General features: G+C 42.3%; 1 protein-coding gene across 1 annotated transcript; it reads right to left on the bottom strand.

Annotated features, from left to right (window-relative positions):
- Positions 1-10,375: 10,375 nt before the first annotated feature.
- Positions 10,376-202,256, bottom strand: kcnip2 (Kv channel interacting protein 2). Its single transcript, XM_038960845.1, has 11 exons — positions 202,184-202,256; positions 139,722-139,735; positions 112,082-112,086; positions 23,337-23,417; positions 22,106-22,226; positions 14,757-14,826; positions 14,273-14,343; positions 13,609-13,716; positions 11,215-11,319; positions 11,019-11,081; positions 10,376-10,423 (listed from the first exon to the last, which is right to left on the bottom strand). The coding sequence occupies exons 1-11, from the start codon at positions 202,254-202,256 to the stop codon at positions 10,376-10,378; spliced, it is 759 nt and encodes a 252-aa protein (XP_038816773.1).
- Between the last annotated feature and the right edge of the window lie 36,151 nt (positions 202,257-238,407).

Raw genomic sequence — 238,407 nt, 5'->3', positions numbered from 1 at the left:
ACTTTTCAAATGCACAGCGACACAATTCAGAACATGGGCCGTTCTTACAGTGTTCTCCCTGTACACCAAGTCAGAATGGTAGGATAAATAAAGGGAGTGTATAAGCAGACAATGAAAACTCTTACAATATTCGATGATTACATTTCTCTAAAACATGTTATAGGCTACATGTGCACCACCAAGTCAAAACCTAGCAAACAACAAAATAATACAAGCTCAGCCAGGCTGCCTGTTGTTACCCAGATTCAAAAGATTTGCAGCCGTCTTGATGCAGTATTGAACCTCCTCAGCAGTCTCTCGTTCCACTCCTTACGGAATTTGCTTGTAAGATCCCTCTCAAATGTCAGTTGAATCAGCTGCCCTTTCCTCCTGTGCAACATGCTCCGTGTGTGCTTACTGAATACATTTTTCAATGTTGAAAAAGAGTTCTCGCAAATTGCTGTGGATGCTCCAAATGTTAATCCCAGCTCCAATGCCATCATCAAAGTAGGCATAGCTGTTAGAGGACTGGAGTATCTATCCAAAATGCTCTGCATGATGTTAGTCCATTTTTTTTCTACGGGCGATCGGGCGATTTCAGTCTGTAGAAACTGGCGTGCGACAGTAAACCCAGTTTCCACGAAGTCCCCTGAGATTAAGTCTGGCAGTGGTTTCACCTTGTCCACATCCATAAAGGTTTCATTCTCTGGGTGCAAGGCACACAGGGCCTCAACAAGTTGGCTGTTTCATTCGTTAAATCTTTCTGACATTTCTCCTAGTCCAGCATCCAGAGCGCTGAAAAAAAGTATTTAGTATACACTCCCTCTCATTATCCTCTTCTTGCTGGCCCATTGTTGTTTCGACCACATATTCTTTCAGATTACGACTCACTACTCCTTGCCGTTTGCTTGGAGCGGGGTGTCCGAGTGCTTGTATTTCCTGGCAGGAATATTCCAGACACTCTGTTTTTGAACCAGGCGCTACAAAATGCCAGTTGCAGGCCCCTCCTCGGGTTGGTTACCTCCTATGTCACCAGGCTGCAAGACCGTTGTGCAGGTGCCTTTGCTGCTGGACTCGACAGCCTTGGCCTAGGTGATTATCGTCGGTTTAGCGGCCTTGGCCTCTGTGGCAGGCTTCTCCCCCTCCCCGCCACTTTGATCCGATGCTGCCGTTGTGCCCTGGCGAAGCAAACTTTCTAATATCCATCATGCTATCAGCTACCTACCTAACAGTTAGCGTTAGCTAAAAAAAACGTGGTAGTACATAACCCAAATGGTCAAATTGACCCCGCCCTTCTACTGTGAAGGACAACTGCTAAAATGGGTATGGCGTACGTATGATGCATGGAAGGCTTCCTCTGATTCAGAATCTATAGAGCATTTGTTTTTTTCATGCCGCCATTCTAGTAAACCATGGATTGAAATTCATGATTGGTTGTGTATAAAATCTCCAGAATTACCTATGTTTACCTTTGAAGATGTTAAATGACATCATGCTTATCCTTGTAATTCCCATCATAACTATTTTATTAACATTATTATTCTCTGGGAAAATGTAATCTTTTTTTGTTATTTTCATTGAACTGTTACAATTTTATAAATCCCTCAAACTTCTGAAACTTAAAAAGTTGGGGAAATGATTATAAGTCATGTCTCTGAATGTCTGTCAATGTCTCATTACCTTGTCAAATATTAATGACGTCCTGAATTATTATTATAATTTCTTTTTTGGGGGGGGGGGGGGGGGGGGGTCGCCTGGTGTTCTATTATATCATTGTTTTCATTGTATTCACAGGAAAGTCCCTTCCCTGGCTGTCTGACCCTGCTGGGACCCCTGTCACCATCTAATCTTGCTAAGACATGATTTTATTTTATTTATTTTTATTTAACCTTTATTTAACTAGGCAAGCCAGGTAAGAACAAATTCTTATTTACAATGACGGTGAGCATAGTGTTGCGTACTGACTGTGCACTAGAGGGCTGCATTCCCGCGGGATGACTGCGCAACCTACAGGTCCTTAATGAGATCATTGCTGCACGGTCTGTGGCACTGTCTGCTTGCAGGAGCGTGCGGTCAGACAGACGACTTTGGGATGAAAATATTGTATTTTTGTTGTCCCACAGATTATTTGGAAATGGTCCGCTTTCTGCTTTGTATATATGCATTAGCATACCTATTGTATTAAAGGCAATTTTTTTCTCCAAGTTATACACACATTCAGAATTTGCTGCTTCTACTTCAGTAGCCTACCTCTTTAAGTTGGGCGTGAGAGTTCAAGTGTGCCTATTACATGTGGTCTCTTTGAAATAGAGTAGGCTTCCTACATAGGCGGAGAATCACGTGGAAGTTCATTTAAATATGAAATTATCTTAATTATGATTAGACTGTAGTTTACTACAATGCCTGTAAATACATATTGATAATGGAAAGAAGTGGAGGGCGCTCAACCAATGTGAGTCGAAGTACAATCACAAAATGTAATCATCAATGAAAAGGAAAAGGCACAGTGCGCAGATACAGTAAATTACCCTTCGCGTACAAATACCACGTGGTGCCGCGATCACTAATGTCCATTGCTCGTATGTCTTGGCCCATGCATGTCTGTTCTTCTTATTGGTGTCCTTTAGTAGTGGTTTCTTTGCAGCAATTCAACCATGAAGGCCTGATTCACGCAGTTTCCTCTGAACAGTTGATGCTGAGATGTGTCTGCTACTTGAATTCTGTGAAGCATTTATTTGGGCTGCAATCTGAGGTGCAGTTAACTCTAATGAACGTATCCTCTGCAGCAGAGGTAACTCTGGGTCTACCTTTCCTGTGGCAGTACTCATGAGAGCCAGTTTCATCATAGCATTTTGCTTTTGTGACTGCACTTGAAGAACATGTCAAGTTCTTGACATTTTCTGGATTGCCTGACCTTCATGTCCTAATTAAAGTAATGATGGACTGTCATTTCTCTTTGCTTATTTGAGCTGTTCTTGCCATAATATGGACTTGGTCTTTTACCAAATAGGACTATCTTCTGTATACCACCCCTAACTTGTTACCACACAAATGATTGGCACAAACACATTAAGAAGGAAATAAATACCACAAAACCTTTAACATGGCAACCTGTTAATTAAAATGCATAACAGGTGACTACCTCATGAAGCTGGTTGAGAGAATCACAAGAGTGTGCATAGCTGTCATCAATGCAAAGGGTGGCTACTTTGATGAATCTAAAATCTAAAATACATTTTGATTTGTTTAACACTTTTTTGGTTGCTACATGTTTAATATGTGTTATTTCATAGGTTTGATGTCTTCACTATTATTCTACAATGTAGAAAATAGTAAAAATAAAGAAAAACCCTTGAATGAGTAGGTGTCCAAACTTTTGACTGCTACTATATATATATAGTACCAGTCAATATAAATATATATAATATATATATATATATATATATATATATATATATATATATATATATACGTGTGTATATGTGTGTATATACAGTTGAAGTCGGAAGTTTACATACACCTTAGCCAGATACATTTAAACTCAGTTTTTCACAATTCCTGACATTTAATCCGAGTAAACATTCCCTGTCTTAGGTCAGTTAGGATCACCACTTTATTTTAAGAATGTGAAATGTCAGAATAATAGTAGAGAGAATGATTTATTTCAGCTTTTGTTTCTTTCATCACATTCCCAGTGGGTCAGACGTTTACATACACTCAATTAGTATTTGGTAGCATTGCCTTTAAATTGTTTAACTTGGGTCAAACATTTTGGGTAGCCTTCCACAAGCTTATTGTGGATAAGTTGGGTGAATTTTGGCCCATTCCTCCTGACAGAGCTGGTGTAACTGAGTCAGGTTTGTAGGCCTCCTTGCTCGCACACACTTTTTCAGTTCTGCCCACAAATTGTCTTCAGGATTGAGGTCAGGGCTTTGTGATGGCCACTCCAATACCTTGACTTTGTTGTCCTTAAGCCATTTTGTCACAACTTTGGAAGTATGTTTGGGGTCATTGTCCATTTGGAAGACCCATTTGCGACCAAGCTTTAACTTCCTGACTGATGTCTTGATGTTGCTTCAATATATCCACATAAGTTTCCTGCCTCATGATGCCATCTATTTTGTGAAGTGCACCAGACCCTCAAGCACCCCCACAACATGATGCTGCCACCCCCGTGCTTCACGGTTGGGATGGTGTTCTTCGGCTTGCAAGCCTCCCCCTTTTTCCTCCAAACATAACGATTGTCATTATGGCCAAACAGTTCTATTTTTGTTTCATTAGACCAGAGGACATTTCTCCAAATAGAACTCTCTTTGTCCCCATGTGCAGTTGCAAACCGTAGTCCGGCTTTTTTATGGCGGTTTTGGAGCAGTGACTTCTTCCTTGCTGAGCGGCCTTTCAGGTTATGTCGATATAGGACTCGTTTTACTGCGGATATAGATACGTTTGTACCTGTTTCCTCCAGCATCTTCACAAGGTCCTTTGCTGTTGTTCTGGGATTGATTTTCACTTTTCTCACCAAAGTACATTCATCTCTAGGAGACAGAACGTGTCTCCTTCCTAAGCGGTATGACGGCTGTGTGGTCCCTATGTGTTTATACTTGCGTACTATTGTTTGTACAGATGAACGTGGTACCTTCAGGCATTTGGAAATTACTCCCAAGGATGAACCAGACTTGTGGAGGTCTACAATTTTTTTTCTGAGGTCTTGGCTGATTTCTTTTGATTTTCCCATGATGTCAAGCAAAGTGGCACTGAGTTTGAAGGTTGGCCTTGAAACACATCCACAGGTACACCTCCAATTGACTCCAATTATGTATATAAGTTTACATACAGGTGAAGTCGGAAGTTTACATATATACAGTTGAAGTCGGAAGTTTACATACACTTAGGTTGGAGTCATTAAAACTTGTTTAAAGAACTTGATTAAAGAAGCATTAAAACTGGCCTTCTTTAGACTAGTTGAGTATCTGGAGCATCATCATTTGTGGGTTCAATTACAGGCTCAAAATGGCCAGGAACAAAGACCTTTCTTCTGAAACTCGTCAGCCTATTCTTGTTCTGAGAAATGAAGGCTATTTCATGCGATAAATTGCCAAGTAACTGAAGATCTCGTACAACGCTGTGTACTACTCCCTTCACAGAACAGCTCCGTTCATTTTTCCCTTGATCCTGACTAGTTTCCCAGTCCCTGCCACTGAAAAACATCCCCACAGCATGATGCTGTCACCACCATGCTTCGCTGTAGGGATGGTGCCAGGGTTCCTCCAGATGTGATGCTAGGCATTCAGACCAAAGAATTCAATCTTGTTTTCATCAGACCAGAGAGTCTTGTTTCTCATGGTCTGGGAGTCCTTTAGGTACCTTTTGGCAAACTCCAAGCAGGCTGTCATGTGCCTTTTACTGAGGAGTGGCATCTGTCTGGCCACTCTACCATAAAGGCCTGATTGGTGCAATGCTGCAGGTGGTTCTTCTGGAAGGCTCTCTCATTTCCACAGAGGAACTCTGGAGCTCTAAAATAGTGACCATTGGGTTCTTGGTCACCTCCCTGACCAAGGCCCTTCTCCCCCGATTGCCCAGTTTGGCCTGGTAGCCAGCTCTAGGAAGAGTCTTGGTGGTTCCAAACTTCTTCCATTTAAGAATGATGGAGGCCACTGTGTTCTTGGGGACCTTCAATGCTGCAGAAATGTTTTGGAACCCTTCCCCAGATCTGTGCCTCAACACAATCCTGTCCCGGAGCTCTATGGACATATCCTTCGACCTCATGGCTTGGTTTTTGCTCTGACATGCACTGTCAACTGTGGGACCTTATATAGACAGGTGTGTGCCTTTCCAAATCATGTCCAATCAATTGAATTTACCACAGGTGAACTCCAATGAAGTTGTAGAAACATCTCAAGGATGATCAATGGAAACAGGATGCGCTTGAGCTCATATCAAAGGGTCTGAATACTTATGTAAATATGGTATTTCTGTTTTTTCTTTTTAATACATTTGCAATCATTTCTAAAAAACATTTTTCACTTTGTCATTATGTGGTATTGTGAAATTGTTTTATTTAATACAATTTAGAATAAGGCTGTAACTTAACAAAATGTGAATACTTTCCGAAGGCACTGTATCTGACTCAGTGGTTGGAGGCAATTTATACCTATACAATTTGCAGAGTTGTGACTGGAGGGCAATCTTTGTACACTTAAAGGGATACTTTGGGATTTTGGCAATGAAGCTCTTTCTGTTTCCCCAGAGTCCCAGAGACTCATGCATACCATCCGTACGTCTCTGCATCTAGTATGAAGGAACTTAGAGGTACTGTAGTTTCTCGAGCCAATGCTAACTAGAATTAGCACAATGTCTGGAAGTCTATGGTATCTACTAGCGTGGTAGCTGTTACCATAGACTTCCAGTCATTGTGCTAATGCTAGTTAGCAACTTCCTTCAAACTGCACGCAGAGACACAACATTTTTATCCACTTATTTATCTGACTCTGGGGAACTAGATTGCCAAAATTAAAATTATCTTTTGTATATTGTATAGTATATTGGTATGGACACTACTGTTGGTGTGTGTGTGTGTGTGTGTGTGTGTGTGTGTGTGTGTGTGTGTGTGTGTGTGTGTGTGTGTGTGTGTGTGTGTGTGTGTGTGTGTGTGTGTGTATGTGAGTGAGTGAGAGTGTTACCAGATATGTACATAGCCCTCTCTTATTTTATGTCTTAAATAAAGGCAATATTGAACCATCTGAGTATTTTCAGCCCTTCATAACCCACCACATGATTAGCTGTTTCATTCTCAATGGACAGTTTAGGAATAGGCTGTAGTCACACAGTTTGCCTGGCTTTCACTGTGAATTAAGCAAAATGATCACTAAAAACACTTCACACACAAAGATGCATAGCAATGTGATTTGTATTGTCTCTGTACAAAATATACACATCTTACATATGCAATGCAACCAGTTGAGGCTAGCTAACTAACTACACACAGTCAGTAACAACGGGTTAGTAGATATCATTGTTCTATGACACAGTACATGGAGTATAGATGGGTTTCAATGGTGCTCAGTGCATGAAATCACCTACGGCACCTGCAAGCAGACAATCAGAGCCAGACCCCCCCCCGCCTCCTCCCAAAAAAGAGATTGTGAAAACATATTCGAGTGGATTAAATGTAGATGTACAGTAATCAGGAGTTAAAAATGTTGGAGTTGGAAGAAGGTGCAGGTTATTACAGGTGTTCACCGGTTAATAATACACCAGGTAGAAGTTGGCCCAGGGATAGTTTACCAAAATTACAAAATTACATATGAGTTTTCTTACCCTGTAAGCAGTCTATGGACAAGTTGTGGCAGCAATCCATGATTTGGCTTTGTTTCCCTGGAACTGTTTTCAAATTCTAGCATTTTAGCATTTGTGGCACAAATCCAATGCAAGTCAATGGCATCTCTATTAGTATTTTTGCAATTCATGTCCAAATCATCTATAAGTGACTTAAGCCTTGTTTACACCTTGCGCTAACATGTGAGTTTTAGGATCTGATCTATATGATCCAATCACTATCTGACCAAGGTTTGTCACATCTGCACATTGTTTTAAAATATGTCTCTTATCCGTCCAATGTGTCTGCATTGTGACAATATTAGCTGCTGCCTCCCTCTATGCAAATTGTTTGACAGATATTCTTTCAAAATATTATGATTTTGTTTATTTTAAGACATTTAATGATGTCATAAGTCAATGGTGCAACCTGTCAAGGACTTTAGAGGCTGGTCAAATTATGATTTAAATGATTTGACATTCTGGGTCTGTTTACTCTTGATAGATATCCAGACACGTCTGCCTGACTACCTCTGGAGGTGTTCCGGAAAATCTGATCACAATCAGATCACAATGTGTCTTTTAATCATCTACACCTGGCAAAAAACGTGGGCACAATCAGAATGTGGGCAGGATCAGGACAAAGGTGGCATGTGAGCACCATATATAAATAGGGCTTTAGTTGAGCTACACAATCAATATGAGATACTTCAGGTTGATTTGGATTTGCTAATATAAGTACCACTGACTTGAATTGGATTTGTGCCACAAATGCTACAACGTCAGCATTTGGAAAAAATAGTGTAATGCCAGGTAAACAAAACCAAAGCATGGATTGTTGTCATACCTTGACCATAGACAGCTTACCGGGTAAGGAAATCTAAATTAAATGGTCCTAGGATCAGTTATCCTACTCAATCCTAACCTTAATGAGTATGCGGCTGTAGGACTATCTGACCCTGGACCACTTGGTTATCTACTCCCAGGAACAGGTAAAAGGGTGTAGAATATGGACGTTATTGCTTATGCCACTGTTGTAGGGCTGAAAGTGATGACGTAATTTAATGAGACACATAAGAAGTAGTTGATGGAGACAGGTAATGTTATCTTACAAAAGATCAACATTCTCTTCAGAACCACAAGGGCATTTCAAACGGCCTTTTTTAATCCCCAGTTCGAAACTTGAAGTTGGTAAAGAATTGGGAAACTGTACTATTCAGTCGACAAATCACTCTCTTACGCAGTGACACACACACAACCCAACACCCCTACACACAAAAGCATTCACATTCTATCCCTTTCCACTCTAATCTCTCTATCGCTTTCTCCACTTCCTCCCACATTTCACACATGCGCCTATTTATAGCCTGATATAACTGCGGGTGGCTTTAAATACTTCTTCAGTTTGTGTGTCTGACTCTTTGGTAGAAACAGTACTGGTGTCCTCACACCCACCGACCCACCCACCTACCCACCCGCCCACCTTCGCGCACACGCACACACAAACACTACAACACACACGCCTGACTTGGTGTACGAAGACATGAAACAAGAAGCCTAACTTGGATACCGTATCAGGCAGAATTGTCCTCGACATGTTGCTGCTCTTTCATGGTCGATCTAACCAGAAATGCTTCCAGTTTCAGTTGCATGATCAGTATAATGAAAAATAGGCATAATATGACGTATTACAGTGTTTGATAAGCCAGACATTTCCATTTCAACTCCTATTCCCATGCTTCACTGCCTCAGTCAGTCACCTGTAAATACAGTGAGGAGTCTACTGAAGCCTAGAGGGTCGAAGTAGCATGTTCATCAATAGAGCCCCACATTAGACTGTCTAGTAGTTCTTGACCACAGGGTTATTGGAAGAGGTACAACAGTCAGCATAAGTTAGTGTTAGTACAAATGAGGCCTCATATGGGGTTGAAATTTGAATGGATTCCTACCAGAGACAGGAATGACAAGTACGCACACGGACGCGCACACACACACGGAGCGAGGCACCTGTGGATGACTCTAGCAACAGCAGACAGGCAGACAGGCTTTGGAGTATTTCTGTATATACGTACAAGTTATTATTAGTGACATCATTATTGCGATATTCAAATCAGTCCCTTATTAAAGAACAACTCTGTCTCTGTCTTCTGTTCGCAAGAAGTCTCATCCTTCAGATCCTCAGTCCCTTCAGTTCCATTGTCCCTTTTCCAAGTGTCCTTTCCTCCTTTTGTCCACTAAGTGGCGGTAGATACCTTTGTTTTAATGACAGAGGCGTCAGGGGTCCAGCTGCTCTGGTAGAAGTTGCCTCGAACCACAGATCTAGGATTAGCCACCCCTGACCCTAACCTTAACCATTAGGCGGGGACATGCAAAACTGACCATTGGTCAGTGAGTATGGGGGACTTTATCCTACATTGAGTCCAGGCAGCATGCTACAGCAGCTTTCTCAGAAACAGGAGTGTTAAAATAATACAATTGTTAACGAACCAGGGGTGTTTTCAAACAGACAAAGCACTCCAAAAGTTGCATATAGACGTAACGGATAGAGCTGACACGATTGACTCCCTATGACACAGGACAGGCAATCATATTTGTTCAACACAACATATTTCTGTCTGAACGTTCTGTAACGTTGCTCACTCCTGAACCGGACCTTGATGTGGGTGTGGATCACCAGCCCCTCTCTTCTCTATGTCTCTGGGAGAGATGAAGGGCTGGATAAGAGGAGGCACCCCCTTTTGGCTTGGAGTGAGGGCAGAGAGAAATACACACACACACACACACACACACACACACACACACACACACACACACACACACACACACACACAAATACACGCGCATGCCAGTGGAGGCTGCTGAGGGGAGGACGGCTCATAATAATGGCCGCTAAGGAGCAAAAGTAATGGCATCAAACACATGGAAACCATGCGTTTGATGTATTTGATACCATTCCACTTATTCCGCTACAGCCATCACCACAAGCCATTCCTGCCCAATTAAGGTGCCACCAATCTCCTGTGGTGCACACTCACACACACACCTCCCCTGTCCTCAAGCCACTTTCCTATGTCAGAGGCTCCTAGATGACATTGTCGAACAGCTGCATGGACTGCATGATGTTCTCATCCTGAAGAGAGAAAGGGGGGGATAGAGAGTGAAAAGGAGAGAGATAGAAATGTTAAGCATATAGAGACAACAGGGATAGCAAGTTTCTAGAGGCACAATTAATCCCTTTTTGTTTCAGCTTTCTTTTTCAAGGGAGTCAGACTCCCTAAAATAGAGACGACAGTGAAGGTGAAGCTCAGAGGAGTCGGCTCAGACAGTTTCCTCTCTCTCTCTCTCTCTCTCTCTCTCTCTCTCTCTCTCTCTCTCTCTCTCTCTCTCTCTCTCTCTCTCTCTCTCTCTCTCTCTCTCTCTCTCTCTCTCTCTCTCTCTCTCTCTCTCTCTCTCTCTCTCTCTCTCTCTCTCTCTCTCTCTCTCTCTCTCTCTCTCTATCTATCTATCTATCTATCTATCTATCTATCTATCTATCTATCAGAATATATTTAAAGTGCATTTTACATGGCTCACAACCCAAAACAATGTTGGAAAATGGGTGAAAGCAGTAACGGTCCTAAAATGCCCTAATTAACCTTAGTGAGATCTGAGGACTCAGTGGTCAGTTACACAAATGGAACCTGTCTTACAAACAAGAACTTTCACACACCACACACACAACCTACCTTTTGGCATGACTCGATGAACTCATCAATAGTGACCACCCCATCATTATTACGATCCATTTTCTAGAAGGGAGAAAGGGGAGTAAAAAGGGGACAAACGTCGTTCAGTGCCCCTGGAGCAGTTTGGGGATTGAGTACCTTGCTCAAGGGCTTGCTCTAAAGTATTGGGTTTGATGAACAGAAATTGAATGTTGACCTGGAAAAAGCTCTCCACGTGTTCTCTGGGTGCCTCGTCCTGCATAAAGGGGTATGTGTACTTCCCCATCATATCATAGATAGACTTCATTATATCCATCATCTCCTACAGAGAGACAGAAAGAGAGAGAGAGAGAGAGATAGAGAGAGATGACACAGGGTATACCCAGCTAGCATTTGGTTCCTTGGAAGTTGGGGGAATGTATGTTTTTGGTTTCACTTTTGTTGTGGGAACGAAGCGATACGTTTCCTGATGGGTAAAACTGAACGTTTTCTAAACTTTCTGAGAACAGAAATGACAGTTGTTTTGCAGGGAGGTTCTGAGAACATTTTACTCCGGTTCCTTGAAAGTTTTCCTGGGAGGATTTATTAACGCTCTGAGAACGGAAATTATAGGTTATTTTGAGTTTTTTTAATAACTCACTGAATGTTTCAATAAGACTTTTAATAATGCTGTTAGCTCATTTTGAGTTAACTCTAAGCACAGATAAGACCCATGGAAATGTATTTTCTTCAGCATTAATCATGCAATACCTTTATTTTGACATGGAATCAGTGGGATTTTAATCTATTATCGTCTGATTCACTGTCCATGGAATTAGTCCACTGCACCACCAGGATGGAGCTAGCATGCCATGATTTTTTTACGCATACAAAGCTATTTATTTTAGTCTATTCAAACAGACCCCATTTCAAAGGAAACACCTGAACACACTTAATAAGATAGGAGCCTACAGAGCGTTCTGTTGATGCTGAGAATGGAATGTATATGTTTTTAAAAAACATTCTCAGAACGTTCTCTGAATGTTACTCAAGTTTTCTTGTGGTTTTTATGGAAAGTTTTCTTCATGTTCTGAGAACGTAATGTATGTTGTTAAATAACATCCTTAGAATGTTCTCTGAATGTTACGAAAGGTTTCTTGTGTTTTTATGGAACGCTTTCTTAGCGTTCTCGGGGCAATTTAAGAACATGACTTTAAACAGAACCATTAGAAAACCTGTAGGAAACGTTATGCTGAAGTACTGAAATTGCCACATCAGAATGTTGTTTCTTAATGTTATCTGTACTATTTGAGAACGTTCCCAATACCAAACCAGTTGGAGAACATTCCCAGAACATTACCAAAATGTAAATTAAATGTAATCATGTTTGAACTTTTAGGAATTGTCCTGTTAAGGTAATGAAATACCAAGAAAATAATGTGTTTTTTGTGAAGTTCCTTAAATGTGCTGAGAATGTTCCGAAATCAAAGCAACTATCCTGCACCATTCTCAGAAAGTTGTGGGAAGGTTGTATGCAAAATAACCATAGGACAACCACGCTCTCACCAAGCTCTAAAAAACACAAGGTTCTCAGAACATTATGTGGAAGCTGGGTAATGTCACAGCACAAGATCAGTCAATCACTCTCCAATCTGAGATTGAGGGTCAACTTGAGAACTGTCAACTTCAGAATAGACTTTAGATTTATAACATGGATAGACAGCTCAGAACTTAGAAGAGGAGACTCAGATTTCAGAATGGAGAGGTACAGTCTACACACCCCTTGCACAGTCTTCACATTTTACTGCCTTAAAATTTCTACGGATCTACACAACCTACACAACATTTTTTAAGTAAAAGTTAATTATAGAAATTTATGAAAATAATTAAATAGAAGAAATGGAAGATGTCTTGACACCCCAGAGTTAATACTTGGTGGAAGCACCTTTGGCAGCCATTTGAATAAGATTCTACTAACTTGGTACAACTCTTAGGGTAACATATAGACATTGTTTTTGTCAAAATTGCTCAAGCTCAATAACTTTGGTTGGGAATCATTGATGAACAGCAATATTCAAACGTTGTCTCTGATTTTCATGGAAATTTAAGTCTGGGCTGAGACTGGACCACTCAGGAACACTCAGCACCTCTTGGAAAGCTATTCGGGTGTGTCTATAAAAAAAAAGTTTTTTAATTGTCCTGCTGAAAAATACAATTCTATCCCAGGGTTAAGTTTCCAGAAGACTGAGCCGTTTTTTCCTCTAACTTTATAGCTGGGCTTTGCTCCATTCATTTTTTAATTTTGATCCTGACAAACTCCCCAGTCCCTGCCGGTGACAAGCACACCCATAATATGATGCTGCCACCACAATACTTGAAAATGCAGAGGATTTGACCTAAACCATTTAGTCCCAAAAGTGTATTTCTTCGCCGTGTTGTCTTGCAGTATTACTTAATGGCATTGTTGCAAACAGAATGGATGATTTGGAGCAGATTTTTTAAAACATAAACTTCATTCTTTTCAAGCTGTCATACAGGCCAGTAATGCTGTTGATACTCTATATTTTCAAGTATTGTATATGTGTTTGCGTGTGTGTGTGCATCTGTGTTTGTGTGCAGCCGTGTGTGTAACCTCTTTGGTGATGCAGCCGTCTTTGTTCAGGTCGTACAGGTTGAAGGCCCAGTTTAGCCGGTCGTTTATCGTTCCTCTCAGAATGATAGACAGACCAAACACAAAGTCCTGAGAAAAAAGAGTGAAAGACAAAGATATTGAGAGGGAGAGAAAGAGAGAGAAAGAGAGAGAGAGATTTAATATTTTTGTAAACATTCTTCACCACCCATCATACTCACCAGCATTCAACATTTACACACCTTTTTTTCACCACTACAACTTACCCAGCTAGCACATTTGGTTCCTTGGAAGTTGTGGGAACATACGTTTTTGGTTTCACATTGGTTGTGGGAATGAAGCCATACGCTTCCTGACCGGTAAAACGGAACATTTTTAATCGTTCTGAGAACAAAAGTGAAATGTGTTGCCCATCCCTGAGCTATAGCATCAGCAAAGAAGATGATGTGGCTCACTGCAATACACTATTTTCCCCCAGTGTGTCCATCAACAATGTTTCGACGCTTAGGCCGCACGTGTATTTGTGTGTGTGTGTGTGTATGTGTTGAGAGGAGAAGAAAGGCATTTATTCTATTTGTATACATATTCAGCTGCATATACAATATACAGACAGAGATCGTTTTCCCTCACTCCCTTAGGAAGTAGATAATAGTAAAAATAATCTTACCTCGAAACTAACCGATCCATTCTTGTTAGTGTCAAAGGCCTCAAACAAGAAATGTGCATACGCACCCGAATCTGAACGGACAGAGACGTACAGAATGGGTAATTGAAATGTGTCTGAGACAACAATATACAAAAAATTCCAAGTGGGTAAATATATTTAGAACAAAACCTGATCAAATAAGTTGTTAGCACATAAATGTAATTTCAGACAACACACTTTTATTCTGTAACAAGTAGCTAGATATATCTTCAACCTAAATATAATTTCAAACATGGCCTTGTACTGTAAGTGCCCTACCGTAAGTAGTACAGACGTAATAGTTAGAAAAATGGGACATCACATCAATACAAATATCACTGGTCTTAAATGTTGTTACTCTTGTTAAATGTTTCAGTTACTTTGGGGAGTAACAGATCTTTAAAATACTTGGTTTGGGTTTAGGGTTATAGGTCAGGGGTCAAAGGTTTAACGGTCATTGACTCACCTCCCTGGGGGAAGAATGTGGAGTAGATGGTTTTAAAGGTCTCCTCATTCACCACTCCACTCGGACACTCCTACCAACAACAGCATAGAAAGAACAGGATCAGTCAGAAGGCAAGTCTTCTGCCATCCTTATTCTTTTACTATTATACGTTCTTGAAAGAGGGAGAAGTATTTGCAGTTTTAAAGCTAATTTCGTGTAATTCTACACATTTTGTCATGACTTATGACAGGTTAATATGATATCTGAGTGAGAGTGACTAACAAAATCAATGGGGGCCCCCTGGTGGTCAAATAAAATAAAATGTTATTGGTCGCATACACATATTTAGCAGATGTTAGTGCGGGTGTAACAAAATGCTTGTGTTCCTAGTTCCAACAGTGCAATAATATCAAACAATACACAACAATACACAGACATCTAAAGGTAAAAGAATGGAATTAAGAAATATAGAAATATTACAACAAGCAATGTAGGAGTCCAGAGTATATATCTGTCTGTACATATATACATACAGACAGTGCCTTCAGAAAGTATTCAGACCCCTTGACTTTTTCCTGCTTTTGGAAATTTTTTGTTATGTTACAGTTTTATTCAATTATTATATTTTCTCATCAATCTACACACAATACCTCATAATGACAAAGTGGAAACAGGTTTAAAGAAATGCTTGCTAATTTATAAAAAACAGAAACATAAATACCATATTTACATAAGTATTCAAAGCCTTTACTATGATAAATTGAGCTCAGGTGCATTCTGTTTCTATTGTTCATCCTTGAGATGTGTAAACAACTTGATTGGAGTCCACCTGTGGTAAATTCAATTGATTGGAGATGATTTGGAAAGGCACACACCTGTTTATATAACGTCCCACAGTTGACAGTACATATCAGAACAAAAACCAAGCCATGAGGTCGAAGGAATTTTCCATAGAGCTCAGAGACAGGATTGTGTTGAGGCACAGATCTGGGGAAGGGTACCGAAAAATGTCTGCAGCATTGAAGGTCCCCAAGAACGCAATGGCCTCCATCATTCTTAAATGGAAGAACCACCAAGACTCTTCCGAGAGCTGGCTGACCGGCCAAACTGAGTAATCGGAGGGAGAAGTGTATTGGTCAGGGAGGTGACCAAGAACCCAATGGTCACTCTGACAGACCTCCAGAGTTCCTCTGTGGAGATGGGAGAACCTTCCAGAAGAACAACCATATCTGCAGCACTCCACCAATCAGGTCTTTATGGTAGAGTGGGAAAGATGAATGGAGCAAAGCACAGAGAGATCCTTGATGAAAACCTGCTCCAGAGCGCTCAGCACCTCAGACTGGGGCGATGGTTCACCTTCCAACAGGACAACAACCAACAGCACACAGCCAAGACAACGCAGGACTGGCTTCGGGACAAGTCTCTGAATGTCCTTGAGTGGCCCAGCCAGAGCCCGGACTTGAACCCGATCGAACATCTCTGGAGAGACCTGAAAATAGCTGTGCAGCGATGCTCCCCATCCAGCCTGACAGAGCTTGAGAGGATATGCATAGAAGAATGGGAGAAACTCCCAAAATACAGGTGTGCCAAGCTTGTAGCGTCATACCCAAGAAGATTCAAAGCTGTAATCGCTGCCAAAGGTGCTTCAACATATTACTGAGTAAAGGGTCTGAATATCTATGTAAATGTAATATTTCAGTGTTTGTTTTTAAATAAATTTGCAAACATTTATATAAACTTGTTTTTGCTTTGTCATTAGAGCGTATTGGGTGTAGATTGATGAGGGAAAAAACATTCAAATACATTTTAGCATAAGGCTGTAACGTAACAAAATATAGAAAAAGTAAAGGGGTCTGAATACTTTCTGAATGCACTGTATATATATTTATGTATATATATGTATAGATATATATATATATATAAAGTCGGAAGTTTACATACACCTCAGCAAAATACATTTAAACTCAGTTTTTCAAATTCCTGACATTTAAACCTAGTAAAGATACTCTGTATTAGGTCAGTTAGGATCACCACTTTATTTTAAGAATGTGAAATGTCAGAATAATAGTAGAGAGAATGATTTATTTCAGCTTCCGTTTCTTTCATCACATTACATACACTCAATTAGTATTTGGTAGCATTGCCTTTAAATTCTTTAACTTGGGTCAAACATTTCGGGTAGCCTTCCACAAGCTTCCCACAAAAGTTGTGTGAATTTTGGCCCATTCCTCCTGACAGAGCTGGTGTAACTGGATCAGGTTTGTAGGCCTCCTTGCTCGCACACGCTTTTTCAGTTCTGCACACAAATGTTCTATAGGATTGAGGTCAGGGCTTTGTGATGGCCACTCCAATACCTTGACTTTGATGTCTTTAAGCCATTTTGCCACAAATTTGGAAGTATGTTTGGGGTCATTGTCCATTTGGAAGACCCATTTGTCACCAAGCTTTAACTTCCTGACTGATGTCTTGAGATGTTGCTTCAATATATCCACATAATTTTCCTTCCTCATGAAGCCATCTATTTTGTGAAGTGCACCAGTCCCTCATGCAGCAAAGCACCCCCACAACATGATGCTGGCACCCCCGTGCTTCACGGTTGAGATGGTGTTCTTCGGCTTGCAAGCGTCCCCCTTTTTCTCCAAATATAACGATAGTCATTATGGCCAAACAGTTCTATTTTTTGTTTCATCAGACCAGAGGACATTTCTTCAAAAAGTATGATCTTTGTCCCCATGTGTAGTTGCAAACCGTAGTCTGGCTTTTTTATGGCGGTTTCGGAGCAGTGGCTTCTTCCTTGCTGAGCGGCCTTTCAGGTCATGTTGATATAGGACTTGTTTTACTGTGGATATAGATACTTTTGTACCTGTTTCCTGCAGCATCTTCACAAGGTCCTTTGCTGTTGTTCTGGGATTGATTTGCACTTTTCGTACAAAAGTACGTTCATCTCTAGGAGACAGAACGCGTCTCCTCCCTGAGCGGTATGACGGCTGCGTGGTCCCATGGTGTTTATACTTGCGTACTATTGTTTGTACAGATACATGTGGTACCTTCAGGCATTTGGAAATTGCTCCCAAGGATGAACCAGACTTGTGGAGGTCACATTTTTTTTCTGAGGTCTTGGCTGATTTATTTTGATTTTCCCATGATGTCAAGCAAAGAGGCACTGAGTTTAAAGGTAGGTACACCTCCAATTGACTTTAAAAAAATTACAATTTTATTTAACCAGGTAGGCTAGTTGAGAACAAGTTCTCATATACAACTGCAACCTGGCCAAGATAAAGCAAAGCAGTGCGACACAAACAATAACACAGAGTTACACATGGAATAAACAAACATACAGTCAATAACACAATAGAAAAAGTATATATACAGTGTGTGCAAATGAGGTAAGACAAGGGAGGTAAGGCAATTAAATATACCTTCTGGAGTGTGTGCTACGGGTGGGTGCTGCTATGGTGACCAGTGAGCTGAGGTAAGGCGGGGCTTTACCTAGCAAAGACTTATAGATGACCTGGAGCCAGTGGGTTTGTCGACGAATATGAAGCGAGGGTCAGCCAACGAGAGCGTACTGGTCGCAGTGGTGGGTAGTATATGGGGCTTTGGTGACAAAATGGATGTCACTGTGATAGACTGCATCCAATTTGCTGAGTAGAGTGTTGGAGGCTATTTTGTAAATGACATCACCAAAGTCAAGGATCGGCAGGATAGTCAGTTTTACGAGGGTAAGTTTGGCAGCATCAGTGAAGGATGCTTTGTTCTGAAATAGGAAGCCGATTCTAGATGTAATTTTGGATTGGAGATGCTTAATGTGAGTCTGGAAGGAGAGTTTACAGTCTAACCAGACGATATAGATATCGATATTAAATAAAGATGATTGTTTGAATAAATGACCGAGACAAAGTCTCTTTAAGTACTGCATTTCAATAACACCGCTCAGCAAGGAAGAAGCCACTGCTCCAAAACTGCCATAAAAATCCTGACTACGGTTTGCAACTGCACATGGGGACAAAGATCGTACTTTTTGGAGAAATGTCCTCTGGTCTGATGAAACAAAAATAGAACTGTTTGGCCATAATGACCATTGTTATGTTTGGAGGATAAAGGGGGAAGCTTGTAGCTTGTAGTAATATTATTTGTATCTCAAAGCCATTTGCAGTGCTAGTTATAGCCTAATGTTAGCTAGCAAGCTAACATTGAACCTAGTTGGTTAGCTACTTACAGGTTTATGCAGGGTAGTAATGTTATGAGTTGGGATAATGGTTCATTGTTTACCTAGCTAGCTAGCCTAGCTACATGTCTTAACAAAAAACTCTGTTATGCAGGTAACCATTTCACTGTACCGTTTACACCTTCTGTATCCTGTGCATGTGACAAATAAAGATTTTATTTGATATAGTGTGTGTTTACGAGAGACAGTAATGTGAAGAACAGCATAACCTGCACCAAAGTCAAATTAGGATATAATGTTAGATAATGTCCAAGTTGTACAATTCTCCAGTAGAATGCCCTGCTTTTATTTCATCACACTCACAACTGTAAGCCATTTTCTGTAATTAGCACGCCATTAACTTGTAATTCATTTTCCTTTAACCTGTTTGGGCTGCAGGGGCAGTATTGAGTAGCCAGATAAAAGGTGCCCATTTCAAACGGCCTCGTACTCAATTCTTGCTCGTACAATATGCATATTATTATTACCGTTGGATAGAAAACACTCTCTAGTTTCTAAAACCGTTTGAATTATATCTGTGAGTAAAACAGAACTCCTTTTGCAGCAAATTTCCTGACAGGAAGTGGAAAATCTGAAATCGATGCACTCTTCTAGGGGCTGCCTATTAAAGTCCTTGTTATTTATTAGTTTAGATGCACTTCATACGTCTTCCACTAGATGTCGACAAGCAGTGAGAGAAGAAATTGAGTGTGTAACTTGATCTGGCCTCGAATTACAGCTCTTGGCATGACGTGTCACCAGTTTCCTGTTTTCTGGAGAGCGCGAGGAGGCACCTGGATTTGCCTTCTGATAAGCTGACGTTATGGATGACTAATATCTCCGGCTTTGATTTTATTTGATACATGTGACCATATCATCGTAAAGTATGTTTTTTCAATATAGTTTAATCAGATGATTGAAATTTTTTCGGGAGTTTTGCCGTGTTCCGTTCTCTTCCGTTTGTTGACATGGAGAGATTCGTGCCACTTGGCTAGTGTGCTTGCTAAATCGAGAGGGAAAGAGGCCGTTCTAAATCCAAACAACGATTGTTCTTGACAAAGGACCCCTTGTCCAACATTCTGATGAAAGATCAGCAAAAGTAGGAAACATTTTATGATGCTATTTCATATATCTGTCGTACATGTGAACTAGTCGTCGGCGCCCAGCTTTTGGGTACTCTAGCTATACCGAAGCTGTATGTCGTAATGAAGTTATTTTTAGAATTCTAACACGCCGATTTCATTAAGAACTAATGGATCTATCATTTCCTATACAACATGTATTTTTTAGATATGTTTATGAATAGCTATTTGGTCAGAATATGTGTGTCAGAAAAAGTGTCAGAAAAATATCCGGACGTTGTGGGAAAAAGTAGCTACGTTAGCACAATGTATAACCACTGATTTCAGCTCTAAATATGCACATTTTCGAACAAAACATAAGTGTATGTATAACCTGATGTTATAGGACTGTCATCTGATGAAGTATATCAAGGTTAGTCAAAAATTATATATCCTTTGCTTGTTTGTTACGATCGCTAACTTTTGCTACTGGGAAATGGCTTGTGTTTCTGGCTATTGTGGTAAGCTAATATAACGCTATATTGTGTTTTCGCTGTAAAACACTTAATAAATCGGAAATATTGGCTGGATTCACAAGATGCCTGTCTTTCATTTGCTGTACACTATGTATTTTTCAGAAATGTTTTATGATGAGTAATTAGGTATTTGACGTTGGTGTCTAATTATTATGGCTGCTTTCGGTGCAATTTCTGATTGTAGCTGCAATGTAAACTATGATTTATACCTGAAATATGCACATTTTTCGAACAAAACATAGATTTATTGTATAACATGTTATAAGACTGTCATCTGATGAAGTTGTTTCTTGGTTAGTTTGGTTGGTTCTTGGTTAGTTAGGTTGGCTTTGTGCATGCTACCTGTGCTGTGAAAAATGTCTGTCCTTTTTTGTATTTGGTGGTGAGCTAACATAAATATACGTGCTGTTTTCGCTGTAAAACATTTTAAAAATCGGACATGTTGGCTGGATTCACAAGATGTGTACCTTTCATTTGCTGTATTGGACTTGTTAATGTGTGAAAGTTAAATATTTCTAAAAAATATATTTTGAATTTCGCGCCCTGCACTTGAAGTGGCTGTTGTCATATTGTGGGCGGCCTCGGGCTTGCAGCCAGAAGAAGTTAATAACGAATACAAATTGGCTAAAGTTAAGACGTTGTCAGGTATATGAAATGGTCATTTGAACTGGCTAGCCAGCTAACTTAACGTTAGCTAGCTAGCTAACAAGCTAGAAACAAACCAAAACATTGTTTAGAAAGTTGCTTTTAGTTGCTGGTTTGCTAGATTGACATGTGCTAATTTCATTTGGGTTAATTGGTGTTAAAATACACCAGTTATGCTATTTTGGACCACCAGTTTGCTGATGTCATGCAACCTGTAGTTTTTGTATTTATACTTTTTCATAATGACAACGAAAAGGTTGAGGTGAGACAACAATAGAATGCTCATGATGTCACTGCCACAACTGTCTACAGACATGTCGATAGACGTAGTAATCTTGAAATCTTTGGTTGTTTAGTACACTACCCTACTCACTCTATTTAGCACATGGCCTCACATGTGAATCCTTAAAGAGATGGGTGGGGCTAAGGCTTAAGAGGGTGTGATCGATGCTGAATGGGTGTAGACAAAAAAGAGCTCTCCGGTAGGTGTACCAAAACATTCAAAGGCCATTTTCTCAAAAGTGGGGTTACAAGTTTATCAACTTTCAAAGCAGAATTACTTTCCCATTGTTCCTCGACTGTAGTGTATGATATATCATTTTCCAGCTCTGACTTTCTACTTTTATCCAATGTAAAAAAAACAGAATTTCAAATTTGCTACATAAGACCGAATCGAGCCGGTCGGTCACATATACTGTAACAATAAGATAACTGATATAACCAAGTTCAGAATTGCACCTTCTGTATTCTACTAATCTAAAGCTGAACAGTAAGTTGAGATCCAGACTGAATTAAAAAATATATATATTTTACAGTGTGACTCGACTGATTGACGGAGGTGCAATTTTCCCAAACCTCAGCCCCAGGTCTCTAGCCTTCCCATATCCCCATCCCCTCTCTTCCCCGCATCCCCAAACTTACGTTCTTGAAGCCCCTGTAGAGAACTTGTAGTTCCTTCTTGTTGAACTTGGTCTGCTCCTGTAGTTTGTCCAGCCCCTCTGGTCGATGGCACACAGTGGACAACTCAAAGTCATCCTCTACGCTGTCTGTGGGACAGAGAGGACTGTTAGATATACCTATAGGTCAATGGAGGCTGGTGGGAGGAGCTATAGGAGGACAGGTTCATTGTATTGGCTGGAGTGGAATCAGTGGAACGGAGTCAAATGTGGTTTCCATATGTTTGATGTGTTTGATACCGTTCCATTAATTCCATTCCAGCCATTACAACGAGCCCTACACTTATTGCTCCTCCCATCAGCATCCACTGCTATAGGCTACTCCTACAGGTTCCTGGCTGGCACACCTTTTAATTGGTCCTAGTAATAATAATGGTAAAAACACAGCCAACTAAATCAATGTTAATTATGAACTGTTGAGAAATCATTACATTACTGTTAGCAGACATTAGCTTCACTAAAACATACGTTAGATGAGAAATTGCTATATTGTATTACAATTCTCCAAAACTGAAGTGCACAAAGAAAGACAGGTAGTCGTCAAGTCATCAATAGAAAACAAAAACATACCAACATCACACCATGAGATTCCTGAATGTCTATGGAGAAGTTCATTTAGTAACCCGATGTGCTCATTGACGATAACTTTCAGTGAAAGTAGTGGTAAACCATCGAAACATCAGTGAAACGACAAAAGCCCTCAGATCTTTAGGCAATACGATAATATGGTCCTCACACTCCATCCCTCCCTCCCCATCCATTTCTCTCTCCACTCATCCCTCTCTTTCTCTATTCCAACCTTATTACACACACAGTCAGCTGAAGACAACCAGGCCTCACTCCTCCTCTCCTCTTATCCCAAAATGCAAAGCAGGGCTGACTGTCTGTCCGCATCTCACTTCTCACCTCTACACATACATCAGTCACACACCATACCAGACAAAAATACTGTAAAATACCTCCAGAACACACAGTTCAATAATACTGAGATATATCCAGATATATTGTATATAGTGTGTGTATGTGTGAGAGAGAAAGAGAGAGAGAGAGAGAGAGAAGGTGTGTGTGTATGTGTCTGTGTCTGTGTGTAAGCAAGCACATGTGTGTGTGCCGTGAGTGTGTAGATGTATGTGTGTGTGCATTTGCGGGCCCATGTGTGTATGTGTGTGTAGGGAGAGTGAAGACTGAAGAGTCACTTGCATTGACTGACTGAGGCGGCAACGGAAGGCGTGCAGCAGGGCAGCAGCTTGAGGAATCTCTGCTTTATAGTCTTTTTACTTTTGATGGTGGGAGTGTTACCTGTAATCACCAACCATAGCAGAGGTTAGACATAGAGCACACACAGACACACAAAGGAAGAAAAACTCACAGATGCAGGTCTGCATGTGCACACAAACTGACATGCACACCCACAACCACGCACACACACACACACACACACACACACACACACACACACACACACACACACACACACACACACACACACACACACACACACACACACACACACACACACACACACACACACACACACACACACACACACACGCACACACACACACGCACGCACGCACACACACGCACGCACGCACACACAGCATAAGCAACATGCAACTCATTGAAGCATGCACAGCAGTCTCCCATAGTAAGGGCAACGGTTCGGTTTGCTGACCTGGCTTTTCTAGGACGGGCGTGCGCGTCCATTTCAGCTGATAGCTTACATCACCATACACAGACCTCTACGGGTGAGTCATTGGCAAACACAAAGAAATAATTAATACTCAGTATGAAGTCATAATAATCTTCAGTCTGAATGGACTCCAGGAAACTGAGGGAAGTCGATGGCAAACAGAGAAAGGCAAAAGGGTTCTTATGAGGTAAGAATCCACATTTATCTAACCTTTTCAAAGATTTCTAGGAATCAATGCAACACAATTTCTAGGGAATTCCTAGACTACCAGTACAATAGTTTTTGATAGCCCTGATGCCTCCTAGAGAAAAGCCATATGGTTAGTCGGTTGAGCTAAAGCCCAACTCTCTACTCCAGTCGTTTTCAAAGTCTGAGACAGTGGGCCTCCTTTCAGGGAACATCAAGACAATCATTTCCATTATATATATATATTATACATTTCGTTTTAAAATAAATAGCTGCAATGAAACTGTTAGAAAACAACTTTTATTTGATCTTTTTTGGACACAACTTAATTAACATGCACCTGACTTTAAATCAATAGAAGTCTTTTCAAAATATAACAGTTAATTCAGTCGAAAACCTTTGTTGTTGTTGTTTATTATGCAAAGTATGTCATTGCCCTTTAAAAACGCCGTTGCCCCTTTAAGAGCTCTGCGACAAACTCTGGTTGTATGCATTTCTCTAACGATGCCATGCATGCAATTTTAGGAATTGTGAAATAAATGTGGTAGCACTGGAAAGCTGGAATACCCCTATTTTTAAATGTAGCCACCAAACTGCTTTAAAAGGTGTGTTTTCCACGCGATTGTAACTAGAAACAGGTCTAATATTTATTCATTAATAGAGAACCGAATACAGTTATGCTGAATCCCAAACCAGTCCCTTCCCCTCGGCCCTACATTTGCACGTTCACGCGCACCCCCGACATATGTGCGTGTCCCAAAGCTGAGGGAGTAAAGATTATCAAGGGTGTAGGGGCTAATTAGACTCTCCAATAGCCTATTCGACCAAGCCAGCAACGCTGCAGGCTCCAGAGCAAAGTGGTATCCCAACATACACCGCAATATGTTTGGAGATTGTGCAATTTCATACTGAAGAATGGAGAGGCGGGCGTAATTCTATGAGGTGTGTTTGTTTGTGTCTGATTTCGAGGTTTGACACATAAAACACATGGAATAACTCCCCAAATAAATTTTGAACTGTTAATGAGGTTTATATCTTGTATAACGACAGGGGGGGTTAAATCTTTTCATGCTAATTGTATTATTTAAATGTGGAACATCAATTACATCATTCACAGGGTTGGGTAGGTTACTTTATAAATGTAATCCATTACAGTTACTAGTAACCCCCTGGTGAGGCGTGCATCACACTTTGAAAACATCCGTGTTAGATCAACATTCAGCTGGACCTTGACCAAACGACTCAAACCCTACCAGTCCTCACATTCTAACAGATCAGAATTCAACCACTAGAACATCCATCAGAACTCATCCACCAGAACTCCAGAACTCATCCTTTAGAACTCATCCATCAGAATTCATTCTATCAGAACTTATTAATCAGAACTCATCCGCCAGAAATCAGCCCATGTCACTCACTACTCACCCTCAACCCACTGACCACACAAACAGTACAAGTACAACCCAAGTTGGAACCAAGAATAATCACAGTGCAATTCGAGGACCCACTCAGTAAGAATCCGACCTGGTAGTGTCAGAGCAAAGTCATACTGTATCCCCGTGTGTCCTAAAGGTTAAGGCAGAGAGAAGAAGAGAGCACCTGCATCTCCGTAGTAACAGCAACTGCTCTACTTTTAGTAGAGCTCCAGAAGTCTGAGGGATGAAGGCCATGACAAAGACCAATATTGTATGACCCGTAACTATACCAATACATTAACACACCTCTGAATGAACACACGCATGCGCACACACACACACACACACAGGTTGACACAATCCCTATTATGTACTAAGGACAAGCTGTTGATCTGTTGGACCGTGTCACTCCCTTTCTTCCCCATATGCTTTCTGTCCCACCCCCGACAGGTGTGCTGCCAAAATAGGCAGTACGAGGTTAGAGATTAGAGCTATAGGTACTGACACACACCCACACACCCACACACACACCAAACATTTTTATTTTATATTTGAGATTCTTTAAATTCGCTTCCCTTGATGACAGCTTTGCACACGCTTGGCATTCTCTCAACCAGCTTCATGAGGTAGTCACCTGGAATGCATTCCAATTAACAGGTGTGCCATGTTAAAAGTGAATTTGTGGAATTTACAGTAAAAAAAGGTCTTTTACCAAATAGAACTAAGTCCATATTATGGCAAGAACAGTCCAAATAAGCAAAGAGAACCGACAGTCCATCATTACTTTAAGACACAAAGGTCAGTCAATCTGAAAAATGTCAAGAACTTTGAAAGTTTCTTCAAGAGCACTAGCAAAACCATCAAGCGCTATGATGAAACTGGCTCTCATGAGGACCGCCACAGGAAAGGAAGACACTGAGTTACCTCTGCTGCAGAGGATAAGTTCATTAGAGTTAACTGCATCTCAGATTGCAGACCAAATAAATGCTTCACAGAGTTCAAGTAACAGACACATCTCAACATCAATTGTTCAGAGGAGACTGTGTGAATCAGGCCCTCATGGTTGAATTTCTTTGATCTCTGTAAGGCAGGGTTTCCACATACAAACTCTCTCCAATAACTCTCCACTCTCCAATAACCTATTACTCCTTCACCTGCCGGGATCAAAGAAAAGACAAAGAAAGAAAATGTAGGGCGCGGGCTCTGATTACAACTGCCGAAAGTACTGAAGTCTGTTGGTTTGTCCCCCCCCCCCACACAGTACTTCTGGACTTACCCACTTTTTTAACAGGTTAATATGATACATCTGTTTTTGCTTCCTTCTCCCTGGCTGACAGATGAGGTAGTTCACAGGCCCCATTTTCTGCAGCACCTCGTAGGGACTTCACCATGTGGCCAGGAATTTACATTCCGTCGTGGGTACTAACACCATAACCCGATCCCCTGGGGCGAACTCTCGGGTTGAACGGGACGGTTGTAGACTTGACTCTGCTGTAAATGTTGCTTCAATGGGCATTACACTGTTTATGCGTTCTCTCATTTATTCTATGTGTTCTATGACAGGCATGTGGGGGCTGGGCTGTTGTTCCCAGTTCTCCTTTGTCACATCTAACAATCCACTGGGCCTGTGAGAAAACAATAGCTCAAATGGGGGAAAACCAGTGGATGCCTGGGGTACTTCTATGGCAAACATCAAAAACGGCAGCAGCTGGTCCCAGTTTTGCCGAATCCCGCTCCGTGGCCCGTCTGAGCATGGATTTCAGGGTTCTATTGAATCTCTCGACTAGGCCGTCGGTCTGGGGGTGATATACAGAAGTGCGCAGTCGTTTGATTTGAAGCAATTTACATAAATCTTTCATCACCTTAGACATGAACACCATACCTTAGTCCATCAGGATCTCTCGGGTAAACCTACCCTGGAGAACATCTGTAGCAGCTCTCTGGCAATGCTCTAGGTGCTGGCACTACGCAAGGGAATATCCTCGGGATACCTGGTGGCATAATCCACTACGACCAGTAGATGTTGAAAACCTTTTGCAGATCATGGTAATGGTTCAAATAAATCCCTAGCAATTCTATCGAAGGGTGTGTCTATCATTGCCAACGGGATTAAGGAATTTTGTAAATCAGGAAGGGGTGAGGTTCTCTGACAGTTAGGACACACCTGGCAATACCTTACCGCATACACCCCGGTCAGAAAAAGCATTGTAACACCCGTTCTTGTGTTTCTCTCCATAAATGTCCTCCCAACAAGTGGTTATGGGCCAGGTTCAGCACTGTCACATGAAACGGGGTTGGAACCAACAGCTGCTCCACTGTGATGTCATTGGACTTCGATACCTTGTATAAGAGATTGTTCCTCATGGAAAATTGGGAAAGGTGAGTAGATTAGCAGGATTTACAGGTACACCATCTATTACCTTGACAGTCTGTCTGGTGTTCTGTAGTGTGGGGTCTTCTATCTGAGCAGAACCAAACCTTCCCCTATACTGTGTTAACTTCTCTGCGCTACGGATCCCTTTTACGGGATCATTTTCCTAAAAAAACGCTGAATTGCAGGGCGCAAAATATTACAAAAAATATTTATAATCATGCAATCCCAAGTGAAATATACCAAAACACAGCTTAGCTTGTTGTTAATCCACCTATCGTGTCAGATTTTTAAAATATGCTTTACAGAGAAAGAAATCCAAGCTTTTGTGAGTGTATCAATCAATGCTAGAACAGCTAGCCCCAAATTAGGATGGTCACGAAAGTCAGAAAAGCAATAAAATTAATCGCTTACCTTTGATAATCTTCGGATGTTTGCACTCACGAGACTCCCAGTTACACAATAAATGTTCTTTTTGTTCGATAAATATTACTTTTATAACAAAAAAACGCCATTTGGGTTGCGCGTAATGTTCAGAAAACTACAGCCTCGTTCAGGTGCTGAAAGGCAGAAGAAAATTCCCAAACGTATCAGATTCAAAAATATTACTAAAAATATTTATAATCATGCAATCACAAGTGAAATATACCAAAACACAGCTTAGCTTGTTGTTAATCCACCTATCGTGTCAGATTTTGAAAATATGCTTTGCAACGAAAGCAATCTAAGCTTTTGTGAGTGTATCAATCAATGCTAGAACAGTTAGCCTTATATTAGCTTGGTTAGCTTGGTCACGAAAGTCAGAAAAGCAATAAAAATAATCGCTTACCATTGATAATCTTCAAATGTTTGCACTCACAAGACTCCCAGTTACACAACAAATGTTCTTTTTGTTCGATAAATATTACTTTTATAACAAAAAAAATGCCATTTGGGTTGCGCGTTATGTTCAGAAAACCAAAGCCTCGTTCCGTTTGACAAAAATTCCAAAAAGTATCCGTAATGGTCGTAGAAACATGTCAAATGTTTTTTATAATCAATCCTCAGGTTGTTTTTAACAAACGTAATTGATAATATTTCAACCGGACCGTAACCTATTCAATAAGAGAGAAAAAGAAAATGGGGAGCTACCCCTCTCGCGCGCAGGAAGTAATCAGAGGACACCTGACACCTGAAAAATCTCGCTAATTTTTCAAAATAAAAGCCTGAAACTATGTCTAAAGCCTGGTCACAGCCTGAGGAAGCCATTGGAAAAGGAATCTGGTTGATACCCCTTTAAATGGAAGAAAGACGGGCCAGGAAACACAGATCAAAAAAAAAAATCAGTTCCGGGTTAGATTTTCTCAGGTTTTCGCCTGCAGAATCAGTTTTGTTATACTCACAGACAATATGTTGACAGTTTTGGAAACTTTGGAGTGTTTTCTATCCTAATCTGTAAATTATATGCATATTCTACGATCTGGACCTGAGAAATAGTTTGTTTACCTTGGGAACGTTATTTAAAAAAATCTGACCCCTAGCGTCAAGAGGTTTTTAACTCAGAAGGAAAAATCTCATGGGCATAAGAATTTCCAGGCCCCTTGGCCTGCGCCTCCTGTTCCTCCTCTTCCACCATTTATGGCCCATTTATCCCCACTGGGTTTCCTGCCTCTTGGTCGTGTCCTTCCCCTTCTTCTCCCAGGAGAACTCTAGTGTCGGCTACGGGAGTCGGGCAGGTAAGTACCAATTTGTTAACTTTCCTTTCATAGGTCAGGGAGTTCTTTGGTAGCGGTTTTGTTTTCTTTTCACTGGAAAATGTAAATATCGCCTGGCATGCCCTATTATCTGGCACCGCCATCTCCTTTGTCCTGTAGTCCTTTCCACAATTCTTGAAAATATGGACAGTCGTGACCTAGTAGCATGGGATGTGGTAGGTTCTCAATCAACCCTAGGTTACCTCTGAACTGCACTCTGGTGGTGTTAATCTCTACATCTGCGGTTGGGTAAGTTGTGGTGTCCCCGTGAACACAGATGATGTCCCTGGTTGGAGAGGCAGTCCTCTGAGGCTGGGCTATTAGTGAAGTCCTGATGAGGGAGACCATGCTCCTGGAGTCTAGAGGAGCATCTACTTCTTTCCCTTGGACCCAACTGACTTGTACCCAACTGAGGTGCGGTGGGTGGCGGTGGGCTTGGACATGGGCTGAAATGACATGGCAGTGGTGTAGATTGGAAATGTCGAACACCATAGGTTCCTCCTTCTTGGGACAGTGCCATGTGATGTGTCCTATTTCGCCACAGCGGTAGCACTCCCAGGTGTCGGTATCAACCCCTCTATTCCTCACCTTTGCTTCAGGTTGGAAACCCTGGTCCTGGCACCCACGTTCCCCATCCGCTCTTTGGATTCTTCCATTCAAAACCCGGGGAATCTGCAGGTGAGATTTCTTGCTTCCTCCTTCTTTGAGGCCTCCCTTTTCCTGGGTGGTTCTGTCCAGACGACTGGGTTTGAGCAGTTCGTCAGTTGCTTGACACCTCTCAATGAGGTCCACCACTCTGTCCGCTGTGGTGGGACTGCCCTGGCTGACAACCTTCTTTAGCTTGTAAGGTAAGGCCCGGATGTAGTGGTCAATCACTATTCTTTCCACAATGTCCCCAGTACTGAGGGTTGCGGGCTCCAGCCATTTCCTTGCTAGGTGAACCAGGTCAAATATCTGTGACCTGGGTGCCTTCTCGGGTTGATACGTCCAAGTATGTAACCGCTGGGCCCTTAAAGAGACAGTGACTCCCAATTGTGCTAATATTTCCTTCTTCAGTGTGTCATAGTCATTGGCTTCTGTTGCTTCCAGATCAGACCACGCCTAATGTGCATCCCCACAAAGGAATGGAGCCAGTATTCCTGCCCATTTTATCTGTGGCCATGCCTCTCGTTCTGCCGTGCGCTCAAATGTCTTTAGGAAAGCCTCAACGTCATCATTTGGCGTCATTTTCTGCAGATATCGAGTGGCCACAATGGTCTGTTGAGCAATTTTTACCACAGTGATATCAGCAGTTAACTTTTGCATGTCCATATTCACCTGCAGTTGACACTTCATTTGTTCCTCCAATAAGAGGCGTTTGGTTTCCGCTTGCTGCCGATCGGCTTTTAGTTGCATGTTATTGGAAGTGACTAATTGCTTCAACAGATCTTCCACGGTTGTCTCTCCTTAAAACAACCCCCCAAAAAAATTTTTTTTGAGTGGCTGTGTGTGTGTGTGTATCCTCACTGCCTGCTCACATTCTCCACCAATGTGGCAGTTTTGGCGACAAGATCTTTGTAAGGCAGGGTTTACACATACAAACACACACCACCAGTCCAAGTAAAGGGTTAAACCGGTTTATTATTATCAGGTTTTGGCAGCTTTCCTGATATACCAAACTCAAAACAAACAGAGTAAACACTTCGTCACCAGTGGAAGGTCCTCCAATCTTGGTCTTTGGGGGGAAAATCATTGTTTAAAATCATCAGTCCCTTTCTTCCGGTAAACCTCCTTCTCCACTGTACGCTATGTCTCCCCAATAACCTATTACTCCTTCACCTGCCAGGGTCAAAGAAAAGACAAAGGAAGGAAATCCAGGGCGCGGTTAAGTAGAAGCCCTGATTGGTTTCACCTGTCTGCAGTTTGGCTCTGATTTCAACTGGAGACAGGTGTGGTTGTTCTGCTGCAGTCTAGAAGGTTCCCCATGAGCTGTCCATGGTCCTGCCTCTGGGGAATACTTCTCATTGCTTTCCGTGGTCCTGGCAGCCAGAAAACAAAGAAACCTCTCAGGCACTTCCCGTCCATCCACCCACCACACAACCTCCGAAACCGCTACAATACGTACAAATACATATAAAATAAATATACATAAACTCAGCAAAAAAAGTAACGTCCTCTCACTGTCAACTGCGTTTATTTTCAGCAAACTTAACCTGTTTGGCGTGCAAGCCCGACGTCGGTACACTTATGACAACAGCCAGCTCAAAGTGCAGGGCGCGAAATTCAAAAGATATATTTTTTTAATATTTAACTTTCACACATTAACAAGTCCAATACAGCATATGAAAGGTACACATCTTGTGAATCAAGCCAACATGTCCGATTTTTAAAATGTTTTACAGGGAAGACACAATATGTAAATCTATTAGCTAACCACGTTAGCAAAAGACACCACTTTTCTTACTCCATCAGTTTTTTACTCCATCAGTAGCTATCACAAATTCGACCAAATAAAGATATAAATAGCCACTAACCAAGAAACAACTTCATCAGATGACAGTCTGATAACATATTTATTGTATAGCATATGTTTTGTTAGAAAAATGTGCATATTTCAGGTATAAATCATAGTTTACATTGCAGCTACAGTCAGAAATTGCACCGAAAGCAGACAGAAAAATTACAGACACCAACGCCAAATAACTAAATACTCATCATAAAACATTTCTGAAAAATACATAGTGTACAGCAATTGAAAGACAGGCATCTTGTGATTCCAGACAATATTTCCGATTTATCAAGTGTTTTACAGCGAAAACACAATATAGCGTTATATTAGCATAGCCACAATAGCCAGAAACACTTGGGCGCCGACGACCAGTTCACATGCACGACAGATATTAGAAATAGCATCATAAAATGTTTCTTACTTTTGGTGATCTTCCGTCAGAATGTTGGACAAGGTGTCCTTTGTCCAGAACAGTCGTTGTTTGGATCTGGAACGGCAAATTTCCCTCTTCATTTAGCATGGGCACTTGCCAAGTGCTACGGATCTCTCCAACGTCAACAAAGTCAGAGAACGGAACACGGCAAAACTCCCGAAAAAATTTAAATAATCTGATTCAACTATATTGAAAAAACATACTTTACGATGATATGGTCACATGTATCAAATAAAATCTAAGACGGAGATGTTAGTCGTCCATAACGAGAGCAAAACAGAACACAAATCCATGTCCTCTTTCGCGCGCTCCAGAAACAGGAAATGGACGGTCACGTCAAACAAAGAGCTTTAATTTCACCTCAGACCAAGATAAACACGAAATTTTTTCTCTCACCGCCTCTTGACAACCAGGGGAAGGTGTATGAAGTGTATGTAGACTCTTACATATCATGCCCATGTATAGGCAGGAAGTTGAACAGAGCATCGATTTCTGACATTCCACTTCCTGGTCAGGAAGTGTGCTGCAGAATGACTTCTGTTTCACTCAGAGAAATAATTCAAACGGTTTTAGAAACTAGAGAGTGTTTTCTATCCAATAGTAATAATAATATGCATATTGTACGAGCAAGAATTGAGTACGAGGCCGTTTGAAATGGGCACGATTTAACTGGCTACTCAATACTGCCCCTTGCAGCCATAACAGGTTTTAACATGTGTAAATATTTGTATGAACATAACAAGATTCAACAACTGAGACATAAACTGAACAAGTTCCACAGACATGTGACTAACAGAAATGGAATAATGTGTCACTGAACAAAGGTGGGGTCAAAATCAAAAGTAACAGTCGGTATCTGGTGTGGCCACCACCTGCATTAAGTACTGCAGTGCATCTCCTCCTCATGGACTACATCAGATTTGCAAGTTCTTGCTGTGAGATGTTACCCCACTTTTCCACTAAGGCACCTGCAAGTTCCCAGACATTTCTGGGGGGAATGGCCCTAGCTCTCACCCTCCGATCCAACAGGTCCCAGACCTGCTCAATGGGATTGAGATCTGTGCTCTTTGCTGGCAATGGCAGAACACCGACATTCCTGTCTTGCAGGAAATCACACACAGAACGAGCAGTATGGGTATTGGCATTGTCATGCTGGAGGGTCATGTCAGGATGAGCCTGCAGGAAGGGTACCACAAAAGGGAGGAGGATGTCTTCCCTGTAACGCACAGCGTTGAGATTGCCTGCAATGACAACAAGCTCAGTCCGATGATGCTGTGACACACCGCCCCAGACCATGACGGACCCTCCACCTCCAAATTGATCCCGCTCCAGAGTACAGGCCTCGATGTAATGCTCATCCTTCGACTATAAACACAAATCCGACCATCACCCCTGGTGAGACGAAACTGTGATTCGTCAATGAAGAGCACTTTTTGCCAGTCCTGTCTGGGCCAGCGACGGTGGGTTTGCGCCCATAGGCGACGTTGTTGCCCTGAAAAAGGGACATTCCTTTTTTTGTTGAGTTTATATACTGTATAGACACACACACCTTTAAAAAATATATTTTTCTTTATTATTTTCCACTAACCCTACCACCCCTCCCCTAATTGGAGTAAACGAATGAACAACAACACTTAGGCTTCTACTTCCAGCTTATACATACTATATATATGTTTCGGACACAATCTACTTAACTATGGTTATCTTTTGTTTGTTTTTACTCCTATCCTACTCCCATCTATTTCTGAAGACCAACCAGTTTAGTTCTATTTGCCATATATTTTTAAGTGTGCTGGGATGGTTGTATCCCCCATATATATATATAAACTGTATATATATATAACATTCTATTGGTTGCAATAATTTTGTATAATCATTTAATTAAATTGAAAAACTCAAAGTTTTGAATCCGGTGTCATTTTGCGTATCAGTTCATAAACCATGTGCAATGGCATAGGTACATTGAAAATCTCTTCCCAACTATTTTGCAATCTGTATGGCACAGCGGTCAATTTTTGAGTCCTTAAGGATAGGCGTCCCGTCAACGGGACAGTTCTAAATCATGCACCGCCTTGTGTCACGATCGCAGACTTTAGAGAAACAACAAATGTCGGTACATGTAAGTGTCTTATATTGGCCGAAAGCTTAAATTCTTGTAAATATAACTGCACTGTCCAATTTACAGTAACTATTACTGCGAAAAATGCCATGCTATTGTTTGAGGACAGCTCCTAACAACAAAACACTTTTTTTCACCGCGATAGGTTTGATAAATTCACCTCTGAAGGTGAAATGTGTACTTACATTCTGAAATCTTGCTCTGATTTATCATCCAAAGGGTCCCAGAGATAACATGAAGTGTCGTTTTGTTAGATAAAATCATTTTTCATATCCTAAAAAGGTCCATATAGCATGCACGATCGATATAGTATTTCCACTCATTCAATTTGGTCAGAGAGCGAAGCCTTCATGGCACGCTGATAACAAGGGCGGTCTTCACTTGAACGACTCTAACTTTGTCAAATAAGCACCAATTGGGGTCAAACATTAGCTAAATAGCCAATGAGCTGGGCTTTACGGGAAACCCTGTATCTGTCGTAAAATGTCGCTACTAACCTTGTACGACAGCATGCCTTTTCCTTTTGGAAAAAATCTAAGAATATTCAGTTATGAGGTTATGAAAAAAATGGTTGTTTTGCAAATATTGAACTTATAATATGGCTACTACAATAGTCATTTACAACATTAATAACAATGTTTACACCTTATTTCTGATCAATTTGATGTTATTTTAATGGACAAAAATGTGCTTTTCTTTCAAAAACAAGGATATTTCTAAGCTATCCCAAACTTTTGAATGGTAGTGTACATTCCAATTACAAGGAAAAGCAATTGATGAAATTGACCTTAACATCTCAAATTAACGAATGTCCGGAAAGCAGTTGTTTTGTGTCGTTTTGGCTAGCTCTGCCTTGTGTTCCCTTGAGGGCACCTATACACAAACCATGTTTTGGAAAAACATGTCTACTATTACCCTCAAACGGCTATAATCCATGGCCAACTAACCATCTAGGAATCTGTCCATTAGTAATATAAACTATAGACAGCTCACTAGGCACAGAGAAGAATAAGAGAGGAAAAATAGATGTAGACACAAGCTAGGTCATCCAATTCGTGACATATTTTCACGCAGATTTTCTAAAATCTGCATAAAAAACACATTTTCCCACCAGAGATGTGTTTCTATCAAACTGACTCGTTGCAGATAAAAGGCTGTGCGTGATGACGTAGAGCACACAAAAATACCTTTTGCGACTAAATTCCCATGTACCGAATAACAAATACAAGTTAAATGGGGTTTCATCGCATTTTCAACTCTACTGATTTTTTTCTCATAAAAGAATGTGGGTTATATAGTGAGTGTGCCCACTCTGATATTGGCAAGTGCGCTCTAGCCAACAGCGCTATCTTCTCACTGTTGGCTAGAGCACACGTATAGCCTTTATATGAAGAGATTATAATTATTGACAAAAGAGCAAAATTATTTTTATTTGTCAAACTTCAGCCATTCATCGATTATCATGTCACCGGAATAAGACCCTCGATAGTTATTGGAAAGGAGCATCAACCTCATCACCGTGCACTTTGACCACCCTGTGAAGTTCCTCATCATTTATTTCATCTGTAGCCTAATAAACTGCATGCTTTCCCGACGAGTCATAGCGGGAGGACCACACAACATGTCATTGCGTGACTCGTTTACTTCAATATGATGGTTATTATATCAATATTTGCACATAAATGCATGTCCATCAATATTTCTCACATAATTCATTTTACCGAGACAAAAAGATCCCACCTTGTCTAGCGTATTTTGTTTAGTCGACATTTGGAAAGTGTACCCGAAAAATGTACGCACGCTCGATTAGACACCCAATGACCTGAATTACAGCCATTAAAGTCCACCATTTATCAGACAGATTAAGGATTGAGTCTTCTTGCCGTACATAGACGTTCCCTTCTTAAATAAAAAATGTTTTTCCCTCCTTCTCTTTCCCTTCTTCTGCCCCTACTCTTAGCCCTACCCCGGCCTGAATCACCACCTTCTACACCTACTCCTGCCCCAGATCCTGCTACTGCTCATGCCTGCCTCTCCTTTACCTCAACTATACAGTTACCCCTATCCCAGACTCCAACCCTTCCTTGTCCTCGGACTTGATCCTCAGCCTGATCTCAACCTACCCTAATCCCAGTCCCTACCCCATGTTCCTAACCCCTACGCCTACTTCTCTCCCACACCCTAACCCTCTCCCTAACCTCGAGCCCCTCTGTACCCAGCCCATAACCTTGCCTCTTCTCCTACCCCTATACCCATGCCTGTCCCTAACCCCCCCCCCACCCTTCCTGTCCTTTAACTATATCTGTCCCCTGTCTCATACCCAGCCCTCAGCCCCCTGTATCTTACCTCCGGAGGAGAAATCGATGAGCTCCAGGAAGTGCATCAGTTTGAGGGAGCTACAGACCACCAGGAGTATCCCCACTGTCTGCAACCCCTCCATCTCCCACACCTCACGGAAAAACATCAACTGCATCTTGACACACTGTCCCAGAGATGGAGAGATCTCTCCTTTCCCTCTATCTTTCTCTCCTTCTCTCTGTCTATCCGTGTCAATCCAAGAGAGCCCACCCTTAGCTCAGAACCCCTCCGGTCCCTCAGTCGCATTTATATCACTCTGTCCACCTGTTCTCGCTCTCTTGTTCAGTCTCCCACTATCTGCCAGTAAAAAGTCATGGTACGTCCACTAAGGTCAGAAGTGACGACGATGTCGAGACAAACTCCCTCTGTCCCCTCTCTCCTGTCTGTAGTAGGTAGTATTGACGGTATGGAGTTGACTGTCCGTAGTAGCTGCCCTGTCAAGAACAGCTCACAGGTGGTTGTTAGTCAAAGCCTTGATGCCTCAGAAGGCACAGAGAAGGTTCTCGGCAACTCAGCCGCCCTCCGATTTGACCTGTCAGCCAGCCTCGTCAACTATCACCAATCGTCCGTAAGTCCAGATAACAATTGTTAGAAGTTAGAAGAACACTCCAACGTCATCAACCAGAGTAGAGAGGTGATTATAGTCCCACTGCAGTTCTAAGGTATATCTAAGGTTTATTATTTTGCTCTCACTTCTATTCATCTACCGACTCTCTTTTCTTTCTGTCATTCTGTTTGTTACCCTTCCCTCCCTCTCTCCATCCCCTCCTGCTCAGTCCCTCCTAGTGTGTAATTGGTTAAGTAGAATGAGTTTGGATAGAGGTAAGAGAGAGCTAGGAGAGAAGGATGAAAGAAGGAGGAGAGCTGGGAGAAGGGGAAAGAGGGAGGACAGAAGAAGGAGGAGAGGGGAAGAGGGAGGAGAGAAGAGACAGGATAGCGGACTCGGGAGAGGAGAGGATGGGAAGGGAAGCAGAGAGATCACTTCAGAAATGCTGTGAGTCTGTGAGGAAAGAGGTGGAATGGGGGAGTGAGGAGAGGGACCGACATGAAGCTGGGACTGACGTGACGCTGGCAGCAGTGGGCATACTCACGGATGTGGCTCTCTTTACTATGGGCGCTTCCCTTTCACCTACACAAACACGCATACACACATGCAGGCCTGTGTGTCCCAGTGAGCTGTAGTGTGTGTCATTGAGTGAAATCTGACTCCAGGTGTATCATGTCTTTGTGCCAGTAAGATGCCAGGCCTCAGGTGTTTAGCTTGGCACCTGATAAACGGATGCAAAAACACCACAACACCCTACTAACCAAAACCGGTCACCAAACCAACAGTTAGCCAGAATGACAGACCAACCACATTGTAACTTACCCAGCCAAACTAAGCAGAGACTGACAAATTAACCACAGTTAAACTAAACGGTCAAAATACAGTAAAGTGACCAAAACTAAACCAAACAAAATCTATTGCTGTACGCTGAATCCTAAAAACAAAAAAGGATCTGACTTTACAGCAGAAAGAGAAAGACATTACGTCACAACCTTATAGATACACGATATGGGACACTATCAACAAGTGGAAATACACTCTCAATGAGAGCGATGGAACTGGGGAGGAAGAGTAAAAATGTACAAGGGATAAAATGGAAAGGGGTTTGCGGGACAGGGGTGTGTGTGTGCGTGGGTGTGTGTGTGCGCATTTGTGTGCATGTGTGAGTGTTCTCAATGCATTTTCAATAATATTAAGGGACCAGATGAAAAAGGGAGGAAATAAAGGGGGGAAACAGAGAGTTGAGAAAGGGGGTAGAAGAGTAAGGAGGACTGGTCTGCCAGCTCAGTGATTAATGCTCCACAGGCTGTGTTGGAACTAAGCTCCTCAGCAACAGCACCTAGTGACCATTAAAGACTCAGCCACACCAACGAGCAACTGAGGGCTCCAAGATTCAGTCCTTTTGCTCAATCAGATAACCTTGGCCAACACACACACAAACACACACACACACACATTCCTGGCTTTTTTCCCCTTTGCATAACAGTTGCATGAAACGGCGCTAATGTGCTGCTGATGTTTTACAGTTGTTTGTTTGTGATGTTTATCATGTCACTGTCAAGCCAAAAGCAATTTTCTACGTTGACTTTACTGATATCTATTCTCAGAGCAAACTGAGCGACCTTTTGAAACGGAATTGTCTTCATACTGCAAACTTCTATGCTCAGACCGATAAAAGATCATGTCCGATAATGAATGATTTTTCGATGTCTTGATTGCGTGCGTGTGTTTATGTGTTTGCGCGTGTGTGTGTCCTGATATGCTGGTGGAAGGATCTCCTCGATTTCACTGTAAAGAATACCTCAAATAAAATGAGCTGGCTGACTACTGTCGGTTAGTACACAGCCTTGGAGACATGCTTGAAATAGCTCCCATCCAATGTTATGCTGACACATGCACGCACTCCAAAACACACACACACACACACGCACTTCGCACACACACACACACACACACACACACACACACACACACACACACACACACACACACACACACACACACACACACACACACACACACACACACACACACACACACACACACACACACACACACACACACACACACACACAGACAGCCCTATTGGAGAGCAAACAGTGTGATGTCTTAAGCTAATCAGCCAGACTATGTATTAGTTATGATGAGGGATACTTTGCCTGCAGCCAGACAGACAGAATAATTGAAACACCTCCAGATTTAGACTTCTATCTGTGCAATTATCCCTCTCAAAGATAATAAGCTAATTAAAATGTCTAGGTGTGTGTGTGTGTGTGTGTGTGTGTGTGTGTGTGTGTGTGTGTGTGTGTGTGTGTGTGTGTGAGTGTGTGAGTGTGTGTGTGTGTGTGTGTGTGTGTGTGTGTGTGTGTGTGTGTGTGTGTGTGTGTGTGTGTGTGTGTGTGTGTGTGTACGTGTGCGTGCGCGCGTCTGTGTATAGGTGAGAGACAGAGAGGGACATTGACGGACGGTGCTCAAAATACAGTAATATGTTCCAAATGACTGTAAATTAAAGGCGAGACCAATTTCCATAGATCATTAGCTTTAGGAAGGTATTTTTTAAATAGGGATCTAGGACAAAATAGATTAATTACATTAACTAGGCCCTTTTGGCATGAACTACATGAACTGACAAATCTGATTAGAAAGTAGGAAAAATCTTCACTCTATTCATAACAGAAACATGCACCACACGCGCAGACACACGGGCACAGAGGCACTCGACTGGCAGCGTTGACACATCTGCTTTGAGGATGTTCTGTCCTTTTAGTCACGTTATCAAAGTTGTGTCAAAGTCTTCTTGCTTAGGCAAAGTTCAACGTTGACTGGTGGAATTCTTCGGATCAAATTATGTTCTTTGTGCTCAAGTCATTTTAATTGTGCATAATACATTTGCCATCACAATCAATAATGAATTCATGATTGGAATACACTAATGCTCCTCAAGAGGGCAGTGTTGTGTAAATCAAATGGATTGGTATGCAACAGTGATTTGTCAGTAACTTCCACCTCGTTTTCTCCTGCCTGCCTGCCTGTCTGTCTTTCTGATTGCATCTCTGGCTGCCTGCCTGTCTGTCTTTCTGCCTGCCTGCCTGTCTGTCTTTCTGACTGCATCTCTGGCTGCCTGTCTGTCTTTCTGACTGCATCTCTGGCTGCCTGCCTGTCTGTCTTTCTGCCTGCCTGCCTGTCTGTCTTTCTGACTGCATCTCTGGCTGCCTGCCTGCCTGTCTGTCTTTCTGACTGCATCTCTGGCTGCCTGCCTGCCTGTCTGTCTTTCTGACTGCATCTCTGGCTGCCTGCCTGTCTGCATCTCTGGCTGCCTGCCTGTCTGTCTCTTCTCTCCCTTTCTGGAACTGTCCTTCATTCAGATTAGGACTGCACAGACAAACAGTGGGAAGATAATGAAGGATCAGAGGCTATAAAAAACCATGTGCACGCACGCAGGCACACAGGCACGCTCGTACGGCACAGTGCAGCACAGTATGGCACCCGGTTTATACTGAAACCATTTTTTCATATTACGTGGGTGTTAACGGTTATGATGATGATTATCATCCACATCCTAACCATTATCTATAGCCGTGTTAAATAAAAATCAGCAGTAACTATGAATCAGTATGAAGCGGTGAAGTCAATTGAGGTCAACAGATCATGTCTGTAAAGCACTCCCCCCTTGCATCGCTCTCCTCACTTCCATGTGTGTGTGTGTGTGTGTGTGTGTGTGTGTGTGTGTGTGTGTGTGTGTGTGTGTGTGTGTGTGTGTGTGTGTGTGTGTGTGTGTGTGTGTGTGTGTTTATATATGTTTGTGTGTTTACATATACATGTGTGTGCATTTATATTTATATATAAGTATGCGTGTGCATGTGCGTGTGTGTGTGTGTGTGTGTGTGTGTGTGTGTGTCATGCTGCCGGTAACTCCTTCTAAATTGTGTTTGTATAGCTTTCCAAACTTCCTTAATGTGGTTACCATCTCTGACCAATCAGAATCACCCAGCTGGCCAGCTGTGCCTGCCCCTGAACCAAGGCCAGGAAGACCACATGGAATCCAACAATCATAAAGCAATCAGTTACTCAGATACCATCATAATCATGAATATAAATCATGTCATATTAAAATGTATCAACAAAATAGAGTTGGGTGGGAAAAATACACATCTTCTTAGAAAGAAAAAACTGTCCTCAAAACAGCTGCTGGAAATGACATATGGCAAGTGAGACCCCAAGCAATACAACATCATAAAACAATAAGCTAATTAGATAACATAAACACTGCAAATGCCAAATGCCAACTGCCAGAAACCTCCAACCCATTTCAAGTCAGAAAATTGAAGTCTTGCTCTAAATTGAATTGAGTAACACAACCTTGGTCTCAGAGAGAACACAATACAACACTTTATTTGTCAAGCCCTGACCATAGAGAGGCTTTTCTATTCTCTATATTGGTTAGGTCGGGGTGTGACTAGGGGGGTGGGTGTTCCTATCTAGGTGTTTTGTTTTCTATGTTGGCCTGGTATGGTTCCCAATCAGAGGCAGCTGTTTATCGTTGTCTCTGATTGGGGATCATATTTAGGCAGCCTTTTTCCCACTGAGTTTTTGTGGGATCTTGTTTTGTGTATAGTTGCTGGTTAGCACTACATAGCTTCACGTTAGTTTCTTTCTTATTTATTGTTTTCTTTGGCGGTTCACGTTAAATAAACGTTTTTGTTTTGTCTCAGTCAGTTTCCTTGCTGGTCCAATTCCTCTTCTAAAGTTTGCAACTTTGTTTCCAGAAGGCTGACTTCGTTGTCTTTTTCTTTCGTGCGCACGCCTTGTATGTGCATGTCTGACACGATAGACTCTACTTTATTTTTGAGCGAATCTACTTTTTTCACAACAGATTGTAGCAGTTTGCTTGTTTTGGTGAGCATTGAGGGCATTTAAGCTGTGTTTACCTGGATAGCTTTTAACTTTTCATTACTCTCGTTTGCGTCTCCAAGTTGCTCCTTGTCTTTTCCTCTGGGGGAAGCCGCCTTACCAACTGATTGGTTCACTGTTGTACATAACTGACTGCTCACTCTCTCCCAGTTGCTTGGGGATACATTGATGTATCCGTTTTAGAGGCTTAATTTAAACTTTGTTGTCTGGCTTCTACAAACGTATAACCGGTTTTGTGGGTACAAACACCCCATGTGTCCTGTTGATACATACATGCGCCTCACTCTGTTTCCCATTCTACAGACTTGGGTCAATAATGTCTAATATCTGACAGAACATTACAGTTGCATTTACATTTCTTTTTACAATCGCTAGGACCCATTTCTCAATACTTAGGTCACTTTTTCAAAAGTCTTCACACAGTTCTCCTAATCAACTTTCAGCTTGGCACAGCAGTTCATTTCACATCCAAAATGCACTAAAACTACCAAAACACTACATACATGTCTCATATCAACTCATTCTTCCATAACACTAGCAAAGGTTTTCACCCAACAAGCACACTTTGTGCAATGACCTAAAAAACACTAACAACTGGTAACATTACACAATGTTTTCTTTTGTAAAATGTCTTTACAAAACAAGAATGACACCTCTCTTCTGTTTAGAATTCACTGTAGTATATGTTACAGGAATGAATCAGACATGATGCAATATGATGCATGATGCAATATAGTGATTCCAAAATACAATAATTTGTGTATACACCATCTACTGGTACAGATACAGTAGCAATGCTAGTCAACCCTGTCTTCTGCATTTGACCACGGGTTCTCATCCACATCACATCTTATGTCATCTTGGGCAATACACCTAGGAAATAATATTTTGACATGCCTGGTCCATCCCTGGCAATCTTCTGCAGATATGTCCAGGCATCCAGCATTCATTGCGTCCAGGAGGAACATTTGATCATGTGGATGGTGGTCAAAAACCTTCCATCTCCATGAGGAAAATAATTCCTCTTTAGGGTTGAGGAGTGGAGAGTAAGGTGGGAGGAAAAGTGACACCATCCTGGGATGGACTGCAAATCACTCTGTGACGGCACGGGAGTGTGCATACCGCTCTGTGACTGCACGGGAGTGATGAAATGCCACATTGTCCCATACAATTACAAACGTCGGCCGATTTCGCCTCGCTGCAACCCTTTCCTCACCTGGTACAACCCTTCCATAGAGGTCACCCAGGAATGAAATGAGACGCTCGGTGTTGTATGGCCCAATTAGCGGTTTGTGTAACAGCAATATCCTCTGATGGATGTTGGCACCCCTCTGGCCCGGGACATCCACTGTGGCTCTTTTCCCAATCACATTCCTTCCTCGCCTTCATGTTTTGGCCAAGTTGAAACCAGCCTCAACCACAAAGATGAATATGTGGCGTGTTTGCCTGGCTTCAATCTCCATGACTCTCTAAAATAAATCCACAATGCAACATAAGAGTTAGGCTATTAAGGTAGTTTACATTATACCTAAAAACATGCCATTGTGTGCCTCTGCCCTGTTTGGTTTTGTTCAAAACCAGTTCTGTATTTTATAGTCATATTACCTGGACATATTGGTTTCTGAGTTGCTTGAGTTCCTCTCAAAGGGGACAGTGTACAACTGCTTCATCCTGACTTGATGTTGTTTCAGGACTCTAGAAATAGTTATGCTTACATTGTGAATATTTCCAAATGTAATGTTGTCTGCCAACACTCTGTCCCGAAAATCTGCGAATTTTATACCATTTTTTCTGATGACCATATCAACGATTGCAGTTTCCTGCATAGCAGTGAAAATCCTACCTCTCCCGCCTGTGGGAGGTAACCATTGGGTCCTAAGCAGAAATACAAAAACAATTACACACAAGTGGGCTTGGAGGCTTTGCTCAATTTCCTTCTGTAATGTGCAGTTCAGTCAGATGCCCTTGCAGAATGCACATCTTACCTGATGTTTTGCCAGAAATTTCTCACAATAGATGCCACTGTTGAGCGTTGCAGATTTGGCTGCACTCTCAGACCAGCCTCTCTCATTGATAGACCATGATTTACTATATCAATTATAGTAGCCCTAATCTCATCTGAGACTACAGCTCTTGATCTTCCTCTCAGTCTTCTTCCACCACGCATACGTACTCCTCTCCCTCTCCCTCTCCCTCTCCCTCTCCCTCTCCCAGCCACTCTTCTTACTCTGTCAGCCACTTCTCCATCTCTGGCTGGGTCCATGTTTACATTACAGTACAGCATTATTTATTCCTAAAATGTCCCCTTTTGTATAAATGAAATTTAAAGACTAACACCCGGGTAGGTGTTCAGCTACATTGGGAATCAGCCGTGGTTGGTCTAATTGTTTTGATAGTATTTCATTTTTTAGATTTGGAATATATTTCAATACGGTATTACTGTAGAAATGTAGCAAATTGTTGTCTTATTCAATTTTGGGTTATGTTAGGTTTTGAACTTAAGTTTAACAGTTTTGAAAAGAGTATGTAAAGCAAAATGGCCTGTAGGTACATAGAGTTTTGGTGGTGGCGGTGCCTGAGTGAGAAAATAATTCAAGGAAATTTGAACGACGTAGTCATTGAATGCATTTCGCGACAAAGCAATGAAAAAGGATCATAGTTTAGCCCACATAGACTGCTGTTGTGCTCACTGTGTGAAGAGTGACCTAAGTATTGAGAAATGGGTCCTAGCGATTGTAATAAAATAAAAAAATGAATGCCAGTAAAAGGCTCTCTCCTGCTGCACATTTGAACTGTATATGTGTGTTTCATATTTAAGGGTGTCAATACCACCTGTTCTCTACTTCACTGACAGAACCACAGTACAGGACGCCACACGCACACACACACATCTGTAGGATCGACATGGGGCTAAAGGTTGATTTGGGGCTAAAGGTTGATTTGGAAAGGAACATCACACAACTTCATGTATTATACCTCTACTCGACCTGACGAAAATCCCTGGGATCAAAATGTTGTCTATAAAGGTAGTAATTGGGAGGACATATCGTGTGCAGGCCTTTTCTTTATTTTTGTATGTATACTTTATTAGCCCAGCAAGTTTTTGTATGACCACAACTCTTTTTTATACAGTGCATTTGGAAAGTTTTCAGTGCCTTTGACTTTTTCCACATTTTGTAACGTTACAGCCTTATTCTAAAATTGATCAAATCCCATAAAATCCTCATCAATCTCAACACAATACCCCACAATCACAAAGTGAAAATAGGTTTTAACATTTTTGTCTGCAGCATTGTAGGTCCCCAAAAACACCTCCATCATTCTTAAATGGAAGACGTTTGGAACTACCAAGACTCTTCCTAAGGTGGGCCTCCCGGCAAACTGAGCAATCGAGGGAGAAGGGTTTTGGTCAGGGAGGTGACTAAGAACCCGATGGTGACTCTGACAGTGCTCTAGAGTTCCTCTGTCTAGAAGGGAAAACCTTTCAGAAGGACAACAATCTCTGCAGCACTCCACCAATCAGGCTTTCATGGTAGAGGGACCAGACGGAAGTGACGACTCCTCAATAAAAGGCACATGAAAGCCTGCTTGGAGTTGGAACTATTCGGTCTGAATGCCAAGCGTCACGTCTGGAGGAAACCTGGCACTATCCCTACGGTGAAGCATGGCATTGTAAGCATCCTGTTGCGGGGATGTTTTTCAGCGGCATCGACTGGGAGACTGGTCAGGATCGAGGGAAAGATGAACGGAACAATGTACAAAGAGATCCTTGATGAAAACCTGCTCCAGAGTGCTCAGGACCTCAGATTGGGGTGAAGGTTAAACTTCCAACAGGACAACAACAGGACGACAACGCAGGAGTGGATTCGGGATTAGTCTCTGTATTGTCCTTGAGTGGCCCAGCCAGAGCCCGGACTTGAACCTGCTCAAACATCTCTGGAGAGACCTGAAAATAACCTGACAGAGCTTGAGAGGATTTGCATAGAAGAATGGGAGAAACTCCCAAATACAGGTGTGCCAAGCTTGTAGTTTCATACCCAAGCAGACTCAAGGCTGTAATCGCTGCCAAAGGTGTTTCAACAAAGTACTGGGTAAAGGGTCTGAATACTTATGTAAATGTGATATTTCACATTTGCAAAAAAATTTAAAAACCTGTTCTTGCTTTGTCATTATGATGTCTTGTATGTAGATTAATGACGGGAAAAAAACAATTTAATAAATTTTAGAATAAGTTTGTAACGTAACAAAATATGGAAAAAGTAAAGGGGTCTGAATACTTTCCGAAAGCACTTTACCTCTACTCTCCAATATACACTACCATTCAAAAGTTTGTGGTCACTTTGAAATGTCCTTGTTTTTGAGAGAAAGCAATTTTTTGTCCATTAAAATAATATCAAATTTATCAGAAATACAGTGTAGACATTGTTAAATGTTGTAAATTACCTATTGTAGATGGAAACGGCAGATTTTTAAGGGAATATCTACATAGGTGCCCATTATCAGCAACCATCACTCCTGTGTTCCAATGCCACGTTTGTTAGCTAATCCAAGTTTATCAATTTAAAAGGCTAATTGATCATTAGAAAACCCTTATGCTATTATGTTGACACAGCTGAAAACTGTTGTCCTGATTAAAGAAGCAATAAAACAGGCCTTCTTTAGACTAGCTGTATCTGGAGCATCATCATTTGTGGGTTTGATTACAGGCTCAAAACGGCCAGAAACAAATAACTTTCTTCTGAAACTCGTCAGTCTATTCTTGTTCTGAGAAATGAAGGCTATTCCATGTGAGAAATTGCCAAGAAACTGAAGATCTCGTACAACGCTGTGTACTACTCCCTTCACAGAAGGCCAGCATCCGGGAGTCGCCTCTTCACTGTTGACGTTGAGACTGGTGTTTTGCGGGTACTATTTAATGAACCTGCCAGTCCTACAATTAGATCCGTTGCTGTTTAAATAATTCAATAGAAACACATACATGGATGTTCTGTTCTATGAGGTGTATTGTATATTTCTGTAAAAGTGATAAATGGTCTACAATAGTAGCACCGACCTCCATACCTTCCTGCTATACTACACATTTTGCCATTAGGCTGAAAGAAAATATTGCAATTTTAAAGCTAATTTCCTGCAATTCTACACATTCTGCTATCATTTGCTATCTTTTTGGGGGGTTGGGGGCTCCCTGAAGGTTGGGGGCACGTGCCCTGCGTGCCCGTTCGGTAATCCGGCCCAGATGGTAAACATCATTTTCCGTACAGTATTTGACTATAACTTGACATGCATCATTTTTTAAATTATTCGGATCCAATGGGAGGTTGTGATCATGTTGTGAAATATGTCAGTCTTACATTTTCATTTTCCTTATACAATACATATAAATCATCAGAAATAGGGGTATTGTAAAGCAGTTGGCTGCTGTAAAAACGTAGCACGGTGTAGTATACCATTTCTGCCCCATGCACCACTGTACAAGATCACCTTTTCTATGTGACTTGTCAACTGATACAGTATTGCCTGTATCTCTGCTTGAAATTCATCAGTTTACAGTGTAAAAAATGTAATATTGTTATATACAACCCAGGTATTTCAGCAGTGCATTGTACACTACACTATAATTCTAAATGGTAGCACATAGTGTGACTCTTCCCACTTTGTCCTAATGAGGCACACTGGCTGATGGAGAATGATGATGTGGTATTTAATGCCACATCCATTAATGATTTGGTTTTAACTTCCAACATATATTTATGTCATTTTGATACATTTATGAGGTAACAATATATAATTTTACAGTGTTCAGCTGTTATCAAACGATACGCACTGAGTATAGAAAACATTAAAAACACTTGCTTTTCCCATGACATAGACTGACCAGGTAAATCCAGGTGAAAGCTTTGATCCCTTATTGATGCAACTTGTTAAATCCACTTCAATCAGTGTAGACGAAGGGGAGGAGACCGGTTGAAGAAGGATTTTTAAGCCTTGAGACAATTAAGACATGGATTGTGTATGTCTGCCATTCAGAAGGTGAATGGGCAAAATAAATGATTTAAGTGCCTTTGAACAGTGCAACTTAATATTAGGAAGGTGTTCCGGATGTTTGGTATACTCAGTGTATGTTAACTAGGCACTACATCATTTTTCTTTAGTAGTTAGCAGTTTTAAGCCGTTTGATTAAGTGGTAGTTAAATGTATTGTTAACAAATAACAAGAAAATCTTATAATGTCACGTTTCTGACCTTATTTTCCTTTGTTTAGTCTTTATTTAGTTGGTCAGGACGTGAGTTGGGTGGGTATGATCTATGTTGTCTGTTTCTATGTGGGGTTTCTTGTTTGGCCTGATATGGTTCTCAGAGGCAGGTGTTAGTCATTGTCTCTGATTGGGAACCATATTTAGGTAGCCTGTTTTGTAGTGTGTTTTGTGGGTGATTGTTCCTGTTCGTGTGTTCATCTGTTCACTAGTTCGGGACTGTAGCGTCTTCGGTTCTTTCTGTCAGTTTGTTGTTTTTGTTCGTTGTTTAAGTAGCCTATTAAAATATGGATTATCATCACGCTGCATTTTGGTCCTCCTCTCTTTCACCCGAAGACAGCCGTTACATATAAAACGTAATGTGAAAAGTGGATTGTGAAAAGCAGATACTTACATTCAATATATATGCAAATTGAAAGAGTGATTTGGTGCAATGAATTTGTTGGTTGTACTCAGTCAATTGAAAACGTGTGTAGAGTTTTTAAACACGAGCAATTTTGATGATCTGTTTCGATTTTTGTGCTTAGAGTTGTAAAAATATACCACATACTAGTGAAAACTGCCCAAATGTCATTGAAAAAAACAGTAGTAGAAAATCTTCCACGCCTATGGGAACCAAGATGCTGCCAGTAGAAGACAAAGGTGCAGGTGTGCAGCCAAGGTGATCAGGTGAGGACGAATCAGGATTTCACGGGTGTGCACCTGTACCTTGCATCTTTTGAATTTTGGAAGGGGAGGGGTTCATTTGGCCTATAGACTTGGCCAAGAGAGTATCAGATGAGTGGGTGTGGCTAACAAAGAGGATCCACCTGCGTTCCACCACTTGCACTAGGCCAAACATCTCAACACTCCCTCCAGAACCAAAGCCAGTAGCTGGACTGTGGCTAGTGGTCGAGGAAGGTTTGGTTCTGGGTTTCCTAAAAGCGCTGTCATTTTATTCACTAAATTCATGACATTATAACATTACTGGAAGAAAGACCTCAGAGACAACTCTCTCCAGTCAAACCAATCCATTTAAAAAATGTCCACCCCCCCCCCCCCCCCACACACACGTGACCCTTTTCAGGAAACTAGGCGTATGTGTAACGGATGTGAAATGGCTAGCTAGTTAGCGGTGGTGCGCAACTAATAGCCTTTCAATCGGTGACGTCACTTGCTCTGAGACCTTGAAGTAGTGGTTCCCCTTGCTCTGCAAGGGCCGCGGCTTTTGTGGAGCGATGGGTAACGATGCTTCGTGGGTGACTGTTGTTGATGTGTGCAGAGGGTCCCTGGTTCGCGCGAAGGGACAGACAAAAGTTATACTGTTACATTGATGCTGTTGACCCGGATCACTGGTTGCTGCGGAAAAAGGAGGAGGTCGAAAGGGGGGTGAGTGTAACGGATGTGAAATGGCTAGCTAGTTAGCGGTGGTGCGCGCTAATAGCCTTTCAATTGGTCACGTCACTTGCTCTGAGACCCTAAAGTAGTGGTTCCCCTTGCTCTGCAAGGGCCGAGGCATTTGTGGAGCGATGGGTAACGATGCTTCGTGGGTGACTGTTGTTGATGTGTGCAGAGGGTCCCTGGTTTGCGCCCGGGACGGGGCGAGGGGACGGACTAAAGTTAAACTGTTACATATGTCGCGAGTCACTACTTCACAGGAGAGCCGTATGAATGTAAACTTTTTTTAATCAAAATGTGTTTTTTGGCAGAAACGTGTGCCTTATTAACAAACGTGTATGCAATACAATTGTTCAATTTCGAGCCTAGTAGGTTTAGCCACAGATAAAGTCAGCAACCTTCCCGCTAGCCATGATTGACTGAGATAATGAGTGGGCTGGACATGCCGAGAGATGAGTTTGGATTGGTCTGCCATATAGCTCACTTCTGTCTATTTGACCTGGTCTGTATGTCTGGATAATCCTGTCAAATGCTGCTTTTAAATAAATGTATTGTGTATTAAAACTGTATAAGTGTTGCTCTCCACTTTCTGGAGGACCGAGTTTTGAAATCAGTGGAATTTTAGCATGATAGCTAAGGAGATGGAGAAAACGCCTGTCTCCAGATTACATCTTCAAATTAAGGGCAACCATGGCATCCGACAGGCGACGCGTCCATCCATAAATGATATATGTGGGTAAGACAGTCTAGCAAGCTACATTTTCAGATATGACACATTTCTAATTTTGACAAAAAGAGCCATTTTCTTGGCTAGCTATAGCCTAATGTTAGCTAGCTAACATTGAACCAGGTTGGTTAGCCACCTGCAGATTCATGCAGGGTAGTAACATCATGAGATGTGATTATGGTTCATTGTTTACCTAGCTAGCTAGTTAACGTTAGCTGGCTGGCTCGCTAGCTAACATTACGTGTATGACCTTATTATTCGTATCTCAGAGCCATTTGCTTAGCTAGCTATAGCCTAATTTTAGCTAGCTAACATTGAACCTGGTTGGTTAACTACCTGCAGATTCATGCAGGGTAGTAACATCATGAGTTGGGATTATACTTCATTGTTTACCTAGCTAGCTAGCTACATGTCTTAACAAAAGACTCCACTATGCAAGTAACCATTCCCGGGTGCGTTCGTAAATTCAGTTTGGCCTTCTACTCCGATTTCAGAGCACTCTTGTCTGAGTGTGCCAGAGCGCAGAATAACTGATGAATTTACGAATGCTCAACACCCGTTGAATATGGCCGGTGTCAGTAAACGTCGGCAATTTTTTCAATTAAATTGTTGCCAGCAGCACAGTTAGTCGCCAACGCTCTGGATAACATGAAAGCAGCCTAACCAGCTCTGATAGGGTGAGTAAAATGGTCAGAGTGGGGTGTTCTCTCATTATGTGTCTGGAAGTAGCTAGCAAGAAGCCAATGTTAGCCAGTTAGCTCGGGTGCTTGGCTGCGGTTGTGAGGTCAGAACGTTCAGATCAACCCTACTCATTGGTCAGAGCGTCTGGTGTGTGCTCTGAACGCTTCTAGAGTGACACGTTTTGAATTTACGAATGGACAATCTGACTGCACAGTTGCAGTTACCAACACTCTGGAGAACATAACAGCCTAACCAGCTCTGCTAGGGCAAGTAATGTTCAGTGAGCTGTTCTGTCACAAACATACTTTCCCATTGTTCCTCAACTGTTCCTCAACTGTACTGTATGATATACCATTTTGTAGCTCTGCGTCTCTACTTTTATCCAATGTAAAAAATCTATTTCTTTAAATAAAACGATAAAGCAACGAGCTTCCTACCTCTTCTCTGACCTGCTGAATAATGAGTAATAATAATATCACCATGATGAACTGCCATCAGGACACTGGTCATCTATTACAGAGAGCACTCATTAGACTAAGTAAGGACACACACACACACACACACACACACACACACACACACACACACACACACACACACACACACACACACACACACACACACACACACACACACACACACACACACACACACATTGAAGTACTTATTGGAGATGCCCCTTTCCAAGGATTTTTCAAGGATCTGGTCAGATCTGCCAAAGCCTAATTGCACTATAGAGAGAGGCTGGTTATTCAATCACTCTGAGTGGGCCAATCCTGGCACAGGGATTGGAGAGGGAGAGTTCTATAGAACTTAACTTTTGTTCCACAGATGATGAACCAGCTGGCACACCTTGAACACTGGGTACTGTCCAACAGACATAGAAATAGTGTGTGTGCGTGTGCGTGTGTGTGTGTGCGTGTGCGTGCGTGTGTGCGCGTGCGTGCGTGTGTGTGTGTGCGTGTTTGTGTACGTGTGTGTATACGTTTTCTATACTTGTAAGAAGTCCTCAAAAGAATAGTAAACCAACTAAAATCCAGAGAAGTGAGGACATTTTGCCGGTCCTCACTTGCAAAAGGTCTATTTTAGGTTTAGGGTTAGGGTTAGAACTAGGGTTAGGGTTAGGGTTAAAATTAGGGTTAGGTTTAGCGGTTAAGGTTAGGGTAAAGGTTAGGTTTAGGGTTAGGGAAAATAGGATTTGGAATGTGAATCAATTGGCGGTCCCCAAAAAGTCCTCACAAGTATAATAAGACATAGTTGTGTGTTTGACAGTTCTCTATCTATGCAGCTCTTTCACTGCATCTAAAAGGATTATGTCAGATATCCATTTCGAAATTAATGATCAAATATTCTTCATAACAATTTAGCTGAGTACTAAGAGTGATTGACAGACAGCCCTAAAACGAGAAGGCAACTTCAGTGAATTTAGTATAAGTGCAAACTTCCATAGGAAGAGGTGACCCCTGGAATCACAACAGGCCAGAAACCCAGTCATTTTCTTATTGTCTGAGAGGAGGGCACCCTGGGCATCTGCGATAAGAGTGTGTGTGTGTGTGTGTGTGTGTGTGTGTGTGTGTGTGTGTGTGTGTGTGTGTGTGTGTGTGTGTGTGTGTGTGTGTGTGTGTGTGTGTGTGTGTGTGTGTGTGTGTGTGTGTGTGTGTGTGTGTGTGTTGGTGAGATTAGAATCTTTCACATCGTCACTCTGAGTGAGAGCAGATTAAAGTATTAACAGGGTGCCAGAGAAAGGTAAGGGCCATTCAAACTTCTGATTAAAAACAACACATTGGGTAACCCTCACAAGGCCTACTGTACATATCCTTGTCATAAGACTGACTCGCCTTTCACACAGTTTTAAACCGGGACTCAAACAAACCGCATTGCCCCGACATCGCATAGCAGTTGACTGGAATAGTTGGTGCAGTGCGATTTATTTGTATCCCACCCAGAATTATCCACAGCCCAACATTTATGGACGATTTACCATTTGGGAAACACAATCCTGCCCTTTCCCCCTTTAAAACACACTGAAGCTGAGTTTCCCACAGTAAGACAAGAGCCAGAGCCCTCAGCCACTCTCTTCATAGTGCTATTGATTAAAGGGTAAAAGCTCATATCAGCAGAGGAGGGGAGAGAGGGATGAGGGGAAAAGAGAATATTAGAGAGTCCCTCACACAAAGTTATAGTTACATATGGTATGGTTTGTGTGTGTGTGTGTATGTGTATGTGTATGTGTGTGTGTCTGTGTGTGTGACAGAGCCAACAGTCCCGTCAGTAAGCCAACTCCTTAGCCAAAGACAAAGAGGCCACCTCAGGACAGAAGCAATGCGGAGAACAGAGGCTCTCTCACACACACACACACACACACACACACACACACACACACACACACACACACACACACACACACACACACACACACACACACACACACCGTCCGTTACCTTCCCATCTTACAACTTCAAAGAGTCCAAACTGCTCCAGAACTTTGACGAACAGTCCCATCAGCACCAGGACAGCTATCATCTCCAGCCCATCCAAACTCAACATCCTGGGGACACGATATCATCGAACTAGGCCCAGGCCCAGCCAGACCCAGTCCTTATGCCGGAATAGACCTATATCTTGTGCCTCTTTCCCCAGACAGAGCAGTCCCTCAGAACCAAGCTGGGTCAACCAGATTCAAGGTGGGTACTTCCAATGTAACCCAACCCAACCCTCCACCCCTCTGAGAGAGAGAGAGCGAGAGAGCGAGAGTGAGAGACAATACTGGATCAGTCCTGGACTACAATCCGGGAAAGACCCCCCATGCCTCCTCCAACAGTCCCTTCTTCCTTTCCTTTCTGCTCTCTTTCCTGTCCTCCAATCCCTGTTCGAGTAAAGGAATCCAGGGAAAAGTGCTGTCTCCTAATCCTTTGGCTGTGGTTGTGTGTGTGTGTGAAGGAGAGTTAGAGTGACAGAGTGAAGGAGATGCAGGAGACAGAGGGAGAAAGAGGGAAGGAAGGGAGAGATAGAGTAGGTGGGAGGCAGGAGAGTAAGAGAAAGAGAAAGTGAGAGGGAGAGAGAGAGTGAAAGAGAGAGAGAGAGAGAGAGAGAGAGAGAGAGAGAGAGAGAGAGAGAGAGAGAGAGAGAGAGAGAGAGAGAGAGAGATGGCTCTCAAGAGAAGACAGGCTATGTGCACACTGCCCACAAAATGAGGTGGAAACTGAGCTGCACTTCCTAACCTCCTGCCCAATGTATGACCATATTAGAGAGACATATTTCCCTCAGATTACACAGATCCACAAAGAATTCGAAAACAAATCCAATTTTGATCAACTCCCATATCTACTGGGTGAAATTCCACAGTGTGCCATCACAGCAGCAAGATTTGTGACCTGTTGCCACAAGAAAAGGGCAACCAGTGAAGAACAAACACCATTGTAAATACAACCCATATTTATGCTTATTTATTTTAACTTGTGTGCTTTAACCATTTGTACATTGTTACAACACTGTATATATATAATATAACATTTGTAATGTCTTTATTGTTTTGAAACTTCTGTATGTGTAATGTTTACTGTTAATTTGTATTGTTTATTTCACTTTTGTATAATATCTACCTCACTTGCTTTGCCAATGTTAACACGTTTCCCATGCCAATAAAGCCCCTTGAATTGAATTGAATTGAAATAGAGAGAGAGAGAGAGAGAGAGAGGGGGAGGAAAGGGAGGTATGCCCAGTGAATTTACCTTCATTGATTTGCCTTATGTGGTTTCCAAGTAACTGGCTGAGAATGTTTGGGAGAACCGAACTCCAGAACAGGCGTGACAACATTTTTACATTTTTTTTTTTAGTCATTTAGCAGACGCTCTTATCCAGAGCGACTTACAGAGTGCATACATTTTATTACATTTTTACATACTGAGACAAGGATATCCCTACCGGCCAAACCCTCCCTAACCCGGACGACGCTATGCCAATTGTGCGTCGCCCCACGGACCTCCCGGTTGCGGCCGGCTGCGACAGAGCCTGGGCGCGAACCCAGAGACTCTGGTGGCGCAGCTAGCACTGCGATGCAGTGCCCTAGACCACTGCGCCACCCGGGAGGGACAACAGAACTAAATCTGTCTTGCTTGTAAAAAATAGCTGTTTAACTGTTTTTACAAATGTATAATTCATGTATTCAATTTATATGATAATTTAGGGGGAAAGAATTGCTGTATTTCGAATTCCACCCCACAGAATACAGTACCGTACCGTATCTTTGGAGAGCCAAAAACCTTTTGACCACTAGTGGGTGCATGGTGATTCTTATACTGTAAGTAATGCAAGTTAGACTAGAGCCTGTCATTTCCAACGGGAGCAAATGAATGATAGTGGGTAGAACAAGCAAGGAAGTGGGCAGATCCGAGCATGCACTAGCCATTTCATATTGGCGCGTTCTAGCATGTATTTGCATATTTCCGATACGGAACGTTTGCTCTGCGAAGTGTGTGTGTGCAATAACTCAATTCACCCTTGCAGTCCTAAACAACACCATTTTGAGAAACTTTGGCAAAGGGTTAAGTCTACCAGACACTCTGTTCGAAACAGATTGTAGTTTGGGGAACAGAAGACTGTATTGAGATCAAATGTTTCATCAATGAGAAAATGCGCAGAATGTCGACCACAATCCACCTCTCTTCATCTTCTCCCACCGCCGGCCACTGGCTTCCTCTCATCACATTATTTGGTGGTGAGTGGAAATGCCAACCGGATGCTTCAGAGTTATACATCAGGTGAAACATCTGGCTCATTGTTCTATCGGTGTTATTGTTGTTTCTGGCTTATAGTTTGAAGTGTGCCTTGTAAGAGGCTATATGTGTTGCACCCATGAGTGAAAATGCTGTACCAATTTAACTGCTCTGTGGTTATAGTGCCCCATCAACTTAATGGTACTTGCAGTGGTAATGTCTACTACACCCACATCTCATCAGGGTAATGACGGCGTTGCGGTCTGACCCTGACCAGTCATCACTCCTACTAATGGTTAAGTGTCTGTTCATTGCCCGAGTGAGGTAGCCAAGCTTAATGTGCGTGTCTATGCGTGGGTGTCAGAGGAGGCTGGTGGGAGGAGCTATAGGAGGATGGGCTCATTGTAATGGTAGGAATGGAATAATGGAATGGAATACCCATCATATTTAACAATGTTCAGAATCTCCTGGATCGCTTTTTCGGACATTGTAGCATTGCTAGTGGAAACCGATTGTATCAGTTAGCCTTGCGTTGAAAAGCATGGGAAAAGGGATGGTACCAAATGATCACCGTGGAACACAGAGCTCTTTCCCCATGCTTTGTGAATACAGAAAGCAGCCATGTCTATCTAGGAGAGAGACTACAGACATAATTAAATTAGAGTGACACTCACAAGTGAGGAGGACTGACCCTTTCATTTCTCGTTCTCTCTTCTTCTTTTCTTTCTTTCAAAACGTTATTATCCTGCAGTGTCTCCCTTCGTTCCTCTCTCCCTCTGTCATGTAGTGAAATAGTACTCTGGTTTTAAATGAACTGGGTTTTTGTCTTTCTCTACCTCCCTGTGATTGGGTCCATCTTTGCGATCCATTGTTTAGGTTAAACATCAGAGTCTAAGCCATTCGTTTTTACCAGTGTTCGTCTAATTGTTTCCTCTACCCGCTCTCTGCTCCGATCCAACTCTTTCTGTTTCTCCTAAAGATACTACCGAAGGGATTTTGTGTTGGTGTGTATGTAGCCTAATGAAATATTGCATTCATTATGTGGGTAGAGGTTTACTGAAGACACTGTAAATAAATAGGTTTCCGTGAATTTGACTGTAATATACAGGCAACTCATTCTGAAGTACAATTGTAATATACTGTGAATACGGTATCAAAGCAAGTACAGTGTAATGACGCACAATAATACATTACCGTGAAATTGACTGTATTATACTGTAGGAAATAAATAAAGGTATAGTTACTGTAATCAGAATGAATGAATTATTAGATGAATTAATGAACGGTCGCCCCAGCGTGAGTTGTTTTATGCACGTGATGTTAGAACGTTCTCTCCAATTCCAGAATGTGATTGTTATGTAACAGTACATTTAATCTGCGCTGCCCTCAACCCAAAGCACGCCGCCTGTTTTATTTGTCAATTTTAAATTATTTTCTAAACAGTTTTTTATTTTATAAAAACAGTTTGAAATGAGGTGTGTTCCACCTCATTCATTCACATAAAAGTAGTCATTTTTACTTTTGCGGACCAATTAATTTTTTTGACATTTCTGACCCGGACAAAATTCCCCAAACACTTCTCAATTGTTTGTGCAGTTCAAGTCTGCAGACATTTACTCATCTGCCGTCCTGCATACACGTGTTCATATTTTCCACCTGTCGCCTGCATCGCAATCAAAGTTGTTTTCGTTACCAATAATAACTTTGGAAATGAGTGCGTTTCTATCAAAGTGCCTTATTACGTTATAATAGTTTCTGCATGTCGTGTTATGTCGTTTCTACTGTAGCATCATTTTTTGTGTATATTCCTTATAACCGCGGACACGCGATGTAACGTTACTCATTTCATAACATGTATGGTGTTATACTCAATGCTTAGGTATCTAGCTACAGTCTTATTAGCTCTGGAAAACAATGCTAATTGCGTCACGGATGTATTAGCATGTGTTGTATGTTGAAGCTACCCTGGCCTTTTGACTCCCAAGTGGCACAGCGTCTCAGTGCTAGAGGCGTCACTACAGACACCCATCTTCAAATCCAGACTGCGTTTCTATCAAAGTAAGTGCCTAATTACGTTATAATAGTTTCTGTGTCGTGTTATACCGTTTCTACTGTAGCTCACTGTGTGTATGGAGCATAATATATTTGTGTATATTCCTTATAACCGCGGACACGCTAGGTAACGTTACTCATGTTACTCACCTTTTATGGTGTTATATTCAATCGTGCTTATGTAGCTAGTTACATTATTCTATTAGCTCTGTAAAACAATGCTAAATGCGTCAGAAGTATTGGCATGTTGTATTTTGACACTACCCTGGAAAAATATCTTATACCACTTGGTCGTTTTCTGAGTTCATTCCACAAAGCTGTTTATCATGTCGGCCCTATCCACTGCCCCCATTTTGAGGTAATAGTCAAGCACGCAGTCTGGTTTGATGTTTCTCTGTCTGGTTTGTTTCTCTCTCCCGTCAGGTGGTTCACCTTCCCTGTGGCCGACATGGTTGCTGTATGGACTGTGGAGAGGACATGGACGTCTCGTTTGTCATGGCACTTTACAGCCAGCTGTTGACATCTCTTGTTTTGTATAACGGGTCATTTAGGATGGCAGTAGCGTTGATGATGAAATGCAGTCATAGCAGCAGAACTAGAAAGCAGTCTTGGGAAAAGAGGGTGGCAAAGAAGGGAGTAGCAAACATAGGATCTCTGCTCCAGTATTCTCTTAGGGAGTTCTTCTTTACTGTCACCAGGAATGTATACATTTCACTAATTGTGGTTGTCCCCCCACTCCTGGTGTAACAGTATAACTTTACGTCCGTCCCCTCGCCCATACCCGGGCGCGAACCAGGGACCCTCTGCACACATTAACAACAGTCACCCACGAAGCATCGTTACCCATCGCTCCACAAAAGCCGCAGCCCTTGCTGAGCAAGGGGAACCACTACTTCAAGGTTTCAGAGCAAGTGACGTAACTGATTGAAACGCTATTAGCGCGTACCCGCTAACTAGCTAGCCATTTCACATCCGTTACACTGGCTCTCTCTTATCCTGTAGCTCCAAGGCATAGCGATTGGTCTCTACTATGTCTCCCACCAGCTCCTCTGTCAGAAACAACTTGAAGCACTCTGCCTCAGATGGAAATGGCAAGGGGCGTTGCACTCCAGACTGGGACTCGCCAAAGCAAACAGCAGGGCCAGGAGGGGTGAAATGGCTGGCAGCCTTCCAGCTACCACAGAACTCCTGGACTTCATCCACTGTCAGTCTGCCACCATCACCACCAGCATCTTCTAATGGAACTGGGACTTTGTCAGTGGACAAGGGGTCCTCAGATTCAGGGTTCTCAATGGCTACAAGGTTGGGGGGCAGCTCCTCACTGTCAGAATCTGATTCCTGACTTTCAGACTCAAAATCTCCAGAATTTCCACATTTGTGAGTTGTCTCCTTTTGAAAGTTATTGCTAATGCTACAGCTTAGCTCACTATCTACATACATAAACAACAACACTGAATGGTTTAGAGTGAGAGGGTACGTGGTTGACTGCCGACACGCGCCACTTGTCTCAATAAATCACTATCAGAAAATGTTTTGTGTGGCAATTATTTGTGTATTTACTGTTTTATTCACATGTTTTCAATTCTATGTGACCATTCATGCATTCCGATTCTGGCACAGATTGTAATGGGCACATATTATGTGTGTAAAATACTTTTTTGAAGGTTGTACTGATTATGATGAGCTAAGCTAATTCCAGCTGTGTAGCCATGTTTGTTGACATACAATGCATTCTGGGTTTCACGTAATCGTCTGTTTGACCAAAGATATTATAACAAAATGAGGTGAGTAAGAGTTCACTCATTTTTTGAGGACTTCCGGAAATGAAGCGTGGGATGTGAACGACAGTGATTGACACACCCCTTCAACATGCATACTATAAACAAACCAAACTCATCTTGTCTTCTCTTGTTATCTTCGGTTTTTGTGAGGAACAAATGCATGGCTGCGCGCTGAAACTAATCGTCGGATTACTTTCGATTTCAAAAGTGTTTTACCTAATTATTTCGATCAATGGTGAGCTCACCCGTGATGTGATTAATTATACATAATAATTGCTATTAGCTAATTCATATTGTAGTTTATGTCAGCCGAGAGTTAGAAAATAGTACTGCTTGTGTTGGGTCAATCTTTCCTCAGTTAGCGCTTGGACAAATGTAGCCTACATTTTTCCGGTTAGGATGATTGTGTTATGCTATATATACTTCTGTGAATATCTGAACATTGCATCCCAAAATAAACTGCTCACATTCTGGACATAACTTTGTAAGGACTGTGTTTGTGTAAATAGTTTCTGAAAAAAGTGTGGCCAGCTCAAATGCTGATTGTTGCGTCATTCGAAACTGGCCGTTCTAAACGAGCGTTCTAAATGAGTGTTCTAATCACACGGGTGTGATCGTAAGCTTCAGGGACCACTGTAGAACGATCACACCCGTGTGATGGTACGTGTGAAAGGGTTAATTGAGGGTAGGGGTTTGTATTTCACAGTATTTTACTGTAATCACAAGGAATTGGTGCAGGAAGGTTGACTGTAGGTAAAGTGTTTACACATTACAGCATATAAAATGAATATTTGTTGTTTTATATCACTTGCACTTCTAGAGGCCTTTAACAAAGGCTTCCAAACTGGCAGAGACTACATTGCAAAATACATCAAAAGGGCATGGCAAAATGCTCAACTATTTAAGGTTTAAGACTTGCTGCCCCTCCAATCTGTCTCGTATATAGTGCATGTTAACCTAATCTCCATTTCGACTTTGAATCATATTAGAATAAGCCAGGACTCCCCTACTCTTTCGATAAGTGCCATGGGATCTTCAGTGACCACAGAGAGTCAGCACCTCAGCTTAATTTTGCGAAGAATGGTACCATCTACAGGGCAGTGTCCCCGTCACAGCCCTGGGGCATTGAGGTGTACTTCAAACCAGAAGAAGATTTCCCCCTACTGGCCCTCCAACACCACTTCCAGCAGCATCTGGTCCCCCATCCAAGGATCGACCAGGCCCTGCTTAGCATGGAGTCGAGAGCCAGCAGAGGGAGGCAGGATGGAAAGGCTCAAAGTCCTGTCCCAATGAAGATATCACATATCTCTGTACTACAGAAACAACAACACTCTCAAAGCATCCTCTCTCTCCCTCTCTCTCTCTCTCTCTCTCTGTCATGTCTGTGCTGTTTGTTTACTAGAGTCTCTGCACTAGACATCTCATTACTGTTGCTGTCTCAGCAGTACACAACACCAGGGAACACCCTGGCATGGCATGTCATTATTCTCATAACCCCAATATAGCCTGTCCTTGGTTGACCCTACAGGGAGACACACAATATGACAGGGAACACAATCTGACATTCTGTAACAGCTGATATCTGTGGGGTTTGACAACAAAACAAACACCATGCTGTAACCTGTTTCTCCAACGGATGTTGACAGTAATGCATATGTCTGTATTGAACACACACGCACAAAAGGCATCAGCGGAGTGAGGAGAAGAGCAATCACGTTTTCTAAGAAAAGTGAGTAGAGGAAAACTCACTTTAATTATGATCAACAACTGTTGAATGTGTCAGGCTTTATAAAACATCCATCCACTTAGAGGTAGTTTCGGGAGCTAATGCTGACTAGCGTTATCGCAATGACTGGAAGTCTATGGTATCTACTAGCATGCTAGCAGTTACCAATTGCGCTAATGGCAGTTAGCAATTGCGCTAACGCTAGTCAGCAACTTCCTTCAAATTGCACGCAGAGACATACTAATGGTATCCACGAGATCATCTGACTCTGAGAAAGTAAGTCAATGGCTTCATTGGCAAAATCCTGAAGTATCCCTTTAAAACAGATTCCAAAGTCCAATCCGATATCAGTTGCGCTCCAAGCCTCACGCAACTGCAACATGTTGGACAAAGCAATTTCATTTCATGAATGCTTTTAGTTTTGAGTTTTTTTTGTCTCTGCTGTAACAAAGGCTTTGTTCGAAAAAACTCTGAGATTTCTTAAAATGTGTTTACTTTTGTTTACATTGTTTCAAACGGTCAAAGAAATCAACGTTATAACGTAATGTTTGGCACACAGAATATCACGCAGCGCTCGCTCCTCTTCCTCCTCCTTCCTCTTGGTGTTCTTGATGTTGTTCTTTTTTTTGTTGTTGCTGTTATTTGTATTATTATTATTAATTAGGCCTAGTAGCCGTGTATAATATATCTATCCAACATCGAGCTGTGTCCTCTTATATCTGTCATTAACATCACTTAGGCCTACCTCAATGTATCTCAATCAATCACAAATTCATACAGCATAGGAGTCATTCTTGGCTTTAAAACGATAACGCATTTTATTTTGAGAATGAAATAACAAAGCCTTGAATAATTAAACAGTAAACGATTTAATCATTTGAATAATGGCTCAAAAGCCCTGTGTTTTGAATGCATTTTTTATTCCGAAATAACTGCATCCAGTTTACGCCTGATTAGGAGAACATTTGGATCAGTTAGAAGTCTACATTCCATAGTGTACCAGGTCCAGCAGAGCACATTAGCAGGGCAGTCACACACACATACACACACATTATTCTCTGTTGAAAATACACAGAGCACAGAAGGCATGTTTGTTAAAGATTATTCTTCTCATGGATGAGGTGTCATACTGTATATAGGGAAGGATGAGAGGAGAAAAAGAAAACATGGGAAGGAAACAACAGAGAATGAGAAGAGAAATAGAGACAGATAAAGAGAAATGACCCATGCGGAGTGACTAAGGCCTGATGACATTGTGTCAGCGAGAGAACGACAGAACGAGAGGAGAGGAAAAACAATCCCTACTGTATTACCTCCAGCATCTCCTTTCTCCTGCAGTATTCTTCACCTCATTCTAGCTGTCAGCAGGTAAATTGGCCTCGTAGATGTGTATTCTAGTTGTATTATCACCTCTCCTCCCTCCTCCTCCTCCTCCCTCTCTCCTCTCCTTCTCACTCCTCTCCTTTGCTCCCCTCTACTCCTCTACTCTCCTCTCCTCTGCTCTCCTCTCCTCCTTCCCTTCTCCTCTCCTCTCCACCCCTCCTCTTTAGCTCTCAATATACCTCCTCCCTAAACGCCAACGCACGCACGCACGCGCACACAAACACACACCCACACCCACACACCCACACCCACACACCCATACACACACAGTTGCTATTTAATTCTCCATCCCAGCAAGCAAGACGAGGAGGAGAGACACATTAGTCTCAGTGCCCTCATAAAGATTACCTCAGAGAGATCATCTAACTAGTGCTAAACAACACATAGCTTTCATTTAGCCCTATCATGTACCCTCCATACAGTAATGCTGCTATCCAATACACTCACTAATCTGTAAGGGTAAGGTCCGACTGCAGAGTGGAGTGGGAGGCAGAGAGAAGAGGACACACAGACACAACTAACACACACACAAAGAAACAAGTGCACACACACACGCACACACACACACACACACACACACACACACACACACACACACACACACACACACACACACACACACACACACACACACACACACACACACACACACACACACACACACACACACACAGCTAGCCTATCAAAAGCGCAGTCCAATATAAATGAAGAAACTTTTCTGTGTGTTTAAAAATATATATATATATATCCTAGAGCGGTCTGAAGCGTTAGTAGGAAACGTGGTAGAGGGACAGGCAGGGCTGGCGCTGTTCCTGTTGTTATTTCCGAGGCGTGTGGATGACTGCTGTACGCACACACTGAGCTGTGGTGGGATATCTTAAAACGAATGAGCTCCATTACATACTCACTCCACTCCATATCCTTTCAGACATATTTCCAACCTCTTTCTCTCTTTCTGGCTCTCTCTGTGTCTCTCTCACACAAACGCAGACGCACTCACACGCACGCACTCAATGCCCTTCCTCCCTATCCATTCACTCTCAATGCCCTTCCTCCCCATCCATTCATTCTTAATGCCCTTCCTCCCTATCCATTCATTCCCAATGCCCTTCCTCCCTATCCATTCACTCTCAATGCCCTTCCTCCCTATCCATTCATTCTCAATGCCCTTCCTCCCTATCCATTAATTCTCAATGCCCTTCTTCCCTATCCATTCATTCTCAATGCCCTTCCTCCCCATCCATTCATTCTTAATGCCCTTCCTCCCTATCCATTCATTCCCAATGCCCTTCCTCCCTATCCATTCACTCTCAATGCCCTTCCTCCCTATCCATTCACTCTCAATGCCCTTCCTCCCCATCCATTCATTCTTAATGCCCTTCCTCCCTATCCATTCATTCCCAATGCCCTTCCTCCCTATCCATTCACTCTCAATGCCCTTCCTCCCTATCCATTCATTCTCAATGCCCTTCCTCCCTATCCATTCATTCTCAATGCCCTTCCTCCCTATCCATTCATTCTCAATGCCCTTCCTCCCCATCCATTCATTCTCAATGCCCTTCCTCCCCATCCATTCATTCTCAATGCCCTTCCTCCCTATCCATTCATTCTCGCGGTGACCATACATCTACCTCATACATCTACTAAGTTATTCATCGAGCAGGTTGTTTATCATTTATCACGTTAAACAGGCCTCATTTCTGCTGTAGAGACACAGACAGTCTCTATAGTCTTCATCATCTGTGCTACAGATAAGGGCTAACTAAAAATCTTTCAGCTAAAATAGGACACCTAGTGGGTGGAGAGAGTAAAAACAACACCCAAAGACAATTGTTGAATATGGAATAGGACTGTTCTTCAAAATAAGATTTAGGGCATACTCGTGCGCGCACACACACAGACACACATGGTGGAGCTAGACTCACCCGTTCCAAACAGCAGATAAGATAGAGGGAATAGAGACATGATGATTACAGCATAGAGACCTCCCATCCCCTCCTCTGGGAGGCTTGGAAACTTGAACGACTTGAGAGAACAAGTGTGTGTTTGAATGTGTGTGTGAGGAGGTATATTCCCACCTACTGCCACACCCAAGTGTCCACCCCCTTCTAAACAAGAACACACAAACACAAACACACCCATCCCTGTACCATCACCTGTGTTCATTATGTGTGACCTAATTTCAGTTATAGAAATGGTTTACCAGAACCTAGCCAGTGTTTACAGCTATACTGTAGGTGTGTTGTAGGCTATTGTCATGTACTGTATGCGTGTAAGCTATTGAGAGGTTATTTTTTGTGCTTTTGTGCCTGCTACTCATTGAACGTTTGTTATTGTGAAGTAGCAATGTTGTTTGTCGCCGTTATGCCCTGTGGCAAGGGACAACAGGTGTGGACAAACACAGACTCACTCTCTCTCTTACGCCCTACGCGTTTTTTTTTTCTCTCTCTCTCTCTCTCTCTCTCTCTCTCTCTCTCTCTCTCTCTCTCTCTCTCTCTCTCTCTCTCTCTCTCTCTCTCTCTCTCTCTCTCTCTCTCTCTCTCTCTCTCTCTCTCTCTCTCTCTCTCTCTCTCTCTCTCTCTCTCTCTCTCTCTCTCTCTCTCTCTCTCTCTCTCGCTCTCTCTCTCTCTCGCTCTCTCTCTCTCTCGCTCTCTCTCCCCTGTGTGTGTGTGTTAATGACCCTAGTAGATATGATCAAACACCCTTGCATACAGTGTGACAGGATCACGGTCTGAACATTTCCATTCCCAAATGTCCTAACCCCCCCTCCCCACTGGGAACCTGGAGTGAGACAGAATAAACAGAATGGGGAAATAATGTCCTAACCCCCCCTCCCCACTGGGAACCTGGAGTGAGACAGAATAAACAGAATGGGGAAATAATTTCCTAACCCCCCCTCCCCACTGGGAACCTGGAGTGAGACAGAACAAACAGAATGGGGAAATAATTTCCTAACCCCCCCTCCCCACTGGGAACCTGGAGTGAGACAGGATAAACAGAATGGGGAAATAATGATAAAAGAAAAGAAAGACAGAAAGACACAGACAGTGAAAGATAAATAAAAGAGCAGAGATTGAAAGAGAAAGAGCGAGATAGAGGGTGAGAGAGAGAGAGAGAGAGAGAGAGAGAGAGAGAGAGAGAGAGAGAGAACTAAATATCAGCAATGAGCTGAGAGACAAAGCAAGAAGAGCATTCTATGCCATTAAAAGGAACATTAAAATCGAAAATTCCAATTAGAATCTGGCACAGAATTTTCCAATCAGTTATAGAACCAATTGCTCTATATGGCTGCAAAGTATGGGGTCCACTGTCTAATAATGAATTTACCAAATGGGACAAACATCCAATCGAAATACTGCATGCAGAGTTTTGCTAGACTGTATTGCAAGTGCAAAGAAAAACTCCAAATAACACATGTAAAGCAGAATTGGGCCAATACTCCCTCCTTATTCGAATAGAAAAAAGAGCCATCACATTCTACAACCATCTAAAAACAAGTGACCCCCAAACATTCCATCACACAGTTCTACAATGTCAAGAGATGAAACAAGATGAATCCCCTCAGCCAGCTGGTTCTGAGGCTCAGTTCACTAACCCTAACCAACCCCATAGAGCCTCAAGATCAAATCATCACAAAGCTAAAATAAAAATATATCACCTTTTGGAAAGACACCATAAAAATCTAAGTAAACTTCAATGCTATTTGGCTCTAAACAAACAGTACATGGTGGCAGACTATCTGACCACTGTGACTGATATAAAATTGAGGAAAACACTGACTAGGTACAAACTCAGTGAGCACAGTCTGGCTAAAGAGACCGGTCGTCACAGGCAAACCTGGCTGCCCAGAAAGGACAGGTTGTGCTCACTCTGCTGCAAGGGAGAGGTAGAGACAGAGCTGCATTTCCTATTACACTGTGACAAATACTCAGACCTAAGAGAATATTTATTTCCCCAAATGATCATTCAGTACAACGAATTTGAAACTATAAAATATGAATTAAAAAATCTCATATTTATTGGGTGAAAAGCCAAAATGTGCAGTTTTGGCAGCCACATATGTGTCCTCCTGCCACAACCTGAGGGACGGCCAGTGAAAAGTGCAATGTAATGTCAATAATATTTCACATTTAGTTTTGTTTTGGCTTTCATACCATGTCATGTGTCTTCTCAGTCATGTTGAGACTGGTCTACTGCTATTGATTTAATGTATTTTTTTTCTCATTAACATTGTTGTTGCAGTTGCTGTTAACGGTAATCCCATTTCCACTTCTACTATTATTGCTATTGCTGTTGTTCCCACCCTTCTTGCTATATGTATACTTTGACGATGTAAGTAATTTAACTTGCCATGTCAATAAAGTCTATTTAATTTAATTGAGAGAGAGAGAGAAAGAAAGAACGAGAGAAAGAGACAGCGAGAGAGAGAGAGAGAGAATACTAGGGAATGCACAAAGATAGAGAGGGAAAGAGAAAAGCGAAAGATAATCTGAAAGAAAGACCGAGGGAGAGAGCAGTAAATGAAAGCAATAGTCAGGGAATAGAGCAGAGACACCTCATATATTAGTGATGTTGGTACTCTCCTCAGAGAGAGGAAGACCTAGGTCACACACACACACACACACACACACACACACACACACACACACACACACACACACACACACACACACACACACACACACACACACACACACACACCACTCAAAACTGACTTCGTGAGCTGTTCCCTACTGGCTTGCAACTCTCTCACTATCTCACTGATCCCTCTTTCTGTCTTTCTCATTGACACGTACTCATTAATGTATGTACAAAAAGGTTTATTTAATTTTTTTAAAACATGCAAACTCACATACTCCCTGGATGCATGTACCTTCATTATACAGACACTAGCGGGCAGTGTAGTCGGTCGTAGAATAATATGCAGACACACTTGGGGGGGGAGGAGGGCGTGCATGTGTGCGTGCCTACGTTCCTGAGTGCGTGCATGCGTGTGTATGTGTGCGTAGACGGCAGTGCTGCATTTATATGTGTGATTGATGACACAGCGTTTTGTCTCAAAATAATCCTGTAACATCAACAAGAGGACAAAACAACCTATCCACAAACGCCTGAATAGACAATAGGGCTCTCAGCCTTTCAGATATGATTGGATTAAACTCTTCCAAGTCAGGAAAGATGGAACAGTTCACACACACAGGCACACATACAAACACACACACACGCACGCACACACATGTTAGTATTCCATAGGCGTGTTTCAAACAGCTCCTAGAAGACATCAAGTGTAAAATCACCAGCAAATTGCTCCTCCTCCCTCCTCCCGCCCCTCCATCACCACTGAGGTACTCTGGGACTGGTTAAATGTAAATGTGTCCGTTTCTCAGTTTAGGAAGAGAACAGATCAATAAGAACCCATAAGAACAAATTAAGCATTTCAATAATTTCATTTTTGTTGTTTTTCACGCACCCACATACATTGCGTAAAAACGGCCTGTTTCCGAGTGGTTTTCTGTTTTCTGTGCAACTAGAAGCAAACACCTCTAGATCGCCTTTACTACACGAACAAAGCTCTCACTAGCCCTCCATTTGTCAAATCTGTCCATAACTCTATCCTCCTGAATCCTTCTTACAAGCAAAAACTCCAACAGGAAGTACCAGCGGCACGCTCAATACGGAAGTGGTACGATGAAGCAGATGCTAAGCTACAGGACTGTTTGGCTAGCACAGACTGGAATATGTTCCTCCGATGGCATTGAGGAGTTTAGCACATCAGTCACCGGCTTCATAAACAAGTGCATCAACGACGTCGTCCCCATAGTGACCGTACGTACATATCCCAACCAGAAGCCATGGATTACAGGCAACATCCGCACTGAGCTAAAGGCTAGAGCTGCCGCTTTCAAGGAGCGGGACACTAATCCGGACACTTACAAGAAATCCCGCTATGCCCTCCAACGAACAATCAAACAGGCAAAGCGTCAATACACCAGCTCTGATGCTCATCAGATGTGGCAGGGCTTGCAAACTATTATGGATTACAAAGGGAATCCCAGCCGCGAGCTGCCCAGTGACGTGAGCCTACCAGATGAGCTAAATGCCTTTTATGCTTGCTTTGAGACTAGCAACACTGACCCATGCATGAGAGCACTAGCTGTTCCAAAAAACTTTGTGATCACGCTCTCCGTAGCCGATGTGAGTAAATAGGTTAACATTCACAAGGCCGCAGGGCCAGACGGATTACCAGGACGTGTACTCAGAGCATGCACTGACCAGCTGGCAAGTGTCTTCACTGCCATTTTCAACCTCTCCCTGACCCAGCCTGTAATACCTACATGTTTCAAGCAAACCACCATAGTCCCTGTGCCCAAGAACCCCCAAGGTATCCTGTCTAAATGACCGTAGCCATGAAATGTTTTGAAAGGCTGGTCATGGCTCAAATCAACACCATCATCCCAGATTCCCTGGACTCACTCCAATTTGCATAGATCCACAAATGACGCAATCTCTATTACACTCCACATTGCCCTTTCCCACCTGGACAAAAGGAACACCTACATGAGAATGCTGTTCATTGACTACAGCTCAGCGTTCAACACCATAGTGCCCTCCAAGCTCATCACTAAGCTAAGGACCCTGTGACTGAACACCTCCCTCTGCAACTGAATCCTTAACTTCCTGACGGGCCGCCCCCAGGTGGTTAAGGTAGGATACAACACATTCGCCATGCTGACCCTCAACACGGGGGCCCCTTAGGAGTGTGTGCTTAGTCCCCTCCTGTACTCCCTGTTCACCCACGACTGAGTGGCTGCACACGACTCCAACACCATCATTAAATTTGCTGATGAAACAACGGTGGTAGGTCTGATCACCGACGATGATGAGAGAGCCTATAGGGAGGATGTCAGAGACCTGGCAGCGTGGTGCCAGGACAACAACCTCTCCCTCAACATCAGCAAGACAAAGCAGCTGATCGTGGACTACAGGAAATAGAGTGCTGTGCTGCCCCCATTCATATCGGCAGGGCTGTAGTGGAGTGGGTCGAGAGCTTCAATTTTCTAGGTGTCCACATCCCTAAGGACCTATCATGGTCCAAACATACCAACACAGTCATGAAGAGGGCACGACAACGCCTCTTCCACCGCTGAAAAGATTTGGCATGGGCCCTCAGGCCCTCAGATCCTCAAAAAGTTATACTGAAAGCATCTTGACTGGCTGGATCACCACTTGGTATGGCAACTGCTTGGCATCCGACCATAAGGCGCTGCAGAGGGTAGACGCTACAGAGGGTAATGCCATCCAGGACCTTTATACCAGGTGGTGTCAGAGGAAGGCCCTAAAAATTGTCAAAGTCTCCAGCCACCCAAGTCATAGACTGTTCTCTCTGCTACCACGCAGCAAGTGGTACCGGAGCACACAGTCTGGGACCAAAAGGCTCCTGAACAGCTTCGACCCCAAGCAATAAGACTGCTGAACATTTATTCACATGGCTACCCTTAATATTTGCATTGACCCTCTTTTTATTTGCATTTATCTTGCACCGGCTCTATGCCCCCTCACTGGACTCTACCCATATACTCACACATACTACACTGATTTATTTCAGTTTTGTCAATGATCTACACAAAATACTCCGCAATGTAAAAGTTAAAGAACAATTATAATATTTGTGAAAAATTCATGAAACATAAAACACAAATATCTTGATTAGATAAGTATTCCATCCACTAATATCTCGATTAGAAAGGTATTCAATACATGTTAGGATCACCTTTGATACAGAGGTGAGTCTTTCTGGGTAAGTCTCTAAGAGCTTTCCACACCTGGATTGTGCAACATTTGCCCATTATTCTTTTCAAAATTCTTCAAGCTCGGTCAAATAGGTTGTTGATCACTGCTAGACAACCATTTTCAGGTCTTGCCATATATTTTTAAGCAGATTTAAGTCAAATCACTCTGTCCATGTATGTAACTCGGCCACTCAGGAACATTCACATTCTTCTTGGTAAGCAACTCCAGTGTAGATGTGGCCTTGTGTTTTAGGTTATTGTCTTGCTGAAAGGTGAATTCATCTCACTGTCTGGTGGAAAGCAGACTGATCCACGTTTTCCTCTAGGATTTTGCCTCCATTCCATTTTTTTTTTCTCCTGGAAAACAGCCTAGACAAAACAATTACAATCATACTCATGATGTAGCTACCATTATGCTTGAAAATATGGAGAGAGGTACTCAGTAATGTGTTGTATTGGATTTGGCCCAAACATAACACTTTGTATTCAGGACAAAAAGTTAATTGCTTTGCCAATTATTTTGCAGTATTACTTAAAACCTCTTCTCAATAGGGGGTGCTGTTTGCACTTTGTAATAATTTCGTTCCCAAATTAAACTGCCTCGTACTCAATTCTTGCTCGTACAATATGCATATTATTATTACTATTGGATAGACAACACTCTCTAGTTTCTAAAACCGTTTGAATTATATCTGTGAGTAAAACAGAACTGGACTTAGAGCAATTTTCCTATGAGGATGTGAGAATGCTGAAATCTGCTTGCTGTTCTGAGATCTGTTTATAAATCTGCCTGTCTTCTATTGGTTGAGATGCACTGCATACGTCTTCCCCTGGGTGTCAGCGAATAGTGATAATTGAAATGGAGTTGCTAGGCAGAACTGAGAGGTTATAAATGGGCTGGCAACGTGGGGTTCCCCCTTTCTCCTCTTCGCCCTGACGCAGAAAGGAGCTCTGGCTGTGGTTCTAGAACGCTCCGGTTATAGGCCTTAGATATATCCGGCTCTGTTTTTATTTGATATAGGTGTTAAAGACATCATAATGTTGTTATATTAAACCGAGTTATATCAGTTTATATCGGTATATTGCGATTTTCGGATATTTATTTGTCCTGCGTTTTAGTGAGTCGGACACGTCTTTGCCACATGGCTAATGTTTACTGCTAATTCGAACGTTGAAGAGGACAATCTACAACCAAGCAACGATTCTTTTGGACTAAGGACACCTTGCCCAAGATTCTGATGGGAGTTCATCAAAAAGTAAGAACTATATATGATGTTAAATCGTTGTTCTGTTGAAAAATGTAGAACACATATTCTGCCAATAATCTAGGTGCGGTCTCGCTTTAACGCACGCTGTATGTTGTAGTAACGTTAATTTTAAAAATCTAACACAGCGATTGCATTAAGAACTAATGTATCTTTCATTTGCTGTCCAACCTGTATTTTTTAGTCAAGTTTATGATTAGTTATCGATTAGAATAGGTGCCTCTCCCAAGATTTCTCCCGACATTTTGTTTGCATTTTGGCTACTATTCATATTGTATAACCACGATTTGTGCCGCTAAATATGCACATTTTCGAACAAACTCTATATGTATTGTGTAATATGATGTTATAGGACTGTCATGTGAAGAAGTTTGAGAAGGTTAGTGAAAAAATTAATATCTTTTGCTGGTTTATACGTTATCGCTATTTTTGTCTTGAATCAATGCTGTTGTGTGGTTGGCTATTGTAGTAAGCTAATATAATGCTATATTGTGTTTTCGCTGTAAAACACTTAAAAAATCTTAAATATTGGCTGGATTCACAAGATCTTTGTCTTTCATTTGCTGTACGCTGTGTATTTTTCAGAAATGTTTTATGATGAGTATTTAGGTAATTCACGTTGCTCTCTGTAGTTATTCTAGTCGCTTTGGTGAGAGTTGTGATGGTGGCTGCAATGGTAAACTATGATTTATACCTGAAATATGCAAATTCTTCTAACAAAACATATGCTATACAATAAATATGTTATCAGACTGTCATCTGATGAAGTTGTTTCTTGGTTAGTGGCTATTTATATCTTTATTTGGTCGAATTTGTGATAGCTACCTATGCAGGGAAAAAATGGTGGAGTAAAAAAAGTTGTGTCTTTTGCTAACGTGGTTAGCTAATAGATTTACATATTGTGTCTTCCCTGTAAAACATTTTAAAAATCAGAAATGATGGCTGGATTCACAAGATGTGTATCTTTCATCTGGTGTCTTGGACTTGTGATTTAATGATATTTAGATGCTAGTATTTACTTGTGACGCTATGCTAGGCTATGCTAGTCAGCTTTTTTACTGATGGGGGTGCTCCCGGATCCGGGATTGGGAGGAAGTAGAAGTTAAAAGCCTCTTTGCAAACTGGATGCATGTTTTGGAATAGCTTCATTCTGTATAAGCTTCCTTCTTTTCACTCTGTCCATTATATTAGTATTGTGAAGTAACTACAATGTTGTTGATCAATCCTCATTTTTCTCCTATCACAGCCATTAAACTCTGTAATTGTTTTAAAGTCACCATTGGCCTCATGGTGAAATCCCTAAGTGGTTTCCTTCCTCTCCGGCAACTGAGTTAGGAAGGACGCCTGTATCCTTGTAGTAACTGGATGTATTGATACACCATCCAAAGTGTAACTTCACCATGCTTTACCCATCTACCAATAGGTACCCTTCTTTGCGAGGAATTGGAAAACCTCCCTGGACTTGAGAACCTTACAGATAATTGTATGTGTGGGGTACAGAGTTGCATGGACTCACTCTATGTTTAGTCATGATAAACACTATGCAACTTATTATGTGACTTGTTAACCTCTAACACCTACCAAACCCGGATCCGGGATCCCCCCCATCACAAAAGCTGACTAGCGTAGCCTAGCCTAAAGTTACAGGGATATCATAAAATAAAATGTTCATGAAATCACAAGTCCAAGACACCAAATGAAAGATACAGATCTTGTGAATAAAGCCATCATTTCTGATTTTTAAAATGTTTTACAGGGAAGACACAATATGTAAATCTATTAGCTAACCACGTTAGCAAAAGACAACTTTTTTTTACTCCACCATTTTCTTACTGCATCAGTAGCTATCACAAATTCGGCCAAATAAAGATATAAATAGCCACTAACCAAGAAACAACCTCATCAGATGACAGTCTGATAACATATTTATTGTATAGCATATGTTTTGTTAGAAAAATGTGCATATTTCAGGTATAAATCCTAGTTTACCATTGCAGCCACCATCACAAATCTCCCCAAAGCGACTAGAATTACTACAGAGAGCAACGTGTATTACCTATTTACTCATCATAAAACATTTCTCAAAAATACACAGCGCACAGCAATGGAAAGACACAGATCTTGTGAATTCAGACAATATTTCAGATTTTCTAAGTGTTTTACAGCGAAAACACAATAAATCGTTATATTAGCATACCACATGTGCAAACGTTACCCGAGCATTGATTCAAGGCAAAGAGAGCGATAACGTTATCATCACCAAAATATATACATTTTTTCACTAACCTTCTCAGAATTCTTCAGATGACACTCCTGTAACATCATATTACAACATACATATAGAGTTTGTTCGAAAATGTGCATATTTAGCCACAAAAATCGTGGTTATACAATGAGAAAAGTAAGCCAAGCTGGACAGAAAATGTCGGTCGCCATCTTGGAGCGTCACCTAGTCTAATCAGTAAATAATCATAAACTTGACTAAAAAATACAGGGTGGACAGCAATTGAAAGACAAATTAGTTCTTAATGCAATCGCTGAATTACATTTTTAAAATTAACCTTACTGCGCAATACTGGGTGCAATACATGGTGCTATAGCGCAACGTTACACTGAAAAAAATGGCGTCGGATACATTTTACTTTTTCAACAGAACCACGAATTATCAGCATAAATAGTACTTACTATTAGCTGAACTCCCATCAGAATCTTGGTAAAGGTGTCCGTTGGCCAAAAGAATCGTTGCTGGGTTGGAGAATGTTTCCTTCCACGTTGTAATTAGCAGTACAGAATGGAATTCGAGAGAGAGATACCCAACTTCCTACAACGCCACAAAATGAAATGCCCGAAAATCGCAGTATACTGACCTAAACTGATATAAATCGGTTTAAAATAACAAGATTATGATGTCTTTAAAGCCTATATCGAATAAAAACAGAGCCGGATATATATAGGAGCTAAAACGGGAGCTTCTAAAAAGACATGCCAAGACCCTTTGTGCGTCAGCGCGAGAATCCAAAAGGTTGGTCACCTCGGTTCCAACCAATTTATAGACTTTCTGAATTACGTAGCGACTCCATTTCAACTCTCCCTATTCGCTAACAACCAGGGGAAGGCGTATGCAGTGCATCTCAACCAATAGAGGACAGGCAAATTAATACACAGGTCTGAGAGCAGCCAGTAAAATTCTGCATTATTACATACACATAGGAAAATTGCTCTAAGTCGAGTTCTGTTTCACCCACAGACATAATTCAAACGGTTTTAGAAACTAGAGATTGTTTTCTATCCAATAGTAGTAATAATATGCATATTGTACGAGCAAGAATTGAGTAAGAGGCAGTTTAATATGGAGACCAATTTGTGCTATGTCGAAATGGCACCCCCCTAGTGGCAAGAAGTTAAGCAAATTTGTGACCCGTTTCAGGAAACTAGGTGTATGTCATTGGTCACTACTTCACAGGAGAATTGGGATCAAAATGCATTTTTTGGCAGAAATGCCTTCTCAAACATGTGAACTTTCATGTGCCTTAATAACAAACTTGTATGCCATCTGTAAATACGAATAAAACTGTTAAAGTACCAGCCTAGTTGGTTTAGCCACAGAAAAAGCGGGCAACCTTCCCGCTAGCCATTATTGGCTGAGATAATGAGTGGGCTGGACATGCTGAGAGATGCGTTGGGATTGGTCTGCCATATAGCACACTTCTGTCTCTTGAAGCTGGTCAGTATGTGTAGATAATCCTGTCTAGAGCGGCTTTAAATAAAATGTATTGTGTATTAAAACAGCATAAGTGTTGCTCTCCACTTTCTGGAGGACTGAGTTTTGAAATCACTGGAATTCGAGTATGATAGCTAAGGAGATTGAGGAAACACCTGTCCCCAGATTACATCTTCAAACTAAGGGCAACCATGGCATCCGACAGGAGACGCGTCCAACCATGAATGCTGTATAGGGGTAAGATAGTTTAGCTAGCTACATTTTCAGATATTACACATTTCTAATTTTGACAGAAAAAAACATTTGCTTGGCTAGCTATAGCCTAATGTTAGCTAGCTAACATTGAACCTGGTTGGTTAGTCCACCTGCAGATTCATGCAGGGTAGTAACGTAATGAGTTGTGATTATGTTTCATTGTTTACCTAGCTAGCTAGCTACATACTCCGCTATGGAAGTAACCATTTCGGGTGTGTTCGTAAATTCAGTCTGGCCATCTACTCCAATTTCAGAGCACTCTCGTCTGAGTGTGCCAGAGATCGCAGAATAACTGATGAATTTACGAACGCTAAACACCCGTTGAAAATGGCCGGTGTCAGCAATTGTCAGCAAAAAAGTGGAATTAAATTGTTGCCAACAGCCCAGTTGCAGTCACCGACGCTCTGGATAACAGCCTAACCAACTCTGCTAGGGTGAGTAAAATGGTCAGAGTGGGGTGTTCTCTCATTATGTGTCTGGAAGTAGCTAGCAAGCTAGCCAATGTTAGCCAGTTAGCTTGCGTGCTTGTCTGCCGTTGTGAGGTCAGAACGTTCAGATCAACCCTAATCGGCCAGAGACCGGCGGTGTGCACTCTGAACGCGAAACGCTCTGAATTTACGAACGGACAATCTGGCAACACAGTTGCAGTCACCAACGCTCTGGATAACATAACAGCCTAACCAGTTCTGCAAGGGTGAATAATGTTCCGTGAGCTGTTCTCTCTCACTTAGATGTCTGGAAGTAGCTAGCAAGTTAGCTTGGGTGCTTGACTGCTGTTGTTAGTACATTCGTACATTCGATCAACCCTTAAAGAGACGGGTAGGGCTAAAACTTAAGAGGGTGTGAACGATGCTGACCGTGTATAGACAACGAAGGGCTCTCCAATAGTAGTACCAAAACATTCAAAGGCCATTTTACAAGTTTATCAACTGTCTAAGCAGAATTACTTTCCCATTGTTTCCTCAACTGTACTGTATGATATACCACATTAAAGCTCTGAGTCTCTACTTTTATCCAATGTAAAAAACGCAATTCAAATTTTGCTAAATAAGACCGATTTGAGCCGGTTGGTCACATTTGTACTCCGGAACGTATTTAGGCTTGCCATAAAAAATGAGTTGAATACTTATTGACACAAGTTCAGCTTTTCATTTTTTTATCCCAAAAAATACAACATTATTCCACTTTGACATTATGGGGTGTTGTGTGTAGGCCAGTGGAGAAAAAAAATCTCTATTTAATCCATTTTAAATTCAGGATGTAACACAACAAAATGTGGAATAAGTCAAGGGGTGTGAAAACTTTCTGAAGGCACTGTAGTTGTGGAGGGTCACACAGGCCTTCACAATGGTCTCATCTTTCTCTGGGTCAACCCCAAGGACTCGTCCCAGGATCCTCAATCTCGCAGCAAGGACGCCAAAGCAGTTCTCTAAAATTCTTCTGCCTCTTGAGTGATGGCAATTGCAGATCTTCTTGGCATCATCAAGGCCAGAAAAAGTAACATGAAAAGTAACATGAAGGCTATTAAATATGTACAGTAACTAGTGCTTGACTTGGGCAGGAGCTCACCGGAGCTGAATACCGGCACCTCACATTTTCTACTGCTTGAGCTCCTATTCCTCTTATTGAATATTAGCTCAAAAGCATTGTGGATTTCTTGCACCTAAATATAAAACAGTACCCACACCCAAAATGACTACCAGTACCTATTTTAAGTCAAGCACTGACTGTAACACCTGTGTAGTCTATACTTTGGACTGCACTTTTATGTGAGGCATATCATTACAACATCACAAATCATTTTCACATAATTTACAATATCTTACCTGGTTATGGTCACATCATGTTGACCTTCAGAGGGAATGCCTCGTCTCCATGAAGACATATGGGTTCTGTGTTTGGGTCCCCGGCAAAGACTCTGGCCTTGGAAGTGGCAGCTGGCTTGCAATGAGTTCGGAGCCGAACTTGCTTCTTGAGAAGATTCTCTCATCTCCCTCCTGACCAAATGCGCCCACGTCGACCATGGCGAAGTGTTACTTTGCATCGCAGACTGCAATCAGGACCATTGAGAAATAGCCCTTGAGTTGTAGTACTTGCTGCCTGAGTTTGCCGGAACTCAGATCCGAATACGTTTCCGAATACGTTTCTTGACTGTCACCGAATGGTGACAGTCAACCTTTCATCAGCACTTACGGGCAAGATGTGATTTCTCTCGTGTGAGATGTGAGGGGCAAGCCGCTGAAGCAAGTTGTCAAATTTTGCAGACGACATCTGAAAGTATTGAAAATGTCTTTCCTCGTCAATGCTTCGCATAGGTCGGACGAGAGACATATTCTCCATCATGCCGTCTTGAAGTGTTCAGTGGACGAACATGCCATTTTCTTCCTTGTTTGTTTTTATTTCTCAGAAGTAGTAAGAGCTCTTCCAATTTGGAGGCAAACATGTTTGCTTCTGCTTCTGCTTCTGAAGCTAGTTAAATACTTAAAGTAGAGTTGAAAGCATAGAACAGCAGACGTGTAGCTAGTTAGATAGTATTTTTAAACAGGCATATAACACTGGATCCGGAAGTTCCGACTCCACTGACTCATTCCTCCAAAATGCAGCTGCAAACCGATATTGGACTGAACGAGAGAAGCATTGATTGTCAGACAGGCCAGACAGAGCATCAGAGAGGGACGCAAAAAGTGAATCCGGTATCGTCGGAGATGGACTAGTTTACAAATGTGTACCAATTTGTTCACCCAACTTACAAAATAACACATTGGTTTCCTTACCCTGTAAGCAGTCTAGCGACATGGTATGACAATTCATGCTTTGGTTTAGTTTTCCTGGCACTGTTTCAACAACAAAAAATCCCATTCAAGTCACGGGACCGTTATTAGCATTTTTTCGCGCATCATGGCGTGTTTATTAGGATAACTTATTGCCTATTGTATTTCACAGGCCATAGTCGAATTAATGAACTCTCTGCTGAAGAAAGGCAGCGCTTTGAGGGGGCTACTGAAAACATGATGTCTGATGTGGAGACAGACCCAGAAGACCCCAACTTGTTTATCGTGAAATCCCCACCCTGGTGCCCACTTGAGTTCGAGGACTTAATCGCATCAGTAGACCAGAGAAGAGCCAAGCGAGGGGTACACTTTTAGAAAAAAAGGTGTTATTTGAACCTTGAAGAGAAACCTTTGAAGAACCCTTTTTGGTTGAAGGTAGAAATGATGTCGGGACCTTGACAAACTTTACGTGAGTGAGTGATGACCATGAAAACACACAAGACTGATGGCTGTAACAATGGTGAGGTGTGAGTGTCAAGAGAACAACCCTTATCACTGTCTTTAGTGTCAGCACTTCTCAGCAAGTAGAGGGGATGTCATAGACAGGACACAGAAGTGCCCATTGAGTGGTTTTCACACTTTCTGTCACATCAGAAAGCGTACTTTGAGTGAGCACAGATACCAGTCTTTACAGTAACAGTTAAACGTTTGGACACCACTCTCACTAAGCGCAAACCAGATGGGATGGCGTATCGCTGCAGAATGCTGTGGTAGCCATGCTGGTTAAGTGGGCCTTGAATTCTAAATAAATCACAGACAGTGTCACCAGCAAAGCACCCCCACACAATCACACCTCCTCCTCCATGCTTCACAGTGGGAATCATACATGCGGAGATCATCTGTTCACCTACTCTGTGTCTCACAAAGACATGGCAGTTGGAACCAAAAATCTCGAATTTGGACTCATCAGACCAAAGAACAGATTTCCACCGGTTTATAAAAACTTTATTTAAGATCTAATGTCCATTGCTTGTGTTTCTTGGCTAAAGAAAGTCTCTTCTTATTATTGGTGTCCTTTAGTAGTGATTTCTTTGCAGCAATTCGACCATGAAGGCCTGATTCACACAGTCTCCTCTGAACAGTTGATGTTGAGACGTGTCTATTACTTGAACTCTGTGAAGCATTTATTTGGGATGCAATTTCTGAGGCTGATAGCTCTAATGAACTTATCCTCTGCAGCAGAGGTAACTCTGGGTCTTCTTTTCCTGTGGCAGTCCTCATGAGAGCCAGTTTCATCATAGCGCTTGATGGTTTTTGCGACTGCACTTGAAGAAACGTTGAAAGTTCTTGACATTTTCCGAATTGACTGACCTTCATGTCTTAACGTGATGATGGACTGTTGTTGCTCTTTGCTTATTTCAGCTGTTCTTGAGATAATATGGACTTGGTATTTTACTAAATAGGGCTATCTTCTGTATACCACCCCTACCTTGTCACAACACAACTGATTTGCTCAAACGCATTAAGAAGGAAAGAAATTACACAAATTCACTTTTAATGAGACACACCTGTTAATTGAAATGCATTCCAGGTGACTACCTCATGAAGCTGGTTGAGAGAATGCCAAGAGTGTGCAAAGCTGTCATCAAGGCAAAGGTTGGCTACTGCTAAGAATCTCAAATATAAAATATATTTAGATTTGTTTAACACTTTTTTGGTGTTAAACTAAATGATACTATACAGTATGTGGTATTTCATAGTTTTGATATCTTCACTATTATTCTACAATGTAGAAAATAGTAAAATAAAGAAAAACCCTTGAATGAGTAGGTGTGTCCAAACTTTTGACTTGTACTGTACATCTTCAGAGAGGTCAGGAAGTGAAGAGACCCGCCCGCCCTAATAAACCATTGGCAACCGCCCGACTCTATGTGATGAAGTAAAAATTTGAGGCCCGCACCCGACCTTAACACGCAAATACAGACAATGCATTTTGGTAGGCTATTTGTTAGTCAGCTTATCTATAATTAGATACATGCAGCTTCTCTTCTGTCATTACTTGTTGCCCTAGAAGACTAAATAAACCATTGCTCACCAGAATAATAATAATAAATTATAGAACGAATGCTTCAATCTTTTCTCTAATCTATCTGCTTCTCTTGCGGAGCAAGGACGTTTAGAGACCGGGCAGAAAATGCAACAGCAAAAAAAAAAGATTTTCTGTTTGAACGGTTTAAAGGAAATTTAAAGCTGTGAAAATGACCCAACATGTTTCTGATAAAATTTCAGTTCAGCTTGGATGCATATTTTAGTTAATTGTTTGAAATACTATCAGCTTACATGATGCTAATAAAGACGGTCCCTACACAGACTGTCCCTATTGCACATTCTCTCAAGATGCTGAAAGAAAGAAATCCTATTTCTCCACTCCTGTCCCTAAGTCAAAATTGAGGGTCAGTGTATCATTTTACTGCACGAAATGCTTAATTCTGCAGGAGTTAACAGCCTGTTATTTTACGCAATGTGAGAGGTTATAGACATACAGTCAGTGTCCTATGTCCGATTTCAGTTCCTATTCCATTTAAACCATCTGAACAGTACAGTTTCCTTGACGTGCCATATGTAAAGTCCCCGTCTTGTGAACGTCAAATTTGTATAGCGCCTCACAATCATCACACATAACATCCTGCTATCATCCTCTTTCACCACTTCACCAAATCTTTCCCAGACATTACACTACTGTTCTGGCCCTATTTTGGCGCGCATACAGTTAGGCCCCTAAAGCTTAGGCTTATCAAATCAAATGTTTTTTGTCACATACGCCGATTACAACTTTGCTTACTTACAAGCCCTTATGCACTAATTCCAGATAAAAACAATGAAAGTAAAACCTCAATGTCGCCTATAGATATGAAGTGCACAAGAATTATATATATATATTAACTAAATCCCCCATCCCCCATCATCACAGGCTACGGAGAGCCCAAGGAAAACATCAGAGCCGGCAAGACAACTGCATCACCATTATCTGGCATCAACTGCATCACCATTATCTGGCATCAACTGCATCACCATTATCTGGCATCAACTGCATCATCATCTGGCAACACCTGGCATCACCATCATCACCCATCAACTAACACAGTTTAGGAGCCTGAGATCGCTGATCTACTGAGGGAGTCCTGCTCCAGCCAATGAAAATGTCATCCTATCCTTCGTTTTGTTCTGTGTTATATGTGTAGCCTAGGTCTGCTATGTTTATGTTTTAACACGCTGTGTCATCCGTCCCTAGAAAGAGCGAGAGAGAGGGAGAGAGAGAGAGAGAGAGAGAGAAGGGGAGAGAGAGAAAGAGAGGGGTGTGCTGCCTTGTGAGAGAGACATGACTCCTGAGAAACAAGTGACAGAACCAGAGTCTGAAGATAGGGGCAGAACTCGTCATGCTCATTAGTACATGCAACAGAAGTTCTAAACAAAATTATTTGTGACTGACCACCTGGATTTGGTCTTATGTAGCAACATTTACAATTCTGTTTTTTACATTGGATAAAAGTAGAGGCTCAGAGCTACAAAATGGTATTTCATACACTGCATTAGACAAAACAATGGGAAAGCAATTCTGATTTGAATGTTGATCAACTTGAAAACGCACTTTCGAGAAAACCGTCTTTCAATGTTTTGGTACTACTATTGGAGAGCCCTTCTTTGTCTACACCCATTCAGCATTGTTCACACCCTCTTAAGCCCCACCCAAGGGTTGATCCGTGCGTTCTGTACTAACTTGCCAGCTACTTCCAGACATCTAAGTGAGAGAGAACAGCTCACTGAACATTACTCGCCCTAGCAGAGCTGGTTAGGCTGTTACAGTATGTTATCCAGTGCGTTGGTGACTGCTACTGTGCTGTCAGATTGTCCCTTCGTAAACTCTGAGCGTTTCGTGTTCAAAGCGCACACTGGACGCTCTGGCCAATAAGTAGGGTTGTTTCGAAAGCTCTGACCTCACAACGGCAGTCAAGCACCCAAGCTAATTGGCTAACATTGGCTAGCTACTTCCAGACACATAATGCGAGATCACCCCACTCTGACCATTTTACTCCCCCTAGCAGAGCTGGTTAGGCAGTTTTCATTCTATCCAGAGCGTTGGTGAATGTAACTATGCTGCTGGCAACAACTGAATTACGCTTTGTTTCTTGACGTTTACTGACACCGGACATATTCAACGGGTTTTGATTGTTCAAAATTCCATCAGTTATTCTGCACTCTGGCTAAGACGAGAGTCTTTTGTTAAGAAATGTACCTAGATAGCTAGCTAGGTAAACAATGAATCCCAATACATGACGTAACGTTAGTTAGCGAGCCAGCCAGCTAACACTAGCTAGTTAGCTAACAGTACACTAACTTGAAATTAAAATAATTTGTCAAAATTAGAGTGGAGTCTTTTGTTACGACATGTAGCTATCTAGCTAGCTAAACAATGGACCGTAATCACAACTCATAACGTTACTACCCTGGATGAATCTGCAGGTAGCTAACCAACCAGGTTCTACGGCTATAACTTGTCAAGCAAATGCGTCTGAGATACGAAGAATGAGATCATACACATAACGTTAGCTAGTGACCCAGCCAGCTAACGTTAGCTAGCTAACAGTACACTTGAAATGAAACCACTTTCTGTCTAAATTAGAAACGTGTAATATCTGAAAATGTAGCTAGCTAGACTATCTTACCCATGGCCTGAAATTGGAGTAGGTAGCCAGAGCGAATTTACCAGCTAGTACGTCTATCAACAGTTGCAGTGACATTCAATTGAAATGGATACTTGAGTGGAGTCTTTTGTTAAGACATGTAGCTAGCTAGCTAAACAATGGACCATAATCACTACTCATGACGTTACTATCCTGCATGAATCTGCAGGTAGCTAACCAACCAGGTTCTATGGCTATAACTTGTCAAGCAAATGTGTCTGAGATACGAAGAATAAGACCATACACAATTTTAGCTAGCGACCCAGCCAGCAAATGTTAGCTAGCTAACAGTACACATTTACTTGACATTAGGTTTATGCATTTTTACTAAGCGATACATAAAAATAAAAAAAGGCGCGTTTGACACGATTACCTAGACATACTGACCAGCTCCAATAGAAAGAAGCGTGCTATATGGCAGACCAATCCAAACTCATCTTTCGGCATGTCCAGCTCACTCATTATGTCAGCCAATCATGGCTAGTGGGAAGGTTGCTGACTTTTTCTATGGTTAAACCAACTAGGCTCGTAATTTAACAATTGTATTCGTATTTACAGATGGCATACAAGTTTGATATTAAGGCACATGAAAGTTCACATGTTCGAGAAGGCATTTCTGCCAAGAAACACTTTTATTAAAAAAACAAATTTACGTTCAAACAGCTCTCCTAGGAAGTGGTGACTTGCGACATACGCCTAGTTTCCTGAATCGGGTCACATTTGAGAAGTTCAGGTTGTTCCTCCCGGTTTCAGTATGTTTTCTTCCGTTTGGTGCCTAATGAACACAGCCCTGTTTATCTTAAAGCCCATCCGTGTCATATGAGCTTTGAGACTAAGTGAAAACCTCTTTACAAACAACAAGTCAGGTTGAGCTGTGTTTGTATGCCACTGACAACCCAACCTCTGAATGCAACCCCGCTCTCAGTGCTCACTAGCATTTAAACAACGTGAACGTTTCCAGACACATCTCAAATCTATTGAGTATTCAGACGGATGGATGAGAGTGGAATGAAAAAGGCTTGACTTGATGTAGAAGTAGAGAAATGATAAGGAGGTCAATTAAGTGTCTTAATTGAGAAAAATCCTTCCCTCTTCCACACACATTCTCTGTCTCTGTCTCTGTCTCTGTCTCTGTCTCTCTCTCTCTCTCTCCCTCTCTCTCAATTCAATTTGCTTTATTACATATTGCCAAAGCTTTCTTTGGAGATTTACAATATTAACATAATTAAAATAATAATAATCATTATTGTCAGTAACAACAATAATCAAGGATCAAAATAACCATACATTGAACAATAACAATAAGCATAGAGGACTTGTGCATGTTGATTGGTCTGTCAGACACGGTTCCTCATCTTATGCCGGGCAGCAATCTAGTGCTCTCGCTCTCTCCCCACAGCTCCCTCTCTCACCTCACTTTGTTTGTTTATGTCTATCTTTTTCCATTTCTCTATTCCCACCTTTCACATGTTCTTCTCTTCCCCTGTCTCTTGCCCTCTCCAACGTCTCTCCCTAACTTCAACTCCCGCTCCTGCTTTCTCTCTGCAGTACTCGGTAGGAGTCATCGTGAGAGTGTTTCAAGGTCATCTCTCTCCAAGATCTCGTCTCGCTAGCTGACTGGAGTAGACAAGCAATTCCCACAAGCTAGTCACACACTTTTACTGGTCTAGACACACGCGCATACACACAGGCGCACACACACACAAACAACGGACGCAGGCAGGCGCACACACACACGACTGTGTGTGTGTTTGAGTGTGTCTGTGTTCTGAAGATCCTGCTTCTAGAGGTCAAATTTGGGCCGCACGCACGGACAAACATGCACGCATATAGGTTAATCTTGGCTACGAACCCAAAGTTAATCCAAATTTAATGGAAGAGAGAGACAGGGAATGAGGTGAGTCTGTGTGTGTGTGTGTGTGTGAATGGAGAGATCCCTCAGGCGTTTAATAGCTATAGTTAGAATAGATTTATTCACCGCTGTGATAGCTATAGTTAGATTACATTTATCCACCTGCCATAGTAGGACGTCTCTCACACACACACACACACACACACACACACACACACACACACACACACACACACACACACACACACACACACACACACACACACACACACACACACACACACACACACACACACACACACTGAAGAACACGTCAGAGGTTTAGCTGTTACTTTAAGCTTTCTAAGCTTCTAATGACTAAAGATATGTGTGATAAGACGCTGATTAGAAAATGTATTATTTATCAAAATACTACTAGCAATGTCCATGAAATCATGAACTAGTCATTATATTGAAAAGTGTATTTTCTGACTGTGGATTACGGATGATGTGCTGGTGTGTGTTTGCGTTCGCGTTGGTGTGTGTGCATACATGCGTACTTGTGTGTTTGGACAGAAGGAAAGGAGGAGATAAAGGGAGGAAAGGAAGCGAATGTAGAAGTGAGAAGCGTTTCATAGAATGAGAAAGAGATTGAAGATTGAGAGGAGGGAAAGAGGAGATGATAAGGAGGACAGGAGTAGAAGAAGAGGAAAAACATGGCGAAGAAGAATACAGAGGTGAAGGGCGATGAACAGAATGAGTGAGTGATTGCTACGTACAGCCTCTGTCATTCTCTAGGTGTAGTACACTGTATATACAGTAGAGACACAGTCTAATAGCTCCCAGAAAAGCCTGGTGATATATGCCTGTAATGATATAGCGATAATTGGTCTCGATAAGAGATATAGGCTTGTGTTTCAACACCCAGAATGAGACTGGGGACAGAGAGGGAAAGAGGGGAGAGCGCAAGGTATATTTTTATACGCACAACCAATGTGAGGTTGAGCAGAAAGGTCAGGAGAGAGGACAGCTACTTCACACATACTGATGACGGGACAAATGTGCGAAAGAGAGATAGAAATGGAGAGCTCTGCATATTTCAGCACCACAGACCTGGATAGAGCTCTTTAGAGATAGAGCTCTCCTTGTTTCAGCACCAGGGACAGGGATAGAGCTGTTTAAGAGTAAACCCTCTGTTTCAGCACCACGGACAGGGCTAAAGCTGTTTAGGGCTAGAGGACTCCTTGGTTCAGCATCACAGACAGGGCTAGAGCTGTTTAAGGACAGATCTCTCCTTGTTTCAGCACCACAGACAGGGATAGAGAGAGTAAACGAAACATACAAACTAAAAGCACACACACACACACAGACACACAGTGTGCAGCACCTCCCATTCACACAGGGCCAACAGCTGGTGGTACTTGAGGAGGCTGGCATCTACTCTTTCTCCTAAACGCCTTGAGAGTTTCAGTCACACAACCACGTGTGTGTGTGTGTGTGTGTGTGTGTGTGTGTGTGTGTGTGTGTGTGTGTGTGTGTGTGTGTGTGTGTGTGTGTGTGTGTGTTTCCAAGCTCATAAATTCTCAAAGGGGAAGTAGAGGGGGGGGGGGGGGGGGGAAGAAGAGAGGGGAGACAGAGAGAGATGCCTCCGACAGCCATGGGAGAGACAGAAAAAGGCAGGGACAGATCATTAAGCATCTTGAAATTATCACTTTCTCTCTTACCATTTCTCTGCTCTCACGCACGCATGCATGCATGCACGCACACACACACACACAAACACAGACAATGATCAATGAGGCAAGGGTTCTATCGCTCAAAAAACAGACCACGTACACTCAATTTGAGAGTTGTAATCCCCCTATTCCCCCTGGAAACCATTGGTAGATCAACATCTGAATTTTGGAAACATTTAGAGAGAGGGAGGGATAGAGAGACAGTGTGTGCAGACTTTAGGTTCAGCCTTGGTCCTAAAGCAACACCTGATTCACCAATATAATCGTAAAGACCGTGATTAGTGTAATAAGGTAGTTCGTGAAGGGCTGGCAATAAAGCCTGAACACCCTATAGCTCACAAGGACCATGAATGAAAGAATACACTCCTCCATTCTCTTCATCTTTCTCTTTTGTCATTTCCTCTCCTCCTCATCCTGTCCTCCCTTATCCATTCATCTCCTTCTGTGCCATATTCTAAATGGAATATCATGTTTTGCAGGTCCCCAGGACATTGGGAGACGCAGTCAAACCCTACTAAAAAATACAATAAAAAGCTCAAAACAAATGCCTAGACCTGGGATTGAACTCACCAGCTATGGAGCAGGAGCTCACTGCTTACACCACTGCGCCATCCATCAGAAATGTTAGTCCAGTCTTAATTCATGGCTAAACTTAACCATGGAGTTGTTTTTCTGTTTTATCCCTATCCCAAAGCTTAATCCTTAACTTAACCAATCCGAATTAATGGCTGAACTTCATTAACCATGTCCCAAACCTTAATCCTTAACTTAACCAATCAAAATTAAACCCTGAACTGTTAACCAATCGGAAATAATGTTTGAACTGAACTCTAGAGTTGTTTTTGTTTGAACCCTAATCCAAAACCTTAACGCTTAACCCAGTAGAATGAATCCATTAACTTAACCGTAGAGTTGTTTCTGTGAGCCTAAACTGTCTAGACCTCATGTGGGAGCTGTGTGCCTAAATGGGTCTTTCTATGAATAATGGGGCCAATGTGTAAACATTTCTAAATGGTTCGAAACTAAAATAAAAAGGATGTTCGTGCAGTTCCACATGTGTACTGAGAGGAATAAAAGTGAATATATGCAAATTGGCCCATAACTCCACCTATACAACAACGTAGGCCTAGGGGTGTCTGATCTGACAGTTGCTCCAGGCATCAAGCCTAAGCATTCACGAGAGATAACCACTATGCCCCCTTCAAAAACGAAATTGGGTTTCCAGAAAAGGAAAGAAAGGAAACAGAGACAGATACAGCAAAAAACAGGGGGAAAAAATGACTCGCTTCGAGAGGAGAAGGATTTGAGTAGAAAGTCAGTGCAGACGGCCTGCCGAACAGAGTAGCCTAGCTAGCCAATATAGCTAGCTTGATAGCTTGCTAGCTACAGGTAGCTGCCTACCGTGGACTCACTCGGCTCGGGCAGAGCAGTAATTATTAACATGATGATGATGAGCCACCACTACCAGCTATGGCTAGCTAATTAGCTATTATTTAGATATTATTATAACTGTATTCCCCAATATTTGCGTGATATTTTGTTAGCTAGCTAGACCAAAATTAAAACCTAACATGTAGCCTACCTATCCATACTGTAGATGCTACTACTACTACTGCTATAGACAAAGATCCCGACGTGTGTCTACTACCTGAAGTTGAAACAGCGGACCTTGGAGGTGAGGCAGTTGTTTTGTAGTAGCAGCAGCATAACACACTTAAACACGTATTCTATTTGATATGTATACTATTAAACAGTATTAGTATAGAGCAGCAGAAGCGTATAGTTAGTACATTTAATAACACATATTGTTCAGTACGTTCTTTTAATCTGAAACATTCTGATTTCCATGTTAGGGGCCCGGTAGGTTGGTTACCGGTTTCTTTTCATGGGGCCCCAATATTGCCTAGGACTATACATCATTTGGTTCATACAGACATTGGCAAGTCAAATTCAAGGACTTTCAGGGACTGTTTCAATCACTTAATTGTAATTAAGGACATCAATGTTATACAATTGCATAATTTACATATAGGGCATAATATAGAACCCCCGTCACCCAAAAGCATGCAAAAGTTAAAAATTGTTTTAAAGTAGGCCTTTACCACTTTAAGTATGATTTATTTTGGCCTTGCCAATGCATTGATATTCAAATTATTATTACATTCTAAAATATATGAGAATAATGCGGACATTGCCTGACTAAATAGATTGTATGCATGAATGGCGATTTTCTGTAGCCTACGGTATGTGGCCTACACAGGCACACATAATAAAGCCATGAATAGCAATAATCTCATAATTTGAATCTCAACGTCGCTGTTTTTATTATGAGAAGTGACCAAAAAGCAGGTTCCTTTTTTAATGGAAGGATTTGTACGGAAAACCAAGTTGAAGCCAACATTAGATGTTTATCGTCCTCTATTAACCGCACATGGTTTTACCGCAACAGAGTAGCGCAACACCCTTCAATTGAAGAGGCGGGAAACAAACGACAGTAGCCACATCTCTCACAAAAAAAAATGATAAAAAAATGTAATCACAGAAAATTACGAGGGAGGAAGAGAACTTTTCAAGCACCAAATTGAGGAAAGGTAGGCCTATTCCAGTACTTTCATTTCTGAGCTCCCAACTCATGTCCAAGGAGGCTACTTCAAGCCCCTTGTATTGTTTCCCTCTAGAGTTGATGTCCGCGCCTCACGGAAATCCAATTAGCATAATAAAAAAAATCTTCATCAAAATCTGTCTCTTTTAAGATAAACTGATATCTGTTTTTTTACATGGGCTACATATCAATCCACCGCATCAGCCAATGGCGGCCTTCCGCATTTGCGGTGGAAGGTGGCCGGGCTACAGCTGTTTGTCAGACCATGAGACATCCCAAAAATTGGTCTTGCCACAAAAACAAAAGCAGCCTACTAACTAATATGACCGCTCTATGGAAAGATGAGACTCTCACAAACACCATGGTGTTCTTCGTTTTGCTCTGTGACCCCCAAAAGGGGGTGGAACCATCTCATTTTTTATTTTATTTTATCTTATTAGGATCTATTTTAGTCCTCATTTGGACTAATCTTCCAAGAGTCTTTAAGCATTAAAATACAATATATAATACAAATAACATTTTCACATATAACACACTGTTACAAACAAACATAATACACTGACATATTGACCAGATAAATACGCTAACAGTCTGAAAAGATAGATTGATTCCTTCATCTACCATAGTCCTGCACAACCTCCCAATTTATTATATTTAAATGGTTCTAAAGTATTGTTTGAATGTATATATTGAAAGGCTTCTGGTTTTTGTCTATTTTCTGTCTAGATAACACATAGATGGTGGACAATCTATTCCTAGTATTTACTGAATGTCTGTCTCTTACCAGCTGAATACTGTTGTGAATAGAGTTTGGCTGTTTTAAATGGTGTACACTGTGAAATAAAATAAGCATGTTTTTTTCAATTATCTTGTTGATTGATGACCAACCAAGAGCATTGAGCATGACTACAACAGAAGAACCATATCTCCCCCTTAAAACAATCCTTGCTGTCCAATCTGCAGCCTCCTAATTTAACCTGCTGATGCATTTCCCCAGAACACAGAACAGTAGTTCACCTGACTCCCAATTAATGTTTGGGCTGTTTGCTTAAGAATCTTTCCCGGTAAATAATTAGTTATCTTTCTGATCATGCATGCATTGTTTTTAATACATAGATTAGTTATTTGAGACGACCATGATAGGCAGTTGTCTAGCTGCACCCCTAGTAGTTTGGTTTCTGGCACTTCCTCAATGTGTACTTCCCCCATACTTAATTATATCCCATGCTGTGTTGGCCTTTTCCTGGTGGAACAGACCAACATAACCTTGGTTTTCTTGGTTCAAAACAAGTTTGTTCCAGGAAAACCCGCTCCCTGATATTTCCCAGATCTACTTGTAGAGCTTGATGTACCTGTGAAACCGATTGTCTTGCTGTATAAATTGAGGTATCATCTACAAATATAGTAGCTTGAGTTTCAGATAAGGCACAAGGAAGATTGTTGGTATATATTAAGTAAAGAAGTGGCCCAAGGCAGCTCCCTGTGATATTCCGCAGTTTAAAGCACGAGGGGAAGAAAACGACCCATTGATATAGGTGGACTGTTTCCTGTAAGTTATATATGACTGTACCCAATTCAATGCTGCCTCCTTAAACCCATAATGCAATAATTGTGCCTTTTTTTTTCATGATCCACTAAATCAAATGCACTAAAATCTAAAAATAGTACACCCACAAACCTGCCATTATCCATAGCATTGAGCCACTGGTCAATTATGTCAACCAATGCAGTAGTAGTGGCATGTTTTTTGTGATAAGCATGCTGATTGGCTGTAATCAGATCATTCTTTTCCATGTACTCCCATACTTGTCTACTCACAATACCTTCCAATATCTTACTGAGTGAAGGGAGTAGACTAATTGGTTGACTATTGGCAGGAGTAATGGGTTCTTTGCTGTCTTTCTGGATTGGACACAGTTTAGCATGCTTCCATACATTTGCAAATGTCCCCTTTTCCAGTGACAAATTAAATATGTATTTCAGTGAAGCTGCAATCTGGGGAGCAGCACAGCGAAGTAAAATCTTTTCCATAAAATCATAACCTGTAGATTTACCATCGAGTAATAACTTCAATAGGTTTAATAGCTCATATACTGACAACATTTGTAGACTAAAAGAGAAAGTCGTTTTTTGCTCATAATATGATCATCATTCCATTGGACAATAGCTTGTTTGGAAGAATGGGCGTTTACATTATTGCTCAGTAAATAAATGTTCTTTGTAAAGAAATCTGCAAAATGATTGGCAAAATCAGCTGGTTTTGTTATTGTTCTCCCGTCAACATCCACACTAGACGGGCATGATGAAATATATGAACCAAGTAAGCCCTTAACTGTATCCCATACCTTTTAAAAAAGCATTTTTGTAAAATCAAATTTTTTCCTTTCGATTTAATTTAACGGCATAATTACGTCGTGTTCTATAATTCTGTTAATCAATTTCTAGTTTCGATTTGGCTGCTAAGACTTTGCCATATTTTTTAAAGAAAATGCCTCACCCAGTTCAACATCAATCCATGGAGATGGACGCGCCCCAACTGTACTCTTTCTTACTGGTGCATGATGGTCCCATTACCTCAGTGAGCAAATCAATAAAACATTCTGTAGCATGATTTAAATCATCCTCTAGATAAATCAGCTCCCAGGGTACAGCAGCCAAATCATTTAGAAATAGCTCATGATTAAATGTTTTACAATTTCTCTTGACCACAATCCCTGGGGGTTTCTTTGGAACCTTGGTGTTCATGGTTATGGTCACAATATTATGGACTGTCCAGCCCACTGGCATTGATCTGGCTTTTAAGCATTACAATGGTATATTACAGAAAATCAGATCAATGCATGTGTCTGAACGATGACCCAACTTAATTGAAGATCTAGTAGTATCATTAACCATTTGTTTCAAACCACAGCTCTCGGCATATCTCATTAATTGAGTTCTATTTGAATTATCGCGATCCTTACAATTTATATTAAAATTACCCAAGATAAATACATCTCTGTTACTATCTGTGGCCTGGTCAAACCCAGTGCAAAAGTCATCCAGATAGGACACCTTAGAGCTAGGAGGTCTATACACACATTCTACCAATATGGCTGCCTGGTGAGGCAGATGTACCTGAGCCCATAGTGCCTCTATTTGACATACATTAAGGTCATCCCTCCTCTTAAAAGGTATATGATTCTAAATGTACAGTGCTACACCCCCACCATTCCTATTCCTGTCGCTTCTCAGTAGACTATATCCATGATTCCTGTCCCTTCTCAGTAGACTATATCTATGATTCCTGTCCCTTCTCAGTAGACTATATCTATGATTCCTGTCCCTTCTCAGTAGACTATATCTATGATTCCTGTCCCTTCTCAGTAGACTATATCTATGATTCCTGTCCCTTCTCAGTAGACTATATCTATGATTCCTGTCCCTTCTCAGTAGACTATATCTATGATTCCTGTCCCTTCTCAGTAGACTATATCTATGATTCCTGTCCCTTCTCAGTAGACTATATCTATGATTCCTGTCCCTTCTCAGTAGACTATATCTATGATTCCTGTCCCTTCTCAGTAGACTATATCTATGATTCCTGTCCCTTCTCAGTAGACTATATCCTTGAATGTTCATTTGTCCATCATTTACAGATGCATCCAAATGTGTCTGGGTCAAAGCAAAAATATGAATATTATTTCTGTTGACCTAGTTAAAAACCTAATGTATTTTGTTATGAAGGCTACATACATTAACCTGAGCTATATGCAGCCCTTTCCTTGTCAAGTGGAGATCAATAGAGTATGTATTCATTATAGTTGAAGTTGTCATGATACACCACAACACACAAACTCAGATTTGAACATTGGATTAAAATAGCAAGGTAGTTTCTCTAGAGTCCCGATACAGTTGCCCATTGATGTAAAGTTTATCCATCACCAACAGGGTGATGGGATTACTTTCTAAAAGTAATCCCTTACAGTTACAAGTTACCTGTCCAAAATTGAAAATCAGTAACGTAACTTTTGGATTACCCAAACTCAGTAACATTATCTGATTACATTCAGTTACTTTTAGATTACTTTCCCATTAAGAGGCATTAAAAGAAGACAACAATGTATGTTACCAATTGAACGACATCTATTGCAGGGTAAATCAATGTTAAAGTTTACATAGCTAGGCATATATGGATGTTACATGTTATGTATGGGTTGGTTATGTAGGCTTCTTCTAACCCATCACTCTCTGCTACATATAATAATACGATAACATTAAAAACCAAAGTACAGTATATCAGAATTCCAGTCATTCCAATAAATGTTATACCCCTTGATCTTCAAGAATAGGACTTGGAAATATGGAAGTATAGATTAGTCAAATTGTTTTACCTGAGCATGACCCCAAAACGAAAGGACTTATTAGCCAGCCCTACTCTGTTGTTTGTGATTTTGTTGTCATGGAGGACTGATTAGGCTCATTGACTCGAGTTGAAAAATAAATGCGGCGCTCATGGAATAGCACGCTTTGCCAAGACTGTGAAACGCTGTCATCAAGGGTGGTTACTTTGAAGAATCTAGAATATATTTTGATGTGTTTAACACTTTTTTGTTTACTAAATGATTCCTCGTGTTATTTCATAGTTTTGATGTCTTCACTATTATTCTACAATGTAGAAAATAGTGAAAATAAAGAAAACCCCTTGAATGAGTAGGTGTGTCCAAACCTTTGACTGGTACTGTATATATTATTTGTAAGTCCAAAAATAGATGTAGCAACTAAAGATTGTCCCTTTAAGTCTATCAAACGTGTGCAAGTTTGAGCATGTTTCCATTAGGCCTATGGATTTTTAAAAATCAGTATCAATTAGATTGAGCAATAAAAGCCCCACTTTTATTCCATAGGCTTGGATCCGCACTATGCAGCTGTTACAAGAGCGTATTATTCACTGGCTGTCCACTGGTTACAAAAACAATGATTGGTAGGCAGCTGAAACTTCTTGAATTCAACCATTATTGGATTCAAATACACATTTAGATTTGTGAACAGCCATCCACAACAACCAAGGCGCAAATTGCTAAATGAGAGAGCAGCAGTGTGATTCACATCAATGCGCTATGTAGATATCAATAATAAGTGATTTCCGTATTGCTGTAGACTACACCACTACTATCATCCTTACCTCCAAGCGTTTATTCCAAGCGTTTATTTAATCTTTGGATGCCGACAGCAGTCGCGCCATTGGAAGACATAGCTTGGGATGAGATGAGATCCTCAGACCCCTTGTGAGACCATATGCTGACACATGCACATTTGTGGCCTGCTGGAGGTCATTTTGCAGGGCTCTGGCAGTGCACCTCCTTGCACAAAGGCGGAGGTAGCGGTCCTGCTGCTGGGTTGTTGCCCTCCTACGGCCTCCTCCACATCTCCTGATGTACTGGCCTGTCTCCTGGTAGCACCTCCATGCTCTGGACACTACGCTGACAGACACAGCAAACCTTCTTGCCACAGCTCGCATTGATGTGCCATCCTGGATGAACTGCACTACCTGAGCCACTTGTGTGGGTTGTAGACTCCGTCTCATGCTACCACTAGAGTGAAAGCACCGCCAGCATTCAAAAGTGACCAAAACATCAGCCAGGAAGCATAGGAACTGAGAAGTGGTGTGTGGTCACCACCTGCAGAACCATTCCTTTTTTGGGGGTGTCTTACTAATTGCCTATAATTTCCACATTTTGTCTATTCCATTTGCACAACAGCATGTGAAATTTATTGTCAATCAGTGTTGCTTCCTAAGTGGACAGTTTGATTTCACAGAAGTGTGATTGACTTGGAGTTACATTGTGTTGTTTAAGTGTTCCCTTTATTTTTTTGAGCAGTGTATATTTTTTAAATAAACGATTGTGTACTCACTCGTGTCTGTTATATTGAAATATTTCCTGCAAACAACTGAGACCCCCAAAAGGGGGGTGGAACTGTCTGAAGTCAGTATCACTGATCTGCCAACTTCTGTCTGTAGCGTCCAAACAGTTTGGGCTACACACTAATACAATTTGCTCTAGGAAGCCGACAAGCCTCAGAAGACTCACCTGAAGGTAGCCCGGTACCAGTTGAAAAAATGAATGAAAGTAGTTTAGTGCCTAAAAAAGGGGGTTAAATATGTGTCCATTTTTTTTATATGAAGTTTCCTGATCTTTCTTATATCTCCCAGATAAAGGACAGACACTTCAAAACAGACTAGTCTATCCTACACAATTGCACACAGTAGACTCGGTGTCCAATCCGAGGCACAGAAACATAAAAATGTAGGCTTGGCCCTAATTTATGTGCTCTCTGACACCTGGGGTTGGAAGACAGAGAACAATGCCAAAGGACAAGTCAGCCTTTCCCCCTTCCGAGGGGCAAAAATGTTTCTACTGACTGTTGGATGTGATAGAATAGTCCCATAGTATCAGTGTTTGGTATCTATCTGAAACTTGTTCTATGAGGATCATTCTGATGCTATCTACGGTATGTGGATGTATTATCACTGTGGTAACTTGTATCTGTACAGGGTGAACTCTAGATGACTCTCAGAAAGATTATATGGTCCTCTCATTTACATTGGTCTCACCCCCCACATATGCATTTCAATGCTGTGACACCCTGTTGAGACTGGGCCTTGGCGGTCTGGTTACACTGTGAACTCGGTATCGCTTGATTGGTGGTTGGTCTTGGGTTGAAAGGTTACACCCTCAGATGTTATAAGTGGAATGAAATGCCTTTGTTCTCTCTCTTATCATGTATCCAGTCCATGGAGGAAGGTTGCATGATCAGTTCTGATTTCCTAGGCTTCTAGGCCTCTGGCCTAGTAAGAACATCTTTGTTCATGCTTTAAGTTAAGTTAACCTCAGGATCTGTATGCTTGGAACAATGTTTTGTAATGCTTGTTAATGCCTTGTAACTTCAGCTTTATGCCTTGTATTTTAATCCATTCATTGTACAATGTTAATTCAATATGTGCCTTTGATATAGACAATTCTCAGACCAATTACTGCTAGTCTACGTCAACTTATTGCCTAATGCTTGAGTGTATATTTGAATTATCTTTATGAAGTCAGATACAGATTTTATTAGGCTAACTGCTTAGTCTTATTACGAGTCATATGTGAGGATTTTATAATATCATTAATACTGTATATACACATGTCAAATATTACTGCCCACTACAAAAACATGAACTCATTACCTTGATGCGTTCTCTGTTAAATCTAACAAGACCCTGCTGGAAATAAAGCAGACAACAGATTATCAACATCAAGTTGCTAGGGTATTAGATCCAACGTGGATCCAGGCACAACTGTCTTCATCGGCGTAACGAATGAGACACCAAAATATTCTGGACATTCCTTGCGGAAACCTTTTTTTCCAGCACTTGGGCTGTTTGTCTCTTGACTGTCACTCAGAAAAATCATTTTGGATCAGATGATGACGTGTGAAAATATCACAGCATAACTAATCATCTGGACACCAAATGTGCATCCAACAAGTATTATGCATAATTATTGAAGAACCACATGAATTACAGTATCGATTTAGGTATTAATTATCGAAGTAAGGTTAGAAGCATTCGATTTTGCAATGCATACATTATTTGGGATTTGTGTGCCCATGAAAACAAAAATGTTTTCCCCCGTAACTTAAAGGAGACATGAAATGTTACTTAGTTACACTGCATTTCTGAGATCTTTACACAAAAAAAATGTCCGACAGCTAAATCCAGGATTCTTACAGGGATCAAGTTAAAGGTCTAATTGAATTGATTAATGCTTAATATATAGTATAATGACAACTTACACTGCCGTAAATGCAAGGACAGAAAAGTAATCAACTCTTGAATTTGATTGAATATAGCTATGATCCCCCTTATATGTGACTCGTTTCAGGAAACAGTCGTATGTCGCACATCAGCATTTTAACATACATTTTTTTTATCAAAATGTGTTTTTTTGGGGCAGAAATGCCATCTGGAACATGTGAACTTTCATGTGCCTTAATAACAAACTTGTATTCTATCCATAAATACGAATAGAATTGTTAAATTACGGGCTTAGTTGGTTTAGCCACGGAAAAAGCCAGGAACCTTCCCACTAGCCATGATTGGCTGAGATAATGGATGAGCTGAACATGCCCGGGAGATGAGTATGGAATGGTCTGCCATGTAGCATGCTTCTGTCTATAACGTGAGCTGTTCAGTATGTGTTGACAGTCATTACTACTGCGCCATTTATGAAAGATATAACATTAGCCATTGAGTACTACAAAGGTTTTGCTACTTTTATCAAAAACATTGATGCCTGGAATTTAGCAGGCGCTATCGACAGATCAGTTGGAAAAAGTGACGGGCTACTTTCTGCACCGCTACAGTCAGTGTGAACCAGAGTGTGTCAACAAAATGCTGGCCAAACAAGATGTATCTTTAAACAAAACGGAAGTGGTTCCAGTCTGCCGTGAAGCATTAATCAATGTATAAGGGTAAGAGTCTAGCTACATTTTCTAACTTTGTCAGAAAGTTGTTTATTTCATTATTATTAGTATTATTGTATTTTACCCCCTTTTTCCTCCCCAATTTCGATGATGTCTCATCGCTGCAACTCCCCAACGGGCTCGGAAGGTGAAGGTCGAGTCATGCATCCTTCGAAACATGACCCGCCAAACGACGCTTCTTAACACCCACCTGCTTAACCCGGAAGCCAGCCGCACCAATGTGTCAGAGGAAACACCGTTCAACTGACGACCGAGGTCAGCCTGCAGTCACCGGCCCGCCACAAGGGGTCTCTAGAGCGCGATGAGCCAAGTAAAGCCCCGCCGGCCAAACCCTCCCCTAACCCAGACGACGCTGGGCTAATTGTGCATCGCCCTATGGGACTCCCGATAACGGCCGGTTGTGACACAGCCCTGGAACGAACCCGGATATGTAGTGACGCCCCTAGCACTGCAATGCGTTGCCTTAGTCCGCTGTGCCACCCGGGAGGCCCAGGAAGTTGTTTTTATTGCGAGATAAAGCGTACAGTTAGTTTGCTAGCAAACGTTAGCTTGCTGGCTTGCTAGCTAATGTTACGTGTATGATCTGTGGAGTAATATTATTCGAATCAGAAACCAATTTGCATTGCTAGTTATAGCCTAATGTTAGCTAGCTTACATTGACCTCAGTTTGTTAGCGTTAGCAACCTGCAGATTCACACTACAGTTAAGACAATGTTTGTATTGGTAGTAGTATGAGTTGCGATTATGCCGGTTCATTATTTAGCTAGTTAGCTACCTAGCTAGCTACCTGTCTAAACAAAAAAGACTCCATCTCGGCCAGATGATTACATGACCCATCACGTTAGCCAGGTGTGTCTGGGGGTGATTACGGTCATCTATTGTATTTCATGAACATGTGTACATGTCTAGACAATAGTGACCCATCCACTTCGTTAGATGTGCTTGGGGGGTGGTTATATAATTTCCTTCACATGACCCATCAATTTAGAAAAGTGTGTCGGGTAAGCATCATCTAATAATGCTAAAATATTAATAAAATATTTTTATCTGGACACTTTCTGTTTTTGATATTGCTCCTATGCAAGTAACCACTTCACTGTACCATTTACACCTTCTGTATACTGTGCATGTGACAAATAAACGTAGATTTTATTTGACATAGCGTGCGTTTACCACATGGCCTCAGATATGAATCCTTAAAGAGATCAGTGGGGCAAAGGCTTTAAAGGGTGTGAACGATGCTGAATGGGTGTAGACAAAGAAGAGCTCTCCAGTAGATGTACCAAAACATTCGATGGCCATTTTCTAAAAGTGGAGTTACAAGTTTACACATTTTCAAATCAGAATTACTTTCCCATTGTTCCTCAGCTGGAGTTTTCCTCAACTTTTATCCAATGTAAAAAACACAATTTCAAATTTGGACACATAAGACTGAATCGAGGCGGTCGGTCACATATCTTAATGTAACGAAATGAAAAAAAATTGCCATATTATTATCAATGACTCATCAACAGCTGTAATAACTTGTCCAGTGTAGGAAATCCTCACTGGGTACCCTAGTTTATAAAAAGACCCAATACAGGACCTTGGGACATGAAGTCAGTTTACTAGTCAAAAATAGACGTTTACTATAGGACGTCAATAAATGACATGAGACTGTGATATATTGTTGTCTGTGCATGCATCATCTCAGCTCTCGTCTTTCTCCTATCCTCCCCTTTCCCTCTTTTTCTGTACTTTTCATCATGTCATCTCTTTCTCTCTTATCTTATCCTATCCTACCTTCTCCGCTCACTCCTTATTTCTCCTCTCCTCTCCTTCCCTAACCTTTGTCCTCTTCTTTCGGACATGTACACTCTGTCTCTTTTATCTGTTCTCCTTTCTTCCCCCTCTCCCTCCTCCCAGGCAGACTGCTGTTAATTGGAATTCATTTTTAGTGTGTGTGAGGTGTGTGTGAGAGTGCGTATTTTCGGTGGGTGTGTGAGAGGTGTGCGTGTGTCGATGATGGATGAAGGTGATGTTTCACAGCTTTCTCGTAAGGGAGGAGGGGAACGAGGGAGAGTGAAGGGGGGGAGGTGGGGAAGGTGGGAAGGGAGACGAAGGGATGGAGGGTGGTAGACAAGGACACAGGCTGTGAGACCTTCTACTTCTGATGGCCCAAAAGAACAGAGTGGAGAGTCAGTGTGTGTGTGAGAGACATTTGCAATGTAACCTCAAAGACAAATGGAGACATTTGTCGTAACTGTAGGCAACAGAGATTACTGAATGTGCTGGCCTTTTAATTATGTTTTGCCATCTGTTAGCTGTAAGCCAAACTGCGCAAAAGTGAAATTGAAACTAACCTTGATGTTAAATTTAGGCATTAATTCCGAGCTCTTTGTTCAGCTCTCTCAATCAGAATAAATGTAGGCATTGGATTAAATGTATGCAATAATTCTGATTGGTTAGGGTTAAACGGGAACTGCACCCACTGACTTAGCCTTGTTTTTTGGCTTGCTCCTCAAGAAATTCTGGCGGCCATGACAGACGCCATACGTGACTTGGCTTGGGGGTGTGGTTTTATGTGGGTGCTTCTTGGGTGTGCCATTGTCACCACCAAGACACGCCCAGCTGTCAGAACCTTGCCCGCAGATATTTCCCACCACTCAATCACAACAAACAAACCTCACAAAGGTTGAATTCAATAACTACAGGCAGATGTATTTTGTGTGATACCGGAGGAAGCTTTGAATAGGTCAGTAGCCTACAGAGTAATATGAGCATGCAATTGTTGAATTCATGTAGATATTCCAAACTAAGTGTTTTGATAACTTTCAATTGTAGTAACAGTGTCCAACTATTTACATAATTACCATAGAAGCAGTGTTCTTCTAATACAACAATGTGCACCTCTTAACTTTCATTGTCATTCCCAGCCGATACAGATACTATGCCTATCAACATTTTGCCTGGTGGTAATGGGGCTATCTTGGCAAACATGTCAGGGTGGTCATACCTTCCTGTGTGGTCTGTCTTCAACAGGAGTTCCCTGATCCTGGTGAATAATACACAGGGTTCCTCCCTACCCATATTGACTGATACCATTCAATTCAATAATAAAAAAACGACAATACAAGTCAAAGTTATGTCTAGTAAAATTGTAATGCAGAGTGCCAGGTCTCTCTCCATTCAGAGACAACATTATCAAGCCCGTCTGTCAGTCTGGACTTCATCGCATCTTGCAAGTCTCCATGTGCTGGCTCCATACATGTTTCTGTGAACACATACACACATAGTCACTGTTCAATTACCAATGGCAGTTAGGATATGTGATATCTGACACACAAACAGGTAGTATGATAAGGTTTGAACAGGTCAGATAATAGCTACTCAATTATAGACTCCCCATCAAACGACCGAGGCTGTCATCTGGCAAAAGCATCTACAGTTCTCTCCATCTGTAGAAATAGGCAGAGTACATCAGTTACACACGGAATGAAAGGGTGTTGCAAATACTGGACATTTCTGCTGTACTGTATTATTGCTAGTCACCTTCAGTCCTACATTGTGGATGTGTTGAGTGCCAGGTCTCTCTCCATTCAGAGATGTCAGTATCAAGCCTCTCTGCCGGGTCAGAACTACATCACATCCTCTTGCAAGTCTCCAAGTGCTGGCTCCATAGATGCATCTGTGAGCACATACACACAGTCACTGTTCTCTTACCAATGGCAGGATAAGTGATATTGGACAAACAAACATATACTATGTTGAAGTTTGAACAGGTCAAACTAAACCTACCTAATTCTGGTCTCCCCATTGACGACCGTTGGTGAGCAGGCAAGAGGTGAAGCTGGAGGTGAGGTCTTTGCCAGCGCCACATGGATGGGCATGGCAGCGTAGATCAGCGTCTGGCCCCTCATCAAACATACTGGTCGGTCACACACAAACACACACACACACACACACACACACACACACACACACACAGAGCACTGATTACATTATCAATGGTGGTTATGATTAACATGGTGGAACCAACCTGATTGCTGCATTCACCTTTCTATTTCACTCCAGACATCAAGGCGTGAAGTGAAAAAGAATGGAAAACGCAGCGATCAGGCTGATTGCACCAGGCTAAGGTATAAAAGTGAATTGGGACAGAACTAGAAACTGTTCTGACCTTTAACCAGGTCAAATGTCACCAACCTGATTCAAGTGTCCTCCCTGCTCCATTTATAGCTCACAGTGAGGGCATGCCTGCGTGATGTTGAGGGTCCCCTTGCTGGTCTTCTCTATGTTACATGTGCGGCCAGCAAACTGGAGAACGGAGGTGGAGAACGAAGGGGGAGACCCCGACCCCTTCCCTGGAGAACGGCGCTGTTCTCGACCCAACCAGCCATGGAGATACGTCACTCGCCGTGGAAGTCAAAGAAAGCGTCCTCTGGCAACGAGGGTCTGCTTGGAGATGTTGAGCCCGGACCTGACACAGACCAGAAACGTCTTTGACGCCCCGGACTCCAGAGGTTCCTGCGTATTCGTCCTCTGTTCTGTCTCCCTCTCTGGTGGCTTCTACCTCGGGTTGATCCTCGGAGCTCCCACCCTCATCAGACCGTGAGGCTGTCTGAGAGACTGGCCCATTTAACATCACCAGCTGTTATCATAGGCAGCTCTATGGTGAGAAACATCTCGGTCTCCAAGGCAAAAACCCTGTGCTACCCAGGAGCACGAGTACAGGACGTAACAAGGCTGCTTCCGACTGTTCTACCACAGATGCCGGGAGCTGACACTGTCGTAGTCTATGTGTGGTCAAACGACATCAGGAGCACACACGTAGTGTGTTGTGAATTCTGTAATGAGTGTATTGTAATGATTTTAAAATTGTATAACTGCCTTCATTTTGCTGCTGCCTCCATAATTAATACAAATACAATACAAATACATCTCTCGAACTGCAGCAGGAAATCCTCATAAACAATGTATATGCTCATCTTATGTCGTGGTATTGACTGGAAGGGCCCATGACAAGGTGATACAATAGACAGCCAAGTGGTAAATTTCATTTTGTTGTAAAGAAAGGACAAAGCTTTTTGATAATGCACTTCACAAACAAAATGACTCTACAACTTGCATCTGCTTGGCTGGGTAATTAACCTACTAGTTTATCAAACGGAGTATTTTTTAATACAAATTTCAAGCAAATTTTATGACTGTAACTCCAGAATGGATTAGATTCAGGCCGGTGATATCGTTACAGTTTGTTGCTCCTAGTTCACTGTATTAGTCAGACTCAGACATGAGTTAGTTACCAACACAGCTGCATCCATTATTTAGTTTTGCCCTAAACAATACAGAATACACTTGTATAAGCAATGAACTAGCTTGCAAATCCAACTTGTAGGCTAACTAACATTAGCTAGCCTGTAGCTAGCTAGCTAGCATGCCTGCCTCTCTAGCATTATCAAATGATAGTGTTACATAACCAGCAGCATCTCGACAATACACAAACTTGTATGAGCTACGACCTAAATAAGTTGAACTGAGGTAGTTACGCTAACATTAGCTAAAATGTTAGCTATCCTGCCTCGCGTTATCAAAGATAGCTAACTATACAACCAGCAATAATGTTATTTAACGTCATTTAACACCATAGTACCCTCCAAACTCGTCATCAAGCTCGAGACCCTGGGTCTCGACCCCGCCCTGTGCAACTGGGTCCTGGACTTCCTGACGGGCCGCCCCCAGGTGGTGAGGGTAGGTAACAACATCTCCACCCCGCTGATCCTCAACACTGGGGCCCCACAAGGGTGCGTTCTGAGCCCTCTCCTGTACTCCCTGTTCACCCACGACTGCGTGGCCATGCACGCCTCCAACTCAATCATCAAGTTTGCGGACGACACTACAGTGGTAGGCTTGATTACCAACAACGACGAGACAGCCTACAGGGAGGAGGTGAGGGCCCTCAGAGTGTGGTGTCAGGAAAATAACCTCACACTCAACGTCAACAAAACAAAGGAGATGATTGTGGACTTCAGGAAACAGCAGAGGGAGCACCCCCCTATCCACATCGACGGGACAGTAGTGGAGAAGGTGGAAAGTTTTAAGTTCCTCGGTGTACACATCACGGACAAACTGAATTGGTCCACCCACACAGACAGCGTTGTGAAGAAGGTGCAGCAGCGCCTCTTCAACCTCAGGAGGCCGAAGAAATTCGGCTTGTCACCAAAAGCACTCACAAACTTCTACAGATGCACAATCGAGAGCATCCTGTCGGGCTGTATTACCGCCTGGTACGGCAACTGCTCCGCCCACAACCGTAAGGCTCTCCAGAGGGTAGTGAGGTCTGCACAACACATCACCGGGGGCAAACTACCTGCCCTCCAGGACACCTACACCACCCGATGTCACAGGAAGGCCATAAAGATCATCAAGGACAACAACCACCCGAGCCACTGCCTGTTCACCCCGCTATCATCCAGAAGGCGAGGTCAGTACAGGTGCATCAAAGCAGGGACCGAGAGACTGAAAAACAGCTTCTATCTCAAGGCCATCAGACTGTTAAACAGCCACCACTAACATTTAGTGTCCGCTGCCAACATACTGACTCAACTCCAGCCACTTTAATAATGGGAATTGATGGAAATTATGTAAAAATGTATCACTAGCCACTTTAAACAATGCCACTTAAATATAATGTTTACATACCCTACATTACTCATCTCATATGTATATGTATATACTGTACTCTATATCATCTACTGCATCTTGTCATCTTTATGTAATACATGTATCACTAGCCACTTTAAACTATGCCACTTTATGTTATATACCCTACATTACTCATCTCATATGTATATACTGTACTCTATACCATCTACTGCATCTTGCCTATGCCGTTCTGTACCATCACTCATTCATATATCTTTATGTACATATTCTTTATCCCTTTACACTTGTGTGTATAAGGTAGTAGTTGTGGAATTGTTAGGTTAGATTACTTGTTGGTTATTACTGCATTGTCGGAACTAGAAGCACAAGCATTTCGCTACACTCGCATTAACATCTGCTAACCATGTGTATGTGACAAATAAAATTTTATTTTATTTTATTTTATTCAAGTAAGCTAGTGTTACTGGTACAGACTTGAGGACCAATGATCTCCAACCACCTATTCTGCACGATAGGGTCCTTCAGCAGGGCATGCAAACCATAGTCGGCTATGCATCCTGCTGGAAGCATGCGTTGTCGAACTAGAGCCGGCTTGATCAATCCATATTAGGGCTTACCAGTCTCAAACGGCTGTGATCCTTTGAACGTGTTTGGGTCCATGAAACAACAGAGCCCCATTCAATGAAGGGAAGCTGTGGGTGGACGGGCGATTTGCACTTGGAGTTTGGCAAAAGGTAGGCAGGAATTGTTAAAATGATTGAAATCCAAACCCAACCTCCATTTACTTGTTGTGACGCACTCAGGTTCCAAACTACATTTTAGACGAGACTGACTTTATGACCAAAATTGTCCTATTTACACTTTGTAGTCAATTTTGACACTGGAATAAATGTTTCTGACTTATATCGATTCCACATGATTCCACACCTGCAGGACACCTACAGCACCCGATGTCACAGGAAGGTCAAAAAGATCATCAGGGACTTCAACCACCCGAGCCACAGCCTGTTCACCACGTTATCATCTAGACGGTAAGGTCAGTACAGGTACATCAAAGCTGTGACTGAGAGACTGAAAAACAGCTTCTATCTTAAGGCCATCATACTGTTAAACAGCCATCACTAGCCGGCTTCCACCCGGTTACGCAACCCTGCACCTTAGAGGCTGCTGCCCAATATACATAGACTTGGAATCACTGGGCACTTTAATAATGGAACACTAGTCACTTTAATAATGTTTAAATAATGTTTACATACTGCTTTACTCATTTGATATGCATATACTGTATTCTATTCTACTATATTTTAGTCAATGCCACTCCGATATTGCTCGATATAATATGTATATATTTCTTAATTCCATTATTTTACTTTTAGATTTGTGTGTATTGTTGTGAATCATTTTTAGATACTACTGCACTGTTGGAGCTAGGAACACGAGCCTTTCGCTACACCCACAATAACATCTACTAAATATGTGTATGGGACCAATAACATTTGATTTGATTTGATTTTCAAATGGATTCGTTGATTTTTCGAGGCAGTCGCTGTTTAAGGTTTGGGTTAGGGTTAAAAGAGATAAACGAACATTTCAAAAGGAGTGCTTAGCACCGGGATTGGACCCGAGATGATTGGAGCTATGGCCCACGCTTTAAGCCGGTCCTCACCCCCATCCACAACGCCCTTGCTTGAGCCTACAAGATGGTAACAGGCACTCGCGTTGCCTCTAGAGGACGGTTGAAATTTGCCATGGAATTAATATGTCAAACCATGCCGTAACGTCACCATTTAAAAACGCCTGGACAGTACGTAATCCACTGGAGTTTGTGTTCGAAGTTCCCTGTAGCATTACTGGAGACTAGTGAGTGTTGCTCCGTCAACACAGAGATGAGGGAGAGGAGTGAAACAACAGAAACAGTGTAGTATTTGAGGTCTGGATTTAGAGCATAAAAGGAGGCAAGGCGAGACGAGGAGAGCAGATTATGGCAGTCAGGCTGCTGTGGAATACCTCAACTGTAAACGAGACAAGAGCGAGATGAGAGCTTCACACAAGTGAAGCATGCAGCAGGCAGATAGTCAGTAGGGCACAGATGAGGGAGAAGAGATGACACGCACAAAAGTTTTTCTGAAATCAGATTACATGACAAGTATTCCCAGTATCTTCATTCTTTCCAACAATAACTGAAGTGAATTACAGACTATGGCCATTTAGGCTCCAAGAATCTCTGCAAATAGTTTTCTATTTGTTACATTTGTCACTTTCAAGCAACAAAGTTCTAGGACACTGTAAAGTCCATGGAGAATAAGAGCACATCCTCCCAGCTGCCCACTGCACTGAGGCTAGGAAACACTGTCACCACTGATAAATCCACTATAATTGAGAATTTCAATAAGCATTTTTCTACGGCTGGCCATGCTTTCCACCTGGCTACCCCTACTCCGATCAAAAGCCCTCCACCCCCCACAGCAACTCGCCGAAGCCTCCCCATTTCTCCTTCACTGAAATCCAGACAGCTGATGTTCTGAAAGAGCTGCAAAATCTGGACCCCTACAAATCAGCCGGGCTAGATAATCTGGACTCTCTCTTTCTAAAATTATCTGACGAAATTGTTGCAACCCCTATTACTAGCCTGTTCAAGCTCTCTTTCGTATCGTCTGAGATTCCCAAAGATTGGAAAGCTGCTGCGGTCATCCCCCTCTTCAAAGGGGGAGACACTCTAGACAAAACTGCTACAGACCTATATCTATCCTACCCTGCCTTTTCTAAGATCTTCAAATGCCAAGTTAACAAACAGGTTACCTACCATTCCGAAACCCACCGTACCTTCTCCACTATGCAATCTGGTTTCCGAGCTGGTCATGGATGTACCTCAACCACGCTCGCGGTCCTAAACGATATCATAACCGCCATCGATAAGAGACATTACTGTGCAGTCGTATTCATCGACCTGGCCAAGGCTTTCGACTCTGTCAATCACCACATTCTTATCGGCAGACTAAACAGCCTTGGTTTCTCAAATGACTGCCTCGCCTGGTTCACCAACTACTTCTCTGATAGAGTTCAGTGTGTCAAATCGGAGGGCCTGTTGTCCGGACCTCTGGCAGTCTCTATGGGGGTGCCACAGGATTCAATTCTCGGGCCGACTCTCTTCTCTGTGTACATCAGTTATGTTCCTCTTGCTGCTGGTGATTCTCTGATCCACCTCTACGTAGACGACACCATTCGGTATACCTCTGGCCCTTCTTTGGACACTGTGCTAACTAACCTCCAGACAAGCTTCAATGCCATACAACTATCCTTCATTGGCCTCCAACTGCTCTTAAATGCAAGTAAAACTAAATGCATGCTCTTCAACCGATCGCTGCCCGCACCTGCCCGCCCGTCCAGCATCCCTACTCTGGACGGTTCTGACTTAGAATATGTGGACAACTACAAATACCTAGGTATCTGGTTAGACTGTAAACTCTCCTTCCAGACTCACATTAAGCATCTCCAATCCAAAATTAAATTTAGAATTGGCTTCTTATTTCGCAACAAAGCATCCTTCACTCATGCTGCCAAACATACCCTCGTAAAACTGATCATCTTACTGATCCTCGACTTCGGCGATGCCATTTACAAAATAGCCTCCAATACTCTACTCAACACATTGGATGCAGTCTATCACAGTGGCATCCGTTTTGTCACCAAAGCCCCATATACTACCCACCTGTAACGGGTGTCCTCCTCCTCTTCAGACGAAGAGGAGGAGTAGGGATTGGACCAAAGTGCAGCGTGATATTTGGACATAATGAAGTTTATTAAAGTACAGACGAAAACCGAAAACACTTCAACAAACTACAAAATAAGAAAACGACGTAGACAGACCTGAACATGGAACTTACATAAATACACGAAGAACTCACGAACAGGAACAGACTACATCAAACGAACGAACAAACCGAAACATTCCCGTATGGTGCAACATACACAGACACGGAAGACAATCACCCACAAACAAACATTGTGAACAGCCAACCTTTATATGGTTCTCAATCAGAGGAAACGTCAAACACCTGTCCCTGATTGAGAACCATTACAAGTGACCTAAACATAGAAACACAAAACATAGAATGCCCACCCCAACTCACGCCCTGACCAACTAAACACATACAAAAATAACAGAAAACAGGTCAGGAACGTGACACCACCACTGCGACCTGTACGCTCTCGTTGGCTGGCCCTCGCTTCATACTCGTCGCCAAACCAACTGGCTCCAGGTTATCTACAAGTCTCTGCTATGTAAAGCCCTGCCTTATCTTATGTAAAGCCCCCCAAAGCCAATTCTTCCTTTGGCCGCCTTTCCTTCCAGTTCTCTGCTGCCAATGACTGGAATGAACTGCAACAATCACTGAGGCTGGAGACTCATATCTCCCTCACTAGCTTTAAGCACCAGCTGTCAGAGCAGCTCACAGATCACTGCACCTGTACATCTGCAGAAAAGCCCATCCATCTACCTCATCCCCATACTGTATTTATTTATTTATCTTGCTCCTTTGCACCCCAGTATTTCTACTTTCACATTCATCTTCTGCACATCTACCATTCCAGTGTTTAATTGTAATTATTTCGCCACTATGGCCTATTTATTGCCTTTACCCCCCTTATCCTACCTCATTTGCACATACTGCACATATACTTTTTCTACTGTATTATTCATGTGTAACTCTGTGTTGTCGAACTGCTTTGCTTTATCTTGGACAGGTCGCAGTTGTAAATGAGAACTTGTTCTCAACTAGCCTACCTGGTTAAATAAAGGTGAAATAAAAAAAAATAAAAAAAATAACCTATTCTTGTGAGAGAGGTAGGTGTCAGTGAAAGACAGAGAGGCTACAGATTTAGAAAGGGAATCAAATTAAATTATGGGTGAGAAAATGAGTGAGAATCTTCACAAATCTACGACTGGAGGGAGAAAAAGTGTCCTTAAAATTGGATGTGATCTTTCAGTGGTGTTAAAGGTCCAATGTAGCCATTTTTATCTCAATATCAAATCATTTCTGGGTAGCAATTAAAGCCAGCACTCAGTAAGTGCAAAATAAAATAATACATTTTACATTTTGGTTTCTATCTTTACATTTTGCAGCTGATTTCCTCAGCCAGGCGACGTGATGACCTAGGGTTCAAGTGTAGCCATGATGAAATCTCCAGGCCCACATTCTACTTGAGTATTGAGTACAGAATATTTGGGATGAGATAGAACGGGCTGTGCAGCATGAATGTACCGCCGTCCAATCTGCAGAAACTGCGTGATCCCAACGCGTCAGACCAGCATCCCTGTGGAACGTTTCCGAACACCTTCTAGAATGCCCTGAAGAATTCTGGCTGTTCTGGAGGCAAAGGGGAGTCCGGCCCGGTACTAGATGTGTGTACCTAATAAACTATCCAGTGAGTGTAAGCCATTGACTTGCTACTATAACTATAGGTGTACTTAAATGATCAACTGGAAATAAAACACTAGTCCTCATTGAACAATATCCTATTTTACAATAACACTATACAACAATGATACAATTATATAAGACTTGTGGAAATATTGGAAAGTAATAAGCAAAATGGTAGTAACCACCTCTGATAAGCAATGTTGGGACTTCGGTCATATTGACTAGCCTACCAATCCAATCCTCTCGGATCTATACAAGTGGAAAGAGGGGTTTGTTTCTGGGCCGGGCCCTAGATCCGTCTCTATCCAACCCCCAAGCCACACTCTGGCCATCACAAACCTGTCACCATGGCTGGGATCCATCTCTAACCAACCCACAGTCCTCACTCTGGCCTCCATCCTCGTCTCTATCCAACCCCCAAGCCACACTCTGGCCATCACAAACCTGTCACCATGGCTGGGATCCATCTCTAACCAACCCCCAGGCTTTGTTTCCGGCCTCCTGCTGGGTCCTGATATTGCCTATTATACAGTCATATCAGAGCGTTACACACATGCACACAGCGACACAACACACAGCTGAGTGTCTCCTCTATTCTCTCTGAAGAAATAGAGAGATGCACAGGGAGTCCCACTATGAAGACATGAGGTTTGCTTTGAGCGACTTCTCCTTATGGAAGTAAACCTTTCCTCTCCTGTGGAGACTATTAACACATGCTGGGATAAAATGCTACAGTCCGTTAGTCGTTTCACACAAACAGCTCTTCAGTGCTTTTCACGTAACCCAGCGTATGGTTTATTCATGGTCTATTATATGTTGACAGTTTGTATCCATTTAATAAAGAAGAGAAACTTGACGGAGAGACAGAAGCGGGAGAGATGGGCAGAAAGAGAGCAGCGCAGAAGGCGGCGTCATCAATATTACACTATTATAATATAGGCTTATTTGTCACGAATCCCGCTTCCTGAGAATGTTAAAACAACTTCTAATAGACACATGTGTTCACTAGTAAGAACCCTGTGAGGGAAAACACACTGTTCTCTTCCTGGTTGAACCACCAGGTTCGCCTGATAAATATGAAGGGGATTTGGGAAGATGCCGTTCGTTTCTTATGCAGTGTGGGTTAGTGTTTGATCTGCAGCCCCATTCTTACGCCACGGACAAGGCTAGGATAGCCTTTGTTATTGAACTGCTGCGTGGAAGAGCTCTGGAATGGGCTTCAGCCATTTGGGAACGACAGGGAACCTGCACGGCTTCATATCAGGAGTTCACGGGAGAGATGAGAAAGCTTTTTGATCATCCAGTCCGAGGTAAGGACGCAGCTAAACGTTTGTTCTCTCTTCGCCAAGGAGCTCGCAGTGTGGCAGATTTTATGATCGAGTTCAGGACATTGGCGGTGGAGAGTGGTTGGAATGAGGAGTCACTACAAGCGGTTTTTTACAAGGGGTTGTCGGAGGAACTTAAGGACGAGCTGATATCTTATCCAGAGCCTAGTGACCTAGACAGCTTGGTCACTTTATCTATTCGGGTAGATAATAGAGTCCGAGAGAGAAGGAGGGAGAAGCAGTGGGGCCCATCCAATCAATCAGCCATTCGGTTACCATTCGGTTCAGGAAGTGAACCAGAAAGTATTGATCGTTATTCCCCACACGGTATTAGTGGAGGGGTCTTGCCACCAGATTCTGAACCAATGCAAGTGGGGCGACACGGGCTAACTAAGGAGGAGCGCCAACGTAGACGTAAGACCAACAGCTGTTTCTACTGTGGTAGCTCGGGACATTACATCTCCGCTTGTCCACAGCGCCCGTTAAACTGCCCGGCTCGCTAGTTTTGGGAGGAATTTTAGCGAGCCAGTTTCAATCTCTCAAGGATCCTGTCAGACCCCGTTTTCCTGCGACCCTTATGAATAAGGATCAGAGATTAGAGATGAACGCTCTTATCGATTCAGGTGCCGATGGCAGCTTTATTGATGCCGACTTGGTGGAACAGCTGGGGCTTTCCAAGGAGCAATTGCCGGAAGCCATTGAAGCAACCACTCTGAACGGGAGTAGTCTGGCACGGATCACTATGAGGACTGAACCGGTTAAGATGTTGGTGTCGGGGAATCATTCAGAGTTGATCTCCTTCCTCATTCTGTCCTCGCCCCATGTTCCTCTGGTTCTTGGTTACCCCTGGCTGAAGGAACACAATCCCTCGTTTGATTGGGTGACGGGTAAGGTAACTAGTTGGAGCATTGAGTGTCATGCTAACTGCCTTAGGACTGCCTGTTCTCCTGCTGTTTCCAGTCAGGTCAGTGACTCTGCTCCTCCTGATTTGTCTCTGGTTCCAGAAACATATCACGAGTTGGGTGAAGTATTCAGTAAACAGAAGGCTCTGTCCCTTCCTCCCCACCGACCTTATGACTGTGCGATTAATCTGTTTCCTGGAGCTGCCTTTCCCAAGGGACGGTTATACAGTATCTCTCGACCTGAACGTGAGGCCTTGGAGACCTACATCAAGGAGTCTCTAGCTGCAGGTCTCATTCGGCCCTCGTCATCACCTCTGGGAGCAGGATTTTTTTTTGTGAGCAAGAAGGATGGCTCTCTTCGACCGTGTATTGATTATCGGGGGTTGAATGATATTACGGTCAAGAACAAGTATCCCCTTCCCTTGATGAGCTCGGCTTTCGATTCCTTACAGGGTGCTACGGTTTTTACGAAGCTTGATTTACGTAATGCGTATCATTTGGTTCGGATCAAAGAGGGGGACGAGTGGTTGACTGGGTTCAATACTCCGATGGGACATTTTGAGTACCAAGTGATGCCGTTTGGACTGACCAACGCTCCGGCTGTGTTCCAAAGTATGGTAAATGACGTTCTGAGAGATATGATTGGAATTTTTGTGTTCGTTTACCTGGATGATATCCTCATCTTCTCGAAGGAGCTTTCTAGCCACGTTCTGCATGTCAAGCAGGTCCTGCAGCGGTTATTGGAGAACCGTCTGTTCGTGAAGGCTGAGAAGTGTGATTTTCACGCCCACACGACGTCATTTCTCGGGTACATCATATCCAGGGGAGAGATCAAGATGGACCAAGAGAAGGTTCGGGCGGTTCGGGATTGGGTCCAGCCCGGTACGAGATTGCAGCTCCAGAGATTTCTGGGGTTTGCGAACTTCTATCGGAGGTTTATCCGTGATTACAGCCGGGTGGCCGCCCCTTTAACTGCCCTGACGTCTTGCACCAGAAATTTCTGTTGGACTCCTGAGGCAGACCGAGCATTTCTGGACTTGAAGAGCCGATTCACCAACGCCCCGATTCTCTCTCAACCTGACACTTCCCGTCAGTTTGTTGTTGAAGTGGACGCGTCTGATGTGGGGGTGGGCGCCATCCTGTCCCAGCGTAGCTCCACTGACGGTAAACTCCATCCCTGCGCTTTCTACTCTTGTCGTCTTTCTCCAGCTGAAAGAAACTACGATGTGGGTAACCGGGAGCTTCTCGCTGTGAAGCTTGCCTTGGAGGAGTGGCGTCACTGGTTGGAGGGAGCGGAGCAACCGTTTGTGGTCTGGACTGACCACAAGAATCTGGCTTACGTGCAATCGGCTAAACGTCTCAACGCCCGTCAGGCCAGGTGGGCGTTGTTTTTTGGACGCTTCAATTTTTCCCTGACGTTCCGACCTGGGTCGAAGAACGGGAAGGCGGACGCCCTGTCCCGGATGTTCTCTAAGACGGAGGAGAGTGGGGCCAAGACTGAGACGATTCTTCCCCAGAATGTTGTCGTGGGAACCGTTACATGGAGGATTGAGGAGGATGTGATGGCGGCCCTTCGGACGCAGCCCGGCCCTGGTAACGGTCCACCCGGTCAGTTGTTCGTGCCTGAGTCGGTCCGTTCTGCTGTTCTTCAGTGGTCCCACGCCAGCAAGATAGCTTGTCACCCTGGCGTTGCTCGGACTATGTCGCTACTGCGCAGACGATTTTGGTGGCCTGCCATGGGAGAAGATACCCGGAGGTTTGTTGCCGCATGTCCTGTTTGTGCTCAGAACAAAAGTACCAATCGGCCCAGCTCTGGGCTTCTTCACCCCCTACCTATTCCTCGGCGACCTTGGTCGCATCTGGCCCTGGATTTTGTCACAGGATTGCCCCCTTCTGTTGGGAACACGGTCATTCTGACCATTGTGGACAGATTCAGCAAGTTTGCTCATTTTGTCCCTCTCTCCAAGCTTCCATCGGCTACGGAGACGTCTGAGATCTTGGTTAGGGAGGTTTTCAGGGTCCACGGATTGCCCAGTGACATTGTTTCTGACCGTGGTCCTCAGTTTACCTCTGCTGTCTGGAGATCTTTCTGTTTGGCCATTGGAGCTACAGTCAGTCTCACTTCTGGATTTCATCCACAATCTAATGGTCAGGCGGAGAGAGCCAACCAGAAGATGGAGTCCACGCTGCGTTGTCTTGTCTCCTCTGATCCTACCTCTTGGTCATCTCAATTACCCTGGGTCGAGTATGCCCATAATACCCTTCCGTCATCTGCCACTGGGATGTCCCCCTTCCAATGCCTGTACGGTTACCAACCTCCTTTGTTTCCTTCTCAGGAAAGGGATCTCTCGGTTCCCTCTGTCCAGACCCACATTCGTCGTTGCCACCGGACCTGGCATCGGGCCAGGAAGGCTCTCCTTAGAGTGTCTGACCGGTATCAGACGGCTGGGGCCGTATTCCTGCCCCAGCTTATACGGTCGGAGATAAGGTTTGGTTGGCTACACGGGATCTTCCTCTACGGACTGAGTCGAGAAAGTTGTCACCGAAGTTCATTGGTCCGTTTGTAGTGGAGAGAATCATTAATCCTGTTGTGGTTCGACTCAAGTTGCCTGCAACTCTTAGAGTACATCCCACCTTTCATGTCTCCTGCCTCAAGCCGGTTCACCTCAGTCCTCTGTTGCCCCCTCCTCCTCGTCCTCCTCCTCCTCGGATGATCGGAGGTGGTCCTGTCTACACGGTGCGCCGCATCATGGACTCCAGACGGCGGGGTCGAGGGTACCAGTATTTAGTGGATTGGGAAGGATATGGTCCAGAGGAGAGGAGTTGGATTCCTCGGCGTCAGATCCTGGATGACGACCTGCTTCGTGACTTCTACCGCCTCCACCCTGGCGCTCCAGGTAGTCCGCCCGGTGGCGTTCGTCGGAGGGAGGGTACTGTCACGAATCCCGCTTCCTGAGTCTGGGTTTGCCTGTGTGTCTGTCCTGGAGTGTGTTTCAGGTGTCCTGGAACGCACCCTGTCTGGTTGCCGGGCGAATTAGCTTGTTGGGAGATGGATGTTCACCCGCACCTGTGTCCCATCAGTAATCTGCACACCTGTCCTGATCATCATCTCTCCCCTTCAAAAGCTCTGACCTGACTTCCATTCCCTGCCGGATCGTTAGCCATGAACAGTATGTTGTGCCATAGTATCAGACTCCAGTTGGATAGTATTTGTTTTGTTATTTTTGTTTACGTATTGCTTGCCTTGAACTTACCTCCGTTTGTTTTGCCTTCAGTTACTCACCCGGATCATTCACCCCATTCACGCCTGGTCGACGGAGGATTCCGCTACTCCATTGGATTCACCTATTTACTCCCATCAATTCACCACCGCTGCCCGCTACGCCACCTGGATATATCTACCCATTCACATTTACTTGTAAATAAATACTCACCTTCTTCCTACGCTCCTTGTCCTGGTCTGCTTCTGGGTTCAATTTTGAAAGAACGTGACATTATTACTGCATTAAAAGTCAGATAAGGATATCTTTAACATCACTAGGGATGTAAACCCTTGTAAAAGTGCATCAAGGTGAAAAATAAATGACTGAAATAGGTCTAACATAGGTCTCTTTTTGTTTCCATTCGCATCTCTGTCGAGTCTTCATTAATTGGATCATCTATTCACAATGCACCTAAACTACGTACAGTTAGAACTGGCAGACAGAGAGAAGTGCTGTGTGCGCGCGTGTGTGTGTGTAGATAAGTATAGCACCATATGGACTGTGTAATCAGAGGTCATTAATAAGGAGTGTGTGTATTAACGTTCCCAGGAGACTGAAGAATGAACTCTCGGGTTTCCTTTAGCACCGTGTCACTCTCTGACTAATAGCTGCTACTGGTCGACTCCCTGTGTTGCTGTGTTGCTGTGTGTTGCTGTGTTGCTGTGTGTTGCTGTGTGTTGTCTACCTCTCCACCACGGTTTGTGCTTCTTCTCCTCCTCTCTTCCTCCCCTCCCTACCCTATATTCCTTCCATCACCACAGTGAGGGGCTTTGTGTAAGTGTGTGTGTGTGTGTCTGTGTCCGTGTGTGTGTCTGTAGAGCATGTGTGTGTGTGTCTGTACAGCATGTGTGTGTGTGTGTGTGTGTGTCTGCGTATGTTGTGTGTGTGTCTGCGTATGTTGTGTGTGTGTGTGTGTGTGCTCGTGCGTGCTTTGCCGTGTATGTGTACAAGACTTTGTCTCCAGTAAATGAGTTTGCTATCAGTCAGCCCTGTTCTCTATGGTCCTGATTCCGACCCGAGTTAAGCGTGCGTAAATTGAACATTATTCCCTTTTTATGAACTTTTCTCTCTATGCGTTATTCTGACCTGGAATTTAGGCATGAGAAAAGCGTGCTATTCACCTGCTATTCTTTTAGGGGGGGAGATTGAATACATTAAGGTGTGTCTACAGATATGTCATAATCTGACCTTGACTTAATTCACTAATAAATCCACCAACTTGAAAACCATTAATAAGGTGTAGCGAACCTATCGTTTCCGAACCTACCGAACTTCCAAGTGGACATTTTTTCCTTTAGAAATAGCAACATTCCCCATGCACTGTAATTTACAACTTGATAGGAGCTATTGATAAGATCCAGGTAAATGATTCATCCATTTGGAGAAGGGAAATGTAAATGTAAATTACACTTGTTTCAGATCCAGTTGACCTCGTAATTGCCGGTGACACGTGTGAAACCAGTCCCATGGCAGACATCTGAAGCATATCAACATATCAACTCTCCCACAGTGAAGTTTAAGAAATGCTATGCCATCATGCAGAATTGAAATGATATCTACAACCTTTTAACGTGAAGGGATGGGCACTCAAATGTCTTCATTGTAGGCTACTCCGACTTTCTCTGTTTCCTATTTCTATCATGTTAAATACCACTATCAGTATCGACCGTCAGTAGACCCAATAACGACACTTATTCAACTGCCAATCTACTGTCAGCTCCCTTCAGTTGGTAAAGCCTACATTATCATTCTATTTCATTACATTGTTTCGTTTAACTCCATTTGTTTCTTCTGTAAATGCCGTCATGGCCATGTGGTTTCTGAGGATCATTAGGAACAGTTGATAATATATATATTTTTAAACGTAGAGGCTACTTAAATCATTATGGAGCAGAGCGGAGACCAAGCCATAACAGTTTGAACCCGACACATGGCACAATACTTGGCTCTGTTATCACACAGTTCCATGGTTAGCACAGGCAATAGACAATTGTATAGCCTACTATTGTACACTATTCTCCTATCATAATTCTATATACTTCCTACATTACCATCAGTGGGGGCTGCTGAGGGGAGGACGGCTCATAATAATGGCTGGAATGGAGTTAATGGAATTGGAGTCGATACCATTCCACCAGTTCCGCTCCAGCCATTACCATGAGCCCGTTTTCCTCAATTAAGGTGCCACCAAACTCTTGTTCATAATAAATCAAACCACTGCATTTTTGATTCATAAATATATTTTGTGTGTAAATTCTCTCCAAACCTGTTTTTGCATAATTCATACATACTTCCCCCAACCCTAAACTTTGCCTAAATAATCTTTAAAATCAGAGTATTTTTTTATGTACCAGTTGGTGTTGAAACAGAGACGAACAAGCACATATTTAGATGGCTTTCTTTCATCGATCCCTATTTTCAGGCACAGTTCTCTCAATGTATTCTAGTCTGTCGACAACATTCTAACTAAAGGTACATCGTATTTAAGGGGATGGCTTAAGATAAATGTACTGAAAACCCCATCAAATGAAAACTCCACAAGAAAATCTGTTGAACAAATAATGGGCGAACAGCATTGAATAGCATTTCAAGTTCAAGGTGAGAACATGCATAGAGAAAAAAGTGCATAAAATGACACATGCGTTACTCAGGTCGGAATCGTTCCTCATCTGAAGCTGATGAGAGAGACAAAACACAACGCTCATACCTTTCAATCAGAGAATAGCAGATTAGCCGTCTGGCAAAACAAGAAGACAATAGCATATGTGCTCCTGTTACTTACTCTACTGGCATCGATTATAGCTATATCAGAGGTGGTTCATTGAACCGGGTAATGAGTAACCTCGCTTGAGACCTGAAATACTTGTGTCAGCTCTCTGAGCTAATGCCTAGGCTTTAGCTCAGCTGGTTAACATGGAATGATCAGTACCCAGGGAGAGAGAGAGGGAGGGAGGGAGGGAGGGAGAGAGAGAGAGAGAGAGAGAGAGAGAGAGAGAGAGAGAGAGAGAGAGAGAGAGAGAGAGAGAGAGAGAGAGAGAGAGAGAGAGAGAGAGAGAGAGAGAGAGAGAGAGAGAGAGAGAGAGAGAGAGAGAGAGAGAGAGAGAGAGAGAGAGAGAGAGAGAGAGAGAGAGAGAGAGAGAGAGAGAGAGAGAGAGAGAGAGAGAGAGAGAGAGAGAACTGTCTGAGCCAGTTTAAACAAGCCAGTTTAATTATAGCTTTACCAGACAGACTTAATTATCACAGTTAGAGTTCTCTCCCTCCCTTCATCCTTCTGTCTCTCCCTCAGAAATGGTGGAAGGCAGAAAAACTACATTTGGTTCCCTCTCCTAATCATTTCATGTGGGATCCCTATGGCTTGCTCAAACTGTGTGGCATTAAAAGTGGTTCCCTACAACGGACGTTCACAAAAGGCATTGTTCTGAACTCATTTGAAATGAACTGTGGGCCTACAGGTTTTCATCCTTCCCCTCTAATCAGGGACTGGAGGTCTAAAAATGGTTCCATCTAGTAAATAGTATATATTGTAACATTTTATAGCCTGTCTATTAGCTGGGCCCCTTGACATTAGCATGTCCTGAAATGCCATGATAACGAAATACAAACGACGATGGACTTTGATGAAATCATGGCAAAGGCCTACTATTAGCTAGCTCCTATCACAGAGGACCACATTTACCTCTCTCTCTCTCTCTCTCTCTCTCTCTCTCTATTTTCTACAATCCCCTCTCCATCTCCACACCCCTCTCTCTTTGTCACCCTCCTCTTCCTGGAACAGACACGCAGGAACCGGTTGTCATGGAAACCTTGCTCTCTGGGTAAACTTACGGAAATACACATGAACACACGCGCGCACGCACACACACACACACGCGCGCACACACACACACACACACACACACACACACACACACACACACACACACACACACACACACACACACACACACACACACACACACACACACACACACTGTATTTAATAAATACTTAATGGATCTGATGATTATAAGACCACTGACTTACTGTCTGGACACTATAGTATTTCTTTATGCATAGTGTTTCTGATAGCAGCTCTGCTGTGTGTGTGTGTGTGTGTGTGTGTGTGTGTGTGTGTGTGTGTGTGTGTGTGTGTGTGTGTGTGTGTGTGTGTGTGTGTGTGTGTGTGTGTGTGTGTACGCACTTGCTTTCTGAATATGAACATGTTCCTCTGCAGATGTCAAAGTCTAATGAGAGAAAGAACACTGAGAGAATGAAAGAAATCGAGATGAAGGAGGATGCAATAAGTACCTTGTCAAGTAGATCAATAAAATAAGCAGTAACCCACAGTAACCCACTGAACAGGTCAACTATACTGGTATCATATCATTGCTCAACAGTTCGTAGGGGACGATTGTCTTTTCATTTTGCTGAGGAAAGAGAGTGATTCGGATAGAAAAGCTAAAATATCGAGAGAGGGAGTGAAAACAAGAGGGAGAGTGATTCATGAAGAAAGAAAAAAAGTTGACTCAGTCCAGCCTTCCTTTCATTCTATACTGAACAAATATATAAACGCAACATGTAAAAATTTCTAAGATTTAACTGAGTTCAAATTCATATGAGGAAATCAGTCAATTGAAATAAACGAATTAGGCCCTTAATCTATGGATTTCACATGTCTTGGTCACAGAACCCTTAAAAAAAAAATGGGCCTCACAATGGGCAGTATTTCTGTGCATTCAAATTGCCATCAATAAAATGCAATTGTGTTCATTGACCATAGCTTATGCCTTCCCATACTGTACCATATGCCACTGCCACCATGGGGCACTTTGTCCACAAATTTGACATCAGCAAACCGCTCACCCGCATGATTCCCTTAACGTGGTCTGCGGTTGTGTGGCCGGTTGGACGTAATTCTCTAAAACAACGTTGGGAGGCGGCTTATGGTAGAGAAATTAACATTACATTCTCTGGTAACAGCTCTGGTGGACATTCCGGTAGTCAGCATGCCAATTGCATGCTCCCTCAAAACTTGAGACATCTGTGGCATTGTATTGTGTGACAAAACTGCACATTTTAGGAGTGCCCTTTCATTGACCCCAGCACAATGTGCAGCTGTGTAATTATCATGCTGTTAAATCAGCTTCTTGATATGCCACACCTGTCAGATGGGTGGATTATTTTGGAAAAGGGGAAACGCTCACTAACAGGGATGTAAACAAATGTGTATGTGCAGATGTAAAAATGTTGGGATCTTTAATTTCAGCTCATGAAACATGGGACCAACACTTTTGTGTTTAGATTTTTGTTCAGTGTACAGTACATCCACAGCTCAATTAATTTAATAATTACCATGTAATCTCCATGCACAGAGAGTATATAATGTCTCTCTCTCTCTCTCTCTCACACACACACACACACACACACACACACACACACACACACACACACACACACACACACACACTGGCCGTGACCCCATTATCCAGAGGGTGTCTCAGATGATAAAAAACAAAAACATTTCCAATTCAGACATTCGTAAATTACACACTCGTATGGAATAGGACAAATATAAGCACCCACACACATACATTTACCGTATCCACACGCACACACCTACCTACACACGCTACAAGGCGTATGTAGAAAACCAGACAGAACCAATAGAGATATAATATCAGATACCAACAGTACCACACAGCTAGAACACTTCAGCTCTTAGACATAGAACGACAAAGCTGGAACAACAGAGATAAAACCATAGACCCCCTACAACCCCCCGGCTCCTAGTCCCAAGCACCCCTGTATTGAAGAAAGAACCAGGAGCAGCCCCAGACCCAGACGTCTGCTCTCACCTTACCTGTGGAGGTGAGCCAGCTGTGGGGGTCTGGGTTAGGAGTCGGGGGGTTAAGACCAGGAGGGGGGAGGGGGGGGGGGGTTAGAGTGGAGAGACTGCCTACCTTTCTCGAGTGTCCCTGTGAGGAAGCGGTAGAAAAAGCGAAACACTTTGGTCAGCTGTCTCTTGCATCTCTTCCTGCAATGGCTCATCTTGACTCTGTAGTGGCTAATGATAGTCACAAGGTGGGGGTAAATGGCGAGTGTTGGGGGATTCGACAAGGCAGAAAAACAGTGACAAGAGAGAAAGAAGGAAGAAAGAAAAGGGTGTGTAAAGTGTAGCTGCTTGCTGCTCTTCTCTCTCTCTCTCTCTCTCTCTCTCACTCTCTCCACCTTCTCTATCTCCTTTCGTTCGTGGCTCCACCTCTAGGCCTCCTGCTGTCAATCAACAACAGTGTTCTGTCTCCTCCCCCTTACCCTGTGAGAATCCCCTCACCCGATCTGATTGGCTGGCAGAGTGGCGGAAAATTCCGGTCCAAGTGATGTCTACTATACAACTACTGTACTCTGAGTGACAGGTTTTTCTCCTCTCTTATTTTCTCCTCTTTTTATTTTCTTCTCTTCTTCCTCCAGCGACTATTTATTTTCTCCTTCTCGTCTGTCTCCTGTTATTTTTCTCTACTTACTACTTTCAAAGAAACAAACACTTCCTGGGAGTTTTGTTTTGGTGTGAACCAGCGTGAGAGTAAGTGTGCATGTTTGTGTTTGTGTGTGTGTTTGTGTGTTCCAGCGGGAGAGTAAGTAATGCGACGGGGAGATACAAAGCAAACACGGCAATTAGCATCACTCGCCGCTCCCCTCTCCTCCCTCACTCTCTTTTTTTTTCTCTCTCTCCCTCTCTCTCTCTCTCGCTGTCTTTTTCGTCTCCTCTCTTCTCTTCTCTTCTCCCACTCTATGCTCAGCTCTCGTGTGGACCAGAGAGTAGGAGAATCTGGTCAATTAATCGGGTCTTAATTTGTTCTTCTCTCCGAAGATAGAGTTGCATGAAATGTCCAAAGCCCAGTAGAGGAAAGTAGAGGAAGAGGTAGAGGAAAGACGTGAGCTCTCCCTCTATGTGTAGTACAGGAGCAGAAACCCCAGTAGGAGAGGGGGAATCAGTTGTTTTTTACAATTGTAGTAGAAATCCCAGCCGATGGAGTGAAAGAACGAGAGATACAGTCGTATCAGTCTGTCAAAGGAGAGGAGGAGAGTTCTAATCCTCTAAAGAAGAGTAGGAGAAGCAGCTCTCTCACCCTCTTACTCTCTCTGTCACACATGTCTTCTCTTCTCCTTTCTCTCTCTCTCTCTCTCGTTTGCTCCTGTCCTCTCTCAGTCCCTGACCTACCACTCAGCCAGTAGTGGGGAAAAAACCACAACACACACTTGCAGCAGTGGAGGCTGCTGAGGGGAGAACGGCTCATGATAATGCCTGGAGCGGAGCGTGTGTTTGGTGTAAAGTATTTGATACCATTCCACTAATTCCACTCCAGTCATTACCATGTGCCTGTCCTCCCCAATTAAAGTGCCACCAACCTCCAGTGACTTGCTGTCACATTCACTTCCTTGCAAGTCAATATTCAGAGTACTGCTGAGAGTGGTCCCAGCACAAGTGTGTGTCCTGAAGAACAGCTAAGCATTCTGCCAGACTAAGATTAGAACCTATACATACATACAGAACTACAGTACAACACCCCCCCGCCCCTTGCCAACACTAGCTGGAAGATGCACTCGCTCTTTCCATCATACTTTGTTCAACTATAATACAAACAAACATGCAAACACATGTACGAAAGCGCACACACACACAGCGTCAGTATGATCTGATGATAGTGTACAGTACCTAGTTAATTTTTGATGGAGGCAAATCCAGGAGAGAGAGAGAGGACTTCCCAGCATTCATCTCTCTCTCTCAGAGATTTCAGAACTAGTGACAGCGACAGAAAGTGTTGAAATAACAATATTTATTACAGAAATAGGGGCAGGCAAACGACAGGTCAAGGCAGGCAGAGGTCGATAATTCAGAGTAGTGGGGCAAAGGTACAGGACGTCAGGCAGGCTCAGGGTCAGGTCAGGCAGAGGTCGGTAATTCAGAGTAGTGGGGCAAAGGTACAGGACGTCAGGCAGGCTCAGGGTCAGGTCAGGCAGAGGTCGATAATTCAGAGTAGTGGGGCAAAGGTACAGGACGTCAGGCAGGCTCAGGGTCAGGTCAGGCAGAGGTCGGTAATCCAGAGTAGTGGGGCAAAGGTACAGGACGTCAGGCAGGCTCAGGGTCAGGTCAGGCAGAGGTCGGTAATCCAGAGTAGTGGGGCAAAGGTACAGGACGTCAGGCAGGCTCAGGGTCAGGACGGACAGAAAAAGTCAAAACCTGGAAAAACAGAAACAATCAGGAACAGAGGGAAAACCGTTGGTAGGCTTGACGAAACAAAATGAACTGGCAATAGACAAACAGAGAACACAGGTATAAGTACCCAGGGGATAATGGGGAAGATGGGCGACACCTGAAGGGGGGTGGAGACAAGCACAAGAACAGGTGAAACAGATCAGGGCGTGACAGGGAGAGTGGTTGTTCCAAGTGAAGCTGTAACTGATGGTAGACTGTTCAGCCATATTGACTTCAAAATAGCCTAAACCTTTAGATACATCAGCTTTTTAATGAATGAATTAGCACCAGTACAGACACCTAACCACAGAGACACAAACACCGATAAAGGTCTGACAGAAGGTAGGCAGGAAGGTAGGAGTGAGAACCAACATGGGATGTGTGTGAGGGCTGAGAGGTGTATGTGTGGGGGCCCGGAGGTGTTGTTCCTCTAACTGTGTGAGACATGTACAGTAGATGAGCCAAAACACAGCGATCAGCTGTTGAAATTGAATTTGATCTCTGAGAAATTAAGCATATTGATTACCCACTTTATATGTACATACTGTATCCTCGGGGGGGGGGGGGGGCTAGAAACATAATTGAGCTGCACCTTCTTTAACATCTGCTCATCTCTGTATGCGACAAATAAACGTTGATTTGATTTGGATTTACAAACCAACCCGTCTCAATGATGACGTCATCCTTCCCTTGAGTCCCATTCTTAATCTGGCCTGCAGAAGTTTTCCCTCACCACAGATCTCGGATCAGATTATGCAAATCCATAAATCCTCACCTTCGGGGAGGTGAGACCTGTGAGTGAGTGATGATATCATCGTTTCCTCAAGTTCCAGCCATGGTCTGTCTCTCTGTAGCATACAGACAGTCACAAACACACGCAGACAATCTGCCCTTCTGATGCCCTTTTGTGCTGCTTTGAACAGTTTATTCATTCCTTTCCTCATCACAGGGACCGATTGCTCGCTGATGGCAGAGAAAACACATAGAGGAGGGGGTGAGAGGGTAAGTGTCAGAGAGTAAGAAACAGAGCGACGGACATAGAAGAAAACCTAGTGGGAGAGAACTGAAATGAACGTAGAGAAAGGTGGAGGGGGCACAAAGGGGAAGCAGAAAATAGAGTGACAAAGATAGATTTGGAGAGTGAGATTTACAACCTTGTGTACGAGATACGGAGGCAGTGATCATATGTGATATGACACACACTCACGCACAACCTCTTCCTGTGGCAGGCAAACGCAACAGCTGGAATGACAGACTCAACACTCGATTCAATGTGAACATGATGGAGGGAGAGAGAGAGAGAGAATGAAAGAGGGAGCCACCAGGTGGAAGCGCTTGTGTCAAAAAGACTGCTGACTAATGTTGGACAATACTATGAGGTCACCAGTACACACACGCATATGTGCATGCACACACAAACACGCACACGAACACACACACACACACGCCCACAAATATATATGTCTTACTTCCATCCCCTCTCCCCTCCACTCTCCGCATCTACCCATGTAGAAATAAAGGGAAACACTGTGATAAACAGAAGGAAACGTTTCTCCTTGGAGAGGTAGAAAGACAGAAAGAGAGAGAGAGAGATAACAGAGATGTTGTAATGGAGTCTAAAGGAGGCCATTAGACTAAACTAATGATGCATGTCTCCTCCACAGAGAGAGAAATAGAACCAGCGTTGATTTGTAATGAATATTCATTAGCAACTGTTTGGCCCCGTTTGTAGAAGAGAAGTGTGTGTGTGTTTACGTGTGCATGTGTTTGTCCTTGCTCCTGTCAGGTCTGTGGTAGCTTCTGCTGAGTGAGTGATCTCATCTGTTGGCAGTTGAGCGCAGAACTCCTTTTAGCATACTATGGAGGAAGACAAGGTCAAACGTTCGGACGTGTTAGGGCCTTGAGTCCCTGGCAACAGCGTCGGTCCCGCCCATTAAGGGTATAGAAAAGGGAGTATCTAATTGAAATCCATTTCATTTTAGTGCTGCATCAAATGGTTTAGAATAATATTTTCATAATCATGTATTCTGTCTATGACCAAGTTGATGCCTAACATGTGATGTGCAAGTTACCAAGTCAAATGGCAAGATAAATCACTTTTACCACTTATTTCAAATCGATGAAGCCAAGGTGGTGAAATGCTCATTCAATACAGCATCTGCATGCTTACGGGTGTCCCGTGCCTCTGTAAAAACATACACGTTTGGTGGGTTTGTATCTAGTATGAGTGGGAACATGACCACAGGTGTTTTACCTTTGGTTCTTCTCCACTGCAGTTAAGGCTAGGACTGAAAATAACTTGTGCACATTAGCTGGTAAAATAGCCAGCCAGGCATGAAATTGGCTGCAAAGTAGCTAATATCGACGAGGCAAAAATAATTTGCATCACTGTCATTTATTTGAGATAAACTAAAAAGAGGAACTTTCGTGAAGTGTTGTGCGTGTCATGTACACCTAGCAATAGCTATACCTCAAGGCAGAAGCAGTGGCACTCCTCATCAGCGGAAATCAGACATATTGTTGAGAAAACAACATCATCCACTTTGTGTCAATTCAACGACCTGAGCCAGCTAGCTGTCATCGATAGCAGATCAGATTTACGGTCGGCACGGACTGCATGGCCAAAGGTGAGTGACTCAAGCTACACGACAACTTTCAAGCAACCTATAGCCAGCCATCGAGCAAGCTAGCTATTTTTGAATCACGATATTCATTTGATAGCCTATCTAAGGTTGCTAGCTAGATATAATATAGCCTGCATAATACTTTCAGCTATTTCTAGTACAGAAGAGGCATTTTTCAAGTTGAAGTTGGATGTAATAGCGCTGAAGCAAAGGATCAACTATACAGCCAGTTAAGATTAGCATGAATACGTTTTAAACCCCCCAAAAATATAGCACCTTCATTTGAATCAAAACGCATGTAAATGAATGGGTTTTTCCCAAAGCCATGTATTTAGAGAGTTGGGACTTTGAGGTTTCTGCATTATAATGCATTTATATGACACTACAAAATTATATTGCAGCCATGTTAGCACCCCATAACCATTACACGGAGAATATTTAAACAATGCAAGTATTATAAAATCATTTAGTTTGAATGTGGAACTCGGCCAGTAACCCAAAGATCCATAGTTTGAATCCCTGAACCGGCAAGGTGGAAAAATCGGCCCTTGGGCAAGGCAGTTAACCCCCAACAACAATTGCTCCCTGGGAGCTGATGACATGGACGTTGATTAAGGAAGCACTCCGCACCTCTCTGATTCAGAGGGGTTGGGTTAAACGCAGAAGACACATCCCTGTACATCACTGAAATGGAAACTGTGACCATAAGCAGCAGTGTGAACCAAAGATATTATGTGAGGCTGCACTTGTGAGCACCCACACAGAGCATCTGCGCTTGTACACGGGAGTTTGCATCCCTTTCCTGCAATGTGGTTGCTGCATGACAACTGCTGAGGAAATGAGCCTGTTTGTTTCTCTCTGCTAATGCTAATGGATATGCTAACTGCTAAATAGACTCTAGGGTAGGGGTGGGCAACTTTGATGGTGGGTGGGGGCCATGAAGAGAAACAATTTACGTGAATTTCCTTCAATTCTGCAAGTTTTGATATAGGCGTAGAGAAAATAATGCAATTTTCTAACTCATTTTAAGCAATTCTACTCATTTTGCCATGGGGCAGAGAGAAAAATGTGCAGGTATACAGCTAATTTCCTGCAATTTTACACATTTTGCAATAGGAGAGAGGCAAATGTTTGCAGTTTTATTATGATAACTAATAATCAATGGGCCCCACCCCGGTCGGTAATTCGACCATGCTTACTACAAGTTTAGATAGCTGGCCGCTAGACTAATTTACCAATCAATTTTTTTTGTTGCTGACATGGGCTAATTAAGTGACTGCTGATGCACAACCACATATCTAAATTGCACCTTGTGTATTCTATTATTCCAACTCTCAACAGTAACTTGAGACCCCGACTGAGTTCCATTTGAATTTTTTTACGTTTTAATTGGTCCGCGGGCCTACAAAAGGGGGGCACCCAGTTGCCCATCCCTGCTCTAGGGGGTCACCGAGCACATAGCCCTTAGATGCTCTCAATCGCCCAATTTATAGGCACGCCCAATTTAGGGATCTTTTCAAACAACAAGATATTGCGCTCCAAATGGATTTACTTGAATTTATGACTCATATCGCTGGTCTTTTAAGGCCTGGCACAGACAAGAAAACAGGTTGGAATCTGTCGATTATAATCCAGACTACAGCAGGATTAGGAAAGTAATCTGCGCCTCTGCATGAAACAGGAGTACAGGACAATGACAGTATGTCAGAAGTTAGCGAAAGAGGACGGAGAACAGGAGAGCGGGAGGAAGTGAGAGGAGTGGAGACGGGGGGTAGTGAAAGGAACTATTTGAGAAAAAAGATGATGCTGCCAAAAATAACATTGCACTAACACAGAGGTGGCAACCCTGGTCCCAGATAGCTACAGGGTGTGCAGGCTCCTGTTCCAGCCCTACACTAACACACTTGATGCAACTCATCACAGTCCTGATGAGCAGCTGGTTGTTGTAATCCGGTGTGTTAGTGCAGGACTGAAACAACATGTAGTTGACGTGTCGGACTCTGATCACACTAAACTAAGTCTCTGGTCACATCTAGTGGTTCAGATGTTGTATTACAGCTCGAGACACACCAACATATCCTCAGTTCAATTCTACCATTCAGTTGGTTCCATCTGAATAAAGTAAGTCAGATTTTAAGGCAGATGTTTCCCAAATGATGTGTGTGGCTCAGTTGTTAAGTGCATGGTGCAAGGAATGCCAAGGTAATGGGTTCAATTTTTGCAGGGATCACGTACACATGCAAAAAGTAAATGCACTTGCTCCTGTACTGTACATTGCTTAGCTTTTGTTACGTGTCTGCCAAGTGGGGCATTCCTGTAGATCTGATGATTGGATAGAAATAAACAATATGGTAATATCATAATATTGCCTTCTGATTGGCAGGGGAAACAGTTGCCATGTTGTACCCACCTATCCAATCCATCGACAGGAATGGCTAGGAACAAGGGTCTGCTCCGCAGGCTCTGATGACATGGATGTCAATTAAGGCAACCCACCGCACCTCTCTGATTCAGAGGGGTTGGTTTAAATGCGGAAGACACATTTAGGTTGAATGCATTCGGTTGTGCAAATGACAAGGTGTCCCCACTTTCCCTTTCCTTTTTAGGCCAGGGTTTGATCTGGAATTCAGCACTGGGGGTGTATTCATTACACTGATTCTGTTGCAAAACATTTCTTAAACGTAAGCAAACAGGGAGGGACCTACCTGAATTTATCCAATAGAAATGGCTTTTTTTTGTTGCTTTTTCTGTTTGCAACTGTTTGGACCAATTTGTACAACTCTGGTGAATTTCATGTACTGACCCATTGGTACCAACAGAGGGCAGCCTAACCAAGGTAGAGCCAGGTAGAGTTACCTCTAATACCCACTAAAAGGTAGTGTTGGACCACAAAGAAAAAGTGCATCCATAAACTCAACTCCAGTGTTGTAAAGTACCTAAGTAAAAATAATTTCAAGTACCACTTAAGTCGTTTTTTTGATATCTGTACTTTACTTTACTATTTCTATTTTTGACAACTTTTACTTTTACTCCATTACATCCCTAAAGAAAATAATGTACTTTTTACTCCTAACATTTTCCCTGACACCCAATTTTGAATGCTTAGCAGGACAGGAAAATTGTCTAATTCACACACTATTCAAGAGAACATCCCTGGTCATCCCTACTGCCTCTGATCTGGCAGACTCACCTAAACACAAATGCGTTGTTTGTAAATTAGTCTGACTGGCATTGTGTAAATTAAAAAACAAGAAAATTGTGTCGTCTGGGTTGCTTAATATAAGGAATTTGAAAAGATTTATGCTTTTTCTTGTGAAACTTAAGTATATTTTAGCGATTACATTTACTTTTGATACTTAAGTATATTTAATACCAAATACTTTGACTTTTACTCAAGTAGTATTTTAATGGGTGACTTTCACTTTTACTTGAGTCATTGTCTTTTAAGGTTTTATTTACTTTGACTCAAGTATGACAATTGGGTACTTTTTCCACCACTGCTCAACTCATTACATGGCCCGTGTTCACAAAGCATCTCAGAAAAGGTCCTAGGAATATTGTTAAAACCTGTTTTAAGACAACAAAAAAAGTTGGTTTTAGGATGATGTTAAGATACTGCTCAGACACTCTGAGCCATGAGTAAAATCAAGTCATAAAAGTTTCTCAGCTGGTAATCACAACAATTTGAGGTATCGCAAAGGAAAGATAGTGGGGTTAGATTAAATGCAGAAGACACATTATTACCCATCATTGACATTGTTGCAAATGGTGGGTAATAACCAATTGCGATGAGGCATCACCAGCGGTGAACGCTATAGCTCGCTTCAGACAACCACTGTGAATGTGACTGTACATGAAATGTTGCAATGGTAAAACGTTTGATATCATTTTAGCTTTGCAAGATCACTTTGCTTAATCTTAATACTTGCCTAGTATGTATTTTGGCATGCATAACCCTTTTTTATTTTTTATTTTTTTTTAGAATTTCTGATATTTTGAATAATGTTTTATTATATTACTGTTATATCAACACACTCGTCACTCCCGTTCAACAACTCTAAATTGCTTTTGGCAGAATAGGCAGCAAGTTACTTGCCGACAATGTTGCATAAAAAGTTTGAAAGGTCACTCATTGAGGGCCCAGCGCTGGGTTTCAACTAAGATAACATATGGAATTGTTTTAAAATAGTCATACCAAAGATAATTGTTCTATTATTTGATTTTGAATGTTAGGACCCGTGTAGGGATCAAAAATATATCCCAAAAATATATCCCCAAATTATTTGATGAAACATTGAATTTGGCCTTACTGCTATTGGCCCACAGAAAAGCATTGAATAACAACCCACTTGGCAGAAACTGGTTAAATCACGTTGTTTCCATGTCATTTTAACCCCCAAATTCAATATTATGACATTGAATCAACGTGGAAAACTGATTGGATAAAAAAAAATCATCAACGTAAGGGTATTTCATCTATTTTTCACCCAACTTTTTACAAAAATCCAAAGACATGGGGGATTTTGGGGGGGATTTCATGTTGAATTCACATTAGTTGACAACTCAGTGCCCAGCGGTAAATTCATACATGGCAAAACAGATAGTAAAAACATTTATGAAAAGGAAGAATGTTTTGAGAGATAGAGGACAGACACATGTAAGGCCAGGGTAGTGGGTTTTATTCACGGAACCACCCATATGTTAAATGTATGCATGCTTGACTGTAAGTCGCTATGGATAAAAGCGTCTGCTAAATGGAATATATTATACTCTGGACTCTGGAGCAGTGGAAACGCGCTCCCTGGAGTGATGAATCACGCTTCATCATCTGGCAGTCTGACGAACGACTCTGGGATTAGCAGATGCCAGGAGAACGCTTCCTGCCCGAATGCATAGTGTCAACTGTAAAGTTCGGTGGAGGAGGAATAATGGTCTGGGGCTGTTTTCATGGTTCGGGCTAAGCCCTTTAGTTCCAGTGAAGGGAAATCTTAATGCTACAGCATACAGCATACAATGACATTCCAGATGATTCTGTGCTTCCAACTTTGTGGTAACAGTTTGGGGAAGGCCCTTTCATGTTTCAACATGACAATGCCCCCGTGCACAAAGCAAGGTCAATACAGAAATGTTTTGTCGAGATCAGTGTGTAAGAACTTGACTGGCCTGACCTCAACCCCATCGAACACCTTTGGGATGAATTGGAACGCTGACTGCGAGCCAGGCCTAATCTCCCAACATCAGTGCCCAACCTCTCTAATGATCTTGTGCCTGAATGGAAGCAAGTTCTTGCAGCAATGTTCCAACATCTAGCGGAAAGCCTTCCCAGAAGAGTGGAGGCTGTTATAGCAGCAAAGAGGGACCAACTCCATAATAATGATGAGCAGGTGTCCACATACTCATGGTCATGTAGTGTATCTGTCGTTTAGCTGGTACTCTTTTGACTAAAGAGGATTCATGTATAGCTTTTACGGGCTCTGGGCCAGTATCCACAAAGCATCTCAGAAAAGGTCCTAGGAAAGCCTTTGACAATGATTTCACGAGGCCTATTTCACATGATATGCTTAAATACTTAGAACCACTAGACTAACAAATAAACCTGTTTTTCTTTAGATTATAACCTTTTGACGCAAAAATAAAATTTATTAATAATGGCCCTTACAGCGTGAGTTCCTTTTGCATGCGGTACCAGAATTCTATGCTGCTCTTCTAGAATTTGATTGTTGCATTTTGCCGCTATTCTCTGCACCCCTCACTGCATCAAGACCACATTTTTTTTCTTCATATTAGGCTTTATAAAGCTGTATTTTTTAACCACTCAATCTCTTATCCTTTCTGTCACACCCTGATCTGTTTCACCTGTCTTTGTGCTTGTCTCCACCCCCCTCCAGGTGTCGCCCATCTTCCCCATTATCCCCAGTGTATTTATACCTGTGTTCTCTGTCTGTCTGTTGTCAGTTCGTTTTGTTCGTCAAGTCTACCAGTGGTTTCCCCTTGCGCCTGTCTTTTTCTAGTTCCTGTGTTCTAGTTTTCCCGTTTTTTATCATTCTGCCTGCCCTGAGCCTGCCTGCTGTTCTGTAACTTGTCACACCACCCTGAATTATTGACCTCTACCTGCCCTGACCTCGAGACTGCCTGGCGTTCTGTACCTTATGGACTCTGATCTGGACTACTGACCTCTGCCTGCTCTTGACCTGTCGTTTTGCCTGCCCCCTGTTCTAGTAATACACTTTTGTTACATCGACACTGTCTGCATCTGGGTCTTCTCCTGAAACGTGAAACTTTCTGCCTATAGTAGTAGCAGCGAGTATCTATAGTATTATTGATAATGATATAAATATTATCACCATTGGACATGTACAGTGCCTTGCAAAAGTATTCACCCCCCATGGCTTTTTTCCTATTTTGTTGCATTACAACCTGTAATTTAAATGGATTTTTAAATGGATTTAATGTAATGGACATACACAAAATAGTCCAAATTGGTGAAGTGAAATGAAATAAATAACTTGTTTCATAAAATTCTAAAAAATCAAAAATGTAAAAGTGGTGCGTGCATACGTATTCAACCCCTTTGCTCTGAAGCCCCAAAATAAGATCTGGTGCAACCAATTACCTTCAGAAGTCACATAATTAATTAAATAAAGTCCACCTGTGGGCTATCTAAGTGTCACATGATCTGTCACATGATCTCAGTATTTATACACCTGTTCTGAAAGGCCCCAGAGTCTGCAACACCACCAAGCAAGGGGCACCACCAAGCAAGCGGCACCATGAAGACCAAGGAGCTCTCCAAAGAAGTCAGGGACAAAGTTGTGGAGAAGTACAGATCAGAGTTGGGTTATAAAAAAATATCCGGAACTTTGAACATCCCACGGAGCACTATTAAATCCATTATAAAAAAATTTAAAGAATATGGCACCACAACAAACCTGCCAAGAGAGGGCCGCTCATGAAAACTCATGGACCAGGCAAGGAGGGCATTAATCAGAGAGGCAACAAAGAGATCAAAGATTACCCTGAAGGAGCTGCAAAGCGGAGATTGGAGTATCTGTCCATAGGACCACTTCAAGCCGTACACTCCGCAGAGCTGGGCTTTACGGAAGAGAGGCCAGAAAAAAGCCATTGCTTAGAGAAAAAAATAAGTAAACATGTTTGGTCTTCGCCAAAAGGCATGTGGGAGACTCCCCAAACATATGGAAGAAGGTACTCTGGTCAGATGAGACAAAAATTGAGCTTTTTGGCCATCAAGGAAAACGCTATGTCTGGCACAAACCCAACACCTCTCATCACCCCGAGAATACCATCCCCACAGTGAAGCATGGTGGTGAAAGCATCATGCTGTGGGGATGTTTTTTCATCGGCAGGGACTGGGAAACTGGTCAGAATTGAAGGAATGATGGATGGGGTGAAATACAGGGAAATTCTTGAGGGAAACCTGTTTCAGTCTTCCAGAGATTTGAAACTGGGATGGAGGTTCACCTTTCAGCAGGAGAATGACCCTAATCATACTGCTAAAGCAACACTTGAGTGGTTTAAGGGGAAACATTTAAATGTCTTGGAAAAGCCCAGACCTCAATCCAATTGAGAATCTGTGGTATGACTTAAAGATTGCTGTACACAAGCGGAACCCATCCAACTTGAAGGAGCTGGAGCAATTCTGCCTTGAAGAATAGGACAAAATCCCAGTGGCTAGATGTGCCAAGCTTATAGAGACATATCCCAAGAGACTTGCAGCTGTAATTTCTGCAAAAGGTGGCTCTACAAAGTATTGACTTTGGGGGTGAATGGTTATGCACGCTCAAGTTTTCAGTTTCTTTTGTCAAATTTCTTGTTTGTTTCACAATAAAAAATATTTTGCATCTTCAAAGTGGTAGGCATGTTGTGTAAATCAAATGATACGAACCCCCCAAAATATCTATTAATTCCAGGTTGTAAGGCATCAAAATAGGAAAACTGCCAAGGGGGTGAATACTTTCGCATGGCACTGTAGCCTACAGATGCCTGCCTTGTCGTCAAGCGAGGAAGATGTTTTGCAATCATCAAAGGCGGTGAGTATTATGGCTTGGATAGGTTTTATCCTGGTCGGGACAGAGGAGAGTGAGAACAGGGTGGATCAATTCACGTAAGAAACAAAGTGAGGTAGTTTGTGCGGGTGATCAGATTGAATGGTGCGTGTGTGTAATAAGCTATTTTGTGTGCAGAGACCATGGCATGAGTGAAGCGAGGTTGTGGACATAAGGGTAATCGTAAACTACGGAGCTAGACAGGATTACCATGGTTTATGCTTGGCGTCATCTAAGGGCTGAATGTTACGTGGGTGGACCAGTTTTTGATCTCCTTTCAAAACGTGGTTACATTTGTATAAACTTCAAGTATTACTGACTACAAACCCCCCTAAAATAGTTTCACCCAAATCTGTCAACCCAGTTTAGCTTTCACACTATGGCTAGGCAAGACATTAAGCTTGTATTTGAAGTGATAATCTGTGAGGTTAACATTTTATTTGTTTTGCGATTTGTCAAAAACTGTAAATGACTTGTCAAGTTATGTGCTCCGGTTCTTGCATACACTGTATCAAGCACATTGAAGATTTGTAATAATCTGAAAAGTGGCCAAACTAAATTGATCTTATTATCATCTTTGACTTTGTTTTTGTGCGTCTTATAGTGAATGGCATTCTGGGATTAGGGTGTTTTGTCAAACATCAACAAATATGGCTGCCATAATAAATCATTTTCCCTCTGTGAGTTTAGCTGACACGAATCTCTTTTCTAAACAATATTACATTTCTCCCTTGTGATCACCAAAGACGTGGTACATTGTAAACAAGTCTAGCTGTTAGGTCGCTAATTTATGTTTTATTTTTTTGTCAGCGATTTATGGAATGAGTTTGGCTGTGGAACTGTTCCTTGGGATGCTTGGATGATGAAGTTCACATTTATCTTCTACAATAAAAGGTGAAATTGAGGTACAAAACATTGTTTAGATGTTTTTCAGACAACAATGCTGTTTAGATGCATTTGTTGCATCATACAGTACATTCTATTTGCGATGGTACACTGCAGGGACCACTCAATAATTATTTTTTAAAACAATTTTTAATTCACCTTTATTTAACCAGGTAGGCCAGTTGAGAACAAGTTCTCATTTACAACTGCGACCTGGCCAAGATAAAGCAAAAGAAGTGCGACACAAACAACACAGAGTTACACGTGGGATAAACAAAAGTACAGTCAATAACACAATAGAAAAATGTATATACAATGTGTGCAAATGGAGTAAGGAGGTAAGGCAATAAATAGGCCATAGTAGTAATTAAAATTTAGCAAATTAACACTGGAGTGTGTAACGGCTGTCGTCGGTGGAAGAAGGTGAGGACCAAGGTGCAGCGTGATAAGTGTTCATGATATTTAATAATAATCCACAACTGAACACTGAATAACAAAACAAACAAAGAAACAACCGAAACAGTTCTGTCTGATGCAGACACACAAAGACTGAAAATAACCACCCACAAAACCCAACAGAAAACAGGCTACCTAAATATGGTTCCCAATCAGGGACAACGATTGACAGCTGCCTCTGATTGAGAACCATATCAGGCCAAACACAGAAATAGAAAATAATAGAAAAACTAACATAGACAACCCACCCAACTCACGCCCTGACCATACTAAAACAAAAGACAAAACAAAGGAACTAAGGTCAGAACGTGACAGAGTGATAGATGTGCAGATGATGATCACAAAAATGTGATCGTACACGTCAAAGGGTTAACTACCTACATTATGTTATTTCAATTTATCCATTTGGAGCACAGTATCAAGTTCTTTAAAAATATTCCTAAATATATTTGCCTATAAATTGGGTTGATTTTACTCATTGCCTGAGCAGTGTCTTATAATCATCCTAAAAACCTACTCTGAGCTGAGAGTTATTTTTTTTCTGAAAACAGTGTTTAAAAGGATTCCTAGGGCCTTTCTGAGATGCTTTTTGGATACGGGCCCTGGTGTCCTTTTCACAAAACAAGAGTAAAAACATACTTTTTTGTTTGCCCTTTTGTTCTTTGTTAAATTCCCTTCGGACTATGAAGTGAGATGCAAGTGTCACAGTGGAGGCTCCTCAGAGGAGGACCATCCTCAGTGAACTTCATAAAAAGAAAAACCGGTGAAACAGAAAACAACTATTATAAATATATTCACGTCACCAAATAATTCAAACACACCGTTTTGCAATGAAGACCTATAGTAGACTCAACAGCGCTCTAGCAGTAGGGTAGCAGTAAGGACGTCCTCCAACTTATCAGAGCTCTTGCAGCATGAACTGACATGTTGTCCACACAATAAAAGGATCAGAGAATGAATCTAGTACTGACGGCATAAACTGCAGATAGCTAGCACTGCAGTGCATACAATGTGGTGAGTGGTTGACTCTTAAGAGTGAGAAAGACAATAGTTAAACAGTTTTAAACATTCATTTATTCAAAAATGAAGCAGAAGCGAGAGAGAAAGACAACTATGTTTAGTTTGTATTTTATTTCTCACTTACTTAGCTAGCGAATGCAGCTAGCTACTCAAACACCTGGCTCAAACAGAGAGGGATGCTATGTTAGCTGGCTATGGCTATCCAACACTGGAACTCTTCCAAGTTTTATTAATTTATTGCCACAGGGCCCACCGGTGTAACTGCGAAACTGCTTGCTGACTGTACACTGTACTGCATAATTGTAGTGGGTTTACTAACATGTTAATTCTAGTAGCTATGTTGATTATGACGCAGCTAATATGGTGACAACGATGTAGGCTGTGTGTAACGGTTACCAGTTATGATATGAAGGTTTGGCTTTGAAAGTTTTTTTTCCCGCCTGGTCACAGACAGCTGATGTGTTGTACACTGAAGTCCACAAGTGAAGGAAAAAGGTAAGAGGAGTAGAGTGTGTAGATGCCAGAAGGAATTATACAATGATCAAATGGATCATGCTGTTTGTATGTGGCTGCTATGATAGTGAACTGTGTTTGTGTGTATTCATTCCGCCGATTCTGTTGAAAAACGTTTCTTAAACGGAAGCAAACAGAGTGAAATGGGGCTAAACATACCTGAATTTGTCCAATAGAAACTCTCATTTGCAACTGTTGAACTAATGATTAAACACTAGATCAGCTACACTGAACAAAAATATAGACGCAACATCTCATGTGCTGAAATAAAATATCCCAGAAATTGTCCATATGCACAAAAAGCTTGTTTCTCTCAAATTTTGTGCACATATTTTTTTACATTGATGTTAGTGAGCATTTCTCATTTGCCAAGATAATCCATCCACCTGACAGGTATGGCATATCAAGAAGCTGATTCAACAGCATGATCATTACCCAGGTGCACCTCGTGCTGGGGACAATAAAAGGCCACTCTAAAATGTGCAGTTTTGTCACACAACACAATGCCACAGATGTCTCAAGTTGTGAGGGAGCATGCAATTGGACCTGCTCACTGCAGGAATGTCCACCAGAGCTGTTGCCAGATAATTGAATGTTAATTTCTGTACCTTAAGCCGCCTCCAACGTCATTGATGAGAATTTGGCAGGTCGTGCAACTGGCCTCACAACCGCAGACCACGTGTATGGCGTTATGTGGGAGAGCAGTTTGCTGATTTCAAAGTTGTGAACTGAGTGCTCCATGGTGGCAGTGGTTTTATGGTATGGGCAGGCATAAGTTACGGAAAATGAACACAGTTGCATTTTATCGATGGCAATTTGAATGCAGAGATACTGTGATGAGATCCTGAGGCCCATTGTTGTGCCATTCATCATCCGCCATCACCTCATGTTTCAGCATGATAATGCACAGCTTCCTGTCGCAAGGATCTGTACACAAATCCTGGAAGCTGAACATTTCCCAGTTCTTCCATGGCCTGCATACTCACCAGACATGTCACCCATTGAGCATATTTGGGATGCTCTGGGGCCAATGTGTATGACAGCATCTTCTAGTTCCCAGCAATATCCAGGAACTTCCCACAGCCACTGAAGAAGTGTGGGACAACATTCTAAAGGACACAATAAACTCTATGCGAAGGAGATGTGTCGTGCTGCATGAGGCAAATGGTGGTTATGCCAGATATTGGTTTCCCTACCTTTTTTTAAGGTATCTGTGACCAACAGATGCATATCTGTATGTGAAATCCATAGATTATGGCCTTATGAATTTACTTAAATTGACTGGTTTCCTTATATGAACTGTAACTCAGTAAAATCTTGTTGCGTCTATATTTTTGTTCAGTATAGATGCAGGCAAGAGTGTGCAAGGCGGTATTGAATGTGTCAATGTCTGTCACCTTGATTACTCAGATTTCTCTCGAACTGTGCACCTACAGTCGTGGCCAAAAGTTTTGAAAATGACACAAATATACATTTTCACAAAGTCTGCTGCCTCAGTTTGTATGATGGCAATTTGCATATTCTCCAGAATGTTATGAAGAGTGATCAGATCAATTGCAATTAATTGCAAAGTCCTTCATTCCACTTCCTTCATTCCACTGCATTCCAGCCCTGCCACAAAAGGACCAGCTGACATCATGTCAGTGATTCTCTCGTTAACACAGGTGTGAGTGTTGACGAGGACAAGGCTGGAGATCACTCTATCATGCTGATTGAGTTCGAATAATAGACTGGAAGCTTCAAAAGGAGGGTGGTGCTTGGAATCATTGTTCTTCCTCTGTCAAACATGGTTACCTGCAAGGAAACACGTGCCGTCATCATTGCTTTGCACAAAAAGGGCTTCACAGGCAAAGATATTGCTGCCAGTAAGATTGCACCTAAATCAACCATTTATCGGTTCAATTGTTCAATTGTTGTGAAGAAGGCTTCAGGGCGCCCAAGAAAGTCCAGCAAGCGCCAGGACCGTCTCCTAAAGTTGATTCAGCTGCGGGATCGGGGCACCACCACCAGGATTGGCAGCAGGCCGGCGTGAGTGCATCTGCACGCACAGTGAGGCGAAGACTTTTGGAGGATGGCCTGTGGTCAAGAAGGGCAGCAAAGATGCCACTTCTATCCAGGAAAAACATCATGGACACACTGATATTCTGCAAAAGGTACAGGGATTGGACTGCTGAGGACTGGGGTAAAGTCATTTTCTCTGATGAATCCCCTTTCCGATTGTTTGGGGCATCCGGAAAAAAAGCTTGTCCGGAGAAGACAAGGTGAGCGCTACCATCAGTCCTGTGTCATGCCAACAGTAAAGCATCCTGAGACCATTCATGTGTGGGGTTGCTTCTCAGCCAAGGGAGTGGGCTCACTCACAATTTTACCTAAGAACACAGCCATGAATAAAGAATGGTACCAACACATCCTCCGAGAGTGACTTCTCTCAACCATCCAGGAACAGCTTGGTGACGAACAATGCCTTTTCCAGCATGATGGAGCACCTTGCCATAAGGCAAAAGTGATAACTAAGTGACTCGGGGAACAAAACATCAATATTTTGGGACCATGGCAAGGAAACTCCCCAGACCTTAATCCCATTGAGAACTTGTGGTCAATCCTCAAGAGGCGGGTGGACAAACAAAACCCCACAAATTCTGACAAACTCCAAGCATTGATTATGCAAGAATGGGCTGCCATCAGTCAGAAGTGGCCCAGAGGTTAATTGACAGCATGCCAGGGCGGATTGCAGAGGTCTTGAAAAAGAAGGGTCAACACTGCAAATATTGACTCTTTGCATCAACTTCATGTATTTGTCAATAAAAGCCTTAGACACTTATGAAATGCTTGTAATTATACTTCAGTATTCCATAGTAACATCTGACAAAAATATTTAAAGACACTGAAGCAGCAAACTTTGTGGAAATGAATATGTGTCATTCTCAAAACTGACTATACAGTACGTTGTAAACTTTCATTCATAGGCTAGGTTGTAGCAAACTCATGATGGTTATTGGTAAAAAATGGAGTATCATGTAGTAGCCTAAATGTATCGATGTTACATTGAGCTGGGTGAATGGACTATGAAGGACAGTCATCCAAAATGCTTTAATGGAAATAAGGCCATGCTCATAAAAAAAAACACCCGTCCTCCCTCATCTTAAACGGCACCGACCACCACTGAAGTGTTATGTTATAATGTATATCAAGCAAATGTTACAGGGTAAGGGTCATAGCAGGCCAGTGTTTAAAGGGGAAACAATAAATGCTCCACACACACATGTGCACGACGGCAGCAGCAGCATCCAGTGGTAATACCAGACTAAAGATTACTAGTGTCAACAAGATTAGGATAGAACTGCTGTTCTCTCTCTCTCTCTCTCTCTCTCTCTCTCTCTCTCTCTCTCTCTCTTTCTCTCTCTCTCTCTCTCTCTCTCTCGGCTTTGCTTTCAGTATCTTTTTTGCTGTGTCTTTTTCCATCTCCCCACTCTCCCCTTCTACTTCCCTCCCTTCCGTCCATGCTGTCTATCCTTTTAATCAATAATCTCGTTCATGAGAGATTGTCATTCTGGTCCTAATCCAGGTTAACCCAGAACTAAAGTCTCACGTAAATGGTCAGCTACTCGACTAAGTTCTGGGTCTATACGTGTTAAGAGAAGAGATGAAGAGATACTAGAGTGATGAGCGGGACCAGAACGAGGAGTTCCACCCTCTCTCTTTGCAAGAATCGGGCTGAATGTCCCCTCTCCTTCCGAAAATCGAAAGACTAACACCAGATAACCACTGTCCAAATAACCTCTGACGAAAAACCCAAACACCAGAACCACTGATGCTGGCTATCCTACACATCCCATTAGTTCCCGATAGATTCTACGGTACCAGTTATGTTTACGTAGGTCTGTCCACGAGAGATTATTCTCGTCCAAAATACGAGCAAGTGACCTAATTCATGTGGTGTGTGTGTGTGTGTGTTTGCGTGTGTGTGTGTGAATGTGCATTTGAACCCACCCCAGGGCTTACACAAACCAGATACAGCTAGTGTGCAGGTAAGTAGAAGGGGTTTGGGGCATTAGGGCTCCGGAGGAGAGAGGGATGAGAGGAACAGAGAGAGTGGTGGGGGGGGATCAGGGTACAGATTGAGTTGGCTCAGAGGGCTTTGATGTCTTGGGACTGACTCTGATTACCTCACTGGGGAACCAGTGGTATTCACACCGCTCTGAAATATTGATGACACACACACACATTCTCCAATACTCTCTCTCTCCATCTCTCCCTCTTTAAATCCAGATAGATTTTTTTTTAAAGGTTTCCTGTTAAGCTCTTCCACAGATGAGCCATTGACCACAGTACCTGTCACTCTGTGGACCTCCGTGCATAGCTTACCACACCCGTCTTCTACTTCCTACCTTCCACATATGAGAGACAGAGAGAGATGTGTGTGTGAATGTCAGAGACTGAACTTTCCCAGTGTGTGTGTGTGTGTGTGTGTACCGCCCCTTGGTCACATAGTTTGAACACTAGTGTGTGTGTGTGTGTGTGTGTGTGTGTGTGTGTGTGTGTGTGTGTGTGTGTGTGTTTGTGTGAGTATTTACTTAGTAATGTGCGGGTTGACTCCAGTGTCGGTCGTTTGGCATGCTGACTACAGAAATGTCCACCAGAGCTGTTGCCAGAGAATTTACTGTTAATTTCTCCATCATAAGCTGCCTCCAACATAATTTTAGAGAATTTGCCACTATGTCCAACCAGTCCCAGACAGCTGATGAAACTGTGGGTTTCTGCAAAAACTGTCAGAAACCATCTCAGGGAAGCTCATCTGCGTGTTTGTCGTCCTCACCAGGGTCTTGACCTGACTGCATTTTTGCGTTGTAACCGACTTCCGTTGGCAAATGCTCACCTTCGATGGCCACTGGCACGCTGGAGAAGTGTGCTCTTCACGGGTGATTCCCAGTTTGTACCAGCAGATTTGTACCAGCAGATGGCAGACAGCATGTACAGTAAGTGCGAGCGGTTTGCTGATGTCAACGTTGTGAACAGAGTGCCCCATGGCGTCATTGGGCTTATGGTATGGGCAGGCATAAACTACGATCAATGAACACAATTGCATTTTATCGATGGCAATTTTAATGCACATACATACCGTGACGAGATCTTGAGGCCCATTGTTGTGCCATTCATCCACCGCCATCACCTCATGTTTCAGCATGATAATGCACAGCCCCATGTCACAAGGATCTGTACACAATTCCTGGAAGCTGAAAATGTCTCAGTTCTTCCATGGCCTGCATACTCAGCAGACATGTCACCTATTGAGCATGTTTGGGATGCTCTGGATCGATGTGTTCCAGTTCCCGCCAATATCCAGCAACTTCGCACAGCCATTGAAGAGGAGTGGGATAATATTCCACAGGCCACAATCAACAGCCTGATCAACTCTATGCGAAGGAGATGTGTCGCGCTTCATGAGGCAAACGGTGGTCAATAGCGATGCGTGACTTGACTCATAACCAGCAGTCCCTGCGGTTCTATCCGCAGGGCAGACGGTTTAGGGTCATTAAACATTGTGTGGCTGAAGGGCTGGTGGGTGGCAGGCTGGTTGAATAAAGAGAAAACAAATACCTTGAAAAATCAATAGATGTGTAATTCTTGTGCAATTAATACCTATAGGCTACATTGAGGTTTTTCCTTCATTGTTTGAGGCTATCTGGTGTTAGTGCATAAACCTAATCTTTAGCGATTAAGTGTATGCGCTCCTAATAGCCTACACAGCCTATCACCATGTTTTGAGAACTGGCAGAAAAAGTTAACGCCAATCGACGGAGGCAAAAAGGACATTGTTGAAGTTGAATTCAATAAGACAAAAGCTGCGAAAGGAGAGTTGAAAATAAAGAGAAGGGAGGGCCAGAAAAGTAATATTTGGGAAATATTTGGTGAAGCGGTAAAAGAGGATGATAGCAGAATGTTATGTGTGATGATTGTAAGGCGCTACACAAATTTGACAGTCACAAGAAGGGACTTCAAATAGGCCTATGGCATGTCAAGGGAACTGTAGCCTACTGTTAAGATGGGTTGAATGGAAACTAAAACCTGGACAGTGACTGTAGATCTACAGTGCATTCGGAAAGTATTCAGACCCCTTGACATTTTCCACATTTTGTTATGTTACAGCCTTATTCTAAAATTGATTAAATTGTTTTTTTTCCTGCGCATCAATCTACACACAATACCCCAATAATGACAAAGCAAGAACAAGTTTTTAGAAATGTTTGCAAATGTACACTACCGTTCAAAAGTTTGGGGTCACTTAGAAATGTCCTTGTTTTTTAAATAACCTTCTTTGTGCATCAAAATAACATCAAATTGATCAGAAATACAGCGTAGACATTGTTAATGTTGTAAATGACTATTGTAGCTGGAAACGGCAGATTTTTTTATGGAATATCTACATAGGCGTACAGAGGCCCATTATCAGCAACCATCACTCCTGTGTTCCAATGGCACGTTGTGTTAGCTAATCCAAGTTTATCATTTTAAAAGGCTAATTGATCATTAGAAAACCCTTTTGCAATTATGTTAACACAGCTGAAAACTGTTGTCCTGATTAAAGAAGCAATAAAACTGGCCTTCTTTAGACTAGTTGTATCTGGAGCATCAGCATCTGTGGGTTTGATTACAGGCTCAAAACGGCCAGAAACAAATCATTTTCTTCTGAAACTCGTCAGTCTATTCTTGTTCTGAGAAATGAAGGCTATTCCATGCGAGAAATTGCCAAGAAACTGAAGATCTCGTACAACGCTGTGTACTACTCCTTTCACAGAACAGTCCAAACTGGCTCTAACCAGAATAGAAAGAGGAGTGGCAGGCCCCGGTACACAACTGAGCAAGAGGACAAGTACATTAGAGTGTCTAGTTTGAGAAACAGACGCCTCACAAGTCCTCACCTGACAGCTTCATTAAATAGTACCCGCAAAACACCAGTCTCAACGTCAACAGTGAAAAAGCGACTCCGGGATGCTGGCCATCTAGGCAGAGTTCCTCTGTCCAGTGTCTGTGTTATTTTGCCCATCTTAATCTTTTCTTTTTATTGGCCAGTCTGAGATATGTATTTTTCTTTGCAACTCTGCCTAGATGGCCAGCATCCCGGAGTCGCCTCTTCACTGTTGACGTTGAGATTGGTGTTTTGCGAATTCTATTTAATGAAGCTGCCAGTACTTAGCAGGACGGGAAAATTGTCTAATTCACACACTTATGAAGAGAACATTCCTGGTCATCCCTACTACATCCGATCTGGCGGACTCACTAAACACATGCTTCGTTTGTAAATGATGTCTGAGAGTTGGAGCATGCCCCTGGCTATCCATAAATAAAATAAAAATAGAAAATGTGTCAGTCTGGTTGCTTAATATAAGGAATTTGAAATTATTTATACTTGTCATTTTACTTTTGATACTTTTGATACTAACAAGATCAATGGGCGCCCCGGTCTGTATTTTGACCTTGATAACTACAAGTTTAGATAGCTGGCCAGACTAATTTATCAATCTTAATAATGTTAGCTAACATAGGCCAATTGTGCGACAGTCAGTGGCTGGCATAACAAGAGATAAACTGCTGATGCAATACCAAATTTAGAAAATTGCACCTTGTGTGTTCCACTTTGAGCAACATTAAGTTGAGACGCCGACTGACGACCTAAAAAATAAATAAAGAAAGAAAACATGAAAGGGAGACTTCCTTGGAGTGCATTTACTTTCTGTATGTCTTTCTTTTTCTTGAATTTGTCGTTCAGCAATTCAGCAGATAGCGAAAGCCTGCTTCCACCTCTCATGTTACTACCACTTCTTCTCACTCCCCTCTTTTCTCTTCCTCTCAACCCCCCCCCCCCCCCTCCGCCCAGCCCCAGCTGCTGACTTTACAGCCCACCCACCCTCTCCCCCTCTTGCTAACTCTAGGTTTTTCTAATTGCACTTCATTAGCTTCAATAAGACAGTAGTTACAGGGGTTTTGATAAAGGAAAGTGGACTGAGAAGAACCTCAATACGCCATGTGCTGCAGCCTCCCCTTCTCCTTCTCCCTCTTTCTCTTACCCATCTACAGTAGCTTGCCTGTGAACGTCAAAGACTTCACAGTTGCTCCCAGTGCACCGTGGAACAAAATAATAACATTTGAAAGTGGCTTATGACCTAGTCGGGACCAAGTCTTAAACTAATGTGACAAATCAAGCGTCTCTCCCACTGGTGGGATTCTAATCTACCTCTCTCTACATCCTTCTAATGACATGGATCAGTACCATGGCTGGTTGATGGTTTGATAAAGACAGATGTAGAGGTAAACAGCCATCTGGGTCTAAATAGCATCATAATAACTACATAATCACCCTCTGACACACGCACATAAGCACGTGCACGTGCACACACACACACACACACACACACACACACACACACACACACACACACACACACACACACACACACACACACACACACACACACACACACACACACACACACACACACACTAACAGCCTAATCAGTTCTGATAGGAGAAAGAGGCATCATATCCCACAGGTGAGACTGACTGGGACAGGAGGTGATTTTTTAGTTGATTTCCCACAAAAACAAGCGTATCTCTGTGAACTGTCAAACGAGCACCGAGCGTACCACAAGCATGTCATGGTAATTTAGCTTTTTATGACCTGTGGAAACAACTTTGAAGACAACCACCACAACATGAAAAAGTCCTCAAAAGTAGCTGCGAGAAAACGGCACCGCTCTGTTAACAGAGCTCAGTGCTTATTATTGGATGTATTAAGCTATGAAATCTGACCTTCTGGATACACTTATTTTATAACATAAGGAAGTAAAATGTAATCACCAAAGCGCGTTTTCACCCACTCTGGGCAGAGTGGGTGGAAACCCTAAATATTGTGCCTAAGGCTATACTGGCAGAGCAAAGGGGTATGTGTGTGTGTGTGTGTCTGCGTGTGTGTGTGTGCAACAAGCTCTCACAGTCTCACTGCAGAATTAGACGTTTATCCACGTTACTCCAAAGTTGCTCCAAACATCAAATTTCGAAGTGTTTTTGACACCCTGGATTGACTCCTCCTGGTCAGTATCGTTCCATTTCTCCAAACGTCAAATTACACAAATATGAGTTCTATTATACTCACAGACATCATTCAAACAGTTTTAGACACTTCAGAGTGTTTTCTATCCAATAGTAATCATAATATGCATATATTAGCATCTGGGACAGAGTAGGAGGCAGTTCACTATGGGCACGTAATTCATCCAAAAGTGAAAATGCTGCCCCCTATATCAAAGAAGTTAAATGTAGATTCCTTGATGTGGTGAATGTGATGGCTCCCATTAGATGGGTCAGGGTAAAGCAGAGATCTAGCCCTTGGTTTAATCATGAGATTCTAGAATCTATCCAAGCAAGGAATAAGGCATTCTTATGGATAGGGGCAGCATTTTCACGTTTGGATGAAAAGCGTGCCCAGAGTAAACTGCCTCCTACTCAGTCCCAGATGCTAATATATGCATATTATTATTAGATTTATTGGATAGAAAACACTCTGAAGTTTCTAAAACTGTTTAAATCATGTCTGTGACTATAACAGAACTTATTTGGCAGGCAAAACCCAGAGGACAAACCATTCAGATTTTATTTTTTTTGAGGTCACTCTCTTTTCAATGGGCTTTCATTGGGAATCAAAATTTCTAAGGGACCTTCCTGCAGTTCCTATCGCTTCCACTGGATGTCAGCAGTCTTTAGAAATTGGTTGAGATTTTTCCTTTGAGAAATTACGAAGTAGCCATGTTCAGAATGAGGCTCGAGTGAAGTGTACTGTTTGTTAGAGGCGCGTGACCAGAAAGCATGCTACACATTGTTTTCCTCCGGTATTGAACACAGATCATCCCGTCTTCAATTTTATCTATTATTTACGTAAAAAAATACCTAAAGCTTACAGGTAACTTTTGTAGTCATGTTGAGCGAGTTGGAACCGGTGTTTTTCTGGATCAAATGCGCCAAATAAATGGCCATTTTGGATATATATCGACAAAATTAATCGAACAAAAGGACCTTTTGTGATGTTTATGGGACATATTGGAGTGCCAACAGAAGAAGCTTGTCAAAGGTAAGGCATGAATTATATCTTTATTTCTGCGTTTTGTGTCGCGCCGGGAGGGTTGAAATATGATGGTCTGTGATTGTTTGCTGGGGTGCTATCCTCAGATAATAGCATTGTTTGCTTTCGCCGTAAAGCATTTTTGAAATCTGACATGTTGGCTGGATTCACAACAAGTGTAGCTTTAATTTGATATATTGAATGTGTGATTTCATGAAAGTTAAAATTTTATAGTGATTTATTTGAATTTGGTGCTCTGCATTTTCACTGGATGTTGGCCAGGTGGGACGCTACCGTCCCACATATCCCAGAGAGGTTAAGAAATTTAAGAACTCTCAAGAGCAGCATGATTTTGTCCTATATAAACGTCACAGAAATGAAGCACAGAGCAGGATGGATGAAGCTAAGAGGGGTTACTTTGCTGAGAAAATTATTGAAAACAAAAATGGCCCTAAAAAGCTTTGGAAATCATTTAAGGAACTAGGCTGTAGTAGTACTACCAAAAACAAACTAAACAGTATTGGACTGAACATCAAAGGGGAGATGGTATATGAAAAGGCAGAGGTTGCCAATGAATTCAACTATTATTTTACTTCTGTTGCCAGCAAGCTGGTTAGCAAGCTGCCCACCAGTTCTGGTTTGTATGGAAGCAACCAAGTCAAGAAGCATTATGTAGAGTTAGGGGTTCAGCCAAACTCTTTTTATTTTGCAAAGGTAGCAACAGCCAAAATAGTCAGTATGCTGGCAGAGCTTAAATGCTCCAAAGCCACAGGCCTGGATAATATTCCTGCAAGGTATCTAAGAGATTCTGCTGAGCAAATTGGCCCTTGTATTACGCATATTGTTAATCTCTCTCTTGATCAAGGCATCTTTCCCAGGGACATGAAACAAGCTAAAGTTATACCTCTGTATAAGAAGGGGATCAAATCTGACCCTGGGAATTATAGGCCTGTATCTATCCTCTGTGTAACATCAAAGATCCCGGAGAGAATTGTACATGAGCAAATGTATGAATATGTTAACAAACAGGGTCTAATGTGTGATTTTCAGTCGGGTTTTAGAAACACATACTCCACTGATTCATGTCTACTTTACTTGACTGACTTCATCAGGAAAGAGATTCATGAGGGAAATCTGTGTGGAATGGTACTGCTTGACCTACAGAAGGCCTTTGATACAGTTAACCACTGTCTCCTAATCTCCAAACTGGAGGCACTAGGGTTAAGCAGTATCCCTCTAGGCTGGGTAAAGTCCTATTTATCAGGAAGGGAGCAAGTAGTAGAGGTTAATGGTTCACTGTCTCAGGCAAAACCAATGAGTTGTGGCGTTCCGCAGGGGAGCGTGCTTGGGCCTCTGCTGTTTTTATTGTATATTAATGATATGAAAGATGCTTGTTCTTGCCGTCTTTGTCTTTATGCGGATGACTCTACACTTCTGGTGTCTCACAAAAGTAAAACTATGTTGGAGAGCATACTTAGCACAGAGCTTACTAACATTAGCAAATGGCTTGGAGATAATAAGCTATCTCTGCTATCTCTGAAAACTGAAGCAATTATTTTTGGATCCAGACCTAAATTGTGTAGGTCCTCTGAAATCAGAGTGGAGTTAGCGGGTGAGGTGCTGACTACTAAAACCTCTGTTAGCTACTTGGGATGCATCCTTGATGGAAGCTTGGGAGGTGTGAGCATGGCCAATAAGGTGCTAAGGAAGGTTAATGCCAGGATTACGTTTTTGGCTAGAAAGTCCAAGCTGCTTGATAAGGACTCCATGAAAGTGCTAGCTACTGCCCTCATTCAATGCCATTTTGACTATGCTAGTACTTCCTGGTTTGGGGGCTTATCTAAACTTGTGAAGGGGAAGCTCCAGATAGCCCAGAATAAGTTGATCAGGGTAGTATTGAAGGTGAGTCCACGTACTCACATAGGCAGGAGCTGCTTTCAGGAACTAAACTGGATGCCTGTTGAGGCTAGGGTGTCCCAGATTAGACTAGGTTTGGTTTACAGGAGTATTTATGGTCCTGCGCCCAGATATTTAAGTGATTACTTTCCTTGTGTTAGGGATGCACACAATCACAGCACCAGATCAGGTGTTGCTGATGTGTGCTTATACAGGTTCAGGAGTAATGCTGGGAAAGGTACTTTCTTGTATACTGGAGCCTCAGAATGGAATGAGTTGCCTCTGCCTATAAAAACAACGTCCTCTCTGGACAGCTTTAAAAATAAAGTAAAAATATGTTTGATGTCCTCTGTGCCCATATGAATAACCCCTATGATATAACTGAAATTATGAGATAGATGTTCTTCTTCTATGTTTTTGTTTTATTATTTCACTGCCATACTGTGTTCGATCTTGTATAGCCATCTCGTCTCAAGAGGACCACAATGGAAATAAGTCCCAGACTTTATTGTGTGTTATCTTCAATGATTTTATTCATGTGCATGTATGGCTTTTAAGTTTTATGTCTGCTTTTTTTTTTTTTAAATGGTCGAATTAATAAACTAAACTAAACTACCTGTCGAAAGTTTTAGAACACCTACTCATTCAAGGGTTTTTCTTTATTTTTACTATTATCTACATTGTAGAATCAAAACTATGAAATAACACATATGGAATCATGTGGTAACCAAAAAAGTGTAAAACAAATAAAAAAATATGTTATATTTGAGATTCTTTAAATAGCCACCCTATGCCTTGATTACAGCTTTGCACACTCTTTGCATTATCTCAACCAGCTTCATTCAGGTAGTCACCTGGAATGCATTTCAATTCACAGGTGTGCCTTATTAAAAATTAATTTGTGGAATTTCTTTCCTTCTTAATGCATTTGAGACAATCAGTTGTGTTGTGACAAGGTAGGGGTGGTATACAGAAGACGGCCCAAGTCCATATTATGGCAAAAACAGCTCAAATAAGCAAAGAGAAACGACAGTCCATCATTACTTTATGACATGAAGGTCAGTCAATCCTGAAAATTTCTAGAACTTTGAAAGTTTCTTCAAGTGCACTAGCAAAAACCATCAAGCGCTATGATAAAACTGGCTCTCATGAGGACCGCCAAAGGAAAGGAAGATCCAGAGTTACAACTGCTGCAGAGGATAAGTTCACTAGAGTTACCAGCCTCAGAAAATTCAGTCCAAATAAATGCTTCACAGAGTTCAGGTAATCAACTCCTCAGGCCTTCATGGCCGAATTGCTGCAAATAAACCACTACTAAAGGACACCAATAATAAGAAGAGACTTGCTTGGGACAAGAAACATGAGCAATGGACATTAGACTGGTGGAAATCTGTCCTTTGGTCTGATGAGTCCAAATATGAGATTTTTGGTTCTGAACGCCGTGTCTTTGTGAGACGCAGAGTAGGTGAACGGGTGACCTCCACGTGTGTGGTTCCCACTGTGAAGTATGGAGGAGGTGTGCTGGTGTGGGGGTGCTTTGCTGGTGACACTGTCTGTGATTTATTTAGAATTGAAGGCACACTTAACCAGCATGTCTACCACAGCATTCTGCAGCGATAAGCCATCCCATCTGGTTTGTGCTTAGTGGGACCATCATTTGTTTATCAACAGGACAATGATCCAACACAACTCCAGGCTGTGTAAGGGCTATTTGACCAAGAAGGAGAGTGACGGAACGCTCCATCAACAATCTACCGACCTCAACCCAATTGCGATGGTTTGGGATGAGTTGGACCGCAGAGTGAAGGAGAAACAGCCAGTAAGTGCTCAAAATATGTGGGAACCACTTCAAGACTGTTGGAAAAACATTCTAGGTGAAGCTGGTTGAGAGAATGACAAGAGTGTGCAAAACTGTCAAGGCAAAGGTTGGCTACTTTGAAGATTCTAAAATACAATTTGATTTGTTTAACACTTTTTTGGTTACTACATGATTCCATATGTGTTCTTTCATAGTTTTGATGTATTCCCTATTATTCTACAATATAGAAAATAGTACAAATAAAGAAAAACCCTTGAATGAGTAGGTGTGTCCAAACTATTGACTGGTACTGTATAATAGTTGGCACTGATCTTAAATGCTTATCTTCATCGGGATAGGGGGCAGCATTTCGACTTTGAACAAATTGCGTGCCCAAACTGAATTTCCTCCTACTCTGCCCCAGAAGGTAATACATGCATATTATTATTACTATTGTATAGAAAACACTCTGAAGTTTCTAAAACTGTTTGAATTATTTCTGTAAGTATAACAGAACTCACTTGGCAGACAAAAACCTGAGAAGAGGTCAAAACAGGAAGTGAGAACTCGATTTTCAAAACAGTGTCAAATGATACCCCTTCTAGTTATGGATGAGCAAACACTTCCTAGGGCTTCCACTAGATGTCACCGTCTTTAGATTTTAGTTATATGATTCTACTATAAAGGAGGGGCTCATAGGAGCTGTTTTACTGAGTGGTCATCAGAAACTTTCAGTCTCTTTTGGCGCGCTCACGAGAGAGAGTGCTCTCGTTCCAATGCTCTTTCTTCAGACAATGAAATTCTCCGGTTGGATCCTTATTGATGATTAATATAAAACACATACTAAATATGGATTGCATACATCATTTGACCTGTTTCTACGACCTGTAACGGAACCTTTTGAGTTTTTGTCTGGAGGGATTGCTCGTGCGTCATGAAAATGGATTCCTGGGCTGAACATGCTAACAACAAGTGGCTAAATGATGGGCTTTATGGAACTTTTCAGTCATTTATTGTCGATCTGGGAATCCTGGGAGTGCCTTCTGATGAAGTTATTCGAAGGTAAGTGCATATTTATAGTGTTTTTGTAGCTTTTGTTGACGCCAAAATGGCGACTATTTCTTTGGCTGGATTGTGCTCTGAGCGCTGTTCTCAGATTAATCTTTTTCCGTAAAGTTTATTTTGAAATCTGACACAGCGGTTGCATAGAGGATAAGTTTATCTTTAATTATGTGAATAACACTTGCATCTTTTATCAATGTTTATTATGAGTATTTCTGCAATATCACCAGATGTTTTGGAATCAAAACATTACTGCATGTAACGCGCCAATGTAAACTGAGATTTTTTTATATATATATATATATATGCACATTATCGAACAAAACATAAATGTATTGTGTAACATGATGTTATATGACTCATCTGATGAAGATGTTCAAAGGTTAGTGATTAATTTTATCTCTATTTGTGGGTTTTGTGAAAGCTACCTTTGATGTGAAAGAAATGTCTGTTCTTTTTTGGATTTGGTGGTGAGCTAACATAAATATATGTGGTGTTTTCGCTGTAAAACATTTAAAAAATCGGACATGTTGGCTGGATTCACAAGATGTTTATCTTTCATTTGCTGTATTGGACTTGTTAATGTGTGAAAGTTAAATATTTCTAAAAAATATTTTTGAATTTCCCGCGCTGCCTTTTCAGTGGAATGTGGGGGGGGTAGCGGAACCCCAGTCCTAGACAGGTTGCTCCCCAGTCTAACACACACAAACTCACGTTGTTAGTTTCACTTTCATATGGAGATGTGCAAAGGCTCATTTCATTTTTAAAACCTCCTAGTCTGATTTCACCTGAAACAAATAATAGTTGCAGTCTGTCTTTAGTCCTAAAAAAATGGTACGGGGATTCTACTTTCTCATCCATCACTAGCTATTACTCCTCTATTACCTATCGCTCTCTTTTTCATCCTCCTCCATCTCACTCCATTACAACTCTTATCTGTTACAAAATGGATCTCCCCTCTCTCTCTCTCTTTTCCCCCTCTATCATCCTCTGTTCCTCTCTCCCCCCCCTAATGGTGAGTGTCAGACTCCAGCCTTTCTCTCTCCAGGGCACCACATCTAATCACATTTACACCTGTAGGGGAAGGAGGAGAGAGAGGAAGAGAGAGAAGGAACGAGATAGAAGGAGAGGGAGGGAGGGGTAAAGACATCTGTTGCCATCAAGCTGGGATTAAATCTACGGTTTGGCCCTCTCTGCTTATATATGCACAAAGATGGTGGAGAATGAGAGGGGAATGAAATGTATGCACAAACACACACACACATACACACACACACCTTCTTAGCATTAGGGACAACCATCATCACCAACAATACAGGAGAGTTTAACAAGAGAAATGGGTCATGGAACAACAAACAGATAGAGGGATGGAGAGAACGGTAGAGAGAGGGATGGGGTTGGGGTCTCAGTTGACCTTTTCACATTCATTTTTCTTCCAGTGTGTTGTGTCACTGAAGGAAACTCACTCTCCTTTCTCTATCCCACTCCCCCTCCTTCCTCTCCTCAGCACCTCTATTCCTCCATATCCTCTGACTAATTGAGTTGACTGGACAAATCTCATAAAACGTTATTATACAACATAATTCATCCACTTTATGAAATATACTGGCATTCATTTTAAGATAATCTTCTCATTGTAGAACTTATTGCCGCTTCATTTAAATGGATGTAGAGACTTTACAAAAAAAATATTTGATAAAATATTGAATTTGGTGTTTACTATAGCCCATAGAAACACATTGAATAACACATTAATAAATGGCAAAAAAGACAGTCAAACTGAATAAGGTTTTGAAGTGTCTGTCCTATATCTAAGAGATATAAGAAAGCTCAGGAAATATTTTTGGTTATTTTTTACATTAAATATGGGGTAAAAGTTTAACCCCCTATTTTTGTTGCCACAAAACTACCTCTATACTTTCATTAATTCATTTGTATGGGATACATAGATAAGTCCCGTGACACTTGTGGGGGTCGTAGAGCAAAACGAATAGCACCATCGTGTTTGTGAGAGTCTCCCCTTTCTATAGAGTGATACGAATTTTGTAGGCCAAACCATTCAGATGCTACAGACGTTTTCGTGACAAGACAGATTTTCTGATGTCTCCTGTTCTGACAAACAGCGCTATAGCTCTGCCACTTTCCACCGCAGATGCGGAGGGACGATGTTGGCGGATGTGGTGGATTGGGAAGCAGCCCATGCAACAAAAAAATCTCAAGTTCAAACTGACAGATCTTGATGATTATGTTTCTTCGACTCTTGGGGGTTAACTACTCGGGTGTTCATCTTTGGTATCAGCTGCATCTCTATTAGTCGCTCAAGGACAACCGTAGATCAGCATTGGCAGTGTATCCTGCCTAGACGTGGCTGCTGTCCTGCTGGGTTACATTTAAATGGAGAGTTCTCCTCTTCAGTTACATTAAGAAAGACAAGGCAATGCACTTAGAGAGAGAGAGAGGGAGAGGGAAGAGGGATGCCATGGCGACAGAGCCATGTATTTAGAGAGTTGGGCCAACGTTTAGAATTTTGAATATTGTTCTAATTCTAGACATTCAGGTACATAGCATTATTTAAATATATGGCTCTAAATATATGAGAGGGAAGGCAGAGTAGAGTGTAATCAGTATAATCAGGGCCCTATAACATTTGTGTTGTGGAAAACACGGACAGAATCATGGAATCCAGACATTAAAACGAAATTCAACAATATTCAAAACGTATTGAACTTTGTAGGAAATCAACTAAATGCATTGAATTAAATAGAACATTTATTAATATGTTCAAGTTTATCATAACACATGAACAAAATCAGGGCACGACATTGAGGTAAATTTGCCAGTGTCACACCAGGCCAGTGCCAACTGAAAGCTACTGGCCCGAATTAAAAAATTACTGGCCCAGGTCAAGATCTGACAGGAAAGCAAATGATGCACACATAATTTCAATAGCAGGTGATTTTATTTTCCATTGGGGCTGAACAAGTATCTTATACAGGGTTCATACAGACATTGGCAAGTCAAATTCAAGGACATTTAAGGACTTTTTAAATGTTTTAATAGCCTACAGAAAAAAAACTCCCACCAAAATGAACGCAAAAAATTATGCATTAACATAATGCATTTTTTTTATTGGCCTTCCCAATGTCATTATGCATTGACATTCACCTTATTTTTACATTCCAAAATATATCAGAATAATGTGGGCATTTCCTGACTAAATAGACTGCATGCACTGATACGGTGGCTTGCAAAAGTATTCAACCTCAACCCATCTGCATTTTTCCTATTTTGTTACCTTACAACCTGGAATAAAAAAATATTTTTGGGGGGTATCATTTGATTTACACAACATGCCTACCACTTTGAAGATGCAAAATATTTTTTCTTGTGAAACAAACAAGAAATAAGACACACAAAAAAAGAACTTGAGTGTGCATAACTATTCACCCCCCCAAAGTCAATACTTTGTAGAGCCACCTTTTGCAGCAATAACAGCTGCAAGCCTCTTCGGGTATGTCTCTATAAGCCTGGCACATCTAGCCACTGGGATTTATCCCATTCTTCAAGGCAAAACTGCTCAAGCTCCTTCAAGTTGGATGGGTTCCGCTGGTATACAGCAATTTTAAGTCATACCACAGATTCTCAATTGGATTGAGGTCTGTGCTTTCACTAGGCCATTCCAAGACATTTAAATGTTTCCCCTTAAACCACTCGAGTGTTGCTTTAGCAGCATGTTTAGGGTCATTGTCCTGCTGGAAGGTGAACCTCCGTCCCAGTCTCAAATCTCTGGAAGTCTGAAACAGGTTTCCCTCAAGAATTTCCCTGTATTTAGTGCCATCCATAATGCCTTCAATTCTGACCAGTTTCCCAGTCCCTGCCGATGAAAAACATCCCCACAGCATGATGCTGCCACCACCATGCTTCACTGTGGGGATGGTGTTCTCTGGGTGATGAGAGGTGTTGGGTTTGTGCCAGACATAGCGTTTTCCTTGATGGCCAAAAAGCTCAATTTGGTCTCATCTGACCAGAGTACCTTCTTCCATATGTTTGGGGAGTCTCCCACATGCCTTTTGGCAAACACCAAACGTGTTTGCTTATTTCTTTCTTGAAGCAATAACTTTTTTTCTGGACACTCTTCCGTAAAGCCCAGCACTGTGGAGTGTTCGGCTTAAAGTGTTCCTATGGACACATACTTCAATCTCCGCTTTGCAGCTCCTTCAGGGTTAACTTTGGTCTCTTTATTGCCTCTCTGATTAATGCCCTCCTTGCCTGGTCCGTGAGTTTTGGTTGGCGGCGCCTTTTTTGGCAGGTTTGTTGTGGTGCCATATTCTTTCAATTTTTTAATAAAGGATTTAATGGTGCTCCGTGGGATGTTCAACGTTTCGGATATTTTTTTATAACCCAAGTCTGATCTGTACTTCTCCACAACTTTATCCCTGACCTGTTTGGAAAGCTCCTTGGTCTTCATGGCGCCACTTGCTTGGTGGTGCCCCTTGCTTAGTGGTGTTGCAGACTCTGGGGCGTTTTGGAACAGGTGTATATACTGAGATCATGTGACACTTAAATAAAGTCCACCTGTGTGCAATCTAACTAATTATGTGACTTCTGAAGGTAATTGGTTGCACCAGATCTTATTTAAGGGGTGAATACATATGTATGCACGCACCACTTTTCCGTTTTTTAGGAAATAGGAAAAACTCCAAGGGGGATGAATACTTTTGCAAGGCACTGTAGATGCTCCCGACACAGACACACTAATGAAGTATGCCCATGTGGTAGCTAGTCAGTCTCGCTTCAGATGTTGAAGAGTTATTGTGGGGTTATTGTATCATATTTTAAAATGTGAAATCAATAAAAAAAAATGTGTTCAAATCACATGTTATTTCTCACATGCTGTGTGAACAACAGGTGCAGACTAACAGTGAAATGCTTACTTACGGGCCATTCCCAACAATGCAGAAAGAGAGATATTAGAAAAATAATAACACAAGGAAAAAATACGATAACTTAGCTATATACGTACATGGGGTACCCGTACCAAGTCGATGTGCATGCTGACTGCAGGAATGTCCACCAGAGCTGTTGCCAGAGTATTGAATGTTCATTTATCTACTATAAGCTGCATCAAACATCGTTTTAGAGAATTTGGCAGTACGTCCAACTGGCCTCACAACCACAGACCACATGTCACCAGGGCAGCCCAGGACCTCCACATCCAGCTTCTTCACCTGCTGGATCATCTGAGACCAGCCACCCGGACACCTGATGAAACTGTGGGTTTGCACAACTGAAGAATATCTGCACAAACTGTCAGAAACCATCGCAGGGAAGCTCATCTGTGTGCTCATCGTCCTCCCCAGTGTCTTGACCAGACTGCAGTTTGGCGTCGTAACCAACTTCAGTGGGCAAATGCTCACCTTCGATGGCCACTGGCATGCTGGGGAAGTGTGTTCTTCACTGATTAATTCCGGTTTCAGCTGTACAGGGCAGATGGCAGACAGCATGTACAGCATTGTGTGGGCGAGCGGTTTGCTGATGTCAACGTTGTAAACAGAGTGCCTGCCCCGTGGTGGCAGTGGAGTTATGGTATAGATAGGCAAACACAATTGCATTTTATCGATGTCAATTTGAATGTACAGAGATACCATGACGAGATCTTGAGGTCCATTGTCGTGCCATTCATCCGCCGCCATCACCTCATGTTTCAGCATGATAATGCATGGCCCCGTGTCGCAACGATCTGTACACAATTCCTGGAAGCTGAAAATGTTCCAGTTCTTCCGTGGCCTGCATACTCACCAGACACCAATGTGTATGACAACGTGTTCCAGTTCCCGCCAATATCCAGCAACTTCGCACAGCCTTTGAAAAGGAGTGGGACAACATTCCACAGGCCACAATCAACATCCTGATCAACTCTATGCAAAAGGAGATGTCGTGCTGCATGAGGCAAATGGTGGTCACACCAGATACTGACCGGTTTTCTAATTCACGCACTTACCCTTTTTTTTAAAGATATCTGTGACCAACAGATGCATATCTATATTCCCAGTCATGTGAAATCCACAGATTAGGGCCTAATTAATTTATTTCAATTGACTGATTTCCTTATATTAAAAAAATATATAAATATATTTAACCTTTATTTAACCAGGTAGGCCAAGTTCTCATTTACAACTGCGCCCTGGCCAAGATAAAGCAAAGCAGTGCGACAAAAAACAACACAGAGTTACGCATAGGATAAACAAAAGTACAGTCAATAACACAATAGAAAAATCTATATATTTTTCTATATATTTTTTCGTGTGTGTAAGTAGAAATACTGGTGTGCAAAAGAGCAAAAAAGTAAATAAATCAATATGGGGATGAGGTAGGTAGTTGAGTGGGCTATTTACAGATGGGCTATATACAGCTGCAGCGATATGTAAGCTGCTCAGATAGCTGATGCTTAAAGGTAGTGAGGGAGATATAAGTCTCCAACTTCAGTGATTTTTGCAATTCGTTCCAGTCATTAGCAGCAGAGAACTGGAAGGAAAGGCGGCCAAAGTGGGTGTTAGCTTTGGGGATGACCAGTAAGATATACCTGCTGGAGCGCGTGCTAGGGTGGGTGTTGCTATGGTGACCAGTGAGCTGAGATAAGGCGGGGGCTTTATGAACTGTAACTCAGTAAAATCTTGGAAATTGTTGCATGTTGCATTTAGATTTTGGTTCAGTGTAGGTAGGGATAGACAACATAATAGATAATAAACAGTAGCAACAGAGTATGTGATAAGTTAAAAGAGTTCTGAGGCTGGTAACTTTAATGAACTTATCCTCTGCAGCAGAGGTAACTCTGGGTCTTCGTTTCCTGTGGCGGTCCTCATGAGAGCAGGTTTCATCATAGTGCTTGATGGTTTTTGTGACTGCACTGGAATTTTACACATTGACTGACCATCATGAACTTGTTGAAGCTAGGGGGCAGTACTTTTATGTTTGGATAAATAACGTTCCCAAAGTAAACTGCCTATTTCTCAGGCCCAGATTCGGCAGATTAGGATAGAAAACACTCTAAAGTTTCCAAAACTGTCAAAATATTGTCTGTGAGTATAACAGAACTGATATTGCAGGCGAAAACCTGAGGAAAATCCAACCAGGAAGTTCCTCTTATTTTGAAACCTCCCTGTTCCATTGCCTGCCTATCCTCCATTTAAAGGGATATCAACCAGATTCATTTTCCTATGGCTTCCATAGGGTGTGAACAGTCTTTAGACATAGTTTTAAGCTTTTATTCTGAAAAATGAGCGAGATTGATCACATCGCGTCAGTGGACTGCCAGATGTCCTTAGATTTGTTCATGCGCGCGACACTGGTAGCTAGACATTTTCTTTCTCTCTTGTGTTGAAAAGTTTACCGTCCGGTTGAAATATTATCGATTATTTATGTTAAAAACAACCTGAGGATTGATTACAAAAAACGTTTGACATGTTTCTACGAACTTTACGGATACTATTTGGAATTTTCGTCTGCCTGTCTTGACCTGCACGAGCCTGTGGATTACTCAACAAAACGCGCCAACCAAATGGAGGTTTTTGGATATAAAAATAATCTTTATCGAACAAAAAACACTTATTGTGTAACTGGGAGTCTCGTGAGTGCAAACATCCGAAGATCATCAAAGGTAAGCGATTAATTTTATTGCTTTTCTGACTTTCGTGACCAAGCCACTTTGCTGCTAGCTGTTTGTAATGTTTTGTCTACTGATCGATGTCCTCACACAAACGCTTGGTTTGCTTTCGCTGTAAAGCTTTTTCTAAATCTGACACGCCAGGTGGATTAACAACAAGCTAAACTGTGTTTTGGTATACTGCACTTGTGATTTCATGAAAATTAAATATTTTTAGTAATTTAATTTGAATTTGGCGCTCTGCAATTCAGCGGATGTTGACGAAAATGATCCCGCTAACGGTATTGGGTGTGCCAAGAAGTTAAAGCAAAGATTGACTGTCGTTGCGCTTTGCTTATTCTAGCTGTTCTTGCCATAATATGGACTTTTTGTTGTTGTTGGTATTTTACCAAATAGGGCTATCTTCTGTATACCACCCCTACCCTGTCACAACACAACTGATTGTCTCAAACGCATTAAGAAGGAAAGCAATTCACAAATGAGTTTTTAACAAGGCACTCCTATTAATTGAAATGCATTCCAGGTGACTACCTCATGCAGCCGGTTGAGAGAATGCCAAGTGTGTACAAAGCTGTCAGAGGCAAAGGGTGGCTACTTTGAAGAATCTCAAATATAAAATATATTTTGATTTGTTTAACACGTTTTTGGTTACTTCATGATTCCATGTTATTTCATAGTTTTGATGTCTTCACTATTATTCTACAATGTAGATAATAGTAAAAATAAAGAAAAACCCTGGAATGAGTAGGTGTGCCCAGACTTTTGATTGGTACTGTATAACTGACATACTTGGGCCACCATTTGGTTTTGTCCTCATTGTAACACATCAGGAGGGATCAGCCAATCGTGAAGAAGAAAATGAACTACTTTAAAATGGATATAGCATCAATAATAGTAATACTAATTGGTGGGGTGCCCTCAGAGAGTGGCCCTCAGAGAGTGGGGTCAGAGCCATGGATCAAGGGCACTGCTCATGTTCTCACAGACACTATAATGGCACTGATACAAAGATGAGTCCTCCATCTATCTCTATGGCTGGGACTCATTTTAAACCATGTCTATGATGACTCTTATTGTTTTGTGTGAGATTTGGTGTAGTTATCATACCATGGATGCATACATGTATGACCTTTGACCCCTGAGATGGAGCCATCGAGATGTGATTAACATTCCAATTGTTTCATACCTTAATATGTGTAGTATTATGGAGTTAATAACAGGGGTCATAACATACAGTATGATGCAGTGACACATTTAGCTACCTCCGATGCGAGGCTATCATACCAAAATATAACCCACAGACATGGAACAATGAAAATCATCATTAGACTTTGCCACCCTAAAGTGAAAAAATGTGTGAAGCCCAATCTCACTGCTGCCTACAGTTTGACTGGTAATAAGCCTAAGATAGAGGTGAAGAGTTGACTCTTTTGCTAAATCGACTGAACTTCATTCAGATTGTCACTGTAAGCTTGGGATTGACTGGAGAGGGGATTGGATGAGATGGAATAGTCACACACGTCCACCCACTCACCAGCACGCACACATGAATGGACCGACACACGCAGCACTTGCACGCACACACACTCCACTCAATCCCCAGACAGATCTACCTAGCTGCCTCCAATGGCCCATTTCACCCTACCAAACATCCCTCCTCCAGTCAGTATCAGTGTTCATACAGCAGGTGAGCTTTAGTGAGATCAGAAACCTTCCTTTCACTCCCTGACAGTTAGCTGTCTGGATCTCACAGAATGGTCTTTGTACTGGAGAGAGAAAGAGAAGAGAGAGAGGGAGAGAGAGAGCAAGAGAGAGAGAGACGGGAGGAGAGTGAGAGAGGGGAGTTGAGGTGTAAAGATTACTGTCACAGCTATCATGTAAATGTCACAGTGTGCCAGGTCTCCCAGCACAGCGGCGAAGAAGAGAGGGAAGAGAGGGGAATAGGGAGAGAGGGATAATGCAATCAGTTGAAGTTACTAGTTACCTGTCCAAAAATGTAATCAGTAACGACATTTTTGGATTACCCAAACTCAGTAACAATCTGATCACTTTCAGTTACTTTTAGATTACTTTCCCCTTAAGAGGCATTGGAATAACACAAAAATGAATATTATGAATTGAATGACATCTATTGCAAGATAAAGCGTGAACATTTTAGAGTTAACATAGCTGGCCATAAATGGATGTTGCCTTTTACATTATGGGTTAAAAAGATGTCTAACCCATTGCGTTCTACTTCAATACAGATAATAAAACGATTAGGCTATATATTTACAGTAAAAACCAGTCTGTCACATTTCCAGTCATTTATTAATTGAATACCCCTTGATCTTCAAGAATAGGACTTGGAAATATGGAAATATAGGTTTGACTAATTATTGTATTATTTTACCACAACGAAGGACTTATTAGGCTACTCTGTTGTTTATGTTTTTATCATGGAGGACTGATTGGGCTCATTGCTTCAAAACATGCCCTACCCCATCTGGACAAGAGAAATACCTATGTAAGAATGCTGTTCATTGACTATAGCTCAGCATTCAACACCATAGTACCCTCCAAGCTCATCAATAAGCTTGAGGCCCTGGGTCTCAACCCCGCCCTGTGCAAATGGGTGCTGGACATCCTGACGGGCCGCCCCCAGGTGATGAAGGTAGGAAACAACACCTCCACTTCGCTGATTCTCAACACTGGGGCCCCACAAGGGTGCGTGCTCAACCCCCTCCTGTACTCCCTGTTCACCCATGACTGCGTGGCCATGCACGGCTCCAACTCAATCATCAAGTTTGCAGACGTCACAACAGTAGTAGGCCTGATTACCAATAACGACGAGACAGCCTACAGGGAGGAGGTGAGAGCTCTCGGAGTGTTGTGTCAGGAAAACAACCTCTCACTCAACGTCAACAAAACAAAGGAGATTAGGGATGCACCGATATGACATTTTTGGCCAATACAGATATGCAATATTTTCCTTGCCAAAAAACCCGATACAGATACCGATAACCAATATTTTTGCCGTCCTTTTAAGCATTCTAGTACAGTTAAATAGTTGAAACAAAGTGTCATATGTTCATTTGTTCAGTTAGGAACAGATTGTTTAATAACTTGTAAAAGAGAAAAATGACAAATCCATTAATGTATTTTATCGCACAAGAGATATTTCGGACACAAATATTTTAGCTGCCCCGCATTAAAAAGATTGTTAAGTTGTTGGAGGCTCTTATTACTATCCAATCGTGACAATCGTGACAGAATATTGGTTTAAACTAAAATGCAGTTAATAATTTGACCTTTAACTGCTTGAAAAAACTGCTATAAATGGCACAACTTAAACTTTTCAAATGTGCTCAACTGACTTGACTAGTAAAATGCGAGAACATTTACTACACATCTCATGTTTCATTTAGGAAATTAAACAAATAAACAACATAACAAAACTGCTTTGTTTTAAATTAAATACAAATATTGTCCTATACCAACCACGAATAAACAACAGAAAAACCATTTGGTTTGGTCAATATTTTTCCAATTACTCTAGATGGCTGGGTGACAATATGACTGTCCATTTACAATTTTAACATTTGGGGGAGGTTTTTATTCACAACGAGGACCTGTTCGGCTTTGTGACAAGAGAGTCTGTGTTTTTATTGCCGTCTACAGTACAATGTGTGAAGCTGCTCTGAAAAGGCGCTCACTGTCCACACCAGTACAGGGAGCACCAAGATACTTGCGCACAGCTTTAGCTAGGATGTGGAAACAATGCTTGTTACTTCTCCAGTATCCAAGTGTATCTTCATTCCTGTGAATAGTAGGTTCTGTCAGGTATGCTAGTATCTGCATATAATGGGAAAGGAGGGGTTAGTACATTTAATACAACATATTGCATTATTCTTGCATTCCAAAGGATCATTAGGCATAGATCAACATTGGCAAATGTTGACCGATGTTGTCACGTTCGTTATAGCGATGAGACCAAAGCGCAGCGTGATTTGAATGCATCTTATTTTAATAAAGAAAGAACACTGAACGAACTATACAAAAAACAACAAAACGAACGTGAAGCTATATAATCATAGTGCTGACACAAGAAACTAAACATAGACATAGATAATCACCCACGACAGAGAACGGTTGCTTGTCAAGGGTAATGAATTCCTTTATCTTGGCTTTAATGGATTTCACCTTTGAGTTGTCTCAATGAAATGTTCTTACTCTTTCAAATGACTGCTGGACTTGAACTTGTTTAGTTGTTGGAAGTGGGTGTTTAGTTTTTTCCTGCTTTTGTTCTAAGTAGTCGCTGAACGTCTGGGGGTGATGCACTTTCAAATGAGTCATTAGGTTTGTGGTATTGAAAGATTTCACTTTCTCCCCTCCTCGGGAAATAATAGCAGCACAAACGTTGCATACAGCATTTCGTTTTCTTGCTATGAAACTTCAAAATAGATCCACACAGCAGACATTGAGATAAATCCGTTCACAGGATGTTTATACTGTACAGAAAACAGTTCACTAGTCCTTAGGATGAAATACACAGCCTGTGAAAGTTCTAAACATGCTTTGGGTAAAATACACACATTCCATGCTATAGGAAATACACAATATCCTTTTTAACGACAAAGGATAATCAGAAGGGAAATATTACATTATGCTTCAAGTTATCTGAACATGTCATGAGTCCGTCAGTTTAAATACTGTACATTGTTCAGAAACGTCTATTAAAAAGTCCTTGCGCTATTTTCCTTTTTTACAAAGAAAAAAAGTTCCTGACTTCTCTTCCCCTGGAATACATGTGCAGGTCATAAGATGGTCTACTGATTTGAAGAAGGTGTCTGTTTCCAGTCTCGCAATATTCTCTGAGGTCCTGTAACGGCTTTCTTCCTGGGATGAAGGAGAGGACCAAACTGCAGCGCAGTTAGTGTTCAACATGTTTAATTTAACGAACTGTGAACACTTACAACAATACAAAACAACAAACGTGAAAACCGAGACAGTCCTATCTGGTGCAGAACACAAACACAGAGACAGGAAACAACCACCCACAATCCCCAACACAAAACAAGCCACCTATATATGATTCTCAATCAGGGACAACAATTGACAGCTGCCTCTGATTGAGAACCATATTAGGCTGAACACAGAAACAGACAAACTAGACACACAACATAGAATGCCCACCCCAACTCACGCCCTGACCAACTAAACACATACAAAAACAAGGGAAAACAGGTCAGGAACGTGACAGGTCCCATAAGAAATGCTTAAAAATCGACATTTAATCATAACAATGGATTGGATGTACATTGCACTTTTCCATCGTTCCACTGAACACATCCGGACAGCTCTTAATTTGATTGTATTTATGGCAGTTCCCTCGATTTAGCTGCTAGCTGGGGTATTATCAGCTGGCTGGCAGATTACAGTGTGTGTGTGTGTGTGTGTGTGTGTGTGTGTGTGTGTGTGTGTGTGTGTGTGTGTGTGTGTGTGTGTGTGTGTGTGTGTGTGTGTGTGTGTGTGTGTGTGTGTGTGTGTGTGTGGCTCTTTGAGTGATGAACAGAGAGAAGATCAGAGAGTGAGATGAGGCCATCAGACTACAAAGTCAAAGTTTACATTTCATGATCACAGAGTGGGGTGAATGGGGGGGTCCAAACAACTTGACAAACACACGCACGCACACACACACACACACACACACACACACACACACACACACACACACACACACACACACACACACACACACACTCTCTATCTCTCTCGCTCTCTGAGCTGGACATGCCTAGAGATGAGTTTGGATTGCTGCCATGTAGGACTCTTCTGTCTATAATATGAGCAGCTCAGTATATGTAGATAATCCTCTCAACAACATTGCTGCCCAGAATTTAGCCGGCGCTATTGACAAAAATCACTGAGTTAAAGTTGAGATGGACCATTTTCTGCACACGGTCATTGTCAACCAGAGTGACTTGACAACGGGCCAAACAAGCTGTAGCTAGCTACAAACCAAATGGAAAAGACACACTGCCGTGAAGCGTTCAGAAGTGGGGTTGCAATTTTATCAATTTTCAAAGCCTAATTACTTTTTCCCATTGTTCCTCAAACGCAGCGTATGATGTACAATTTTGTAGCTCGGAGTCTCTAGTTTTATTTTCCAATGTAAAAAATACCATTCCAAATGTTGCTACATAAGACCGAATTGAGGCGGTGGGTCACATATGTCTGTCTAATTGCAAACTGAAAACAGGCTTCTAGTCTTACATCTCCTCTCCTTGTAAAGGGGAAAGTGAGGAAGAAACAGTTTCCTTGTTTCCCTTTTATGGTCTAACTTTTAAAAAGGAAAAATAGCATGTCTTAGTTTGTCCTAGTTTTTCCCTCCAACTCTTCAGACTCATCAGATGCTGTACTTCTGTTAAATCAGAGTTGACAAGAAAACAGCAGGACGCCACAGATCCTCCAAACTCTGCTTGTAGAGACCACCCGCATGGAAGACTGCATAAATGACTTTAGATCCCCATCTCTCTCTCTCTCACACACACACACACACACACACACACACACACACACACACACACACACACACACACACACACACACACACACAGTCAAACACACAGTCAAACACACTGCATAATTGACTGTAAAGTAAGTAAGTAAGTGAGCCGGAACGGCTCATAGGAGCAGGAACCTATCTTCTGTTCCTGTAGCGAGGCAGCTTGATGTACAAGTACACCCCCTGGACAGGACGCTAGTCTATCGCAGGGCCTTACCCCCACTTTATGTCCTTAATAAGTCATTGGGGGGTCTAATAAGGGGGAGGGGGTCTACTAAGCTAACATATGGATCATTTAGCTATTTGATTTAGATTTTAGGACCCTTTTAGGTAAATTAAATTTAAAAATACATCAATAAAATATTCAATTTGGCCTTTACTACTATAGCCCATGAAAACGCATTGAATAACACATTCATAAATGGCAAAAAAGACAGTAAATCATAAGGTATAAGGTTTTGAAGTGTATGTCCTGTATCTAGGATAAATATTTTTGTTGGCACAAAACTACCTCCATACTTCCATTCATTTGTTTGGGTTATCTTCAGACGAGTCCGTTGACACTTTTGGGAGTCATAGAGCCAAGACGGTTCGCATCAGTGTTAACCTGTTGAGGACAGAGGGCGCTGTTTTCACTTTGGGGGAAAATCGTGCCCAATTTAAACGGCCTCGTACTCAATTCTTGCTCGTACAATATGCATATTATTATTACTATTGGATAGAAAACACTCTCTAGTTTCTAAAACCGTTTGAATTATATCTGTGAGTAAAACAGAACTCATTTTGCAGCAAACTTCCTGACAGGAAGTGGAAAATCTGAAATCGATGCTCTGTTCTAGGGCCTGCCTATAAATGTCCTTGATATTTATTAGTATACATGCACTTCATACGTCTTCCACTAGATGTCGACAGGCAGTGAGAGAAGAAATGGAGTGTATAACTTGATCTGGGGTCGAATAAAAGCTCTTTGTATGACGTGTCACCAGTTTCCTGTTTTCTGGAGCGTGCGCGAAGGGACCTGGTATTGCCTTCTGAAAAGCTGTCGTTATAGACGACTAATATCTCCGGCTTTGATTTTATTTGATAAATGTGACAATATCATCGTAAAGTATGTTTTTTCAATATAGTTTTATTAGATTATTGAAATTTATTCGGGACGTTAGGCGTGTTGCGTTGTGTGCCTTTGTTCAGGAAGGAGAGCTTTGCGCTACTTTGCTAGCTTTCCGTGCTAACTGGCTGGAGAAGAGGACATTCTAAAACCAAACAACGATTGTTCTGGACAAAGGACCCCTTGTACAACATTCTGATGGAAGATCATCAAAAGTAGGACCCATTTTATGATGCTATTTCATATATCTGTCGAACATGTTGTACTAGTAGTTTGCGCCCAGATTTTGGGCACGCTCTCGCTAAGCTGGATGTCGTAATGAAGTTATTTTTAGAATTCTAACACGGCGATTGCATTAAGAACTAGTGTATCTATCATTTCCTATACAACATGTATTTTCTAGTAACGTTTATGAATAGTTATTTGGTCAGAATAGTTGAGTGTCATAAAAATATCTGCACATTCTGGGAAAAAGATGCTACGTTAGCACAATGTATAACCACTGATTTCAGCTCTAAATATGCACATTTTCAAACATAAGTGTATGTATAACCTGATGTTATAGGACTGTCATCTGATGAAGGTTTATGAAGGTTAGTGAAAATTAATATATTTTGCTGGTTTATTCGCTATCGCTAACGTGCCTATTGCTATCGCTAACGTGCCTTGATGAATGAATGCGGTAGTGTGGTAGGCTATTGTAGTAAGCTAATATAATGCTATATTGTGTTTTCGCTGTAAAACACTTAAAAAAATCGGAAATATTGGCTGGATTCACAAGATGTTTGTCTTTAATTTGCTGTACACCATCGATTTTTCAGAAATGTTTTATGATGAGTATTTAGGTATTTGACGTTGGTGTCTGTAATTACTCTGGCTGCTTCGGTCCTATTTGTGACGGTAGCTGTGATGGTAGCTGCAATGTAAAACTGATTTATACCTCAAATATGCACATTTTTCGAACAAAACATAGATTTATTGTATAACATGTTATAAGACTGTCATCTGATGAAGTTGTTTCTTGGTTAGTTCTTGGTTAGTTAGGTTGGCTTTGTGCATGCTACCTGTGCTGTGAAAAATGTCTGTCCTTTTTTGTATTTGGTGGTGAGCTAACATAAATATATGTGGTGTTTTCGCTGTAAAACATTTTAAAAATCGGACATGTTGACTGGATTCACAAGATGTGTATCTTTCATTTGCTGTATTGGACTTGTTAATGTGTGAAAGTTAAATATTTCTCAAAAATATTTTTTGAATTTCGCGCTCTGCCTTTTCAGTGGAATGTGGGAGGAGTTCCGCTAGCGGAACCCCGGTGCCAGACAGGTTAACAACTTCAGACGAGTCCCGTGGGGGTTGTACGAGTGGTCGTATTAGTTTTGTAGGCCAAACCAAACCATTCGGATGCTACATGTTTACAGTCTTTGGTATGACACGGCCAAATTCGAATTCCCAACCTTCCAATCTCAGGGCGGACAGTCTAACCACAAGGTGACTAATTCACTGTAGATCCTAGATAAAGTTTGACAAGAAACTTTTGTCCTCAACAATTTCACTCTTCCGACTAACAGAAAGGGGAACGGAATCAAATATAAAAACGGAAGCAAAATGTTATCCATTTTCTTGTTGTTGTGATCGACTTTATTAGTCAAGTGCAGCAGGGAAAAGGTGCAGGGACACAGCAATGGCGCCGGAGGAGATGGCTGCCGTTTTACGGGCTCCATGACAAATTGTGCTATTTTGTGTGTTTTTTCGCCTTGTTTGTAACATCATTTGTTCATTTTGTTCACAATGTTTCTGGCACTGTCTCTTATGACCGAAAAGAGCTTCTGGATATCAGAACAGCGATTACTCACCTGGAACTGGACAAAGCTTTTCCTTTACCTAGTCGGACGCAAAGTATTTACTGTTGACACCGGACCGAGCCCAAATCCCTGTCATTCGCAAGAAGAGACGCCCATACAGGGGACGCAGGTCCGGGTGCCTTGTGAGAATTCGTTGGCGAGTGGGTAACCCGCCTCTACCATCCGTCCTATTGGCCTACGTGCAATCATTGGAGAATAAACTGGATGAGCTCCGTTCAAGATTATCCTACCAACAGGACAATAAAAAGTGTAATATCTATTGTTTCACCGAGTTGTGGCTGAGCGACGACATGGATAATATACAGCTGGCTGGGTTTTCCGTGCATTGGCAAGACAGAACAGCTGCCTCCGGTAAGACAAGGGGTGGCGGCCTGTGTCTATTTGTCAATAACAGCTGGTGCGCAAAATCTAATATGAAGTAGTATCTCATGATAAGCTGTAGACCACACTATTTACCAATAGAGTTTTCATCTATTTTTTTCGTAGGTTTCTATTTACCACCACAAACTGATGCTTGCACTAAGACTGCACTCAACGACCTGTATAAGGCCATAAGCAAACAAGAAAATGCTCATCCAAACTTAAATCCGTTTTACCTCATTTCTACCAGCATGTTACATGTGCAACCAAAGGGGGAAAAAAAACTCTAGACCACCTTTACTCCACACACAGAGACATGTACAAAGCTCTCCCTTGCCCTCCATTTGGTTAATCTGACCATAATTATATTCTCCCGATTCCTTCTAACAAGCAAAAACTAAAGCTGGACGTACTAGTGACTCGCTCAATACGGAAATAGTCAGATGATGCAGATGCTAAGCAACAGGACAGATTTGCTAGCACAGACTGGAAAATGTTCTGGGATTCATCCGATGTCATTGAGGAGTATACCACATCAGTCACCAGCATCATCACAAAGTGCATTGACGACATCATCCCCACAGTGACCGTACGCACATACCCCAACCAGAAGCCATGGATTACAGGCAACATCCGCACTGAGCTAAAGGGCAGAGCTAGATTTTCTAAGCAAACAGCTGGAGGCAGGGCTTTCTCCTATAGAGCTCCATTTTTATGGAATGGTCTGCTTACCCATGTGAGAGACGCAGACTCGGTCTCAACCTTTAAGTCTTTATTGAAGACTCATCTCTTCAGTAGGTCCTATGATTGAGTGTAGTCTGGCCCAGGAGTGTGAAGGTAAACGGAAAGGCACTGGAGCAACGAACCGCCCTTGTTGTCTCTGCCTGGCCGGTTTCCCTTTCTCTACTGGGATTTTCTGCCTCTAACCCTATTACGGGGGCTGAGTCACTGGCTTACTGGTGCTCTTCCATGCCGTCCCTAGGAGGGGTGCATCACTTGAGTCGGTTGAGTCACTGACGTGATCTTCCTGTCTGGGTTGGCGCCCCCCCTTGGGTTGTGCCGTGGCGGAGATCTTTGTGGGCTATACTCGGTCTTGTCGGGGGTGGCAGCATCATATTGTGGGGGTGCTTTGCTGCAGGAGGGACTGGTGCACTTCACAAAATAGATGGCATGAGAAAATAAAATGATATGAATATATTGAAGAAACATCTCAAGATATCAGTCAGGAAGTCAAAGCTTGGTGACAAATGGGTTTTCCAAATGGACAATGACCACAAACATATTTCCAAAGTTGTGGCAAAATGGCTTAAGGACAACAAAGTAAAGGTATTGGAGTGGCCATCACAAAGCCCTGACCTCAATCCCATAGAAAATTTGTGGGCAGAACTGAAAATGCGTGTGCGAGCAAGGAGGCCTACAAACCTGACTCATTTACACCAGCTCTGTCGGGAGGAATGGGCCAAAATTCACTTCCCAACTTATTGTGGGAAGCTTGTGGAAGGCTACCCAAAACGTTTGACCCAAGTTAAACAATTTAAAGGCAACGCTACCAAATACTAATTGAGTGTATGTAAACTTCTGACCCACTGGGAATGTGATGAAAGAAATAAAAGCTGAAATAAATCATTCTCTCTACTATTATTCTGACATTTCACATTCTTAAAATAAAGTGGTGATCCTAACTGATCTAAGACAAGGAATCTTTACAAATTCCCTAATGTTACATCATGCGTTGGGATTCATTGTTTACCTAGCTAGCTATCTAACTACATTTCTTATCAAAAGACTCTCATCTTAGTGTGCCAGAGCGCAGAATAACTGATGCATTTTTTAACGCTCAACACCCGTTGAATATGTCCAGTGTTAATAAACGTCGGCAACAAAGCGTAATTAAATTGTTGCCAGCAGCACAGCTACAGTCACCAACTCTCTGGATAACATGAAAACAGCCTAACCAGCTCTGCTAGGGCGAGTAAAATGATCAAAGTGGGGTGTTCTCTCATTATGTGTCTGGAAGTAGCTAGCCAATGTTTGCCAGTTAGCTTAGGTGCTTTACTGTAGTTGTCAGGTCAGAGGTTTCGGAACAACCTTACTTATTGGCCAGAGCGTCCAGTGTGTGCTCTGAACGCGAAACCACAGATAGATTGATAGGGCAGGTAATGCTCAGTGAGCTGTTCTCTCTCTCTCTTAAATGTCTGGTAGTAGCTGGCAAGTTAGTACAGAATGCTCGGATCAACCTTAAAGAGATGGGTGGGGCTAAGGCTTAAGAGGGTGTGAACAATGCTGAATGGGAGTAGAAAAAGAAGGGCTCTCCAATAGTAGTACCAAAACATTGAAAGACGGTTTTCTCAAAAGTGAGCTTACAAGTTGATCAACATTTAAAGCAGAATTACTTTCCCATTGTTTCTTCAAATGCAATGTATGATGTACCATTTTGAAGCTCTGAGTCTCTACTTTTATCCAATGTAAAAAAAACAGAAATTCAAATGTTGCTACATAAGACAGAATCCAGGTTGTGAGTCACAAATTATTATTATACTATTGATCGATTGACTATGACTTTTCAAATCACCCAGTATTGCTATCTGCAGCATTAACTCTATGTAAATGTTGCAATTCTTCAGCCATTCCTGGACCTGTGACCAAAATTGAGCTACAAATGGACAGTACCGAAATAAATGATCTAATGGCTTTGCCTCCTTGCAGCAAAATCTGCAGAGCTGGGAAGGTTGTATACGGTTGTATATATATAACATTGTTTTGGTTGCATTTTGTATATTCATTGAAATTAAAAAATTCGAAGTTTCGAATCCAGTGTCATTTTGCGTGTCAATTCATTAACCATGTGCCATGGAATTGGTACATCGAAAATCTCTTCCCAACTATTTTGCAATGTATATGGCACAGCTGTCAATTTTTTGGTCCTTAAATGAAACTGGTATATATTTTTAATAATCAACATTTTCTTACTTTTTCCCCCTTCCACTTGCCTCTTCCATTTTGGCTGTAATGCTGCAATCAGTTGGTTATAACTTTGGGTAGAGCAGACATTTCCACATTTGTGTTAGTTGCATGTGTGACATAACTCCACCAGTCCTATTTATGATATCATTTAAAAATGATCAATTCGTTTATTTGAGTTTAACCATATTTGTTGTATTATTTGTTATGTCTTTTCAGGTGGATTAAACTGAAATTGCAACCAACTTTCCATGGCTTGTTAAAAAATTACGATATTTTAGAGATTATTTCGTTTTCAAATGCCCGAAAGTGAGCAGTTGTAATCTGAATAACGGGAAAAAGACCATTCTTGAACATGGGCTGAGACATTCTTACTAATTTGGTTGAGAACCAGTTCGGATTTAAGTATAACTTTTGTATGACTGATGCCTTTAGGGAGAGGTCAAATGCTTAAATGTTTAATCATTTCTGCCCTTATTCATTATAAACTCTAGGACACTAAAGAGGCCTTTCTACTGACTCTGAAAAACACCAAAAGAAAGATGCCCAGGGTCCCTGCTCATCTGTGGGAACGTGCCTTAGGCATGCTGCAAGGAGGCATGAGGACTGCAGATGTGGCAAAAGCAATAAATTGCACTGTCCGTACTGTGAAACGCCTAAGACAGTGCTACAGGGAGACAGGACGGACAGCTGATCGTCCTCGCAGTGGCAGACCACATGTACCAAAACCTGCACAGGATCGGTACATCCGAACACACCTGCGGGACAGGTACAGGATGGCAACAACAACTGCCCGAGTTACACCAGGAATGCACAATCCCTCCATCAGTGCTCAGACTGTTCGCAATAGACTGGGAGATGCTAGACTGAGGGCTTGTAGGTCTGTTGTAAGTCAGGGCCTCACCAGACATCATCGGCAACAATGTCGCCTATGGGCACAAACCCACCGTTGCTGGACCAGACAGGACTGGCAAAAAGTGCTCTTCACTGACGACGAGTCGCGGGTTTGTCTCACCAGGGGTGATGGTCGGATTCGCGTTTATCGTCGAAGGAATGAGCGTTACACCAAGGCCTGTACTCTGGAGCGGGATCGATTTGGAGGTGGAGTGTCCATCGTGGTCTGGGGCGGTGTGTCACAGCATCATCGGACTGAGCTTGTTGTCATTGCAGGCAATCTCAACGCTGTGCGTAACAGAGAAGACATCCTCCTCCCTCATGTGGTACCCTTCCTGCAGGCTCATCCTGACATGACCCTCCAGCATGACAATGCCACCAGCCATACTGCCTGTTCTGTGCGTGATTTCCTGCAAGACAGGAATGTCAGCGTTCTGCCATGGCCAGCGAAGAGCCCGGATCTCAATCCCATTGAGCACATCTGGTACCTGGTGGATCGGAGGGTGAGGGCTAGGGCCAATCCCCCCAGAAATTTCCGGGAACTTGCAGGTGCCTTGGTGGAAGAGTGGGGTAACATCTCATAGCAAGAACTGGCAATTCTGGTGCAGTCCAAAAGGAGGAGATGCACTTCAGTACTTAATGCAGCTGGTGGCCACACCAGATACTGACTGTTACTTTCGATTTTGACCCCCCTTTGTTCAGGGACACGTTATTCCATTTCTGTTAGTCACATGTCTGTGGAACTTGTTCAGTTTGTCTCAGTTGTTGAATCTTGTTATGTTCATACAAATATTTACACATGTTAAGTTTGCTGAAAATAAACGCAGTTGACAGTGAGAGGACGTTTCTTTTTTTGCTGAGTTTATAAATAGACATTTTGATTTACTTTACTCAGTACTTTGTTGAAGCACCATTGGCACCACTGCAAGCTTAGCACACCGGTATAAAGGGAGTTCCTCCCATTCTTCTCTGCAAATCCTCTCAAGCTCTGTCAGGTTGGGTGGGGACAGTTGCTGCACAGCTATTTCCAGGTCTCTCCAGAGATATTCAGTTGGGTTCACGTCCGGGCTCTGGCTGGGCCACTCAAGGACATTCAGAGACTTGTCCCGAAGCCACTCTTCCATTGTCTTGGCTGTGTGTTTAGGGTCATTGTCCTGTTGGAAGATGAACCTTCGCCCCAGTCTGAGGTCCTGAATGCTCTGGAACAGGTTTTCATCAAGGATCTCTCTGTACTTTGTTCTGTTCATCTTTGACTCGATCCTGACTAGTCTCCCAGTCCATGCCCCTAAAAAAACATTTCAACAGCATGATGCTGCCACCACCACCATGCTTCACTGTAGGGATAGTGCCAGGTTTCCTCCAGATGTGATGCTTGACATTCAGGCCAAATAATTATACCTTGGTTTCATCAGATCAGAGAATCTTGTCTTTTGGTGCCTTTTGGCAAACTCAGGCTGTCATGTGCCTTTTACTGACGAGTGTCTTCAGAATGCCCACTCTACCATAAAGGCATTGGTGGAGTGCTGCAGAGATGGTTGTCCTTCTGGAACTCCAGAGCTCTGTCAGAGTGACCACTGGGTTCTTGGTCACCTCCCTGACCAAGGCCTGTCTCCCCTGATTGTTCAGTTTGGCCAGGCGGCCAGCACTAGGAAAAGTCTTGGTGGTTCCAAACTTCTTCCATTTAAGAATTATGGAGTCCACTGTGTTCTTGGGGACCTTAACAGCTGCAGAAATGTTTTGTTACCCTTCCCCAGGTCTGTGCCTCCACACAATCCTGTCTCGGAGCTCTACGGACAATTCCTTCGACCTCATGTCTTGATTTTTGGTCTGATGTGCACTATCAACTGTGGGACCTTAAATAGACGGGTGTGTGCTTTTCCAAATCATGTCCAATCAATTTAATTTAGCACAGGTGGACTCCAATCAAGTTGTAGAAACATCTCAAGGATGATCAATGCAAACAAGATGCACCTGAGCTCCATTATGAGTCTCATAGCAAAGGGTCTGAATACTTATGTAAATAAGGTATTTCTGTTTTTTATTTAGAATACATTTGCAAAAATGTATACAAACCTGTTTTCGCTTTGTCATTATGGGGTATTGTGTGTAGATTGCTGATATAATTGTTTTATTTAATCCATTTCAGAATAAGGCTGTAACGTAACAACATTTGAAAAAAGTCAAGGGGTCTGAATACTTTCCAAATGCACTGTCTGCAGTTTGGGAACCACCGCTCTAGCCTGGACCCTGAGTCCTTGTATGTCTTCCCTTTATGTCTTCTGTTAATGGGTTTCACCTGTGAATGCACACACACTCTGATGGAATGCTCGAACCATTCCTCTCCATCAACTGCCCCTTCGGTCCCCTAACGTCGGCAGACCGTCCATGCATGACAGCCCCCCTGACACTATTAACTACAGAGTGTTTAGCCTAATCACCTTACAGAGATCATCTGAAGAGGGAGGAGGTTGACGGGTGAGGAGAGGGGTGAGGAGCTGACTCTTTAGACAGAGTTTAATCACCAAGCAGACCTCTCATCTTAGGGAGAGAGGAGAGGAGAGGAAAAGAGAGGTTGGAAGAGGAGAGAATGGAGTCTTATAATAGTTTCTTCAAACCATTATACAGTATAGACAGAAGAGGAGGGTGATGAGGGTGGAGCGAAGGGTGAGGGGTGGGGCACACACATTCACACAAGCACACGCACACACACACACCACTGAAGGCTTTGATTTTCAATAATTACATCAACAGTGAGCTGCAAGTGACTGACATTGTGAACATATTCAGGCAAATAGATCACATAACACCACATAACATAAATATACAACTTTGATGCACAGGTCTATGAAACAACTCCTGTATAATGTGGCAAAGGGATATATTGTTTTCCATCAACTTTGATGATATTTGGATGAATCTAGCTCAAAGTAGGATGACCAAAGTATAAATAATAACTGGTACACGGATGAAGTTTTATAATAAAGCTTATTGGAGACATAACATTAAGGCGCTCATTTTAATACCCCAATGGTAACGTCTTACTCTCTTGTTCAATAAGTACCGCCTTGTAACCACCATTGCATATGGTGTGTTCGCAGAGGGGTGTGGTTTACATAGCTAGCTTGCTAGTCGACTGGTGCTAAAATTTCACTGCAGTGTGTTAGCAAATATCATTGTATGTTTTCCCTTTTCATCTGTGGCAAAGATACTTAAAGATCTCCGCTTTCATTTGCGTCTGGTGTAAGCTAGTTACTGGCTAGCAAGGTCTTCAGCCTGCATGGAAAAAGGGGGGGGGGTGTACATGACTCTGTTCGGAACTCCAATACAGTTATCATGTCAACATAAACTACATGACAAAAAGTACGTGGACAAATGCTCGTCGAACATCTCATTCCAAAACCATGAGCATTAATATGGAGTTGGTCCCCCTTTGCTGCTATAACATCCTCCAATCTTCTGGGAAGGCTTTCGACTAGATGTTGGAACATTTCTGAGGGGACTTGCATCCATTCAGCCACAAGAGCATTAGTGAGGTTGGGCACTGATGTTGGGCGGTTAGGCCTGGCTCGCAGTCGGTGTTCAAATGCATCCCAAACGTGTTAGATGTGGTTGAGGTCAGGGCTCTGTGCAGGCCAGTCAAGTTCTTCCACACCAATCCCGACAAACCATTTCTGTATGGACCTCGCTTTGTGCACGGGGGCATTGTCATGCTGAAACAGGAAAAGGACCTTCCCCGAACTGTTGCTACCCCACAGAGGGGGGAGGAGGGAGCTGGTGGGGGGTTGACAGTTCACACCCTGTTGTAAATCAAAGATTAGAACTTTCAGCTATCTCCCTCTCCAAATTCACACAGGAATGTGCCTTTGTTTCACTGACGTTTTCCCGCCGAAACTCTACCAAGTTCTAAAGCGAATACTGGAACAATATTTCTAACATAGAACGTGGGGAATGGTCAGAGGCGATCTAAAGAATAATATTGTCATTTCGGTTATTATTTTGTGATGTCATTAAAAACGTTATAAAGGAAATACTGTAACTTGAAAAGTATATACACTACATGTACGAAGTCTCCATCCTCTACGTTGTGTATGAAATATGAACAATTCTGAGTGTTTTTGTTAAGAGAGGGATGTGATCTTATAAACTATAAGAGGAAATTGTTTCTATAACTTTGTACAAGTGAGTAGTCACCGCCCATTGAGTGAGGTCAGAGAGCGTGTCAGCCTCACGAACCACCCCTTTTGAATGAACTGTATAAAACGGTGGGTTAAGAATGAACATATCAGACCAGAGAGGCGTTGAGCTGCAGCGCATTTCCAAAGTGGTTCAAACTCTGAGACAATAACGTCACCTCCCGGGCAATCACTGGTACGGCTGATTAGCTGTCTAGAAAAGTGAACTTAAGTGGGACCATTCTACTACTCTTCTCAAATCCCCATAGCACTGTAGCACTCTCATCACCCCAATGGGAACCATCGACACGGCTGGCTAGTCTTTAAAGAGGTAGCTTCAGGAGCTAATGGAAGGGAAATCAACTCTGTAGTTCTGATCAGGACTATACGACAAACCAAAACATTTACACGTAAATACATTCATGATTTCTTACTCCAAACGGGCGGCGGTTCGTGTGCAAAGTATATGATTACTGTGAGAGTAGTTTCTAAATGTCTATGTCCCTCTAGGGCCCCCCCATCTCTTTTGTAACAAGCCACCATATTATGTCAGTCCGCTAGGGACCTTTTACTAATGTAATAAGTGTGTTTGTTTAAATAATTAAACCAATTTGTGTAGTACTGAATCATAACTAAGGCTGGGTTTTTTGCAGATGCAGGTTACGGCTGTTTAGAATGATGATATGATACGAGGTTATGATTAATGAGTTGACTGTTTATTGATTTTAGAGTTTAATTTGGGAGATGGTAACTCTTTAAAGAACCGCTCGTGGTGCCCCAAATTCCTAGTGAGTTAATTGTTACATGATTAATTTAATTTAACAATTAAACATAGTTAGTTGATTAGATAACTAACAGTAATCAGATTAATGAAAGTAAAGTCACGACACATCAAAGTTGGAACGAATCGTCTAGAATGTCATTATATGCTGTGTCATCATTATAAGATTCCCCTTCACTGGAACTAAGAGCCCGAACCATGAAAAACAGCCCCATACCAGTATGAGCCGTTTTTGCTTCGAGATATTTCCACTTCACAATAACAGCACTTACATTTGACCGGGCAGCTGTAGCAGGGTAGAAATTTGACGAACTGAATTGTTGGAAAGGTGGTATCCACCCGCCTGAGATTGGAAACATGTAAGGAAGGTGAGGTGCGGTAGTCATTGGGGAGCTGTAATCTATACTTCACCTCATTGATCCTCTGGAGAACCTTGAACGGCCCCACAAATCGGGGGCTCAGCTTCTTGCAGGGCAGGCGAAGTGGGAGGTTCCTGGTAGAGAGCCAGACATGATCACCAGGATGGAACACGGGAGTCTCAATGCGGTGGAGGTCTGCCTGCTTCTTCTGACTGTAGACGGCACGCTGGAGTCTCACGTTAGCGTTACTCCACAGTTCTTCTGCGCGCCTGAACCACTCCTCCACCGCAGGAGCTTCGGTCTGGCCGGGGTCCACGGAGCCAGGGCCGGCTGATAACCCAGAACACACTGGAAGGGAGTCAATCCGGTGGAGGAGTGACGTAACGATTTCTGGGCGTACTCCGCCCATGGAAGGAATCGTGCCCAATCCCCCTGCCGTCCTCACAGTGACTCCTCAGGTACCTCCCCAGCTCCTGGGTCATCCTCTCCACCTGCCCGTTTGACTGATGCCTATACCCGGAAGTGAGGCTGACCGTGACACCGAGCTTCTTCATAAATGCTCTCCATACCGTGATGTGAATTGGGGGCCACGGTCGGAGATGATGTCCTCTGGAAGACCATAATGACAGAAGAACTCAGTGACCTAGAGAGCAGTAGGGAGACCAGAGAGAGGGATGAAACTATATGATTTGGAAAATCTGTCCACAACCACCAGAATGGTGGTGAAACCGTCAGAAAATGGAAGATTGGTACAAAGTTAATGACCAGGGATGCTGAGGCACGGGAAGGAGTTTCCCTGCTGGAGCGTGCCAGGGAAACTTAGTTTGGGCACACACAGAACAGGAGTTGACATAAGGGAGACCTAAGGGACATAAGGGAGACCTAAGGGAGTGCCAGATATAAGGGAGGTAACGAGAGAGAAACTGGAGTCCAGGTGAGCCTAATCATGAGAAGCAGGTGCGAGTAATGATTGATGCCAGTTGCGAGCAAAGATGGTTGCCAGGACCGGTGGCTAGAAAACCAGCGATGTCGAACGCCGGCGGGGAGGAGCGGGAGTAGACATGACAGGAAGTGTCTATTAAAAATTGTGGTACAAAAATATGCAATGCCTCATTAAAAGTCTCTCCTCAAAAATGTAAATTCCTCTTTAAAAAAGGCCTTTTGCATAAAATCCATCAATCAACATTTATCTTAATTTCCAACAGTCAATACTCATCCAAATGTAGCCTCTGTATTCGAGTCCGCCCGTGGTGTCAGTACCTCTCCTTTTAGTTAAGCCTTTTCTCCTTAGCGCTCAATAGAATCTCTTTCTCTCCACATGTTTCGGTCTCCATGAAGGGAGACGTCCCCGGGAGGAAGAAGGCAGTGTAAGTATGTAAGTCAGGTAGGTATCACAGTTTCCCCATATGAATTCCTTTTTACTTCTATATCTTCAGCACAATGTTAGGCCATATCCTGCATAATCATAACTTATCCAAAGTGCATACAGTACAGTGACATTGAGCCGTTTATGGGCAAGAGGAAAAGAGTACTTAACTTTGGTTTGTCGTTTGTGTTGGGAGCGACGAGTGTTCAGAGAAAGGTGTGGATATGGTTTCTGTGCGTCCTAGGAGCAGGCGGCCCCCGGAGAGCTGTGTGTTCGCACAACGATCCACCAACTTTTCGTGGGATCTCCAGCGGAAACAACAAACAAGCACACGCTCTGCGGGCAGTAGGGGTGGTGCCAGTGGCCTGGCGTTTTGTCGTTGTTGGGCCGCCTTCCCCACCTTCTCATAGGCCCCAGGAGGATCCCATGATGATGCTACACTCACTGGTCACGGATCTACCTTTCTGGATAAATGTGACTCCAAAGGTACATTCAATGGGCAACAGTGCATGTCTACCAAACATTAGGAAGTGTGTAGTGTACCCGGTCCCAGATGTTTGACCACTGCAGAACTGAAGGTTTGTAAGAGGTGCTTCCATAGCACCCGGGCTGTGGTGTGGACCTTCTGGTCCTTTATGGGCACCTCCCAAGCGTAGGTGGAAAAACACATCAAACATCACCAGTGGTGGGACACAGGGGGAGGTAATCAATGGCCACCATTTGTATTGGAGCACTAGTTGACCCTCAAAGCATTGGCGCATGGGTAGAGGGCCTAGGTTTACTAACCACACATTGTTGACATCGAGCATTTGAATATCTGCTCTAATGTTTGGCCAAAAGAAACCTCTTTGTAGTGCAGATCGGGTCTTCTCTGCCCCCATGTGTTGTAGTGCGTCCATACGTCTTGCCGTTTCCCCCAGTCCATTCATCTGGCACCTGCCTGACTATTCCCCCCTCTTGATGTTTTTAGCAGGTTCCACTCCTGCAGTAAGATTTTGATGGGCTGGGGCGCTGCTTGCTGTGCTGGGTTGTCGAAGGGTTGGCCCTGGTCTAACAGTGCTCCCACTGTTCGAAGGGTATCGTTGGTCTCTTGCCAAACACTCCAGGGTCATGTGTTTGGGGGGTCCCCCTCTACTGAAGTCCCTCCAATGAACTGGGTCTGGGGCATCTCGTCAACTCCTTCCTCTGGAAGCAAGAGGACATCAGCATTGATGTTGCGGGCTCCTGGACGGTACTCAATGCCGAACTGGTAGTTTGCCAATTGTGTGGCACAGCACTGCTCAACTTCCCTGAGGTCGGATGTATGCAGATGGACAAGTGGGTTATTGTCAGTGTACACAGTGAAATTGAAGCCCCACAGGTAACGTTTAAACGTTTCTGTTACCACCCATTTCAGTCCCAGCAGTTCCAGCTTGAAGGAGCTATAGTTTTGTTAATTTTACTTAGTTGGGCTCAGGCTCCGGCTGCCGTAGGCAATGACCCTTTTCCAGTCCATCCTGCACTTGAGACAACACAGCCCACAGCTTGCATCTACTTAGAGCCAGAAGGGGAGCAAAAAGTCAGCATATGTCAAAACAGGGTGTTGCGAAAGGTTACTTTTCAAAACCAGTGCCCCACTGTACTGGGTGAGCTGGACCCCTGGCCCTCCAATAGGTTATTGAAAGGTACGGCAATCCTAGAGAATTTAGGGATAAATGGCAGACAATACCCCACAAAGCCCAGGAATGATTTTACTTTACACACTGTGGTAGAGGTAGCCCATTCTTTACTGGTTCAACATTACCATGGTCTGGCGTGACACCCTGGGCGCCCACCACATGCCCAAGGTAAGTGACCTGCCTCTGGGGCAGGTGAAACTTCAGATGTTGTAGTTTCAATCCATGGCTCCAGAGCTGCTCAAGCACTTCCTCCAAGTGGGTCAGGTGCGTTTCAGTCTGAGGAATAGACAATTACATCACCAAGGTAGAACAGCAATGATTATCCTACCTGGTCCTACCTTTGCATCAGTTGCAGGAATGTGGCTGGTGCGTTACACAACCCAAATGGCATCCGCTCAAACTCGAACAACCCAAGCAGGGTGGTGAAAACAGTCTACTCCCGGTCACGGATGTCCACCTCCATTTGTCAGTAGCCACTGGGGAGGTCAAGAGTGGAGTACCAGGCATCCTTTTTCAGGGTGGTTAAGGAATCCTCGATCCGGGGGAGGGGATAGGCATCTTTTTTGGGTCACTGCGTTGAGCTTTCTGTAGTCAACACAGAAACGGCATGGACCATACTTTTTCTTGACCAGGACAATAGGTGCAGCCCAAGGGCTAGCACTCTCACGCACCACTCCTCCATCCAACATCTCTTTCAGAAGGCGGCGCAGTTCCCGATAGAGTGCTGGGGGGATGGGGCGGAACGTTCTCATGTGGGTGGGGTGGCGTCTGTGCGGATGTTGATGAGCACTGTATCTATATGGTTCTTCCACGTGTCCACCTGTGTACAATCAAGAGTGGAAAGAGAGGCAGGAATGTTGCCTCTCAATTTGGGTTAGAGCATATCATTGGTGAACATGCATATTGGTAGCACGTGTGAGATTTCACACTTCGGTTATTAAAACACACAGCACTTGGGAATAGGTTAGCACAGCAAACGCACTTCAAAAACATGTGAACACAGCAAACGTGAGAGGAAAAAAGGAAGCTCTGCGTTACCAGGTGACATATATTTATGAAGTGAACGCAGACAATTCCCTGTCCAGTTTTAATGAAAATTGTCCAACATTGACAATGATAAAAGCTAGCCAGCTAAACTGATCAGCTAGCATTTTGTCTATATCGATGCTGTTACGATCCAACCAAACAGTTGGATAAACAAATCATTCGATAAACTACAGGATTGGATGTTGCATGACACTTCCATTTTGTTTGAGTTGCTTCGTGTATCAGAAAATTAGCTTCAGATGATCTCACCGCAATATTGCATCCAAGTTGCTTGACATATGGGTTTCAAAGAACTGTCAGTCAGCGGTCAGTCGTAGCAAAAATACTATTGAATGTCAGCTCAGGATGTATAAGTGGCATTTGACTACCCCACATGGAGCTCAGTTGGTAGAGCATGGCGCCAGACTTGTGGGTACAATTCCTACGGGGGGGACAGGTGGGAAAAAAATAATAAAAACGTATGCACTCATTACTGTAAGTCGCTCTGTATAAAAGCATCTGACAAATGACTGAAACGTACATTTGAATAAGATGAAAAGCCAGCCATTACTACTTACATTCCTTTGCGTCTCTGGCTAATGTGATGAGTCATGATTCCCCAATACACTTGTCACGCTCCATCCCATACTAATCAAAACGTTGATGTGTAGCCTAGCACAGCATTATATAAATGACTATAATATATCTATAAAGAGAGGAGGGAGAGAGGAACAGAGAGAGAGAATGAGCGAGTCAGTGAGATATAGCTAGAGAGAGATCCGACTATGCCAAACCAGACTGTTAAAACCATTCGCTCTCACATATTTAATCAGTCTGTCATCGCAGCTCACTGCGTGCACTCACACACGCACATACGCACACACCCAGGCGAGTAGGAAATTATGACCACGAGAGAAAATAAAAAAGATGGGTCTTCAATCAAGAAACCGTGTCTAGTGGCAAAAACAACTACTCCCCTATATCACACCCTTCTTTCATACCACTCTCTCGCTCTCTCAGTTAATCGTTTTATGTATGATGCCATGTTGATGTTAATGTTGTTGGTTGCTGCTCTAATCCAGGTCTGGGCCGATTGCATTGCTGTTATGTCAGCTGCCTCACCAATCAATCAAGCTTCTCTGTGTATGTGTGTACATGTTTGTTTTTATTTGTGTGTCTGTGTTTGGGGACTGCATTAAAGCTTATGAAAGACATTTGAGCGTGGTGAACTCTGTGCCTGGGGATGCCAACTCTTGGAATTGTGGAATGTGGTGTGTGTAATCCGTTTAACGGGTTTTGGGAAAATAGGATTCCCAGTGCCATACCCTGAACCCGGAGCGCCGTGCCTTGCTGTTGGCTGTATACATGATTCAGTAAAATAATTGAAACGTTTACAAATACTTTCTCTGGGGTTTTCTTGTCTCTTTTGTCTGTTAAAAGTATTGATTGGTTTGAGGGTTGACTGACTGTGTTGTAGTAGAGATGGGAGTACTTTAGTATGGTATCACACTCAAGTCAAGATTCACACATAGGCAGGTGTGTACAGATTACATTTCCTTGAAAAGTGTCTGGAGAAGTGTCTAACTTGTCAAGAGCCATGTCAATAATATACAGTATGTGTGTGGATTTGTGTGGTAAAAAGCTGTCAGTCAGGACCTCTCTCTTATGGCAACCTGGCCTGAGGCTGTGACACGGGTGATGGAAGCCATTATGGAAGCAGATACACTGTTCTACCCCTGGCAGTACCGGCAAGGCAGACGGAAACACAACAGAGATAGGAATGGTTGGTTGTGCCAAAAACACAGCTGTTTTTGCAGTTATTTTTGAAACGTTAAATTCTCAACATTGGGCTTGCTTATTTGGAGGGTCACAATTGCAGGATGTCAAATCCACAAACGAATAAAACTGAAAATGGAGATTGTTGCTTTCGGAATGCCGCAACAGAACAGTGAGTGTGGACACATTTGTTACATTCTGAGATTGTTGTGAGGATTCTAAGAATTGCATAAAACAGCTGATTCAAAATGCCATTAGCAGCAGCAGGTGTTCTGATCTTTCCCACTGTCACTGACACTTCTGCTCATGAATGAAACGAGTGTGTGAATCTGTGTGTGTGTACGCATCTGTTAGTGTGTGTAAGTGATGTGCGTACCATCTGGGTCACATTAATCGATGAATGTTTTCATTGTTTAAATGTGGTGTTTGTGTATGGATGAATGTCATCATCATACTGTTTCCTGTAAAATAGGACCCATGGTGATTTTTCCTTATCTTAAACTGGCACCTCTTTCAGAGTCAACCAACCACAGGGTGTCACTATTTTTCAACTAAATAAAAAATGATGTAGGATTCAAACCATAATCACTCGTAATATACATGCTCACTGTGGCTATTGAGGGTGAATGACCAGAGTGTGGCTTGGCCCAGCAACCCTGCAGTTTGAGGGCAAGCTCACAACAACCTAGTCACATGACACGTTTGAGTGGGCTGCAAACTACTCAGGGAAATAGTTGGCTTATTCCGTTGATACCGACAAAATGACTGACAGACTGACAGATATCGACTAGGACCTGTCCACTTTGGCGTTGTCCAAATATTGACTACAGCTCTTCTCCTGTCTAAACTAACGGACTGATTGACTACCGGTCCCCCCACAGTGTTTCCCTGTGGCGCTATCTTTCAGCTCACAACAGGACGTGTGTGTGTAGGCATACGTGTCACTCTGTGTGTCTGTATGTGCATGTGTACACGTCTGTGTGTGTGCCCCTATTTGCATGTGGGTTTTTGAGTCGTGTGTGTGTGTGTTTTTTTGTGTGTGTGTGCGCTCGCAGTGTATACGCGTATAAAGCTACAGTTGGATATGAGTCCAAGGCAGGGGTTAGAGTATTGACTATATGGTATGGCAGGGGCTAAAATACTCTAAGGTACACAGCACAGCTAGCACTGTGGGCACCTTATACTATAACTGCCAACTTCTTCCGCTTTCCCTTTCTCCTTTCCTTCTATCTCCTCTCTCCCCTCCTACCATCCGCTTGTTCTTTGTCAATCTCACACTGTATGGTTTGAGGGGTTTGAGAGCGAGATAGGACTAGAGAAGAGAGAGAGAGAGACTGTACATCTGATCAGTGATTGTAACCCTGATGATGAGACAAGACAATACTCACTACGACTTTCAACATACACGCATACACACTGCATGAGTCATGAATATAGAGGAGGGGAGAAAGAAGAGAGAGTGAAGGAGAGTGGGGACACTAGTTCACTGACAAGCCAGGATTTGTACTGAATTCCATTATCCCTCCCAAAAACCCACTGGTAATTATGTAGATACAGACAGGGGTTTTGTTGGGGGAGAGGGCTCATCAGCTTGTAAACAATGTCAAAATCCAGTGTGAATGCAGTTAGTATTGAATCATATGCTCCTGTCTTGTTCACTTACAAACACTGTTATGGTTGCTGTTAATATAATACAATCTGACTGAGCTAATGGTGGAATGCCATCCACTAATGCATGTTCTCTCTCTGACTGACTGACGAGGAGCGAGAGAGAGAGAGAGAACAAGTGCTAAAAAAGGAGAGAGAGCGAGTGGTGCTTTGTGGCACCTTCTGTATTAACACTTCGTCATAAAAAGCTGATACTTTTGAAATATGGTATTTCAACAGCGTGGCACTGCTGGGAAAGAAATGTGTCCACAACCCCAAATCTCTCCTGTACTCTCCTCCTCCCCTCTCGTCTCTGCACAGTAAGCGTATATAGATGAGTGTGCATTTACAGGGGAGGAGGAGAACCGTGCTTATTTTAATTAACGATCCCAGTCCTCCCTCCCAAGAGACACTCCCAGATTAAAACTCATTAGCATTGATTCTGGCTGCCTCTACTATTACCCCACAGACCACTCGTGACCAAAGAGAACAGTAGTGGTCAGTGCCGTTAAAGATGAAGGAGGATGTTTTGTTTTTTTATGAGCATGACCATATACAGTTGAAATTGGAAGTTTACATACACTTAGGTTGGAGTCATTAAAATTAGTTTTTCAACCACTCCACACATTTCTTGTTAACCTGTCTGGCACCGGGGTTCCGCTAGGGGAACTCCTCCCACATTCCACTGAAAAGGCAGAGCGCGAAATTCAAAAAATATTTTTGAGAAATATTTAACTTTCACACATTAACAAGTCCAATACAGCAAATGAAAGATACACATCTTGTGAATCCAGTCAACATGTCCGATTTTTAAAATGTTTTACAGCGAAAACACCACATATATTTATGTTAGCTCACCACCAAATACAAAAAAGGACAGACATTTTTCACAGCACAGGTAGCATGCACAAAGCCAACCTAACTAACCAAGAACCAACCAAACTAACCAAGAAACAACTTCATCAGATGACAGTCTTATAACATGTTATACAATAAATTTATGTTTTGTTCGAAAAATGTGCATATTTGAGGTATAAATCAGTTTTACATTGCAGCTACCATCACAGCTACCGTCAGAAATAGCACCGAAGCAGCCAGAGTAATTACAGACACCAACGTCAAATACCTAAATACTCATCATAAAACATTTCTGAAAAATCGATGGTGTACAGCAAATTAAAGACAAGCATCTTGTGAATCCAGCCAATATTTCCGATTTTTTAAGTGTTTTACAGCGAAAACACAATATAGCATTATATTAGCTTACTACAATAGCCTACCACACTACCGCATTCATTCATCAAGGCACGTTAGCGATAGCAATAGGCACGTTAGCGATAGCGAATAAACCAGCAAAAGATATTAATTTTCACTAACCTTCATAAACCTTCATCAGATGACAGTCCTATAACATCAGGTTATACATACACTTATGTTTTGTTCGAAAATGTGCATATTTAGAGCTGAAATCAGTGGTTATACATTGTGCTAACGTAGCATCTTTTTCCCAGAATGTGCGGATATTTTTATGACACTCAACTATTCTGACCAAATAACTATTCATAAACGTTACTAGAAAATACATGTTGTATAGGAAATGATAGATACACTAGTTCTTAATGCAATCGCCGTGTTAGAATTCTAAAAATAACTTCATTACGACATCCAGCTTAGTTATAGCGAGAGCGTGCCCAAAATCTGGGCGCAAACTACTATTTCACATGTTCGACAGATATATGAAATAGCATCATAAAATGGGTCCTACTTTTGATGATCTTCCATCAGAATGTTGTACAAGGGGTCCTTTGTCCAGAACAATCGTTGTTTGGTTTTAGAATGTCCTCTTCTCCAGTCAATTAGCACGGAAGGCTAGCAAAGTAGCGCGAAGCTCTCCTTCCTGAACAAAGGCACACAACGCAACACGCCTAACGTCCCGAATAAATTTCAATAATCTAATAAAACTATATTGAAAAAACATACTTTACGATGATATTGTCACATTTATCAAAAAAATCAAAGCCGGAGATATTAGTCGTCTATAACGACAGCTTTTCAGAAGGCAATACCAGGTCCCTTCTCGCGCTCTCCAGAAAACAGGAAACTGGTGACACGTCATGCCGAGAGCTTTTATTCGACCCCAGATCAAGTTATACACTCCATTTCTTCTCTCACTGCCTGTCGACATCTAGTGGAAGACGTATGAAGTGCATGTATACTAATAAATATCAAGGACATTTATAGGCAGGCCCTAGAACAGAGCATCGATTTCAGATTTTCCACTTCCTGTCAGGAAGTTTGCTGCAAAATGAGTTCTGTTTTACTCACAGATATAATTCAAACGGTTTTAGAAACTAGAGAGTGTTTTCTATCCAATAGTAATAATAATATGCATATTGTACGAGCAAGAATTGAGTACGAGGCCGTTTAAATTGGGCACGATTTTCCCCCAAAGTGAAAACATCGCCCTCTGTCCTCAACAGGTTAACAAACTATAGTTTTGGCAAGTCGGTTAGGACATCTACTTTGTGCATGACACAAGTCATTTTTCCAACAATTGTTTACAGACAGATTATTTCACTTATAATTCACTGTATCACAATTCCAGGGGGTCCGAAGTTTACATAGACTAAGTTGACTGTGCCTTTAAACAGCTTGGGAAATTCCAGAAAATGATGTCATGGCTTTATTAGCTTCTGATAGACTAATTGACATCATTTGAGTTTATTGGAGGTGTACCAGTAGATGTATTTCAAGGCCTACCTTAAAACTCAATGCCTCTTTGCTTGACATCATGGGAAAATCCAAAGAAATCAGCCAAGACCTCAGAAAAAAAATTGTAAACCTCCACAAGTCTGGTTGTCCAAAGGGCTGAAGGTACCACGTTCATCTGTACAAACAATAGTACGCAAGTATAAACACCATGGGACCACGCAGCAGTCATACCGCTCAGGAAGGAGACGCGTTCTGTCTCCTAGAGATGAACGTACTTTGGTGCGAAAAGTGCAAATCAATCCCAGAACAACAGCAAAGGACCTTGTGGAGGAAACAGGTACAAAAGTATCTATATCCACAGGAAAACGAGTCCTACAGTATATCGACATAACCTGAAAAGCCGCTCAGCAAGGAAGAAGCCACTGCTCCAAAACCACCATAAAAAAAGACTACGGTTTGCAACTGCACATGGGGACAAAGATCGTACTTTTTGGAGAAATGTCCTCTGGTCTGATGAAACAAAAATAGAACTGTTTGGCCATAATGACCATCATTATGTTTGGAGGAAAAAGGGGGACGCTTGCAAGCCGAAGAACACCATCCCAACCGTGAAGCACGGGGGTGGCAGCATCATGTTGTGGGGGTGCTTTGCTGCAGGAGGGACTGGTGCACTTCGTAAAATAGATGGCATCATGAAGAGGAAAATTATGTGACTATATTGACGCAACATCTCAAGACATCAGTCAGGAAGTTAAAGGTTGGTCGCAAATGGGTTCTCCAAATGGACAATGACCCCAAGCATACTTCCAAAGTTGTGGCAAAATGGCTTAAGGACAACAAAGTCAAGGTATTGGAGTGGCCATCACAAAGCCCTGACCTCAATCCTATAGAAAATGTGTGGGCAGAACTGTAAAAGCATGTGCGAGCAAGGAGGTCTACAAACCTGACTCAGTTACACCAGCTCTGTCAAAGAGGAATGGGCCAAAAGCTTGTGGAAGGCTACCCGAAGCATTTGACCCATGTTAAACAATTTAAAGGCAATGTTACCAAATACTAATTGAGTGTATGTAAGCTTCTGACCCACTGGGAATGTGATGAAAGAAATAAAAGCTGAAATAAATAATTCTCTCCACTATTATTCTGATATTTCACAATCTTAAAATAAAGTGGTGATCCTAACTGACCTAAGTCAGGGAATTTTTACTCTGATTAAATGTCAGGAATTGTGAAAAACTGAGTTTAAATGTATTTGGCTAAGGTGTATGTAAACTTCCGACTTCAATCGTACATATTACAGCATATTGGATGACTGTCATTCATATTTAATTCACCCAGTTAAATGTAACAGCGATAGGTTTAGGCTATTACATGATACTCAAATTTTCCCTAAACCCATCATGAGGTTGCTACAACCTAGCCTATGAATGAAAGTTTACAACGTAGGTCCACACAGGTCAAGAGAAAAATGTGAGGTGACAGACAGTGACACATGGACAGACAGTCACACATTCAACACCGCCTTGCACACTCTTGCCTGCATCTAGCTGATGTAGGGTGTGATCATTAGTCCAACAGTTGCAAACAAGAGTATCTATTGGACAAATTCAGGTATGTTTATTACTGTTTTGTTCCGTTTAACAGAATTGGTGGAATGAATACACCCCTGATCTCGTGTAAACACAGATCACTTTCATAACAGCCACGTTGCATTCCTTCTCGCACCTATGCGCTCTCCTCCTCTCATCTTTTCCCTTCGTCATTTGTGGACATCAATGCACAACACATCAGCTGTATGTGACCAGGTGAAAAAACCTTTCCAAGCCAAACCATATCGTAACTCCTACACACAGCTAAAGTAATGTCATAGTCAACATAGCTAATAGAACTAACACGTTAGTAAACCTGCTACAATCATGCAGTAAAGTTACAGTGTACAGTCAGTAAGCAGTTCAGCAATAACTTCATCAAACCAAAAGCTTACCTTGACTTGGAAGAGTTACAGTATTGTGTTGGATAGTCATAGCCAGCTAGCTAACATACCGTCCCTCTGTTTTTAAACAGGTAGTTTGAGTAGTTTGAGCTGCATTTGCTAGCTAAATAAGTGAAACTGAAAAAAAGACAATCTCTCTTTCTCGCTTCTTTATTTTGTAAAAAATGAATTTGTTAAAAACTGTTCAACTATTGTCTTTCTTTCTCTTTGAGTCAACTACTCACCACATTTTATGCACTGCAGTACAAGCTAGCTGTATCTTATGCTTTCAGTACTCGATTCATTCTCTAATCCTTCGACTACGTGGACAACATGTCAGTTCATGCTGCAAGAGCTCTGATAGGTTGGAGGACATCTCCGGAGGTTGTCATAATTACTGTGTAAGTCTATGGAAGGGTGAGAACCATGAGCCTCCTAGGTTTTGTATTGAATTCAATGTACCCAGAGGAGGACGGAAGCTGTCCTCCGCCTACACCATGGTGCTACCCTACAGAATGCTGTTGAGGCTACTGTAGACCTTCATTGCAAAATAGTATGTTTCAATCAATTATCTGGTAAAGTGATTATATTTAGTGTAGTTTTATCAAAAGTCAAAACTCATTTCGGCATTTGTTATTATTGAAGGAGAATGAGTTTTTTATCGAGTTATACAAATCAACAAGGAGTCAGTAGAAACCATATGTATTTAATAAAGTCAGACATATCAGATATGTTTTTTAAAAAGGCAGTAAATGAGACTGAGTTAACTTTTTTGCTGCCAGACAAGGCTCTGCTGATAGCCAGGTGTAGCAGTGGTAAGGATTCACCTCATGATGCTGAAAGGAAAGTTCCGCTGTCGGGACAGCTTTATGTAAGCCCTAACAGTTTCTGGGCACCGTTTGTCACTGTTATAGTGTAATAAATGTATTGTTTAATGTTGTGTAGTGGCTTTTCTGGCATGCATCAATTTATTTAGCTGATAATGCCCAATTTTGCCTGGCATAGCTAGAACAGTTTGCCTTTTCTACAACGAGATTGCATTGCATATCAAACACTAGGCTAGAAGCTAGCTAATAGTTTGATGCTAGCATACCAGCCAATATGACAACCAAATAAAAAAATATTTGTTGCTGAAAACAGCTGGTCAAACTAGAAATGTGGGGGGATTTGACAGCATAGTGACACTTGCGTCATGACTCTTACAGTAGCCGGGACCAGCTGTTTTTTTATCCATGTATGAAGCTGTTTTTCAATGTGTTTCTATGGGCTAATAGCAGTAAAGTCAAATTCAATTGTGCATTGTGGGTAGGTCAGAAGATATCCCCAAATATACATTTATTAATATGTAAAAATGCTAAAACATAAGTATGGTTGTAGTTATATGTAACCAGATTGTGACTACAACCAAGTTACTAAGTTTTTGACCACACTGTGTTTTTACTTTAGCAAGTAAAAACACATGCTTCCTACGCTTCAACTAGCCCAGACTAGAGAGCGCTGGACAGGGAAATGTGTCCAACTCATCATGCCAAATTAGGTGACACATTAAATCAAACCAATTAGCGCCAGTAGGAATTAGCATTCCAACAACACACATAGCTAGAAAGCGACAATGGACCAAAGTCTCTATGACAGTTATCGCTATACTGTAGGGCCATCTCTACTATGTAGGACACTCCTGTCTTGTTATCATCAAAGAGAGAGAGAGCATGCTTCCTATTTTTTTTTTAACTACCTTGGGTCAATTCAACTGTCATACAGCCAAATGAATGCCAATTCACATAAATACTCAATCACAATACACGTCAATAATATAATACAAATATATGATATGCTTTTATCAAAATACCCTTACAGTAGTGGCAGTGTGTGAATATATTTTCTTATGGATTGACCCTAGCGGTAATCAAACCAAAGATCCTGACGTTATAAGTGCCATGCTCTACCAACTTAAAAACTTAAAACTTACAAACAGGACCCCTTCATCATCTACCACACAGAGAACCCCCAACACACCCCAGATCAATCCTGCACCAGAAAGAAATCTATGTAGGTTGGTGTGGGAAAGATGTGCCCCTTGGCCGCAACCTTCTAAATCAACAAGCAACAAATTACTGTATTTTGTAAGACTTTTGTGCGTATTGTACTTTTGTGCACTGTGTCCAGTGAAGAAGTCTTCACATTTGGAGTGGAAGATCCTAACCCTATTGATTCAGTGGTAGGGAGAGAACAAGAAGGAGGAGGACACGGGGGAGGGGGGGAGGAGTAGAAGGGATGATAAAGAGGAGGGAGTAGAGGGCTTGGAAGGGATGAGGAAGAAAAAGGAGGCTAGACACCTGTGGTGCAGCACGGCAGCCTTCTAAATTAGGGGGTTCGATTAAACTGGCCCGGTTTGCACCGGGTTCTGGCCTGTCACGTGACCATGCGAAGCCGGTGAGGGAGGCGTGCCTTGCTCAAATCCAAATACTAATCTATGCCGCATATTGCCAACAACTCTTTTCCATAAAATAGATGTTTGAATTTTCAAACTAGTTATCATTGGGAAAACAGATAAAGCGTTTTTATCATAAGCCATCACTTTTGCATGTGAAAACACAGAATCCTACTCACTACTCCATGTGCTTAAAATACGTCATTTTTCTTTTGAGGTGACTCGGCCGTCGGCCTGAGCGGGGCACCAGGATCACGGCCGGGAGGCAGCCCGGTTCCAAAACGAATGCAATCACTTTTCACCGATGGCAAACTCCGCCCACCCGGACCAGCTTCATCGAATCCCCTCATTGACTCCCTTCAAGGTGCGAGGCTCTCACTCTATTAGGGAGAGCTCTCTTGAGAGTACACGTGAGCGGTATGATTGGGACATTTGTGTTTTGCTGTGTTTAAGCTTTAGCTAAATTCTGTAAAAGTCCGAACCGTGTATAGCTGAAGAGCCAGGACTGCATTTGCCTTTTTCTAAATAACAGCCTCTCTGTTTGCACTGCGCTCCTGTCTCCTGTGCCTTTACCTTTGAGTCAATGTCTATGCCCGACCCCCAGACAGTGTAAAACCCCTTGCACTGTCACAATAACAAATGTAAAATTTTGTTTAAAATGTCTTACCCCCCTCTGAGTGTCTGTGTGTGTGCACGTGTGTGTGCACGTGTGTGTGCGTGTGGGTGTGGGTGGGTGGGTCGGAGGATCATGTCCAGCTCTTAAATTAATTGGATATTCGTGTCTGGCAGAAAAAGCAGACTGCCTACCATCCAGTGTAGTCAGCGACATCCTACTTATGCTCTCACACACAACTAATGTGCTTAAAGAACACTCCCTTAACTTGTACACACCCACTCACTCACTCACTCACGCACGCACGCAAACTTGGACACACACACAAACGCAATACATTACTCACACAGACATGCACACTACACGACTCACACGTTCCCACACACCCTAGTCCCTTTCCCCCCGAAGCACCATTCTTTTTTCATTTTTTTTTTTCATATAAAGGTATGTACACACTTCCCTAAAACAATGCATAAACACATACTATACAAAAACACACTATTACCTTGCATATTTTTCTATCTTTCCACAGGGCATTTCTCTTTGTTAGCCTTTAGGGTGTGAAATGTGTTATAGTGTGTAATGGGTTAGCGAAACATTACGACAGGAGAGCATGAGTGTTAGTGGGTTTAAGCTCTAATCCACTATGGAGAGGAGAAAGAAAGAGGACAAATCAGAGAGGGCCACGGGGAGAGAGGGCCACGTGACATCTACAGGTTATCCAGTCATTTGAATACCAGAGGTAGACTGACACAAGGAGATGAGATGAGGAGTGGAACCCCCTTCCCAGACAAATGTGGCACACGGTTGTGAACTCGTTGTCGTCGTGGTCTCTGTAACAACCGGGTAAAGAAATCATGGGAAAGTCATAAACTGGGTGTTATCTGGTCAGATTACAAACAAATAAATACGTATTTTCTGGTTGCTAAATAGATGTTAACACAATTTCCTTCTACAACCAGTGTTCAATACCGTGATGTTCTCTGGGTTGACTGTTGACATGGCATAACGCACACACAGCATTGCGTGCATGCACACAAGCACGCAATGCTGTGTGTGCGTTATGCCATGTATGCGTGCAAGCGAGCGTGTGTGTGCATGTAGTATCATTCCCCATTGTGTTTGAGAGCGCTAGCTGAAAGATGAGTGGTAATTATAGAAGCGTTGTACGGTAATCTGCTCTTCCGCCTCAGATACGACACTCAAGAGACATCACACACACACACACACACACACACAGACCGATATACGTGCACACATCTCATACACACAGAGAAATATACATGCATATGTGCAAAAACACGAACAAAGAAACACACACTGAGAACAGTATGCTACAACAGGCTGCGAGGGAGTTACAGTATTTCTAGAGGGCTACATTTCTCTTCTATCAAAAGCTGATGGTTAGAGACCACCCACACTACCTTAAAGTTACACAGGTCAGTCTCACAACAAGCACACATCTTATACACACACACACACACACACACACACACACACACACACACACACACACACACACACACACACACACACACACACACACACACACACACACACACACACACACACACACACACACACACACACACACACACACAGCATGCAAGCAGAGTTCCAGAGTTAAGAGAAGGAGTTCTGAGTCACCAGTCCTTCTTCGCACAACATATCTTTCTCTCATTTTCACACACACACACACACACACACACACACACACACACACACACACACACACACACACACACACACACACACACACACACACACACACACACACACACACACACACACACACTCCCGGACTATGTAATGTAGCAAGCAGGTATAATGATAGACAGATGGACAGCTCACACATCAGCAGCTAGGATATGCACCCTCTAATTATCCACTATCAACTCGATGAACAGCTCTGACTGACAACTCTGAGATCGCCGTGTGTGTGTGTGGTTAGACCACCATTAGCTGTGCCTCTGCTTGTACTTTCCTCCTCCCACGCTACCTTAAAGGCAAGTCACATGCACTTTACAGACAGCAGTATTGTCAAATCCTATCTCGTGTGTTTGTTTCCATAATAGACCCAGGGATGGAGACCAGTAGCTAATCTGCATCTATTGTTTCACCACAGGGGAGCTGATCTACATAAAACATGTCTTGACACATACCATTAAAACAAACCACATTACTGTCTACCAGCGCTCTCCTCATAGGCTAGCACAGTCATGTGGAATACGGACCACCCGGGGCTATTCTTCAGTTCCTAATTTCTACAAACCCATCTAGGGATGGGTGTTAAAAATGTGCATAGGGCGGGCCCTGTGGTGCAATGCATCATGATACACTGTAACGGAAAACGGTCATGTATGCGGTAATTTGGGGTATTACGAACAATAAAACACTGTGAAACGTTTTACTGCAGCATACTGTAAACGATGGTGCATTGTGGGAAAATGTTGTGGGTGGGAGAAAAAATGGCTGTATTTCAAGCTGTGCTGTAATTCAATCCCACAGAAAACAGTAACCTACAGTATCTTTGGAACGGCAAAAACCTTTTGACCAGGTGCATGGTATTGTTGCTTCTGGCTCATTTACATATTTTGAAACGTGGCTATATGTGTTGCACAAGAGAGGCAGAGATGAAGCAAGAGGGTCCATTCCAGTCCCGTTAAAATCTGTCCAAGCGGGAAATATTGAATGCGTTTTATGGGCTTAATGGGCTTATTCTGCGACTCCCATTGTTAGGACAAGACAAGACCACCTGGTCATTATAGACAGTATCCCTGGTTGCATCCGTTGGTAAGAGGGATGTACCAATTTAACTGGCATGTGGTAGTAGTGCACCATCCATTTAAAATGTATAGGAGACAGATTGGAGTGGCAGCAAGTCTTATACCTTTTAATGGGGCGGCAGGTAGCCTAGTGGTAAGAGTGTTGGACTAGTAACCGAAAGGTTGCAAGATCGAATCCCCGAGCTGGCAAGGTAAAAATCTGTCGTTCTGCTCCTGAACAAGGCAGTTAACCCACTGTTCCTAGGCCGTCATTGAAAATAAGAAATTGTTCATAACTGACTTGCCTAGTTAAATAAAGGTATAAATATGTTAATGGATGAGCATTATGCAATGTCTTTTTGGTATTTTTTGCCCTGTATTCGCTGCCCGTTTGGAAACTTTTGTTAAGACCTCTAGAAGTGCAACTGATATAAAACACCAACTATTCATTGTTATGATGTAATGTGTAAACAAATTACCAAATATTCATTGTTATGATGTCATGTGTAAACAAATTACCAAATATTCATTGTTATGATGTAATGTGTAAACAAATTACCAAATATTCATTGTTATGATGTAATGTGTAAACAAATTAACCTAACAGCCAACCTGCTTGCCCCAATCCTATGTAATTACAGTAAAATACTGTGAAATACAAACCCCATCTCCCCTCAATGAATTTAATTAATCCATCTATTAATGAATCAATTCATTCATTACATTTACAGTAGCATTATAGCCTTTTTTTACAGTAAATGATACAGTATTGTACTAAAGCAATTGCACACAAGACAACTTTTTTAGCATGGCTGCGCTGCGTCATAGTTATGAGTCAGAGCCGAGTACCATAGATCAGCACAGCCATGCTAAAAAAGTTGGTTTGCACATCCTCGAGTGTACAATTGCTTTTCTACAACGGGTTACCAATTAGATTTAAAAAAATGTTATTTTGATAAATGTATACATAGGCTACTATTTCATCCCTCAACAAAAATATAGGCACATCTATGGTTACTGGCCAAGCCGGCTGGCCGTTCATTCTATCGGTTGGGTTGCCAGAAACGCAAAAGTATTTTTGTTCTATAGCTATTGACGCGACCCAGTTGTTCATTCTAAATGTTCATGGCAACGCTCTTATCCCTTGCTTGATAGCTAGCCAACTACGGCTAACACACTCAGGTCAAACAGTGCAGCTATGATAACAGCAAAATAGCTGCATTTGCTTTTGTTTAAGCTCTTTTGGATACATCCATAACAATGAGCTAATGATGTGCGATTTTGCCGGACATAGACAATGTGCTCGCTTGTCAGGACACTGTTCAGAGGAGCTAGCCAACTACACAGCTAACGCAATCACTTCAATCTGAAGCTGGTAATACAAAAAACTAGCTGCATTTCATGTCGTTTGACCTGTTTTTCTATTGACATTTCTTTGTATATATCCATAAAAATGATTCACGATTTCAACTGGTTGAGAAAAGATGTACGTTCATTCTATCGTTTGCCAGACAGTCGTGAAGTCTTTATGTTCTTTATCTATGTATGCCACCCAGTCATTAGTTCTAAATGTGCAGTTGCCATACTGGCTAGCAACGTTCTTATCCCTTGCTTGCAAACCGTGCAACTAGAATAACAGCAAAGTAACGGCATTTAATTTATTTGTAAATATCCATAAAAAGTATGCTTACTCATGGTTTTGACTGGCTGAGAAAATATGTCCATCTAGTCCTGACACATTCATTCTCAACCGGACATTGGAGATCGAATTTCAATATTGAAACGATGCTGAAAATGTCGAGAGATAGACAGCAAAGCTTGTAAAAAAAAAAACGTTTTGCTGTTGGTTAGGCTAGAAGAAAGGGGAAATAATGTCTAGATGTTTCTTTTTACAGGGGAGATCAAGTTAATGAATTGGCTGACTGGGCTGATGGGACACTGGATGCGTAGGGATTTCTCAGATGGAACAGAAAGTGAGATGCCCATTTCTGAGTCATAGGCTTACCCATGCTAAACTGGTTTATTGGTATGGCTTAGAATGCGTCTCAACCTATCACAATGCTTGTTTTGACCAACCTGTTGTAGAATGCGTTTCATTACACAGTACTCGCTTTGATACTGTATTTAGATTACAGTAGGTAGGTGTACTGCAATATGAAATACAGTAAATTACTTGCAACTTTGCTGCCTGTAAGATACTGTCAAATTCACGGCAATCCCTTTAGCCATTCAAACCACATTTCCATCCACAGTTTTTATGCAATTGAAGTCATACCGTATAGTTTTTTTTTGCGACAGCTGTGATGGGAACAGGTAGTTTCGGTACAATAAATGCCAATAGATAATTTGTTCGTTCGACATGGTGGGATCTTTTTGTGTCTGTAAAATGAATGACGCGAGAAATGGTGGTGGAAATACCTTTACGCGCAAATATTGATAGAATAACCATCATATCAAAGTAAAGTCATGCGATGATATGGTGTGTGGTCCTGCCACTATGACTCAAGAAACCATGCAGTTTATTAGGTTACAGATGGAATAAGTTATGAGGAAATTCACAGGGTGGTGAAAGTGCACGGTGATCTTGATGCTCCTTTCAAAGAAATATCGAGGGTCCAATTCTGGTGACATGATTGACGCTTGACTGCTGTTTGACAGATACAAATATTATCCATAATAACATCATCATGTACAATAGACTAGCCTGCCCGCACTGTATCTGCGAGCTGTTGGCTAGAGCGCAGATGCCAAGACCAGAGTAGACACATTTGCTATTTAACGTAATAGTTTTTGTGACAAATCTATCGGTAGAGTTGAAAATACGATGGAAACACATTGAACTTTAGATTTGTATTTGGTACATGAAAAAGTACATTTTGTGTGCACTACCTCATCACACACTGACTTTTATCCGCAACACGTCCTTTTGGTGGAAACACCACTAGTGGGAAAATACGGATATTTTTTAAGGTAGATCTTAGAATATTTGCATATAAATGTGTCACCAATTGGATGGAAACTTAGCTACTGACAGCTTTCTAAAATCCATTAAACAAAGTCAGGATGGGAATTGCTCCCCTGCACTAGCTCACTTATTCACACCTTCACTTTAGAAAGTCATCTGACTTCCCTTCACACGAACAAGGGAAGAAGGGACCTTTAGAAAAACTTGATCTGTGAGCAAGACAAAGGAGAAGTAAAGAAAATGAGAAGAAAGCATATTATGGCTAGTCTAGGGTCATGTTCACGAGATGACAGGAAAAATACCCTTCAACTATTTGCGGCTGACAGAAAACGTTTGGAGAGCACAGGCCATTGTCAGGTTATTGCAGGAACAAAAGCATCAACTTCTAAAGAACATCTCTAAATTCTTATTTTAGAGATTACTATTAAACGTTAAACCCTTCTGTTTGTCCAATGGAATGTCTTTCTGGTTCAGTCTTGGCTTAAAGTAACAGAGACAGCACACAGAGCCTCCCCAATAATCCCTCTAGTGGATTCTGGAGCTTGCCTTTCAGCTGTTCATACAGAACCGAGGGACAGACTGATTCTAAATGATCTTTCCGGGAAGAACTTTCCCATTTGCAGCCTCACAACCTCACCCCCCCAAAAACAAGTCAAAGCTTACAGACTAGACAGGCATTGATCCTCAAAAACACACACGCGCGCATGCACGCACAAACAGACACACGCCCGTCAGAGCAAAGTCCATAGACTTAGATTGACTAATTCTAAGAACAACTCATTCTAATTCTATGTGAGCCCCCACAGTCAGACCTCCTGGCTAGGACCCAGGAATGGAATCATAGCTTTATTTGTTATGCATTAAATTGGCTACAAATGGTTGTGTAGCTCCTAATGCAGCAGCAGTAGAGTAGTGATGTTAGATTAGATTGGCCCAGCACAGTCCCTGGGCAGACAAAGAGTAGTGTGTGTGTGTATGTGTGTGTCTGCTTGTGTGTGTCCGGCAGCCAGTGCATGGCCTGCCTCTTGTAGAGTAACAATATTTTTGTCCACAAATGCTATCATTTTAATCCAGCAGCTGGCACTAAACAGACAAATGGTGTTTCATGGTACATCACCGAGCCAATGTAATTAAGGAATGGCAGTGTTTGGAAAGCTTGCAAAGCACACACAATAACATACACACACACACGCACACTCACACTCACACTCACACTCACACTCACACTCACACTCACACTCACACTCACACACACACTCACACACACACACACACACACACACACACACACACACACACACACACACACACAGACACACACACACACACACACACACCACCACCACCAGTAGCACTATAAACTCAAATAGTTTAGCATGGCAAAGCTCATTAAATATAGAACCCAAGATAATTCAGTCCACAACTATTTTGCAAAACAGTCCTAAAAATTAGAAAGCAGATGTTGGTTTGTGTGATTAGAAAAGGCACACTTTCACTAACATGACAACCTTTATTTTATATCACCAAGACTTCAAGGCCAGCACCAATGTCTCCAATCCAGATGCGCTTTGAGCATCTCAACCTGACAGCCAATGGACTCTCGTAGAAAAGCCAGGTCAGCAAAATTGAGCGCCACGCACAGATTCCATCGCCATGCACTAACAATTCACGCAACAACATGCATGCGAACACAACAAAAGATACAATATGACATATACACAATTATATATCATAATCAATATATACATTGTATGATTAGATGCGGTTATTAAAGGGTGATCGCTTTTTTTAAAGACTACGATATAGCCTTCATTATCTGCTTTAACACTTTATGCACAACAGGTCGCGCACTAAATGACAATTGAGAAGCATCGAAAGTAGACTAGCACAAGCTTAAAACAATTTTATAAGCAACCGTTTTAGGATATATTGGCTACACAACTATTCCAGTTTTTCGAGAGTCATATGGCATCTTTCACTGGTCTAATAAAGCCGGGGCTGGGAAAGCCCATCACTCACCAGTCAGCTGGTCATACGATCCATCCAATTCTCTGGAATCAGACAAGCTTTGCTCCCGGTTTTTAGTCTTCATATTTCCCGGTGATGGAACGGAAACTATGGAGGATAAATCTCAGTTGTGTTTTATGGTGTTTTATGTCTCCTTTAATCATGTGTAGTTAACGGTTGATAAAATGTTATTCAATGACAAGCCCGTTGGTAGGCTGTTAATTCGTTATTTCAGTTTCAGTCCGGACTGCTCTGGTGATGTGCGTTCTCCGCTACCCAAACTGGCTTCCGTCTCTCTCCGCCAGTGAGCGACACGCGCTTGTTGCCTGCGAACACACACATTTACACACACACTCACACACTAGGATTATCAGGCTTTTGGTCACCGGACTGATTCGAGCAAGCGCACAAAAGCGATACTCCTCTCCATAGACGCGGGAAATGGGGTGCTGAGGGTGGTGCAGCAAACCCTGAAAATCGGAATAAAAAAATTAAAACAAATCACAAAAATTGTGCACTGGGCATTTGCGGAGTGCACTTGTATTTGCGCGCCTATATAGCCATCTCTAGCATAGGCGATTTTTTTTTTTTTTTCCACAAAAATGACTCACCACCTGGATTCGGTCCTAGACTCAGAGCTACAAAATGGTATATCATACAGTGCATTTGAGGAAACAATGGGAAAGTAATTCTGCTTTGAAAGTTGATCAACTTGTAAATTCACTTTGAGAAAACAGTCTTTCAATGTTTTGTTACTATTATTGGAGAGCCCTTCTTTGTCTACACCCATTCAGCATTGTTCACACCCTCTTAAGCCTTAGGCACACCACCTCTTAAAGGGTTGATCCGTGCATTCTGTACTAACTTTCCAGCTACTTCCAGACATCTAAGTGAGAGAGAACAGCTCACTGAACATTACTCGCCATAGCAGAGCTGGTTAGGCTGTTACAGTATGTTATCCAGTGCATTGGTGACTGCTACTGTGCTGTCAGATTGTCCATTCGTAAGTTCAGAGTGTTTCGTGTTCAGAGCGCACACTGGACGCTCTGGCCAATAAGCAGGGTTGTTCCGAAAGCTCTGACCTCACAACGACAGTCAAGCACCCAAGCTAACTTGCTAACATTGGCTAGCTACTTCCAGGTACATAATGAGAGAACACCCCACTTTGACCATTTTACTCCCCCTAGTAGAGCTGGTTAGGCAGTTTTCATTCTATCCAGAGCGTTGGTGAATGTAACTATGCTGCTGGCTACAATTGAATTACACTTTGTTGCCGATGTTTACTGACAATGGACATATTCAACAGATGTTGAGAGTTCAAAAATTAATCAGTTATTCTGCGCTCTGGCATGCTAAAATGAGAGTATTTTGTTAAGAAATGTAGCTAGATAGCTAGCTAGGTAAACAATTAATGCATTAATCTGCAGGTAGCTAACCAACCAGGTTCTATGGCTATAACTAGTCAAGCAAATGCGTCTGAGATACGATGAATAAGATCATACACATAACATTAGCTAGTGACCCAGCCAGCTAACGTTAGCTAGCTAACAGTACACTTGAAATGAAACCACTTTCTGTCAAAATTAGAAACGTGTAATATCTGAAAATGTAGCTAGCTAGACTATCTTACCAGTATACATCATGGTTGGACGCGTCTCCTGTCTGATACCATGCACGGTGTAATCCGGGCTGATGTTTTCCTCCATCTCCTTATCTATCATTCTCGAATTCCACTGTTTTCAAAACTCGGTCCTCCAGAAAGTGGAGAGCATACACATAACGTTAGATAGCTAACAGTTCACATTTAACTTGACATTAGGTTTATGCAGTTTTACTACACAATACATAAAAAAAGCAGCGTTTGACACGATTGCCTAGACATACTGACCAGCTCCAATAGACAGACACGTGCTATATGGCAGACCAATTCAAACTCATCTCTCGGCATGTCCAGCCTACTCATTATCTCAGCCAATCATGACTAGCGGGAAGGTTGCTCACTTTTTCTGGCTAAACCAGCTAGGGTCGTAATTTAACAATTTTTTTCGTATTTACAGATGGCATACACGTTTGATATTAAGGCACATGAAAGTTCACATGTTCGAGAAGAAAAAAAACGCATTTTGATTAAAAAAACATTTTTTACATTCAAACCGCTCTCCTGTGAAGTTGTGACTTGCGACATTTGCCTAGTTTCCTGAATCGTGTCACAAAAGTAGTGCACTGGGCCTTTACTAGTCCTGTATTAGCAGACTGACATAGCCTTCTGTAGCACAGACCAAAACAATTGTACAGAGCCACAATATATCTTAGTTTATTGCATAAATCGTGCATGCATTGGATTGCAATGATGGTGCGGTAAAATAAACCAGTCCAGTGTAATGAATTACAGTGTAGGCTAATCCAAGTGTAGGATTTGGCACAATGTAAATGGAGAAAAAGGCTACAATGTGGTCAGCGGCAGATCAAAATAATGGCAGAAAGTCTCCAGGTGAACGGAGGAGTTGTCCATGGTGATGTCATTCAAGGTACTGTATTTACCCTGTTCGTAATGAGCATGTGACAGTTGCATTTTGGCTTCTGCTCAGATGGATGAAGCCAGCAGGGAACACATGCAGCATACAGACATCACCGGCTAGTGCTATTTTCTTTTAGATGAGGGAGAGCAAAAAGTATGTAAATTACATCATCATTTCCTCAATCAAAGTTTGTACCGACAGATGTAGCCTATTGAATAGCTTATCATGGCTCTTCAACCCTGTTCTTGGAGTAATACCGTCACTCCAACCCTAGTTGTAACTAACCCGATTCATCTTATAAACCAGCTAATTATTAGAATCAGATGCGCTAGATTAGGGTTGGAACAGGGTTGAATCGCCCTGTTATAAAATAAACTACCGGTCAAAAGTTTTAGAACACCTACTCATTCAAGGGTTTTTCTTTATTTTTTACTATTTTCTACATTGTAGAATAATAGTGAAGACATCAAAACTATGAAATAACACATATGGAATCATGTAGTAACTAAAAAGTGTTAAACAAATCAAAATATTGGAAGGACCGACGCCGGAGACGAGAATCAGGTACGGGGAGTTGACATTTAATTAGGAACAGACAAAGAGCAAGGCAGAAACAGCGGCAGCCTACAGATAGACAATGACAAACGACAATCAATGCAGCAGCGGGGAACAGAGATGGGGAACTGAGAAATATGGGGGAGGTAATAAACAGGTGATTGAGTCCAATAATCGCTGATGAACGTGATGGGGGAAAGCGACAGCTGTGATGGGAACAGGTAGTTTCGGTACAATAAATGCCAATAGATAATTTGTTCGTTCGACATGGTGGGATCTTTTTGTGTCTGTAAAATGAATGACGCGAGAAATGGTGGTGGAAATACCTTTACGCGCAAATATTGATAGAATAACCATCATATCAAAGTAAAGTCATGCGATGATATGGTGTGTGGTCCTGCCACTATGACTCAAGAAACCATGCAGTTTATTAGGTTACAGATGGAATAAGTTATGAGGAAATTCACAGGGTGGTGAAAGTGCACGGTGATCTTGATGCTCCTTTCAAAGAAATATCGAGGGTCCAATTCTGGTGACATGATTGACGCTTGACTGCTGTTTGACAGATACAAATATTATCCATAATAACATCATCATGTACAACAGACTAGCCTGCCCGCACTGTATCTGCGAGCTGTTGGCTAGAGCGCAGATGCCAAGACCAGAGTAGACACATTTGCTATTTAACGTAATAGTTTTTGTGACAAATCTATCGGTAGAGTTGAAAATACGATGGAAACACATTGAACTTTAGATTTGTATTTGGTACATGAAAAAGTACATTTTGTGTGCACTACCTCATCACACACTGACTTTTATCCGCAACACGTCCTTTTGGTGGAAACAACACTAGTGGGAAAATACGGATATTTTTTAAGGTAGATCTTAGAATATTTGCATATAAATGTGTCACCAATTGGATGGAAACTTAGCTACTGACAGCTTTCTAAAATCCATTAAACAAAGTCAGGATGGGAATTGCTCCCCTGCACTAGCTCACTTATTCACACCTTCACTTTAGAAAGTCATCTGACTTCCCTTCACACGAACAAGGGAAGAAGGGACCTTTAGAAAAACTTGATCTGTGAGCAAGACAAAGGAGAAGTAAAGAAAATGAGAAGAAAGCATATTATGGCTAGTCTAGGGTCATGTTCACGAGATGACAGGAAAAATACCCTTCAACTATTTGCGGCTGACAGAAAACGTTTGGAGAGCACAGGCCATTGTCAGGTTATTGCAGGAACAAAAGCATCAACTTCTAAAGAACATCTCTAAATTCTTATTTTAGAGATTACTATTAAACGTTAAACCCTTCTGTTTGTCCAATGGAATGTCTTTCTGGTTCAGTCTTGGCTTAAAGTAACAGAGACAGCACACAGAGCCTCCCCAATAATCCCTCTAGTGGATTCTGGAGCTTGCCTTTCAGCTGTTCATACAGAACCGAGGGACAGACTGATTCTAAATGATCTTTCCGGGAAGAACTTTCCCATTTGCAGCCTCACAACCTCACCCCCCCAAAAACAAGTCAAAGCTTACAGACTAGACAGGCATTGATCCTCAAAAACACACACGCGCGCATGCACGCACAAACAGACACACGCCCGTCAGAGCAAAGTCCATAGACTTAGATTGACTAATTCTAAGAACAACTCATTCTAATTCTATGTGAGCCCCCACAGTCAGACCTCCTGGCTAGGACCCAGGAATGGAATCATAGCTTTATTTGTTATGCATTAAATTGGCTACAAATGGTTGTGTAGCTCCTAATGCAGCAGCAGTAGAGTAGTGATGTTAGATTAGATTGGCCCAGCACAGTCCCTGGGCAGACAAAGAGTAGTGTGTGTGTGTATGTGTGTGTCTGCTTGTGTGTGTCCGGCAGCCAGTGCATGGCCTGCCTCTTGTAGAGTAACAATATTTTTGTCCACAAATGCTATCATTTTAATCCAGCAGCTGGCACTAAACAGACAAATGGTGTTTCATGGTACATCACCGAGCCAATGTAATTAAGGAATGGCAGTGTTTGGAAAGCTTGCAAAGCACACACAATAACATACACACACACACGCACACTCACACTCACACTCACACTCACACTCACACTCACACACACACACACACACACACACACAGACACACACACACACACACACACACCACCACCACCAGTAGCACTATAAACTCAAATAGTTTAGCATGGCAAAGCTCATTAAATATAGAACCCAAGATAATTCAGTCCACAACTATTTTGCAAAACAGTCCTAAAAATTAGAAAGCAGATGTTGGTTTGTGTGATTAGAAAAGGCACACTTTCACTAACATGACAACCTTTATTTTATATCACCAAGACTTCAAGGCCAGCACCAATGTCTCCAATCCAGATGCGCTTTGAGCATCTCAACCTGACAGCCAATGGACTCTCGTAGAAAAGCCAGGTCAGCAAAATTGAGCGCCACGCACAGATTCCATCGCCATGCACTAACAATTCACGCAACAACATGCATGCGAACACAACAAAAGATACAATATGACATATACACAATTATATATCATAATCAATATATACATTGTATGATTAGATGCGGTTATTAAAGGGTGATCGCTTTTTTTAAAGACTACGATATAGCCTTCATTATCTGCTTTAACACTTTATGCACAACAGGTCGCGCACTAAATGACAATTGAGAAGCATCGAAAGTAGACTAGCACAAGCTTAAAACAATTTTATAAGCAACCGTTTTAGGATATATTGGCTACACAACTATTCCAGTTTTTCGAGAGTCATATGGCATCTTTCACTGGTCTAATAAAGCCGGGGCTGGGAAAGCCCATCACTCACCAGTCAGCTGGTCATACGATCCATCCAATTCTCTGGAATCAGACAAGCTTTGCTCCCGGTTTTTAGTCTTCATATTTCCCGGTGATGGAACGGAAACTATGGAGGATAAATCTCAGTTGTGTTTTATGGTGTTTTATGTCTCCTTTAATCATGTGTAGTTAACGGTTGATAAAATGTTATTCAATGACAAGCCCGTTGGTAGGCTGTTAATTCGTTATTTCAGTTTCAGTCCGGACTGCTCTGGTGATGTGCGTTCTCCGCTACCCAAACTGGCTTCCGTCTCTCTCCGCCAGTGAGCGACACGCGCTTGTTGCCTGCGAACACACACATTTACACACACACTCACACACTAGGATTATCAGGCTTTTGGTCACCGGACTGATTCGAGCAAGCGCACAAAAGCGATACTCCTCTCCATAGACGCGGGAAATGGGGTGCTGAGGGTGGTGCAGCAAACCCTGAAAATCGGAATAAAAAAATTAAAACAAATCACAAAAATTGTGCACTGGGCATTTGCGGAGTGCACTTGTATTTGCGCGCCTATATAGCCATCTCTAGCATAGGCGATTTTTTTTTTTTTTTCCACAAAAATGACTCACCACCTGGATTCGGTCCTAGACTCAGAGCTACAAAATGGTATATCATACAGTGCATTTGAGGAAACAATGGGAAAGTAATTCTGCTTTGAAAGTTGATCAACTTGTAAATTCACTTTGAGAAAACAGTCTTTCAATGTTTTGTTACTATTATTGGAGAGCCCTTCTTTGTCTACACCCATTCAGCATTGTTCACACCCTCTTAAGCCTTAGGCACACCACCTCTTAAAGGGTTGATCCGTGCATTCTGTACTAACTTTCCAGCTACTTCCAGACATCTAAGTGAGAGAGAACAGCTCACTGAACATTACTCGCCATAGCAGAGCTGGTTAGGCTGTTACAGTATGTTATCCAGTGCATTGGTGACTGCTACTGTGCTGTCAGATTGTCCATTCGTAAGTTCAGAGTGTTTCGTGTTCAGAGCGCACACTGGACGCTCTGGCCAATAAGCAGGGTTGTTCCGAAAGCTCTGACCTCACAACGACAGTCAAGCACCCAAGCTAACTTGCTAACATTGGCTAGCTACTTCCAGGTACATAATGAGAGAACACCCCACTTTGACCATTTTACTCCCCCTAGTAGAGCTGGTTAGGCAGTTTTCATTCTATCCAGAGCGTTGGTGAATGTAACTATGCTGCTGGCTACAATTGAATTACACTTTGTTGCCGATGTTTACTGACAATGGACATATTCAACAGATGTTGAGAGTTCAAAAATTAATCAGTTATTCTGCGCTCTGGCATGCTAAAATGAGAGTATTTTGTTAAGAAATGTAGCTAGATAGCTAGCTAGGTAAACAATTAATGCATTAATCTGCAGGTAGCTAACCAACCAGGTTCTATGGCTATAACTAGTCAAGCAAATGCGTCTGAGATACGATGAATAAGATCATACACATAACATTAGCTAGTGACCCAGCCAGCTAACGTTAGCTAGCTAACAGTACACTTGAAATGAAACCACTTTCTGTCAAAATTAGAAACGTGTAATATCTGAAAATGTAGCTAGCTAGACTATCTTACCAGTATACATCATGGTTGGACGCGTCTCCTGTCTGATACCATGCACGGTGTAATCCGGGCTGATGTTTTCCTCCATCTCCTTATCTATCATTCTCGAATTCCACTGTTTTCAAAACTCGGTCCTCCAGAAAGTGGAGAGCATACACATAACGTTAGATAGCTAACAGTTCACATTTAACTTGACATTAGGTTTATGCAGTTTTACTACACAATACATAAAAAAAGCAGCGTTTGACACGATTGCCTAGACATACTGACCAGCTCCAATAGACAGACACGTGCTATATGGCAGACCAATTCAAACTCATCTCTCGGCATGTCCAGCCTACTCATTATCTCAGCCAATCATGACTAGCGGGAAGGTTGCTCACTTTTTCTGGCTAAACCAGCTAGGGTCGTAATTTAACAATTTTTTTCGTATTTACAGATGGCATACACGTTTGATATTAAGGCACATGAAAGTTCACATGTTCGAGAAGAAAAAAAACGCATTTTGATTAAAAAAACATTTTTTACATTCAAACCGCTCTCCTGTGAAGTTGTGACTTGCGACATTTGCCTAGTTTCCTGAATCGTGTCACAAAAGTAGTGCACTGGGCCTTTACTAGTCCTGTATTAGCAGACTGACATAGCCTTCTGTAGCACAGACCAAAACAATTGTACAGAGCCACAATATATCTTAGTTTATTGCATAAATCGTGCATGCATTGGATTGCAATGATGGTGCGGTAAAATAAACCAGTCCAGTGTAATGAATTACAGTGTAGGCTAATCCAAGTGTAGGATTTGGCACAATGTAAATGGAGAAAAAGGCTACAATGTGGTCAGCGGCAGATCAAAATAATGGCAGAAAGTCTCCAGGTGAACGGAGGAGTTGTCCATGGTGATGTCATTCAAGGTACTGTATTTACCCTGTTCGTAATGAGCATGTGACAGTTGCATTTTGGCTTCTGCTCAGATGGATGAAGCCAGCAGGGAACACATGCAGCATACAGACATCACCGGCTAGTGCTATTTTCTTTTAGATGAGGGAGAGCAAAAAGTATGTAAATTACATCATCATTTCCTCAATCAAAGTTTGTACCGACAGATGTAGCCTATTGAATAGCTTATCATGGCTCTTCAACCCTGTTCTTGGAGTAATACCGTCACTCCAACCCTAGTTGTAACTAACCCGATTCATCTTATAAACCAGCTAATTATTAGAATCAGATGCGCTAGATTAGGGTTGGAACAGGGTTGAATCGCCCTGTTATAAAATAAACTACCGGTCAAAAGTTTTAGAACACCTACTCATTCAAGGGTTTTTCTTTATTTTTTACTATTTTCTACATTGTAGAATAATAGTGAAGACATCAAAACTATGAAATAACACATATGGAATCATGTAGTAACTAAAAAGTGTTAAACAAATCAAAATATTGGAAGGACCGACGCCGGAGACGAGAATCAGGTACGGGGAGTTGACATTTAATTAGGAACAGACAAAGAGCAAGGCAGAAACAGCGGCAGCCTACAGATAGACAATGACAAACGACAATCAATGCAGCAGCGGGGAACAGAGATGGGGAACTGAGAAATATGGGGGAGGTAATAAACAGGTGATTGAGTCCAATAATCGCTGATGAACGTGATGGGGGAAAGCGACAGCTGTGATGGGAACAGGTAGTTTCGGTACAATAAATGCCAATAGATAATTTGTTCGTTCGACATGGTGGGATCTTTTTGTGTCTGTAAAATGAATGACGCGAGAAATGGTGGTGGAAATACCTTTACGCGCAAATATTGATAGAATAACCATCATATCAAAGTAAAGTCATGCGATGATATGGTGTGTGGTCCTGCCACTATGACTCAAGAAACCATGCAGTTTATTAGGTTACAGATGGAATAAGTTATGAGGAAATTCACAGGGTGGTGAAAGTGCACGGTGATCTTGATGCTCCTTTCAAAGAAATATCGAGGGTCCAATTCTGGTGACATGATTGACGCTTGACTGCTGTTTGACAGATACAAATATTATCCATAATAACATCATCATGTACAACAGACTAGCCTGCCCGCACTGTATCTGCGAGCTGTTGGCTAGAGCGCAGATGCCAAGACCAGAGTAGACACATTTGCTATTTAACGTAATAGTTTTTGTGACAAATCTATCGGTAGAGTTGAAAATACGATGGAAACACATTGAACTTTAGATTTGTATTTGGTACATGAAAAAGTACATTTTGTGTGCACTACCTCATCACACACTGACTTTTATCCGCAACACGTCCTTTTGGTGGAAACAACACTAGTGGGAAAATACGGATATTTTTTAAGGTAGATCTTAGAATATTTGCATATAAATGTGTCACCAATTGGATGGAAACTTAGCTACTGACAGCTTTCTAAAATCCATTAAACAAAGTCAGGATGGGAATTGCTCCCCTGCACTAGCTCACTTATTCACACCTTCACTTTAGAAAGTCATCTGACTTCCCTTCACACGAACAAGGGAAGAAGGGACCTTTAGAAAAACTTGATCTGTGAGCAAGACAAAGGAGAAGTAAAGAAAATGAGAAGAAAGCATATTATGGCTAGTCTAGGGTCATGTTCACGAGATGACAGGAAAAATACCCTTCAACTATTTGCGGCTGACAGAAAACGTTTGGAGAGCACAGGCCATTGTCAGGTTATTGCAGGAACAAAAGCATCAACTTCTAAAGAACATCTCTAAATTCTTATTTTAGAGATTACTATTAAACGTTAAACCCTTCTGTTTGTCCAATGGAATGTCTTTCTGGTTCAGTCTTGGCTTAAAGTAACAGAGACAGCACACAGAGCCTCCCCAATAATCCCTCTAGTGGATTCTGGAGCTTGCCTTTCAGCTGTTCATACAGAACCGAGGGACAGACTGATTCTAAATGATCTTTCCGGGAAGAACTTTCCCATGTGCAGCCTCACAACCTCACCCCCCCAAAACAAGTCAAAGCTTACAGACTAGACAGGCATTGATCCTCAAAAACACACACGCGCGCATGCACGCACAAACAGACACACGCCCGTCAGAGCAAAGTCCATAGAATTAGATTGACTAATTCTAAGAACAACTCGTTCTAATTCTATGTGAGCCCCCACAGACAGACCTCCTGGCTAGGACCCAGGAATGGAATCATAGCTTTATTTGTTATGCATTAAATTGGCTACAAATGGTTGTGTAGCTCCTAATGCAGCAGCAGTAGAGTAGTGATGTTAGATTAGATTGGCCCAGCACAGTCCCTGGGCAGACAAAGAGTAGTGTGTGTGTGTGTGTGTGTGTGTGTGTGTGTGTGTGTGTGTGTGTGTGTGTGTGTGTGTGTGTGTGTGTGTCTGCTTGTGTGTGTCCGGCAGCCAGTGCATGGCCTGCCTCTTGCCTCTTGTAGAGTAACAATATTTTTGGCCACAAATGCTATCATTTTAATCCAGCAGCTGGCACTAAACAGACAAATGGTGTTTCATGGTACATCACCGAGCCAATGTAATTAAGGAATGGCAGTGTTTGGAAAGCTTGCAAAGCACACACAATAACATACACACACTCACACACACACACACACACACACACACACACACACACACACACACACACACACACACACACACACACACACACACACACACACACACACACACACACCCACCACCACCACCACCACCAGTAGCACTATAAACTCAAATAGTTTAGCATGGCAAAGCTCATTAAATATAGAACCCAAGATAATTCAGTCCACAACTATTTTGCAAAACAGTCCTAAAAATTAGAAAGCAGATGTTGGTTTGTGTGATTAGAAAAGGCACACTTTCACTAACATGACAACCTTTATTTTATATCACCAAGACTTCAAGGCCAGCACCAATGTCTCCAATCCAGATGCGCTTTGGGCATCTCAACCTGACAGCCAATGGACTCCCGTAGAAAAGCCAGGTCAGCAAAATTGAGCGCCACGCACAGATTCCATCGCCATGCACTAACAATTCACGCAACAACATGCATGCGAACACAACAAAAGATACAATATGACATATACACAATTATATATCATAATCAATATATACATTGTATAATTAGATGCGGTTATTAAAGGGTGATCGCTTTTTTTAAAGACTACGATATAGCCTTCATTATCTGCTTTAACACTTTATGCACAACAGGTCGCGCACTAAATGACAATTGAGAAGCATCGAAAGTAGACTAGCACAAGCTTAAAACAATTTTATAAGCAACCGTTTTAGGATATATTGGCTACACAACTATTCCAGTTTTTCGAGAGTCATATGGCATCTTTCACTGGTCTAATAAAGCCGGGGCTGGGAAAGCCCATCACTCACCAGTCAGCTGGTCATACGATCCATCCAATTCTCTGGAATCAGACAAGCTTTGCTCCCGGTTTTTAGTCTTCATATTTCCCGGTGATGGAACGGAAACTATGGAGGATAAATCTCAGTTGTGTTTTATGGTGTTTTATGTCTCCTTTAATCATGTGTAGTTAACGGTTGATAAAATGTTATTCAATGACAAGCCCGTTGGTAGGCTGTTAATTCGTTATTTTAGTTTCAGTCCGGACTGCTCTGGTGATGTGCGTTCTCCGCTACCCAAACTGGCTTCCGTCTCTCTCCGCCAGTGAGCGACACGCGCTTGTTGCCTGCGAACACACACATTTACACACACACTCACACACTAGGATTATCAGGCTTTTGGTCACCGGACTGATTCGAGCAAGCGCACAAAAGCGATACTCCTCTCCATAGACGCGTGAAATGGGGTGCTGAGGGTGGTGCAGCAAACCCTGAAAATCGGAATAAAAAAATTAAAACAAATCACAAAAATAGTGCACTGGGCATTTGCGGAGTGCACTTGTATTTGCGCGCCTATTTAGCCATCTCTAGCATAGGCGATTTTTATTTATTTATTCACAAAAATGACTCACCACCTGGATTCGGTCCTATTTGAATTTCTGTTTTTTACATTGGATAAAAATAGAGACTCAGAGCTACAAAATGGTATATCATACAGTGCATTTGAGGAAACAATGGGAAAGTAATTCTGCTTTGAAAGTTGATCAACTTGTAAATTCACTTTGAGAAAACAGTCTTTCAATGTTTTGTTACTATTATTGGAGAGCCCTTCTTTGTCTACACCCATTCAGCATTGTTCACACCCTCTTAAGCCTTAGGCACACCACCTCTTAAAGGGTTGATCCGTGCATTCTGTACTAACTTGCCAGCTACTTCCAGACATCTAAGTGAGAGAGAACAGCTCACTGAACATTACTCGCCATAGCAGAGCTGGTTAGGCTGTTACAGTATGTTATCCAGTGCGTTGGTGACTGCTACTGTGCTGTCAGATTGTCCATTCGTAAGTTCAGAGTGTTTCGTGTTCAGAGCGCACACTGGACGCTCTGGCCAATAAGTAGGGTTGTTCCGAAAGCTCTGACCTCACAACGACAGTCAAGCACCCAAGCTAACTTGCTAACATTGGCTAGCTACTTCCAGGTACATAATGAGAGAACACCCCACTTTGACCATTTTACTCCCCCTAGCAGAGCTGGTTAGGCAGTTTTCATTCTATCCAGAGCGTTGGTGAATGTAACTATGCTGCTGGCTACAATTGAATTACACTTTGTTGCCGATGTTTACTGAGAACAGACATATTCAACAGATGTTGAGAGTTCAAAAATTAATCAGTTATTCTGCGCTCTGGCATGCTAAAATGAGAGTATTTTGTTAAGAAATGTAGCTAGATAGCTAGCTAGGTAAACAATTAATGCATTCATCTGCAGGTAGCTAACCAACCAGGTTCTATGGCTATAACTAGTCAAGCAAATGCGTCTGAGATACGATGAATAAGATCATACACATAACGTTAGCTAGTGACCCAGCCAGCTAACGTTAGCTAGCTAACAGTACACTTGAAATGAAACCACTTTCTGTCAAAATTAGAAACGTGTAATATCTGAAAATGTAGCTAGCTAGACTATCTTACCAGTATACATCATGGTTGGACGCGTCTCCTGTCTGATACCATGCACGGTGTAATCCGGGCTGATGTTTTCCTCCATCTCCTTATCTATCATTCTCGAATTCCACTGTTTTCAAAACTCGGTCCTCCAGAAAGTGGAGAGCATACACATAACGTTAGATAGCTAACAGTTCACATTTAACTTGACATTAGGTTTATGCAGTTTTACTACACAATACATAAAAAAAGCAGCGTTTGACACGATTGCCTAGACATACTGACCAGCTCCAATAGACAGACACGTGCTATATGGCAGACCAATTCAAACTCATCTCTCGGCATGTCCAGCCTACTCATTATCTCAGCCAATCATGACTAGCGGGAAGGTTGCTCACTTTTTCTGGCTAAACCAGCTAGGGTCGTAATTTAACAATTTTATTCGTATTTACAGATGGCATACACGTTTGATATTAAGGCACATGAAAGTTCACATGTTCATTTTGATTAAAAAAACATTTTTTACATTCAAACCGCTCTCCTGTGAAGTTGTGACTTGCGACATTTGCCTAGTTTCCTGAATCGTGTCACAAAAGTAGTGCACTGGGCCTTTACTAGTCCTGTATTAGCAGACTGACATAGCCTTCTGTAGCACAGCCCAAAACAATTGTACAGAGCCACAATTTATCTTAGTTTATTGCATAAATCGTGCATGCATTGGATTGCAATGATGGTGCGGTAAAATAAACCAGTCCAGTGTAATGAATTACAGTGTAGGCTAATCCAAGTGTAGGATTTGGCACAATGTAAATGGAGAAAAAGGCTACAATGTGGTCAGCGGCAGATCAAAATAATGGCAGAAAGTCTCCAGGTGAACGGAGGAGTTGTCCATGGTGATGTCATTCAAGGTACTGTATTTACCCTGTTCGTAATGAGCATGTGACAGTTGCATTTTGGCTTCTGCTCAGATGGATGAAGCCAGCAGGGAACACATGCAGCATACAGACATCACCGGCTAGTGCTATTTTCTTTTAGATGAGGGAGAGCAAAAAGTATGTAAATTACATCATCATTTCCTCAATCAAAGTTTGTACCGACAGATGTAGCCTATTGAATAGCTTATCATGGCTCTTCAACCCTGTTCTTGGAGTAATACCGTCACTCCAACTCTAGTTGTAACTAACCCGATTCATCTTATAAACCAGCTAATTATTAGAATCAGATGCGCTAGATTAGGGTTGGAACAGGGTTGAATCGCCCTGTTATAAAATAAACTACCGGTCAAAAGTTTTAGAACACCTACTCATTCAAGGGTTTTTCTTTATTTTTTACTATTTTCTACATTGTAGAATAATAGTGAAGACATCAAAACTATGAAATAACACATATGGAATCATGTAGTAACTAAAAAGTGTTAAACAAATCAAAATATTGGAAGGACCGACGCCGGAGACGAGAATCAGGTACGGGGAGTTGACATTTAATTAGGAACAGACAAAGAGCAAGGCAGAAACAGCGGCAGCCTACGGATAGACAATGACAAACGACAATCAATGCAGCAGCGGGGAACAGAGATGGGGAACTGAGAAATATGGGGGAGGTAATAAACAGGTGATTGAGTCCAGGTGAGTCCAATAATCGCTGATGCACGTGATGGGGGAAAGCAGGTGTGCGTAATGATGGTAGCAGGGGTGCGCAATGCTGGGGAACCTGGTGCGCTTGAGTGCCAGGGGGGAAGAGCGGGAGCAGGCTTGACAAATATATTTTATATTAGAGATTCTTCAAATAGCCACCCGTTGCCTTGATGGCAGCTTTTCACACTCTTGGCATTCTCTCAACCAGCTTCATGAGCTAGTCACCTGGAATGCATTTCAATTAACAGGTGTGCCTTCTTAAAAGTTAATTTGTGGAATTTCTTAATGCATTTGAGCCAATCAGTTGTGTTGTCGCAACGTACGGGGGGGGGGGGGGGTGGAGGGGTATACAGAAGATAGCAGGAATAGCTCAAATAAGCAAAGAGAAACGACAGTCCATCATTACTTTAAGACACGAGGGTCAGTCAATACGGAACATTTGAAGAACTTTGAAAGTTACTTCAAGTGCAGTCTCAAAAAATCATCAAGCGCTATGATGAAACTGGCTCTCATGAGGACCACCACAGGAAAGGAAGACCCAGAGTTACCTCTGCTGCAGAGGATAAGTTCATTACAGTTACCATCCTCAGAAATTGTAACCCAAATAAATGCTTCACAGAGTTCAAGTAAAAGACACATCTCAACATCGTCTGTTCAAAGGAGACTTCGTGAATCAGGCCTTCATGGTCAAATTGCTGCAAAGAAACCACTACTAAAGGACACCAATAATAAGAAGAAACTTGCTTACATGAGCAATGGACATTAGACTGGTGGAAATCAGATTTTTGGTTCCAACCGCTGTGTCTTTGTGAGGCGCAGAGTAGGTGAACAGATGATCTCTGCATGGGTGGTTCCCGCCGTGAAGCATGGAGGAGGAGGTGTGATGGTGTGGGGGTGCTTTGCTGGTGACACTGTCAGTGATTTATTTAGAGTTCAAGGCACACTGAACCAGCATGGCTACCACATTATTCTGCATCGATACGCCATCCCATCTGGTTTGCAATTAGTGGGACTATTATTTGTTTTTCAACAGGACAATGACCCAAAACACACGTCCAGGCTGTGTAAGGCTAATTGACCAAGAAGGAGAGTGATGGAGTGCTGCATCAGATGACCCGGCCTCCACAATCACCTGACCTCAACCGAATTGAGATAGTTTTGGATGAGTTGGACCGCAGAGTGAAGGAAAAGCAGCCAACAAGTGCTCAGCAAATGTGGGAACTCCTTCATGACTGTTGGAAATGCATTCCGCATGAAGCTGGTTGAGAGAATGCTAAGAGTGTGCAAAGCTGTCATCAAGGCAAAGGGTGGCTACTTTGAAGAATCTAAAATCTTTTTTGATTTGTTTAACAAATGTTTGTTTACTACATGATTCCAGATGTGTTATTTCATAGTGTTGCTGTGTTCACTATTATTCTACAATGTAGAAAATAGTAAAAATAAAGAAAAACTCTTGAATGAGTGGGTGTGTCCAAACGTTTGACTGGTATTGTATGTAAATGTGATATATTTCAGTTAAATTTTTTAAAACATTGCAAACATTTAAAAAGACTGTTATCGCTATGTCATTATGGGGTACTGTTTGTCGATTGATGAGGGGGGGAAAACTACTTAATCAATTTCAGAATAAGGCTGCAACTTAACAAAATGTGGAAAAAGTGAATGGGTCTGAATACTTTCCGAATGCACTGTATAAATTTAGATCTTTAATTACTGTTTCATTAGCGAATTAGAGCAGATGATGTTAAGAAACTATTAGCCTTTTTTGTATTTTGTTTCAATCAAAGCACATACAGTGGTTCCTCCTTTAAATCTTGCATCATACTGCAGCACACCTTGTGGGCTGCTGCAGAGTTCTATGGCACGTTATTTAATTGTCAGCCATTTTTTTTCCATTAATGCTAGTTAGTACTAGTTTGACCACCAGAGGGCATCTTTGAGAAGCATTTGATAGTCTTCAATATTGGCATTACTAGAGAATTTAAAATCTTTTTTTGTAAGAACATAGTGTATGGGATTGATTTTAAGAAATGTAGCGTAATTAATTTGATGAATATTATGGTGTTTCTATTCCAAGAAAAACTAAACCCTCGGGGTTTATTTTATATAATTCTAAATGAATTAATAATATTAATAATAATCACTTTGTTTAAAACATAACAATATTTTGGAGATCAATTTGTTTTTATTTAACCTAGAGTGAGCGAGAAAAAGGCCGTTATTGAACATGGGGTGAGACATTCTCACTAATTTGTAAATAAAGCCAATTTGTTATTTAGAATGATTTATTTCTGTTTTTAGAGGGAGAGAACCCAAAAGCCACCTCACGGGTCTCCCGGTGGGGACTGGCACAGGTATCAAACCAGCATCTGTAGCAACGCAGTTTGCACTGCGATGCAGTGTCTTAGACCGCTGCGCCACTCGGGAGGTCCCATCTACACATTTTTTTATGCTGATCAATTGCCTTGCACAAAGTATCAAACTACAGAAAGGTGTTGGTAAGCGTATATTGTCCTGCTAATAGCCCATAATGGGCTATTATAATACTGTACATGGTGTCCAGGTCAGGATAACCAAAACATTTATTTATTAAAGACAATCAGAAAGAATGTTGGTACTTATTTATTTTGATCCAAAGCCATGAATGAGTGAGTCACTCAGCTTTATGTAGGTGCCGATGCTATATGACTGTGCTACGCTTGTGAAAAACAGGGTTACCAATAATACTTTTCCCCCCCTCCACATATTAAAGGTTCTAATTGATCATGTTTTTTTGATCAATTAGTATATTTGAGTTTAACCACAATATTTGTTGTATAATTTAGTCTGTTATTTTCTGGTGGATTAAACTGAAATTGCAACTAATACAGCCTACCAAACCTAACTAAGAAATACATTTAATGATAGAATTCTCTCCCTAACCCCCTTCTAGGCAAGTCTATTGTCCTCCTAATATCCCTGCTAATAGCCATAATGGCGGTGTACAACGTGACTGTGTGTGTTTGAAAGAGCATTTTCCAGTTAGCAACAATTTGTTTACCTTCATTAGCCTACTTTGTTCCAATATTTCTGTCATTCAGTGATATTTATTCCCATAGTAATTCGTTATGGATCCATAACTAAATAAACATCTGCATTTTGAAAGACTATTTTTATTATTATTTTATTAACGAACGCATAAAGATGCTGATGAAGAAATACAATACTGTACAGTATATGCTTTATCTGATATTTTGCGGTTGCATGAGGTCGCCCACACGCACTTTAAACATTTGCATAATAAATAATTTAAATAATTTTGAAAATAGAAGCCGCCTGCATTTGTTTATTAGCTTACTGTGCAGTCTGACAAGGTAACATAGCCTACAGTACATACTGTAGTAAACATTGTAAAGTGCCTAATTTCTTACATACGGGAGGCCATGTCCAGACTTTCTCAGTGACCTCAAGTACTCATTAACTCTTTCTTTAATGCTTTTTTGGGTTGCATCAGTCATGGACAGAAACTTATGAGAGACAGTATTAATGATGAACACCCAGAGGTTCACTGGTAAGCCACATTTGCCTCGGGATCCACCCCAGTTGGTATTCTGTGTCCACTCGTGGTATCTCTCTTCGGTTACACATCCTTGGAATAGCAGAACAGCATAACGGTCCGGAAGGCGCCTGCTGTGCCTGGTGAGCAGTTGGTCAAGTTCTGTTGTCAGAAGAGGAATGGAGATGTCAGGGTGAACCGACGACCTGGCGAACCCGCCATGTATGTTGACTCTGCCTGTCGGAGGAGTTCCAAAGCTCACAGGTGTGCCTGGCATGGATTGTGACTCCATCTCGTTTCTTGCCCTCTTCAATGTGTCATTCTCCGCCTGATTCTCTGTCAATGCCGCCTGACTCTGCCAATGACGAGTGACTCTCTGCCAATACTGCCTGGCTCTGGACCAATGCATCAGCTGTTGCCCGTATCTCTGCCCTCAGATGTTTCTCTTCTGCTGTTCTGCCTTCAGTGACTCGATCTCGGTCTTCAAAGTTTGAATCTGAATCATGTGCACTTTCATCAGATGAGCAGAATGGTCCTGCCCTGAGCCCCCATCGATTACAGTGGCCTATGATAGAAACGATAGATCAATTAAGAATTAAAAGTGACTCCAACACACAAATGCTGCATACACATTATAAGAATCTAGCAAAACTAACGGCTTTCTTGGCAACCATGCATTTTTTCAGTACAGCCCGTTGTCCAGCCATTTGTCCACTGATCTCCACGGATGGTTATCAACATGCTTGTACAGTATGCACTGCAAAAACACATTCACGTTTTTAGTACACAATTATTATAATTTGTTAATTAATTTTATAATTTTTTAAAATTATTTTTATTTTTATTACACAGTATGCCTACACATTGATAGGCTATATACATTTTTTTTTTTAAATGCACTGATACCAAAATACCTTTTAGTTTTGGTGATCCTCTCAGCTCCGACTCATTTTCAAAGTCCTCTTGAAAATCCTAACCCTGGAATAGGTAGCACCATAGAAAGAAGCTGGCTTGATGAAAACGATGTCCATTTCGCCTGTTCTCTTTGGTCGCAATGTCATCGAATACATTGCAAGTTGGGGGATGTTCACCCCTACAGATCGGGCTACACCTGCTACAGTACTATGGGAACACTTGTGAAAAACAAGGGTTTGAAAACCTGTTTTCAAAATGCCTCCAGACGTCCATCACTACTGTAAATAAAAACACAGCATTTTGTTTAGATCCCGTTTGCATTCTTTATTGTAGCCACAATGTTACAAATCATTTGTATCTACCTTTCCAATTACATTTAGTTTAGGATTTACAAATGTGCGTTTTTCATGTAATTTTTCATTAAATCCAGTTCGGAATTAAGTATAACTTTTGACTGACGCCTTTAGTGAGAGGTCTAATGTTCTAATATTGGATAATTTCTGCCCTCCGAATTCTGTTCTAAGGGGCATTTTTCACGCCATTATTAGTTACATTGTTTTAGTTTGAACAGGTACTAAGAACAGCGGGAACGTTTTCCTAGTCAGCGCCATTATTAATGCAATGCCCCTTAAAAGTGTTGCTCCCCCTTCCTCGTCCTCCCTTCCCCATGGGCTAGGTCCGTCTTCTGTGCGCTGCTCTGCGGCCCATCCCGCGCCTCCTGCCCTTGTGCCTTGAATCTCGTGCGCCTACGACTATCTCAGTGAATAAAGCTGAAGAACTGCAAGGCAATCCCATTGTGCGCCATTCGAGAGCCATGACCAATATGACTAATATTTATTGTCCTGCTAGAAACGTTGTGTAAAGTGATCGAGAAAAAGGCCATTCTTGAACATGGGGTGAGACATTGTTACTAATTTGTAAATAAAGCCAGATTGTTATTGAGAACTATTTATTTCTGGTTTTAGAGGGAGAGAAATCAAAAGCCTATCATCACCTCATGGGTCTCCCGGTCGTGCCGGCACAGGTATTGCAGATTGCACTGGATGCAGTGTCTTAGAACACCGAGCCACTCGGGCAGTGTGCAACATGGTCCGGAGTAGGCTACAGTACTACAGTAAGAGCAAAATAATCCTAACATTTCCACACCCTAATTGTAGTCTAAGTTTCTCTTAGAATAAAAACCTTAGTGTAACAACAGTTTTAGTAAGTAATACTGACGAGTAGTAACAAAAAAATAAGTGTCCGTTAGAGACACAGTAGCGCCTTGGGACCCCAAAAACATAATCAGTGCTCTAACTCCCCCTTGTGCTGGTCTGGAGCAATGAAGTAGTGACACAGGGTACCGTACTAAAGCACAAATTACCTCTATGTCCCGCAGCATAATCGCACAACTTTTAGTTGAGCAACCACTGTATCCTGTATGGTGGTTTTGGCAAATTATATTTTTTGGGGGACTTTCAGCTCCATCTAACAATCCTAAAATCTCATTAGAAATTAGGTGTTTTTGGTGTAACAGTAATGTTATAGGCTTGCTATGCTACAGTGTATTGCCAAAAACCGCTCAATAACTTCAAACATAGACTCTGACCTGTCCAATGAGCCTCTCTGACCATCCCTCTCTATCTCTCTCACAAACACACACACGCACATGCACACACACACACTCTGCAGTAATTCGAATCGATAGAGCAGCTTTAAGTGATACAGTCTACTGTGTGCTCACTCCTCTGCCTCTCTCCATCGCTCTCTCTTTGTCGTCTGTTGCTGTCTGTCTTGTCTGCTCTCTTCTGTTCTGTCTCTTAGAATTCTATGTTATTGTCTCCTTTGTTTCTTCTGTTATGGCGTGTTCTGTTCTTCTGTTGTCTCTCTCCGTCTTATCCTATTCTTCTGTCTCTGTCTTGTGTGGTGTTTCTCTCTCCATCACGTATCCTTCTGTTGCTGTCTCTGTCTTGTCTGGTGTCAACAATAGGTAATTAGATAGGTGAACAAAAAAAGTTAAAAAGTACTGTCATCCGACATCAAAGTTGTCGTCGTCGTTGTGAAAAAGTATGAACACAAAAAAACGACAGGCATGACATCAGCAGCCTGGTGGACCAAAATAACACCAAGAAACCCATCCGTTTAAACATTAATTTAGTAGATGTCAATCCAGCAAACCAGGCAACTAAAAACAACTTTCTAAACAATGTTTTGGTTCGTCTCTAGCTAGTCAGCTAACTAGCTAATGTTAAGACTTGCCAAGCATGCGCAACATTAAGTTAGCTGGCTAGCCAGTACAAAAAATGACCATATCATAGAGCTGACAATATCTTAACGCTAGTTAATTTGTATTCATTATTACAGGAAAATAAACTCACAACAAGATCATAATTTACAAGCGCCCTCTGTTGAGGACAGAGGGCGCTGTTTTCACTTTGGGGGAAAATCGTGCCCAATTTAAACGGCCTCGTACTCAATTCTTGCTCGTACAATATGCATATTATTATTACTATTGGATAGAAAACACTCTCTAGTTTCTAAAACCGTTTGAATTATATCTGTGAGTAAAACAGAACTCCTTTTGCAGCAAACTTCCTGACAGGAAGTGGAAAATCTGAAATCGATGCACTGTTCTAGTGCCTGCCTATTAAAGTCCTTGATATTTATTAGTTTAGATGCACTTCATACGTCTTCCACTAGATGTCGACAAGCAGTGAGAGAAGAAATTGAGTGTGTAACTTGATCTGGGCTCGAATAATAGCTCTTGGCATGACGTGTCACCAGTTTCCTGTTTTCTGGAGAGCGCGAGAAGGGACCTGGATTTGCCTTCTGATAAGCTGTCGTTATGGACGACTAATATCTCCGGCTTTGATTTTATTTGATACATGTGACAATATCATCGTAAAGTATGTTTTTTCAATATAGTTTAATCAGATTATTGAAATTTTTTCGGGAGTTTTGCCGTGTTCCGTTCTCTGAGTTTGTTGACGATGGAGAGATTCGCGCCACTTGGCAAGTGTGCTTGCTAAATCGAGAGGGAAAAAGGCCGTTCTAAAACCAAACAACGATTGTTCTGGACAAAGGACCCCTTGTACAACATTCTGATGGAAGATCAGCAAAAGTAGGACCCATTTTATGATGCTATTTCATATATCTGTCGAACATGTTGTACTAGTCGTTTGCGCCCAGATTTTGGGTACTCTCTCGCTATACCTAAGCTGGATGTCGTAATGAAGTTATTTTTAGAATTCTAACACGGCGATTGCATTAAGAACTAGTGTATCTATCATTTCCTATACAACATGTATTTTTTTGTTATGTTTATGAATAGTTATTTGGTCAGAATATGTGTGTCAGAAAAAGTGTCAGAAAAATATCCGGACGTTGTGGGAAAAAGATGCTACGTTAGCACAATGTATAACCACTGATTTCAGCTCTAAATATGCACATTTTCGAACAAAACATAAGTGTATGTATAACCTGATGTTATAGGACTGTCATCTGATGAAGCTTATCAAGGTTAGTCAAAAATTAATATATTTTGCTGGTTTATTCCCTATCGCTAACGTGCCTATTGCTATCACTAACGTGCCTTGATGAATGAACGCGGTAGTGTGGTAGGCTATTGTTGTAAGCTAATATAATGCTATATTGTGTTTTCGCTGTAAAACACTTTAAAAAATCGGAAATATTGGCTGGATTCACAAGATGTTTGTCTTTAATTTGCTGTACACCATCGATTTTTCAGAAATGTTTTATGATGAGTATTTAGGTATTTGACGTTGGTGTCTGTAATTACTCTGGCTGCTTCGGTCCTATTTGTGACGGTAGCTGTGATGGTAGCTGCAATGTAAAACTGATTTATACCTCAAATATGCACATTTTTCGAACAAAACATAGATTTATTGTATAACATGTTATAAGACTGTCATCTGATGAAGTTGTTTCTTGGTTAGTTTGGTTGGTTCTTGGTTAGTTAGGTTGGCTTTGTGCATGCTACCTGTGCTGTGAAAAATGTCTGTCCTTTTTTGTATTTGGTGGTGAGCTAACATAAATATATGTGGTGTTTTCGCTGTAAAACATTTTAAAATCGGACATGTTGACTGGATTCACAAGATGTGTATATTTCATTTGCTGTATTGGACTTGTTAATGTGTGAAAGTTAAATATTTAAAAAAAATATCTTTTGAATTTCGCGCTCTGCCTTTCCAGTGGAATGTGGGAGGAGTTCCGCTAGCGGAACGCCAGAGCCAGACAGGTTAATGGTGAGCTAATTACAGAACATAGTTTACAGGTGTGAGTGTGACAAATAAAAGCAGGGCATTCTACTGGAGAATTTTATAACTTGCACATTATCTCGTTGGCCTAACGTTATATCCTAATTTGACTTTGGTGCAGGTTATGTTGTTCTTCACATTACCGTCTCTCGTAAACACACACTATATCAAATAAAATCAAAGTTTATTTATCACATGCACATGATACAGAAGGTGTAAACAGCACAGTGAAATGGTTACTTGCATAGTGGAGTCTTTTGTTAAGACATGTAGCTAGCTAGCTAAACAATTAACCATAACCCCAACTCATAACTTTACTACACTACATGAATCGAGAGGTAGCTAAAGCTAACCAACTAGTTTCAATGTTAGCTAGCTAGCTAATATTAGGCTATAACTAGCAATGCAAATGGCTCTGAGATATGAAATATATTATTACACAGATCATACACGTAACGTAAGCTAGCGAGCCAGCTAGCTAACATTAGCTAGCTAGCTAACAGTACACTTTAACTTGCAATGAAAACATAATTCTGACAAAATTAGAAACATATAATAACTGAAAATGTAGCTAGCTAGACTCTCTTACATGGATGAACGCTTCTCCCTCTCTGTCACGGATGCTATGGTTGCCCTTAGTTTGAAGATGTAATCCGGAGACAGGTGTTTTATACAACAGCCTTCTGTGTGTTCTCTTTTTGACTCCCTCTGCATATTTGTAATCAAATGCCTGAATTTTCTTAATCTCCTTAGCTATCATACTCTGCTTCCACCGGGCATTCCACTGATTTCAAAACTCGGTCCTCCAGAAAGTGGAGAGCATTAGCAACACTTTAGCAGTTATTTGTGATATCTTTAAAATAAAGCTGCATTAGAAAGGATTACCTACACATACTGAGCAAGTCATGTTATAGACAGAAGCTCGCTACATGGCAGACCAATCCGAACTCATCTCTCGGCATGTCCAGACCATCCATTATCTCAGCCAATTATGGCTATCGGGAAGGTTCCTTCCTTTTTCCATGGCTAAACCAACTAAGCTCGTAATTTAACAATTTGATTCGTATTTACAGATGGCATACAAGTTCGTTATTGAGGCACATGAAAGTTTACATGTTCCAGAAGACATTTCTTCCAAAAAATGCATTTAGATATAACATTTTACATTCAAAGGCCTCTCCTGTGAAGTAGTGATGCGTGAGATACGCCTAGTTTCATGAAACGAGTCACATATGTGCTTCAGTCAGAAAAACGTTCTCCAAAATCTCTTGGGTCTCAGCTACATAGCCAGCTAGTAGCTACCAAAGTGGCTAGCCAGCCAAGCTAGCTACAGAAACGAAACTCATCGAATACAGTTTCTGGAAATAAACACTTTCTCTAATATCATGACTTATATCAACATCCTTATCTTTAACTTTCTGGCTGTTCTGCCCTCTCCATCTCATTCACTGCTGCCTCAACCTGATCACGTTTTTTGCCACTTTCGGAAGAAGTTCAGAATATCCATATTTGCTCTGTGCTATGCTGCAGACTGACTGAGTGACAGGAATTTTGCTGAGTGATGACATTGCCATCTAATCAGTGCTGTCGGGGTCGGGGAAGGGTCAAGGGACCCTTCCCCGATTTCACTGCGTTGTGAAATCTCGTACATACACAGAAGGCACAGAGTCTTCTTGCAGTGCTTGCTACTGCCTCTCTCAATATATTTATTGTTTATTTTTGTCCTTAAAATTTAAAACAGTAACATATTTTTTTTAAATACAGCATAGCGCAAGTGACGTGTGATTATGGAAACTTATATCAGACTGAAATGTAAAAATGTTTAATAAAAAAATGTACATCAAAAGGTTCAGGTCTGGATCAAAAGCCCAGGCCTAATGTCGCCACTGATTTGAACTGCACAGTCAGCCTTTAAGGAAACAAACCAGCTGTAGGCACTAATAGCAGCGAATAGCACTGAAGTGAACAGCCACAGAATTGGATTTCAGAGGTTTAGCGCTACAGAGAAATGGACAGCGACCGTCTCAGGTGCAATCCCAGGGGGTAACTACGGTTATTTTCCAGTGTTTTCCTGTGTTTGGTCCGGACTACGTTCTCACCTGCAGCGAACCGCAACACAGTAAAAGACCACCCTTTTTTAGCGAACCAGGGTGCATTTTTTTGTGTGCTCCCTAGTGCGGATAGAGTGTTCACACCAGTCCAAAACCGCCCCAAACCAATTTGGTTTGAAAGCCCCCTAAAGTGCGTTCTTTATCTCATTCCTGATTTATTTCCATTCTCCCTCTTGCAGTAAATCTAGAAATGGACCACTGAACAGTGACCAGAGGGTTGGTGGTTTAAGGGGAACACCTTCAGAATTATAGATATAGGGAATACTGCAAATCATTTAAATAGACTTATCCAGTGATTCTTTGAAACTGCATTTACAATATCAAGTCCACATTTCATTACCCCCAGTATCCCACTCACCAATATTTTTAATTAATAATAACCCAGTGACAACATTGTACAACACAATTACAAAGAAGTAAAAGGGATGGCATCTAAATTAAGATGATATCACCACTATTAGGGATGGTAGTGGTAGCATAAGGCAGAAAAGTAGCAGAGGCAGAGACTGACAGTTCTGTGAAGCTCTCTCTCTCTCTCTTTCTTTCTTTCTGTTATTTTCTCTCACTGTCAACACTGAGTTTTGACAGGGAACAGAGAGCTGTAAATCAATAGTCTTACATGCTGACCACACCGCTCGCGGCACATGCTCAATCATGGCAGAATGTACACATACATGTTATTCAATCATGCACCCACACTGCTCACGTACGTCAACGAGTGTGCGTAGCCAGGCGCTAAAATAGAACATGGTTCTATTTGTGACGCTTGACACGCAGCAAGTCCCACCTCTCCCATCTCCTCATTGGTTTTTAGGAGCATATATCCACGTGGGGGATTGAAAGATGAACTGAGGTCCACACTCCAGTCCAGTTGGTTGTGGTAATGCACCTTAAAGTTGGTTGCTAACTGCCATATAAAGTCCACAGAAGAAGAAGAAGCCTGAAGGAGGAGAGATTACTAGAAATTAACTCGGTTTACCCTTTTATCTGTGGATTAATTGTCAGAGTAGAGGACCTTCTGCATTTCAGGTAAAAAATCATCAATCAAATTTATTTATATAGCCCTTCTTACATCAGCTGATATCTCAAAGTGCTGTACAGAAACCCAGCCTAAAACCCCAAACAGAAAGCAATGCAGGTGTAGAAGCACGGTGGCTAGGAAAAACTCCCTAGAAGGCCAAAACCTAGGAAGAAACCGAGAGAGGAACCAGGCTATGAGGGGTGGCCAGTCCTCTTCTGGCTGTGCCGGTTGGAGATTATAACAGAACATGGCCAGGATGTTCAAATGTTCATAAATGACCAGCATGGTCAAATAATAATAATCACAGTAGTTGTCGAGGGTGCAGCAAGTCAGCACCTCAGGCGTAAACGTCAGTTGGCTTTTCATAGCCGATCATTAAGAGTATCTCTACCGCTCCTGCGGTCTCTAGAGAGTTGAAAACAGCAGGTCTGGGACAGGTAGCACATCCGGTGAACAGGTCAGGGTTCCATAGCCGCAGGCAGAACAGTTGAAACTGGAGCAGCAGCACGGCCAGGTGAACTGGGGACAGCAAGGAGTCATCATGCCAGGTAGTCCTGAGGCATGGTCCTAGAGCATACTTAAATTCACACAGGACACCGGATAAGACAGGAGAAGTACTCCAGATTTAACAAACTGACCCTAGCCCCCCGACACATAAACTACTGCAGCATAAATACTGGAGGCTGAGACAGGAGGGGTCAGGAGACACTGTGGCCCCATCCGATGATACCCCCGGACAGGGACAAACAGGAAGGATATAACCCCATCCACTTTGCCAAAGCACAGCCCCCACACCACTAGAGGGATATCTTCAACCACCAACTTACCATCCTGAGACAAGGCCGAGTATAGCCCACAAAGATCTCCACCATGGCACAACCCAAGGGGGGGCGCCAACCCAGACAGGAAGATCACGACAGTAACTCAACCCACTCAAGTGACGCACCCCTCCTAGGGACGGCATGAAAGAGCACCAGTAAGCCAGTGACTCAGCCCCTTTAATAGGGTTAGAGGCAGAGAATCCCAGTGGAGAGAGGGGAACTGGCCAGGCAGAGATAGCAAGGGCGGTTCGTTGCTCCAGAGCCTTTCCGTTCACCTTCACACTCCTGGGCCAGACTACACACAATCATATGACCCACTGAAGAGATGAGTCTTCAGTAAAGACTTAAAGGTTGAGACCGAGTCTGCGTCTCTCACATGGGTAGGCAAACCATTCCATAAAAATGGAGATCTATAGGAGAAAGCCCTGCCTCCAGCTGTTTGCTTAGAAAATCTAGGGACAATTAGGAGGCCTGCGTCTTGTGACCGTAGCGTACGTGTAGGTATGTACGGCAGGACCAAATCGGAAAGATAGGTAGGAGCAAGCCCATGTAATGCTTTGTAGGTTAGCAGTAAAACCTTGAAATCAGCCCTTGCCTTAACAGGAAGCCAGTGTAGGGAGGATAGCACTGGAGTAATATGATCAAATTTTTGGGTTCTAGTCAGGATTCTAGCAGCCGTATTTAGCACTAACTGAAGTTTATTTAGTGCTTTATCCGGGTAGCCGGAAAGTAGAGCATTGCAGTAGTCTAACCTAGAAGTAACAAAAGCATGGATTCATTTTTCTGCATCATTTTTGGACAGAAAGTTTCTGAATTCTGCAATGATATGTAGATGGAAAAAAGCTGTCCTTGAAACAGTCTTGATATGTTCGTCAAAAGAGAGATCAGGGTCCAGAGTAACGCCGAGGTCCTTCACAGTTTTAATTGAGGCGACTTTACAACCATCAAGATTAATTGTCAGATTCAACAGAAGATCTCTTTGTTTCTTGGGACCTAGAACAAGCCTCTCTGTTTTGTCCGAGTTTAAAAGTAGAACGTTTTCAGCCATCCACTTCCTTATGTCTGAAACACAGGCTTCTAGCGAGGGCAATTTTGGGGCTTCACCATGTTTCATTGAAAAGTACAGCTGTGTGTCATCCGCATAGCAGTGAAAGTTAACATTATGTTTTCGAATGACATCCCCAAGAGGTAAAATACATAGTGAGAACAATAGTGGTCCTAAAACGGAACCTTGATGAACACCGAAATGTACAGTTGATTTGTCAGAGGACAAACCATTCACAGAGACAAACTGATATCTTTCCGACAGATAAGATCTAAACCAGGCCAGAACTTGTCCGTGTAGACCAATTTGGGTTTCCAATCTCTCCAAAAGAATGTGGTGATCGATGGTATCAAAGGCAGCACTAAGGTCTAGGAGCACGAGGACAGATGCAGAGCCTCGGTCTGACGCCATTAAAAGGTAATTTACCACCTTCACAAGTGCAGTCTCAGTGCTATGATGGGGTCTAAAACCAGACTGAAGCATTTCGTATACATTGTCGAACTCTAAAATAACAACCCAATGTTTATATCCCAGGACAAAATAGCTAGCAACAGCAAGCTAGCTAGCTAAATTGCCATAAATGTTTAATGCTTTTCGACCTGTCTCCAAATTAATATAATTGGTTCAGAGTTCATTTTGATATTTCATTTTGATGTGTCTCTGATCGCGTCTGGTGTGGGTGGACAAAATCGACATGCGCGCGATGGCGCACGAGCGGTCGGGTCAGCATGTAAGGGCGTTTTCACACAAAGTTTTGAGCTATAGTTCGAGTTAGAGTTCGACTATTTGTTACATTGTATTTTTTTTCATTTGGTCCAGTTGGTTTCACATTGCCAAATCTCAAACAAACAAAAATTCCTAATCAAAAGCACATGTCCATGCAAGTCATTTGTTTATTGGACAAAAATGCTCAAGTTAAATCCATTTATAAATATCATGAGTCCATGTGTCCCAGTCATCATATTACTTTTGCTTTGGTCTTCCAAGATCATGCTGGAGGAATAGCCACTCTAAATGCCATATATTCTGTAGCCTATATCCTCGGTATAGCCCCTGTCTCCCCTAATCTGCACCACTCATACATTTGCTACTACTCACAGAATGTTTCAGAGATCTCAAGTTATGATGCTGCCTGCATTTCATCAAATGCTTGCAGTCAAACAACCCATTATAATGCGCTACTACGGTTATTTTCCTGTGTTTGGTCCGGACTGCGTTCTCACCTGCAGCAAACCGCAACACAGTAAAAGACCACCCTTTTTTAACGAACCAGGATGCATTTTTTTGTGCGCTCCCTAGTGCGGATAGAGTGTTCACACCAGTCCAAACGAACTGAAATAAGGGGGTAAACACACCAGAGTTTGGAAAAACCACACCAAACCAATTTGGTTTGAAAGCCCCCTAAAGTGAGTTCTTTATCTTATTCCTGATTTATTTCCATTCTCCCTCTTGCAGTAAATCTAGAAATGGACCACTGAACAGCGACCGGAGGGTTGGTGGTTTAAATCCAAAGTGCTGTTCTCTGCCGTTGAACAAGGCACTACTCCAGGTGCACTGCATTGTGGCTGACCCTTTGCTTCCAACTTTGCAATTGGTCTGATTGTTTTATCAATCAGAGACAAATCTCCAGTTCAATGATAAAACTGTAAAAGCACTTTTCTAGTATCTATGTCAGCTACAGTAATTACATAATTCTTACACTGTCAAAGTCTGCTCTCAATTTAATTAGATATGTGTCTGGCAGAGAGTGTAGGCCAACATCATCTCATGAAATCAGCACCATCCTACTTTGTGTGTATGTGTGTGTGCACGTTTATGTTTGTGTGTGTTTGTGTGAACTTTAACCGTTATCTTCCAGTAAGTGAACAGCAGGCATCCGTCTCAGAGGTTTCCAATGACAACCAATGACACAGTCACTGAGGGTATGGATTTGATTTGACAACTTTTAATTAATGTAATGATATTATGACTTGTCATGATTCGTCATGTGACGTATGCACCACATTAACCATGTGTTACTGTAAGGCTGGGATCACAACATGTTTTTGTGGGTTAAATACGCAAGGCGTACGTACTGCTGGGGAGCGTCTCGTCCATCAAAGTTTCCACATTTTCAACTCAAAATGCCTGACGAGCTCACGTTAAAAAGACGTGTTGCAGTGATTCCAAGACATGGGCCAAGTGGCTAAATGGCTACGACTGCAAGCTATGGCCCCAAACATCACTGGTTCAATCCCAGTGATAGGCACTCCTTTTTACGTTTTCAGTTTGAACCCTAACCCAAATGTTAACCCTAACCTTAACCAGTTGGATTTAATGCCTACATTTAACCCTAATGCCTAAAAGTGCCAAGTCTGCTCACCCATCGAAGCTAAAGCAAGCATACCCCCAACAATGTAAAGGAAATATGAAGTTGTGTTTGATAAAATCAATATTTCCTTTGTATTTCTGTTGTGAACACTACATTATCAGGTATCTCTAGGAAAGTTGAAGTACTGGCCAAGGACAAAGAATGTCTGAAGGTGAAAAAATGGGTGCAGAGTATGATCAAATACCTCTACTGGTCGGTGAGTACAGTGGTGAAGAGAGGGTGGCCAGGTGGACATCGCTTTTCAATCACCTGCAGAATGTCCACACACATGACGATCCTACTCTTCCCGAAGTGTCTCCATGCTCCCTCCAGAAGCACCAACAAATTGCTAAACGCCTGGTATGTACTGTAATACAATAAATGATCATCAAATCTATGTGACTTTTTCAGATATAAACTCAGCAAAAAAGGAAACGTTCTCTCACTGTCAAATGCATTTATTTTCAGCAAACTTAACATGTACATTTTTGTAAGAACATAACAGGATTCAACAACTGAGACATAAACTGAACAAGGTCCACAGACATGTGACTAACAGAAATGGAATCATGTGTCCCTGAACAAAGGGGGGGGGGGGGGGTCAAAATCAAAAGTAACAGTCAGTATCTGGTGTGGCCACCAGCTGCATTAAGTACTGGAGTGCATCTCCTCCTCATGGACTGCACCAGATTTGCCCGTTCTTGCTGCGAGATGTTACCCCTCTTCCACCAAGGCACCTGCAAGTTCCCAGGCATTTCTGGGGGGAATGGCCCTAGCCCTCACCCTCTTAACCAACAGGTCCCAGACGTGCTCAATGGAATTGGGATTCGGGCTCTTCGCTGGCCATGGCAGAACACTGACTGTGAAGTTATTTACATTTTTACGAATTATCTTTGAAAGACAGGGTCCTGAAAAAGGGACGCTTATTTTTTGCTGAGTTTATTATACAAGCTGGAGAAGCTGATACTCAGCGTTTACTGAAGGATGTTGCCAAGCTGAGCCTTCTCCACTAGACCTATGCCCTGGAAGGCTTCTACAGCCTCCCTCTTAGGTTTACTCCCAATAATAGTTTAGTTTTTCTACATTGGAATGCTGTGCAGGTGAACTACATCACAAAAACATTTTTCATCATCTTTAATGTGCCGTGACTACAATAGTATTATTTTTCCTAAACAAACCATAATTTTAGGCTGTAGCTACTGTATCAGCCATGCATTTCAATGAGAATGCCAACCACTGATCAGCTTTCCCAAGGCAAAGAAGGTGAATATGAGGTGAAGCCTGTGAAGACAGAATATCTCCCAGACAGTCAATGAGAAGGGATACCTTCTACGTCAACACCATGACCAGCTGGCACAACTGGGGACAGCTACGGGAAGAGGTTCTTCGTAGTGTGCAATATCTTGAACATACCCGGGAGGTGTTGCCGTCAACTAGCGGAGGATACTCTACAACCAGTCGACCCAGCACAGCAGCCCATTCAGCAACCCACTCAGGTCAGCGATGCCCATTTGTCCCTCCAGGATAAATATGACGGCACCCCATCTAAATGCTGTGGCTTCCTACTTTAGTGCTCCCTCTACTTTATGCACCAGATGGGAGTCCCCACCACCGAGAGGTCCAAGGTTGCCACAGTTATTTCTCTGCTGACTGGGCATTGGAATGTGCCATGGCCATCTGGGAGAGAGGAGAGTAGGAGCTAGGTTCATGGCTCTGTTAAAATGCATCTACGGTCATCCCCCGGAGGGCAGAGAGGGGGGTGAACACCTACTCCAATTACGGCAGGGGGACCAGACGGCTTCTGAGTACGCGCTCACCTTCCGGACAGTAGCAACATACAGTGGAAGGAACGACCAGGTGCTTCATACGCTATTCAGAAGAGGACTGCGCGAGGAGGTCCAGATGGAACTGGCCTTTCGAGACGACAACCTCTCCTCATTGCGATGGCCATCCGTCCGGATAACCTACTTCGGGAGTGTCAGTACTCTCATCGCTTCTCTCCCTCTCTCAGTGAACACTCTGGATCAGAGCCTGAACCCATGGCGGTAGGGGTCACACGCCTCCCCGCGGCGGAGCAATGCGGACGGAGACAGCTGGGGCTCTGTCTGTATTGTGGTCAAGGAGGGCACCAGCTCCAGCGGTGTCTGGCACTGCCTAATCCGGGATCCACAAGAGCAGAGGGATGGTCATGTGATCTTCCACCTCCTGGTGCCGGAGTGAGTATTTCATCTTCATCACTTTCTGCTGAACTCTTTTTGGTGTCCATCACACTAGTTGACTGTCCCTCATGTACTGTGTCTACAGCGTTAGTGGATTCCGGTGACACGGGAACATTATTTACCAGACCCTTGCTTCCTCTCTTAATATCCTCTCATACCGCTCCTCTCCTTTCATAGTTCAAGCCCTCGATAATCGGCCACTAGGATCTGGAACCATCACACACATCACCCAACCACTCACCCTCACCGTGGAGTCCATTCATCAGGAGAACATCCTCTTCATCACCAGTTCACAAGATCATCATAGACTGGTCACCCGAATGCTGAAGGACCTGCTTCCCCATCCCCTGTGGTTCCACGTTGGTTGAGAGTTCTGTGGTTTTCCTTCAGCCCAACATCCCGGAGTTATACCAGGACCTGTGGGAGGTATTCTCCAAGACCCATGCCACCTGTCTTCCTCCTCCTCGCCACTGGGACTGTGCCAACAACTGGCTGGCAGGGTTGTGCTTCCGCGCAGACACATCTACCCTCTGTCGGTGGCTGAGACCCAGGCCATGGAGGATTACATCCAAGAGGTGCTCCAACAAGGTTTCATCCGCACATCCACTTCTCCTGCGTCGGCTGGTTTCTTCTTCTTGGCTAAGAAGGATGGAGGGTTATGTCCATGTATTGATTACAGAGAACTCAATGAAATCACCACGAAGCACCGTTACTCTCTCCCGTTGGTGCCGGCAGCCATCGGACAGCTCCGCAGGGCCCAGAACTTTGCCAAACAGGACCATACAATCTCATCCACATCCGGAAGGGAATGAATGGAATACCGCCTTTAGCACGATGTCTGACCACTACGAGTACTTGATGACGTCATTTGGCTTAGCCAATGCTCCATCAGTGTTCCAGGCATTCGTTAACGCGATGTTAAGGGACATGCTCGGACACCATGTGGTCGTATATATCGACAACATCCTGTTCTACTTGGCTACCCTGGAGGATCCCATCACTCACGTTCGAGCAGTCCTGGAACAACTCCTATTTGTCAAGGCTGAGAAGTGCAAATTTGATCAGAAGGCTGTCTCCTTCTTAGGCTACCAAATCAGCCCGCAGGGAGTGAGGATGGATGACAAGAAGGTAGATGCAATCAGGTCATGGCCAGTCCCAACCACCATAAAGGGGTTATAATGGTTTTTGGGGATTTCCAACTTCTACCGTCGTTTCATCAGGAACTTCAGTTCCGTCGCCGCCTCTTTCACCTCAAGGGTGGTACCCATAGGTTGGTTTGGAGCCCAGCAGTTGACGAGGCCTTCCACCTACTGAAGGGACGTTTCACCTCCGCCCCATTGCTCAAACAAACACCCAGGATATCCTTTGTGGTGGAGGTGGGAGTCGGGGCAGTTCTGACTCAACAACAGGGTAATCCACAGAATTTGTATCCGTGTGCATATTACTCTAAGAAACTGTCCCCTGCAGAGAGGAATTACGACATCGGTGATCGAGATCTCCTGGCGGTGAAGTTTACATTAGAGGACTGGAGACACTGGCTGGAATGCGCCAAGGAACCATGTGTCATCATCACCGACCAACGGAACCTAGAGTACATACGGACAGCGAGGAGGCTGAATCCGCACCAAGCAAGGTGGGCCATTTTCTTTAAAAAACACCAAGGTCGATGCCCTATCCCGTCTCTACGATTCGGGAGATGGTCCTGTCCTATAATGCCCATAATGCCATCCTCCTGAGTCGTAGCTCCTGTGTTCTGGGACGTAGATGTGGATATTCACCAGGCTCTGGAGGGAGCCCGCACCCACTAACTGTCCTCCCAAGCGCATCTACGTTCCCACAGAGATAAGGGATCGGCTGCTGACCTGGGCACACAGTTGTCGTAGCTGGATCCAGGTATTTCTCGCACTACCCAATCCATCTCTGAGAAGTACTGGTGGCCCAACTTGGCGCAGGACATCACTCGCTACGTCAACTCCTGTTCCGTATGTGCCCAAACCAAATCCCCCCGGAACGCTCCAGCAGGGAAACTCCTTCCCGTGCCTCAGCGTCCCTGGTCCCATCTATCCATCTCCCCTCTGATGGTTTCACCACCATTTTGGTGGTGGTGGATAGATTTTCAAAATCCTGTCGTTTAATCCCTCTATCTGGTCTACAGGTCATTGAGTCACTATTCCAGCAGGTCTTCTGGCATTATGGCTTTCCGGAGGACATGTCTCCGACCGTAGCCCCCAATTCACATCAGGGGTATGGAGAGCCTTTATGGAGAAGCTTGGGGTCACGGTCCCCCTCACTTCCGGGTATAGGCCTCAGTCCAACGGGCAGGTGGAGAGGATGAACCAGGAGCGGGGAGGTTCCTGATGAGTCACTGTCAGGACAGGCAGGGAGAGTGGGCTCGATTCCTTCCATGGGCGGAATACGCCCAGAGCTCGCTACATCACTCCTAAACTGGGTTGACCCGCTTCCAGTGTGTTCTGGGTTTTCAGCCGGCCCTGGCTCCGTGGACTCCGGGCCAGAACAAAGCTCCTGCAGGTGATGAGTGGTTCAGGCTCGCAGAAGAAGTGTGGTCCGATGCTCACGTGAAACTCCAGCGCGCTGTCCATCGTCAAAAGGAGCAGGCAGACCGCCACCGCAGTGCGACCCCAGTGTTCCACCCTGGGTATCGTGTCTGGCTCTCTACCAGAAACCTCCAACTCTGCCTGCGCTGAAAGAAGCTGAGCCCCTGATTTGTGGGGCAATTCAAGGTTCTCCGGAGGGTAAACGAGGTGACGTATAGGTTACAGCTTCCCAGTGACTATCGTATCTCACCTTCTTTTCATGTCTCCCT

Source organism: Salvelinus namaycush, chromosome 22 (assembly GCF_016432855.1).
Source record: "Salvelinus namaycush isolate Seneca chromosome 22, SaNama_1.0, whole genome shotgun sequence".
In the NCBI taxonomy this organism is placed as follows: Eukaryota; Metazoa; Chordata; class Actinopteri; order Salmoniformes; family Salmonidae; genus Salvelinus; species Salvelinus namaycush.
Note: the sequence above shows the minus strand (reverse complement) of the source record. Positions and strands in the feature narration are given on the sequence as shown.

Coding starts and splice junctions, on each gene's coding strand:
- kcnip2 (XM_038960845.1), bottom strand. CDS start 202,256: ATGAAGACTAAAAACCGGGAGCAAAGCTTGTCTGATTCCAGAGAATTG. Junction 13,717..14,272: donor ATGGATCGGTTAGTTTCGAG/GTAAGATTATTT, acceptor CTTTTTTCTCAG/GACTTTGTGTTTGGTCTGTC. Junction 11,320..13,608: donor ACGGCTGCATCACCAAAGAG/GTTACACACACG, acceptor GTCTCTCTGTAG/GAGATGATGGATATAATGAA.